Consider the following 265,782-nt stretch of genomic DNA (forward strand, 5'->3'; position numbering starts at 1 on the left):
TTTAGAAGGTAGGTAACTCAGGCCCTCAGAAGGGTCAAATAAGGACATTAAACTGGGTCATGAAAAGGGCAATGGGCTCACCAAGAGGTTCATGCAAAATTCTTCTGGGTTTTCATACAGATCATAAATCACACAGAGATATGACTGGCTCTCAGAATATTTTAAAGCCAACAGCAAACTCAGAGCCAGCACAAGGATCTGGATGAGATCATCAGATAGGGGCTGGAGAAGTCAATGATTTGCAGGTTTGTATAGCACTTAGTTCATTAATTTTGTTTCTTTGTAACAGTTCCTCCCCCCCACCCCCGGTGTCCCCACATAAATACATGTCTAGTTTTTTACTTTTCTGTATCATCTCCCTTCCATCCAGTTTTTGCCACTCTTTGTGTGACTCAAGAATGCAAAGCACAGGATATGGTCATCACCATCATCAAATTTGCCACTAATAGGCAATTATCACATGCTAGAAGCAATCCTGGGTGCTTTATATGATCTCTACAGCAATGCTTTGAGGTAGGTATTAGCATCACCATTTCCCAGCTGAGCAAAGTGCAGCCTAGAGAAGTCACACAGCAGAGCTGGAATTTGTGAATTCAGGCCCTGTTGATGCCCAAGCCATTTCAACCCTAGGCCTCTCCATCCTTCCTATCCATAGGTCTCTGAACTGACCACACAAGTTCTGGGCTCATTGTGTGCACCCTCACACATCAACCACCTGAACTCTTTGGATAGCTGACTCCTTTGTGTCTGGCTGGAATCTAATGGTTCCTAGTGCTGGGTACTGACTTAGTAACATTAATCAATGAGGGAGAAAAGGCTCACCCTGGACCTCCATCTGCCTTCTCTATGCCTGAGATCATGTACTCTCCATCAGAGACTGCAAGTTTAGACAGGCCCTGGCTTTGAGGGGGTATAAAAAACCCCAGCACCTCCTGGCAGCTGAGGGTACCCATTATGCCATTTTCATGTCCAGACTTTGCCTGTGACATGCCTGAGGCCCCAAGGGTCATCTTGCCTCAGCTGTTTCAGTGCCAACCTTACAACCCTTCCCTTCTCACCCACCTAGGCCTGGAAACTCTTGCCTCATTCTGCCCCCTGGAGCTCCAGGGCAGGAACTGGGCCAGCGTTCTGAGGCTGAGCTCAAAGCAGAGTAATCTGCATCAGCCCCTTGGCCAGGTTCCCCAGCAGCCATGGGGTGGTAGGGGAGAGGTGTTGGGGGACACCTGGTGAATGTTCTCAGGAAAAGGGAGGAGGGTTGGATCCCATTCTGGGAGTTGGAGCCAGCGAGACTGAAGGGAGGGTCTCTTTCCCCCCAGTTGCTGGTTCAGACGTTAAAGAATCTGCCTGCAATGCTGGAGGCCAGGGTTCAATCCCTGGTTCTGGAAGATCCCCTGGAGAAAAGAATGGCTACCCACTCCAGTATTCTTGCCTGGAGAATCCCATGGACAGAGGAGTCTGGTGGGCTACAGTCCATGGGGTCGCAAAGAGTTAGACACCACTGAGTGACTAACACACTTCCTCCCAGGAACTGCTCTGGCTCTCTCCAACCTCCACACCAAAATCCATCCATCTCTATCACAGGTCTTCATCCTCTGTCTTCCCTCCTCACCTAGGGGCTAGGCACACACAGTCAAACATGAGTTATTTCTGATTTTATTTATAATATAAAAATGTTCAAGTGTCAACAGTCAGGTGTTTGGACATTTCAAGGGGCAGGGTTCCCCTTTGTTTAGGATTTTTTTTTTTAAACAATTAACTTTTTGACAAATTAGCAGTGGACCCAGTTTTGTGGGGTGGGGAGGTCAGGGCTGGAGAGGAAGTGGAAGTCATAGGTGGGCTGGGGGATGGGAGTCCGGCTGTGAGAAGGAAATGGTGTTACTTTATTGCTAAAAGGGGAACCAAATACACTGTTGAGTGGCTCTTCTCGGTCCCAGTGTGACCATGCATCCAATCTAAAGAATCTGAAATGCAAAGGACATGCAGGCGTAAAATAGAAAAGACGACCTGTAAACGAAGGTGCTGCAGAGGACGGAGGGGCGTCCTGGAGGCCACAGGGGAGGAGGAGCCGCGAACACTGGGGCCCAGGCAGAGCTGCCCCCTCCCCCGCAGAGGCTGTTGGGAAGACCTGTTTCTCAGAGCCCCCCTCCTTAGCAGCTGTGAGGAGCGGGGAGGCCCCCTCCCCATTCTGGTTGCTGTCGCTGGGCCTTAAGTCTCCCCCTGGACTTTACCTGACCCCAACTCTAGTTCCACGCCTAGGATCCCCACCCACAGCTAAGGGGGACCAGAACTCCAGATCTTAACGAGGGAGCAAAAGCTACTCCGGACCTCACTTTCTTCCTTGGGACCCCCCTACCCTCGCCCCCACCCGAACCCAAACACGTGGCCTCTTTTCTCTGCTTCCTCTTCACCGCCCCCCACCTCTGCCCCCCCGCCAGCTTGGGATCCTACATTCCCCCAACCCTGCAACCCACACTTCTCTCCAGGAGCTCCATATTAGCGTACAGCAAAAGGCACCACAATATAGGTTTCTATTAAAGAGTCAAAAAATTGGCCCATCTCTCTTTTTTTTGTTGTTGTTTCTTTTTTTTTTTCCGAAGCTGTAAATCAGGATGTTACATATAAATAGTTTCCCTATAAAAACGTCTTTGCCGTTAGCTAGTATTATAAGACAATTTTTTGCTAAAATGAAAATAAAACATTTTGTTATACCTTTTTCCTTTTATAGAAAATAAAAATATTTTTATTTCTTTTTCCTCCTTTCTCTCTCCAGTCGGCGGTCTCCGTTCTCCTTAAAGACAGTGGGGCGGGCGAGGCGGAGGGGGCGGCGGGGGCCCTAGAGGGGCCCCGAGTCCTGCTTGCCCCGTGGGGGCGGCCCGCGGCTGTGTCTGCTGCTGGCCCGCGTGCTGTGGCTGTCCAGGGAGTAGTAAGTCCTGCTGTCGGCCGCCGGGCACAGTGGCGGCGAGTCCGAGCGCAGCGCGTCCTGCGCCGCGCGCAGGCCGAGGAAAGGCGTGCTCTCGGCAGCCAGCGCCCCGTCCGCGTCGTCGTCCGAGCCCGAGGCCGAGCCGCCTCCGGAGCCGCTGCTCAGCGACAGCGAGTCCCGTGCCGCGCGTGCGCGTTGTGCCGCCAGCCCGTTGAGGCGCGAGCGGCGCCAGCGCCGAGGCCCCGCCGACGTCCTTCGGGACGCGCCGCGGGTGCGCGGCCGCGACGGCGGCGGGGGCGCGCACTCCTGCGTGGTCTCGTACTCGTCGTCCTCCGGGATGCGGAAGGGGCTGGCGGGCAGGCTTCCCAGGCTGCCGCCCAGTGCGCAAGCCCCTCGCCGCGGCCCCGGCCCCGCTGCGGGGTAGTAGTAGCTGTCGTAGCTGCGCTGCATGTCCGCGCTGGGCCCAGGCCCCGGTCCCGGGCCGGGGGGCGCCGGTTGCCGCAGGAGCGGCTGTTGCTCCGCCAGGCGATAATTGATGGGCGCGGCGGGAGGCAGCGACACGGCATGCGCCGAGTTGGGGGACGTGATCTCAAAAGTCGGCACCTGAGTGGCCAGGGAGTAATGGAAGTCCACAGGAGAGAGGCGCGCGGGCGTGGTCAGGGCAGACACGTACCTGTGGGGAGAGGCAGAGAGACATGGGCTGGTGGCCAGGGGATGGGGCAGCCCTGATGCAAAGCATCCCTCCCGCAGGAGCCATGCTGGTATTCCTCAGTGACCCTAAGCAATTTCCTTAGTTTCTCTGATCCTTGGTTTACTTATCTGTGAATCAGGAATAAACACAGTGGTCATTCCGTAGCATTGTTGGGTGATTCCATACACATATGGAACCAGTGGTCCTTGGTTGTGCGGATGTTCACAGACACCAGTGTTCCCGAATGGTTACTTTGGATCAGGCTTAGGCTGGGGCATTTTACGTGTGCCAGGTCATCTAATTCAGTAAATCTGTAAGAGGCTTCTGTTAATGCCATAGTACTCCTTAGGTAACTGAGACTCAAAAACATTTAAGTGACTTACTCAAGGTTCACACAGCCACAGGAAGTGGTCAAGCTGGGATGTGAACCCAGGCCATTCAGGTATGACCTAAATCAAACCCCTTATGATTATACAGTGAAAGTAACAAACAGATTCAAGGGATTAGATCTGATAGAGTGCCAAAGAACTATGGACAGAGGTTCATAACACTGTACAAGAAGTGGTGACTATAACCATCCCCAAGAAAAAGAAATGCAAGAAGGCAAACTGGTTGTCTGAGGAGGGCTTACAAATAGCTGAGAAGAGAAGTGAAAAGGAACCAAGAAAGGGAAAGATACACTAGCTGAAGGCAGAGTTCCAAAGAATAGCAAGGAGATATAAGAAAGGCTCCTTAAGTGAACAATGCAAAGAAACAGGAAAATAACAGAATGGGAAAGACTAGAGATCTCTTCAAGAAAATTACAGGTATCAAGGGAACAATTTCATGCAACGATGGGCACAATGAAGAACAGAAATGGTAAGGACATAACAGAAGTAGAAGAGATTAAGAAGAGGTGGCAAGAATACACAGAAGAACTGTATAAAAAAGGTCTCAGTGACCTGGATAACCATGATGGTGTGATCACTCACCATCACTCAGCCAGACATCCTGGAATGTGAAGTCAAGTGGGCCTCAGGAAGCATTACTATGAACAAAGCTAGCAGAGGTGATGGAATTCCAGCTGAGCTATTTCAAATCCTAAAAGATGATGCTGTTAAAGTGCTGCACTCATTATGCCAGCAAATTTGGAAAACTCAGCAGTGGCCACAGGACTGGAAAAGATCAGTTTTCATTCTAACCTCAAAGAAGGGCAAAAGCCAAAGAATGTTCAAACTACTGCACAGTTGTGCTCATTTCACGTGCTAGCAAGGAAATGCTCAAAATTCTTCAAGCTAGGCTCCAACAGTAGGTGAACCGAGAACTTCCAGATATGCAAGCTAGATTTAGAAAAGGCAGAGGAACCAGAAATCAAATTGCCAACATTTGTTGGATCACAGAAAAAGCAAGAGAATTCCAGAAAAACTCTAGTCCTGTTTTATTGACTCTGATAAAGCCTTTGACTGTGTATGGCAACAAACTGGAAAATTCTTCGAGATGGGAATACCAGACCATCTTACCTGCCTCCTGAGAAACCTGTATACAGGACAAGAAGCAACAGAACCAGACATGGAACAATGGACTGGTTCCAAATTAGGAAAGGAGTACATCACAGCTGTATATTGTCACCCTGTTTATTCAACTTATATGTAGAGTACATCATGCAAAATGCTGGGCTGGATGAATCACAAGCTGGAATCAAGATTTCTGGGAGAAATATCAGTAACTTCAGATATGCAGATGATACCACCCTAATGGCAGAAAGTGAAGAGGAACTAAAGAATCTCTTGATGAAAGTGAAAGAGGAGAGTGAAAAAGCTGGCCTAAAAGTCAACACTTAGAAAACTAAGATCGTGTGATCCGGTCCCATCACTTCATGGCAAATAGATGGGGAAACAATGGAAACAGTGACAGACTTTATTTTCTTAGGTTCCAAAATCACTGCATACGGTGACTGCAGCCATGAAAAATAAAAGATGCTTGCTCATTGGGAGAAAAGCTATGACAAACCTAGACAGAGAATTAAAAAGCAGAGACATCATTTTGCTAACAAAGGTCTGTCTAGTCAAAGCTATGATTTTTCCAGTAGTCATGTATGGATGTGAGAGGTGGACCATAAAGAAGGCTGAGCACCAAAGAACTGATGCTTTCAAACTGTGGTGCTGGAGAAGACTCTTGAGAGTCCCTTGACAGCAAGATCAAACCAGTCAATTGTAAAGGAAATCAATCCTGAATATTCATTGGAAGGACTGATGCTGAAGCTCCAGTTTACTTCAGCCATCTGATTCGAAGAGTAGACTCACTGAAAAAGACCCTGATGCTAGGAAAGATTGAAGGCAGGAAGAGAAGGGGGAGACAGAAGATGAGTTGGTTGGATGGCATCATTGACTCAATAGACATGAGTTTGAGGAAACTTTGGGAGATAGTGAAGGACAGGGAAGCCTGGTGTTCTGAAGTTCACAGGGTTGCAAAGGATTGGACACAATTGAGCGACTGAACAACAACAGGCAGAAAGCAGGACTCATACTGCCCGATTACTCATGCTAGTCCCTGCATTCAGTCACCCCGGTGACTTGGACTCCCCTTCCCTCATGGACAGTTCATCCCTTGGCTGATGGCTACAGTGGGGAAATATTCCTTTTTAAGGTGAAGCTAAAATCTGCCTCAGGGAAGTGACTGTTCCCACCTCAAGTAGGAGCTCAGCCCAGAGCACAGTTACCAAGATCACACTGAAGCATTTCCGCTTGGAGATAAAGAGCACCAGTTCCTTCAAAAGTTTGCCCTTCCAAATATCTCCCAGTCTGAGTCCCAGGCACCAGTCCCTTTTCTTTCTCCACATTTCCCTTTCTGGGTAAACCAGCCTCTTGCCCAGCCATTGTCTACCTCACCTCCTTGCCTCTCTTTCAAACAGTAGAGCTGGGCATCTAACTGCTTCCTCAAGTCCCTATACTGTCTTTCTGAATCATCTGACTCCCCTGTCTTCCCTCTCCCACATTTTCCACATGTACATCCATCAAGTCTTACCCACTCCCTTTCTCCGGGATCAAACCCTCCACCCTGCTCTACTCCATCCTGGGACTGGATGTTCAGTCTTTTCATGCTCCCACCCCAGGATCTTTCCTTCAGCCTATGCACTTCCCAGAACAATCTTTTAAAGTCACATCTCTGCTTTTGGAGGCCCTTCATGCTTACCCACCCAGGGCCACTGGTTGTCTATCTAGCCCCAGCCTGCCTGCTTACGCCCAGCTCCCCTTTCCCCACACCTCGAGGCGCCTCACTCACCAGCTCTGTCCTCAGTGCCTCTACTGGAAGGGCTCATGGTGTTCCCCTCGCCCAGAAGTCCCTCCCCAACTTTCTACCTCCACCCATCAAGGAGTCCTGTTGCTCTTGTTACTGTTGATAACCACAGCTCCACCTAGTGAGCACAAGCTCCATGTCAGGTTTGAGCTTGATCTTAGGTGGCCTTCCTAAGAGCCGCGAGACAGGTTTAATGTTCACTGTTCTACAGCTGAGGAAACCAAAGCACAGAGGTGATCAACCTGCCTCAAGTCACACAGGTGGTGGAACTGGGTTTAGAAAGGTTAGTATTAGAGAAACCTAGTTACTTCCCAGAGCCTGTGGTCAGACACTTTCTCTAACCTAGTGGGGTGTTCTATGTTTAGCTCTTTTCATGGGCAGCTGGGAGTTTCAGTGGTTTGTGCCGTTGGCTGGCATGGAATAGGCTGAGTTGAGCCTTCTCCATCCTAGCCTGGAGTTCCTTGTGAAAATGGAAGTGTTAGTCACTCAGTTGTGTCCGACTCTTTGCGACCCCATGGACTGTAGCCCTCCAGGTTTCTCTGTCCATGGAATTCTCCAGGTAAGAATACTAGAGCAGGTAGCCATTCCCTTCTCCAGGGGATCTCTCCTACTCAGGGATCAAACCCAGGCTATCTGCATTGCAGGAAGATTCTTTACCATCTGAAGAGCTCCTAGTACCATGCCCCTTTTTCTGCTCTCCTCCCAGAGAGCCTACTTGCCAACAGGCCATTTGAGGGCTGAGCAAGATGCAGCCTGGCCCCTGTGACTCCTGCCTGTGAGTCAGGGAAGAAGGGGATTTCCTGGTTCTCACTGCATTCATTGCTTGGGAACCCAATGGCATCTTGATCCATGGGGGCCTAGACGCTGATGCTTCCAGGGCCTCAGGCATTCTTGGCTCATTCCCATCCTGCACTGATCAGTTTCCTCACAGACAACCTCTCCTCCCACTCTCTCATCTGTTTGATCTTGGTGTCTGTTTCTCCTAGGACATGGGGTCTCTAGGTGACACCAGCATAGGGCAACCATATGTTCTGGTTTGTCCAGGACAGCCCCTGTTTGTTCCTGATGTTCCAGTGCGATTATTAGTAACATTCTCTTCCACTCTGAAAAGTGTCCTAGTAGGACAATTAAATTAAATAGTCATAACACACTAGGGTCTACTGGCTGGAGTCCCAGCCTGTCATTAACATGTTAATGACCCTAAGCAGAACATTGAACTTTTCAGGAACCTTGCTTGCCCATCTGAAAAAGGGGGATGAGGCTCTTGGGAATGTTTCTGAGGTGACCACAGGATCGGCCCCAGGTCAGTGGTGCCAGCTCTCTGGTTGAGGTGGGTGCAGGTCACGGGGACTGACCTCTCACTGTGCGGGGAGTCACGCAGGGAGTCTATGGAGTCGTGGTAAGGTGGCACGGCAGCCCTGCGCCGCTCCTCCAGGCTGTAGGCCGCTGCCCGCCGTGCCCGGGCCTCCACACACGCTGGGCTGTTGCACTTGCTGGTGCCCACTGATGACAGCACGATGCCCGACTGGGAGTCAGAGGTCAGGCTCTCAGAACGGTCCAGGCTCCATGTGTGGCTCTCATGCCTGGAGAAGCCAGGTGGGAGTGACATGAGGGGACAGGAAGGGGTAGGGCAGCCCAGCATGTGTGGTCCCAGGCCCACCCCTGCCCTGGTTCTTCACTCCTCTCAGTCTCCCTCAGCTCACTGTCCTCCACTCTGAGCTGATGTGTAGTATCGTAAATGCTAAATCCCAATTTGAGGAGAAGGAGAGCTGAAGGCCTGTGGATGTGGGCTGCAGTGCACACAGCCCTTTTCCTTTCCTCCCTGCAACAACCTCCCCTTGGTCTCCTTGGCTGTGACCCCTTCCACTCCTGTCGTCCCGGGACACCTGCCACAAGCACCCAGCCCCAGTGGCCAATATACAGGGACCCCGCTCCCCAGGGAAGAAAGGGGTCAACCATGTTCTTTTTAGAGCTGTATGACTTTGTGCTTGTGTAGACAGGCCTTCCTACCTCTGGAGAGGACGCTCAGGTGGATTAGGTTCACGTGGAAACCCCAGGAGAGGACACTGAATAGCTGTGGGTACTTGAGGGACCAGACACTTTTTGCCAGATGAAGTGGTGCTGATGACATCCAAACAGAACTAAATGTTAGATGGGAGCACAGTGATGCTGTTGCTCCCCTGGGGCTGGTTTAGACTAGAAAAGGGAATCCTGTTTTTTGACCTGGATGGACATCTGGTGGCGGGTTCTGGCTTGAATCCCCCCACCTCCATCCTCTGGCTCACTAGGACCTTTAATACAGAGCCCAGCCTGGCTGGGGTTTTGTGTGTGTCCCCAGGCAGGTGTATGATGCATGTGTGCACGCCCTGTGGGTGTGCATACAGGAGTCTGCAAGGCTCTGTGGTGGTGCCCACCTGTGGCTGGAGGTGGGCGTGGCTGTGGAGCAGTGGTGAGAAGGAGAACAGGAGTGGCTCCCAGAGAAGGTGGTCTCTGTTTCCCTCCGGATGACATGGTCTGTGGCGGGCACATTCTTGGAGATATACTGCAACAGAGAGTTTGAGGGGGGCAGTTAGTGACAGATGACCAAGTTGACCCTCCTTCCTGGTGGGCTTGGGGAAATGAGACAGTAAGCTTCAGGTGATGGGGGGGGATGGCTCACTGGATATGTGACTCAGTGTTAGGGCAGCAGTGGCTCCTGGAAGTCCAGCCCCTGACCTCCCTTGAGGAAGTGGGCCAAGCAAGGCTAAGTCATCCTGGGGAGGCGAGGCCAGGCTATCAGGCAAGGCTGAGCCCAGGATGGGTTGCTGCCTCCCTGGCCTATTCTTGCAGGGGGCATGAGAAGGCGGGTTCTACTGCGAGGGGTCAGAGTGGGGCCAGGGATCACCACTCACGTCTGCCATCTGGATCTCCTCAGGGTCCAGTCGGGGGTGGCTGGGCCCATTGGCCAAGCTCCGGTTCTGGTGGGCAGGGCACATGTTCTGTCGGAGGTGGTTATGCATCTGCTTCCGCTGTTTCCTGCAGGAGAAGGTGCATTAGCCTGGCACCTCCATACCCCACGACACACACAAAGCAGGAACTCCCCTAGCTGTCACTCCAGGGAACTGGGCTACCTGTGCCCTGGACTGCCATGGCGTCTCCTGCTACTGCTCTTCCTGGGCTCAGGCTGCCCTCAGCCAGGACCCCTTCAATCAACCCCTACATCATCACTACCAGCCTGCATTCAGCAGTACCTGAGTGTAGTGGTAATGAGCTTTGGCTCTGCTGAGATAGCAGAACTCTATTTTCTAGCTGTGTAACTCTGGGCAAGTTACTTAAACTCTCCATGCTCCACTTTCCTCATCTGTAAAATGGACTGATCATCTATCCATTTCAAAGACCACTGAGTATGAAGAGTAGATAAGATATTCAAGCACAGTGCTGACCCACTTGCTCATTCATTCATTTATTTGGTATTGATTGGGTTTTTACTACGTGCAGAACTCGCCTGCCAATGCAGAAGACGCAGGTTTGATCCCTGGGTCGGGAAGATCCCCTGGAGGAGGAAATGGCATTCCACTCCAGTATTCTTGCCTGGGAAATCCCAAGGACAGAGGAGCCTGGCAGGCTGCAGTCCAGGGGTTTGCAAGGAGTCAGAGGTGATTTAGTGACTGAACAAAGCAAAGATGCAGTTTTGGAGCAGAGAAGACATATAGTTTCTGTCCTCAAGAAGCTTGCAGACCAGTAGTAGAGGCAGATGATAAACACATCATCTGTCTCTCCTAATAATAATAAAAATAAATTAAAAATAAAAAATAATAAAAATAAATAAACAAGTACTTTCAGCAAAGTGCTATGAAAAAAATAAAACAGGATGCTGTGGTCAGGGAAACAAGACCTGTGGGGCCTCTTTCCTTGGGCACACGTTAAGAGCTCAGTACATCTGTTTTGTAATAGACAAGACTAATCATGTCACTCTCCTGCTACAAACCCTTCATGGGTCTTCAGCATTCTGTCCCTCTCCCTAGTACTATCTCTCCACACCCCCGCTCATTGCATCCTTGGAGGGCTTGTTACTGATCCGACACTGTGCCTCTCTGGCCTCTGGGCCTTTGCATTTAATTGCAGCACATTCTGTGCCCCTTCACCTGTTAACTTCTGAGTCGAGCTAACTTCAGTTCAGTTCAGTCACTCAGTTGTGTCTGACTCTTTGCAACCCCATGAATCGCAGCATGCCAGGCCTCCCTGTCCATCACCAACTCCCGGAGGCCCAGCTAAAATGCACCTTTTTCAGGGAAATCCTTCCTGCCCTCCAGCTGAGGTTAGGCACCCCTGAAATATATCCCATGATCCCGCACCTCTTGCTTAGAGCTGTGGCTATTTGCCTGGTTGCTGGGCCTAGTGTCTGTTCAGCAGGCATTGAATTAAAGTTTGTTGAAATGAGTAAATGTAGTATAGGTTAGAACATGGTGCTTGCTTCCCACCCCCCCTGCCCAGGTTTGGGCCTCGGTTTTCCTATGTGGGCCCTGAGCCCTAAATCTCAAGGTTGGCAAGGCCTTTGATCTCATATATAGGGGCAGCAGTAACCAAGACCCCAGGGCTCAGCCCTCAAATGGTGGTCATGCCCAGATTCCTGCTTTCTAGATAAGAACAGATGTGACAATCCTCTTTCTATACTACATCACTTTACGACCTGCAATGGCCTCCTGCCATCCGTAGGATAAACCCAGGCTCCCTAGCTTGACATTCAAGGCCCTATGGTGCCATGCAGGCTCCAGCTGTTCTTTTAGACTCATGCACCTTGTTTTCTTGACCCCCGCCCTTTGCTCCCACTAGCCTGGGCTGCTCAAACTCCATGAACACAGTCAATACTCCCTGGCATTTGTCTTTTAGCTTGCTTTGTTCTGCAAAGCAAAAATTGAATTGTCCAGCCCCATTTCTTCCCCTTGCTCCAAGGTTCTGACGTCACCTTTCCTCCACTCAGGGGTGCCCCAACCCCCCTTCTCTGTGTTGGAAGGTGTCTTGCCTGGACTGCTCCTAGGTGGGGCCAGACAACTCTCTTTGAGCTCTTTTCCCTGAGAAGGGGCCTTCCTCTCTGTGCTTCCCCACCCCCACACTGCCCCAGTGTCTGCCTACTTGACAGGGCAGATGCTCCCCGCAGGATGCTCTGAGGTACATACGAGGATCATGCCCATTTTTCAGATGAGGACTCAGAGAGGTTCATCAATTTCCATAGGGTTACAGGAAATGGCAGAGTTGGATTTGAACCCAGGTCTGTCTTCTTCCAATGCCTGTGCTCATGACCACTCTTGTTCAGTCCTCTGGGGTCTGTCTCTCCCACCCTCTGCTCCTGCTTCTTGGCCACACCAGCTGCAGAGCCCCTAAAGGGCAGAGGGGAAGAGCAAGGGGCAGGCCAGGCATGGCGGAGTGGGGAGGAGAGCTCGTCCCCACAGAAGCAGCCCCTTGTTGGCTTGAGTGCCGACAACTCACTTGGTCTTGCAGTAGGCGACCACGCAGACGATGCCCACCACCAGCAGAGCCACGCAAATCCCAGTGATGGTCAGGACCCTCTTCTGGTACAGTTCCTCAGCTTCTGCAGGGGTAGAGGGTGTGAGGGGGCAGGCAGGGGGCAGACCCACAGAGGCAGGGGTGCAGACCCTCCCCTACCCCTCATACCTTGGGCTCCCATCCATCTCTTCCCTCCCCAGCCAGTTCCCTCCCTCCTGCTCTCCCAAGCTCCACCCACCCATGAACCTGGTCACAAGTGACTACCCCTGAGTTCACTTTCCCAAACCCTGTGCTCTACCCGATGAGTGGAAAATGCAGGGGGATGGAGGAGGTGGGATGAAGGTGAAAGTCCCAAGGTCATAGGGGAGGGCAACCCACTATGGCCTGGTGGCTGCCAAGAGCCTTGATAGGCTGGGGAAACTGGTCTTCACAGTGGTGAACATGCAGGCCCTGGGCAGAGACCTGGCCACTTTGGCTTCTTGAGGAAGGTGGAAAGTGGCTTGTTCAGGGCTAGAGAACAAGCTTGTTCTTGGACTTGTTCTTGTTCTAGACATCAGGTCCAGAGCCTAGCTTTAGGAAGGGTGCCAGGATCAGGGACAGAGTGGGTCAGGCCTGCAGAGGCGGGCATGGGGAGAAAGGCTTTGGTTTACCCCTACAGCCTGGTCAGAGTTGTGGCCCTGGCCCACTCTGGCCCCCGTCTCTGCCTGTGGGGAGCCCACAAGTGACAGCACAGCTCCCTGGGACACCCCTGTGCTCAGGAGTGACCTCTGCTCTTCTGAAGGAGCTGAGCTAGGCTGGGCCTCAGAACCTTAAAAAAGACTCGACCATCCCCTCTACCTCCATTTTTTGGTGGGGCAGCCCCTACCCTTCTAGAAAAGAAGAAGCCTGGAGGAAGAGAAGGAAAAAGGGGATAGCACACAACATGGTCACCCTCACTCCCACTTGGACCTGCTGGCTGGCCCTTCCACATTGCTCCCTTTGAGCAGGACTGGGATAAGTGGGGACCAGACCCAACACCTTGGTGGAACCCTGGGCAACGTCCCTAGGCCCCCAGGCTTGCAGAATCTCCTGTGGAAAATGTACACCCAGCAGCACAGACTGGGTACAGACGTCCAGACACACATACCTGGAGGATTATGCCTGGCTGACACACAGACCCTTCACAGGGATACAGGGATACACTCACACACATCCACTGTGCACATGAGCAGGCCCATGGACACACAGTCATGCAAAGTCATAAAACAAACAGCCCTTTACCCAAGATCCCCACCTCTGGGCTCTGTGGTCCTCGTCCTGCCTGTGGTTCTCCTCCCCGGCTACCACTCAGTCCTCCAGTCAGGCCTCTGTCTCCATCACTCTGGTCATGGTCACCAACAACCCCCTGCTGCCAAGCCTCTGGTGCATTCACTTCCCTCTCAGCACTCCCCCAGCTGGGCTCACGACCCCGGCTAGTTCTCCCCTGGATCTCCTCCTCCTGCACTGGCTCCTCTGTCTCAGCTGCTGCTCCCCACTCTTCCATGTGGGCCTCAGGGCAGAAAGACCCGGAGTGCTCAGGCGTCTTCCTCTCCCTACCTGCCCTCTCTCCCTCCAGCATCTCACTCAGACCCAGACTGGAAATACCATCTGTATGCCGCTGAATCTCACATTTCTCTCTCTTGTACCAACTTCTCCCCTAGCTCCGGATTCCTATAGCCAAGGGCCATGGCCAAGCAGATGCACTGACTCCCTCTGTCCACCCCCAACCTGCCCTCTGCCCTTCCCATCTCTACAGTGGCAGCACCACTTTTCCTGCTATACAGGCTCTAAGCCTCAGAATCATTCGTTTCTGATTTTCCCACCCACTCTGGTACCTGATCCATCAGCAGGTCCTCTCAGCTCTGCCTCCCAAGTAGATCCCGGATCTGACCACTTCTTACCTCTTCTGGGGCTTCCAGCTTTGTCCGAGATGATGCCATCTCTCCCTGGACAGCTGTCCACCGTCTGACTGGTTTCTTTGCTTTTATTCCTCCACATCCTGTCCCCTCACCCAGTCTATTCTCTGCCCCAAAGCCACATTGATTTCCAATCATAAAGCAGATCACTTTACTCCTCACAAAGATCATAAAGCAGATCATTTTAAGGATGCTTAAAAACCCACACTGGCATCCCTCTGCAATTCAAATACAACCTAAAGCCTTACCGTGGCCCACAAGACCCAGGGTCACCCGGTCCCTTCCTTTCAATCCCATCTGTGGTCTTCTCCCCAACATCTGCTGTGTTCCAGAGTCACTGGCAGTCCTTCTGCCCACTGAACAGGGCAGGCCCATCCATGTCATCCCTAACTTGCTGTGTTCCCACCATAAACACTCCACCCCCACCTACTGTTTGCAGGGCTGGCTACTTTCTGTCAAGTTTTAGCCCAAACATCACTTCGTTGGACAAACCTCTGATCACTTAGTTAAGAGTCAGTCCCCACCTTGGCTAGGTGCTGTCCCATTTCCTTTTATTAGGCTGGCCAAAAAGTTCATTTGGGTTTTTCTATTACATCTTAAGGAAAAATCCAAACAACCTTTTTGGCTAACCTGATATTTTCTGTATAGTGCTTATCGCCACCTGATATCTTTCTTGTTTGCTTGTTCTGCCAGGAGGGCAGCAACTCTGCATGCTAGATCCCCAGGGTCTGGCCAACTCTGGGGCTCAGGAGATGTTTTTGAGTTGGTGACTGAATGAATATACAGACCACCTTTACAGACAGTCACATTATAGATGCTCACACTTGCCTCCACACCCACTGCTCATGCTCAACTCTTAACAACAAAGATTGCACCCACTGCACCCCTCCGTGTGCTCACACCCTGCACTGAGAGACCCAACGAGGTGTAAACACGTCAGCCCCCCATAACAACACAGACACACACCCCTACAGATTCACCCATGTCCCCTGTCAGGATCACACGGACACCACAGACTTGACCCCTCTCCTCCCCACCCCATCACAGCAGATAGACAGACAGACATACTCTTACACATAGACTTTCAGCTCCATCTTCTGAGAATAGCTGATGGTGGCTAGGTGATGGGGGAACTAGGACCTCCCCAAACCTGCCATAAGAACAGCGTTTTCATAACTGCCAGCTCTGCACACATCTGAGGTCTGACTGCATCGAAGCCTCAACCCCTCTTGAGCTCCTGCTTCTCTTCGGCTATATAATATGTGTGGACTGGGGTGGAGGATCCCAGCACAAAGCCAGAGAGCTGGGAAGATGGACCTCAGAGTTCCTTCCTGCCCAGGGCATCTCCCAGGGGCCAGAGGGCAGTCACGGGAGGGAGGTAAGGTTCTGAGCTGGGAGGCAGGAGGTACCAGCCCACCCTAGACCCTCACTGGTGCTGCCCATAGACAAACACACGTGCCCTCATGGAGACAGATCATGATGGGAGTAACAGCCTCAAGCAGATGGCAAAGCCTGGCAGACAAACACGAGGCAGGGGGCGAAGACAAATAGGTGTTATCAGCTGCCAGCCCGGTGCAGAATGAAAAGCAATGGAAATGGAAATGGGAAAAGGAAGGAGGATTAAAGTTAAATTGAAAGGGCTGCCTCTCTGCACAGTTCTCCGAAGCAAGATTCTGTGGCTTCTGGACACCCACTTTCCGAGGGACCTGGCTTTTTGGCCAACCCACTGGGCCGCATACAGCTCACAGGGCCTGTTCCCCTGAGTACCCTGGTGATCAGCCCCAGGCAAGGGGGCGCTGCTGTAACTGGGCACAGTCTGAACCCCAGGGCACCCTGCCATGCATAAGCTTTTCTTGTCTCCCCATCAGTGTAGTTTATTATAGGATATCCTGGCAGGGACGGGGGGATTTCTGAAATCCTCCCTTTTCCATTTTGGGGGAAAGGAAACTCAACATCCAGCACACATGGTGTCAGAGGCTGAGGAGAGGGGCTGTGTGGTTGGTGCTGACCCATACATAGAGGCTCCGTACCCTTTAGTTCAAATCCAAGGTGCTCTGGCAGTGCGGGAGAGAGGAGGGTCAGAGGGGGAAGGGATGGAGGGAGAGATACAGACAGAGATGGGGGAAGGGTGGGGGAGAGAGAGAGAGAGAAACGTTGGTCAGGACTCTTCAGACACCAGCAGCAGCCTGTGAGGTGAAAGCAGGTTAGTGGGGTTCCCTCCCAGCCTCCTGAGCCCCTTCCCTGGCACCCAGCCCCCAGGAGCCCTTGCTGGGGGGTAGGGAGAAGAAGGGTTAGGCTCAGCAGGCAGGGCGGGTTCTTTAGAGATGAGCTGTGGGGTTAGTACCTGGTGGGCAGGGGCAGAAGTCAGTTGGCAGATGTCCCCGGGGAGGAAAGTGAGTGGGGGGCAGGAGTCTGAGGCATCCCCATACTCCCCCTCCCAGCTCCAGCGTCAGCCCCTCCTGGAGACAGCCTGCTCTGCCTGAGCTCATTCACGGGGTCCTTTTTTCTGTTCAGAATGAGCGCAGAGGGTACTCAGACTGGCTCCTTGTCCCTGTTCTGTCCCCTCGGGCCTCACTGGCCTGCCCATCTACTAGGAGCTTGGCATAGAGGCTCAGAGTCTGTGGGGAGCAGGAGTGGGGAGGGGGGCAGATCACTTCTCCACCTGACACCCCCAACATCCTAGAAACTTGCAGGGGTGAGGCCTTGGGGTGTCAGCCTACTTTCACCACTTAGGAAAGCAAACTTCACTTGGAGAAAGAGACAAGCGTGCCACCTGTAGAACACCTGTGCCCCCTGCATGGCAGTCAGTTGTGCTCCTTGAAGTGGGATCATGTTGTGAATGTGCAATTTCACGGCCCTTCGAGGTAGTCGCCCAGGACATCGAAGGCTCAGGTAAGAGGGCCTGCCCAGGAATCAGCTCTGGCACTGACCTGCTGTGTGACCCCAGAGTTCCCTGCCTGTCTGGCTCTCAGTCTCTCATCTGTTGAATGGGGATCAGGCCTGGCTACGGGATCCCTGGAAGGTCTGCAACCCAGCTGTGCTTCAGAATCATCCAGGACAACGGAACCGGGCTCTGGGGTGGGAGCCTAGAAATCTCCCCAATGTTTTTGGAAAGTGCACCTAGCATTCTACGGTAGCAGCCGGCATCTGAGTGTGGGCTTCGAGTCTCTCTTTTGTCCCCAGTTTGCTGTGTGCGTGTAGGGGGGCAAGTCATAGTTTCTGTTTCCTCATGTGTCAAAGGTGCCTGTAGCCAGGGAGAGGAATATGGGCAAGGTGATGGGCCAGGGCCCTCTCCATGGCCTCCCCACATGCAGAGCAAGCTCCCCCAGAGCCCAGGAGGCGGAATTGTGTTCTGAGGTTCTCATCTCATCTCCTGTGGAGGAGGGGAGCATGGGCATGTGTGTCCAGCCCTGGATTTCTCCTCTGCTTCCTGACAGGGAGTCCAGAGGGCTCTGCCATTGGAAAATGGCAAGAGAGCAGGACGGCTCTGACTGAAAGAGCCTTGAGGAAGATCCTGGGGCTCTGACCCCTCGATTCCAGGCAGCGACCACACCCTTGAAACATGAACCCCAGCTCTTCCAAACATGAACCCTCCTGTTAAATTTGAGGTTGAGGGTGACCTCTTTGTGGTCTTGCATGTGCTTTAGAAGGTAGGAGTTCTTAACACAGCGAGTCCTCTCCTCTCTTGGGGCTCCCTGGGCTGGCCAGCTATGCTAAGCAAGCAGCACAAACTTGACAGACTCAAGGGCTCCTCAGGGGCGGCTCTCACTGAGCGGCTAATCCTGTAGCACTAGGGACCCTCCAGGCAGCTCGACAGAGCTCACAGCATTTGGATATGCACCCAGGCTCTCCAGAGAGAAGAGCCCACTTGGCCACAGCACCCCAGAGGCTGAGAGAACTATGGGTCACATAGCCGGTTTGGGCTGTACTCGTGGTGGTGTTTGTATTAGATGAGGCAGCTGGGGGCCAGTGGTGCTAGGACACTTTCCCAAGGTCACACAGCAAATTTGGAGGCAGAAAGGAGGCTACAGGCCAGGTCTGTGATCTCTTGGGGCTAAGCCATGGCTATTCCTGCCCATTGACTGCCTGGGCAGGCCTGACTGGCTAGTCCTCAGGACAACGACCACCTGGAGAAGTGAGCAGGGCTCCCAAAGTCATTTAAGAGTTTTCCCCTGTATCACTCCTCTGGGAACTGAGCAGTACAGCAGCAGCTTCAGGGGCTCCTGACTGGCCTCCCCTTTGAGTCAAAGGCCAGCACTGTCTGGGATCAACAGCAGCAGCTGGCAGGACTGGTTATGCGACTGAGGGCTTGGCTGGCCACTAGAAGGCAGCCCCGCTTCCCTTGCCCCATGGGTGGATTCTGAGGGGCCTGCAGCTGTGTCAGCCCCAGCAAAACAAAAACCAAACAAAAACCCAAATAGCCTTCTGCTCATCATATTCACTGATTGCCACTCAGCCAGCATAGAGTGACACAAGTCACAGACAGGTCCTACTGGACAGAAATTTGCATACTGACCAGTAACCATGGTCACCTGCTGCTCAACTCCCAGGAGGGCCGGCTGATCAGACAACAGGCAAAGTCTCCGTCCTGGATAGGCCCTGAGACACACGGTCACAGGCTCCTGGATGAGGAGGTCCTGAGGTGGACCCAAGAGCATGTGCTCATGTGCTCGTGTGTGTGTGCCTGTGTAAGCAGGTGTCAGCACACGTGTGTGTTGGCGTGCGATTGTAGGCATGTGCTCGTGTGTTTGTGAGTGTGTGTGCAGATTGGTGCTCTTGTACGTGAGGGGTATCCAAGTGCACAGGTTTTGATTCTTAGGAAGTGGAGGAGCTATCAGGGGAAGAAGGGGAAGTTACTGTGGCCGCAGGTCTAGAGGCTGTCTGGACAGAGGGGGAAGGTCAGACACTTTGCTCAGGATATGCTGAGAGTCAGCCTCTGGGGGGCCCTCACCCCCAGGCTAGCAGTAGCTGGGAGAAGAGCTTGGCTGTGTTCAAGCAACAACTGCAGGCCCTCAACTAAGCCTGTCGTGTGTCTCCTTTTGTTTCATCCTCACAGCGACCCTCAGGGCATAGATGCCATTATCCCCATTTTACAGACAAGAAAATCAGAGAAGCTAAATGAGGCCCCCAGAACAGTAAGCTTAGCTGCTGGCAATATTATTCAGGTCCCTCTGAATTCAAGCCTGAACACTTAAGTTAGCATTTTACACTCCCTTCTCAATAAGCATCTGATAGAGCAGTGCATGAAGTGCTCCGGGCAAAGTGCTTGAAGAGTATAAATCCTTTACCAAAAGGTGCCAGCAAGAATCCCAATAACACCAGGCAGAAAGGCTGCATTTCCAGAGTCTTTCCTGGGCTCCTGGGGCCCGGCTGACCCTCCCAGGAGACCTGAGCTGAAAGCTGAAGACGCCCAGCTGGTAGGGAAGCTTGGACGGCGGCCGAGTTCTGGAGGCTCCACTGCTCTGATTCAGGATGCACTGGGACTCCCTGTCCAGAACAGTCCCATAAGCTAGGGAGGCTCTGGGCCGAAGGGGGAGAAGGAAAAGGCCCTCCACTGTCTCTCTCCTGGTCCTCAGCCCTGCCTGGCTGCTCTACCCTCCTGACTTGCAGTCCTCCAACAGGGCTGATCTGACTCTGCAGTTGGTCCTGGAGCCTGGGCTCAGGAGAATTTTGTTGGGCCACGTGCCCACAGGCTCAGTTCCTATCCCCACGGCCTTCCTCCCTGGCCTCCAATGGGAGGGGCATGGAGCGAGAGCTGCCCCCAACACCCTATTAAGATAGTTGATCATCTGGGCTGACCAGCCCCCACCTCCCTGGCACCTCCACTCTCCTCGTCAAATCTTGGCTTCCAGGTTCTTGTGGAGGGGGATCATCTAGGCTTTTGAGCTATGGTCTGAGAAGGGTGGGGAGGTTCCTTTCTCTACCCTGAGCCCCAAATCCCTTTTCTTAGGGGGCCTGCCCTCGGCCCCTTCATGTCAGGCACCATCAATCCAGTTTGAATTCCTCAGGGGACCCATCTGTCCTCCCTGGAGAGGAGGAGGTGGATGGCAGGTTGATTAGGGGCCTAGTGAACTCTGGAGGATGGGGGCCATGGACCGCTGGGCCCCAGATGGAGTCCACGGCCAGTCTGTGGCTTTCTGCTCTGCTCCACCGCCACCTGACGGCGCTTGAAGGAACTGCTCCCAGCCCCAGATAAAACCCGCCACAGTCATGGCCTCATCCCCCAGCTCCAGGGCTCACACTATTCTCAGCACACTGTGCAAACCAGAAAGTTCCACCTTCAGAAGTGGAAGAGAGGAAGAGAATGAAGTCCTGGATGGGGACTCAGACCAGAGAGGACCTGGAGAGAGTCGCCAGTTACTCCTCCATTCCTTACTCCCTCTAGGTTTTAACAATCTTGGTTGTTTAGTTGCTACGTCATATCCAGCTCTTTGGGACCCCATGGACTGTAGCCTGTCAGGCTCCTCTGTCCTTGAGATTTCCCAGGCAAGAATACTGGAGTGGGTTGCCATTTCCTTCTCCAGGGGATCTTCCCAACCCAGGGATTGAACCCACGTCTCCTGCATTACAGGTGGATTCTTTACTGCTGAGCCACTAGGGAAGCCCAAGTCGAGCAACAAACAATAACCTCCTCCTCCATCAACATTTAGTCGCATTGATGTCTCTAGTCTTCATGGAAACCACTGCCCTGGGGCCTGTATTCCCTCAATCCTCTTCCCCATTCTCCCCATCTCCCTAAATCAAACCGAAACAAACTCTGGCCAGATCCCAGATCCAAAAGCAGGCTTTCTGAAAACTTGTTTCTCTCTCAAACACACAAGCACACACTCACTGCCTAGCCCTGCGCGCCCCGGCCCCCCCCCACCACCCCCGCAACCCCCTCAACAGCCTGACATCCTCAAACAGGCTCTCAAGAGGCAGGCGAGGGCTCTGCAAATGCTTCTTCCCATCCTGGCCAGGCTGCCTGACCCCTGGTGAAGAAGAGACCCGAGTCTGGCTCTGCCCAGCTGCAAAGAGACTCCAGTGTGACTGTGACCAAGCAGAGGAGGCAGGAGCTGTATCAGTCCCCTCTGCATGAAACTGAGCAGGGCCCTGTAGGTCCTTCCCCAGGAATGACCCCCCAGTCATCCCTGCCTCTTGTTTGTAGAAAGGCTTTAGCCTCCCAGGCCTTTCTCATCGAGTTCCAAAGAGCACATTTAATTAGAGAAGTGAGAAAGTGCAGAAACCACGGAAAACAATCAAACAAGACAAAATAATACGAGTTTAGCCATAAAACAAAGTCTGGGACCTCTGGTATACCCTTGAGTTGTTTTTCAGATACTAAAACCCCCAGCAGGTGATGACCACCCCCACGCAGGCCCCAGGCTGAGTGGAGCCAGAAGGTTGATCACTGAGATTCCTGAAGCATCACCCTGTTCCCTCGCCACCAGCCAGTGAGAGCCTGAGCACGAGCTGGACACATACCTCGTGACCCCATCCGCCCACAGTCTTTCCAATCCCTTCCCTGGAGTTGCTCATGTCCTCTGCTTGCCACCCTTGCAATAAGCGCTATTCTTTCTTTCCCCTCAACCTGGTTTGGTAGGTTAGCTTTGCTGCATGTTGGGTGAGCTGACCCAAGTTTGGTTCGGTAAGACGCACAGTTGTCTGATGAGGACTGAGAGGACACCCCCGCGTCCCCCTCCCCCAGTCTCTGAAAGCAAGGCCCCCATCCTTCCCATGGGGTGGGGGGTGGGGTGGGGAAGAACTGTCAGTTAGCAGGGAAGGAAAGAAATAGAAGAAAGAGACATACTGGAGAAGTTGACCATTGCGAACTGCTGACACCTGTCCCCGGTGTATCCCACAGGACACCTACCAAAAGAAAGAAAACCAGAAAGAGAGAGCCAGGATAGCAAGACACAGGCATTGCAACACCCCGGCATGGGCTCCTGCCAATGCCAGTTGGGTTCCTTGCCACTGTTAACCATTTGTACCGGCCTCACCACTCTGCCCCTTACCTGCAGCCCTGAACTTTAAACCCAAGGATCAGGCCAAAAATGAAAAAGCAAAACAAAAGAACTAACAAACCAAAAATACGAAAAGGAAACCAAAAACAGCCAAAGATCAAAACAACCAGCACCCCTGGCCCTATGTCCTACAACGGGGGGGAGTGGGGGGGACTGCACCCAGAAGCTTTCTAAGGAGCAGGGACTTGTGTTTGTATCTTCAAACATACTTTGCTTAGGATCTGGCATGTACAATCGCAAAGGCAGTTTCTCCAAACATCTCTGTCCGAAGAATCCGTTTGGACATCTGGAGAAGGAAAAGGGGAAAAATCACAGAACAAACTGGCATCATCCGCGAGGCTTAGGTTAGAAATCAAAGTGCACAGTGATGAATGAGAAAACCAAGTCGAGCGCTGGGGCACACTCGTTGCTGGAGGGGCTGGAGTCGGGGCTGGGTGGAGGGCTCAGAAGTCTCCTTCAAAATCTCTCTAATAGATGTGGCTTCAGGTGGTGGGGAAGCAGGGGTGGGGGTAGGGAAAAGATGGTTTGGGGAAGCTGGGTGGGGGAAATTGGGAACTTACTGCCTAAAGGTCCTAATGGTCCTTGAGACTTCCCTTCTGACCTGCCTGGGGCCCCATGAAGCCAGACTTGTAGCCCCTTGGTGCCAGGCAGTCAGCAGGTGGGGTGTGGGGTGGGGAGGGTTGGGAGCTTTCTGGAATACCAAGTTCTAGGGAGCCATTCCTTCCAGGCCCCACCAAAGGGTTCTCTCCAGGGCCCTGGGTAGGATTTCTCATCCATGAAGCAGCCTCCAGAAAGCTTAAAGGAGAATGAGAATGCTGTTCCCAGGTTGTGTGCCCACAACAAAAGGGGCCTCGGAGGTGTCTCATCTATTCTTTCAAAAAGGGGTTCTGTGGCCAAACAAGTTGAGGAAATCCATTGCTGGGTTTCCTGGTAGAGTTGCGGTGCACGTTAGCATATGAAAGGCCATGAGGAAATTTTTAGGAGGAAAGAGCTGAACTTTCCAGTTTGTTCCAAATTTATCTGACCTTGGAAGTCATTTTTCTGAGGAATTCTTGTGAACATGCAGTTTGGGGAAGGCTGCTCTGGAGCAGTATATATGGGGAAAGCTTAGTGGGGGACAAGTGAGGGTGGAGAGGAGCCTGAATTACCAGCATCCCAAAGTTGGTGGGCCCAGGGTGGGTGTGGGTGGCAAGAATCATGATGCAGGGGGACTAAAGCAGGCTCCCTGGAGACCCCAAAGCCTCTTCCACATCAGGGGGCCAACTGGTTGCCTGGGATGCCTGCCCTCTCCCCATGACCTGCTCCTCTGTCACTGCGTGGCTCTGGAGGGAGTTCATTCTCCCTCGTTGCCTCCTACAGAGAACCACCCACTCCCATCTCCCTGACCTTGTCCTTATCCCCAAGGTCCACTTCCTTCTGCTCCCTAGCTGCCTCTCTCCCTCCAAGTGATTTCCTGTCTGGCAGATTTCTGGGAGACATGTCCAGCCCTGTACGCTTTTCTGAACCCCAGCAAGGCCAAGTACTTAAGGGAAGCTTACAGACAGGGCCAGAATGACCCCCACCCCCAGCCCCCTACTCAAAGATGGGTCTATGCTCTTCTGCCTCTTTAATTTAGGAAATTAGGTAAGCCCATCACCAGTGACCCCTTAGTAACAGACCAATACGGTTCATCAGTAAACTTCCCCAAGAGGTGAATGTACTATATATCTCTTAGCATTTTAGTATATACCAACCATCAGTAGCCCCTTGAACTTACAGGGGGTGATGGCCATTGGCTGTAAAGATCCTCACAAAAACCCTGTGGCCTCCAATCTAGCCTGGAGGATTGGGAGCGGTTGATGAGCAGACAGCTGGAGTCTCTGTGGGCCTTAGGGTATCTCCCTCAGGTGAGGCAGGAGGCTGGTCCTTATAGTAGGGGCAGTGTGTATGCAGGTATGTCTGGCCAAAGAGCTGTGGTGGAGGAGGGGGTATATGGAGAAGGGAGGAAGGGAGCCTGCCAGGGAAGCTGATGCACCCTCATCCTGTTGAACAGGGTGCTTTGGAAGAGGAAGCTACAACTTTGTCAGTACATTCTTTTCTGACTCCCTTGCCCTCATCCCCAATCATCCCAGCCCAGGAGAATGGAGGCAGTGGCTAAGGCTTTCAATCCAGCTCACGTCGGGCTTAGCTTTCCTTTCTCAGCTCTCACAAACTGATTCCACTTGGGAATGGGAGGAGAGGCATAGAAGTGATTTTTTCCCAAAGTGGAAGCACCTTTGGGGGTGAAAGATATAGACCCAGGAAGTTGCCAAAATGACTCTTGGAATCCTCAAAGGAATAAGAGAGAGGCTTGACTGTATCCAATGTCTGAGATTAGCCCGGCTCTGGAGACAAGGGAAACCTGTGTGTGTGTGTGTGTGTGTGTGTGTGTGTGCGCGCGTGCACACACATGTGTGTAAGAGACAGAATGGGGAGTGCAGGAGCAGGAGGGGACAGAGGGGAATTTATTCCCATTTTGGAGAGCCAGGATGCTTTCCTGTGGCTCTTGGAGATGGAGGATAATTAAGTACATCCCTATGTTCCTGGCCCCATACCCAGCCTGGACTACCCCAACTGTATCCTCCTATTTTTCATGGCCACAGAGTTGCACAACTCCAGGTGGTGCCGTGGACTCTGTCTAACACAGAAAAGCCCTCTGTAGTTGTGCAATATAGTCCTACCCTTCCTCCCTGGGAAAGTGTGTTCCCTGCTGGCTGAACAAAGGAGAAGGCAGTGGGAGGTGGGCACCTCACGGGGCAGTACCCTGGCTCCTTTCATTAGCTTTGCTTGTTGAGGATAAGCCAAAGTCTGGGACGCTGGGGGCAGACCTGGAGAAGGCTCTGGGGGTGGCCAACAGCCTTGCCACCTTGCTCCTAGGACCTGGTAACAGGGAACAGGCTACATTAGCCTGTCAACCAGGAGCAGGGGCTGAACTTGGCATGGCTGGCTGGGAGTGGGTAAGTTCCCACTCAGGGATTGACTCCCTGAATTTCAGGGACATGGGGAACAGGCTTCCTGGCCCTTAGCCCCATGCCATTATCCTTGACTACGAGGAGGTCTGTGCTCAGGGCTGGAGAAGAGCAGGGGTGAGAGAGGGGCAGAGAGGAGAGCCCGCGGGCTGCACCTGGGATGACAGAGGTTGGGACTCTGCCTCCCTGGTTTCCCACCCCACCTCCTGGGCCTCAGTTTCTCCTTTTGGTAGCCTGGGGATAATGCCATGTGTGCTGCCCTCACCCAGGGGAAGGGGAGGATGAGGGGTGAGGGTGTGCCCCGGGCACTGGAGGGAGTGAAAGGTCTCTGGCCTCATGAGCGGGGGGTGGGGGGTGGGGGGGGGTGTGGAGGTGGAGAGGATGAGCAGGCAGATGGGGATGGGATGAGGGATCACCTGGACATGGGAGCGGGGGATGAGGGGATGGGCTGATGGCAAGGAGAGGCATGCCACTGGTATGTGCACAGGGCTGGAAAGAGTCTTGTTCTGTCATCATCCCCTGAACCAGTCCCCAAGAGTCACGCACCAACCGTGCTCTATAAAAACACGGAGAGAAGAGGAGAAAGCAGCAAGAGGAAGTGCAGAGGCCCCTGTCTGGCCCAGACAGGAGGCGGTCACCATGATTTGGACCCCCGTTTTCAAATCCCCCTAAGTTTTCCTTTTTAAAACAAAATTCAGTATCAGTGACACTTTCTTTTGGCTCTGAATTCTAGAAAAACAGGAGGGATGGAGTGTGCCCGCTTTCCAACACTCCCCGCAGGGCTCGGAACCAATACACAACAACAAGTGTCAGAAAACCAGGAAGGAAAACTGATTTTTGTCGAAAACTGGAATGAAACTGACCAGTTTAGTTTCATTATCCAAGCTAAGCGGAAATGCAAAAAAATCAAAATAAAAAAGTAAACAAACAGCACAAATGGTACAACGTGAGTTCCGTTTCCTAAGTTCTCTCCTTTTTATTTCATCCATTCCATTCAGGGTGTCATCAGGAACCCCAAAAGGCCTGCCCCCCTTCCCTCCCAGCTCACCCACCCTCAGAATGGCCTCTGGGTTCTGCCCTGCCCCCCTCCCCCCTGCCCTTCTCCAGCACAGCTCTGAAGACCTGCCCTCCTGATTGCCATCCCCACCAGGGGTTCCCCTCTCCTGGGAGTCCAGGGAGTCAGGGAAGTTGGTTCCAAGAGCCTTGGCTGGGGTTAAGGTGGGGAGGTGGCAGTTCTGGGTACCGAGCTCAGGTTCTAAGCAGTGAAATCCAGCTGTCCTGGTTGGGGTGGGGATAGGACAGCATCTTCACAATGGCTCAGGCTCCTGCACCCTGCTCCTCTCAGATTCAGCTGGGTGGGACCCAGAGGGTCCTAGGCGTACAGCCTTGCTGGCAGGGGTCCCCAGGAACCCTATAGCTTATTGTTCTCTTTTCCACACTAAGCTCTAGAACTAGAGTCCTGGGCTCCGCAGCCCTCCCCAGCCCCAGCACCTGTCCTGGCTGGCTGCAACCTTTCCTGTCTGGAGCCAGGGCTGATCAGTGACAATGCTGGGTCCTTTCAAGGGTCTGGGAGTCCAAGGGGCTAGAGAAGATGAGAAGCTTGGTGTGTGTGTGTTGTAGGAGATAAGAGGAGGGGGTCCAGGGCTGGGCCATCTTTGTAAGGTATTCCAGAACTCTTAACACATTTCTATAGATCTATTCCTAAGTGCTCAGAGCATTTTCAAGGCTAGAATGTTCCCAGGGTCTGTGACACTGTCCTAGAGGAAGAAAGAGAGGATGAGGGACTGAGTCTGGACTGCGAACTTCCCAGGGGACCTGCTGTTTCTTTGGGCACTGTCCCTTGAGATCCAGGATGGGGGAGGCTGGAAGGTAGATGGCAGCAGGTAGAAGGTGGACCAAGACAAATGCTGGCAGAGGAGGCCGGCTGGAGCCCAGGGAGTGCCTGGCTGTTCACTGAGGGGAGAGCATGAAGGAGGCGTGGCCCCCATTATCACGCTGTGAGGTGGGGCTGCCTTTGGCCAAGGTCATAACCAGGAGGGAGCTGGAGGCCAGAGGCAGGAGAGCTGGGAGCACTTACTGGACCTTGTCTGTGGGGCTGGCAAACGCCTCCCCCTGAATTTTCATCAATGCCCTGCTGGCCTGTGCCCAGATGCCATGGGGAACGGGGCAGCTTTGGCACCTCACTAGAGCCCAAGGCTGCTTTGAAACCCGGAGTTGCTAACTAGGCCTCCCTCCCTCTGCTCCTCTGGCTTGGAGGGTAAAGAATCTGCCTGCAATGCAGGTGACCTGGGTTCAGTCCCTGGGTTGGAAAGATCCCCTGGAGGAGGGCATGGCAACCCACTCCAGTATTCTTGTCTGGAGAATCCCCATGGATAGAGGAGCCTGGAGGGCTACAGTCCATGCGGTCGCAAAGAGTCGGACATGACTGAGTATTTAAGCTCCCTCTGCTCCTTAGATCAGGCCAGAACCTGTGCTGCCCTCACCAGCTCCCCTACCTTTCCTGGCTCGCCCACCAGAGGATCTGTCAAGGGCCAGCGGGCGCCAGCTCCCAGAAGACCTGGTTGGGCCCCAATAAGCCCTCCCTGATCACTGTGCTTCCACCAGCCCTATTGGCTAAGGGTGGGAGCAGCGGTCCTCAGCTCCTGGGAGGTCCTAAGAGGCAGCCCTTGGGGAGGCAGAGTCCCAACATGAGCTTTGTCCTCAACCCTGACCTTGCCCACTCGGCCACACCCGAGTGATGTCCTTGCTGGTGGCCCCTCACACCCCAGAGAGGGACTAGAGACTGAAGTGGCATGGGCAGCCAGCGCATATCTGGGCATTGGCTTCCTGCTGGCAGGGAGAACAGAGCAGACCTCAGCTAGCATGGGCTCTGGGACGGTTGTCCCACCTGACGCCTGACCCTGCTGGCTTCTCACTGCTGGGAAGATGCGACCCGGGCAGTGTTCATCAGAATAAAGTTTGGAAAGTTGCTGAGAGATGGGAAGGGCAAGAAAGAGAGAGAGAGAGAGAGAGAGAGAGAATCCAGTGCCCACTGCCCAGGGCAGAGACTGGTCTCGCCATCTCCCTAGAAGGTGTCAGTGAAAGCGGGGACACTGGAAGATTGGGTGGGTAGGGGCCTGGGACACTGGGACTGCAGAAGCCCTGAGCCCTTTGGAGCTTACATCTCCCTGAATTCCAGGAAAGGGCTAGGAAGTGGGGCAAACCTCCCTGACTACACCCCCTGGGAAACCCCTTATCAATGGCTTGAAGTCCATTTTTTCCTAGAGCCCTCCACTTCTGCCCCGGCCTCTCTCCCCCTGCTCCTGCCCCCACGCCCACCACCCCCCAACTGGTCACTTACTTGCAGGAGAGCTGGTTGATGCCCTCAATGTAGTAGCAGACACCTCCATTGACACAGTAGGACTTGGCTGTCTCGTTGCACTTCCGAGCGTGCCCCGACCAGGATGATAGAGTGGTGCTCACTGGAGGTATGAGAGACACGTGCTGGTGACCCACGGAGACCACTGCCGGGCCCCAGGAATCACCTTCTTCATGGTCCTTCATGGCCCATCTCAGAGCTGGATGATTGGAGACTTTAGGAATGGCTGGGAGTCCCTCAAATCACCAAACAAGGCCAAGGGGAGCCCACTGTGAGCTCTGATCATCTATCCAGCACCACAGTGCACTCATGCTCTAGGCAAACCTCCAAAGGCTGGGAAGATTTTCTTTTTTGAAGGGGAGGAGAGGCTGGCTGAAACTGCTCTGTTTTCTGAAATAAGGGCCCACCTCCACTGCTTCCCCGCATGCCTACCTTTCTGGGGGCACCCCTGAAGGTGGGATGAAGCACCATGTCTTATGTGGGGGGCAAGTCACAGGGTGCAGGGATGAGACATGTACATCCATCTGCACCACTGGGGCTCTCATGGACCAGGGTGTGAATGGAGGAAACTGGGCTTTGCAGAGAATGGCACCTTTTTGGACACTAATTTTCTAAGGTCTTGGGAGATGTAGGGAGATCCCTAGATCCCCTCTCTTCTTCCTTTGTCCCAGGGTGGGGACAAGCCTCCCAGAAACGCCACAAAGGCCACTATATCTCCAGAAGCATCCAGGGCCTTCATGTCCGCTCTTGCCAGGCAGCTCCCCCACTTCTGCCCCCAGAGGGTAGGCCTTGGGTAGCCTGGGCTATAAATTAGGGCTTTAGGTCGCTAGGGATAGGGCTAGGGGACAGCTGGGATGTGGAAACTAGGTGAGAACAAGCCTGGGTTCAAGGCTGCTAACCCAGACTACACGTCTCTGATGGATCAGATTCATTTGAAAAATGAAAATCCCCAAAGCAGGGCTCCTCAGTGGGATGGCACCCAGAAGCCTGGTTTCAAGTGGAAATTCTTACCCTCAATTTCAGTCTTTATCTGCTAGCTAACCCCTCAGGCTGTGTATCCATACTGGCCATCAACGGGTTCCTGTTCCCCCCACAGTCTCTGGGGCTGGGAGGGCCTCTCCTGTCCGCCCAACAGCCGCCTCCTGACAGGTGGCCCATCCTACCTTGGCCAGTTCTGTCTCCTCAGGGGTACTGAGTCTCCACCATCCCCCGCAGTAAGTGGGGGGACAAGAGGAGGAGGAGGAGGGCAAGCACTTGGCGCCCTGAGTGTTTAGACGTGTGGAGAGACAGATGGAGCGCGGGAACGGGAGTGTATACACAGCTCTGCCTCTGTATATGTCTGAGGAGCTCGCTGATAAAACCCAGCGGGCAGGGCCAACTCCCACCTTCCCAGCACACCGTGCCTGCTGCTGGTCTGGCATTCCTGAGCCCCACCCCTGCTGACGTCTCCCACCTCTGTGCAACCCCACACTCGTCTGGGACCCACATGCTTCTGGGTCAGTGAGACCCAGGGAATAGAGAAAGGGACAGAGAAGAGAAACAGCTGAGATGACCACGCCTGTGAGCTGTAAAATCTCATTGCTGGGAGGACCCTAAAGGTTGCCCTGCCCTTTGATTGCACTGCCAAGGAAAAGTGAGGAAAGAGCAGAGAAGAGCCTTCCAGAGTCCAGGGTGTGTTGTAACAAGGCCTCAGGGCTCCTGATGTCTGGCTGCATATTCTCACCAGGCACCTGGTCCATCCTGGAAGAATACATCAGCACCAAGGCTTGACAGATGGATGCAAACATGATGTGGACCACAGGCCCGGGTCCTCTCTGGGTCCCTGGCCAAGCCAGGGAAACCTCAGGCCATCTTGATGCCCTCTGTTGTCAGGGGTGGCAGAACCTGCCTGACGCTGGGCAGGAGCACGGATGGTGGTGGGATCACGGCCACACACTTGGGTCTGCCCCCCTGCACGCACCCAGGACTTGGGAGGCGGAGGATGACTCCTGAAGGAAGGAAGACGGGGCCCTGGCTGGGATCTATGGCCTGGGGCTTTCAGAACTGTGCCACAGTAGGGACTAGGCTGGGGCTCTGGAAAGGCAAAAGGGAGGGCAGTGGGGGAACTGGTTACAGAAAGTGTGGGGGAAAGGCCTTTGCACCTCAGAAAGTAGTACCTGGAGGCGACCCCTGTAATGGCAGGGCCCCCCCAAGTCACCAACTGTGCTGGTGGTGGAGGTTCATGCCAGGAAGATTTCCACATGGAAGATGTGCAGTCATGCTCTTCCAGCACACGTGGGCTCCGAGGGCAATGTCTCACACTCCCTTCATCTTTCACTGTGTTCTCCCATGTTTGGGGAGGTGAAGATGACCAATGACCTCCAAGTGAGAGAATCTGGGCGCTCCCTAGCCACCACCCCGGGGACAGTGCTAGGCTACCCCAAACGCAGCTCCCACTCCTGTGCCCTGCCACTTGCTCCTCTACCCTTGCTCACCTCTGTGACTAAACAGCATGAACCAAAGGCTTGGAGCGAGTCTCTGATTGTTGGTCCCCCAGCTGTCTCTTGCTGAGGCTGGCCTCCGTACCTCCTGGGGCTCTACCACATCTTACTACTGCCTCCCTTCCACCCCTCAGGTCGCCGTGGTCTCTTTCTTGGATGGCCACAGTTGCCTCCTTGTAGGTCTTCCTCTCCTCACTCTTGCCTTCATCTCTAATCTTTCTGCTTTGTGGCTGCTGCCAGAGTGGTCTTTAAAATATGTAAATTGATCAGTCGCTTCCAGTATCAAAACCCTCCAGTGGTTTTGTACTCAGCCCTCCCCAAGTCTAATCTGGGCCTCACCATATGTCCTGCTTCTTGTCTTGTCCCTGTCTTGCAGTATATTCAGACTCCACTGGCTTAGTTCAGCTCCTCTAAGAGGCCAAGTGACTCCTTGTCCAGGACTTTCAAAATATCAGTGTCTCAGAGAAGCTGCTCAGGTCTCCTCCCTTACTCTTTCTCTTAGTTTTGTAACTTAAAGTATTTATTCTAACAATTAAAGGACTAGTTGTGCAATTACTAGTTGTCTAAAGCCTGAAAGTGAAAGCTGCTCAGTCGTGTCCAACTCTTTGTAACCCCATGGCCTATATAGTCCATGGAATGCTCCAGGTCAGAATACTGGAGTGGACAGCTTTTCCCTTCTCCAGGGGATCTTCCCAACCCAGGGACCAAACCCAGGTCTTATGCATTGAAGGCAGATTCTTTACCAACTGAGCCACAAGGGAAGCCCAAGAATACTGGAGAGGGTAGCCTATCCCTTTCCCAGCAGATCTTCCTGACCCAGGAATCACCAGGGTCTCTTGCACTGAAGGTGGATTCTTTACCAACTGAGCTACCTCCAATAGAAGGTAAGCTCCATCTGGGCAGAGGCTGTCTGCTTCACTGGTGAATGAACTCCAGTGTCTAGCACAGCACTTGGCATGTAGTAGGTGCTTAACGAATACTGACAAATATCTCTACCAAGCAAATAAAGATATCTGATTCTTTAGAGAAAGGTACATTCTACTACCATTCCAGGGTCTAGTCTGGTCTCCTTGGCTGCTGCTGATATCAGCATTAAAGCATTAATTAAAGCATTGTCTCTTAGAAAATACAAATATTGATGAAAAATCATTAGAGAAATGAAAATAAAAACCACAGAGGTACCACTTTACACCCCCTCAGATGGTTGTATTAAAAAAGGATGGATAATAACAAGTGGTGGTGAAGATGTGGGGAAATGGGAACCCCCCTACTTTGCTGGTGGAAATGCTAAATGGTGCAGCTACTTTGAAACACAGCTGGTGTGTTTCAAAAAATTAAACATAGTTACCATATGACCAAGCAAGTCAACTTCTAGGCATATACCCAAGAGAACTGAAATATATGACCACACAAAAACTTGGACACAAATGTTACAGCAGCATTGTTCATAACAGCCCAAATGTGGAAACGACCAGAATGATGCAATAACCCCAGCTAATGAACATATAAACAAAATGTGGTAGACCCATGCAACGGAATACGATTCAGCCATGAAAATGAAAGTACTGATACATGCTACAACATGGATGAACCTTGAAAACATTATTTTAAGTGGAAAAAGCCAGTCTTGAAAGGCCACATATTCTATGATTGTATTTCTGTGAAATGTCCAGAATAGGTGAATCCACAGAAGCAGAAAGTAGATTCTGGTTGCCAGGGGCTGGGGGGATTTAAAGAAAACACCTGGGGAGGTAAACCCAGGAGATCTCTATTAGGCCTCAGTGTCCTGGGGTGAGTGAGTACACTGGGGTCCTGAGGAGACAAGGGCCAGGAGGAAGCTCATGCTGTGGAGATGTTTTCCCTGCCACCAGCTACTGCAGCTGCTGCCCTCCCACCCCTTGCTCATGGACAGAACTCCTCATCTTTCAAGGCTGTGTCGATGCCCCTTGAGCAGACGCTGCTCCCTGGCGGCCCTCCCATGCCCTCTTCTGGTGACCCCGCCCCTGTAGCACTGGCTTCCCTAGGGCCCAGGCGGGCCCAGCCAACCCACCCTGGAATGAGTCAGAGGGGGGCAGGCACAGTTGCCGCCACCCGCCCTCCACCCCCTCCTCAGGGTGGGGCTGCAGCAAGTCTTCCAGGTTTCACGGGTAAACAGGAGCCTGAGCATCTCTACCTGGTAAACATTCCCCATGGGACCACCTGGCCCCCTCCAGTGGCTCTGTCCACCTCCCCACATCAAGGGTAGGCTCTTGCCTGCCTGGACTGAAGGGCAGCTGGAGAGATGTGGTGTGAGGGTATATATGTGTAGTGGTGGCCGTGGCTAGGTGCACAGGATGTCAGACTCGACACAAAAAACCCTGAGAATCCCAGAATTTTAGGGAGAAGGGGCTTAGAGATCATCTGGCTCAAACTCAGATGGGAAAACTGAAGACTCGGTGGGTGAAGCGACTCACTCAGGGTTGTATGACAGAACTGGAATGAGACCAAAGCTCTGGACTCTGTCCACAGCTTGGCTGCGCCGCCGTCCTGCCTGCTGGAGGGACGAGAGGCACAGAGCCCTGAGCGCCCAGCCCAAAGCTCCACTGTCTGATCCCTGCCTGCCCAGAACCCAGGCTACTCAGGGCTCACAGAAGCCCACAGGAGGGGTGGGGCTGCAGCTTATCTGAAGGATCTCACAATGGAGCCCCACCTGAGGCCCCAAGCCCTGTGCAAGACAGAGGACATTACTGTGGTTTCCTCCATGGCAGGGCAGCCTTTCTTCTTCCTCCACACCCGACCCCCCGCCTCCGAAGTAGTTCTAGCAGGGATGTCACTCATGGTATTCTGCCCCTCAGCACCCCTTTGCATACACACACATGGGCCTGCCAGGATGGCATCCCACTCCCACGGAGTGCATGGCTGGGCCGAGTGGGGCACAGAACAAGAATCCAACCCTGTGACAATGTAAATGGAGACAGACAGACCAAGCTATCTCTTTTCCCTGGGTGGTGCTGGGATGATGTAAACCCGGAGCTGTCTGAGGCCATGGCCTCCTCTTCTCGATCCTTTCCCTAAACGTGGGGGAAGCCCATTTTACAGGAGGAGAAAATGAGGCCAACACATTGTGGGAAGGAGCACCCCGGCCCCTGCTCTGAAGTCCAGGATTCTGTCGGGTCTAAGGTCAGTCCTACCTCTGGACTTCTCAGTTTTAAAAACCAATAAATTCCTCAACATCGTTTTATGTTGGGTTCTTATCAGTTCTAACCAAGAAAGTCTTAAAATGTAAAATAGGAAACCTTAAATCCCCAGTGGGTCTGAGAATGCCTGCCCACTCTGGCTGCAGGGGACGATGCCGGGCCTAGCGTGGTCCCCTTTCCCAGGCTTGAGACAGGCTGGGAGGGGCAGGAGGGTGTGGGTGCCCCTACCACCGCCATGCCCAGGCTGGGCTATGGGGAGTCAGGAGAGGCCCTGAAGTAGGGTCTGTGGTCCTTCTGTGTTTACCAGGCACTGACTTGAGCCTGGTACTGTGGTGGGCCACGGGGCTGGAGAGGTAAACAGGCTAGACATGGCCCCATGGAGCTTAGGGGGCTCTGTGTTTGCCAACATCTTTCACATCCTGTAGGTCTACCTGCTTGACTCTGGGCAGAATATGTAACCTCTCTCAGCTTCAATCTCCTAATCCATGAACTATACCATGGGGTTGAGTCAGGGCTCCAGAGGGAATATGGAGAGATCATTTGGGTCAGATTTGTATAAGCTGGGCTGTGGGGTCAAGTTCTTGTTCTGTGGCTTCAAGGGTGGGGGCATGATGGGGTTAAAGCACCTTCAGAAGCCACTACTCTGGCCCAGGTGAGCAGGGCTGAAACCTGGGCTAGAGGTGCCCTCGAGGTGGGGTTGGAATGAAAAGAAAAGATTTGAGCGAGAGATCCAGAAAAAAGACTGACTGGGACTTGAAGACTCAGACCTATGAAATCCACAGGCAAGTGGAGGAACAGAGAGGCTGGGAAGAGAGGGGTATCCCTCAGAACACAGGGCAGACCGGGTCTGAGCCAGGTTCTCCTCTGAAGGTGCAAGGCCAGGGTTGTTGTTGGACTGCACCGGGTGTGGGGAGTACCAGAAGGCTGTGTGGTGGAGACACAGGCGATGCAGGCAGATGGAGGATTGGATTCTGTGATGGGCAGGACTGGAAGCAAACCCAACAACCAGGTAACAAGTGGTACCTACAGGTCGGGTGTCAGGAGGAGGAACAAGAGCTGTGGGGCTCAGAGGAGGGGGTGCGACCTGAGGACAGATAGGCTTGGTGACTTTCCAGTCAAGGGCAACAACCAGAGGATGGCCCAGCAGGGGGGCTGCCTCTGTGGCGAGAGGCAGCTACGGGTGCCATGGGCTCCTGACCTTGCACATTTCCTAGGGAGGGGATGACCTGTGGGAGAGAGGCCGGCCAACCCTGAACAGAGGCTGCCTCCAGGGATCCAGGGCACCCAGGCCTCCCCATGTGGCCCCACAGAGCGGGCTGCCTGCACTCGGGCGCCCAGCAAAGCCGTGGGCAGGCGGCTCACACACACCCTGGGTCTGCCTCTCTCCGGAGCCCCACTCCTGGCAGCCCAGCCTCCCATAATTGCCTTCTAAAAATATCCTTCTCCCACCCCCTACCTCTTGATTTCAAAATATTTAGTTTTCAGGGTATTTAAAATGAGAGCTGGCGGCTCTTCCAGGTCCAGATAACAAAGCTAAACATTTATGCTTCGACTGCGTTTCCCTGAATCGGCTCAGATCTCGGGCCTTGATATGGCAGCAGCGGGAGGGAGGGGAGTCAAGTGCAAGATGGATCATGTGTGGGCCTCTTCTCCAGGGCTGGGGGCAGGGTGATAGGCTCCCCCCACAGGACCCCTCTAGGACCCTTCCCTTGGTTGGGGGACTACCTACCGCTGTTGACGAAGAGCCGGCCCCTGACGGTGTCCTTCCCGAGGATGTTCTCAGCCTCACAGACGTACTCCCCAGCATCCTCCAACTTCACCTTGTTGAACTGGAGTCGTGAGTTCTTTCTGGTTAGGGAGGGGATAAGATGGGGAGAACGTGAGCTCCCCAGCGGTCACCCAGTGGTCACCTCTCCCAGCATGGCCACAGTGTCTGCGCAGGTGGATGGGAAGTAGGCTCCCGCAGACCAGCCAGCGCTGGGGTCTGGGTGGAATGCACAGTCTCTGGAACGGGAGGGAGACCTGCACGCTCAGGAGAAACACCAATTCTGAGTCTGTGGATCCTCACATCCATCCTTTTTCCAGAACTGGACCTTCTTTGTAACCATTTTTCCAGGGCAGGAAACTGGCATCCTTTGGGAAGTCACAAGGACTTTAGCACCCTTCTCCCCAGCCCGCCGTGTCTCCCCGACCCTCTTCCAGCAGAGCAGCCACTAACTCACAGCCACCTCAGCCTTCCCTTAGAAGTAGCAGCCCCACCACTCTGGATAGATAAGGCCTGTCCCAGGTACCCAGAAAGGCCAATCTCCATCAGGTTTCCAGGGCAACTGCGCCCAGCCTCCCAGTCCTCACCTGTGGCTCTCCCCTGCCTTGATGCTAGCCCTGCCACTAAGGGGCACTCTGCGGCCTCTTCAAAAGGTTTTGCTTCATTTACTCAACATATGTTTACTGAGTGCCCTCTGTGTGCTGGGGGCTTGGATATCTCAGGGAACAAAAAAGTCTTATCTTCAAGGCCTGACTTGCCTCTCATGGCTAATCTGGAGGAGGACCAGGAAGGACTGATGGAAAAACTGAGTCCTTGAGGGGCTTCTGGACTTGTCTAAGAATGCCTGCCAGCAAAGCAAAGGCAGAGGTGAATGAGGAGCTGGAGCTGGTGAGGATGTGCGCCCCAGGCGGCTCATGGACTGTCTCCTGGAGCTTGATGCTCAGGCTAACGCCTCTGCGGAGGGCTTCGCACCCAGCCTTGCATGCCCAGAGCCGTGGGGCCAGGCCTGGGCAGGGATTCCAGTGCTGTGTGTGACTCCAGGGCACCTGGCCTGGCCTGTCCTCTTCTTTCTGAAGACCATGCCAAACCTTTCCTTCCTTCCGTCGGCTTCCCTGCACTTGCCCGCAGGTGCCTGGGCTCTGCAGGATCTGTTCATACCTCTCACCCCTCCCTCTGCCCCAGTGCTCTTTGGGGCCAGTCTGAGCTCCGGATAAAACTCTGGGGACCCCAGGGGGAAACAAGAAGTAGCATGAAAATTTCTTAACATGATGTAACTTCCTCCTCTTAGTCCTGAGTTAAAAAAAAATCAGATTCCCAGAACATGCCTAGTGGGTTGCAGAGTGGTGGAATGGGAGCCAGCCCTGAAACCAGGGCTGGAGAAACAGAGCCATGAAGCTGACGGGGAAGGAGGGCAGTGAGCAGAGAGGCTGCACCAGGGACGGAGGAAGACGGCAAAATGACCCACATCCTTCCCTGCGCTGTGCTTTGGGGACCAGTCTCCTGAGCTCCTCCTCAGCCCCTGATGCTGGACTCTTCCTGGACCTCCTAACTCTGGGATCCCCCAAACCAGCCTCCACAAGCCTATCTAGTCAAAAGGCCTCATTTCTGTGGTGATGTCCACACTGATGATACCGTGCGAGCTGCCCGACTCCTTCCTACCCCTCCTGGCTCATGCTGGTCTCTGTCTCCTTGGCCTGTGTCTGCTTACAACCCTCTTCTGTCAACTTGAGTTTCTTCTCTTCATTAAACAGAGCCCTGGAGGCCCCTCTGGCTACGACAGCATCTCTTCCCTGGCTCCTGCCTAATTAGATGCCATGGAGCCCAGCTGCCCCAGGACCAGGCTTCTCCAGCTTCCTGGCCACCAGCTCTTCCTTAACACTAGATGAGCAGGGCAGGGGCTCACCTGGGGGTCTCAGGGTCAAGAAGGCATAGGGGAGAAGACGTACAGAAATGGCACCTCGCAAAAAGAAAGAAAAGAAGGAAAAGTGGGTCATCAGCCTTGACCCTCAGGTGGCTGAAGGAGAAAACGTGTTTGGTGTGTGCCACATCTTTGCACTCTTCAGTGATACTTCTGTCCACATCACAGATCTTTCTGGCCAGGAAGCTATCTGCTGTGTAACTGGGTGGAGGAAGGTGAAGGCTGACAAAGGTGAGCTCTCTCCATAGGCTGCCATGTTGGATTCCCTAAATGTAGCCCAGAGATGCAAGGAGCTGGGCATCACTGCCCTTCACATCAAACTCCAGGTCACAGGAGGAAACAGGACAAGACTCCTAGACAGGGGCCCAGTCAGCCTTCAGAGCCCTTGCCCCACGGACGAAGATTGGGCGAACTGAGGAAGTCACCCTCACCCCCTCCAACAGCACCCATAGGAGGGGGGGGGGTCCTGTGAACAGGACTCCTCAGATTATTGTGTTAATAAATTGCCTTGATGTTAAAAAAAAAAAAAAAGAAGGTATAGGGGACACAGAGATGGACCCTCCTTGTCATCCACTCACAGTGAATTCAAAGAAGTGTCCCTTACACCACATCAAATGCAGAATAAGATGGAGCCAGGATCATGGTTACCTGGAGGGATGGAAGCTAAAACCAGAAGGAAGGGCTTCCCGCATGGAGGGGTGTGAGGTCTGTGGAAAGGCGGGGGTGTAGGGAGAGCCCCTCCCCTTTGAGGAACCAGAAATAGGCTAGGGAACAGAAACCAGGGCCCCAGGTTTGCTGATTGCAGGCATCTTGGTTTACCAGCTGTGTGATGATTGCCCCAGTTCCAGGAAGGTGGCCTCAGCCTGGCACAAAAGGTTCTGGGGTCAGAGCTGAAGGGCGGGGCTCTGCAGCTAAGGAGTGGGGCCACCACATTCTCGAGTGCTCACTCATAGCTCCATCAGAAGCCCCAAGTACTCAGAACCCCCCTCCCACCTCCCTGGCAGGCCCAGTGTCCTCTTGCTAGGCTGACCCAGGTCTGCCCCTGTGATAGGCGCCCTCCTCGCCTTCCTCAGCCAGTTTTCTGCTGGCAGGGACCAGGGATCTGGGCGGCTGCCTCCTCCACCCGTCCGCACGTTTTCCCCATCGCCTACCTCCTGCTGCCTGCCTGAGGGGCCTGTTCTAGCCTGCCCCTCATAAACAGGGGAACACATGGTTCCGCCGGGTAAGGGCTCCGTGCCCAGGGCTGGGAAAGGGGGCGGTCTTCTCCCGGTACGGGAAGGCTGGGCTGAGACACCTCAGTGGGACTGCCCCAGAGACAGGCGGAGCCCAGTGGGAGGGGTGTCTCCATAGACTCAGAGTGATATTAAGACAGTGTGGGCTGGGCAGAATGGAGCTCTGGGAGGGCTAGAGTGTGCCCTGTGGTGTGGGCAGAGGAAAGATGACTTTGCCAGAAAGGAGACTCCTGTCCCCAGCCCCCAGCCCCCAGCCCCCAAGCCAGCTGAAGTGTACGTGTAGAGTGGCGGTTCTCTGAGTTACTCTGAGGGAATGGGAAATGACAGGGAGTAAGGCACTCTCCATCACGGCCCACTCTTCCAGCCCATCGACTCACTGCAGGGAGCAGCCCGGGGGCAGGATGGGTGAAGCCAGGCAGTTTCTAAAACGTGGCCAAGGGGACAGGGTCCTGACAGGAAGGGGGCAGGGGGCATACTCAGGCTGTCAGGGGGCCTTAGTACCCAGGAAGAGACCCAGAGGATACATCCAGGCCTTGTGTGGGGACTGGGTGCCCTATCTGTCTGCTGACACCAGGGCCTGACCAGGACAGTCACTTGTTCGAAGGCAAGGTCAATGCAACAGGTGTCCTGCCCAATCCTACATCCCCTGCACCCAGGAGAGGTGAGCAAATCCTGCAAGATCCTTGTCAGTTCACACTGGAAAGCAGATGACCTCCGCCAGGCTACACAAGAGACAGGGTGTGTCTGGGGGTGGTCTCAGAGGCTCTCATGCTGGGAGAAACAGTCTCCCACCATGTCACGAAGCTGTGTCTAAGGCACCAGGGGAGGAGATGTGAGAGCTTGCTGGGGGTGCTCAGGAGGGTACCCAGAGGGTGTGACATTTAAGCTGGGCCTTGGAGATTTTTGTGAAGGACAAGGTGAGAGGAGGGGGTGCTGCCAGCACAGGGAATAGTCTGGGCCCAAGTCTAGGAGTCAGAAGCACCAAGCGGAAGAACAGCGAGATGGTGAGTTATAGGCCAGGAAGGGGAGCGTTAGAAGGGCCCCACGGCCTAGGCTGTCCCTGGCATACAGCAGAATCTCAAGGTCTACCAAGTGAACGAATGAATGATCAGATATGTGCCCTGTTAGAAAGACCATCCCCTGTTAGAATCAACGGGGTCAGTGAACCTGTGGACCTCTCGAACTGCAAACAAAACCAGGCACACGTTTTCTGAAGAAAGGGTAGAGGCCTTTACCAGACCCTCCGCTAAAAGCTAGAAGAGAAATGTCGTGAAGGTGGGGAGCATGTCTGCTCCAATCTTTGGTGTATTTCCGGCCTCTGGTAGAGTGCCCGGCACACAACCGCTGCTCAGCACACATACGTGCGAAACAGAAATGAATTCACAAAGGGGCCTGTGGCCTAGAAAAGGTGGGGAATGGCCAAGAGTGAGACAGTGGAGGACAAGAGGCTGGAGGCAGGGAGAGCAGAAGTGGGCAGGGAGAAGGAGGCCTCCTTTCTGAGACGTGGTGTCCACCTGGAGGGGATGGCACGAAGGCAGGCACTGGGCAGCGGGCAGTCTGGTTTTGCCACAGTCGAGAGGGAAGTGCAGTGGGGCAAGGCAGGGCCAGAGAGGACAGGGGGAGAGGCAAGACCAGGGCGTTCTGGATTAGAGATGTCTGGGGCTTTTCCAGTAAGTGGCAGAGGTGACCTCTAAAAAGAGTCTGCAATTCATTTGACTCAGAAATTCCCACAAAATCGTGCAAATCAAGACGTTCCAATGTTTGTGTTCATTTTAAGAACACTCGTGAAGCCACCCAGGCCGTTAAGGGTATGCATATCCGAGAAGCCACCAAGTATCAGAAGGATGTCACGTTAAAGAAGCTCTATGTGCCATTCCATTGTTACAGCAGTGGAGTTGCTAGGTGTGCACAGGCCAAACAGCAGGGCTGGACGCAGGGTCAGTGGCCCAAAAAGACCACTGAATTTTTACTGCATGTGCTCAAAAACGCAGAGAGTAGTGCTGAACTTAAGGGCTTAGATGTAGATTCTCTGCTCATTGAGCACATCCAGGTAAACAAAGCCTCCAGCCTATGGGGCAGGACTTAGAGAGCTCACCGTCAGATCAACCCATACATGAGCTCTCCCGGCCACATGGAGATGGTCCTCACTGGAAAAGAACAGATTGTTCCTAAACCAGAAGAGGAGGTTGCATGGAAGAAAAAGATATCCCAGAAGAAACTGAAGAAACAAAAATGTATGGCCCAGGAATACACACTACTAAAAAAAAGAAAAAGCAAACAAAAGTGAAAAAAAACAAAAACAAAAACAGATAAGCATGGGGAACCTCAGGGGTGGTATCTAGCTGGCAGTATGGATTTGGAACTCAGGAAAGGGAAAAAAAGCCATCAGACTAGAGATGGAGGCTTGGGGTCATCAGATAGGAGAGGGTGAATTCACCCATGGGTGGAGAGCTCTGGGTGAAGAGAGAAGCCCCAGACACAGGAAAGTTCCAGCATTCATGATGCCAGAGAGAAGGGGTTCAGAGGCACAAGAGGATGAGGAGGAGGAGCACAGGGGCAAGGAAGCAGGTGGCAGGGCCAACGGCTGCTGAGGGGCCTGGCAGCCGGGGGGCCCTGGGAGGGCCTGAGGTCACCGGGTCTGTCAAGAGCTGCAGCCGCAGAGAGTGTTGGGGTTGCGTTTACAGGGCAGCTTCCCATAGAGCAGAGGTGTGGAGGACGAGCCAGTGTGGAGTCAGTGGGCTAGAAACTTCCTCTGCATGGTGGTGAAGGGCAGGAGTGAGATGGGCAATAGTCAGGGGAGGAGGAACAGGAGAAGACGACAACGTGGAGAGAGAGCTTTTAGGGGAGAGGCGGTGTTCGTGGTTTGTTGAGAGAGAGAGGGAGAGTTCACCAAAGAGAGGAGTTTGTTGGTGGCCCAAGGGCTCTGAGGGTGCGTGTGCAGGAGGGTGTGGGTGTGGGTGAGTGTGAGGGTCACGTGTGGATCAGGAATGGGGGTGAAGATTGGCCACGTTGTGGACTGTTTGAGCATAATGTGGACAGCAAGGAGCATCCCCTCTCCTGACTTCTGCTGTCTCAGGCAAGTGGGGGGGAGGCCACCTTCCAGAAAAACAGAACAGGAGGGAGACGGGCCCCAACAGTCTGGGAAGCCAGTCCACTCTTCTCTCCAGCTTGCAGCCAGGCATGGCGGGGCAGTGGGAAGGGGTGAGGGGGCCTCAAAAGGTGACTTGATGGGCAACTTGAATTTCTTGCTAACTCCATTGACTGGTGACATCCCAGAAACCCTCCCAATTTCCCTCAGGAAGCAGTATTTTTTTTTTAAGCTGTAAACCTTTGATCTAAACCCAAACCTTCTTAAATCACTTTCTATTTTCTGCCTGGACCACTTTCCAGGGTGACAGGTCCTGTCTTTGCTCCCTGCTCATGGAAAGAGGGTCAGAAAGCTGCAAGCATCGCCCAGACCCCTGACCCCTTCCCTTCACAGGTTCAGACACTTAGGCTGGAGAGTAGGATGTGTACATCCAGGACCTCCCAGCAAACCAGGAGCAGCCTGAGCCCAGACATTTTTTTCCATCGCTTTTGGCTGTGGGACAGGTTGGAGGGTCCTCTAAAACTGCATTTTGGGGGGTGAGGAGGGAATGACAGCCTCTGGGGAGGAGCAGGAAGGGCTGGGGCGCCCCTCAGCCAGAGACGGAAGCCCACTGTGCCCTCAGAATCTGCAGAGTGGAGGTCAAGCTTGTTCTGCCTTCTGACAGCCCCTCAGAGGCTGTGAGAGGCAGGAGAGAGGTGAGGGGCTGCCCTTGGATCCTTGGCTTCTCTGTGCCTGCAGCCCGCTGTCTGACCAAGTTGGGAGACAGACCACCTTCCACAGCCCAGAGACCCTAGACCTTTTGATTCCCTTCCCTGGAGCCTTGACTCAAAGACTCAAGACAATTTCCAAGTCATGGGGGAGCTGTCCCAAGATTCCTCTGACACCAGTCAAAGCCATGGGCCCCTCCCCTCACCCTGCTCCCTGCCCAGTGACAGCTTGCTGAGCTGAGGAACTGGTGTATCATCACCCATGACCTCCTAGACACATTATAGATCAGAGTCCTTCACCAAAGACTGCCCAGTGGTGGGCTTCACTCAAAGGGTGCGAGTCCTTTGTAAAGCTTTATGGACAAGATGGAACTTCACAGTTAAAGCTGACTTTGACAATCAAACGGCCTTCAACCATCCAGGGATGTTAATTAAGTGGCTACCGTCTGCAAGACACTGGGGCAGCATGCCAGAGCTGGAAGGAGAAATAGGGAGCCACAAAAAAGGGGGATGGGAACTGGTTCTGTGCAGGAAGGAGGCAGGGTGGCTGGTGGATGGAGGGAGGGATGTTGCTCACCTGCCATTGCCATACTTGATGCGGATGTCCCGGCTGCGGTTGAGCTCCTTGCCGTCCTTGAACCAGCGGTAGGAGGGCAGAGGGTTACCGGCTGCTGCCTCGCACTTCAGCGATTGCTTCTCACCCACCTGTCCCGTCTGGCTCTTCATCTTCTTCAGCTTGGGCCGAGTGGCTGTGGGGGTACAAGGCAGGAGTGAGTATGGAGGTGGTGAGACAGTGCCAAGCATACACAGTGGGGAAAGGGCCACTGTTCTGGGCGAGGTGGGGTTTGATCCTGGGGAACCACCCTTCCTGGTGCTGTTTCCTAGTTCAAATCAACAACCCTTCACCAAGGGTCTGTGATGCTGTCAGTGTGGTACCACCGATGGAGAGTTTTCCTTCATGCCTGGAATGGTTTTCAGAGTTTTATACACATTAACTGATGAAAATAACCCTGTGAGTTCCCTGCAAGGATGAAATCCACTTACAGATAGGGAAAACTGAGGCTCAGAGTGAAGTCACTTCCCCAAGGGGATGGAGCTGGAATTCAAACCCAGGTCTCCTGGACTTCAGTGCTCATGATCTAATTCTAGTCCCAGACCTGCAGGCCCATTCTGGACCCAGAGACAGGTGGACCACAGTGACAGATACAGCTCCTGCCCTCAGGAAGTCCAGTCTGGCAGAGGAGCTGGAAGCTGGCATCATAGCAATCATCGAGGCTTTGGGGTGCTGAAGCCCAGAGGTGTGGCACCAGTGCTGGTTGGGGAACAGCTAACTCAGCTGAAAGCCAAAGGATGAGGGAGCTGGAAGGGAGGGAGGTGGTCCAGGCTGTGGTTTATCAGAATTGCAGTGGTCGGTGAGGTGAGCTGACCTGCATGTGTGAAGTGGCATGGCTGTGTGTGGGGTGGGGCCGGCTAGACTGGGGGGCATGGGCACAACCAGGGCTGCAGGGCTGCATATGTCAAGCTAAAAGGCTTCTCCTATTTGTCTTGAGCACCATTCTATTTCCACATGCCCCAGTCTCCCATGTTTCATCTCCTTGCTCCCCTCCCTCTTGGAGAAGGAACAACCTATTAAAAAAAGAAAAGAAAAAAGTACTCTGTTCTTAGGAAGGTGATGGCAAGCCCATGTTCCCTGCTGGGGTGTGTAATAATTCCACTGGGACAGCCCTCGGCGGGACACCAGTGCCTTTGTGTGTGCTCTCATTTGGTCACTGAGCTCTGTAAGGCAAGCGTCATGCTGACTCAAAGGGTGATGATGACATTCAGGTTAAGAAACTTGGCCAAGGTCACATAGCCAGGCAGCCCAGAGCTGGGACCAAAGCCCAGGTTGCCTGGATGCGCAACGTGTCAGGGTTGCAGCTGGCTGGTGTCTGATTCCGTAGCCTCAGTATCTCTGTTTGAGGAACCTGGTTGAAGGTAGGGTCTGCTGGGGCCAGAGAGCTGTTTAGTGACAGACAGACCCCATCTAGGCCATTGGTCCGTCCCCTGCCACCTCAGAGCCACAGCTTGAGCTGGCCCTGGATAAAGACAGATGAGAGGGCCTGGCTATAGATGGGGGCCTCTCAGTGAACCTAACCCCGGGCTGCTGCTTTCAGTAGGGAGTAGATGAGACTGGGAGCTTTCCTGGTGGCTCAACAGTGAAGAATCTGCCTGCAGTGCAGGAGACACAGAAGACGTGGTTTCGATCCTTGGGTCGGGAAGATTCCCTGAAGGAGGGCATGGCAACCCACTCCAGTATTTTTGCTTGGAGAATCTCATGGACAGACGAGTCTGCCAGGCTACATTCCCTGGGGTTGCAAAATGTCAGACATGACCGAAGCTACTAAGCATGCACACACAGAGAATGGGGTGCATGGAAAGAAAGGGATCCCAAAGCCTTAAAAATATAGTACATAGACTCAAACAACGGTGCATGCGAAATGATTTTGTTCATTTCTGAAAATGAAAAAACACAAATGGATAAAAGAAGAAACTAAAATCATCCATTATCCCAGAACTCATAAGCAAAACACACACATACCACCCCTACACATCTATTTTTAAACAAAGTGGGACCAGTGCCGGTAACATATTTCTTTGATTTAATGAAACACTGTAAGCCTTTCACCTTGGCATTAAGTATTAATAACAAATAATTCCCAAATAATAACAAATAATTCCCAAGTTACAAGGCACTCATCTCCAGAGAGAGGATAAGAGATATTAATTAAGAAAATGGTTCCATGAGCAACTCAGTTTGGGAAACCTGCAGGTAAACATTAAAGCAGTCTCTTCGTCAGCTTCAGTATGATTCCCCAAGTAAGAGTCCTGGAGCTTTTTGGGGAACCCTTAGTAGCATTTCAAGGAATAAAGTTTTTTGGAATAAGTTCTATAACCTACCTTGTGTGTGGGTGTATTTTATAGGTATATAAATATTTTAATAAATATTACATTCACATGATTTAAAATTCAAGAAGTGAAAAATGGTATATTACTTAAACAAGTCTCCTTCTGATTTCTGACCATGGCCACACAGTTGCCTTTTTAGGAGGCAATCAATTCTATCAGCTCCTTTTATATCCTTTCAGAGATCTTTTAAGCACAAACAAAACCTCCTAGGATTCACATAGTTTTTTTCTGTAGCATCATTTTCAAAGTTACATAATACTCCTATATGGGTACACCATAATGTAACCAGTTCCTATTGTGGGGGAATTTAACATACAGTCTCCCCTGCCTCACCACACCTCATCACAAACAAGCCCAGAGGAATATTCTTGCAGCTCTATCCAGTGTATATATTCAGTGCACATCATCCTTTGTATTGATACATATCCAGTGTATTCTGCTGTATTGGCAGTGAGGCTCCTGACTCAGACTTCCTGAAGTCAAATCCAGGCTTTGCAACTTGTTAGTTCTATGCCTCTGTTGTCGTTGTTTAGTTGTTAAGTCGGGTCTGACTCTTTTGCGACCCCATGGACTATATAGCCTGCCAGGCTCCTCTGTCCATGGGATTTCCCAGGCAAGAATCCTGGAATGGGTGGCCATTTCCTTCTGCAGGGGATCTTCCGGACTGAGGGATGGAACCTGCATCTTTTGCACTAGCAGGTGAGTTCTTTGCCATCTGAGCCTCTTGAAGTCCTTAGGCCATTTTCTTAATCCTTTTGGGCCTCAGTTTCCTCAGAAGTGATAAAAACAGCTCCTACCTCATGGGATGATGACTAGGAGGATTATATGTGATAAGGCATGTAAAGCCTGGCATGCACAGAGCATTTAAGAAAGGTTGGCTATTACTGTTATTATCCACAATTATTTCCTAAGGCAATCTTCCTAAAAGTGGAATTGCTGCGTCAGAAAGGGGTGCGATCTTCCCCAGTTTTACATGTTGCCAAATTGTGTTCTGGAAAGGCTGCACCAGTTTGCTCTCCCACCAGTGAATGACGGTGCCTGTTTTTTCCACACGCTTACCAACACTAGGTATTATCATGTATTTAATCTCTGCCAATTAGCTAGGCAAAAGATGATGCCTCTTTGTTGTTTGATTTGCATTTTCTTGACTCCCCCTGGTGAAGCTGACTGCTTTTGCTAAGTGTATTGGCTCACTGTATTTCTTCTTTTTGAATTGCCTATTCTTGTCTGTACTCTTTTTTTCTATTGGGTGCTCATCTTCTTACTAATCTGTAAGAGTTCTTAATAAATATTAAGGCTGTTCACCTTTTGCTACCATATTTTCCTCTAATTATCTGCTCTTTACATTTTAAAATGCTAGTTTATTGTTTGGGTTTTTTTTTTTTTTTTGAGGTTTTGTGTGTTTTTTTGTGTGTGTGGAGGTTTTATATGTTTCAATCTGTGGGACTTTCTGGAACTTCATTATTCTAATGTGACTGAAGCCCTGCCTCAGCACCCTTCCCCCTTGCCTACACCCCACCATCCTCCTACTGCTTGCTCTGGGGACCCCAGTCACTCCTTATCAATAATTGTCAACCCTAGATGCTAATGAGAACCAGATGGTAGTAGTAGTGGTGCAAGTCACTCAGTTGTGTTTGACTCTTTGTGACCCCATGGACTGTACAGTCCATGGAATTCTCCAGGCCAGAATACTGGAGTGGGTGGCCTTTCTCTTCTCCAGGGGATCTTCCCAACCCAGGGATTGAACCCAGGTCTCCCGAATTGCAGGCAGATTCTTTACCAGCTGAGCTACAAGGGAAGCCCAAGAATACTGATGTGGGTAGCTTATCCCTTCTCCATCTGATCTTCCCAACCCAGGAATCGAATCGGGATTTCCTGCATTGCAGGCAGATTCTTTACTAACTGAGCTATCAAGAACCAAATAGGAAGCTTTAAAAAGTATGTCAGTGCCTGGGATGTTTTCCTGGACATTCTGAAGCAGGACCTATGAGAGGGGGTCCAGGTATGCAGGTTTTAAAAGTACATGATAAATATGTAACATACTCTAAGCAAAAGCACATAAATGTGGAGCTCAGTGTCTGGCTGCAAGATGAACACATCTTTACAGTTGGCTTGACTCCAAGGTTGGGTTGGCACCTAGTGATCTAACCTCTTGGTCACCTGGTGACCTGGTCACCCACAACTAGGCTCCACCCCCTCCTCATGAACAGAGGACACAGAGAGCTCTTCTCAGGTTCTGAGGTGCCTGCTTTCCTTGCTTGGAGAGTGTTGATATTCCCTGCAGTCCTGAGGTGAGGGAACCCCCTGACCCTCCCCTCCCGACCCAGGCCCCCTTCCTCTGAGTGACCCAGGGTGGGGATGGGGGGGGTTATCTGGTGGGAAATGGCGGTGCTTCCTAACAGGAGTCCTGGTGCAGTACTGTGCCCTGAGCCCATGCCTACTGCTTGACAGTGGCAGTGATGGTGGCACAGAGACTGATCCAGAGACAGCAGGCATGACCGCAATTCAGAGGACCCAGGAACAGGGGGCTTCAAGGTTGTTCCCTGCCACCATGGGAAACCCAGGACAGCATTTCAGATCGTAAGGAGCCACCCACCCCATCTAGTGAGACCCTTCTGTAATTCAGTTACTTCTTGACAGTCTTCTTACTTCAGAACAACCCCATCTGGTTTGCTTGTTCTCCATTCATTCATTCATTCATTCATTTACCCTATTACATGCCAGGCACTGTCCTGGGTCCTTGAGTGTACAGTAGTGAACAAGGCAGATAAACTTCCTGCTCTTATGGAGCCTGCATTAGAGTGAGGAAAATATATAATAGCAAACAATCTCAGGAAACATGAGGCCAGAAGGAGCTCCCAGATAACGGCTTTGAGGGGGGAATGAGCTTAGTGAATTTAAGGGATAATAAAGGCCTAGGTGGCTAAAAGATTCTGGAAGACAGGGGAGCCTTGAGAGTAGGCCTGGTGACTGACATGAAGCTGTGTGAGCGAGGATGAGAAGTCTGAGTTTGTTTTGCCTCCCCACCCCCGACTTCCTATGTGCCTACTAGAAAATTTTAAATTACCTAATGTAGATCATATTATATTCCTATTAGCACTGTTCTAAAGGATGACAAAATAAAAACAACCACACATTTGAATTATGCTGTGTTCTTTATGAAGAATCTTCTTTTCTGTCTCTTAACGATTCCCCACAAGCATCCTCTGAAATACTGAGAACTGTCTCCTGCTCTAGCAGAGTCCAATCCTGGTCCCTGTTCTCAGACATCTTAGTTCACGGCTCTTTGAAAGTCAAGGATGGGTGTTTTGAAAGGAAAAGGACCGTAAGAACAGGCTGCACTTTTTTGCTTCAGGCAAGTCCCTTGGAGAGCCGGGTGGCAGCTCAGGAAGCACACCCTGCAGGTGGCACTGGGAACAATGCCCAGGGGACCCCTGCACCCTCACTCCTGGGCCTGGAGCCCTGTCAGGCTTTCTGCCACGAGGAGTGTGGACAACCTGGCCAATATGGCCCTGGAGCTTTGTAGATGTGATGGAAGGTATCAGAACTTACAGGCTGGGGAATGACATCGTCTTACTTTCCTTTGTGCATTTTAAGCTTGTTCTAATCCTGAGCTGCCATTGCTTCTCCCACTGCATCCCATGGATTCAGTACCAGATGCTGGGGACACCTGGGACAAGGTTAAGAGGCTGTAGATACAGCAGATTGTTGAAGGGCTGAAGATGGAGCTCATGGGACATCAGACATGAGGGAGCCAGCTCCAGCCTTGGCCTGGGCACCCTCTCTGAGTGGGGTCTGGTATTGTTTGGATGTCTTTTATGGCCCAGGGCCCAGAGGGCAATGCTAGTTTGTGGTATGGGGACCACTGTACTGTGTCTCTAGAGTGTCGGGATCAGAGCAGAACCAAGCAAAGACTTCGTGGGGTGGATTGGATCTGTCAGGAAAAAAGCTGAGGCAACCCAACTGCATTCATGGAGTGAATGCAGAAATGACCTAGTCTCTTGTGGAGTAATCGCTCCCACCCACCAAGGAGCTTAGCTTGTCCCTCTCTGGTACTGTTTTGTTACATAAGAAATACATTTTTGTTGTAGAAAAATTACACAATACAAGGGAAAAGAAAAGCACATTTTGATCCATTCAGTTACCATCAGAAAGAAAACCACTGACATTTTCAAATACCTCCTGCAAGATTTTTCTTTTGAAAACATTTTATATCCCAGTTTTCTTGGTTAGCATATTATAAAAGCATATCCCCAAATCTAGAAATACAGATCTAAATTATTTTTAAGGCTGCATAATATTTAATTGTTCAGATGAATCTGTTTGTCTCCAACATTCTGCTGATATTAATGATACTGCCATAAACTTCTCTATAAATTCAGCTTTGCGGCTAAAGGGAGGGGGTGTCACAGTCCTGAGAGTCTGTGAATATTTCCCCACAAAGAGAGGAGATCCTCAAAGGCCTAGCACTCAGGAAAGTGGACAGATGAGAGGCATTAGGTAGAACAAGAGGGAAATCTGTGCTCAAAAGAAGGGAGTGGAGATTCCCAACACCCTGCTTCCCGGGGGCTGTGCCTTCCCCACAGGGGACGGGCGGGCAGCATGCTGATGGCCTAGGTGGTCCTTGGGTGGTAGTCAGCCTGCCTTCATGCCCCTAATGTATCCTTCGCAGACCAAGCCCTGAGCTCCCATCCTCCTTGAGGGGTCACGTTGTTCACTTCCTAGTCCTGCCACTTACGAACCACCTAAACAGCGGGACTTGGGCTTCCCAGGTGGCTCAGTGGTAAAGAACCTGCCTATCAATACAGGAGACATTGATTCCATCCCTGAGTTAGGAAGACCCCCAGCAGAAGGGCATGGCAACCCACTCCAGTATTTTTGCCTGGAGAATCCCATGGACAGAGGACCCTGGCAGGCTACAGTCAGTGGGATGGAAAGAGACACAATTTAGCTGCTGAACAACAACAAAACAGCAGGACTGGGGCTCTCAGGGTGTGGGGGTATGGAGAGGGCTCCTCTGGCAGTTTTCTAACAAGAGGAAAGTCTCTCAAGAATGACCCATGGGTGCATGATAAGTCTCTTCAGTTGTGTCCGACTCTTTGCGACCCTATGAACTGTAGCCTGCCAGTCCTCTGTCCATGGGATTCTCCAGGCAAGAATTTTGGAGTGGGTTGCCACTCCTTCCTCCAGGGGCTCTTCCTGACCCAGGGATCTAACTCATGTCTCCTGCATTGGCAGGCTGGTTTTTTTTTTTAACCACGAGTGCCACCTGGAAAGCCCCAAGGATGACCCAGGTCTCCACAAAAAGACCTCCCTTGAGGAGGGGTCCTGTAAAACATGCAGGCACAGCTCAGTTGCCACAGTTGGGCCATGGTTATGTGGGGGCTTCTGCTTTCTCATCACCTGATGCCAAGCCAGGGTGTCTGGCCCACATCTGTGTGACAGGGAGTCCCCAGAAAGAACCTCACTGAGGTTCTGAAGATAACACCAGTATGGACTACCAGGGGTGCTCCTTTCCCACATCCCAGCCCCGAGGGCAGGCGGTACCGCTGCTGCCAGCAGCTTGACCTCATTCCTCTTGGCAGTGGGCGGTGGGTGCGGAGCCTGCAGAGATCTGAGAGCAAGACAGACGCCCGGGACAGGGCCAGGCAGCCCAGCCAGGAGGACCTGGCCCGGCCTTCCTCCCAACAACCAGGGGGCAGGGGCAGCGGGCTCTTGAAAAGGTTAATGATCCTCACCTCATGACTAAGGCTGAGCAGTCCCCTTTGTGGGGCAACACCTAGAGACAATGCGGCCAGCCTGCCTGGCATCAAAGTCTCCCACTGGCCTGCTGCTGGCGGACTGTGGGCCAGCCCCCTCCCCACCCCTCTCCTACCCAAAGAGTGACTGCGACCTACGGGAGGTTAATTACAGACTCCAAGTTCAAATGAGGAAGAAAGAAGAAACAACAACAACTGAAAACACAGCTGGTTTAAGGGAGCACAGAGCACCTGCACTGAAACAGGCCGTCAGGTATCTCTCCCCGGGGCCGACGGCAGAGCCATTTGGTATCCACAGGCCAGGCTTCACAAGGGGAACGTGACTCACTGGGCCTTTTGGCTTTCCCTGAGCCATCTTTCCTCAGCCAACCATGCCCAGCCTGGTGCCTGGGCTTGGCTTGCCCTCTTCTCACATCATTCAACAAATGTCTACCTCAGTCCCTGTGATGTACCAGGCACCTACCAGCCATCAGGGACATAGTGCTGAGCAAGGGAATGTGGTCGCTGCTGTCGGGCACCACTGAACTGGAAGCGGGCAGAGCCTCCCTGGGTGCGCCTGTGAAAGCCAGACCAGACCCAACGGGCTGTTAGCTCGGCAGGCCAGGGGCCTGGCACCTCAACTACAAGGCAAAGAAGAGGGGCCAGGGCTGGCTGGGGATGGAGCTAGAGCGGGGAGGCAGATGCTGGTCCATGAGTGAGGGTAAGAAGGGGAGGACATGAGGCTTGGCAGTTCTAAGACCAACAGGACGGTTCCTGATTTAAAGCCTCATCTGCCCATCCAGAAGCACCCACCCACTGATACCCAACCTGACAGTGTGATGTCAGGGTGAGAACAGGCCCAGCCTGACCACCAGGGCTGACACTGTGTCCATCCCGGCCCCCAGCCCCCTCCCCCAGAAGCCCGGCAGTCTCACAGGGACGCCACCTCCTGGGGACCCTCCCAAGACAGGGATGCTCAGCCCTGGGAGTCAGGCTGGTATACCCTGCAGTTCCTCACCTAGGCCCAGGGCTGAGACGTGGGGACATGAGCCGCAGAGATGGGGGGCTGTGGGGGACGTCACCTATGTCTGGGGAGACAGCACATGTTCACAGAGCAGAGCCACCACTTGCTGGGGTTGTACACAGCTACCCAGAATGGATGTACAGAGTCCCTGGTTCTTACCAGTACTTAGGGCACAGGCCAGACACCTAGAGTTGGCACAGAGGAGGCCATGCTATCAGAGGAGACACCACACATCTCCCAATGCTCCAGCTGTCTGCCTGTGAGTAAGGAGTTTAGCCTTTCTGGGTCTCAGTTAACTCATCTATAAACCACACTCTGCCTGTTTTAGAGGCTGGGGTAATAGAACGCTCTCTATGGAGGGATGTAAGAGACTACCATCTTTCTGGCTTACGGAGGCAGAGGGAGGGACAAAGCAGAGAGGACAGTCTGGGGAGGCCTTTACCTATTGCCCAACTCTGCTTAATCTTCTCACTGGAAAAGGATGGGCCCTGGCGTCGGAGAACCCTCTGGAGAAGGCCTAAGGGATGAGGCCATCCCTTGCTTGAGGAAGGCAGAGAGAGAGAGCTGAGGAAGGGATCCCAGAGCCCTGTTCCCCTCTGGGACAGGTCTGCACTTCCCACCTCATCAGCCTGGCTGGAGAAAGCTGTTCCCGAGGCTCCAAGTCAGGGGAAAATGAAGTGGGGGTCGAGAAAGGGGAGTTACTTTATACACCAGACAAGACTGGCTTCTCAAATTGGGTTGCAATGCAAAGCCGCACGATGACCTCAGGGCCTCTTTCTGAAGGGTTTGTCAAGCTCATTAGTAAGGAAAAGCAGCATCTTTGTATTAAAACAAACAGACCTATGATGGAGTACAATGTCAAGTTCATGTGGATTCTTAAGATAAAACAAAAATACAGGAAATCAGAGAAATGTTGGGTTTTGGGGGAAAGGTCTTAGTTCGCCTCATACATGTGCACCAAGTGTAGATGCCTCAGTGGGTGCAGGGGGCCCACGTTGCCAAAGGCCTGGCCACCCTCCCTGCAAGTTATCCTTGGAGAGTCTTTGCCTCTGGAGTCTGGGAGAGCTGAGATGCAGCCCTTGTGGTCCAGATTAGTAAGACAGAGCGGGGCTGGAAAGAACTTACCCTAAAACAAATGCTGCCTGGATCTTCAGTCACTAGCTCATGCACAGCATGTGGAAAACCAGTTTCTCCATTTTTTTTCTCCAGAGACTGTTCTTTATCCCGGATTCCCTCTTTCAGTCACCTTGTCATCTGTGACAACTCTGTGTTTCTCTTGACCTTCCCCAATGGTGGAGACCAATCACCTTCCACCAAGCCTCACACTCATAACCCTCCATTATCTGGGGTTCTGGTGACACTGCTCCTCAGCCCCCAGCACCACTCCACTAGCAGTGGACATGGGAAAGATTCACCTCTGCGTGCCTCTCCAGCACTCAGAAACCTTCTTTGGCTCCTTGATGTCTGTAGAGGGAGGCTGCTGGTCTGCCTTGGCTGGAAGCCAGAGCCAGAGGGAGCTTGCTCGGTCAGTGAATGGACCCCTTCCCATATACCTCTGTGCTTCCCCCAACCCATCCCTGTAGGAATTGTATATTCCAGGCTGATCCCCAAAAGAACTTGCTCTGTATTCTGTCTGCCCTCATGCCCTCTGTGCATGCCCCCCACCCCCACCACGTCCTTCCCCACAGAAGCACCGCTGAGAGTGTCAGAGGCTGGGGGTCAGGCTGCTCTCGGCTTACATTCTCGTCTGCCCAGTGTCCTGTATAACTAGACAAGTTACTTAACATCTCTGAGACTTTAGTTCCTTGTCTGTAAAACAGAGATAATCTCACCCACCTCTTAAGATTGTGGTGTGAATTGAATGGGGATAATGAATGTCAAGAACTTAGCACAGTGCCTGGAAAAGAGAGACAGCTCAACAACTGGCAGTTCTTCTTAATCTAAATCCCTTGAGATCACCTCAGATGCCACCGCCTTCTCTGATCCACCCAGCCTCCACCTCTGCACAGACTCTCTGCCCTACAGGGTGGCTTTCTACCTTGGAGGAACCTGGGTTCTTATCTTTCTAGACTATGGGGCCCTTGGGGAGGGGACATGTGGGAACTTAGCTAGATTCCTGGTGTCTGGCACCAAGCAGGCGTAGTCGGGGCCTCGCTGAAAGACTACGCATTCAGCCCACCAGGCTGCTTGAGTGCTGAGGGGCCCACGGCCATGGGCAGGAGGCTCAGTCAGGGCAGCCTCTTGCCATGAGACTGCTCCTCCTCAAATCGGAGAAGGTGCCAGAGCTGTGCATGTATGGGGTGAAAGAGCTTGTTAACAGCCTCCTTCACGGGTTCACTCAACCATGTGCCAGGTCCTCACTTCGGGAGCTGAGGGTCATGTAACACAGTCTCCCTGGTGGGGATTCTTGCTGAGTGGGGGCACTGTGATGGGGGGGCCACTGGGGGCTGTGGGGACACAGACATATACTTCCCTCTTCAGCCTGAGGGCCAGGAAGGGCTCTGCAGAGGAAACAAAGCCTGTGCTGGGCCTGAAGGGCGACCAAGAGGAGGGAGACTGTATTCCAGGCAAACAGTTCAAAGGCTAGCTGGGGCAGGAGACCACGTGGCCCTCGGGGAACTGAGACACGAGGCAAGGTAGGCAGGGCAAGGGGCCGAGCCTCAGGAGCTGTTGTTTTCTCTCTGGCCTGTCTGTGTCTGTGCTCAGTTGCTCAGTCATGTCCAGCTTGTTGTGATCCCCCGGACTGTAGCCTGCCAGGATCCTCTGTCCATGGAATTCTCCAGGCAAGAATACTGGAGTGGATTGCCATGTTCTCCTCCAGGAGACCTTCCCATCCCAGAGATCGAACCCAGGTCTACTGAATTGCAGGTAGATTCTTTACTGTCTGAGCCAACAAAGAACTTCTGTGGCCTGGTAGTTGCCAAGCTCTTTACCTCATTAGTTTGTGAACTTCTCTGGGCCTCAGTTTCCCCATTTGCACAGGGAAGGGACTAGCCCACGAGCTCAGATCCAGCCTTGCCCAGCTGTGCCAGAAGTCACAGACCTCTGGCAAGGCCCAAACTCCAGCCAGAATCTCAGAGAAGTCTGAACTCACCAGCCTGACACTCAGAAAACCTGTCTGACTCTGCGGGTCTCTCTCTCTCTCTTACACACCATGTTTAGCAGTGTATCTTTGGGATTGCACTTTACTTCCCAAATACTCTCTGTTGTGCCCTTCTTTAAAATTATTTATTGCTTTGGCTACTCCAGGTCTTAGTTATGGCATGTGGACTCTAGTTCCCCAACCAGGGATCGAACCCCAGACCCTCTGCCTTGGGAGTGCAGAGTCTTAACCACTGGACCACCAGGGAAGTCCTTGTTGCTCCCTTCTCAGCCCACAAGGTGGCGACCCCATTCCCCATTCCCCTCACAGCCCCCAAGCATGGTGCCTGGCACAGGCGCTATGGGGCTGGCTCTGGTCTGGGAAGCTGGGCCACAGCTTAACCAGCAGTTCTCATGCTTCAGCATGCATCATAGCCAACCAGAGGGCTTGCTGAAACATACATGCTGGCCCCCATCCCCACAGTTTTTTTTTTTTTTCCCCCCAGTTTTTGATTTAGGTCAGGGGGTAGGGTCCAAGAATTTGCATTATTAGCAAGTTCTAAGTTTATGCTTTCCACCAGGTCCCCATGGACTGAGACATTCACCTTTTGCACAAGGGGTGCAAAAAAAAAGGACCTGAAAACTGCCCAGACTGATGCTAGATCCCACTGGGCTCTCTGGACCCTGAGCTTGGCTTCTGGCTGGACTACTCAACATTAATACCCTCAGGCTTCCCAGGAGCTCCCGACTGTCGGTGCCACCTCAGGGCCCTGGGTTGCCCCTTGGGTCAGTGCGCCCCTGTTCCTGCTCATGCCTTGCTGCCACAGTCACACTGCAAGCTCCCTGTGAAGGCAGGGACTCAACCTGCTCATCTTTGCACCCTTCAAGCCTGCCCCAGAACCCAGGAAGTAAATATTTGACCAGCTGTTTGATAGGAAGGACCTGCTCCAACAAGTGGACCAACAAACAGAGCCACCTATGCCCCTCACTGGTTTTTCTTGGGGGCCCAGACTGTGGAAGAGCCCGGAATCAGGTGGACTGTGCATCGCAAGGCAGGGCAGGGGGCAGACCTAAGCCTACAACTCCATGCTGCCACTAAGTCATGCTGGATCACAGGCAAGTCATGGACTCTCTCTCTGCCTCAGTTTTCTCATCTGTAAAGGGGATGATAAAATAGTACCTAAACTTCATAGAATCAGGACTGACACGTAGTAAGTGCTCAGTAAATGACAGCTGCCTCCTTTCTCCCTGCTCCTCTCCCACCACCCAGCTGTAAGCAAGTTGGGCATGAAATGTTCCTACCTCTTGGAAGGTCCTTTCTCACCCTGGTGAATTCCAGCTCACCATCCAGGCTCAGCTCAAATGTCACTTTCTCTGTGAAGCCCTCCCTACACCCTCCCTCCCTTTCCTTATCATACACTGCATGTATTTCTGGCTTTACACTTGGTTCCAATCACAGGCATTTGTGTAAAGCTCTGTCTGAGCTTCCTGAGGGCAGGGGTTCTGGTTTACTCACATAGGAGGAGCTCCATGAATGTTTGCAGAACTGAACACACTACAGGAATGAAAGCACATGCCATCTGTATAGTTCCCATGTGGCCAGGACCTGGAGGTATTGGTGAATGGATGGGTGGCAGGCCAGGCCTAGGCTGGAGGAAGATGGAGAGCATATGCTTCACTCACCTCTGCAAAGTTATAAATGCTGTGCTGCAGGCTCAAACACGGTGGGAAAACATAATGACCATGGTTCTGATGGGCCCCAGGTCTCAAGTTTTGGCAGTGCTCTGCCAGCACTAAAAAAACACAAGAGCAAAACATATCTCTTCCCTATACCAACTGTCCATCAGGCCAGCCTTGTGGGTCTGAATGCAGCGCAGACTCGGAAGGCTGAGTGGGGCTAGGACCAGGCCTGGTAGCCCCACTGGAGACCCCACCCCCAAGGCCAGGGCGAGGGCCTGCCCATGCTGGACCAGCACTTTTTCCTCCATATATCCTCACTTTGACACCACCCTAAGGTCAGCCAGCCCTGGAGCATCCAGCACCAAGGGCAGAAGTGGGGATCACTTAGGGATCCTCATCAATATCTGAGTCCAAGGCCTTCTATTCCCAAGAAGCTGCTGCTTCTTCTCCAGCAGCTCACAGAGCACACAGACCAGAGGGCCTGAGAGAAAGAAGGGCCCAGCTCATAGTCTCTTAAGGGAGACTCTCCCTTTTGTTTGCAGCCTGAAGCCCTCAGTCCAGTTTTACTTCTATCACAGACCTACTGGCCACCTGATTTCCCACCATAGATGACTCCCTGTTTGCTCCCAGCCCCACTGCTGCCCTATCTGGAAAAGATAGGGCTCTCCATCCCATCATCCCCATCACTGGGTACCTGGGACCTCGGCTGAGGACTGATGAGTCTTGGTGTGTGAAGTGCTTTGAGCTCTCAGGATGAAAGCCTGTTGGGCAGTACAAAGTCACTCTCTGCTTGTTGTTCTTGTTCCTAATGAACCCCAAGGTGCCAGGGAGCCGGAGCGGAGCGTGAGGCACAAGGCTGAGCCCCAGAGGGCCGGGAGGACCTCTCCAGGTGTCCGGCACAGTGGGGTCAGCCAGGGGCCAAGGCCAGAGGCGGCAGCTGCCAGAAACAACTGCCAGATGTGGCTTAGCCATGTGCACACAGGCAGGCACATGACCACCTCTGACCTGACCCTGGACAGTCTAAAGACAAGAGTTTATCCTAGGAGTCTGGGCGCTATCTTCACCAAAGGCAGGAGATGGAAAAGATGAAAGAGAATGACCTTGCAAGGATTTCTTTGCGCCCACTCAAATGATCCGTGTCCAGAGTGCTCAGTTAGTGATGCTAATCCACCTTTATACTCCTCTGAAGACCAAAGCCTGCCCCCTGCCCTCCTGTGGGCAGACACAGAGTCCAGTTCACATGGGAGCTCCAACAGAGGGACGCTTTCCATCAAACCCTGACTGGCCTTCCAGGGGGCACATGAAAAAGGCCAGTGACTTAGAATCAAATTCCAAAGTCACTCTTTAAAACAACACAGCACTTTCAGGGGTTATCAGTTTCTTTGGGGCCAGCTTTCCCCCTCCTCCCATCCTAATCCACAGCTCTCCCACTCACGGGATTCTCAGGGACACGGCCTGAGGGCTGAGGCTCTGTCCTGGAGAACTTGAGAGGTGAGAGCACAATACATCTCCTGAGGCCCAGAGAGAGCAGCACCTGGGACACACAGAGGCTGGGCCCCAGGGACCGGAGTGAATTTATTATCCACCCCTCCCCACAAACACTGCTGCCATGGCTGGCAAGGCTAACCAGCCACCCCTAGCCCAGTCTCTGGGAATCAGGGAAGATGTGAGGTGAGGGGAACCCAGTCCCAGGTGGGGATACCAGGTGTCAGACCCACCATCTCTCAATGAGTCATGGAGCAGAGCTTATACCTGCAGTTCAGCCCTGCCCATGCTCCTGAGCTGAGACAGAGGAAAAGTCCATTTCCCCACCCTAACCTGGGTCTGTTGAGTACAGGGGAACCCCTTCTGCTATTTGCCAAGGAGCAGATGGGGGCTGCTGGACGTGTAGTCAGGGACAGGGGAGCCAATTAATTAACATTCCCTCCTTTTCCCCTCCCACTCTCCAGATATCCTCCCCTGTCTAAGCTGAAGATTTTAATGGATAACTTGCTTACACTCTCCATATCTTTACCTCCCAATCTTTCAACCAAATGTGGCTCTGCCCTGGCTAAGACCCCTCTCCAGCCGCCCAGTGTCTGTTCTCCCTGGCGGGGGAGCTCTAAACATGAAAGAGGAGGACCCTGCAGCCTCAGATGAGCCTGGAGGGCAGTTGTGAGGGAGGCCGCCAGCTCTGAACACCACTGTTGACTTAAGTACGCATCCTCCAGGGTTGGAAATCAGACCCCTGCCCTCCCCAGTGACATAGCAAGGATTTAAGACTGTTGCTTCTTGCCAACATGGTTTCTTCTGCTATCTTGTTTCAGAGCATGACCCTCCCCCAAGATCTCCCTGTTCCAGAGTGTCCCAGGTCTCCAAAATTCCTCTAGTTCAGGCCTTGGGTCTGCTTGGTATCTGCTGACCAGCCGATTTCTTGAAAGAAGCCTTCTGAAGAACTACCCACCAGGAAGCAGGAAACAAGAGAAGAAAAGACAGCAGGAGAGATTACAGTTAGACATCAAGAAAGACTTTCTCATGGGAGTACAGGATGCTGGAAGAGATCATTGAGAGGCTTGTGACATCTCCTGTTGATGGCCCTCTGTCCCCTCTGCCCCAATACTTGGTCCACGCTTGCATGCTCCACGCTCTGCAGCTGCTTGGTTTCTGGCACTACTGATTCCCACCTGCTGAAGCCCATGTGGCTTGCTACCAGCTCAGCTCCTGCAACCCTGATCTTGCCCTTATGTAGCCAGCCTTCCAAGATGCCCACACTAGGATGTGCACAGTAGGGTGGGGAGAAGCAGGGTGGCTCAGTGAGTCAAATCCATGAATTCTAATCCTGAAAACAGGCACCCTGAATTCCTTTAGATCTCAGATGGTAGCTCATCCCACACGACATGAACCTAGCTTAAGCTGCTTCACATTAGTACCATCAGGGCAGACCCACAATGTCCATTACCTTACGGAGGACTCCCAGACACAGCTGTCCAGCAGAAATGGGCCAAGAGGATTTGCTCAAGAAGAGAACACAGACTGGGCTTTAACTTCCCTTAGTTTTTTCTCTCTACTGGGCTAAAGGCAGTATTTAACTCCTAGACTCTTCCCAATAAAAAGACCTCATAAGCTACCTTGCTACCCCTTCTCCCTCAATACACAGAAATTCAGAAAAGGAAAGTAATTTGGCCAAATTCTCAACCACATTTGAAGCTTCCCATCTCCCAATCCAGTGTTCTTTTGATGACATTTTTATGTTGCAGCTCTGGCAGGAACCCCAGTGAGGGACAGAGATCCAGTAAAATGGGCATCATTGCTCAGGAATGCTGATTTGAAGCCCAAGACCTTTCTCTGGAACTTACTTTGTGACTCCAACCTCAGTAAGCCTCAGTTGCTCCCTCTGTAAAATGGGGCTAGGGTCGCCCACCCCCAGGCTCATTATGAGCAGTCAATGGAGATGAACCATTTGAATATGCCTGGCCTGCTGACTAGAACAAAATAGGCATTAACAAAATGCTGGCCTGAAGAACCAAAAAAAAAAAAAAGAAGCGAGAATCCGAGGTTTCCCAACACCGCCCCGATAATGCAAGCCTAGTCCTGGAGGGGAGGACGTGCACACCTTAAGCCCAGCCCCGAGAAGCCCAAGACCAGTCACTGAATGGGGACCCCTCCTTCACCCTGCAGCTGCCCAGGGAGGCCACCAACGTGGGTCTCAGCACAGGCTCTGCTGAGAGCACCTTCTCACCTCCCAGAAACCAAGGGAGTCACTCTCCTGAAGGCCAAAGGGGGACAACTACCCGATGCCTGGTCCAAATCTAAAGGAAATATCTGTCACAGAAGCAGTGGCTCTCTATTCCCTGGGGCTCTGCAGGACAGGGTATCCCTTCTCAAGAGCTGGCAGGCGCAGCTGCCCCTGCTCCAATGGCTGAGCAGAACTCCTGGAGGTGTGGCACATGGGTGGGAGCTAGCCCTGAGCACACTTTGAGGACGGGAAGGCAGTGACAGCTCCCTGAGCGCTGCAGCCGGGCCAGCCCCCTCAGTGTCTGCCTGTCCGCGGTCTTTCGGCCATCGCTCCCAGTCCCACTTTGCTAGCTGCGGTCTTCTCTCCTGCAGGCCGGTCCGTGCGAGTCGCACCTCTTTCCCGCCCCCTCCATCAAGACGCGGCGGCCGGCGGACAGGCGCTCCCAGGCACCGACCGGTTCCGTTGCGCGGTCCCTTGCCTGCCCAGCGGCAGAGACCCGCTTGCACGCGGGCAGGGTGCCTGTCACCTCAGCGGCCGCTCGTCCAGTCCCGGACTCACCCGCGCGGCGCTGGGGGCGGGTGAGCCGGCGGCAGGTTTCTCCCAGGGAAACTGGGTGTCTGGGCGCGCCGAGGTAGTGCCCTACCTTCCTCCCCGGGTAGGAGTTCCTGCTTGCGCTCCCGCTTCCTCCCCTCTCGGTGCTTAGGGTCTCGGCCTCGGCCCCTCCTCTTGGACTCCGACATTCTGCCCCGGGGTCCCGGGCGGTGGGACCGATGCGAGGCGTGAGAGGCGCGGGAGGCAGGGACTGCCTGAGCTCTCCGCAGCCGCGCTGCGCCCCCGCCGCCTGCAGCCCCAGTGCCGAGCGCGGCGCCTTTCTTATAGGCGGTCACACCCTCCGGGGGAGGGGAGCGGCGAGCCTTAACTCTTCCCCTCCCGCGCCCAACGCCCTCATCCTCCCCCTCCCCACTCGCCCCGGCTGCGGGGGGCTGTGGGTCTGGCCCTGGACCCCTCCCGGGGCCCACCGGGGGAGGCAGGACCCGCGCCCAAACGAAGCACCACGACCTCCTCGCCAGGAGAGAGGGCTGGAGCAGGGCTGGGGGCCTGAGCCAGGATTGAGGAGGGGGAGTAGAGATCCCCCAGCGAGGGCCAGGCTGAGGACAGCATGGGGGTGGGGAAGACAGCAAGAGCAGGGCCCAGGAAGGGACCGAAATGAAGCCCGCTGGCCAGCCCAGTGGAGTCGGAAGAGCTCCTGCTTTCTGCAGTCTGTCTCCACTGCTTCAGTGCCCCCCACCGGCCCGCTCGCCCACCCTACGACGGGCAGTTTGCCTGTGCCTCCCCATCCCTGAAAGTCTGGTTGTAACCCCCCAGGACACCACCAACGTGGGGGAAGACCTTTTATGGAGCTACCATTTGTGCCTGGCTGCAGGGGTCTGTGGCCCAGGAGCCTCCCAGCCAGGGCAGGCTGCAGTCAGAGAAACCTGGGTGTCCCAGGTGGCTGGTAGTGTCCCCTCCCACACACACTGACAGCCCAGGCTGCTGGCACCAGCTGGCTCTTTTTTTTCAAGGCCAGAGACACTGAATTCAAACACTGGAATCCCCCCTCCCTGGCAGCACACCTCTCCCAAGCCAAAGGACGAGCGGTGTCAGGAAGGACAGCGTCCTGCCTCCTGCCTGGGCGTGGTGCTGAAAGGGTTACACAGCAGAGGCTCTCCCGCTTCTGGCTCCCAGAAAGCCTGAGCCTGCGGTTTGCCTCGCTGCCTGAGGTGTCCCCTTACAGCCATCCCAACTGGAATCCGAGTCAAAGATCATCCCAGCCAGTCCTCTGCCTCTTCAGGAGAGGGTCCCAAGGCTTCCCTGGACAGTGTCCTCCTTAGGAGAGCCTGGAGTAGGCTAGGACTCTGGGTCAAGGCCAGAGACTCTGAGGCTCCAGGGCTGCCTGGGGGCCTGACCAGACCTTGAGGCCAAATGGGGGGGGGGGGGGGCGGTGTTGGGGGAGTGGGAGGGGGTGGACATAGAAAGAGAGAAGATGCAGGCGGTGCCCACGCAGACGGCTGATGTCCTAGGGCTCTTGGGACCTCAAGCCTGTCCCATGGGGGCCATCTCTGGGAAGACCAAGTGTATGAGATCTCCTTCCTTCCACATCCCAGCTGAGGTGCAGGAAACACTCACTCCAATTCAGGGAGCACTGCTCTCTGACAGGTGGGCAGCCAGGGGTCTGGGGCAGAGCCAGAGTCCACTCACTCCTGCTCTAAACCCCGACCCATTCATTCAGCTTCCAAGGTGGCATTCACACCCATCCCTCCCCAGCCACCTGGTCACTGACTCAGTTTACTCTCTCCTTCTGTCCCACAGACTCTGGTCTCTTTTCTCAAAGTCTTGCCCTTTCAGTTCTGACCTCCTCAAGGCCATCAGAGTGAGCCTGCTAAAACACAAACCAGATCACTTCGCTCTCTATTGCCTCTGGGTTAAACCTAAGCTCATGATTGATATCCAAAGCCCAATTCCATTGGGCCACAGCTCAAAGCCTTCTAGCCTCTAATCCTGCACCCCAGCCACATTTACTTACAAATCAAACACACCATATTGTCTCCTCTCCATATCTTTGCACGGACTAATCTCTCTTCCAGGAATGACCTTCCCCCCTTCCTCCCTGCCTGCCCTGGCCTGGCCAACCTCTCTGTTCAATCATTTAGCAAATATGTAGTAAGGCTTATTGTGTTTCAGGCCCAGGGTGATGTGCTGGAGATTGGCTGTGAGCAAACCAAACATGGGCCTACCTACATGAAGACTACAGTCTTGGTGAGGATGGACAAACAACTAATTACACAAATAATGAATTAATTAAAATTTGTGTTAAATACTGAGGAGACACCGGGTCAACAAATATTTCTACATGTTGACCTACTGGTAGATAGAGGAAACAGATTGTAGTGAGGGAAGTCTTTCCCTAGGAAATATTTAAACTGGGATTCAAGGAATGAGTGGAGTTGGCTGGACTAAAGGGAGATGGGAAAGAGCATTCCTGGCAGAAGCAGCAGTACATCCACTGGTTATGGGGCAGGAAGGAGCTTTTGTGCCTTTGCGAAACCAAGAGACAGTCAGTGTGCTAAGGAGTGTGTATGAGTGTGTATATGGGTGTATGCATTGGAGTGTGTGCATAGGGTGTGTGTATCTGCATGTAAGGCAAGTGTGTGTGTACATGGGGAGTGTGGGGGTGACATACATGTAGAAGGAACCTGGGGAGGAGGCAAGCAGGAATCAGATCAAACAGGGTACTGCAGACCCAGTAATGGCACTGGGGTTTATCTTAAGAGCAATGGTCCGTTTCCAAACGTTTTTAAGTGCAGTTTGTGAGGGGTGGCAGAGGGCAATCGTTCAATTCTCTGCTTCCTAGTGCTTTCTATGTATCTCTGGAAGAACACATCACTTTGTATTGTTTTCAGTTTCTACCTGTCTCCCCAGCTAGAGTCGGGCTCCTGTAGGGCTGGGAGCTGAGCACCTAGTACATGGGAAGAGGTGGGTACCTTCCTGGGGTCAGATGAGTGACCCCTTCCCATTAGTGAACAAAGGCCAAAGGCAGCAGCAAGACAATGTGGCTCCAAGTGGGAGCCTGCAGCCAGAGCTCTCATGGCTCAGTATGGATGCATGATACAGAGTCAGCAATGCCACGGCAACTGCAAGAGGCATGAGCACTCTTCACAGGCTGGGGTATCTTTGTGTGCTGCTGAGGGAAGTGGGGTTTGAAGAAGGTCTTCCAAGGTGGGGAGATTTCAATGGGGTGCAGGTGAGGGGTTCCAATGGGTGAGATACAGCAAAGACCTAAGGGAAGCAGTCTCTAGGTACCGTGAGCAGACTAGGTTGATGTGAGAAAATTATGGGAGTGACGAGTCATGAGCACAGCAAACTACTGGACACCTAGTGTACGCCAGAGCTCACAGCACTCAGTACGTTATGCACGTTATTCCTTGTAATCTCCACAACGCTCCCATGAGGTAGGTTCAGTCATTATCCCTGCTTTACAGTAGAGGGAACAAAGACCAGGAATGATGAGATTACTCATTCAAAGTCATGTGACTGGGACGCTGCAAAGCAAGGACTCAGCCCCTTTCATAGGGGCCTGTGCTCCTCCCCATTCTCTGCTTGTGCTCGGGCCAGAGATGCGCCCTGACTGCCAGGCTGAAGTTTTTGTAAATAAGAGGAATTCACTGATAATTTTTTGAGAAAGAGATTTTTTTGAGATAATGTGAATGAGAGAAATTAATCTGAATGGAGTGTGCAGGATGGATGGACAGGGGAAGGGAATGGAGACAAGGGAACCTGTTAAGCAGGTCAACCATTAACTACCTTTATTGTATACAGCCAGCTAGACTAGGTGTCAGGCTCTAAATATTGTGAGGGTTAGGTAAGAGGCGGGGGGCTTGACCCAGGGGGAAAAGGCAGTGAAAGGAGTAGTAGTAAGAATAGCTAAATTTATAGTACCAACTCACTCAATCCCTCACAACACTATGAAGTAAGTCTATCATTATCTCCATTTTGCAGAGGAACACCACTCCCCGCCACCTTCTGTCTGGACCAGGGCTCCTGCCAGGAGCCTGAACATGACCCTGGGAGCCAGACCTGTTGCCATGGGAACTCCTTCCTCTTACCACAGGTTGTGCAATGCCCAGCACAACCTCATGCGGGAGCGAGCCGAACCTGGGGATGGGCCGAGAGACCAATCACCCAGAGAAGAAGCCTTTCCCTCACCCTGGTTTCACAATGGGACACTAATAGTAACATAACAAGTTAATTCAATTCCTTTAAGGAGCAACAACACAATGTTTAACTGGCTTACAAACTTTTTTTTCTTTTTAACATTTTCCCCTCCACTTTGAGGCTGTGCCATGGGCAAACTTTGAAGTTCAGCAAAGTTTAGACTTGTTTGAGTCATGTGCAAAAATGCCTTTGAGTGAAAAGGGGGGAAAAAACACTACCCCTTCCTCCACCTGAGACTTTGGGGCTCCAAAAGGATTACCGGTAGCATTCTCTTGAAGCGGGGTCTCAGTGGGGACTGAGACCCCTCCCCTTGGACTCACTGCTTGGCAGGTTGTCCAGTGATCTCAGGCCAGAGAGAGCCTGCTGCATTTCCTAAGGGCCACCTCCAGCCCTAGAAAGGGCACCCCTGAGCCAGCCCTGAGCCAGCCTTGCATGGGAGTTAAAAGTCCTTGGAGAAGATGAAGCTACCCTTACTCTCAGCCACCCCCATGTTAGTGCCTCAAAGTCACGAGGCTCCTCTTGCTCACTCCCCACCCAGTGAGGCTGCCAGAGGAGGAAACAGATCAATATGCCACTCCCTGCAGGACCGGAGAGTTTCCCAGTCACCCTGGAGGTGAGCCCATTACCCCATGACTCTGGGAGACAGTGGGATCCTGGCTGGAGCCAGGCGTGCCCTGAGGAACGCCGGGGGCCCAGTCCCAGCCCACCAAGCCCAGCGAGTGCCTTTCTCAGAAGCTGCACTGGGCCTGCAGCTTCAGCATCTCTCTAAACCACAACCGATTTCTTCTCTCACACACAAGCTCACTCATGCCTCCAACTCTCTCACAGCCTGCAGAGAACTAGGCAGCCAAAGAGAAGGGAGCTGCATGGTCTAGACAAAAGGGCCTGGGTTAGAGGTTAGGACACCTGGACTTGGGCTCAGTTTGCCCCTGGGATTAGGTTCCTCTGAGCAGGTCAGTTTCCATATCACCAGGGACTCAGGCTACAAAATGGGGATAAGTGTCCCCAGATCTCACCACCATACCCCTACTGCCAGTCTGGGAAAACCACTAGAACCTAGGAGAAGGAGGGATTAAGAGACTCAAGTGCAGAAAAGCACTCCATTGGCAGGTGAGAATGCCTCTGGAGCCACACTCAGCCCTGTAAACCCTGGCTATTCCCCTCCGAATTGTGCCTGTGTGTTCAGCACACTGGGGCTTCCCTGGTGGCTCAGTGGTAAAGAATCTGCCTGCCAATGCAAGAGATGTGAGTTTGACCCCTGGGTTGGGAAGATCCCCTGGAGTAGGAAATGGTAACCCACTCAAGTATTCTTGTCTGGGAAAGCCTGTGGACAGAGAAGCCAGGCAGGCCAGAGTCCATGGGGTCTCAAAGAGTTGGACACGACTTAGTGACTAAACCACAGCTCAGCACATACACTCACATCTACACCGAAGTACATGAGCTCCCCTGAGCCCTGGTACTGCAGAGAGATTGAAATCAGTCATCCATCCCACCCAGGCTCCAAACCAGTCCTCTCACACTGTGATGTTCTGAACAAGAGCTGGTTTCTGCTCAGAAAAAAAAAAAAAGGCTCACAGGCCTTTCTCATAGAGATTCCACTAAGTGGATGAGGAAGTTCATTTCTGACCTAGAAATGAGGACATTTCTAAGGGCCCAGCCTTTCCACAGCTCCCTAGGCTCAAAGGACGGCGCCAATGGTGCCAAGGTACAATGCCACGCCTCCCACCATGCCCTTGTGACCCGCCTCCGTGCCCTCAGCCCCTGGGGGGACCACAGGTCAGCTGGTCCAGAGCCTGAGCTGGGCCTGGCTGCAGGGGCTTCTGGGTGGGCACCTCTGCTTCCACGCCCATCATTTAGAAGCCGCTTCCTGCCCACCCAGTCCCAAAGCCTGAGAGAGTTCATGCTCCCTGCCCAGGAGTTCATCCTTCCTTTCAACCCCCCTTGAGAGAGAGGCGGAAGGAAAGGGGCAAGCCCAACCCAGGAGCAGCCCCAGGACAAGCTGAGAGGGCCCAGGAGAGGGAAGAAAGCACTGGCCAAAGAGAGGGTGGGGAGACTCCCCTGGCTCCAGGGGCCGGGAGAAGAAAGACGAGGCAGCAATGGGAGAGTAAACCAGGGGAGAGGTGAGGCAACAGGCAGGCCTGGGCAGGGCTCCGAGCAGGATGGAGAGAGGAAGTAAGAAACTGGAGCAGCACCCCAGGGGTGGTGGGGGGAGGTGATCAAGATGATGAAGGATGGGGCTGCAGGGAGGCCAGTCAGCTGCCACTTCCAGTGTCCCCTGGGGACCTGCTGGGGTGCCCCTGGGCAGGTCTTTTTCCCTCTCTGGCCTGTCTTCCCATCTGGAAAGCAGGAGATTGGACTAGATCTTGAGAGGCCCCCCATGTGAGGAACCTAAGGGTTCCATGCTTGCCAGCAAGAGGGGAGCGGCTGGGAGCAGACAGGTGAGTGGCACCAGTCTGATGATGGGGAAGGGAGGTAACTGGTCCACAGGCCCTTCTCCCAACCGCACGCTGTCCCTCAGCTCTTTCCTTCTGTGTCCTCTTGGCCTTGCAGAAGCCTGAGTTGTTGCCTATAGCCCCTCTGTTCTGCTGCAGGGAGGGAGTCGGGGGCGGGCACAAAGCCTTGGGTATGGGTATCAGGCCCCATGGCGGAAGGTCAGGAGGTCCTGGATTCCTACTGTCAGCCTCTTCCAGGGCACAGCCTGGGGGCAAATTGCCTGTTTGCCTGGAAACACCTGGGAGACTGGTGCTTCATCTCGTGTGACCCAGAGCCACACTTCTCCCCGGGGTGAGATGGGGGAGCTTGTCTACCTTTCCCAGGGTGTGTGTGTGGAGGAGTGATTCAGTCCTTCCGCTTGCCTCCTTCTTCAAGCTAACTGTGTAATTACACAGCAATAATAATAACTGGCACTTACACACCGAGGCCTGTGAATGTACATAGTTTATTTATATAACGACATAATGGTTCACTTGCCGGCCAGGGGACTGTGGAGACCACGCACAAGGGCTTAGCTGCTGTCTACACCATCTGGGGGACACGATGACTGCATGGATCAGCAACCTATGAAAGTAAGTGTTCCCAGAAGTAATTGTCCTGACCCTGCAGATCCTGTTCTGGTGCAGCATGGATAATGAACGAGGAGCCAGCCTTCTTAGATAGAGTAGGCTCACATGTCTCTATCCCCTCTGGGAGGTCAGGCTGGAGGAGCCAGAGTCTATTTCCAGTCCCTTGAGGACTGAAGGGGCTCATCTAGAAAGTTGCAGTCCCTTTCTAGGTTGAGGGAGACAATTTGAGCCAGGCTGGCAAATTTGGAGAGGCTCCTCGTCACCACCCAAGGAAACAAGGGGCCTTGCCCAATATAGGCATTTATGAGCCTGGAGGCAAAAAATTCTCTTCTCTCTCTCTTAGCCTTGCCTAGCCTAGCCCTGCCCAGCCCAGCCCTGCCACCCCAAACCTAGCTGCTGTTGGGACCACAGCCCAGCCTCCCTGCTCTGGTCTGGGTGCTGGTTTGCATGTCAGACTCAGCCCTCTTGGGGATTCCCAAAGGACAGCTTCACAGACACTAATTTCACAGTGGCCGTGGTGGGTCTCAAGGATCCTGAAGACCCAACACTGGCCCTGTCCTCTTTCTTCTTCCTATCCCAAATCACCCCTTTCCTTCTCTTCTCCTGTTCACAGCTTATGGAAGTCCTCACACTAACCATAAAAACCATGAAAACTTCTAGGCTCTTCTTGACTCTTGGAGCACCCTGGGACTGTGAATACCACAATTCACTCAGAAGCAAGGTCTACAAATTCCAAGTAGATGCCATATCAAGAGAAGGCCAGGAAACCTGAGTTCTCCTTTCAGTCTGACCAGTTTTCTTCCTGGTGGCTCCTGGGAAAGCCATATTTTCCTTTTGGGCCTCAATGTCTGCTTGTCTGTGGAAGGGAAGCTGAAATGCTCTCCAAGGGCCATTCTAGCAATAAACATTCAGAGAAGAGCTGTCTCCAGATATGTTCCCATCTCTGGGAACTTCATTCCGTGCCCCTACAGCAGCCTCCCTCCTATCTTCAGAAGGTCAACCATTGGCTGCTGGAAAATTCTACTCTTGTAAGCCCAGCCCATGGGTGTGTATAGGGATCCCCATGGGAACCAGTGCGCACCTGCATGGCCTCAGGAGCTCTGAGCACCTGCCCTGGCCATTGGATGCCACAGAATTCTGTGCCATCTTCCTAAGACTGCAGACCACAGCACTGACTCACCCTCATCCTCCCACCACCATGACAATGACAACCGTGAGGAGGGAGATGTCAATGATGACTTCAGTAGCCCTCTTGCACCCATCCTCACCCCCGAATCTGTTTCTGACACCCTGTCCCAGTCACACCCAGGCTTCTGGTGAATCTCACTCCCTCTCCCACCGTCTCTGAGGCGGTGGCTTCTGAAAACTGTGGTCAGTGAAGTGCCTACCACAAGCCTTTGTCTAATTACCTACATTGTTCTGGGTTCTGAATGATGTCCAGCCAAGAGCTTCCTTTATGTAATTTTATAAACAGTCTGCCCCCCAAATCAGTCCAACACCACCCACTCAGCCTCTAGTCTCTGGGGTTCACCTTGTGGCCAGTGGCTTCAAAAGCTCGGCCGCCTAAGCGGGTCTCCACCAGAGCCTCTGTGTCTCCGCTGCTTTGCGTCTGTCTGCTCCCTGGAGTCAGACATTGCTTTCTCAGCACCTGCTCTGTGATGGGCATGGTGCTGGGCACCACAGAACACAAAGGGACCACACAGAACCCCTGGCCTTAGGGGTTCGCAGTCTAGAGGGAAGATAATACTTTCACCGACAGACAAAAATCACAGCATAGGACAGCAGCATGGATAGTCTCCTATGAGAGGATCAGACAAATTCCTGGAATTTCCTTGGGGACAGTCAGTGTGACCTGGGGTGGTCAGTCAAAGGGGCACTTCTGATAAAGGAAGGGGAAGATTCCAATTAGCAGAAAGGATTGGAAGTGGGATGTGAGCAGGGGATAGGAGGATAGATGCTGATGTATAAGGGAAGCCAGGATACTTCACACTCTCCACCCCTACCTGGGCCCTCTGGCCATTTTCCTGTCCCTACCACTTCAGAATCAGGGACCCCACACATGTGGAGTGGCCTTGAGGCCACTGTGGGCCTGGAACTCCACCCCACTTAGAGCTGCCTTCTTCTAGCTACCTTCCAGGGATCCACAGAGAATGATGCTCCCTCCCCAAAACGCACATGTCTATATGTGCACACCCACCCTAAAGACAACAGCTTCATGAGCTTTTCTGTCAAATCCCCCAGGATCCTCCCATGGATTCATCCTCCGTCTCTCTCCCTCATTCACTCCAATCCATGTATATTACACCTTGCAGCCTCACCCCTCCTCACACAGTCCTCCCATCATTACATAACTCTGTTTGGGATTATTTTTGCCCAGAGGTATGAGTTGCATTTCTGCATATTTAAGCTGTCCTTGATTCATTCCTGCCCGTTTCTTAGTTCTGTTTGCCCAGGTGCCCGCCCCACCCACAGGCTCTGAGGCCCCTGGGAACATGCCCACGTCGGGCTCAGCTTGCTGCTCAGAGGCTGCTCCACTCCGGCCCACGACAGCAGACCCCATGACTGAGCCATCCGGGGCAGCACTCAGGTGGGCACTAGGCCAGGGTAGGTCCTGGAGCTGTTATACCAGTCAAAAAGACGCTGATGCCTATCATCACTCTCCCTGCCTCCCTCCCAGCGAGTGTTGGTCCTTGTATCTCCTAATGTTTTCCACCCCCATGGGTAGCACTCCCACTCTCTGGCCCCAGGGCGAGGCCCCAATAACTCTAGGGGAAAGGGACAGTGGGAGGAAAGGCAAAATGCTAATTAATGGTTTGTTTCCTATTAGCTTCTCACAAATAGAATGGCTTAATGTAATTACTGAAATGGTTACAAGGGGGCTCTTGTTGCACTGTAAAATAATTATCTGACAATCATTTTATTTTTAAGAGCTCATTACCAAATAGACTGGAACTTGCTCTCCAGCCTTCTCTCTCCTGCTTCGGGATGAGGTGATTGGGTGGACAATAAGGTGGGGGGACTTTTTGCTCAAGGTCACCACTTGAGATAAGGATTCAACCCAGCAGTTTCCAGCTATTGGGAGCAGCCGATGCCAGCTGAGCTGCCAAGGCTTGTTGGGCTTGGTGGTGGCCAGGACCCCCCAGGTCCTATCCATATGACAGTGACTCCTGCATGCCCCTGATGGCTGGGTCACCAGGGAGGACACTGAACTCCTCAGGAGAGTCTGCCACCCGAAGTTTGCTCTCACAGGCAAACTTGCCTCCAGACCTGTATCCTATGCTTGGGGGCTCTGCTCCAACGCTCCCGGCATGGTGGCTTTGCTCCTCCCACATTCCAGGCCATGCCGTGGATCTGCACATGTCCCTCATAGCACTTTGAGTATCGTTATCTGATTGACAGGCAGCAGAATGACATAGCCTAAAAGTTTATGAAAGGTTATGTGGTGAATTTCAGATGATTGGCCAATTAAAATGAAAGACTCATGGTAATGTTTGTATTGCAAACATGTGATGGAAGTATAGGAAAGACTTTTCTGGAACATGGGACAGCCTGGACAGAGGCACCTAGCAGGAACTGGCAGAGTGGGATCAGAGAATGACGACCATTCCAATGTGGCTGACATCAAAGACACAGATGGGGAGTCAGGAGAGAGAAGGCTGGGAAAAGTGGGTGGGGACCAGGCAGCCCAGAGCCATTGGAGCGCATGCCAAGGGAATGGGAGAACATAGAGGGTTTCTGAGCAAGGAGGTGACCCAACCTCAGTGCTCCTTTTAGAGGCTCATCTGGCAGCAATGTGTGGGGCAGAATGGAGCAGGAGGAGTCTGGAGGCCGCAGGATGGGTCACAGCAACACTTTTCCACAATGGGCTGTGGCCACCTGCTACAGCCTCCCTGGGGTGCTTCCTACAAACTGGAGTACTGATCCCATCCAATACATTCTGAATTACAGTCTCGGGGGTGGAGCCAGGCTTGGTATTTGTAGCTATTCTGATGCAGATGGCATATGAAACACACTTTGAGAAAATTGGCCCTAGAGAATCCAGTCACCACTCCTCAGCTTGGCATTTAGAATTTTCTGCAACCTGTCCGCACCATTGATTTCTTTTCCCTTACAACTATATTTTTAAAAGTTAATTGAGGGCTTTCCCCATTGGCTCATTGGTAAAGAATTCGCTTGCTAAAGCAGGAGACATCAGTTCAAAAAGATTCTACACTCTGAGGAGCAGCTAAGCCCACATGCCACAAGTACTGAGCCTGTGCTCCAGAGCCTGTGAACTGAGGCCCGCGTGTGCTCCAGAGCCTGTGAACTGAGGCCCGCGTGGTGCTCCAGAGCCTGTGAACTGAGGCCCGCGTGGTGCTCCAGAGCCTGTGAACTGAGGCCCGCGTGTGCTCCAGAGCCTGTGAACTGAGGCCCGCGTGGTGCTCCAGAGCCTGTGAACTGCAACCGCTGAGGCCCACATGCTCTGGAGCCCAGGCACTGCAACTGGATAGGGGCCTGTGCAGCAATGAAGATACAGCACAGCCAAAAATAAGTAAATAAACAAATTTTAAAAAAAAAAAGTTAATTGAGACAATTCACATACCATACAAACGACCCATTTAAAGTACAGATTTCCCTGTTTGTGGTGGTGGAGGTGTATATTCATAGAATTGTGTAACCATCACTACAATTAGTATCAGAGCACTTTCATTACCCCCAAAAGAAACCCTGTACTCTTTAGCACCCCTCTCCCCCATCCTCTGAAAGCCTCTGAAGCCCAGGCAATCACTGATCAACTTTCTATTCTAGAAATTTCATATAAATGGAATTATGCAACATGTGGTCTTTTGTACCTGGCTTCTTTCACCTAATATATTGTTTTTCAAGGCTCATACATGTTGTAGCATGTATTCATACTCCATTCTTTTTTATGACTGAATAATATTCCAATGTATAAATATACTACACTTTTTAATGTATTCATCGATGAAGGAAAGATGGTCATTTGGGGGTGTTTCTACTTTCTGGCTATTGTGAATAGTATTTCTATGAACATTTGTGTATATGCTTTTGTGTGAATGTATATTTTAATTTCTCTTGGGTATACAAGTATCTGGGAGTGGGACTGCTGGGACATACGGTAGCTCTTTCTAACCTTTTGAGGAAATACCAGACTGTTTTCTAAAGCATCTTTACCACTGTACATGCTCACCAGCATTTATGAAATTTCCAATTTCTTTTTGTCAACACTTGCTATTATCTGACTTTTTGATGTTAGCTATCCTAGTAGGTGTGAAGCTGTATCTCACTATGTATTTTTTAAAGTAGTTTCATTGAGATATAATTCATATATCTTACAACTCACCTACTTATACATTTCATTGGGAACATTACATTATTTCCTTGCGGTTTTGATTTGCATTTCCCTGTTGCATAATGACATTGAGCATCTTTTCTGGTGCTTATTGGCCATTTGTTTAACTTCTTTGGAGAAATGTCTATTCAGATTCTGTGCTTATTTTTAATTGGGTCATTTATATTTTTATAATTGAGTTGTAAGAGTTCTTTATATATTACAGATTTGCGTCCCTTATCAGATACATGACTTGCAAAAATTTTCTCCTAACAGTGGGTTGTCTTTCACTTTCTTGATGGTGTCTTTGAAGTACAAAGTTGTAATTTTGATGAATTCCAATGTATCATTTTTTCTTTGGTTGCTTGTGCTTTGGGTACCCCCCCCTTTTTTTTAAATAAAGAAACCATTACTTAATTCAAGGTTACAAAGATTTATGCCTATTTTTTCTTATAAGAGTTTTGTATTTTTAGGTCTTACATTTTTATCTTTGATTCATGCTAATTTTTATGTATGGTATAAGGTATTCTTTCCAATTGGAGAAGAAAATGGCAACCCACTCCAGTATTCTTGCCTAGCAAATCCCATGGAGGGAGGAGTTTGGTGGGTTATGGTCCATGGGGTCGCCAAGAGTTGGACATGACTGAGCGACTAAGCACACACATTCTTCCCTATGTGGATAGCCAGTTGTCCCAGTCCCCTTGTTAGAGAGACTATAATTGCATTTTTCATCATTTCCTCTCAGTGATTGTTATGTGGGCTGCATGCAGTCTGAGAACCACTGAATTAAATGATAGAGAACTAGGCTAGGCAATGGGTGACAGGGTTTAAACTTTGGTGGTCATATTAAGAACTGAGATAAAAGGATGGGTGAGAGATACAGAGGTGAAGGAAATGGTAATACAAGGTGACAGAGTGATTGTAGTGACCCATAAAAAGCTGAAGATGACAATACTATGATTACACCTTTTCTCTGTACTCTTTTACAGCTTGAAATATGTTCCCACAAACCTTGTTTTAGTCTGTCCTCTAAGTGAGGTAGAGAGGGCATTACCACCTCCAGAAAACAGGTGAGGAAACTGAGGGTCCAAGATGGGGTTAGTGAGCAGCCAAGACAAACCCCGAGATTATGAACATCAGTGACTATCATGCTGATGGGAGTGGGGAAACAGGGCAAAAGCTGCTTGATCTGCTTAGACAGGTTGGATTTAGTCTGCCAGCAGGACACGCCTAGCAGACATCCAAAAATGCAGCGCCAGAGTGGGCTCAAGAGGTCAGCGTTGAAGATGAGTTTGAGGAGTCACGGTCGAAAAGTATCGTTAAAGCAGGCAAGCCTTCTAGGGAGAAAGTGTAGACAGAAAAGAGGAAGCCTGAAGCAGGCACTTGTGAGAAGAGACCTATATTTAGAGGCTAGAGGCCATGAAGGATCAAAACAGTGGATGGGAAAAGAGCGAGGAGAAAGAATTCCTGAGAATAAGAGGATAGGAGGGTGGGTCAACCAGTAGCAAACACTGAATAAATAGCTAGAAGGGAAAAAAGAAAACTTACAAAAGGCAAGTTGGGGGAGGGACGGAGGGGACTGGAGGAAGTGTCACAGATCTCTGTTTTGAAGAGTTGGCCAATGAATCACATACTTCAGTGCTTGATGGGACTGTGTTACTGGAAGGAAATGCTTTGTGAATCATTTTGTAAAGCAAATAATCAGTCTAACCAACCAGTGTCTGTCTGTCAGCTTATCTATCTCAGAGAATTTTTCACATAAAAGTTTGCTTAAAGTTAGCTATTTCTGCCTGTGGAAGGGATCACAATGTGTTTCTGAAATGATGACCTTTCAGGGGCAGCGGAGCCAGGCCAGGTTTCTACAGGATGAGTACAGATTAAGCAAGCAGTTCTGTGTTTCGAGCTTGTATTTAAAGTCATGTACAGGGGAGAGAAACGGCAGGCATGGGGCCACTAACCCTCCCTTCCCCAAACTTCCCTGATCAACCACATGGCCCTGTGTTACTAAGAGCAAGAAGCACTTGCCAGGACCTGGTCCTTATGTTTAGCTTCTATGCATTAGCTAGCTGCCTGAGAAAATGATCTTCAAGGTTCCCTGAATCTCTGTAACTAAATGATACTCTGGAGAGAGGAGGGACCACGGGAGGTGACAAGATGAGAGATGCAATGTTAACAGAATCAAGCATCTGGAGAAGGGTACTGGATCCTCTCTTGTTCCATGTCTTAGCCCTTATGGGTTTAGTTTGCATCAGGGTAGAGGTGGGGGGTGAGTTACATGGCTAAATGCCTGGCTTCGTGACGGTTGGATTCAACTGAGCAGGGCATCTAGTATAAGCAAGCTAAGCACAGTGGGGAAGACAGTGATACTGAAGACAAGCTAGTCTCAGGAGTTCACAATTACCACAACAACAGACAAGAGATGTGGTCTCCTGCACATACTTGACATGCAAATATCTGTGAAAACAAAATTGAATTAAAGTATACAATGAGAGTGAAAATGAAGTTGCTCAGTTGTGTCTGACTTTTTGCGACCTCATGGACTGTAGCCCACCAGGCTCCTCCATCCATGGGATTCTCCAGGCAAGAGTACTGGAGTGGGTTGCCATTTCCTTCTCCAGGGAATCTTCCCAAACCAGGGATTGAACCCGGGTCTCCCACATTGTAGGCAGACGCTTTACAGTCTGAGCCACCAGGGAAGTCCCAAAATATACAATACAGGGCTCTAAAAGAGAAGCAATGAATGTATACCATAGAATACTTGGTAACCACTTCAATGACAAATATGTTGGCTATGTCAATGTACGAGGGTTGTAAATAAAATATAGCAATTGAACAGGGCAGAGACCACATCAGAAACACCTATGCAAGGCTCTCAACCAAAATCAGAGAGACTACAGAGGGCAGTAAGGATTTACCTGTCTAGTGTTCCATAAGTTTTCTTCCTATAAACTGTCTTCGGTTCATTATAAAAACGAGTGACCTGGAAAACAAGTGCTATAGAACCGTGGAGGATGGAGTGGTCATGGAAGAATGAGACTACAGCTGGGTTTGATGGATGGGCAAAGTTCTCCCAAGTCAAAGAGGGTAGGGAACGTTCTGAATGAGAAGAACAACATTCACAAGGGTTCAGAGGCAGGACCACATGCAGACTGTAGCAAAGCATAGTGATCAAACCAGCTTAGCTTGGAAAAGCAGATGTAGACCCCAGTGTTGAAAGCTTACATGCCAACCTAAGGTATCTGGATTCTATTTTATAGGCTGAGGAGAGTTCCTGAGGATATTGGGCACTAATTCTCAGTCTTCACATTTGTGAGGATTAAACGAGTTAATCTAGGTAAACTCCTTATATCAGAGCTAAATGCTTGCTTTTTATTATTATCATTTTTGTGGTTTGTCTTCCAAGCAAACTGTAAGTCTCTCGAGGGCAGGGATTCTATCTTTCACCAAAGGAGAGAGGTGGGGGGAAGGGTGATGAGCTAACCCAGGCACATAAGGTCACAGAAGGCTTCCCAGCATAAAACATGGCTTCTCCGGGACCTTGAAGACATTAATCAGGTATGAAGGAAGGTATACCTGGAGTGGAGATTGAAGGGAAAGAAAGGAGATTGTTTTGGATGAGGAAATAGCATATAGGAAACTCCAAAGGAGAGAAAGTACATGAAACTAAAAAAAGTTTAGCTACCATCCTCTGAGAAGGTTTCTGCTTTAAAAGAAAATGACAAAGAAGTTATAGCATAGTTGTAGGATTCAAGGTTAATATACAAAAGTCAGTCTCTTTCTTATGTACCAGCAATGAACAAGTGGAATTTGGAATTAAAAATGCTTTACCATTTACATAAGCATCCCCCTTAAATGAAATACATAGCTATAAATCTAACAAAATGTGTACAAAATGTATAAAACTCTGATGAAAGGTATCAAAGAAGAACTAAGTAAATGGAGAGAGACTCCATGTTCATGGTTAGGAAGCGCTCAATGTTGTCAGGATGTCAGTTCTTCCCAACTTGATCTACATGTTTAACACAATCCAATCAGAATCCTAGCAACTTATTTTGCGGATACTGACAGACTGATTCTAAAGTTTATATGGAGAGGCAAAAGACCCAGAATAGCCAATTCAACATTGAAAGAAAAGAACAAAGTTAGAGGATCAAGATTACTCAACTTCAAGATTTATTGTAAAGCTACAGTAATCAAGACAGTGTGGTATTGCAAAAGAATAGACAAATAGATCAATGAAAGAGAGCCCACATAAACATTGTTAATTGATCTGAAAAAAAGAATAAAGACAATGCAATTGAGCAGAGATGGTTTTCTCAATAAACAGTGCTGGAAAAACTGAACATCCACATGCAAAAAAATCAATTACATCCTTCATAACAATTAACTCAAAATAAATTAGAGATCTAAATGTAAAATGCAAAACTATAGAATTCCTAGAAGCTAATGTAGGAGAAAATCCAGACAACCTTGGGTTTGGCAGTGACTTTCAAGATACATACCAAAGGCACAAGCCTTGAAATAAATAACTGATAAACCAGACTTCCATTAAAATTGAAAATCTCTGAATGTTCCCACCACAAAAAAGAAATGATAATTATGTGATGTGATAGAGGTGTGAACTAGAACAACGGTGGTAATTATACCATAAATGTGTCAAAGCAACACTGCTGAAATTCTTAAACTTACACAGTCTTGTATGTCAATTATACCTTAATTTAAAAAACAACAACTAAAAACTTTTGCTCTGTGAAAGACAATGTCAAGAGAATGAGAAGACAAGCCACAGACTGGGAGAAAATATTTGCGAAAGACACATCTGGTAAAGTACTATCATCCAAAAAAACCACAGAACTATTAAAACTCAACAATTTGAAAACAATCACCTTGATTTAAAAATAGGCAAAAGACATGAACAGATACTTTACCCAAGAAGTTATACAGATGGCAAGCAAGTATGTGAAAAGATATTCAATATCATATATCATTGAGGAACTGCAAATTAAAACAATGAGGTACCACTCCACACCTATGGCCAAAATGGCCAGAATCTATAACCTGACAACACCAAATGCTAGTAAGGATATGGAGCAACACGAACTCTTTTATTCATTGCCGATGGAAATGTAAAGTAGTACAGCCACTTTGGAAGAGAGTTCGGCAGTTTCTTATAAAACGAAGCTTACTCTTACCATATGACCCAGAAATTATGTTTCTTAGCCAAGTAAACTGAATACCTGTGTCCACAAAAAAGTCTGCACAAGGATATTTATAGCAGCTTTATTCATAATAGCCAAAACTTGGAAGCAACCAAGAAGTCCTTCAGTAGATGAATGGATTAATAAACCGTGTTACATCCAGATAATGGAATATTATCCAGTGTTAAATAGAAATGACCTACCAAACCATGAAAAACCATTGAGGAACCTTAAATTCATTATTACTAAGTGAAAGAAGTCAATCTGAAAAGGCTACTAAGTGTATTATTCCAACTATATGACATTCTGAAAAGGCAAAACTACAGAGACAGTTAAAAAGATCAGGGACCGTCAGGGGATACGGGGAAGGAAGGGATGAATAGGCAGACTACATAGGATTTGGGGGGCAGAGAAACTACTCTTTATGATGCCACAATGAGGGATACATGTCATTACACACTTATCAAAACCCGCAAAATGAACAACAATAATGAAACCTTATGTAAACTATGGACTTTGGGTGACAGTAGTGTATCGGTGTAGTTTCACTGGTTGCAACAAGTAGACCATTGTGGTGGGACATGTCTGTTGATAGTAAGGGAGGCTGTGGATGTGTGGATGAAGGTATAAGGGAACTCTATACTTCCTGCTTAATTTTGCTGTGTACCTAAAACTGCTTTAAAAAAATAAAATTTATTAACAACAACAAAGCAAAAGACAATTATGAAACAATTTGTGCCACATGATCTCCCAGTAAAATGAATCTTGTGTTCTTCAGAGGTCTCGGTGTGTCTGTGGTAGACAGCCATGAAATAGAAAGAGCACAGGGAATATAGTGTGGAAGTGAGCTCCCAGGACTTGCTAAGAAACCTTGGTCTCTGTCCTGCTCAGCGACTAGTTAGCTTTGTGGCCTCAGATGGGCCTCAGGCTCTCCCTCTCTCTGGGGCCCACTCTCCTCTTCAACAAAGAGTTTAGGTGGACTACCCCCTTGGCGAGGTCTCTTCCAGCTCTAGTGTCCTGTGTCTATGCCAAAGAACTTGGGAGCTCTGGTTCTCTGGTTCTTAACTAAAGAAAAAGCCCTTAGGAATCAACCTCCAAGGGCTCAGCCAAACCCAGAGCCCCAGTTGTAATTCATAAACTCTGAGGGTTGATGGGATCCATTTGGCCTCCCTGGGATAGCCACACATGGGACCTCTAAGCTCCCTGAAAGGGGACAGTGGCTCAGATATGTGAGCTCCACACAAACTAGTGGTTCCCAGGCCTCTATGACCAGGTCCCTGTGCTCCAGCGGCAGTCCTGTTGATCATTTCCCTCTCATGCAGGCTGCCCACAGGGCTTGCCAAAAAGATGGGCACCGAGAGGTCCAGGGAGCATGTCTTGGGTCCAGTACTCCCAACTTCAGGATGGCCAGGGGAAGCAGAGAAGAGAAAGATGAACACCCCGGGTCTGGTCCAGCCCTGCCCAGGAGCACTGGGATGGATGGGTGAGCCTTGTCCCATCTCTGCTGCCGCCTCCCAAAGCTCTGCAGGTTAGGCACTGAAAGCATCTTTGAGGGGCCTCACATCTTGGATGGGGGAATGGCCCTGGATGCCTGGGCTGCAGCATCCCCATCTCTGGGGATCTCCATGTCTCCTGATTGCCCTAGTGCTAAATCAATTAGGTTTTGACAAGAATACATCTTTTTGGTTTGCAAGACAATATCAAAAGTGCAGAATTTCTGGTAAACGAAAAAAAGAAAAAAACCCTGAATATTTTTTCTTGAGGGCGATGAATTATGCCTTCCTTGTTGTGTCCTACAGAAGGAATTACTCAACCATCTTGTTCTGTTTTAATTAACCCAGCTAATAACTTCCCTGCTGGATTCCCTTGTTCATAACTTCTTGGTTTCACATAATAACGTGTTTGTTTCTTCCTTTGTGTTCTAATGAAATGATAATAACCTTCCCTGGCATTCATTTCATCCTTAATATCCGGAGATTTCATTAATATAAACCCTCTTTCCATCTGCTCCTGCTCCCTTTTAAAGGAAATATTTCTGTGTTCTCTTTACTTGTCTTCTTTGGGGAGGCTCAGCTAATCTCCTCTTTCCTCCAGAAAGAATCTTTCCGTAAGGCTTCCCTGGGCCGATGGGGCTTGGCACAGACTCCATCGGCCACCTCCCTTTCCAGGGCCTCACTGATGTCTCTTCACTGCTGCTTCTGGGACAGAGACAGTGGCTCACTTGGAGTCAGGGCTTGGAGGAAGGCAACGGCACTGAGTTGCTAACACCTTTGGGGGCCGGGTGGAGGTAAAAGAGTAAAAATGACCTGAGAAGAGGCGGTGACCACTGCCCCAGGGCTTGCCTGATTCTTGGGTCCCTGGACAGTAGGAGATGTCAGGACTAGGAGCAGCCCAGAGGGAGGACACAGAGAGGCAAGAAACAAGAGGAGAGCCTGAGTTCAAGGAAGGTGTGAGGTTAACCAAGGTATTGGGATAAGGTAGGGATGGCATAATCTGTTGGTTCATCATCAATGACTTCCACTGTCTGCCTGCCCATCTCCTTTCTTGTTTTCTTGCTCAGGAGCTAAATCCTGACTACAAACTAGTGTCAAGGTAGGAAAATCCCTACAGAGTAGAAGTTCTGCACGTGTGATGCCACAGTGAAGAACCTATTGGGTGACCACCTGCACTGCACCGACTCGGCTCTTCTTTGTATGAGGGCTTCTCCTGCTGTTGCCACTGTGCTGGGCTGGGGGAACCACCTCTGTCCTCAAGAGTTTCTATGCTGGTGGGAAACTGAGTTGAAGCTCTAGGTCCCAGGGGCTGGGTGTGGGATCTGTACCCACCCTGAAGGTTACTGGAAGGGAAACCTGCAGCCAAGCAGCCAGGCAAGGCCTCCTCTCGTTCTTGGTGACTTTCTTGATTGCTGCTCCAATGCAGACTAGCCGCCTCTCCAGAGGTCCTCCTACTGTGTAGGTCGTTTGGACCCCTGGAGTGGGGGGTGCCACTGGGAGTTGAGGCCTGTGAGCCAATCCATGAGGGGAAAGGTCCAAGGTCCCGCAGCTAATCCAAGCTGTGGAGACGGCGCGCTGGCAGAGACTGCAGGCAGACGTCTTCGGTAAAGCTCCTGAGGCCTGGAGAGCGCTCTGCGGTGGCCGAGAGCTTGAGGGATGAGGAAGGGCATGGTTCTGGTACCATGTTTCCCCAGCTGTCTGGCCTCCACAGTCCAGCAGGCCCCACCACTGCATCCACTCCACAGGGTCCTCTAAGCAGCCACCCATGGGTACAGGAGGCTGCACTCGCCTGCTGGCAGGGCCCATCCTTGCTGCCCCAGGTGCCTTTACCTTGCTTCCTTTCACCTCAGCCCCTGTCACATACACCCGGCAGGCGCAGCAAATGTGGCATTGTGGCCCCTGAGTCATCCCATCACCCCTAACATGGCAGCAGGGGGTGGGGACAGTCAGAGTTTTCTTCTGATTGAAGAGTTTAGAGAAGAACCTACACCATCCACAACAGGGTGACTTCTCCGGGTCCCAGGTGACAATGTACCATGTCACACATGCTCTGGCTGCCCTGCTGGGATCAGTATGCACTGGTGTGGGCATGTTGGCTTTCTGCATTTAACAGTTGCCTCTGCTCAGATGGTAAAGAATCTGCCTGCAGCACAGGAGGCCCAGGGTCAGGGTCTGGGTCAGGAAGATTCCCTGGAGAAGGGAATGGCTACCCACTCCAGAATTCTTGCCTGGGAAATCCCATGGACAGAAGAGCCTGGCGGGCTACAGAGTCACAAAAGAGTCGGGCACAACTGCACTTTCTGAGCTGGGCATAGGTGCCCACCAGGGATGACACTACAGAGGCAGCACTAGGGCATGAGTCCTCTGCAGGGAGCAGTGCACACAGGACAGGTGTGGTCATGTTGAGTCACATATGATTGTACAAGCCTGGCTCTCAGTTAGCTTCCGAAGTAGCTTCCCCTGTCTGATTTCCTCCTGCTTCCCAGACCCCAGGTTGGCTGTGACAAGTGATGGGGCTGGGCTTTCAGCCTTAGCAGACTGCCCCCAACCTGTGCAGTCTGTCTAGAGGACAGGGCCATGGCTTCTATCAAGTGTACCACTGAGCAGGAATGAGCATGGCTCCTGTGCAGAGGTATGTCTAGGGAAGAAAACCATCTAACCGTGCTTTCTTCTTTACTGCATTAGCCTAGAAGTGGTCAGCCTCCAGGTTCTGGGCTCAGGCAAGGCTGCCTCCAGCCCAAAGGTGATAAGTGAATGCTCAGTAAGTTGCTCCAGGGATAGAACTCCCTCTCCATCTTCCTTGGGAGGTCTGATCAAAGTGGAAACAGTGGGCCCCATCCATGACATCACTTGAGCTCACCTGCCAAGCACGTTCCATCCAGAACTTTCTCCAGGCAGTTGGACACAGCATCCTCTGTGACCATGGAAGGAAGAAAAGCTTCCTGGCTCCTGAGAGGATGGAGCTCAAGGTCTGGGCTGGCCCCCTCTACCACAACTCCATGTTAGGATGTCCCCAACCTTTGTGTCTTGCACAGAGTCAAGATTCTCATACAGCCTTGTTCTAAGAAGCCAAGGAGAGCCTAATAAAAAGAAGTGGTACCTGGTAAGAGTCACAGCTGCCTATCCAGGAGACCATACTGGGAGAGTTTGCAAGTGAGGGTAGTGGCCTCTCTTCCTGTTCCCTCCCCGCCCTGGTTATTCTTGGTTCACTCTGGGCCCAGGCGCTTCACCCTGCCCTATTGTCCCATTCTATTTGGAGCCTTCACTGCAGGGAGTTCCACGTAGCTACACTCTCCCTCCTTCCCCTCATCCCACTTTTACTCTCCCTTCTGTATCTGAAGCCCTCAAGATTCCTGCTTAGAGGCTGTAGGTTTGTTCCTTAAAGAAAACAGCAGACAGGAAAATAAAAGTTATAGAAAAGAAATCTGGCAAAACCTACAGGACAAGTTTTGAATATTCTCTGACCTCACTCTCCCCTTATCTCACATTCAAAGAAAACCATCCCTAGAATTACTCCACCGACCTTTGAAGGGATGGACACCAGCTCACAGCTTTGTCTATCCTCTCTCTGGGAGGTCAAGAAGTGGTCTTCACAAAGATGGGTTGCTATGTCCCTATTCTGCCCCTTGCCTTAGGAAAAGCCATCTCAACTCTCATATTGTCACCCCACTGCATGCTCTGTAGTCTCCACCACTGGCCAAACGCAAGAGACAAAGAGGAACTCCCTCGCCATCACTCACCCCCCAACATTCCTGTGACTGGAGCAGGCATCATGACAAAACAGGGAAGATAACAAGATGGGCATGAATGTCTGGACCCTGAGTTCCATCACTGGTATGAGCTATGGGATTTGCCCAGTTCATACCAATGTAGCCAGCTGTCTTGACAGCTTCCTGGGATCTCCACTTTTAGCAACAATGAACACTGTGGGTCATCTCCTTCCTGAAAGTCTCCGCTTCTTCCTTTCCCAGGGCTCCTCTCTCTCCTGGTTCTCCCAGGTCTCTGAAGGCTGTTTCTCCCTCTCCTTCAATGATAAGCCATTCTTTTTTCTCTCACTCAGTACATGTGAGTACTTCTCAGGGTTCTGTCCTTGACTCATTCATCTATTCATTTATTTCTCTCTTCCACAAAGATATGAGAGCTGCTCTGAGCCAGGTATCAGGCTGGGCATTGGCCATTTACTTCTCACTCACCTCTCAAGGACTTTCACAACCCTCGCAGCAATAACCATGGCTTCTCAGAGGACAATCCAAGTGTGTTTTTGATGCTGGCTCTTCTGGTGGTCAACCCTGTGTTCTTAACTTCAGCGGCATATTGGAAGATGAAGTCCAGACACTGCAAATGGGACTTAATATCTCCTCCCTCAGCCTGCTCCTCCTTCCTCTGACTCTGACTTCTATTACCTAACTCCAAATTTTCTTGGCTACTGGCGCTCACCTCTGGGAGTTGTCTCTAACTCGCATTCAGTCACTGGCTGTATCTGGCTAATTCTGCCAGCACAATGTTTGACTAACCCCTCTGCCCCTTCCTCTCTACCCTTTCTCATCACTACCACCACAGTCAAGCCTTTCACAGTCCCCCAGCCTCTCTTCATCATCCTGACTCTTCAGTCCACTCCCTCCCTCCAAAAAAGTCCCACATAAAGTTTCTGGATGAATCCTTCCAAATAGCTTTTATCTTGTCACCCCTCTGTTCAAAGGCCTTTGAGTTCTCCATCAACTCTTAGTAGTGTCCAAATCCTCCATCCATATTGTGTCTTTTCTCATTGCTCTGGTCACCTGGTTCTCAAACACACCCTGCTCCTTCCCAAGAATGCTTACTCTGGCTCCTAGACTCTTTATGTCAACTCTTATTTCTAAATCCACCCATCCCTAAAGAACTGGATCAGATATTGCTTCTCTCCAATGAAACATGCCATGCCTTCTACCACAGTGATTCCTGTAGCCTCACTGGCCTCACTTGACCATCATCTTCAGCTCACAGGGAACTTTTTTACTTTTTCACTGCCATCCCAGGCCCTAACACAGTGTGTGTTCCTAGTGCTTGTCAGATGAATAAAAATTTAAGTTCTTGCTTCCTGGGGAAGGCAGGAGAATGAATGGAGATCAGGTTGGGCTAGGAGTTACTCAGAAGGAAGGTGTGAATTATGGTCACATCTTCCAGTAGGTCTGCCAAGCAGAGAAGCCACACTTCCATCTGAGTTCCAAGGAAACAGCACCCTTGGGAGGCTACTTGTCGATTTTTCTTGAAATACTTTTAACTGCAGGATTGCTTCTCCTCTTTACCAAAACATTAGATACTATAACTTCTTAAGGGCCCCTCCAGCTCTCAGACTCTTTCCTCTGATAGGGCTTGGCATCTCATAAGTCCCTCATACAACAACCCTCCCTCCCATTAGCTGCTGGGTAATTCTGTTAGTGAAAGAATCGCCTCCATATTCCAGTCAATTATGATTCTACCTTGAGGACAAAGGCAAAAAACCACCAACAGGGACATACTCATTTGTTTGAATATACGATGGCACTCAGTATGAGCCATTTCAACATAGTTCTTAGCCCAAGACACCCCCTTCAGCTTCAGAGAGGGTTTGTGTACCAACACGTTAACATGGTTATTTGTGGGACAAACCAGGATTAGAGTATTTTCCCATAGCATCTTCCCCCTCTTTCCAAAAATTTTCCCCCTCCGAGTCAGAACTGAATTTATTCCCTCTCAGACCTAATCAAAGAACCAGCTTAAAGCAAAATTGGATTCTTTCTATAAATCCACTGTTTCATGCCTTCCCTGGGGAAAGGGAAGTAAATGAATCTTAAAAAAAAGTTTTCACTTCCAGTTTGTGGATCCTGGGGTAAACCAAAGGACTTGACTTGGCAGTGCAGAGGTGACCATGTCTATAAGGCACTGAAAGCAAGATGTTTCGTAAAGAATCCCTGCAAAGAGATGGCTTGTGTTTGATCTGTTTTTGCCATGTGTAGGGTATGTTTGAAAAAGGTTTCAACAAAGAGAACCAAACCCCTCCAGGTCTCAGAGACAGAAAAGGAGCAAGAGTTAAGTTCAAACTTTTGCACAGGTTCCCTTTGGTTTGTGTTTCTTCTCTTGGCAGGAGGTCTGCTTTCCATCTCTACAGAACACACTCCTGCTTCTGATGATGAAGTGCATGCCTCACTGGCTTCCATATACTCATTGTCTGCTGCTGGCCTTGTTCAGGGCCCCACCTGGCAAAGATGGTTAGAGTAAACCCATTAGGGACAACAAAGGCCATGTGGGCTACCAAGTAGAGATTCCTGGGAGTGGCAGCCCATGGGTGGATCCTGATAAAAAGGGTAGCCTATGCTGCAGCAGACAAGCAGGCCATGGGCTTCTATCTATAGGGACAAGAGGTTTACAGAGAATGGTGAGCCACCAGATACCATCCAAAGAACAAACAGATTTATCTGACTCTGTTTCATATGGTGACAGTTGGACTAGTGGCCAGCAAAAAGCAAGAGATTACAAGTTCAACTAGAATACAAAAGCTGAGGGTACATGGGCTTTGAGTCAGATGGATTTAAGTTTGAATGCCAGCCTAGTGATTCAGTCTCATTAGCTGAGACCTTTGGATTCACCATATAACCTTGCTGAGCCTTGTTTCCTCATAGGTAAAATGAGGAAAATAATACCTACCCTTATAAGGCTGTTGAAAAGATGAGATGAAATGATAATATAAAATGCCCAAGATAAGACTTGACATGCAGAAGGAACTCAATTTGCTGATATTATAGAGGAGGGAAAGAAATCCTAAACCTGAAGGAGTTTTTAATCTAGTTAGTAATATAAATTATATGAACATTAGCAAACAAACCAAGCATTAGATTGTGGGGTATAACTATGTAATGTTATATATGTTAATGTAGCTATTCAGAGATTAATAAGATCTCTGAGGGTCACAGTCAACAGGGAAGTCAATCTGGAGAAGGAGGGATGAGAGTAGGTCCTAGAGAACAGGGTATTAAAGAAAGAAGTAGAGAAGTGGCCTTCCTCTACTCCCACGCCATAGGGGAAGTATGGAGCCAAGTTTAAACAGTGAAGTCCAAAGGGCCAAGTGTGAGTAAGTCATTGTGAAGGTTGACAAGGTAGGGGAAGACAATGTCTGTGGCCTTGTGTCAGGTGCTGGGAGTACAGTTATGAATGATGATTCTTGTGCATGAAGCAAGCCATGTCATAGGTGCAATGATAACTTTCATAAATTGCTGGTGGAATGTAAATTGTTGTTGTTGCTTGATTGCTAAGCCATGTCTGACTCTTGTGACCCCATGGATTCTAGCCCACCAGGCTCCTCTGTCCCTGGGATTTTCCAGGCAAGAATACTGGAGTAGGTTGCCATTCTCTTTTCCAGGGTATCTTCCTGACCCAGGGATCAAACCCAGGCCTCCTGTATTGCAGGCATTGGCAAAGCAGATTCTTTACTGCTGAGCCACCAGGGAAGCAACCTATATAGAGGGACATTTGGTTCAACCAAAAATTTAAATACACATAACCTTTGATGAGGGCTTCCCACATGGTGCTAGTGGTAAAGAACCTTCTTGCCAATGCAGGAGACACAGGAGACATGGGTTCAATCCCTGGGTCAGGAAGATACCCTGGAAGAGGGCATGGCAACTCACTCCAGTATTCTTGCCTGGAGAATCCCATGGACAAAGCAGCTTGGTGGGCTACAGTCCATAGGATCACAAAGAGTTGGACGCGACTGAAGCAACTTAGCACACACACTCAAACTTTGATGAAGCAATTTTCATGTATAGGAATTAATAATATTTTAACAGCAAAACACTGGAAATAACTATCCACTAGAACAAAACCAAAATAATCCTAATTAACATTCATGGAACACTCCAGTGAACAACAACAGATGACATGCTAGGCCACAAAACAAGTCTAAATAAATTTAAGAAGATTGAAATTATATCAAGCATCTTTTCTGACCATAACAGTATGAGACTAGAAATCAATTATAAGAAAAAAATCCCTGAAGTAAAAGAAAGCAAATCAGTGATTACCAGGGGCATGAGAAAACTTTTTGAGGTAATGGAAATATTCTGAGTGTGTCAGTGTTTTACATGGCTATATACATTTGTCAAAACTCATAGGCTTGTACCTTTAAAGTTAGGAATTTTATTAGTATGTAAATTCTGTAGTTTATTAGTATATAAATTCTATCCGAAGTTTTAAAAAAGTATGAGGCAACTCTACCTTATACACATGGAATAAATTCTAAAGTTTCTACTTCAATGAAGGTGGGGAAAAAAAACAAAACAAAACTAGGTGAAGGAATACATATATAGTATGCTATCATTTGTGGGAGGGAGGAACATATATGTATATCTCATATAGGCAGAAAATATCTCTAGAAGATACACGAGAAAATGTAATAGCAATAACCTCTAGAAAGAAGAATTGACAGATGTCATTATCTATCATGCATTCCTGGACTTTCTGCCATGTACATTTTTAAAAAGATTACTGATATAGGAGAGGTATAGGAGGATGTTGTGGAATTTCACAGAGGGATAGCTAACTTACATTGGTGAGGGGTGTTGGAAAATACTTTCTTTAAAAAGTTATACCTAAAAAAAAAAAAGTTATACCTAAGCTAAGACTGAAGTACAATGAGGAGTCAGTCAATGGAAGTGGGGAAGAAGAGGAAAAGCATTCCATGCAGAAGGAATAGCATGCGTAAAGTTCCCAAGAAAAGAAAGAATGTGAATTAGGTAAACAGATAGCAGTCAGGTTTTTATCATATAACCTAGAGGTCAAGAAACTTTTTCCATAGAGAGCCAGATAGTAAATATTTTAGACTTTGTGAACCAAGAGGCAAAATCCAGGATATATGGTAGGTACTTATATGAGAAGGGAAAAAAATAATATCCACAATTCTATTTATAAAATTCAAAATATAATAATTGAGGACAACATTTTGTAAAACAGGTCTACTAATGAAAGTAATGGAAATTTTTCAGCGGGGGGAGGAATAACATTTCGCTTAATTGGGATGCAAAGTTAGTGTTCCCTATCATGGAAATTGAATGCAAATATTCACCTATTAATACTGATTTGTAATGAGATTATATGTATTTCATCTTTGAAAATGTCTTTTCACAAGCATTTGTAAATAAGTCAAATACTCCAGCAGTTCATGAGCACGTGATTTTAATTGAGTATATTCATCACTTGGAAGGTATTTATAGAATTCTATCAGATTCTTCTCTTGATATTTGCCTTTTAGACTGTCATTACATTGCAGATTAATCACTTCCAACTGAAAGTTAGGTGGAAGCTCCTCAACTGCACATTTAAATTAATTTTGAAATATGGAAATTTCCTTTGCACTTGCATCAGTGTTGGAAAAAACATGATGGAACTATAGTTTGAGCTCAGAAAATACTTCACTGCAAATGTCTGTGGGAATGGAGATCCTGCTTCTTGTTTCAACTTCTGACAGCGTGGGAAGTATATAAAGCAGCTTGACATTACTTGTGATTCAAACAACATAAGTTGTAGTTGAGATTATTTTACCACAATGTAAATTTCAAAAATAGGCATTATTTTTGCCTTATAATCTTAGGTTTAATTCGTTAATAAAAATCAAGTCTGCAGCAAAAGTTAAATTCTAAAGCTATCCAGGGTTTGAGTAGTAGAGAACAATTTTTCTTATTCAGAAAAATTTGTCTCAGCTCTGAGCTCAAAAAATCACAATAAAACTTTACTACAGTTAAGCCATCAAAGTGCTATATAGTAGAAGTTAATATATTCAGCTCTTATATCTGACAAAAAGTTACAGAAATATCAATAGTTAAGTTTCCAAGAATGTATGTATCATATCTAGATCTATAGCTACATAAATAGAACTATAAAGTTTATTGTTGTTCAACTACTGGTTGAACAACACATGATAGATTAAAATATTTTTCTCAAAGTATCTGCCAACAAATAATGCAAAGAAAAATGATATGCTTTAAACACTTACACATTTTTAAAAATTTCGTAAGTTTGTTCAAGTAAGGTTATTTCTGTTTTACATGTATTTTTGCCATCATTAGTTATATTCATAACACATCTTAGCAGATTCCACTTTAGGTTATACTAAATTAGTGTTTTCTCAACTATTCTCACCTATAGTTGCTCTATGCAGACTATACTTAGAGGCTAATTTTCAGTCACTTCAAACTTGGCATCCATTCCTTGAATAAACAATAACTGGCCAGTATCATTAACATCTGTCAACTCATCCAGAGCCAAGGAAAACCACTTGAAATCATTTGCCTTGTCTTTTAGTTTACGATTTACATTGCTCCTAATGTCCTCAGCTCTCTGAATGACTGTTTTTGCCAAAAGGCTAATAGTCTTTGAGTGAGTTTATTTTCTATGGACACATTCTTCAGTTGCTACAATCAAATCCAATTTAATTAACTCACCATGTGTAAACAGCTTTCCTTGCTTTGCTAACAAATGAACCACTTGGAAACTTACTTTGGTTGATTTTCATTTCTTATTTTTGTGAAGAATTCTGTAATGAGATACTCCATTTTAAATTTTCTAAATTTTCTAACCATTGCTCTCCTGTGAATTGAAAACACTGCGATGAAAAGTTGTTTGGTAATGTTGATGTATAGTGTATACTTTTTAGCCTGGCTATAATATTGCACAATAAGTAATTATTTAATCTGATAACAAAATAATCCACAGTATACTGTGGCCTCAGAAGTATGACACTCAAAGTTCATTTTTCTGTTCTTTTCTCTTTTTGACCTGAATGTGCACTGGTAATAAAAAGTAACATGTCATGGGACAGTGATACACATGTCACTTGAAACACTGACAAGTTAAAAGTGAATTATGATTTATAATGGAGCAAAGTGATGGCAGCATCATATATGGACTTTACTGCAGTTACTCAACTCTGCCATTGAAGTGTAATAACAGCTATATGTAACAAGCGGGCATGGCCATATATTCTAAAGAAACTTTATGGGTATTAAAATTTGAATTTCATAAAATTTTCACATGTCACAAATACTGTTCTTTTATTTTTTTCAGCAAATATGTAGATAAGAAAATTAAATAAAAGCCATCCAGATTGGAAAGGAAGTAGTAAACTATATTTATAGATGACATTATCCTACATGTAGAAAATCCTAAGGAATCCACTAAAAAAATCCAAAACTATTAGAATAAACAAGTTTAGCAAAGTTAAATTATACAAGAAATATACACCTTATATTTGCAAGAATAATGAAATATATATCATATTGTAATCAACATTCTATGTTATATATTATAAGATATATAGTATTTCTAGACATTTGAATGAATGATCAAAAAATGAAATTAAGAAAACAATTTCATTAACATCAAAAAATATGTAAGGAAAATTTAATAAATGAAGTGTAAAACAAACTCTCAAAATTACAAAATACTTTGTTGAAATAAAGGAAGATCTAAATAAAACAAAATACATCTTATGCTCATAAATCAGAAGGCTTAATATTGTCAAGATGACAATACTCCCCAAATACATAAAGAATGCTTAAAATTCAATAATAAAAAAAAAACTATTTTAAAATGGGCAAAAGGACAACTCAACAACAACAAAAAACAACCTAATTAAAAAATAGGCAAAACCAATTAGAATTTTTTTAAATGGGCAAAAGATTTGAATAGCTATTTTGCCAAAGAAGATATACAAATTGCCAGTAAGCAAGTGAAGGGACGGTCAACATCATTAGCCATTGTTAATTGCTCAGTTGTGTCCGACTCTTTGCAACCCAATGTAGTATATGTAGCCTGTCAGGTTGCTCTGTCAAGGGATTATTCCGGCAAGAATACTGGAGTGGGTTGCCATTTCCTCCTCCAGGAGATCTTCCCAACCCAGGGATCAAACCTGGGTTTCCTGCATTGCAGGCGGATTCTTTACTATCTGAGCCACCAGGGAAGCCCTTGCTAAGTCACTTCAGTCATGTCCAACTCTGTGTGACCCCATAGATGGCAGCCAACCAGGCTCCGCCATCTCTGGGATTCTCATGGCAAGAACACTGGAGTGGGTTGCCATTTCCTTCTCCAGTGCATGAAAGTGAAAAGTGAAAGTGAAGTCACTCAGTCGTGTCTGACTCTTCGTGACCTCATGGACTGCAGCCTACCAGGCTCTTCCATCCATGGGATTTTCCAGGCAAGAGTACTGGAGTGGGGTGCCATTGCCTTCTCCAGGGAAGCCCTTAAGGAAATGCAAATCCTTAGCCATTAAGGCAATGCAAATCAGAATCATGAGATGCCTGGTATGACACAGGCAACAAAAGCAAAAAGAGACAAACAGGACTACACCAAACTTTAAAACTTCTGAGCATCTAAGGACATAGTTAATAAAATAAAAAGGCAAGCTATGGAATGGGAGAAAATACTTGCAAATCATATACTGTAAAGAATTAATACCCAGAATATTCAGAGCGCTCTTACAACCCAACAGCAAAAAAAAAAAAAAAAAAAAATCAAATAACCTGATTAAAAAATGGACAAAGAAATTGAATGAGCACTTCTCCAAAGATGATATACATGTTGGCCAACAAGCATATGAAAAGATGCCCAGCATCACTAATAATCAGAGAAAGGCAAATCAAAATCACAATGACATGTCACCTCACACCATTACAATGACTACGATTCAAGAAAACAACACAGAAGATAACAAGTGTTGGTAAAATGGTGCAACCACATGGAAAACAGTATGATGGTTCCTCAAAAAATTGAAACTAAAACTACCATTTGATCCAACAATCTTACTTCTGGTGGTATTTGCATACCCGTGTTCAGAGCAGCACTTTTCACAATAATCAAGAGGTGGAAGCAGCCCAAATATCCATCAATGGGTTAATGGATAAATAAAAATGTGGTATATACATACAATGGAATATTATTCAGCCTTAAAAAGGAAGAAAATTCTGATACATGCTATAACATAGATACCTTGAGGACATTCTGCTAAGCAAAATGAGCCAGTCACAACAAAACCAATACCGTATGATTCTACTTATTGGGTTCCTAGAGTAGTCGAATTCATAGAAATAAAGTGGAACAGTGGTTACCAGGGGCTGGGGGGAGGTGGGGAATGAAACTTGTTTAATGTGTATAGAGTTTCAGATCTGCAAGATGAAAATGTTCTGTTTCACAACAGACCTGTGTAAATCTATTTATAGTTGAACCATACACTTAAAAACGGTTAAGATGGTAAGTTTTGTTGTATGTTTTTAGTCACAATTTTTCAGAAAAAGTCATCACTGACAAGTGACAAGACAGCTTAAAATGGGGAAGGATGAATGTGAACTTGAGTTTCAAAGAAGCAGAATCCAACTACAGGTACATCAGGGAAAGTTAAGGAGACTTTTGGAATATCAATACCAATCCTTTATTTACATGTGACAGCCTCTGCTGTCCTTGTGGACTTCTGAGGCCTAACACTAAAGTCCTGAAGTAACAAAGTCCATATGTATGTTCTAGGGAGCAGCTTTGATGCTAAGAGGCTCAATGTTAAAGTTTAAATTTAGCAGCGATTGATACCAGTCAAGAATTAATGCCATTATCCAAGTGTTTATTTCTTGAAATCCTGCATTATTACAGATCACAAATTTAAATGTAATGAGTTATAATTTATGTTAATACTTGTGTCAAGTTAATCTAATAAAGAGCTCTACATTAAAAAGCAAACAAACATAAGACACTACTTCACATCCATTAGGATGGTTAGAATAGAAGACAGGTAATAACGAATACTGGTGAAGATATAGAGAAACTGGAATTCTCATACCGCTGCTGGGAAAGTAAAATGGTACAACTGCTTTAGAAAACAGTACGGCAGTTCCTCAAAAGGTTAAACTGAGAGTTAGCATATGGCCCAGCAATGCCTCTCCCAGGTGTATAAATATACACTCAAGAGAAATAAAAACATCTGTCCATACAAAACTTATACACGAATGTTCACTGAAGTATTGTTCATAACAACCAAAAGTAGAAATAACCCAAATATCCTTCAACTGATTAATGGATAAATAAAATGTGGTATATATATACATATGGGCTTCCTTGGTGGCTCAGATGGTAAAGAATCTGCCTGCAATGCAGGAGACCCGAGTTCGATCCCTGGGTTGGGAAGATCCCCTGGAGAAGGGAATGGCTGCCCACTCCAGTATTCTTGCCTGGATAATTCCATGGACAGAGGAGCCTGGCAAGATACTACAGTCCATGGGGTCGCAAAGAATTTACACACAATGGAATACTATTAAGTAATAAAATGTAATGAACTATTGATATAGTTACAACATGGATAAACTTTGAGATCATTAAGCTAAGTGAGAAAAAGTTCATAAAAGACCACATAATGTGTACTTCCATATATACCATGTGTATGAAATGTCCAGAGAAGGCAAATCTATAGTGACAGAAGTCTGATTTGTAATTGACTATGGCTAGGGGGTCGGAGAAGGCAATGGCACCCCACTCCAGTACTCTTGCCTGGAAAATCCCATGGACGGAGGAGCCTGGTAGGCTGTAGTTCATAGGGTCACTAAGAGTAGGACATGACTGAGCGACTTCACTTTCATTTTTCACTTTCATGCATTGGAGAAGGAAATGGCAACCCACTCCAGTGTTCTTGCCTGGAGAACCCCAGGGACGGGGGAGCCTGGTGGGCTGCCGTCTATGGGGTCACACAGAGTCGGATACGACTGAAGTGACTTAGCAGCAGCAGGGGGTGGTAAGTGGCTAAAGAGTATGGGGACTTTTTTTCAGAGTGATAAAAATGCTCTAAAATTGACAGCAGTAATGGTTGTACAACTCCATGAATATATTAAAAACCATTGAGGGACTTCCTTGATGGTCTAGTGGTTAAGAATCTTGCAATGCAGGGTCACAGGTTTGATCCCTGATCAGGGAACTAAGATCCCACATGCTGTGGAGCAACTAAGCCCGCGCCACGCCTAGAGTCTGTGTACCATGATAGAAGGTCCTGTGTGCTGCACCTAAGACTCGACACAGCCAAATGCATTTTTTTTACTTAAAAAAAAATTTGAACTGTATACTTTACATGAGTGAATTGTGTGGTATGTAAATTACATCTCAATAAAACTGTTACCTACCCTCTCACTCCACCCAATGTACAAAATCTAGCTTACTGGACTATACAAAAAGAGGCAGCAGGCTCCTTTCCTGGGGGAATTGAACAACCTGAATTGAACCAGGGCCCACACAATCTCATTTCACCTGACAGCTGCTCACACCCAACCGCAGGGCTCCCACCTACAGAGCCCTTTCATTCCAGTGGTGGGAGAGAGGTTCAGCTGTGGACTTCCTAAGAGAACTAACCTAAATGTACCATACTTGTCTCCAAAACAGGTCCACTTCACAAACCATTGTTACCATCACTTTGATTTTCACTGCCACCACTATGGTCCATCATCTCAGCCCCTATGCAGCCAGCATCATAGTTGCATTCTAGCTATTAGCGTAGCCAGTATCCTGGCCATTGCTGCCAGTAGGAGCTCCCATTTATTGGGTACCTCGTATGTTGTCCCTAATCCTCATTGCAAACCTGCATACCAAGAAGATTCTGGACTTTATCCTGAGTGCTGTGGGAAGCTACTGGATGGTTTTCAACAGTATAATAATAAGGTGATATTTGCATGTTAAATGGCCATTTACTCTGGCCAAAGCCTGAAGAATAGATGAAAGACTGGATGTTAGACCAGGTAGCAGGCTGTTGTAGTAATTCCAGGTGAGAAAGGATAGTGACTGTGAGGATGAAGAGAACTGGTAGGATTGAGAGATTCTTAGGAGAGAGAATTTCTAGAATGTAATTGCAGGTTAGATAAGAGGGATAAGACAGAGGCTAGAGTCAAGATTCCCTGAGCACAGGTAAGCTCAGCAATCAAGGGTAGGCATTTCCCATTAACTGTCAAAGTCTTTGAGTCTCAACGACCCTGAGGCTCCCAAGACCAGTTAAGTCTCTACCAACAGGGTTCCCAAAGAGCTGGACATGACTTAGCAACTGAACAACACAACAACAAAGATATTACAAACATGTTAGCCTATGTCTTACTAGGCTCTTAAGGTATGTCTTTTTTCTGTTTTATCTTTAACTAGGGAATTGACATTTTACATAAGAAGGATGTCTTAGGCTAAGGATTGACCCCAATATAGCTGCTATATGGGGCAAAGAACTTTCCTCAAGGCCTCAAAGGTCACATCTCTCAGGTTTTAACATAGGTGGTTGCTCCCGTGTGAGACCCTGCTGGGTATCTTGCCAGGGGTCAGTTCAGTTCAGTTGCTCAGTCATGTCTGACTCTTTGCGACCCCATGGACTGCAGCATGCCAGGTTTCCCCATCCATCACCAACTCCCAGAGCTTGCTCAAACTCATGTCCATTGAGTTGGTGATGCCATCCAGCTATCTCATCCTCTGTTGTTCCCTTCTCCTCTGGCCTTCAATCTTTCCCAGCATCAGGGGCTTTTCAAATGAGTCAGTTTTTCACATCAGGTGGCCAAAGTATAGGAGCTTCAGCTTTAGCATCAGTCCTTCCAATGAATATTCAGGACTGATTTCTTTTAGGATTGACTGGTTCGATCTCCTTTCAGTCCAAGGGACTCTCAAGAGTCTTCTCCAACTTCACAGTTCAAAATCAATTCCTTGGTGCTCAGCTTTCTTTATGGTCCAACTCTCACATCCATACATGAATACTGGAAAAACCATAACTGACTATACAGACCTCTGTCAGTAATGTCTCTGCTTTTTAATATGCTGTCTCGGTTTGTCACACCTTTTCTCCCAAGGAGCAAGCATCTTTTAATTTCATGGTTGCAGTCACCATCTGCAGTGATTTTGGAGCCCAAGAAAATAAAGTATGTCACTGTTTCCATTGTTTCCCCATCTATTTGCCATGAAGTGATCGGACCAGATGCCATGATTTTAGTTTTTTGAATGTTGAGTTTTAAGCCAGCTTTTTCATTCTCCTCTTTCATCAAGAAGCTCTTTAGTTCCTCTTCACTTTCTGCCATAAAGGTGGTGTCATCTGTATATTTGAGTTTATAGATATTTTTCCTTGCAAACTTTATTCCAGCTTGTGCTTCACCTAGTCTGGCATTTTGCATGGTGCACTCTGCATATAAGTTAAATAAGCAAGTTGACAATATAACAGCCTTGATATACTCCTTTCTCAATTTAGAACCAGTCCATTGTTCCATGTCTGGTTTTAACTGCTGCTTCTTGACCTGCATACAGATTTCTCAGGAGGCAAGTAAGGTGGTCTTGTATTTCCATCTCTTGAAGAATTTTTCACAGTTTGTTGTGATCCACACAGTCAAAGGCTTTAGCCAAGTCAATGAAACAGAAGTAGATGTTTTTCTAAAGTCTTTATTTTTTCTATGATCCAGTGAATGTTGACAATTTGATCTCTGGTCCCTCTGCCTTTTCTAAATCTAGCTTGAACATCTGAAGTGCTCAGTTCATGTACTGTTGAAGCCTAGCTTAGAGAATTTTGAGCACTACTTTGCTAGCGTGTGAGATGAGTGCAATTGTGTGGTAGTCTGAACATTCTTTGGCATTGCCTTTCTTTGGGATTGGAATGAAAACTACCTTTTCCAATCCTGTGGTCACTGGTGAGTTTTCCAAATTTGCTGGCATAGTGAGTGCAACCCTTTAACAGCACCATTTTTTAGGATTTGAAATAGCTCAATGGGAATTCCATCAACTCCACTAGCTTTGTTTGTACTGATGCTTCCTAAGGCCCACTTGACTTTGCACTCCAGGATGTCTGGCTCTAGGTGAGTGATCACACCATCATGGTTATCTGGATCATTAAGATGTTTTTTGTACAGTTCTTCTGTTTATTCTTGCCAGGGTAGGTGTTCATATTCACCAGCTTCCTCTATATAAGCCCTGTCCACCTTGATTTTGGAGATTCAGGAAAGGGAAGTAAGAGATACCTTCAAAGGCAGGTTAGGGGGTGAGGTCTCCCAGAGGGCAGCTAGAATTGCTACATTCTCTGCATGGCTCCTGTCCCTGTCTAAATGGCAAATTGCTACTAGAACAGCCCTGTCTATAACAAAGAGACCAGTGAAAATGTGTTAAGAGAGTGGTGTCACAGAGAAAACCTGATTAAAAGGACTATTTCAAAGGATTATTAGTAGAAAAAGAATTTCTGGCTCCCCAGGGTAAAGCTGCTTTGAGTCAAGCTGTTTCAACACTTCTAACTTGCCCCTCCAAAGGTCAGCTGGAGTGAGCCACACAGCAGAGAAAAGACTCCCAATGCCAGGGACACAGATGGTCCACACCAGCTCATCCCCAACTGGTTGGACCTTCCTGACCCACCCCAGGGGAGAGCTGAAGGGTCTGCCCATCCCCGGGGACCTGCAATGCAGCACTAGAAGTTCTAAGACTTGCCCCACACTCTGGGGTATAATGTGCCATCTGGAGAACATTTAGCTTCTTCCAAAGTAGACCTCTCCTGATGCTGAGAGAGCTGAAGTCTGTCCTTGCACTGAAACCTAAGAGCACCTTCCCAGTCCCACCTCTTTTAAAAGGTGCTAGTCCTAAGGCTGTGTGGTGACCTGCTCTTTCCCAGGGATCCAGGGAAGAGGTGGTTTAGGTCATCCCCAGTCTGACCATTCTTTCTGCAGAGGCCTAGACTCACGCTGACTCCTTCCCTGGGGAGAAGCTCTCCACAGCCAGAACTGAACCAGGGTCTATACAGTCTCACTGCACCTCACATCTTATCATATCACATCCAACCCCAGGGCTCTCACATATAGAGTCCTTTTTTCCAACGCAGGTAAAGAAGCTCCTCTCTGGACTTCCTAAGAGACTTAACCTGAATGGACCACTTTTGTCCCCCAAACAGAGGTTCCCTTCTCAAATCATTGTTACCATTGCTTTGATGATCATTGCCACCATTCCAGCCCAGCATTTCAGCCCCTATGCCAGCCAGCATCCTAGCTGCATTCTACCTACTAGCATAGACAGTATCCTAGCCACGGATGCCAGTTGTTTTTGTTGTTTAGTTACTCAGTTGTGTCTGACTCTTTTGTGATGTCATGGATTGTAGCCTGCCAGTCTCTTCTGTCCATGGGATTGCCAAGGCAAGAATACTGGAGTGCGTTGCCATTTCTTATCCCAGGGGATCTTCCTGACCCAAGGATCAAACCCATGTCTCCTGCATTGGCAAGTGGATTCTTTACCACTGAGCCATGAAGGAAGCCCTTTGCTGCCAGTAGCAGCTCCCATTTGTTGAACACCTGCTACACTGTCTTTAATACTCACTTTAATACTTAGAAGTTCACTGAAGAGGAAACTGTGGCTTCAAGAGGTTGAGTCACAGCACAGAGAAGAAGCACTGCTGGACTTTCAATCTAGTCTGGATGATTCCCCCAACAGGTACTGTTCCCACTGCCCCATGCTGCCTCACTATGGTGGGCCAAGCTCTGGATGCACAGTGAGAAGGAAAACACACACATGTGCCAGCTATGTGATTTTGGACTGGTCACTTACCCTCTTGGTGCTTTAGTTTCATCTCCGCAGTGACAGTTTTGTATGGGGGCATAGATACGAACAGTGTTTGTGAGTGTCTGTGGGTAGAAAAGGAGCTGGTTGTGTGTGTCTATGGCTATGTACTGGGATCAGGTGAGGTGAGGTTGAGGTCATTGTTTCTGCTCTTTAAGCCCAGGGAGGCCAAGTAAGTACTAGAACTGCCATGGGGACCTAGTCGGTCATGACCAGGCTGGAGGGTGCCTGTTCACCCCCCTGCTGCTTCTCAAGGATGCTACACCCTGTGGTCAGGAAGAGGGGTTCCAGGAGTGCCACTGGAATGTGCCATCTGCTGGGAGTCCTTGGAGAGTTGATGGATGATAAGGTGACAATAGCAGCCTGGGCTCCACGGCTCCCTTCTCTCCCTCTGATGAGGTTCCTTCTTCCCTGTAGCCATGGAAAGCTCCCAAGTTCCCCCCGGATGCCTCCTTGGCCCATCTGCCTGCCTTTCATCCTATGCCACCCAGTTTTCCCAACTTCTAATTCTGTTTCTGAGGCCTTGGTGGCTGTGCCCTTGACCAACCATGCAGAAAAGCCACTGGTTACAACACTGCAACTTCAACCCAGCACTCCCCTCTCTGTGCCCCCTACCCCTCCCTGGCTTACCCCAGCAGTCCTGTCTGGCCTGGCAGGGAGGCCAAAGCTCACAGCCTCCGGGTCTCAGCTCTGGAAGATCCAGAGAATACAGTGGCCAGAAAGGAGGACCTGCGGATGCGTACAGGCACTCACCAGCTAAGTTGCCAGGGAAACAGCACGGCATAAGGGCATACAATTTGTAGTCAAACAGACAAGGTTTAGAATTCTGGCTCTGCCTCTTCCAGGCCATGTGACCTTGGGCAAGAGATTTAACCTTTCTGAGCCATGCTTTCCTCATGTGTAAAACAAAGATAATAATAGCTACCTTGCAGGGTGGTTGCAAGGATTAACCAAGATAATATATTAAAAGCACCTAGCTCAGTGCCTGACACATACTTGGCACCCAATAAATGCCAGTTTCTTTTCCCTCCCCAATCCCCCTGCTTGGTCTCTGCCAATACCAATGGGCAAACAAAGTTAGCAGGTCACCTCTCAATTATTTGAGGGTCTGGAGCTCAGCCTCTGCACCTTTCACACTCCACAAGCTGTGGATTACCAAAGGCAGGAAAGAGGAAGACGAGACAAGGTGGGAAGGAGATGGGTGGGTGTGTGGGTGGCCGAAGAGTGGGTGCAGGGGGAAGTCTCTGCATGAGATGGGAGAGTTTAAGACCTGGAGCATCTCAAAGTAAGTGCACAAGAAACTCATTAAGAGCAGCTGGCCCCTGGGGAGGGTGGGGGTCGGCTCCAAACTCAGAGCCTGGTTTCTAGTGGGTCCTTCCCACCAGCCTGTCTGGGCTGGAAGCGGGGAACCTGATATTTACATACCTCTGCAGATGTGTCCCAACAGCCTGCCTGCCCTACCACGGAGCAGCAGAAATGATCCACCAAGGCCGAGAGCTCTAAGCTCCCCGCAGAGAGCCTGGATGACCTCAGTGTTTCAGGGCTCCGAACAGAGGGGGTGGGCTGGGGTGTGCATGCGTGTGTCTCTGTGTGTGTGCGCGGCTCCAGCCCCTAGCAGACGAGACTGCAGGCCGGGGTTCACAGGGATGCAACATCTGGCCAGCTGTGAGCCTGAGCCAGATGCACGCCGGCCAGATGTAGGGCAAGCTCCCCTGGGTGGGGGCTGCACAGGAGGGAGTCATAACCTCATTGTGCAGCCTAATCCTGAACATATTACTCTGGAATATGTGCACCATCAACAGTATCGCCATAAAAAAAAAAAAAAGGCCTCAATAAAGAGAGAAGAAGAAAGAACAAGTCCTCAAGAGTCCCAGCGGCCTCTGACACACTTTCTGGGGGAGGGGACAAGTGCAGAAAGAGTCTGGACCGCACTTACTCCTGGGCCCCAGCAATGCGGGAGCTGGGGAGGAGTGGAGGGTTGAGCCAGGAGGTGTATCTCCCACCCTGCGGTGAGAGCTACTGAAAGTTCAAGGCCACAAAGAGCCTTTGCAACTGAGGTTTAAGGGTTAATGGATCTGGGGGAAGGGGGCGCCTGAGTCTGGGAAGTGCTGGAAGAAGCGAGCCAGAGAACAGCTCTGGGCCTCTTTCCCTGGCCTTCCTGAAACTAGGTATTCTGGATGCTTCCAGCAGGGAAAGCACTAGAATGAATGTCTACTCCTCCCCTCTCCATGGTCCCCACTCCCATCTGCACTCCACTCCCTCACCCCCAACCCCCCACCCTGAGTGAACCACCCAGACAAGCCACAAAAGACATAAGCCAGGATATCAGGCCGGGCTGCCTGGCCACCTGGGGGCATTGGGCCTGGGCCCAGCCAGCTTGTTCTGGAACAATGACAAGGTGGGGTGGTCACAGCAGGCTTCCTGGAGGATGCAGTGTCTCAAAAGATAAGAGGGATTTGGCTAGATGATGAGATGAGGACAGAACCTGTCCTGTGCAGCTAAGGAGCGCCTCAGGGCCCTGAAAAGCCGAGGTGGAGACGGAAACACGGAGAAAAGAAGAGTGCGAGAGAAAAATCATGTGAGAACCAGGAGGAACTCAGTGCTCCTGTGGCTCTAGCCCTTTACCTGACAACATCGAGAAAAAGAAGGAAAAGGCATAGAGAGTAGGAGTAGGCTGTGAGAGGGGTCTTTAGCCATGGGCTTGCAGGCACTTGGGGAACTTTCACCCTAGGCAATTTTCCTGGCCTGGAAACCCCAAGAGAGACAGAAACATTGGGCAGAGTTGAGGGCAGGTAAGTCTACCTGGACAGTGGTCCAATAGGCTGTTAGGGGAGGTGGTAGCTGGAAGCTGATGAGGAAGAAGACCCAGGGAGGGTGGGAGTCACTCAAGAGCTAGTGAGGGGCCGTCCCGGGTTCTCTCTCTCTACCTCCTACGTCTTTGAGGCAAGCACAACTGCTTCTCATTAGCAAAAGTGACTGTGGAGAAGTCCAGCCCATCCCAGGTCACGGTCACAGCCCTGAGCAGCCAGCTTCAGTCAAGCCAGAGTGGAACAGGCAGGGGCCCAGGGGACCTGCAGCTGCTGTCCAGCCCTGGGGTCCCCAGGCCACCATGTCAGTGCTGTTGTGGGCAGTGATGAGAGGGAAGAATGAAAACAGCTGGAGGAGCAGGGAGAGAGGGGAGTTATGCCAACACCCTCCTTTTGGCCGTCTTGCATGTTTTCTTCCTTCTAATTCATTCATCAACATCATGGCCAAATCTGACCCCACCAATCTCCCACTGAGAAAGTGGCAATGGCTTCCCAATGCCTAAATCAAGACAAACTTCTGAGCCCAGATATTAAAATTCTCAGATTTGGCTCCCCTGGACCCCATCAATCCTCACCCCCATGCTCCTGAACCAAGCTCTCCATGCCGGCTACTCTTCGAAAAGGTCCCCTTGTTGTCTCCTGCCAAGTCCTCTGTATCTTTACTCTCGCAGTTTTCTTAGCAGCAAATGCCTTTTTGTTTGTACCAACTCATTATTATTCTCCTTTTACATTCCACTCATCTGTAAAATTGGGAGAGTAATAATGCCCACCTCACAGGGTTTTTGTAAGGATAAAATTAGAAAGTGCTTGGAACAGAGCCTGGCGCAAAGTAAACGTTTGCTACTTATATTGTTCTATTCGTTCCCCTTCCAGTCCAGACTCCAAGATCAATCTTCTCTACTGAGCACCATCTCCCTGACCTGCCCACCTGTGACTGTTATCGCCCTCCTTGCATTTACCAGCTCAACTCACTTCTGTTCAAAGAATGTGTTGGGCATCCTACCCCATGGTAGGCAGCAGGGAAGAAATGGGGACAAAGATAGTTATTGTCCTCCCCTCAAAGAGTTTTCAGTCTGGAGGGAACCAAATAAGCAAAAGGCTGTTAAAAGAGGCATATATTTGCAAGTGGTGGACTAACTACTCACACAGCACTATGGGAGGCCAGAGGCAAGACCAGCACTGAAGACCAGGGAAGGCTTCTCAGAGGAGGTGACAAATAAATGGGCATCTGTAAGCCGAATAGGAGTTAGCAGGGGAGAGGGAGGAAGAGGTGAGAGGAGGAAGAGGGTGATGAGTTTGGAAAGTGCAGTGAGCTCAGTAGGGTTAAGCATGGACCGTGAGGAGGAACGGTGAAAGCTGAGGCTAGAGAAGTTTGGCAGGAGTGAGATCTGGAAAGGCTGTGTAAGCTGAACTAGGACGCTGGGGCCGAGGCCTGTGGGCAACGGGGAATCATGGGAGGGGCTGTGCTGCTCACTTTGGCCCTTACCATATGTGCCTGCAACTATTTTAACTGTTTCATGTCTGTCAGAATTGTCTCCCAGGAGGTTACAACCTGGCACCTTTGCACACACCTTTTTTGGAATTCTCCAGGCAAGAATACTGGAGTGAGTAGCCATTCCCTTCTCCAGGGGATCTTCCCAACCCAGGGATCGAACCCAGGTCTCCTGCATTGCAGGCAGATTCTTTACCAACTTAGCCACCAAGGAAGAATCAAGAACAAGAAACAAATGTGTGCCTCTCAGCAACTTTCCCGCTCCATTCATGGTGCTCTCCCTGTCCACTTCTCTCCCTCTCTCCAGCTTGTGGGAATCACTGTTGACCTGGAAGCTGCCTAGCTGCCCTTCCCCCAATACATCGTGCAGTACCTGGGGACCTGAAGCAGGTTAGCCAGTTCTGGGCTGTCCCTGTCCTGACCACTTAGTACCACCTCCAGGAAGCCTTCCCTGACTCCCAACTCAAAGTACTCTCTCCCTTCTCTGACTTTTTTTTTTCCCCAATTATTTTTATTAGTTGGAGGCTAATTACTTTACAATATTGTAGTGGTTTTTGCTATACACTGACATGAATCAGCCATGGGTTTACTTCCAGGCAGCACTATTCATGAAGTTCATGACTGAGAATTCCTTCTAAGCGTTATCAGACCTCACCGGCTCCTCCCACCCTCAAGATTCTAAGCTCCTTGAGGGCAGGATCCGGCTGCTGCCTCTCCAGCATCTCCATGGTCCTCAGCATGGGCTTCCCAAAGACGTCAGGTTGCTGGTTCCTGCTCCTTCCTCTCTGAAGCAGAGGAAAAGGATCTGAGGGTCCGGATGGTCCAGAGCTGGGTCCCAGGGATGGAGAAGGGGAGAAAAGTGGCCTCTCCTGATGTACATCCCCTCTGCTTTCACCAGGCGAGGGCCATCAGCAGGGAGCAACAGTCATGTAACTGTCAGATGGAAAAGCTCAAGCAGCTGGGCAGTAAGTGTTGAAATCCCAATCAGCAGGATGTGAAAGTTCCAGAAGACATGGTGATGGGGCAAGGCGTGGGGGGGGGGGGGTTGGAGGGGTTGGGAAAAGCTGCCCAGCAAGAAATTTAAATGCACTGTGAGCTCAGTGGGGGACCATGGGTCTAAGGCAAGGCCCTCCAGGCAGCTGCCCCCAACCCCTCCCCAGCTTCACAGTCCAGTGGGTATGTCCAGGGAAGCACAGCTGAAAAGTGGGCTGCCATCTGGAGAAGATGACAGGGTCTGGAAGACAGTGTCACCAAAAGGCCTTCTCCCTGAGGCAATCGGGGGCAGGCCTCATCAGCTCTTTGCAATGAGCATCTGGCTGGTTCCAGATGTGGAACCAGATGGAGAAAACGATACCCTGGCACTGCCTGGTAGGGAAGCTCAGGGTCTGTCCTCCACGCTCTGCTGGCAGGGCCTTCTCCAGGTCTTTCCGTCCATGCCCCTGCCTGCACACCTCCTTTGGTCTCATATCGCCCAGGCTGCAAGAGTCTCATGGTTGTCCGAGTGGCTCCTCATGTCTGGCTTTGGTCTGCCCATAATCAGTTTATTCTCTTGTTCTGTGGAGATGAGAACTAGTTGGTCACCGTCCCCCAGTCAAAAACATGGTGTGTGTGTGTGTGTGTGCACATGTGTGTGCATGTAAATACATATGTGTGTGCATATTCACATAAAGAATCCTGAGAACACAAGGTCAAGTCAGATCCCTGGCTGTGAAAGGGGCATGGGAGAAGATGTAGCCCATGCCCTTGTTATTCAGGTAAGGAAGCCAAAAAGAAGGGAGGTCTGCCACGTAGGAAGAGGGAGTGGATCTAGTAGATTTAGAGCTCAGGCATCAGCTTCCTAAAGTCTCTCCGCACTGGCACCTCCCCCACCCCACCCGCAATCCACCCCCTAAACAGGTTCAGCTCCAATCGCTGTCTTGATCTGCAGAGTGAAGAGGGCCTGTTTCCTGGAGTTGAGGCTCTCACTGCCAACAGCTGCCAGTGTTGATGTGCAAATGTCAGAGGGAGAAGGAGCAATGGAAGGATGAAATGTCCTCTGCCAGGTTGAAACAAGTGGGATTAAAAAGAGCTTGAAAGAAGCCAAGATGGATTTGGGAGAGGGGGCAGATGACAGAAAAGAGCCCTTGGATGAAGCTCAGGGAGTGCAGCCTGAGAGGGGAGGGTTCCCTTGTTCAGCCAAGGGAGAGACCCTCATCTCTTCTGGATGCTTCCCCACTTCTATGCAGACCCCTGGTGGGTCCTGGGACTCCAGAGACAGTGATTGCTATAGACCAGAAAGTGTCTCCTGGAAGTTTCCTGGGACAAGGACCTCAAACATAAGCTTTCCAAAGATGGGGTCATTTTACCTTACAAAGCAGTCTAAGGCCTGACTCCAACTTTGCTCAGGCTCAGCCTCTCAGGCTGCGAACTAGGCAAAGACCACCCAGGATGGGAAAGGAAACTGCATCTTTAGGTAGGAGGCATGGCCACCTCACTCCTGAATCACCCAACGTGAGCTACAGTTTGAGACTAGGGGTCTACCCTGGCTTTCTTGGGAGGGGGCTGCTGTGGAGAGGTAAGGGGCCAGCAAGCAGGAAAAGAATGCAGAGTTTTTCCAAGCATCAATGACTTTCTGAATTTGAAACTTTTTTCCAAAGTTTGCAGAGCACATACTGTACAGTCCCTTCATTAAGGATTAATTACTAGCCAAGTTTGAAGTCTTTGGAGTTGTTTGGGAGTTATTTGAGCTGAAAAAGAAAACATAACTATGTTGTTGTTTCTTCTAAATGGAAAAAGAATTTTTTTTTTGTGGGTGTTTGCAATGCTTACAAACAGCTGAAGGGGTTTTTACTCTATCTTTCCAAAAATCCTTGCTCCAGGCCATGACCAAATATGGAAAAATGACCCAAAAAAAAAAAAAAAAAAATCCCCAAACCATGAACTTTTCAGAAAGTTACAAATAGCTGAAGAGATGCATGTAATAGAAAAGGCCAATGGCTTTGCCTAGCACAATTTCCCAGTTTTTCCTGGCCACCCTCTTATCCTCACCCACTCACCCGCCTCTCAAGTCTGAGAAGTACCCAGGCAGCTCTCAAGAGACTTTCCCTTCTAGGCATTCAAGAACCAAGAAGACAGGCGCACAACTAAGAGCTGGGGAAGATCTCAGCACAGGGTTAACATTCCCATTTCACAGGTGAGGAAACTGAAGCCCATCAAAGGACAGAAGTGACTTGATTTAGGCCCCACAGCAAGCTACAGCAGAACCAGATTGCCAGGGTAACTTTTCCCTAGCTGTCACCCCAGCCATGTTGTAGGGCAGACCAGGGCAGGGTCTCCGGTCCTTGGGAAAACCAGGACAAGGAGACATCTGTGGTTCTGCTTGGGCCCCGCATGTCACTGAGAGTAAGGTGGGCACTGTAGAGGAGAGAGCGTGGGGACAGAGACTTCTTTCCTGTCTTAGAAATGGGGATGGTAGGCTCTCATGAAGAATACACTGATTGTGCTAGCCACTGTCCCAGGTAGCTCCAGATCCCCGACCCCACTCCCTCCCAAGCTCCTGGGGACAATTGGCATAGAGGAAACAGTGAGGAGGGGTTGGTGATGCGGCACCCCTTTCCCTGGATCCCAGGCTCTGATTCACTAGAAATTATTCCAAATCAGAAATCTTTCCACAGCCCCCCTCTCACCAAGGTCCAGGCCAAAGCTCTGTCATTCCCCAGACCTATTTCCTCCTCTTTGCCTTCTCCTCTCCTCAGGGCTGAGTCTGGAGTTCTGACTTGGCACGAAGGGTCTGCCCTTGGTAGGATCCAAAATGGTAATCAGATTTTGAGGTTGAAACTCTGGCACCAGACTACTGGGGTTTAAATCCTGACACTGTCACTTTCCCACTGCTTGAACCTGAAAGCTGCCCAACTTCTCCATGATTCAGTTTCCTCATCTGTAAAGGAAAATAATTCTAGCTCTTCCATCCTCTGGTTCCCAGTACAGGGTAGGTAAGGTGTAGCTAGTATCATTGTTGTCCTCTGCTCAGTACTGGCCACATATGGGAGACAGAATAAACAAGTGGATCCTTAAGAACCCAGAGCCCACTTCCTAGAGGGATAGAACCTGCCCCTTCCCAGCTCCTCCACAAACCTGGAAAAAGCTGCTAAGCTCGTCTGGGCCTTGGTTTCTCCATTAGTAATTTGGGGATAATAGAGCCCTTTGCTGTTCTCTCAAGTTCTTTGAGAGGCTTGGATAAAAGGCATCTGCATCGGGGTGAGATGCTGCTATTACAGCTAATGACAGAACCAACACGCTCATAAGCTGCTGCCCAGCTCTGACTCAGGCTGTTTACGGTTCTGGGTCTTGCCTATGGGGGAGCCAAGTGGGTCTGTGGTTGGGGTGATAGGGTGGGGGGGCCCTGGCTGGTGCCCTCACCGGCCCTACTGTATTAGAGCATCTGCTGTGATCTAGCTTCCTGCAGGCTTCCTCTCCCTGGGTTGAACCCCTCCTGTCTGGTCTCCCTGAGAATCCCAGCAGTCCTCACCCCATCGCCCGTCCCCTCCCCTCCTGCCAGGACTCAGGCTCCTGCCCTGCTTGTGACACATCTCTCCAAAGGACAATCAAGCCTGTTTAGAAACATGTGGAAGCCGTGGTCTTAGGCTGTTGGAGCCAGAAGAATAAGACATTCCCCAAGGCCAGGTCCTCCCTCTCCCACCAGCCCAGGGACAGTGAGTGACCCAGAAGGGGATGCTCAGCATAGAGCTGGACTCCCTCTGTGACCTCCACATCTGGTCAGATTTTGCAGGTCCCTCCCTCCCCTGGGAAGCTTCTAATGGGAGGCTGACCAGGGAAGGGAGGTTTTTGTAAATAAGACCCCCTCCAGAAGGCCCTGCCAAGCACTCCTGTTACACATCACCAGTTCAGTTTCTAGAATGGCAGATGCCCCTTGGTACCTTCTGAGAACTGGAACTGAAAGGGGGGCTTGGGAAAGCCATAGAGAGCAGATACCAGGCCATCTCCAGCCCCCTTAAAGAAGAGCAGCAGCCCAGCACAGTCCAGGGAGCCTGTACAATAGCCTCTGTCCTAAAATGAGCACTGCTCTGAGGACATGAAAACTGAGCCCACAGGGACCCCAGGGTAACGGGGGGTCAAGGCAGCCCTGAACAAACGTCCCTTGGCTGCCCAAAGTGTGTGCTCCTCATCAAAACTCTTGCTTTCCTGACGAATCCAAAAAAGCAACATGTCACTGGACAGACGGATGGCCAAATGGCAGGAGGCACAGGCGGCAAGGGCCACCAGCATGCCTCTTCCAATTGAGCTATCTCTCTGGCCCCAAGAACTAGTCCTTGAACCCCCAGCATCCTTTCCCCTTCACCACGCTCCCTCAGGCTCCTGTTATTCCCAAGACTAGCCCCTGATAGTCCTCCCTTCCACTGCTAAGTCCCAGTGGCAGACCATGTGCGGCAGACACGGAGTTGGGGCTATGCCAAAGCCAGCATCGAAAGAGGAACATCATGCTGGAGGCAAGTTCTGGAGGATGGAGAAGGGAGGAAACTGAACTTCCAACGGGAGAAGGGCAGATTAGAAACCAGCAGGCTTGAAACAGTCAGGACAGAATGGGATCCACTGGGAGAAAACTAGAGAGAGGATTCTAGGCAGGGGTAATGGCACCAGCAAGAAATTGGGTGGGTGGGGGGGGAATCACTTGGGATCTCCAGGAGAATCAGCTCCTAGAAGGCACACAGTTTGGGGGGGGAATGGAGAGGGACCCTCGGATTATGCTTTGGGGATCCTGGGCAGTGAAGGCAGTGCATGGACTGGGGGGTAGGGTGGGGCTGTAGCCAGGGAAGTCAGCTCAGACTATCTCCACAGGAACTCCCTGGAATTAAAAGATAGGGATCTCTTCTTCGGAAATCAAAGCAGTGTTAAGGAAGTGGGCTCCTCTCCCTGCCCAAGCCTTGGAAGGCAGGGAGGAGCCATAAAGAAACACTCCTGTCACAGTTTAACAGAGAGGGAAACTGAGGTTCATTAGTGCTGAGTCATCTGCCCAAGGTCTTAGAGTAAGTCAGCATCCAAGCCAGTGGAATATTCTAGACGCCTGGGCGTGGATGGGTCCTCAAGAGGTCACCTACTCCACCACTCGCCCCGGCAGGCCGGATCCCAACAAATGGGGCTTCTGACCATGCTTAACCATGTCAGGAAGCCTTTTTAATTTTTTTTTTTAAGATTAGTGCCAAGTATTTGTTGAATTCAAATCTAGCCTGAATCCTTCCTGCTGAGGCTTTCAATGTACACCTTCTCTGGTTCAGGCAAGATGGAGCTCTCTCTGGACTTGAAGGTTATATTTGGGCTTCACCTCAGTTTCTCTTGTTCAGAGTCAATCTCAATGTTTTTTTCTCTCTACGCCCAAGCCTCCCATAAGTGATGTGACATACACGCTACATGCTCAGTAACTATCAAATAATTGGATGGTGAGTAAATGAACAAATGAACCAATAATTTCCAGACAAGCACAAGGACCTCCATGAAATAGATCTCCTAACACCCCTAAATTCGCTTAACAACCTGACAATGTACATGTACAGCCACTCCCAGGGTAGTCTGGAGATATTCTTAGGGCATATTCTTACCTTAAAAACATAGCAGGGGGGATAAATTAGGAATGTGGGATTAACAGATACACACTACTATATATAACATAGGCAAACAACAAGACCCTACTCCTTAGCACAGGGAATTCTACCCAATATCTTGTATAACCTGTAAAACTTGTATAACTGTATATATATATATATATATGCATATATGTGTGTAAATATATAACTGAATCACTTTGCTCTACACCAGGAACTAACACAACATTGTAAATTAATTATACTTTGATTAAAAAATTTTTTAAAGTAAGTTAAATAAAAACATGGGTCCCTTCTCTCCTTATCTACCATAGTGCTTTTTCCGCCTTCAGAGCCTTTGCTGGGCTGGGACAACACATATTCTCATTGCCTTCTAAGCCACACAACACATGTGCACATACATACACAAGTGCTTGTGTGTATGAATAAAGCATAGACATCGCCCCTGTGGGCAAATCCATCCCCATTTTAACTAGGTTGGCATCTCTGCTGGGGGTCTTTTGATACAGAGGGTTACCTCTGCTGACAGCTAAGACCTATTCGGGCTTCCAAGGTGGTTCAGTGGTAAAGAACCCACCTGCCAATGCAAGAGATGTGGGTTCGATCCCTAGGCTGGGAAGATCCTCTGGAGGAGGAAATGACAGTCCAGTGCTCTTGCCTAGAAAACTCCACAGACAGAAGAGCCTGGCAGACTGTAGTCCACGGGGTCAACAAAGAGTTGGACACGACTGAGCACAGATGCTAGACCTGTATCCCTTATCTTCACCCTCAGGATGCTGATACATGGGAAAAACCAAGTCCTATGCCTACAAGTGCCATTTATGCTCATCATTGCCAGGCATTGTGCCCAGCACTGTGTATATATTTTCTCACTTGGTATCCAAACCACCATATAGATTACGGAAGAGGAAATGGAGACCCAGAGAGGTGAAGTTTGAATAGTAAATAACAGAGGCAGGCTTGGACTCTGGTCTGCCTGATGCCAGAGCCCTCTCATACCTCATTTGCTGTCCTGCCCCCACCCAGGCCTGGTGGTGAAGGGGCACTTGGATGTCCCCCGTTGCGCCCTGCCCTATCCCCACCCCGGCACACAGAACCACATCTAGGTAAGAACACTGCATCGCAGCAGGGGCGGGGGGAGGTGGGGGGAGTTGTTCACGTCCAGTCATTTGTCTTTGTTCAAACTGGTTCCTTTTCTGGTTGTTTCCTTTTCTAATCTCAGATTGAAGACCTATTATTTCCAAGCCAGGAAAAAAGAACAAGGGGAAAAAAAGGGACCTCTGTTCCAGGAACTGTAACATCTCTGTCTGTGCTCTGCCCAGTTTCTCACTTCTCTGACTCTTGGACAAGCCCAGCCATGCCTGGCCCCCAAGTCTGGCAGGACCATTGGTCAAAAAGCCTTTTTAGGGTCTTCTCTTCCTCAGGAAACCTCCAGGACAGGACTAGGGTGAGAGAACAGGAAGGAGACCAAGGAAAGGGACTGGAAAGTAAGACGTTCTAGCTCCCAGCTGGGCCTTTTGACGTGTATCCTACTCTTGGAGCTCTACTCTATACCCCCTTTCTGGCCTAGAGAAGTAGCTCTGGAGAGAATGTGTGGTTAGTCACACACACACATGCACGCACGCACATGGATGCCCACACCAGAATGGCAGACTATTATAAACACGCATCCCAGCCTGGTCTTATTCACAGAGGCACTCAGAGCCTCAAGAGACCCAAGTCCCCCTGAGGCTAAGACACATAATCGTGAGCACATGCACTCCCAGTCACATGTTTCCAGCACTGCCATAAACATGGCCTTTCTCTTAAGTACAAACATTGTCACATGCACGCTCAGGGAGTGCGGACCAGATCTCTCGGCACAGGCCTTTGTGGACGGGCCCAAAGAACACAGGAGGCTGGAGCTAGACCCTTGAATCAGAGGGTTTCCCAAAGTTCACGGGCCTCTCTTTCTCAGTCCACCCCCCCAACTCCGTTCATCTCTGAAGTTCATGGATTGGCTGGGTCTCATCCAACCCAGGGAGGGAGGAGGGTCTTTTCCAACTCTCCCCGTGGCCTCCACCGCAAAGCATGGCCCGTCTACCCTGAGCTAATAGAGGCCAGGCTTCTACTAGGAGGGATTGCTTGTGGCTGAATGTCAAGAGACGCCTCTGTGTCTCCCTGGGAGAGCAGAGCTTCTGGCCTCCGGCCACCAGGAGCCTCTAACCTGCAGCTGGAATCCACACTCCCAGCTGAAGGAGAAACAAAGGTGCCTTGAGCAAGGGTGATATGACACTAGACACCACAAATCAGCACCACCTGGGGCAGGAAGCTGCCAGCACCCTGTTAACCCCGCAGAGTCAGGTGGGCCCTCCAGCCTCCCCACCCAGCTCCCCAAAGCCATCCCCTCTTGCTTAGGATACCAGTTGCCAACATTTCCCTCTAGGACCTCCAGGAGCCAATATGAGTGACCCAGAGGGGAGCTGGGTGGGGGAGACGGGAACATCTAGACAGCTTCCTGTGTTCCAGGTTGGGTCAGGGGAGGGTACCCCAGAGGGACACCCCAACTCTTTCAACACGAGGTCACCCAGAACATAGCCTTCCAAGATGGCAAACAGTTATTCAGAGGAGAAAGCAGCCCAGGCCAGCACAGCTCCCAAGAGAGCTGGAGGCGCTGCACTGTCCAGACCAGGTCAAGGAGCAGAGTGATACAGTCTTCATGGGCAGCACGGGCGCCTGCCACGGGAGGAGATAGCTTCCATGCCACCCACACGAGTCCCACTGATGTGCCAGTGCATCACCAGGAAGTAAACATTTCCTGCCACCAGACCTCAGATAGAAGGAGCCTGCCACTCCTGTTGAGGAATCTGGGTCCTCCTGAAGGCCTCCCCAGCTGCAGAAAGCCAGAGGCTGCCCTTTCTGCCCAGACACCTCTCTTTCCCACCCTGGAGATCCCTCCATTCCAGATGTAGTCAGCACTAGAACGGAAAGCTCCCAGCGGCGCTTATCAGGACGACTTTTACTGAGAATTTGACTCTGAGGTAAATCCAGCAGAGGTGGGAATGTGGGGCTTAAGGTCTCTGCAGAGAAAGCACGTGCTACCCCAGCGGGAGAGAGGATGGTGTGGGCACAGCCACTCCTTTCACTCTGTCATAGTACCAACATCAACCCATTTGCCTCCTTTCTAGGACAGATCACACTATGTAATGGTGTTATTTTCATATTTGCTTCCTTACTGTTGGTTTCTTCCACTGGGATATAAGCTCCATGAGGTTAGGGACCATGTTGTCTGCCTTATTCACTGTTGCATTCCAGTGTTGGCCCAGTGCTGGGCACACAGGAGGGATTCAGGAATATTTATTGAATGAGTAAGTGGTCTCTGCCCACAGAATCTCTGCCCATTGAGCTCCATCACCCAGAAACACAGGAGTGAAACATATAAAAACTCAGAGAATCCAGATCAGAAATGGCAGGAAGTGCTTCAAGGAAGGCCCTCCTGCTCCCTCCATCCACCCCATCAGCTTAGCCTCCAAATCTGGCAGGACCTGATCTATCTCAAGCACCTCAGTGGGAGCTGACGATACTTGATGGAATTAAAAAATAGAAACAACACCTCAAGAAGCCTGGCCCCTCCCCTTAAGGAGACAATGTCACCTTGGTAAGGAAGGCCGATCAGGAAGAAACAACTCAGTCTGACAGGGGCCATCAGAAAGGTAAGAACAGAGACCCTAGCCCCGTCTTTGGGAGCTGGAAGGTTTCCTGGAGGAGAGACATCTCAGATGAGCTCTAAGGAGTGGTATGAATTAGCCAGCAACACTTGGGGTTGGCGAGGAAGAGGAATTCATAAAAAGTGATTAGTATGTGCGAGAGTCCAGAAGGGACAGAGAGTGTGGTTTAAACAGAGAGAGAAGGGAGTTCCATGTGGCTAGTGATGGTGAGGAGATGCCAAAAGAGCAGGCTGACAAGATCCTGGAGGGTCTGGAAAATGATGGGGAAGCTGCTGAAGGACTGTAAGCAGGAAAGGAAAAGAGTCTAAGCTTGCAATGTAGATAATTCCCCAAGTCCTCAGAAAGGGAAGCCCAGAGCATGTTGGCCAGGCAGATAGGGAGTGGTCCTCTCTCCAACCCTAATGGAAGGGCAGGAAGTATGAGAGCTGCTCAAAAAGAGGCCTTGGAGGAGGCAAGGTCGTGCAGGGTGCCCAGCCTCCCCCAGCAGCTCAGTCACTAGATCCTCCCTTGCACCTTGCTTTGAGAGGTAACCCCTGGGGGACAGCAGGAGACCTGAAATGCCAGGCACATGGGAACCATGTGTGAGGGGTTGTATGGCCTGCTGTATGGCCCAGGGGAGCAGGGTGAAAGGAAGAGCCTGGAGAGGAAGAAGGGTCACGGAGTGATGCTGGGGCCATGGACCATGGCAGCCACATGAGCTATTGAGAATCACACTCCTCCCTAGAGCCCATGTACCTTCAGGGACCAGTGCCACCAATCTCACAATCTGCTCAGCCCCAGGCTTGAAGCAGAGGCCCGCAAAGTGTTTCTTGTGGGCAGAGGAAGAGAAAAGCCACTCAGGCATTCTCAGAATGCATCACTCCCCTCCCCTGAGAGTCCCCTCCTAAAGAACCAGCCCTTGCCCTTCCTTCCACCTCCCACAGCCCACAAAGGCCACAGGTGGCCAAATGTGCCCTCCCACAGGTCAGAGCAAAAGCTGATAAAGATGTCGCTGCCATGTATGAGGTGGGCCTGGAAGAAGACAGTTGGTTACCCAGTGTGGAGAGAAGCCTCAAGGCCTCATCAGAGATGTAGAAGGCCTGATTCTAGTCAGAGACCAGACACCAACCTGTCATCTAACTCTGGAAATTTTTTCAACCTTGAGCCTCAATTTTCTTATCAATAAAAGGACAACTGGATCACATAATCCCTGAAGTCCTTCCAGTACCATGATTGAGGAGAGAAGAGGCCGTGTGGATCCCCAAGGCTGAGGGAAATGCCTTGTGGTTTCCTAGTGGGTAGGGGCAGCCTCCTGTCAGGTCTTTCCACCTCCATAAAACATCAAGGTGGGGCCCCCAATGATCATGTCTATTACACTGTGTGAGAAGGGGTTAGAATGAAGCAGCTGTTGACAGAACACAAAAAGAAAGGGACTCTATTGGCCTGGGCTCAGCTGAGAGGGGCTGGGTGAGTGGGAGTTGGGGTCTGGAGCCTCAATAGTAGAGGAGCAGGCCCAGGATTTGAACAGGGTTTTCCAAGTGGTTCAGTGGTAAAAGAATCTGCCTGGCAATGCAGGAGACACAGAAGACGCATATTCCATTCCTGGGTGGGGAAGATCTCTTGGAGGAGGAAATGGTAACCCACTCCAGTATTCTTGCCTGGAAAACCCCATGGACAGAGAAGCCTGGCAGGCTACAGTCCATGGGGTCACAAAGAGTTGGACACGACTGAGCACGCAGGCATCAAGATTTGAACAACTTACCCACAGAGAAGAGGTCATAGAACACATACCTTAGCCAGTTCTTCAAGCCATCCCCAGGCCTGGCTGTTCTCCTAGTTGTGTGAAAGGAGGAATATGGTAGATCAGCAGAGAAGGCGGAGGAGGGGCAGCGAGACAACAGCAGCTTCATCCCAAGACCTGCAGGGACTTGGAAGGGAGGAAGGAAGGCTGCAAAGGGCAGGAGAGGGGCTCTTGAGCTGGAGCGTCCATCAACCATCTACCTGGGACTCTCCATCCCACTAAGTGCACCGAGGGCCTGACCCTGGCAGGCCGCATCCTAGACACCACTCCGGTGAGCCACAAGGTAACTTCCCTGCTGGGCAAGTCCCTGCAGGACTCAGACAGCAGGGCCACCAAGGGCTGGGTTCCACCACCCCAACGTGGCAGCAGAGACATCGCCAGCCCTAGACCGGGAGGGAAGCCGGAGACCTCCAGGAGCACCGACAGCCAGGTTAGGCTCTCCAGGTAGCCTTGGCCCAGGAGGAGGGGCCCCCTCCAGAGGGCAGTGCGGCACCTGAGACACAGCCTGCCCCGCCACCTGGTGGAGAGAAGAGGAAGGTGCTGGAGACGGTGCTCAGACAGGTAGTGCCCTGCCACCTGGTGGAAAGCTGGGAGGGTTCTGGGGCTCCCGAAATGGGCCAGCGGCTGACCGCCTCGAATCACTTAGCCCTGTAGAAACCTGCGGTGCCAGGCTAGAGGAGGAAGGACGCAGCCTTCTGGGGCGTGACCCTGGCCCTTACGTCATTTGAGAAGAGGCAGAGCTCATTTACGTGAAAGATTAGACAGTACAATTATATACGCTCAATCATTCAGTTTAGCTCATTCGCCCAAATTCATCTATCTAGTCCGTCAAAAACTTTAGAATCTCCTACCAGATGTAAGGTACTGTAGCGATTATGCAGGGAAATAAATTACCAGACTTGATTCCGGCCCTCAGGGAGCTTAAGCTCTATTATCCTTATCCAAACAAGGCATTTTTATTTTTTCTCTCTCTAGGACTTTTTACCCAAAGACTTTCACATATATCATCTCCCTTAATCTTTGCAAAACCCAGAGAGATATATATTTTTATTCCCATCTTACACATGAAAACACTCAAGTTCCAAGGAATTAAATGATTTGTTCAAAGTTTCACAACTGTTAGGTGGCAGAGCCTAAATAGAAACTCAGGGTTTTTCATTTTTTAAACAAACATTCCTCCAGTGGCTGATATATGGCAGGAACTGCGACAACAAAAATGATTGAGGAATGACCCTTCCTCAAGTGGTACTCACAGTCTGGTGAATGACAACAAAAGACACTAAGAAATACACACAGGGTTTGGACAGGGCTAAAACAGAATTTAATACAGAATTCTCTCCACAGCATGAGCAACAAAAGTTAACAGTTTTAATAAGGATAATAACAGCTAACATTTATTTAGTGGTCAGTATATGTGAGGCACTGTGGTCACTGCTTTATATGAAGTAACTCATTTAAGCCCCTGTGAGTTGGGGCAGGGGGTATTAATCCTACTTTGCAAGTGAGGAAGCTGACAGAGAGAAAGGTTAAATAACTAACTGAGGCCAAGAGGCAAACCCAGGCATTCTGGCTGCAGAGCCTGCACCCTGACCATTGTGCTATGCAGCCCCACGGTGACGGGTGCAAATGATCAGCACATGCTGCTGGACTGACCGGGGGAGGAGGAGGGGAACTCGCCAGAGCTCAGAGGCTGTGTCACAGGCCTCTGACGCCAGCAGACTCTGGCTCTGAGGCCGTGCTGGGAAAGGATCATTCTGATTTAACCCTCCAAGATCAGGACTAACATGCTTGACTTTTAATGACCTGTGAAGACTCTGACACAGCCTCCTACAGCTGTTCTGAAGTGAGTTCTGGATCTGGCAGAGGAAGTAAGGAATAAGAGCTATCTTCAAAGGGACAGACATAAGACTAGAGGGTGGAGGTTAAGGGGAACAGGCATGGCAGGATCACTAGATGGTGGAGATGCTAGAAGGGGATGTTAGTGTCGCTTCCAATGCTGAGATGTGACGCTGGCTTCTCCCTCTCTCTCTCTCTCTCTTTCTTTATAAACATGCATTGATTCAACCCTATGCTAGACAATGGAGATTTCAGAGGTGACACACACTTGCCTTCAAAAATTTTAGAGTTTAGTCTAATGAGCCTCTAGACCCATCCCAAATGACATATGAGGACCTTCAGCTTCCCACATTTACCTCTCTAACAGGAAGGGAGAGGGACATATGTGTCCTTTCTATCCTTCTTGGGAAAACTGACTGTATACCTTCAGTTAACACGTGGAATTGAATAATACTGAAAATCAGGTATGCTATCATGATCTAAAAATAGTGATATAAATAATAATATTAAAAACAACTGACATCATTTTACTGTGTACAAGGCAGTGCACACCTCCCTTAAGAAGTATCCTTTTTACTTAGTTGTGCTGGCTAAAGTTCAAAGGAAAACTTAATAATCCTTCAATATCCTAAAGGGCTCTACCAAAAAAGTGTCTGCCTGTTTCCCACATTCTTTAAGTTATTTGACGGGATAATGGTTTTATATTGCAAGGCTGGTCTAGCGGTAAAATAGAACATTCTGGGAACAAGATAGCCCAAAACACTGGAATAAAATACCAACCAAGGCAGTGGTGTTTCCTTCTTTGGGAGACTTGTAAAAGTACATGGATTTCCATCTAGTTCTAGTGGTAACAGGATAGCAATAGAGGGAATGACCTGGTTTGGATAACGTCTGAGCACATGGCCAAACCTTTAAGACCTGGTTGATAAAATTCTATATAATAGGGAGGTGGCCTTCATAGGACCACCAAGTCTAGAGCAATGTCCCCACGTTGACTGGAAGGACACTCAGAGTGAGGCACCAGACAACGCAGGCAAGGCTTATTTGGGTCCAGCCCTGAATAAGACCAACCACCAAGTCCTAAGTTCCACATCCCATTCCAGCCTGCCATGTTCATATCCATGTCCATGGGCCCCCTGCTCCCCCTCCATCCGTGTCTCTCCCTGACTCTTCCAGTCCTGTTACCCTCTGCTAGGCTAATCTTTTCTGGCATACTTCCAGGGCCATCTTCTTCTCCAGCTTTCAACCCCAGCAGGAGCAAGGAAAAGTGGGGACGGGATGGCAGGGATTGGTGGAAAGGTGGAAAGGTTGGGAGGTTGTGCATCACTGGGAAGCAACCCTAAGTGCTAAAATGCAAAGAGAAACTGCAGAGTGAATCTGTTCATTCAACCAAAGTAGACTGAACAAAACCTGATTTGACTCCTTCGTCTCCATGGGACTCCTACTCTCCTGACATCTTTCCAAATGTGTTTGCTTCAGACTTAAACAGTGAGCCATAAACAGTGAGTCTCCATAACCAGTTTTTATTTTTTGGCCCCGGAGTTTTGAAGGTTAATGTATCTCTGTCCTCCTTAGAAGGAGCACACAGCCACAACACCACCATCCTGAGATTTGCCTGACCCCAGTTTCTCTAACATGGGGAGAAAAGAAGTTGATCCAGCCCTGTCTTGGGGCCACAGTAAGGACATCCCCAGATGTCTCAGCCACCCCAGACACCAAGCGTATGGCACGTATACAGCTTCCTGAGAGCTCCCAGGGGTGGCACCAAATTTAATCTAAACACGCTACATCCCCCGTGATCTCTCCGCCTGCCTCCCTGGATGGTAAGTTTCCCAGCATCCAAATCGCTGGGTCTGGAGTAGGAAAAGAGCTAGGCAGGCATCTGTTCCACAACACGTCCATCCTTAGGAGGCAGCTGACAGGGAGCAGACTGTGCCTGCCATTCTTTCCCCAAGCCCCATGCTACCGCCACCGGGGATGGCAGGGAGGAGCTATGGCCCCAATCCAGAAGGAAATTAAATAGCCTCAAATTAGGTCAAACATGCTTTTGGCACCAAAGGAAAAACTGGAAGATAGCGTGTTTCCCTTCTAGTTATAAAACCAAAGTATAAAAATCAAGTGCTTTCCTGTATATGAACAAAACATGACTAGAAAATATAGCAACAAAAAATCCCATTAATAATGTCCATGAAAACATAAAATGATAGGAATAAAGTCAGTAAAAACATACAAGATCTACCAATAGAAAGCTATACTCTAATTATACTAAAAGAAAGATACAAACCAAAAGATACAAATTTATAGAAAAGTGCAGTACTTTACTATATAAATCTTCCCAAGTTAATCTCTAAATTTAATACCATTCCAATCAAAATCCCAAGAGCATAGCTGATTCTTAAATTCATCTGAAAGAATAAACATACAAGTATAGACAAGAAAAATGTCAATACAGAAAAAAGAACAAAAAAGGAAATTGCATTGTTAGATATTAAAATGTACTATAAAGCTACAATAATTTAAAAGCTGTGGATCAGGCATCAAAATAGATTGATCCATAGAACATATTATAAAGGTGAGAAACAATTGCAATGTCTAACAAAAGCTTCATGAAGGGTGCCAGTGCTTATATAAAAAGTAATATTATAAATACATGAAGGATGAAAGTGACATTTCATATTGTCTAGTAACTCTGCTGGGATAGCAAGTTAACTAAATTTTTAAAATACCATGCTTATAATACATAAAAATAAGTTGTGGATGGTTAAAAGATTTAAATGTTAAATAAAACACTAAACATTTACGTGGATGTTTATGTAACATAGGAGTAGAAAAGTCTTTCTAAACTTCATCAAAAGGAAGTCCAAAAATAAATACTGATATGCTTACTATATTTAAAAAGTGTAAATCTTCTGTATCAAAGATGTCACAAAACTAAAGGCAAATAAAGTGGAAAACTATATGCAATGTTTATCAAATAAAATAAAAGTAATATTCCTGATATAAAAAGAATTTTGTAAAAAGATAAATACCTCAACAGAAGACTGGGCAAAGACATAAATGAAACACAAAATGCTAATAAACATATTAAAGTGTTCAGCCTTTAGGAAGCAAAGTAAAATAACATTCTTCCATTGTATGACATCCCTTATATGTGGAGTTTAAAAAGAAATGATACAAAAGAACTTATTTACAAAACAGAAGCAGACTCACTGACTTAGAGGAAGAGTTTGTGTTTACCAGGGGAAAGGAATAGTCAGGGACTTTGGATCAACGTGTGCACACTGCTATTTATTTAAAGTGGATAGCCAACAGGGAACTCTGCATATGTGGCAACCCTGATGGGAGGTGAGTTTGGAGGAGAATGGATACGTGTACACGTATGGCTGAGTCACCTGGCTGTGCACCTGAAACCATCACAACATTGTTAATTGGCTGTACTCCAATATAAAATAAAAAGTTAAAACAAAACACAAATTCTAAGTATCAATATGGAAAAAGTACATTGGTGAGGGCATGCAGAAATGGGTACTCAAATACTGGTGGTAAAGGTAAACTGGTATCATCTTTTTGAATTATAATTTAGTAAGAGGTATCAAAAGCCTTAAAATGTACATAACTACAGTTTCATCCTAAAACTTTAAAGTTCAAACTTTATCAAGAAGCACAAATGTAAATTTAAAAACTGAAAGTGAAGTTAATTTCTAATTATAAATAACTAATAAAATAAATTACAGTTGTATTTATTAAAATGAAACATGATATGACCTTTTAAAATGGCACAAAAATACAACTATTGCCATGGAAAGATGTGTCTAATATACTTTTAAATTAAAAAAACAGGAAAATTATGAAACAACAGGTAGAATATGATCCCATTTTTAGAACAATTTTTTACACATGGCATAAGGTCTGGAGAAATTGACTCCAAAATGTTTCGTTTTGTTGATACTGGTGAGATTTTGAGTGTTTGTTTTTATTTTCTTCTTTTTGTCACTTTCTGTGTAATTTTTAATTTAAAAAAAAGAGAAAAATCAGGAGCCCCTGGCAATTCCTAGATATTCAGCACTCTGGGAGATAAAAAGGCTTCATTAAGGAGAAAGATACCATGGCTCAGAAATATATATCTCCCATCCCGAATTGTTTCATACCAATTCCTCACTTGGGTTCCTTCACATCAAAAGAACTGCTGCAAAGGTTATAACACAAGGACTCAGCCTTTCCCCTTTACCTCTGCCCCTCCCCCGAATTCCCAAAGTAAGGACATGCTCATCTTTGGGTCCTTTGGTTGAGGCATGAACCACATGGGTCATTCCACACCAGAGGAAGGGGAGCAGACCCTGGGCCAGCAAAGAAGGGCTCTGGGTTCGGTTGGCAGCACACAAATCTGAGGGTCATGAGCAGCCACCTTAACCATAAAACAGCAGGTGGGGAGGGAGCAGAGATCAGGGCTCCCTAAGGGCTGGGGACAGAAGCAAGGCAACCCCACACTCATCTGGGTCATAATTATACATTTTTCATAGAGTAATTTACCAATAACTTTTTGCTGTCAGTAAGAGCCTAAATTAAACATTTCACAATCCAGCCTCCTCCTCTTCCCCAGCTGTCACCACCCCCGACTTCTCTTCTCCACACCAATCTCAGAAATGGCCTAATCCTTGGTCCTGACCTCAAGACCATCCATTCTCAGCACCACTGGCTGGGGACAGCGGCTCTCTGAATGAGCCCTTGCTGAGGGCTCCTCCCCTTAGAGGGCCTGGGCTGCCAGGCCACAAGTCCAGGCCTCTTCCTGCCTAAAGCCAGAGGGGGCAGGCCCACGGAAGACTCCTCAGATGTGGTTAGTGTTCCCTGGATGTGGAAAACCCATTTCCTGGTCTATATGTGGGCTAAGGGCCTCCTAAGTGGGCTGGCAGACAACTCACCTCTGGAAAAGAGGTTTTTTGATCGCAGATACACCAGCACCTCACACGTGTGTTACACATGTCTATTTATCATGTGCACCATCTAGGTATGGACGTCCCGGCCACCGTGTATGTCAGTAATGTCCCTGAACTTCCCCATTCTTAAATCTCGTGGCATCACTCAGCCAATAACCCCAGGCAACAGGGGACTTGGAATCCGAATCAAGTCCAGCTTCTCTGATGCTATGCCTTCCAGTAAGGGGGGAATAAAGTAAGGGGGAAAAAAAACACAAAGAACCTGGTCTAAACACCTTCCCTAGCACTGCAAGAACTCACACTGAGCCCCCTCTGTCTCTATTCTGCTAGGGAGAGGCCCAGATAGGAGCCTCCTGCCAGAGGAGTTGACCCATCTGTGTGGCACAGCTAGGCCTCTCCTTCCGCCCTGCTCCTACTCTCATGGAGGGCCTGCTCTCAATCACCCTGGTAAGCCTGGTATCCAGGACCCCAAGCTGGTACACAGCACTCAAGTCTGTCTGTGGAGAGCCAAAGAGGCCCACAGAGAGCCAGGTGCCAGGTCTAGGAGATGCCCTGCAGGGGAGCCCTGTAGGTGGTCCTCCTTATCTCACTACACAGGGGAGGGGCCCCTCCAAAGCCCAAGGGCCATCTGGGGCTCGAGTAGTCAGGACTGGGCTAGGTTTGTCCTGCCAAAGCTACAGGATTCCTTCGCAGCTGGTGGAGAAGGAACTAGATGGAGAAGCTCAACACACTCCCACCTCAACCTCAACATGTTAGAGCAAAGTCCTCCATCTTCTAGGGCTGCCCTGCTTCTCAGTAATGGGTACCTTCAGGCTACTTGGAACTCCAATAGGGCAACATACCTGAGTCAAAGAATCATTTTTAGAGCTGGAATTAAAGTTCGTCTACTATTCAAACAAATCCTAAAAACAACTACCATTTGCTAAGTATTTATTTTGGGTTTAATGTTTACATAAATTATTACATTTCATCCTCAGAACAACCATGAGGTAGCTATCCTTCTATTTTCCCCATGTTACAAACGTGGAAATGGAGACACAGAGAGATTGAGAGACCTATCCAAGGTCACCAGCTCATAAGAGGCAGGTCAGGTCTATGTGACAGTCAAGCCCATGTTCTTCCCCACTTGGAGACACTGCCTCTGGGGTCCTGACAAGCCACCATGTCTATGAACAAATTCTTGGTGCAGTGCTTGTCCTCCTCAAAGAGTAGGTGACTTTTATGTTTCAGAAAAAAATGTTACTCAGAGTGACTTCCCTAGAGGTCTTATTCCTGAAGGTCCTGGACCATTTAAGGGCAACGACCTCAAACACAGAGCCTTGGGCTCTTCACTTCATGGATAGCCAGGTGGCTGGTTCTTATACAGTGATGGATCTATCACACCCACTGATGTCAGTGGCACTCCATGCTTGGGAAGTAGAACCCATCTCCTTTCCAACTTTCCCACCAGCAGCCCTCAGATCCTCTGGACAAGAGCTCTTGGATAGATTCACAGGGTTACTAAAAGTCAAAGACACAGGGTCATTAATCTAACCCCTATCAGCCCACAGATGAGAAAGCTGAGACTAAAGGAAGAGTTACTGAAACACAGTCTCCTGGTATCCTCTTATCTTCCCCATAAACTTAAGCCCTACAAACAAGGCCAGATGTTCATGCTTATGTGTATAATTCCCTTCCTAGAAGCAGGAGTCGGAGGATGAGAGAGAGGAAGAGATACATAAATAGTTGAGGGCATGACATAGGGGTGAGGGAGACCACAGTTCAAACGTTTACTTGGCTTCTGTACAGCTCTGTGATCTTGTCAAGTTACTTAATCTCTGTGACTCACTTTCCTCTTCTGTTCACCCCCCTCAAAAAAAAAGAGAGAGAGAGAGAATAATAGTGCCAACCTCATAGCATTGGTCTGAGAATTAATTAAAATAATGCATAGTCCAGTGCCTGACTCAATTAAACAGGAGTATTAAGGAATTCTGAAAAGATAGACTTCAGTTAATGATAATGTGTCAATATTGGTTCATTAATTCTAACGAATGTATCATACTAAAATAAGAACTTAATAATAGGAAAAACTGGGTTAGGATATATGGAAACTCTCTGGCCTATCTTAGGGCTTCCCTCCTAGCTAAGTTGGTAAAGAATTTGCCTGAAATGCAGGAGACCTGGGTTTGATCCCTGAGTCGGGAAGATCCCCTGGAGAAGGAAATGGCAACCCACTCCAGTATTCTGGCCTGGAGAATCCCCATGGACAGAGATGCCTCGTGGTCTCCAGTTCATGGGGTCACAAAGAGTCGGACATGACTGAGCAACTAAGTACACTGGCATATCTTCACAACTTTTCTATAAACCTAAAACTTCTAAAGATTTACTTAAAAAAATAAAAAGGAGTACAGTAGAAGTTGTGCTTGTTATAGAAGAGAATGATGGTGAGCTATGTCCCTAAGAATCTGCAAATGCTCAGAAAGAATCAAACAGGAAATCTACCAGCACCAAAGCCCCTAATACCCAGTCAACTCAAGTCTGCTCCAGCTCGTAACTGTGGGCAGTGGGTTTGACAGGCATCTAGGCAACAGAGAAACACACTAGATCCAAAGTCAGACAAACACCGAGATTCAAATTCTAATCTACCACTCGGTACCTCTGTGATCCTGGGCAGATGCCCTCCTTCTCTAGAGCTCCTTTTCCTGCTTACTTGGGGGCTATTTCTCCTTGTTGAGAGCATGGAGTGGTTGTAAGGCTGAAATGAGAGATGAGGCAGCCAGTTTCTACTAATCCCCACCTCCTGGTATTCATGCCCTTGTGTGATATTCTCTCCTTGGGTGGGGGCTAGATTTACTGACCCACCTCTAACAAACAGGCATTGGTAAATGACAGGATGTTGTATCTGAGATGAGGGTATGAAAACACTGTGGCTTCCCTCTTGGATCGTGTGTCCTGGGGAAAGCGGGCTGCCATGCTGTAAGGGAGCCCCGAGAAGAGGCTCCTATGAGGGAGCTAGGAAGCAGGTCTTCTGAAACCTGCCAGTAACACGTGAATGAGCTGAGAAGAAGATCCTTTGGTCCCAGTTGGACCTCAAAATGAAAGCAGTACTGGATGACAGCTGCGCTGCAATCTCAGGAGATGCCTTGAGCCAGAAGCACGCAGCTAAGTCACACCTGGATTCTCAAAACACAGAAACTGAGAGATAACAAATGTTTGTTGTTTTAAACCACTGAATTTTAAGGCCATTTTTTAAAAAATGGAGATATAGATAACTAACAGAGGGACTATCTGAAAATTTTGGTGGAAACTAAGAAATTTGGTAAAGCCAGAAACAAAACAAAACACTAAGGCCCATCAGATTCTGAGGACATTCCCTCCATATGGTCACATTCATGGCATTTCTGAGGATCACTGCCTCTTTGTTCCCCTCCCTCCCCGAACATCTGGATGCAGATGAATTTGGTGATGACAGCCCATGAGATTCTCTCAGCCATTCTGCAGGCCAGGAACCTCAGGTGAGGCAGCCCAGCTTTCCCCTGACTCCAGGCAGGTGCTCCACCTCAGATCAAGACAAACGATTGTCCCAAAGTTTTTCAGCCCCACTCTTCCGGGGGATTCCTCTTATTAATTCACAGGATATTCAGTGCATCACCAAAATACCCAAATTCTCCCTTCCTTCTACCTCTTTTTTGCACCCTTTGATGCTGTCCTTAGGATAAAGAGCCCAACCCTTAGACGCGCAAGAATGTCTAGGTGAAGGAGCTCAAATCCGCTCCCAGTACACATCTGTTTCAGGGTGTCTTCTCTGGGACAGACACCCTACTCCTATGCCCACGCCTCCTAGGCAGACGTCCTTAAAAGATGAGGAACGGGCAGATCATCTGCCTTCCAAGGAGAGCCCAAGCCCTCCAGAGGCTCTTTAGTGCCCCAACTCCACTGAGCTCAGGGGAAGAATAGCCTGGAAAGGATGGGAAGCTCTCTGGAGAGACCCACCTGTTCAGATGTGATGGACTCCACCTGACACCAACGCCACTCTCCATAATCCTTTGGCTCCAGTACAGAATCCACCCCCAGTCTCTTTCTCTGCCCCTTCCCTCTACCACTCCAAATCCAGCCTCAATCCCAAACCAGGCATCTCTTTTTCCCTAGGGAATCTCCCTCCTATTTTTCTTTCCCAAGTGGCTGAAATCTATGCGTCTCTTACTTGATTACCCACTATGAGGAGCCTGGTTGTGCAGAGAGACTTCTGCAGAGGCTTCTCCGTGGGCGCAGGAGTGGCACAGAGACTAAGTCGCAGCTCCCCGGGTGCAGCTGTGGCTGCAAAGAGCTGGCAAGAGCATCAACAGTGGCAGCAGCTTCCCACTGTGGGGCACAGAAGGGCTTCCTGTGGTGTGACTGATCTAGAAATGAGAGCCCGGAATAGAGGCAGCAGGATTCAGGCGGGGCTCCCCGCCGGCGCTGTGGCCTGAGACAGCGTGCTACCCATGGGGCCAGTCCGAACTTGGCCCCCGCCTGAACGGGGCCTGGGCCCCACCCCCAACTGTCCTGTTCCTTCAACAACCCCCTTTCCCAGAAGGGGGCCTGAGTCATTTTTCCCACATCAAGAGCTAGAGTTCAAGGCAGGTAACTGTAGCCGACCCACCTAGAGAGCCACGGGGGAGGGGGCCAGCATTTCCAGCAGCCGCTTCCCTCCCTGCTCAGCATCTCCCTTGTGTGAGCCATAGCACACACCACGCCGGCCAGGGTCAGCATGCCTGTGGCCGTGCCTCTGAGACCTTCCCCTTCCCTGAACACAGGGGGACCAATCCAGAGAGTCCAGGAGCTGACAGAGCCTGACTGAAGTTCTGCTTCTAAACCATGTCCCTCAAGAATAAGGAGGTTAAGAATTGAAAAAGACACGTGTGCCCCAATGTTCATCGCAGCACTGTTTATAATAGTCAGGACATGGAAGCAACCTAGATGTCCATCAGCAGACGAATGGATAAGAAAGCTGTGGTACATATACACAATGGAATATTACTCAGCCATTAAAAAGAATGCATTTGAATCAATTCTAATGAGGTGGATGAAACTCAAGCCTAGTATACAGAGTGAAGTAAGTCAGAAAAATACCAATACAGTATACTAACGCATATATATGGAATTTAGAAAGATGGTAACGATGACCCTATATGTGAGACAGCAAAAGAGACACAGATATATAGAACAGTCTCTTGGACTCTGGGAGAAGGTGAGGGTGGGATGATTTGCGAGAATAGCATTGAAACATGTATGTTATCATATATGAAACTGATCACCAGTCCAGGTTCGATGCATGAGACAGGGTGCTCAGGGCTGGTGCACTGGGATGACCCTGAGGGATGGGATGGGGAGGGAGGTGGGAGGGGGGTTCAGGATGGGGAACACATATACACCCATGGCTGATTCATGTTAATGTATGGCAAAAACCACTACAATATTGTAAAGTAATTAGCCTCCAATTAAAATAAATTAATTAATTTTAAAAAAGAATAAGGTGGTTAAAAAATATAAAAAAGAATAAGAAAGTAGTGGAACATCCCTAATTGTCCACTACTTCTCTGTTTCCATTGCAGGGGGCACAGGTTCGATCCCTGGTCAGGGCACTAAGATCTCACATTTGGCGCGGTGGGGCCAAAAAGTTTAAAAACAAAAGAATAAGGAAGTAGTAAAGGGGCAGGTCCCAGAACTTCCAGAACTTCACCTAGGATGTCCTGGGTCCAGGACATCCTACAGCTCCAAAGGCTTCAGGAAGCCCAAAGGGAACCACTCGTCAAGCTCTGCATGAGGATGGGTCCTGTTCACGTCTGCTCAGCATAGAGTTGAGCTCCAAGCAAGCACCCAATACGTCTGCTCTCCCTTCTGCCCCCCATGCTGACAAACCTTAGCCTGCCAACCTTGAGCCAGGAGTTCAGGAGAGAGTTTAGGGAGCCATCTGTAGAGGTGCTGCTAGAGAAGGAGGGGCTTGGGGCCACCCCCAAGGCCATGCAGGCCCAGTACAGCTCGGCTCTCAGAAGATGCTTCCATGGCTTGGGGGAGCTGGGAAGCCTTGATGAGGGCAAAACGAATTACTTCTGTGGGAGTAATCAGCAAGGCATGGCTTTTTACACTTCCTCACAACTGGGGTACTTCCTACTCTCTATTTGCTATAAAGCTAAGACTAAACTCCTCTGCCTAGAATTCCAAGCAATCTACAATCTGGCTGCCTCCCCCGCCCTCCCACTGCTCCCCAACCCCAAGCGTCCCCACACAAGCCTGGGTACCAGGCAGACCGGCCTCATCAGCTTCATCGCTATCCGGGTACGCTCCCATCTCCACTAACACTGCTCCCTTCTTCCTCCCTCCCTCCCTTTTTACAACAGATCTGAACTTTCAAGCACTGGGCCCTGGCCCTGCTCTCTCTGAAGCCTGTTCTGATCCCTTCAGCCCACGCAGGTCTTTGCCTTTTCTGAACTCCTACAGCACTCCTAGCCTACACCACATGACCTTTCCAGAAATTGTCGTCAGCCAGCACAGAGGAGTGGCACCACGACCAGCAAATGACCGCCAAGACTGGAGAGCCGGGTCAAAGTGCTTTGAGGGCTGGGATCATGTGCTTCTGTGTCTCTCCCAGCTCAGGATGGGCTCAGTGAATGCTGGTAATTCTTTCCAGTTCATAGGTTCTACCTTCCTCCCACCTCCCTACAAGGTGCCTGCTTTCCCCCAGGACAGAGAGCTAGGAGGACAGACTTTGAAGATCAGTCCTTCTGTCTACAGATTCTCAGCTGGCTAAGAAGCAGCCACACCCAGGGGTGACTTTTATGAGCTGCCTTAACAGGGATGTATACCATCCACTCTGCATCCATGTCCTCCCATGGCTCCCCTTCATCAGGCTTTATCAGCCCCATTCCCATCTCTGCCAGGCCAGGCCCTGACGTCTGGGGGATTAACTGGCCCAACTGCTCAGGACCACCGCCTCTGTTTATGACACTTGGTATCTGGCTGATGAGGGTGGGGAGTGTTGCACATTCCTGTGGACAGGGAGGAACCATCTCACCCAAGATATTCTGGGATGATTCTCCCAGATTCTGTGCTTGAGGTAAGCAGATAGATCAGAGTGGCCTCCCTGCCCCATTCCCAGAGCCCAGGACCCAGCCTATCTTAAGATTTGAAAGAGAAGGTGGCTGTGAGTTTGACCAGACAAGCCACTAAAACTGCCTTCCAGAGGGTGGAACCCCAAGGCACCGAGGGACAAATGAGGAGGGTCCGGGTTTCTTGCGATGCATCAGTGCTTTCAGCTGGGAGTGGTTCCCCAGGGCAGAGCTGACCCAGGGCAAGGCCCAGCCTAAAGGGGGTCCTGGCCCATCCTAGTGCTGCTCCTTCTCAGGGCAATCCTATGCCGGGCCTCGAACACACTCCCTGTGAGCTTTCCAGCCTCACTTTTCCCTCAGGAACTGGCCTTCTTTGTCTCTGTTTCTCTGTTGTTTTTCCTCCTCCCACCAGCCCGTCATCTCACTATAAAAGACAGTAAAATAACCTTTCCTACACTGTTACACCTTCAGTGAGTTCACACAATTTCATGACATCTTCACAACATTCCTTCATATCAGATAGGTTTTGTCTCCCCAAGCCCCAGAAATAATGTGACCTGCTCGTGTTATTAACAATTTATGTAGGGCATGGACTGGAACCCATAGTTTTAAACACTTAGGCGAGAGCTTGTTTGTTCCTTTTTAGATGATGCTTTGCCTAAACTCCCTGCCCTCTCATACTGAAAAGTTTCTTACCGTAAATGATTTGTTTTTCTGGCATAAGACAATTCTAAAAGACAGAGAGAAATAGGCACTAGTTCTGTTGCAAAATTCTACCCCTATCCCTATCTCCCCACCAGGATCATGGAAATATTCACCTCATATATACAGAAATGCCTAATGCAATGGGTGTACAAGGATATACATTCATGATGAATGTATTCATCCATTCTCATCAATGACTTGCAGTTGTATCATTATATATATAAATATATACATATAATATCTAAGAATTTAATCAATGATTTAACTATAAGATTGTTCAACACAGCATTTTGTTGTTGTTTGTTCATTTTCATTTTTTTGGCTACACCATGCATCTTGTAGGGTCTCAGTTCCCTGACCAGGAATTGAACCCAAACCACAGCAGCAAAAGCCCAGAATCATAACCACTAGGCCACCAGGGAACTCCCAACATGGTATCCTTTATAATAATGAAATATTTAGAAGCAGTTTATAAGTGGCCTATACTTGGGGATTTGTTAAATAAAGTTTGGCTCTTTCAGATGATGAAACATCAGCCTTTAAAAAATCAGGTTTCTGAAGAATAATTAATGACTTGGGTAAATAAGCACATTGTGATAATGGGGGAGAAAAGCAGTATATAAAAGTATATGAACATTAAGATCTAACAAGGAAAAAAAAATACATACATGGAAAAATGACTTGGAAGGAAAATTACTAAGACTTCATAAGAGGATGTATTTCAGCATAGTGAAATTGTGAATGATTTTTCTTTTTTTCATGACATGTTTTTGAGTTTTCCATATTTCCTACCATGAGCATATATTAGTTTTAAAATGAGAAAACATAACAAATGCTAATTTATATTAAATCCCTTTTCATTTTTCAAAACAGCCACCGTCAGTATCAGGGCAGAGGAAATTAGCCTTTCTTTTTGTTGGCTATGTGGCATGTGGGATCTAAATTCCCTGACCAGGGATGGAACCCGTGCCCCATTGGAGGTACAGCATCTTAACTGCTGAACTGCCAGGGAAGTCCCCAGGTTAGCCCATTTTATAGACGGCATAATAAGCACAGAGAAGCCAAGTGACAACCAATGTCACAAAGTGACTGATTTAAGGTCAGTATCAGAATTAGGACCCAGGTGCCCTCAGACAGCCTAACAGCCTTTCTGCTTCCCCAGATGGCTTCCTCGGATGACTGTTTTCATGGGCGAATGCACTCCTGCCTTGTCTTCTGGGGTGTGCACACATAGACAAAATCCTCATAGGGGGACAAACATCTGGGAGGATCAGACCTTAGGGGTAGGAGATGAGAGATGAAAATAAGCCAGAAAGCATTTCAATTCCATCCCAGGGGCCTGACAGTGCTGGGTCATTGGTACAGGCTCATTAATTACTTGTTGGCCAGGCCCTTCTGCACGGGTTGTTCTAAGAGCTTCACTCAGCAGAGCTGCCCCCTGAGCTCTGGGGAAGCCTGGTCCTCACTGTTGCTCCCCACGCAGGAAGGCAGCTCCTCCCCTCAGCACGCAATAAGGCCAAGCAGTCAGACCTCCGAAGGCTGTGATTTAGAACCTCTTGATGATTAACTTAACTCTGAGAATATGATGAAAATACGGACCCTCACAGAAAAATGCATGCAGGCTTGTACCCACATACTCTCGTTCATAATTCAAGGAAGTGTACAGACCTTCTGAAGCTAACAGATCCCAGGCTTCCGGATCTCAGCAGAGAGCTCTCCTGGGCAATGTGAACCCTGGGCCCCTCCTCTGAGCTCTTGCTAGATTCGCTCCTTCTGTATTCCTTTCTGCCTCAATAAGCCCTAATTATCTCCTCTCCGGGAGGTGACTCAGGGCCATGATCCTCCCCCAATTCCTGATGACCCATTAGGAGGAGAGGGGAAGTGACTTACATGGAGTCACATCATGAGTCAGTGCATAAGCCAAGACTCGAATGTGGCACTCGGGGCTCCCAGGCCTATGTTTAGGCCATCAGGAAGGGCTGCTTCTTATAGCGGAGTTTGGACATATGCAGGGTATGGACATGGGCAGAGGTTGTGCATAGCTCTAGGGCAGTAAAAAGATAGAACCTGGAGCTTCATCACCTCTATACACTCTTTTCTTGCATCTTAGGGTGCAGCTTCATCCCCATCCTGCACAGGAAGAAACTGAGGTAACAGAAAGGAAGGAATTTCTGGCTCCAGTCCAACATTCTTCCTTAGGACCACTGCAAACCTTGGAGAAACCTCAGGCTGTTTGCACATCAGGCACAGCCCTCATGGGATTTCCCTTCTAGGACTTTGCACTGGAGGAAAAGGGCTTTGGCTTGGTTTGGTCAATGTCATGAACTGGTCATCAAGGTTTTTCTTATAAAATACACATAACCACAGGTCTTAAGGCATAACGGTAGTAGAACTGGAGTCCCTTGTTCAGGGCCAGTGAGGAAAAGGTAAAAAGAACCTAGATGTGATAAGAACCTATTTCTGGATCAGCAAAGAGAAACCTAGCAAGTCATGTTGGTTGATACCAATAACTTTCACCCACTCTCACTGACCATCCCAACCCTGCACCTAAAAGGGCCGCTGGGAACATTTCCTATGTAACCCAACTTTAGCAGTGCCAGCCAATAGAACTTACTGTGGCTACGGAAATGTTCCATGTTTGTGTTGTCCAGTATGGTGGTCATAGCCACATGCGGCTACTGAGCACCTGAAATGTGGTTAGTGTAACTGAGACTCTGAATGGTAAAGTTTTATTTATTTTTAAGTATTTAAAATTCCAATTTAAATCGCACCCAATGGCTACTGCATTGGATAGCACAGCTCCAGAGGCTCTGGGGGGACATGAATTTTAGTCTTTAATTGATTACTTATTTTACATGCCTGCTTAAGCTTTACCTGAGTGAGTCAGAAAAACTCCCAGATTTGTTAGAAATCCTCAAGCGTCTTGAAGGGTTGGGGATATCCCGGGCAGAGTCTGAGTGGAAGACTCTTGCAGAAAAGAAGGGAAGGGATCTCTCTGAGCCACATGTTATGAGCCTTTCCCAAGGACAGGGAGATGAAGTCATCTCACGTCCTGGACTGCATACTCCAGAGAAGGACCCCTTGCAGGAGTCCAAAGCTCTAAGGATGTCCACTGCAGGAAGCAGGGAATGCTCTCTGAATGATAAGGATCCTGGCCAAAGGGAGACCAAACAAACACACAAAAATTATCCCTGGGGAAATTACTAGGAAGATACACATGCCTTTAGCTGCAGTGAGACCATTCTGAACACAGAGCTCTTGAAGGAGAAAAGGATGGAACAACCCTCCCTGGTGGGTAGCGCTTCATACTGCTAGCAGGAGCTACAACAGCACAACCTTTCAGGAAGGTAATTGGGCAACAGGTATCAAAAGCCTTATTAAATGCACATATCCTTTGGTATAACAATTTCACTTCTGGAAGTTGAATTTAAGAAATTAATTCAATATGTATGAAGATTAAGTTACAAGGATGTTCATTTTAGACATGTTTGGGGGCAAAAAAAAATTGTAAACAATCTAGACTGCATAAGCAGATTGTTAAATAAATGATGGAGCTTCATGGAATAGATTAAGCCTTACTTCCCACATCTCAGCCAGTAGAGCAAGTCCTCCCTTACCTCCCAAATGTGTTCTGATTCTGTCCATTATTTTCAAACACACCTGCCACTATCTGAGTTCAAAGCACCCCCTTCCCCCAGACTACTCTGTAGCCTCCTAACTGATCACCTTGCTTCTACTTTTACCCCCTTCAACCACACAGCAGCCAGGGCTGGCTAGCTTGATGATTGGCTACCTAGGTAACTGTTTTTGTTTTAATATAATAAGCAATCATAAACCCACCACCTAATGTAAAAGCTAGGATCTTGACAACCACCTGCATCTAACCATTTGGCTCCCACCCATCCTATCTCCTTCTCCCATACCAGACAACTGTCATCCTGAATCCTCATTCCCTTTTAAAATTTTGTATATATTATTATTGCATCTATAAAATTCCTAAATATGTATATTTTATTAGTTATTTTTTAACGAAAAAACATGTGACATGCATTATCTTTTGAATGTCACTATGGGTGTTCATTGGAAAGACTGATGCTGAAGCTGAAACTCCAGTACTTTGGCCACCTCATGCAGTGTTGACTCATTGGAAAAGACCCTGATGCTGGGAGGGATTGGGGGCAGGAGAAGAAGGGGATGACAGAGGATGAGATGGTTGGATGGCATCACCGACTTGATGGACATGGGTTTGAGTAGACTCCGGGAGTTGGTGATGGACAGGGAGGCCTGGCGTGCTGCGATTCACCGGGTTGCAGAGTCGGACCCGACTGAGCGACTGAACCGAACTGAACTGATAATTCATTAATTTAAACTGCTGCCTAATATTCCATTGTATTTACAGACCTAGTCTCTCATTAATGGGCATTTAGGGGTTTTTCCTAAATTATTTTTATTGTAAATAATGCTGCCATGAACATTCTGGTCCACTTATTGTATACATGCAAGAGTTTCTCTTAGATATGTATCTAGGAGCAGAATGTTGGCATTTTAGAGTATGTGAATGTTAAACTTTCATTGTTTTCCAAATTGTTCACTAGTTTACACTCCCATCAGCAGTTTTGAAGAGACTGTGGATCTGCCTCCTTTCTGACACTTAATATCACAAAACTTAAAAAATTTTACCGATCAAATGGGTGCTAAAAATGATCTAACTGCAGTCTTAAATTTGCACTTCTCTGATGACCGATGACGTCGAACATCTCTTCATATTTTTATGGATCTTAAGTGTTTCCTGTTCTGTGAAATGCTTTATATCATTCATCCATTTTTTTCTCTTTTTTTCATTTTGGTTGTTAGTGCTTTTCATACTTTCTAGGAGTTGTTTTTATGTATTTCTTATTCATTAGTTGGCTGTGCCGGGTCTTAGTTGCAGCATGTGGGATATAGTTCCCTGATCAGAGATCAAACCCAGACCCCCTGCATTGGGAGTATGGCGTCTTAGCCACTGGACCATCATGGAAGTCTCTGTTTTTATGTATTTCTAACACTAACCCTTTTCTGACTGTGTGTGTTGCAAAAATCTATTCCCAAATTATCTTTTCATGTTCTTTAAAATATTTATTGATATATAAAAATTCTTAATAGTAATATGGTCACATGTATCTATTTTTCTTTTGTAGTTGACATTTTTGTGTTTTATTTAAAAATCTTTCTCTTCTCAAATTCTAAAAGACAATCACCTATATTTTCTACTAATAGTTTTAAAGTTGGAGGTTGTTTTTTTTGTTTTGTTTTTTTACATTTCAATCCTTAAACCATCTGGAGTTAACAGTTTTTATATGGTGTGAGGAAAGGATCCAATTTTACCTTTTAGCATATGATTATTTTCAACCTCCTTTTATTATATATTTCTTTATTTCCCTGCTGATTTGGCACTCTACTTCTATCATCTACCAAAGTTCCATATCTATTTTAGCCTGCTTCTGAACTCTGTTGTTTTGGTCAATTTGTGTACCCTTGTGCCAATACCACACACTCTCTTAGTTATCTTAGTTTCATAATAAGCCCTGATATCTGGCAGGGCAAGTCTTCCCTCCCACTTTTCTTTTTTGGGGATTTCAGAAACCCTATCAAGTAACATGAAAAAACCCTGTTGGGGTTTTAATTTGAATCTGCAGATCAAATAGGGAAGAACTGGAAGATTGACATTTTTATGATATTAAAATTTCCTATCTATAAGTATGATATCTCCCTCTATTTATTTAGTTCTCCTTTTAATCCCTCTTAATGAAACTGCAACTTTTTTTTTCCTGTAGAAGACTTGTATACCTTTTGTTAGATTAATTATTATGTATTTCATTTTGTCTAATCACATTTTTAATTCTTTCTTTTGTAGCTTTGTTGTTAGTGTATGAAACAAATTAGTTTTCCATATCAATCTTATATAAAACTGGCTAAATTCTATTATTTCTAGTAATTTGTATACTGTTTGGGATTTTCTGTACAAATGACACATAATGCACATAATGACTATTTCATTTCTCCCTTTCTAATTTGTATGCTTCTCACTTCTTTTTCCTATATTTGTGCACTACTGATAAAGGGAACCTTTGTTTCTTTCCTGATTTTAAAGTGAATACTTCTAACACTTCCCCACTTAAATTGTTAAGGCTTTCCTGGTGGCTCAGTGGTAAAAAATCTGCCTGCCAATGCAGAAGACATAGGTTCAATCCCTGATCCAGGAAGATCCCACATGCCTTGGGACAACTAAGCCTGTGTGTCACAACTACTGAGCCTGTGCTCTAGAGCCCATGTGCTACAACTACTGAAGCTCTTGAGCCCTAGAGTTCATGTTCCACAGCAAGAGAAGCCACCACAGTGAGAAACCTGCTCACATAACTAAAGAGCAGCCCCTGCTCATCACATCTAGAGAAAAGCCCATGCAGCAATGAAGACCCAGCACAGCCACAAATAACTAACTAAGTAAATAAATAAAACTGCAAACCCCTACCATTAAAAGAAAAACGAAACTGTTTGCTCTAGTATTTTTATAGTCACTCTGATCTGCTGAGGAAATTCCCTTTCATTCTATTTTATCAAGAATGGTTATTGTATGACAAAACCCACTTCAATATTGTAAAGTAATTAGCCTCCAACTAATAAAAATAAATGGAAAAAAATAAAATTAAACTTTATTATTATATCCTTTGACTTTTCTTCCCCCAATTGTGCTGCTTTTATGTAAATGTGATTTCATTTGAGGCTTTGGGTTGGCATATCCAGTACAAGGAATAAATAAAAGCAGAAACTTTTTTTTTAAACTTCAAAAAAAAAAAGAATGGTTATTGTATTTTTAGAACTTTTTTTAACAGATAAAATAACACAAATGTAGAAAACAGTACAAAACAAATATACAGTTTAATTATTATAAGACTAGCACTTCAGCAAAGTCTTTCCTTGGTTCTGAAACAGAGCGAGTGAGCAAGACACTAACAGCTCTGTAAACAACATCCATGAAAGAAGACAAAGCCGGCCACCCCAGAAGCCTCACTTGGGTCCATTCTCTTATAAGCCCCTTCCTCATCCTACCTAAGAGTAACTGTTCTGTTGACTTTTTGGTAATCACCTCCTTATTTTGGGAGGTAGTTTTATCACCCAAAAATGAATCTCTAAACACTATGGTTTAGTATTGCCTAATTTGTCTTTTATATATATATAATTAAGACTCCTTTTAAAAAATTATACAAATGAACTTATTTACAGAATAGACTCAGAGACTTAGAAAACAAACTTGTGGTTGCCAGTGGGGAAGAGTGGGGAGGAGGGATAGTTTGGGAGTTTGGGATTGACACGTACACACTGCTGTATTTAAAATAGATAACTAGCAGAGACCTACTATACAGCACAGGAAGCTCTGCTCAATATTTTTATAACAACCTAAATGGGAAGAGAATAGATACATATATATGTATAACTGAATCACTTTGCTGTATATCTGAAACTAACACAACATTGTTCATCAACTATACTCCAATAAATAACTTTTTTCAGTTTAAAGTAATAGAAGTATTTTTTTAAAAACCTGTTTGTTTGTTTGTTTTTTTAGAGCTTTTTAGGTTCACAGCAAAATTGAGGGGAAAGTACAGAGATTTCCCACATACCCCGCCCCCATACATGTATGACATCCCCCAATATTATCAACCCCAATAAGAGTGGTACGTTTGTTACAACTGATGGATATGTTGCCACATCATAATATTTCGACACATCATAGTCACCCAAAGTCCACAGTTTACATTATAGCTGACTCTTGGTGTTGTACATTCTATGGATTTGAACAAATATACCAAAATAATGATAGTATCCATTGTTGTGGTGTCATACAGAGAACTTTAATTGCCCTAGAAATTCTCCACGCTCTCCCTATTCATTCTTTTCTCTGCTCCAACTCCTAGCAAACAATGATCTTTCTACTGTTTCCATTGTTTTGCCTTTTCCAGAATGTCATATAGTTGGATTTGTGCAAGATGGAGGCTTTTCAGATTTACTTCTTTCACTTAGTGATAAGCATTTACCTAATTCTTAAATATGCCTTTTTAGTCTCCTTATTCCCCCTCTTGTAATCTACTTGGTGAAGACACTAGATTGTTGTATAATGTTTTCCTCTTTTGGGTGTTGATTTTTATCAAAGTTTTCTCTGAATCTAATGAGATAATGAGGTGGGGATTTCATCTCTCTTCAATCTGTTAATGAGGTGAATTGCATTTATGGAGCACAATCTTCCTGAAACAAATCTAATCATCCCAGTTTCCTCCAACAGCTTCTCACTGACCTTAGAATAAAATCCAAAGTCTTGACCAGGTCTTGACCTCATGCAAAGAGTTGACTCATTGGAAAAGACCCTGATGCTTGGAGGGATTGGGGGCAGGAGGAGAAGGGGACGACAGAGGATGAGATGGCTGGATGGCATCACCGACTCGATGGGCATGAGTTTGAGTAAACTCCAGGAGTTTGTGATGGACAGGGAGGCCTGGCGTGCTGCGATTCATGGGGTCGCAAAGAGTCAGACACGACTGAGTGACTGAACTGAACTAACTGATACCCACCTCTGACTTAATACACAATTTTGCCCTCTTCTTCCCTCTCTTGTACCCACAATAACCTTCTCATAGTTCCTCAAACATGCCATTCCCAAGCTTTGGTCATTTATTAGCTGCTCTCTTTTTCTGAAATGTTCTTCCTCATGGTCTCTACATGGTAGCTTCTCAGCATCATTAAGATCTCAGTCCAACATTTCCTTCTTCAAAGAGACTTTCCTGGATCATCTGATCTAAAGTAGTGCCCAAGACAGCCTCACATCAGTTGTTTTTAATAACCCTTGTCAGCATCTGGAATTATTCTGTTCATTCATTCATTTTATTAGCATCTCCTCTAATACCAACCCATAATGTAAACTTCAAGAAAGCTTTCTTCATTGTTTTATTCCTAACATCTAAATTGGTGCCTGCCACAGTGTTGTTATTGTTTAGTTGCTATGTCGTGTTCAACTCTTTTATGATTCCATGGACTGTAACCCACCAGGCTGCTCTGTCCATGGGATTTCCCAGGCAAGAATACTGGAGCAGGATGCACTTCCTTCTCTAGGGAACCTTCCTGACCCAGGGACTGAATCCACATCTCCTGCATTGGAAGGCAGATTCTTTACCACTGAGCCACCAGGGAAGCCCTTGCCACAGTGCAGGTCTTTAATAAACATTTGCTGGATCAAAATTATATTATAGAAATTTGTCTGTTGACAGGTAAAGATATTTAAACCATATTACACTAATCCTATCCACGATAGGATTTTACTTTTGTTTAAAAATGCATCTGTATATGTGTCCGAGTCTGAAGAGTCAAATATCTGGAAGGACAGAGCACAGAGTGAACAGCAGTTACCTCTGGGTGAGTGAGACTACATCAGTTACTGGTATTCATGTTCCTTTGCTTGTCTGTATTTTCTGCTCTGCTTTCTTATTTCTTTGATGAGCACACACTGTGTTTATTATAAAACAAAATAATAAGAGTAACCTTGTTATGAAGAAAGAACAGACAAGGTTCTTTCTTTTAAAAAATTCACAGTTTAGTTATGAGCACATAAAGGCCCCTCAAATAGCTCAAGAACACATTTACATCAGCACATGCAATTACCAAATAACACATGGCAAATGGATGCCTAGCTTTATCCTGAGTGTCATAGGGAGGCCAGGGACTAAATTTATGTAGAATTTATTTAGTATTCCGCCTTGCTCCAAACAGAAATTGTTGTGGTTCATAGGAAGAGGCCTCCCAGATCATCTATTTAAGGAGATGAGATATACAAAAATGACACAGCAAACTCTTCTTCCACAATAGTGAACACTTCGTGTTTGATAGCTGTGTCTCTTCTAGCTTTGGATTCCCCTAGAACCTACTGAGGACTTACCCGGAACACCGGAGATCACTGAATGTTACTTGAAACAAATGGTTCAGCATTTATGATATCACAACAGGATCCTTGATAAAATGCCAAATAAAGCAAAATGGTGTATAGAGTTTCAGTTTTGCAAGATGAAAAACGCTAGAGATCTGTGACATAACAATGTGAGTGGACTTAACACTCCTGAACTGCACACTTAAAAATGGTTAAGATGGTGGAACTTCCCTGGTGGTCCAGTGATTAAGACTTCACCTTCTAACACAGGAGGTGCAGGTTCTATCCCTGGTTGGGGAGCTAAGATCCCACATGTCTCGTGGCCAAAAAAACAAAACATAAGATAGAAGCAACACTGTACCAAGTTCAATACATACTTTAAAAATGGGCCACACCAAAAAAAAAAAAAACCAAAAAAAAAAAAAACCTTTTAAAAAATGGTCAAGGTGGTAATTTTTCTATTATATGGTTTTTATCCCAGTTTTTAAAAATGCCAAATACAGTGGTACAGATAGTAAAGAATTTAGCCCAGGAGGGATCACTGTAGGAAAGAGCGGAGCTGGCCTGGGAAAGAAGAGTAAAAGTGACAAGAAGAGGGCAATTCAGAGAAGGGGGACACACAGGAGTCTGCATGCAAAGGTACTGGGGGCCAGAAAATAAACGAAAGGGCTCTGATGAACTGCAAAGGGTTACAGGAGGCCAGTAGTGAGAATAAGGGTGTGGAGCAAGGGCAGGTTAGAATGTGGAAGCCTTAGATGCCAGGCTGAGGAGTCTGGACTCGAGCCTAGAGGCAATGAGGAGAGGCGGAAGGTTTTAGATTTGGGAAATGATGTGATAAAAAGGGTATTTTAAAAATACTAATTAGCATTCAAATTAGAATACTGTACACATTAATCTCGAGCCTGTTGGAAGGGAAGAAAATGCAAGCACCCAAATCTCTGAATGTGACATTCATATGACAGCCACTGCAGACACAGCATCCAGACCAAACAGGTTATCAGAATGAGCTTTTCAGGGAACAGAGATGCTATCTCCCACCGCTACTGCCAAAAGATGGATTCTATCCCCCCTAGTCTTGTAAGCTCAGAGGTTTGGAATCTCAAAAACACCTTTTTCTTCCCAGCTCTGTAATTAGCTAGACAGTGGGCAGCACTGATGCCCTGACTGGAATACAAAGTATGAAGAAGACTGGGTTGAAAACACAGGGCTCCCACATATGCCAACAGGAGCCGTTCAGCTCTAGCTGCCGCACGCCGAGGGAATATGCAAGTTCCCACAACTAGAAGGAGCACTTGGAGGCTTTCTCTCAGGCACTGCTGTCTGGTCCAGAAATGAGCAGGCTACCCAGTACCTCCCATCTCTGCCAGATAACTTACCTTTTCAGGAACCAAAGACCAGAGTGAACTAAGGGCAATCATCCCCACAGAATAAAGGATAGGTGACTCCACTGGACCAGTCCACCCAAAATTGTTACAGAATTTTCCAATTCTTTTATTGAAACAAGAGGGAAAACATCAGGAATTATTTTACTGAATAGTCAATGGATATGCAGCAAAAATCAGAAAATGGATAAGCCAAAATATTAACAAAACCATCATGTTCTAACATGTTACTATGTTAACAAATACAAATTTGTATTTGTCCTACTGGACATACTATTTTGAAACCTAATATATTTTTTGTCACTGACCAATCTATTGTGAATATTTTTTAATGTCAATTAGTGAATTTCTGCAAAAATGATGTGTGATGGTTGCATGGTTGTTCCACAATATGGTGACTATGGGAGGCCATAGGCTAGTGAACTCATGTCCCATTGATGGATATTTAGGTTGTCTCCAATCTTTGGCATCATAAACAATGCTCTGATGAACATCTAAGAACTAAACAACCTCATCCCTAGGATTCTGACATTGGTGATGAGGAACGTGTTAAAAAATGTGCAGTAAAGACCTATTCTGAAGGGAGACTGCTATAACACCTACTGTAAGAAAATCTCATGCCCTTCAGGGACCTGACTCAAATCTAATTTCTTCCATGAAGGCTGCTCTTGACTAGATCTATCCATAGTGATTTCTCTCCCTCCTGAGAACTCTGATCTGCTTAGCAGGCATGCCCTTCCTTTAGAACTAAAAACCTGCCTGGCCTGGCCTCTACCATGTGTCCCCTGTCTCTCCAATTATACCAGAAGCTGCCTGAAGACAGAGATCACTCTGAGACTGCTTTGAAGTCCCAAAATAATGTTACATGTGATTAGCACCCAATAAATATTTGCTAAATTTTCTCATTTAAAAGCCCAAGGGGAAACTGTAGGAAAACCCTCAAATTTTAATTTGAGGAATGAAGAACTAAAACATAAAAGCGACCCCCCCTCCCCCGCATTCCTTTGCCCCTCCAAAGGCACTGCTAGAGCTCAGTCCCTGCCTTTGACTTGTTTCAACTCCCTATCCCTAAACAGTCAAATTTCTGACAACTCAAAGAACAGAGGGAATAAATGGAATGATCTTCTAAAGACCATCAGACACATGGTCTAGCAACACTGCTCTGAGGGGTTGTGCAGTGAGCTGACTCAGTCTCCAAACAGCACTTCCCAGGCTCTTTGGTAAAGGAGATGGGAGAGCAAAGGTCAACAAAACAGACCCACTGCAGAAGTTAAGGGAAGGTACCACTCACTCCCTAATCCCTGGTGAAGCACAGACAAAGCAGAGCTACTCGGCCATACGGGGTGGTATCTGCCACAGAGCAGAAACAGATGAAGGCAGCCCCCAGAGCACAGGCTTAGTGGTCCTAAAGAAGATGCCCTCCCTCAGCCAGAAACCAGCCCTAGGATGGAGCAAATTTCCAGGAAAAGTAAGCAGATAAACTTTGCTTATGAAGAACTGCCAAGCTTGCTGCCTGCAGGTCAAGGTCTGCCTCACAGAAATACAGGTCTGCTCTGAAGGGGCCAGGGTCCCAGCTGAGGAGGGGCTGAAGTTAATCCTTCCTGGCGCTGAGCTACTCTGAGCATTGTCCCTCCAGGGAAACCAGGACACTTTCGCTGAACATCTTCTCTGCCTAGACCTGAGCTAAGAGTGGTGAGGGAAGTGGTTGGGAAGAAAGCCTGGGCCCTCTCTGTATGGTGCTACAACCTGGCCAGAGGACTGAAGTTAGAGATAGAACGAAACAGGTGAGGGGGCAGGGTGGGAGGCGGATATTGTTTCTGCGTCCTTGGCTGATGGGTGGGGATGGGAGGTGGAAAGTCAGGAACTGGAAGTCAGGAGTCAGGAGGCCTGGCTTTAGCACCCTCTGCCACCAGTGACAAGTGACACAGCTTTGAGTGAGTCATTTAACCTCTCTAGGCCTCCAATTTCTACACTAGAAAAATGAGAGACCAATCCTAATGCAGCCCCCCAAAACTTACAGATCAGAATACTGTTCTGAAAAAAACCACAGAGGTCACAGAAAGGCCTTTAGTGTGGTCAATACTTACATATTTAGACCAAGCCAGAAGCCCAGAAACCCCTGGCGGACCACCTATGACTCCATCTCAGGCACACACAGATAAGCCTGTGCTGGGGTCTCCTGGCAGACCAAGCCCAGGCCAGTGCCACACCAGATCACCTCTACATCCGAGTTAGAACCCTACCCAGTCAGGGGGCTGCAGCTCAAGAGAACCTGCCTCTCCTCTTCTCAACCCTGTCATCTTTGAGTCTATCTCGACCAGTGGTGTGGCAAGAAGTGCAGAACTCAAAATCACATGAGGTAGACAATCTTGCTTCTCAAGAGGTCCGATGCTTGCTCCTGAGCAGGCTGAAATCACAATTTTGAACTAAAGATTTCAGAACTGGGGAGTTGGCTGAAAACAAACACCTACCATCCAGAGTCAAAGAAACATACTTCCACTCGAAATATGGGAAAAGAGCAGAGAATTGTAGGAATAGAGGAAGAGAGGAGGAGGAGTTAAGACAGGGGAATGATCTTGCTCAAATCAGCAATACCAAGAAGGGTTCTAAAATGTGCAGGTCCTAGCATAACCTCTATCTGATGCCCCATATCACTTTCCCTGGCCCACCTGATATTATTGGACAGCTGTTCTGTATGAGTTCAGGCCCATCCCTGCAGACAGGATCACACCTCAAGCATAAAGCCCCATGGGGCCATTTCTGACACATGAGGATGCTGCTTAGTCAATGGGGAGTGGGAGCAAGTGGATAAAAGCTCCAGGCTCGCATCTTTCCAGCAGACAATTCCACAGGGTACTCTGTGCAATTCTCAGGAAGTCCTGGTAGAAATGAGTCCCCACTGTCCACAATAGGCACCTTAATGCTACCCCCTTGTATTAGCTCCCCCTCGTCCCCTGCCTCACTCCCAAGCACGCTGTCTCTTCATTCCTGTCTCCTGGGATTTCTTCTCGAATAAACTGTACTCACGTCCTCATATCAGATTCTGCTTTCAGGTGAACCCAAACCAAAAACATCAGCAGAGAATCTGCAGCTTACAAGCTGGTTAGAGAGGCCTATGGTGACTTGGTATCTTTCTTCAAGAGATGCCCATTACTCTGAAAAGCTCTCTCGGTAATGCCCATGGCTCTCTGCTCATCCACCACGGCCAGGTACTCAGCTCGAGGGCAAGTCTAGCTTGTCATTGCCTCATCCAGCAAGGCTCACGGAAAAAGGAAAGGGACTGAAAGTTCTCTCCTGGTACCCTGTGGCTCTCTGGAATTGAATTGTTCAGGGGGCAAGATTACTATAGCACTGCAATTTCTCCTTCCCCACTGCACACTATCCCATGCTGAGCTTCTCCGAACATCACCCTGTCCTAAAAAAAAAAAAAAACATTAGCAGTCTTTTACAAGCAGTATGATTTCATTTTTGAAATAGGAGGAGAGTCGTAGGAGGGAAACCACCCAGAGTACATGGGAAATACACTCTGAGTGAGAACACTTTGAAGTAGAGGGAGTATGCAGCACTGTTCTAAACCCACCCAGAGGGAGGGAGCCTGGGCAAAGATGACACGCATGCACACACACACAAGCCTATGCACACCCTGAAAAATACACACATACATGAGCAGAAAAAAAAAAAACCCAATATCAATGTATTGGCCAGAGTTCCCTTTGAATAATGGGATTATTTTATTCTTTTCATTATACTCTTGTGTATGTTCTACAATGAATGAATAATACTAAGGTCTTTCATTTTAAAAGAATGACACTTGTCCCTTCCACATGATATCTGCAGGGCCTTAAACATGACCTATAAATGCCCATAGATTTAGCTAGGACAACAGCAGAACTTGTGTCTGGAGGTTCTTAGATGGGATGTGGAAACACAAAATATTATCATTAGCAGGCATTTTCTCCCTCAGTAATTTGGTCTTTCAGAGGAAGTGAAGCACAGAAACAAGTCAATTGCCTACACACCTCTGTGCCCGAACTCTGACACTTCCCATCACCACCTCTCTTTGCTTCCAGGTTCTGCACCACCCTTTCAGCTTCCCCTGTTGAAGAGCCATGCAAGGAGCCAGCCTAGCAACCTGGCCACTCTGCTGAACAGTGAGGGGACCGAAAGGCAGCACTCAGTGAGCTTGCGAGCCCCTGAACCTAGCCAGTTGTTAAGTAGGCGTGAGAATCCATCAGCTGGAAACACTGAAGGCGGGCAGGCAGGCGGAATGATTCTGGGTGAAGGAACATTGTAAATGTTGTCACCCAAAATAGAGCTGAGCTGAACTTGGCTCCCAGGCACTGCAAGCCTCCTTTCTGCTTCCTGTTGGCTCCCCTCTGGGCCCTTGGAGATGCTCCTCAGCCACCACACCTCCTTCTCCCTACTGTCGGGATTGGCCTGGTCTGCACTGCTCCTCAATGCTGCAGGTAGTGGGCAGAGGAGTAGCTGTGACTCAAAGCTCCAGGAGTCAGCCCTGGGGACAGGCTCAACCCCTCCTGGCCCTGCCACTATTCATATTCTATAGGTGGAAATCAGGGAACTCAATGAGGTCAAAGGCAGACCTACCAGGGTAATAATAGGGACCACCTATCTCTGCCATCACCTCTACCCTCCCTACTCCTGCCACTCAACTCAGGCCACATTCTCCTTTCTTTGTTCTATGAACCATCCAGTCATCCAAGTTGGAAACCACAGCACTATCTTCACCAAACCCCCCTCTCCTACTCTCAGAGTAATTACTCACCTTGAAGGACTGACTCTCCCTTCACACTCTCTCCAGTCCATCACCTTCTTTCCCTTTTCATAGCTCCTGTTGTACTTCAGGCCTCTGTCATCTTTTACCTGAATTAGTATAGGAACTTCCTAACCACTCTATGATTTCAGTCCTTCCTGATCTATCATCAAGTCTGAGCTAACATCACACATGATCACTTCAATCCACTCTTCAGAAGCTTTTCAGGGGGTTCCTCCCCACCTACAGAATGCAGTTCAAACTCTTCAATAGGATTGAAGGTCCTTCACCAGCTCTCTGTGATCCACTTTGCCAGCCTCATCTTCCCTCTTCCCTACCCTCACACCCCATGTTCTAGCCACACCAGACCTCTCAGAGTTGCCTGGGTTTCCTGGACCTCAGGTGTTAAGGTGAACCCTGCCGCCTCTGGCCCCTCTGATGAACCCCTCCCACCTGATCTCCCATCAGCATCTGTACCAATTGTTGGGCACTTGCTCATCCAGTTGGGTATAGCTTGTTTTCCTTTGTGTCATCACAATTAGCCTAGAAGAGCTTGAAAGAAGGAACTGTACTTTCATATTCATTTGTCCCTAGTACCTGCCACTGTGCCCTCTATGTGACAAATTTTAATATACCTTGCAGTGTATAGTGATGAAACAATTAGTTATCTTCTCACATGGGTGTCTTATACCAACCAAATTATAAGCAACTTAAAAATATAGGCCACATCTTAAATTTCTTTTTATCTGCCTAAACATAGTACCTTGTATACCTCATCAAGCAATTGATAAATACACAGCTCAATGATAAAAGCACATATTCATTCATTTCACGAATATTTCTTGAGCATCTGCTACTTCCAGGCACTATTTTAAGTACAAGATGTGTGACAGAACAAAAAAAGACAAAAATCCTTGTCTTCTTGGAATCCATAATTCTAGTGGAAGAAGACAGACAACATTTATAAGTCAGTCAAATATATTGTTAGGTAATAATAAGCAGTGAGGTGAAAAATAAAATGGCAAGAGGAATAAGAAGTAATGAGAGTTGCAATTTTACATAGGATGGCCGAAGAAGTCCTCCCTGAGGTCACACCGAGGAGGGAACATTGATGACATGAAGGCAGTGAGGGAACGAGCTGTGCACAGTTACAGATGAAGCATATTCCAAATATTAAACAGAACAAACAATACCTACAAAGGTCCAAAGACAGGAACACAGCTGGCAGTTTCAGAAGATGGCAAGGACCAGGAAGGATCCTTGGTAGGAGATGGTAGGAGCTGGGGTCAGAGAGGTAACAGAAGAGAATGTACACAGAGGACTTCAGTCATCTCACACTGGGTGAGGAAGAAAGCCAGATGAGGCTTTGTGCAGAAGAACCACATGGGCTAACTTAGTTTTTACTTGGGGTTAATCTGGCTGCTGTGTTCACAATAGACTGAAGAGGGGTGAGTGTGGGAGCAGAGAGACCAATCTGAAGGCTATTAAAACAAGAGATAATGGTGGCTTGGATCAAGTGGATAATTGTGAAGGTGATGAGAAAAGAGGAGTTTCTTAGTTAATGGATAAAACTGCCTGGCTATCTCTGGTAATCATTCCCAACCTCCACAATGGCAAGGCCAGTTGTTCAGGTCAAAAATCGTGGAGCCATCCTGCACTCCCCCTCTCCTCTCTCAATCTACATCCAATCCTTTTACAAATTCAGTACATGCTACTTCCAAAATATATCCAAAACCCAACCACTTCTCATCACCTCCCCAATTATCCACTTGACCCAAGCTACCATTATCTCTTGCCTAGTTATTTTTATAGCCTTCATATAAACTAGGTAATTTCCTACTTTTGATAATAATACCATGGTTATGTAACATGTTACTATTAGGGGAGGCTGGGTAAAGGGTGTATGGAAACCTTTTGTACTATTTTTGCAAGTTTTCTGTGAGCACAAATAGGACTAATAGAGGCCTAAGAAGATAAATATATCATATTTTGGAAAGAGTTACTGCTCTCAAATAAAAAGAGAATAATAGAAAATAAGCAATAATATATTTCATCAAGATTATGTCTCTACATAGATGAAGAGAACAAACATATGGACACTAAGGGGATGGGAAAATTGGGAGATTGGGATTGACATATATACACTACTTTGTGGAAAACAGATAACTAATGAGAACCTACTGTATAGCACAGAGGGGAAAGATGGTACAATCTGTTTGTAGGACATACATTAAGTTAACATTAAAAATGCATCCAATATATAGTTGTTGTTAACCACTAAGTTGTGTCCTATCTTTGTGACTCCATGGACTATAGACCACCAGGCTCCTCTGTCCATGGGATTTCCCCAGCAAGAATACTGGATTGGGTTGCCATTTCCTCCTCCAGAGGATCTTTCCAACCAAGGGTTAAAACCTGTGTCTCCTGCTTGGCAGGCAGATTTTTCACCACTGAGCCACCTGGAAAGCCCCCCAATATATACAGTAGGTGCAGTCAGATACTGTTTGACTCTACTTACTCCAGGTACATAGAATAGTCAAATTCATAGAGTCAGAAAGTACATTGGTATTAATAGATGCCAGGGGATGGGGAAGGGGAATAGAGACATAGTCTTTAATGGGGACAGAGTTTCAGTTTAGGAAAGTGAAAAACTTGAGAAATGGGTTATGGTGAGAGTTTCACAACAAGTGAATATACTTAGCACCACTGAACTGTACAGTTAAATATTGTTAAAATAGCATGCTTTATATTATGTGACTTTTAAACAATAAAAAAGCACATTAAAAAAAGATTATGTCTGTAACTCTACCCTACATTAGATACAAAATAATATTCTACAATTAGTAAATGCAGAAAGAACAGAGGAAATAGAAACCATCAGGTATACATGGCAAACAACTGTTGCAAACAGAATCCACCAATGGATGCTAGGACTAGTGGTCAAAAGTCAGAAGAGGAAAAGTTTACATAGTTTCAAAGTATATATTCCAAGATATTTGTTAATTACAAAGAGAGAGAGAGAGTAACTTGACAATGGAGCAGTTGGGCAGACACCCAGGGGATCAAGGTTATCACCAGGAAGATGTAGTAGGAAGGAGACAACCTCACTTCTGTGGAAATTTTGTCAAAAAGGCATAATTGCATTTCAGTAATGAGAAAACATTAGACAAATCCAAACTGTGGTTCATTCTTCAAAACAACTGATCAACACTCTTCAAAAGTGTCAAGATCATGAAAGACAAGGGAAGACTGAAAAGCTGTTACAGATTATAGAGGGAATGGAAGAGCAATAACAACAAAATACAATGTGGGATCCTAGGAAAGTTGGTAGGACATGAGTAGGAAACTGCTGAAATTCAAATAAGGTCTATAGTTTAGTTAACAGTACTGCGCCGGTGTTAATTTCCTAGTCTTGATGATTTTACTATGGTTATGCAAGATGTTAATATTAGAGGAAGTTGGGTGAGGGGGATGCAGGAACTCTGTCCTATTTTTGTAGATTTTCTGAGTCTAAAATTACTTCAAAATTAAAAATTGAAAAAGAAAGATTATGTCTCTAGATTAAATATCACCCCACAATTCCAGTCACCTTTTCCTCAATTCTACCTGTAAAATAAGATGAACTTGCTATCCTCTAGGAAATGGATCATTGAGTGGGTCTCTCCGAAAAAGTATCTATCAGGCCTTGTGCTCTCTAGGGTCAAAATCAAGGATTTGAAAGGAAAGATCCCCAAAGCTTTAAATACCTCTCTTTGATGTATAAGAACTCCTGTGAACATCAAAGGACCTGACGACATATCTGAAATTGCCATTAATGAGCACCAGTTAGCAGTTCACCAGAGATCTCTACCCTCAATTCCACTGGCCAGAGAAAGGTGGTCAGGGACTAGAAGCTGGTGCTCCCCTAGACAGTAACACAACAGGGCCAACACTGCCCCCATTTGGTTGTCTCATACACTGCTGACATGAAATGGCACAACCATTCTGAAAGATAACTAAATAACATGTATCCAAAGTCTTAAAAATGTTCCCACCCTTTGACCCAGCAATTCCACTTCTAGAAATTACCTCAAAGAAATTAAAGTTGCACACAAACGTTGCCATCCCAGTATAAACTCCAGCAGTAAGAAACTGGCTACAGTAAACATTGCACAAAGTGGATTAAATAAAATATAGGACATCCATAAGATGGTCTCTGTCCATTTTTTAAAAATCATATTTTTCAAGAACAATTTGCTGTATATGGGCTTCCCTGGTGGCTCAGATGGTAAAGATTCTGCCTGCAATGTGGGAGACCCAGGTTTGATCCCTGGGTCGGGAAGATCCCCTGGAGAAGGAAATGGCAACCCACTCCAGTATTCTTGCCTGGAAAATCCCCATGGACAGAGGAGCCTGGTGGGCTACAGTACATAGGGTTGCAAAGAGTTGAACATGACTGAGCAACTTCACTTTTTCAAGAACAGTTTGCTGTATATTAGGACATGATCCTGACTTGGTGTGTATGTGGTATGGGAGAGGACAGGTATACAAATTTAAAATGCAAGGGGGAATATATGCCTTTATTAATAGCAGTTATCTCTAGGTGGTGCGGGATGCTGACAAACCTTTAAATTTTCTTATTTATACTTTTTTTTTTGCTTCTAAATTTTATCCAACAAACATATATTACTATTCTAATAAGGAAAACAGCCCCTCCCTATCTTGCAGGTGAATAAACAGAGTTACAGAGAACCTCATTAACTTGCCCTGGGTTCTTCAGTGAGTCAGAAGTGAAACCAAAAATAAAGACTCTGGTTCTCAAAAGCCTTGCTCATCTCACAAGCTGTCAGCATGTGTGCAGCGGTAGTTCGGGGACAGTGGTTCTTAACTGGGACGACTTTGCCCCCTAGGGGACAGTTGGCATGTCTAGAGACATTTTTGTTTGTTTTAACTCAGGGAGGGGGCACTACCACTGCTAAGCATCTTCTATCACACAAGGATATCAGGGTAACATTTGGCTCAAAATGCCAGGAGGGCTACTGGTAGAAACCCTGCTGTATGAGAAGGCAGCCACAAATGTATACCCGCCGCCCCCCTCCTTCCCACATTGGACTTTGGAAGAGCTCAGGTGGCTCAAAAGTACATCAGGAACCTCCACCTGCTTCACATCCTGTGCGAGCTGTGGTACCTTCTGTTTCCAAGAGGATCTGACTTGGCAGTTAACAGGCCCCAGGGTGTAAGCACCAAGGACTTTATTACTCACATTAAGCAACCTTCTTCTTCCAACTGGAGAAAAATAAATTGTTCATTTCACACAAGAGCCATAACAGACACAAAGAGAACACCATTTCAGACGGAGTTCAACTACCAGAGTCGGGCCAATGCGGGGAGGAGGAGAGGCGTCCTGATGTCATGACGCCAGTCAGACTGAGGGGCAGGAGGCCTGTCTGCATGTGTTTCCGCTGCATTTTCACTTCTGAGACCTCAGGAGTCCTGGGTGACCATGCCAGGCTTACCTTCCTTCCAACTATCTTTAGAGAAGGAGAAATGGAAAGAGCCCCAACCAAACCCTGAGAGAGGTTCTTTCTGCTCTCAGGAAACTCTCCTCTATCAAAGGGGCCGCCCACTTGGACTTCTCCACGGGTTTCAAGGGGACAGGGACATCATGCCAGCGTTTCCTGTGCCCTTTGGTCCAACTTACAATTCCCATATTCAGGAGCTGGCGAGACTGCAGATAAAAAAATAAACTTATGGTTGTTAGGGGTGTCAAGGAGTGGAGGGATAAATTGGGAGACTAGGGTTTACATATACACACTGCTATATATAAAACAGACAACTAATGAGCACAGGGCACTCTACTTATACTCTGTAAGTACTCTTGCCATACGGGAAAAGAATTTTTAAAAAGAGTGGATATATGTATTTGTATAATTGATTCACTTTGCTGTACACCTGAAACTGATACAACTTTGTAAATCTACTCTAATAAAAAATTTTTTAAAAAAAGAGCTGGAAAAACTGTTGGCCAATGCACCCCATCCCTTTACAGATCAGGCAACAAGCCCCAGAGGATCTAAGGATCAAGCCCAAGTCACACAGCTATGACACAGTCAACTCCTGATCCCAGACCTCCCATTCTCTCTTCTTTAATAGCATCTCAGCCACCAAGAAGTCCAGTGCTGTAGGACCACAGTCACCAGCCCTGTCAGAGGAAGCATCACTCACTACTGGCATTTCACATGAGAGCTCCCATAACAGGTGTGAATCTCTAGTGTTGCTACTGCCATATCCTTGAAATATCCTGATTTTAGCCAAAACAAAAGGGTTCTGTTCCCACTGGGGTTGTCACTGGCTGCTTTCACTTGATAGCTGACTACACAACTGTTGGCTTTGTCTATTCAACAAATATTTATTTAGCACCTATTTTATGCTGGAAACCAAGCTATTTGGGTCTGATCTAGTCTAAGGTCCAGCCCAGGTCAGGCCCTGGATTCATGGATTGCTTCGCAATCCCAAACGTCTTCTAGGGTAAGCTCATCTTTACCTGAACTGTTCGCTTCGGGGAATCTAACTCTGGCTTATGAGCAAGGAGCACAACTAAAACCAAATGAAATGTATATATACTGCAGTGAATCCCATATGGGTCAGCACTTAAATGCCAACTTAAAACCTAGAAGGAGAAAGAAAAGCCTGTTTACCCTGGCAGTGGAGGGGAAACAATCTTCTGACAAATGAATATGTTCAGAGACAAGAGTAATGGGCTCAAAAAATAAATAAAGCATGAAAACAGGGGAGGGGGGACAATATGGTTAGAATACAGGCTCTGAAGTCAGACAGGTCTGCCTCTACTTCTAACTAACAGTGTGTGTGTGTGTGTGTGTGTGTGTGTGTGTGTGTGAGTGTGTGTGTTAGTCACTCATTCATGTCTGACTCTTTGTGATCCTATGGACTGCAGCCCACCAGGCTCCTCTGTCCATGGAATTCTCCAGGCAAGAATACTGGAGTGGGTTGCCATTTCCTTCTCCTTCAGCATGTTACTTAACCTCTCTGAGTATCACTTTCCCATGTGAAAATGGGATAATATGGCAATAGTACCACCTTCCTAGGGTTACTGTGAGGACTAAGTGAGATAACAATGTGCGAAACTATAACACGACACTGGTACCTATTCAGTAGCCATTATTTCTGTTCTTAGGAGCAACTAGCTCTCACATCCAGAAGCAACTTAGATGGCACCACAAACCTCCCTGGGCCATGTGGTTCACTGCCCTGTGGATTAGTGCCACCGTGTCTCTCCACCCTTTCAGGAGCTAAATGTCACCTTGGAGCCCAGAACCTTCTTGGGGTAAACTGGACTGACCCACAAGTCCTGGGAGGCTGTCTGGAAAGAGAAAAACGTTTGCCTCACCAACACGAGTGGAAGCTCAGCAGCCTGGCTACACTGTGAGGATTCACCACTCGTCAAAGACCTGTGGAGAAATCAATATCTCAGAGTGCTGCTGCTGCGGCAGGATGGGGGCACATGAAGCACCTCACCTGCCCTGCCTCACAATGCCAGTGTCCTCAGAGTGCCAGTGGCCTAAATCTAGACCAGGTTTCTTTCCCAGAACTAGGCTGAAGGTTCTTCAAGAGTAGAGTCCTGTACTCTGAATTTCCCATAACACTCTAAATAGGATTCTATGCACAGGAGGCACTTTTAAAAATGCTCTGAACTAAAAACTCCTTTACTGTTATCAAACAGAACCAGGAATGTGTTTCTAAGTTCACAGGTGAAGGCCAAGTATGCCAGGGCTGTTTCCCTCTCCCATTCTCAAAGGGCAGTGTCTTAGTTGCAGCCAGAACCCTCAGTGTTCTAGGTGGAGAACTCCTAAAGCACCGGATAGATGGGTGCTCTCCCAGGAGGTTCTCCAAGACTTGTTAATTATTGTCTCAATATCCTTGGAATCTGGCCCCACTTCACAAGGCCCACTGCCACTGCCTTGGTTCAGGCCCTTCTATCCACTGGAGGGTGCTCTCTGTCACCAACTGCCCCCTCCATTCCCATTTGTCCCACACATAGCCATCAGAGACCAAAAACTAATCAGGTCACTTTCCTATATATACAAAAGCCTTCAAGGGACTTTTTTCTTGGGACAAAGAGCAAAGACCAAACTTCTCAGAGTAGCACCTAAGACCCTTTCTGGTGGGCCACTGTCTATATCTTAGCAGCAGTATCTTCCACCACTCTGGACATAGTGCATTGCAGACCTTCACATCATTGCCCATGTTACTTCCTTGCCGTTAAAGTTCTTCTGTACCATCTTCTCCTAGTCAGTCATTCTTCATTTCTTCTGGCAAACTCCTTAGTCTCCTTCAGGACTGTGGGAAGCAAGCAGCATCTGAGTTGGTTCCTAAAGATCTTGCCTCCTAATTTCCCTGCTCCTAAGCAATATCTTCCCTTTGAGTGTGGACTGGGCCTAAAGACTCACTTCTGATAAATATAATCCAACAAAAGAGATGAGATGTCACTTCTGTGGCTGAGTTATAGAAAGGTTGTGTCTTCAGTCTTGTTTGCTCCCTCTTACTCTCTTCCTTGCTTGCTTGAGGATAAGTCAGCTACCATGTCACGAACCACCCTATGGTGAGATCCATGTGGTCAGGAATGGATGTCTCTGGCCAATAGCCAGTGAGTACCTGAAGCCTGTCAGTGACCATGTGAGTGAGCCTGAAAGTCCCTTGTTGAGTCTTGAGAGGACTGCAGCCCTGGCTGACTCTTAGTCGTAACCTGATGAAAGTCTGTAGGCCTGAGGACTCCATCAAGTCCCATCTGGATTCCTGACCCACAAAAACAGAAAGCTTGTTGTGAGGAAATAGAAGGCTTGTTTTAAGCCTAAATTTTGGAGTAATTTGTTACATAGTCATAGACAGCTGATATAGGGCCAACTCAAATGTTACTCCTTTATTAAGCATTCCTAACACTCTCTTCTATCCACCTCTCCCATTGCTCATGGGATTGATTCAAACTTCTTAATATAGCCCTCAAGGCCCTACATAATGATTGAATTCAACCCACCTTGCCAAACATATCTGTCATCACTACACATGGCACCTGGGGTAACTGATCTTCTTTAAGCTGCTCCAACATACCCCAGTCTCACCTTTATCGCTTTGCACATACTATTCCTACTTTCTGGAATACTTCTTCCCTCTCTCTTTACCTAGTTCATTTGCATTTGTTCTTTGAAGTCCCAGCTCATACCTTTTTCCTCCAGGAAGAAACAACTTTCCAGGCTGGGTTTAGGTATCTTCCATTTGTGCCAATGCCTTTCCCTCTACTTTGCTACTTAGAGCACTTATCACTTTGTGCTGTCAGGGCCTTTGCCTCGATCTCCTGGCCTGGACTGCAAGCTCTTTGAGGGCAAGACACCTTTCTGTCATTCATTCATGCGTGTATGCTAGTCCTGTCTTAACTTGTAGTTAAATACACTTGCACCCATGCAACTGAATGCAGCTGAAGAAAAGCACACAGCCACCTACTCTGGTCTCACTTTAATTCATGGCCATGAACCAGAGATAGGCCCTTGAAGATCCCTGACAATACTGTCCCTCCCTAGTTTATTCTATTCGCTCACCTACTCTCCTTGATGACTGCTTCACACCTTTCTTCTTAAACCTCTCACACTCCACCCCCACACTCTCGGCTGATGACTTTGTTTTCTATTTCACTGAGAAAACTAAAATCAGAAGAGGATTTCCAGACTCCCACCACATTTATGTACCTATCATCATCCATCCACACTAACTTTGCCTTTCCTGCTGTTACTAAAGATGAACTATCCATGGTCCCAGAGCCAAACCTTCTATTTGTGAACCAGACCTTACCCCTCCCCTATCCAGAAAATCATTCCAACAATCTCACCTCACACTCCAACAGCATTCCTTTCCCTCTCTCACCCAGATTGTTCCCACAAGCATGTAAACATACTGTTACTTCTCTCATATTAAAGAACAACAATAAAGAAAAACAATAAAGTTTTGAGAAGGTGAAGAAGTCCTGGAGATGGATGGTGGTGATGGTTACATGTGAATATAATTTACGCCACTAAGTGTACTCTGAAAAATGGTTAAAATGATCATTTTTATGTGGGTTTTAGCACAATAAAATAAGAAAATAAAAACCCTCCTGATTCCACTCCCCCTACCAGCTACCTCCCTGTTATAGTTTCCCCCTGCACTGAATTTGCAATAAATTCCTTCTCTTTCATTTTCTGTTAAAGCCAATCAAATAAAGCTCTAACCTCCATTACTACACTGAAACTGCTAGTCAAGATCCTCGTTGACATGCACATTGCCAAACCCCATGGTGAATTCTCACTCCTCATCTTCATTGACTGATCAGTAGCATTGGAAGCAATACATCTCTCCCCACCAACAGGGTGCATTTTCCTCTCTAGGCTTCAAGATCACCACACTCACTTAACTTTCTTCCTGTCTCACTGGTCACTTCTTCTCAGTCTTCTTTGCTGACTCCTTCCTTCCCCATCACTTCTTTTTTTTTTTTTTTTGCCACACCACATGGTATGTGGGATCTTAGTTCCCAGCCAGGGATCAAATCCACATCCTCTGCAGTGGAAGCACAGAGTCTTAACCACTGGACTGCCACGGAAGCCCCTCCTCCTAACGTCTTACCAGTGTAGTGTTCAGGACTCGCTTTGGTCCTTGCTCATCCTTTCTGCTCTACCCACATTCACTCCTCTGTGATCTCATTGGGAAAGACTAGAGATCTCTTCAAGAAAATTAGAGATACTAAGGGAACATCTCACGTGAAGATGGGCACAATAAAGGACAGAAGTGGTAAAACAGAAGCAGAAGATAATAAGAAGAGGTGGCAAGAATACACAGAATAACTGTACAAAAAAGATCTTAATGACCCAGATAACCACGATGGTGTGATCACTCACCTAGAGCCAGACATCCTGGAATGCGAAGTCAAGTGGGCCTTAGGAAGCATCACCATGAACAAAGCTAGTGGAGGTGATGGAATTCCAGCTGAGCTGTTTCAAAGCCTAAAAGATGATGCTATGAAAGTGCTGCACTCAATATGTCAGCAAATTTGGAAAACTCAACAGTGGCCACAAGACTGGAAAAGGTCAATTTTCATTCCAATCCCAAAGAAAGACAATGCACAATTGCACTCATTTCACACACTAGCAAAGTAATGCTCCAAATTAGGCTTCAACAGTACGTGAACTGAGAACTTCCAGATGTTCAAGCTGGATTTAGAAAAGGCAGAGGAAGCAGAGATCAAATTGCCAACATCCGTTGGATCACAGAAAAAGCAAGAGAATTCCAGAAAAACATTTACTTCTGCTTTATTGACTCTGCTAAAGCCTTTGACTGTGTGGATTACAACAAACTTCGGAAAATTCTTAAAGTGATGGAAATATCAAACCACTTTACCTGCCTCTTGAGAAATCTGTATGCAGGACAAGAAGCAACAGTTAGAACTGGACATGGAACAGTGGACTGGTTCTAAATTAGGAAAGAAGTATGTCAAGTCTACAAATTTTCACCTTGCTTATTTAACTTATATGCAGAATACATTATGCAAAATGCTGGACTGGATGAAGCACAAGCTGGAACCAAGATTTCTGGGAGAAATAACAGTAACCTCAGATATACAGATGACACCATCTTTATAGCAGAAAGTGAACAGGAATTAAAGAGCCTCTTGATGAAAATGAAAGAGGACAGTGAAAAAGCTGGCTTAAAACTCAACATTCAAAAAACTAAGATCATGGCATCCTGTCCCATCACTTTGTGGCAAATAGATGGGGAAACAATGGAAACAGTGACAAACTATCTTTTCTTGGGCTCCAAAATCACTACAGATGGTGACTGCAGCCATGAAATTCAAAGATGCTTGCTCCTTGGAAGAAAAGCTATGACCAAACTAGACAACATATTAAAAAACAGAGACATTACTTTGCCAACAAAGGTCTGTCTAGTCAAAACTATGGTTTTTCCAGTAGTCATGTATGGATATCAGAGTTGGACCATAAATAAAACTGAGTGCTGAAGAATTGATGCTTTTGAACTGTGGTGTTGGAGAAGACCCTTGAGAGTCCCTTGGACTGCAAGGAGATCAAACCAGTCAATTCTAAAGGAAATCAATCCTGAATATTCTTTGGAAGGACTGATGCGGAAGCTGAAGCTCCAATACTTTGGCCACCTGATGTGAAGAACTGCCTCATTGGGAAGATCCTAATGCTGGGAAAGATTGAAGGCAGGAGAAGAACGGGACAACAGAGGATGAGATGGTTGGATGGCATCACCGACTCGATGGACATGAGTTTGAGTAAGCTCTGGGAGTTGGTGATGGACAGGGGAGCCTGGGGTGCTGCAGTCCATGGGGTTGCAAAGAGTCTGACATGACTGAGAAACTAATCTGAACTGAAGTAATACTACCTGTATAATTAGATGATTCCCATAGTTATACCTCCTGCCCAAATCTGACTCTCCAGAAGAAGATCTAAAACCTTATCTCCTCCTAAAGGTTGATCCACCCACAGTCTTCTCCAACTCAATGGCAATTATCACATTTCCAATTGCTCAGGTTAAAAGCTTAGAATCATTTTTTATTCCTCTTTTTTCTCTCCCACCCTATATGCTATCCATCAGGAAATCCTTTGGGCTCTATCTTTTTAAAATATCCAGAATCCAGCCTTTTCTCACCTCCCCCTTTACCTCTGCAATACTTAAGCCACCACCATCTCTTACCTAGTCTGTAACGGCCTCTTTGTTCATTTCTCTCATCACCCTTGCTCCTGCAAGTCTATTCTCAACACAACAGAATTTGTGATCCCTTTCAAATATAAGTCAGATATTCCTCTACTCAAAACACTTCAGTAGATCCTTTTTTTCACAGAAAGAAAAAGCCAAATCTTCACAATGGCCTACGAGGCCCTACATGATCTGACGCCCATTGCTTCTCTAACCTCAGTTCATTCCATTTCAGACATATGGGCCTTTTTGCTGTTCCCCAAACACACCAGGCATGCATCCACCTGAGGTGGAATTCCGTCTGTGTGAAATTCCTCTCCCCAGGCTATCCATATGTTTAACTTCCTCACCTCCTTCAAGTCTCTGCTCTTACATCACTTTGTAAATTAGGTCTGTCAAAACCACCCTGTATAAATTGTAAACCACATCCCCCTGTACCCCTTTCACCCCTTTCCATCCTTTTTTCCTTTTCATAGTATTTACCACTTCTAAACACTACTTAATTTACTTATTTTTTATGTACATTCCACATTATTAATTTCAACCAATAGAAAACTAATTCCACAAGGGCAGAGACTTTTGTTTGTTCAATATGCCAAGCACCTGGAAGAAGTCTTGATATACAGGGGGAATTCTGATATTGTTGAAGGAATAAATGAATAAGCCCACACAACATCTAGAGCATAATAGATGACTACCAAATATTCAATAAATGAGTGAATGAATAAATGAATGGTCCATCTATCACTAAGCTGTGAGCTTTTCATGGGCAGAGAAATGACTTATTCATCTTTGTTTCCTCATTACCCAGGACAGTAATGGAGATTCAATAAATGGTGGTTAAAAAAAAAAAACCTGAACATGAGTGACGTGAGACTGGAAATGTGAGGTGCCAGCATGCTGAGGTTCATATGCTAAGTATCCTATTTCTTCCATGGCCACTCCCAGGTTGGCGTGTTCCACTTCTGCATCTTTCAGGACATAATTCTCAATGATTAGGATGAAGAGATCAAGTAAATGTGATAGAGGAAGGGCCACCTTACTGAAGAAGGGCTTCCCTGTAGGTCCTAACTAAGGCATCACCATTGGACCACTCACGCAGGTTGGGCTCACTGAGTCCATAAGTAATGGATGCAAACCAGGCTCCTTCGATGTCAGGCTTCCAGGTCCCAAATTCTGATAATCTAGAAACTGGAAAATCAAGTTACTTCAACAAACACATGCCTTGTATTCCTCCTTTCAGGGCTCACATCTCAATGGAGAAGGCTGGCATCGGCTCAGATACCTTTGCAACCCATCATTCATTTCTAACACAGGGAGGAGGGGGGTGAAATGACTCCTTATATACTATCGTAGGGTCGGCTGCTCCTACCTGCATGCCCTCCAGTCAAGAAGGAAGCAATCGACCTTCCAGAGCCCTGCTTGCTCTGGAGAACACAGAGGCAGAGGAGGCAGGAAGGGGGTGGTGCTGAGGGAGAGCTGGTGCCAACCTGGAAGTCAGGCTGGAGGAGTGAGGATTCTGCTCCTGCCTCATTCTATGACCTTGGGTGAGTGAGTTCACTCTCTGGGCCTTAGTTTCCTCATATTTAAAACTAAAATTTTGAGCCAGATAATCTATTTGCTTGTTATAAAAGTTTAAACTATTAATAAACCACTCTAATTTGACCATTTGACAGGACGACATTATCTGCATATACCTCCCAGCAAATTCATCTTACTCTCCTCATCCTCAGCTCACCTGCCATTTACTCATAAAACTAAACAATCCTGCTGCCAACTATGTGCCAGGCATTGTGCTTAGGCCTGGGTGTACAGCCGTGAATGTGACAGACACAGTCTCTGCCCTTAAGAGTCTATGGTCCAGCAGGGAGTAGATATTTGACCTCCAATGATGTTTCAGTCACTGCCATGAATAAATTTGAGAGAGAGTGGAAGTGACTGTGGTGCTAGAGCTGGCAGATGGAGCAGAGTTATGTCTAGTCTGGGGTTTCAGAAAATCTTCCTGAAGGAAGTAACTTCTCAGCTGAGCTCAAGACAGACAGGAATGAACTAGAGGAAAAGAAAGGGCATTTGAGAGACAGAAAAGAGCACATACAGGTGCCCTGAGGAAGGAGTCGTATCTTGTCAAGGCCAGTGTGGCCCAAGTGCAGAATGAGGACCAGATGGGCAGAGAAATGGACTAGAAGAAGTCTTGATATACAGGAGGAGCTTCAATATTGTTGAAGGAATGAATAAGCCCAGCACAATGGGCCATTCAAGTGAGCAAAAGTGAGCCTACATAAGGCCTTACAAGAGAAATATGGTTTTTAATGACTTTTTAAAAAACTCATTATTATCATTGTTTTTTTGCCATATGGTACAGCATGCAGGATCTTAGTTCCCTGACCAGGGATCAAATCCACATCCCTTGCATTGAAAGTGTGGAGTCTTAACCACTAGATCACCAGGGAAGTCCTAGATGTTGTCTTAAAATATGTTAAAGTTAGTGAAAGAGGCTGGAAGCAGAGTAGGGACTGTGGAGTGAAATGTGATCAGACAAATGGAGAGAGCAGAATGGAAGCATACACCACCATATATGAAACAGATAGCCAGTGGGAATTTGCTCATGACTTAGGGAGCTCTGTGATAACCTAGAGAGGTGGGATAGGGTGGAAGGTGGGAGGGAGGGCCACAAGGGAGGGGATATATGTACACCTATGGCTGATTCATGTGGATGTATAGCAGAAACCAACACACTATTATAAAGCAATTATCCTTCAATTAAAAATAAAGAATTCTTTTTTTAAAAAAGCTCGCTATGTGGAGAATGAATTCTAAGGGGCACAAGTTAACACAAAAAAGCCAGTAATGAAGCAACTGCAGTGAAACAGGTGAAAAACGATCAGTATTTGATATGGGGGATATCAGCGGAAAAAACAGATAAATTCAGGAGAGATTTAGGAGGAAAAAGTGATAAGATGAGAGGAGCTGTGAAGGGCAGGTCATAAAGAAGAAAGTACCAAAATGCAACCTAAGTGGTTAAGTTAGGAAACACTATCAGAGGACGAAGTTTGGAAAGGGGGTGATACTATTAGTTCAATTTGGGACATGCTTAGTTTAAGACTGCTGTGAGGTACCAAGTAGAGAGGATGAGTAAGAAGGTAAATATATAAATCTAGAGTTCAAAGGTCTCCAACTACAAAATTGAAGGTGTGAATTTGAAAGTCCTCATAGACACAATAAGTGAAGCCATAAAAACAGCATATGGAGCCAGTGTAAGAGACATAAAGAAATAAGGGCTTCCCTGGTGGTCCAGTGGTTAAGAATCTGCCTTGCAACGAGAGGACAGTGGTTCAATCCCTGGTCCAGGAGGATCTCACATGCTGCAATGCAACTAAGCCTGTGTGCCACAACTATTGAGCCCATGCGCTAAAGCCTGTGAGCTGCAGCTACTGGTACACAGCAAGAGAAGCCTGTGTACCACAACTAGAGAATAGCTCCTGTTCATCCCAGTTAGAGAAAGCCAGCACACAGCAACAAAGACCAGCACAGCACCCCACCCCAAAAAAAGGAAAGAAAGAGAACCAAGAATGGAGACTTGAGAAAACCTCACATTTAAAAACCGAATAGAGAAGAAAGAGCTAAAACATAAAAAATAAAAATAAAAAAAGAGAGAGAATACAAAGGAATGGCCAGAGACAGGAGGAAAATTAAGATTTTGACATCACGGTAGCCAAGGGAACAACATATTTCAAGAGGCCAGGATTAGTTAATCCTATTAAAGTGCTAAGAGATGAACTTGGAACATTTTTGATGGAGGGGGAATTGGGGAAGAAGCCAAAGGGGTGTGAGAGGAGAGGTCATGAAATAGAGACAAGATATTAATATATAGACTATTCTTGCCTCTGTGAAAGAGGAGATAATGACAGGCTGTAGTTGAAGAGGGGAGGTACTTGAATATGTTGAGAAACGGATAGAAAAGAAGACAGCAAAGTCAGCAAAGAAGACAGAGGAGTGACAGAGAAGAGAAAGAAAAGTCAACAGTATCAAGAGCCTGAGGAGGTGACAAGGGCTGGACTATAGGGCAGAGCTGGAGGACTGGCCTCAGATAATAAGACAGCTCCTCTGTGCATCAGAAGGAAGGGGGACAATGTTCACAGCTGCATTACTTACAACTGGCAAGGTATGAAGCAACATAAGTGTCCATCAGCAGATAAATGGATAAAGATGTGGGGGGTGCGTGTGTGTGTGTGTGTGTGTGTGTGTGTGTGTGTGTGTATAAAATGGAATACTAGATATATAGACATATATATATATAATGGACTAGTACTCGAGCATTAAAAAAAGAATAAAATTTTGCCATTTGTAGCAACATGGATGGACCTGAAGGGCATTATGCTAAGTGAAATAAGTCAGACAAAGAAAGATAAATACTCTGTTATATCACTTATATGTGGAATCTAAAAAATAAAACAAAAAAGAATCAGACTCACAGATACAGAGAACAAAATATTGGTTACCAGTGGGGAGAGGGAAGGGAAGAGGGGCAATACAAGGATAGGGAGGAAAGAATTATTATAGGATTATATGAAATCATGTGTGTGAAACTTCTGAAAAGTGTAAAGCACTATAGAATTCAAAGAATCATTCAATTAATAAAAGAAGAAGAAGGGAGGGGGAGAGGAAAAGAGAGTATGAAGATCAGTGTATACTAATCCCTCCAAACACACAGTCATAAAGTCAGCTCTGCTAATGTTTTCCAGAGAAAACCTCAAAGTCTATAGGCCCTCATACTCTCAGTGAGCAGTGTAGATCACAGGAAGCAAACAACCCCTGTGGGCCCCGTCTTGATACCTTATACAAATCACACTGCCTCCTTTGCCCTGCTCACGAGTCAGAACAAGGCCAAATGGGAGCTGCTTCCAGCCCTGAGGTCCACGGGTGATGTGATAGGATCTCTGCAAGAAGGCCCAGGTGTAACCACATCAAACCTGGGGACATGACTGAAAACAGCAGTGAAGGAGAAGAGACGTCACAAAGTGCCAGTCATGTCGACAAGGAATCAGATGGGTGTGTTAAGAGGGAAAAACAGCCCCATTCTTTCATGCAGTGACTTTGGAAGGGGCAGAGGCTACCCAGCTGCCTAGCAGACTAAGCTCTTATTTTGCACCCTGTGGTCCTTAGGGAGCTGCCTCCCATGTTACTGCCCAGGCACCTAACCTACCACTCCCCCACGCCTTGAATCTAGAGGAGTTTCTCCAGCTCACTGTCCCATAACCATAATGGTGACTCTAGGACAAGAATTCAATCAGCATCTTTTAGCCCAAAGTGCAGAAACAGCACTAGGACACAAAGATTTAAGAGGACCAGTGCTTACCAAGGTCACGGGAAGGAGAAATCCAACACACAGAGGCTGCCAAATCCCTGGTTAGCACTTGACCCCTACAGATCAAAACCAACACTCCCCACCCTCTGCCATCCAGGCCCTGCTCCCCCAATCTGCTGTCTTTCCAACCCTTTGGATACTCCTTCCATGAACCGTAGAGAGAATACTTGTTTACGGTGCCAGTGCTTCTAACAAAAACTCTTTCCTCAGGGAAAATCAACACAAAAGCTTAATTCCACACGAAGAACTGTAGCAGGAACCTATTTAAGAATGCTGCCTCTTAAGTCCCTGTCACCAAGAGTCTCCAAAGCACTGAGAAAAAGACAGAAGGAGAAGAAAAGGCAGGGAATCACGGGAGGTGATAACTGACACTTAGCCGACTGTCTATAATAAGCAAATGACATAATAGAAATAAACACAGCTTTGGGGAGAGATGCTGCAAACATGCCCTAGCAGGTCCAGGGGCTCCGGGGAGTCACGCTGGGCTAGAAACCCGGTTATTTCTAGGGCACCAAGCAGCATCTGACCTGAATCAGGAGCCTCTGGAAGCAGGGGCCAGAGGGCCAATCAGAGGCTGAGAAATACAGCACAGCTCCAGCCAGGGGCCTTGGTCACCAGCCTACATCCAAGGTTGTGCATGCGTGCTCAGTTGTGTCTGAATCTTTGTGACCCCATGGACTGTAGCCCACTAGGCTCTTCTGTCCGTGGAATTTTTCAGGCAAGAATACTGGAGTGGGTTACCATTTCCTTCTTCAGGGGATCTTCCCAACCCAAGGAACAAATCTGAGTTTCCTGCATTGGCAGGTGGATTTTTTACCACTGTGCCACCTGCGAAGCCCTTTTCCCAACCCAGGGATCAAACCCAGGTCTCCCGCATTGCAGGTGGATTCTTCACCAGCTGAGCCACAAGTGAAGCCCAGGAATACTGGGTTGGGTAGCCTATCCCTTCTCCAGTGGATCTTCCTAACCCAGGAATCGAACTGGGGTCTCCTGCACTGCGGGCAGATTCTTTACCAACTGAACTATCAGGGAAGCTCCCAAGTTTGGGCAGGGGAAAAAAAAAAAAAACTGAAAAACAGAATTCTTCAAAGAACTCCATCCAGTGAGGTCTTGAGTCTCCTCATCAGTCAGGAAGAAATGCCCAGCTAATCAGTAAGAGCAAGTAATCCCCTTATCGTTCCTCTTTGTTTCCAGACTGGCTCTGCCTGGAAGGCATGGTTCAGATGAGCATCATCACTTAGAACCAGTGTGGCCAGCTTGGGACACACCTCAGTGTTTCATTCCTAGATGTAGCATAGGGAAGGGAAAGTCCACTTTTGTAGGTTGTTGTGAGAGTCAGATGAAGTCATGTCTGCTTGGAAAATGTTAATGCCTCTTCCTTACCCCTCTTTACCTGAGGATTTACATTCATAACCACACATTCTCAGTCTACATTCCCTGAATCTATAGCGGAGGACAAGGCTGAGGTGTGGGGGGAGAGGGGGGAAGTAGATCAGAAGGCTCTTTGCCATTCAACTTAAAAGATGGAAAGCCCAGGAACTTCCCTGGTGGTCCAGTGGTTAAGACTCAAGCTTCCACTGCAGCGGGTGCAGTTTCGATCCCTGGTTGGGGAACTAAGATCCTACATGCTGCACCACGTAGCCAAGAAAAAAAAAAGGTGGAAATTCCACACTCAGATGCTCGAGAAGATATTGAAGTAAGAACTGGTATTAATAAAGAAGCTTAGAATTTGCAATTGAGTCCAAAGAACTTTCAAAAGGTAAAAGAAAACAAGAATAGAATTTATTCTAAAGAGAAGCTTCACAGACAGTGTACTGGTCATCCTGTCACTTAAAGGGTTTATGTTAGACATTTACAAGACAGGGATAGGAGATCCAGCTCCCCACCTTCTAACACCCCAGGGTCCAACACAGTCAAATCCAGGGTAACATAAAGTATCCACGAACCAAAATGAATCTCACCTGCCACTTCTAGGTAGAAGCAGAAAATGACAACAAAATTGTCACTAGAGATTTTTTCTTTAATCAACAGGCAGGATAGGTCCTAAGATCAGGACATATATATTCAAACCAAACTTTTGCTTGCAGAGATCTGTGCATTGAGAAAAGATGATGACACATGACAAGATATTCAAGGACAGACAGCATTCTATAATTACTGAGACAGCAAAATGTCCCAATGTATTTTAGCAAGATCTTCTCTAGTAAAGGTTGAGAGAAAATAGTTTTTTATGTAGAAAAAAATTTGTATAAGTGGTCCACATAGTTCCCAGAAAAGAATTCGCTGGTTTCATCACATCTACTATGTCATCAGTTGTAAGGCATTGCCAAATTTCAGAGATGTTAATGTATGGAGTGGGGAGAAGTGCATCAGAAAGCCAATGAAACAGAATATACCTGCCGGAGGAAATAGTCTATGTTGCAAATCATAGTCCCACTTTGTGGTCTTGCCCTGTAAGTCCTTGGCAGAGGGACCATGAAGAGATTATGCAAAAGGCACTCTCAGAGCATAAATCTTTAAGAGTTAGCAAACTGGTTAGTCATTGTAATAATAACAGCACACTCTGATATAGCACCTTGCAACCTCAAAGAACTTTCACAGACATTATTTCCTCTAAGCCTCACAATATCCCTGCTAGGAAAGAAAAGCAAATATCACTAACCTTTTTCAGTTAAAAATAAAACAGATGCCCAAAGTTCAGTTGTCCTAAGGTCACAGATCTAGTAAGTGGCAAACTGAAGTTTAAAGCGACATCTCCTTCCTAGGACTGCGCTGTGTTATGAGATGAAGTCTGAGGTTAGGACCATTCCTGCATGTCCACTGAAAAAGTCAAAGAGTAGTATCTGACTTCTGTATTTTTAAGCTCCATCTCTACTCAACACTTGCCTTAAGAAAGATGCTTAAAGGTCTAAGGGGGGCCTTCCCTAGTGGTCCAGTGGGTAAGAATCCACCTTGCAGTGCAGGGGACACCAGTTCAATTCCTGCTCCAGGAAGATCCCATATGCTGCAGAGCAACTAAGGCCATGTGCCAAAACTACCAGGCTCCAGAGCCTGTGAGCTGCAACTACTAGGCCCACATGCCTAGAACCCACGCTTTGCAATGAAAAGTCACCTCAATGAGAAGCCTGAGCACCACAACAAAGAGTAGTCCCTGTTTACCTCAACTAGAGAAAGCCTGCACAAAGCAATGAAGACCCAGTGCAGTCAAAAATACATTAAAAAAAATTTTTTAAAGGTCTAAGGGGTATGGAATACTATAATGGACCATGCTTTGACTCTCCACTGGGGGTCACCATCCATGATGTCTTGATCTAAGACAGCAATCTCCACCACTCAGGTATCTCATCACAAGGGATTCCCTGAGATAATCGTCTCTGCACCCATAACATGAGTGTGGTCTCATGTCTTGTCAATTTCTCCTTTAGTCCAGGCAGAAGGGTCCCAGGACTCCTGTCTTTATCTACTTAGAGAACAAAGACCATAAGAACTTTTTTTACCCCTGCCCAGGGTATGGTAGCAGGGGGACGTGGGGCTGGGAGACCCTTGAGCAAAGTCAGAATGGTCTACCCATCTAGGAGAACAACCACAGCCCACAAGCCAACAGGCCTTATTTTAGGAAATATTTAGGTTCATCCCCAAGTAAGAATAGCCTAGATGTATGTACACATAAAACAAATGGGCTCTCTCCTCAGCCCTCCACCCCTCCCTTCCTACAGTTTTCCATCCAAGAGTCCTCTACTTTTCCAGCATCAGCTATGCACCCCTCAGCTGTGGACCTGGGATTCAACCTCTCCAGTCCCATCCTCTCACTTGGGCTCCAGACCTCCACCAAGGAAATGTCAGCATTCTCTGCTACTGTTTCTCCAACTCATGCTTTATGTTGCAACCTAACGAACCACTTCCCATCCTAGTTCAGGTCAAACAATTACTGAGCTACATCCTATGCCATGTGTTGATCCCAAAAGATGTTTTGAATTTTCTTTTTCCATGACTTTATCCAAGTTTTTGTCTCTACCAGGAAAGACCTTCCTTCCCCTACCACCAACAACCAAAGTCCAACCCATCTCCCAAGCTCCTTCTCCTTTGAGTCTTTTCTCATGTCTCTAACCAGATATGTCTCTAAAAATATGGATTTATGATACATGTATTTATCCTCCCTATTATTTATGTGCTGCTCTCTCCTGAAGCACAGAATCTAGTATCCTTAACAACGATTTGACCATCTGCCATTCCCTCACTAGAACTTTACAAGCCCTTTGATGGTATATTCATGTCACACTCATTTTTACATTTCCTGCAAAGACTTCTGCACTAAGAAAGCACCCAATAAATGTTTGGCTTTCTATTGTCTATTGTATTTTCTAGTTGGGTCTCCCATAAACTGGAGGAAGCCTAGAATAATGGTCTGGATTCAAAATCCTGGCTCTGCCATTTATTTATAGCTTCATGACCTTGGGCAAGTTAGTTCAGCTCTCTTTATGCTTGCGTTTTCCCTTTTGTAATAAAGAGGATAATAACAGTATTTATTTCATACGGTTATTATGAGAACTAAATGAGTTAACATTTATAAAATGGTTAGCACAGTGCCAAGTACATCATAAGTGTCAAATAAGTGTTCATTAAGTAAATAAAATCACTACCAGACTCATCATTTTCCTCCATAAAATTACTTTTCCTCACAAGTTCTCTATTTTTGCTAATGGCACTATGATTTTCCCCAGCTTTCCAAGATTAAACTTTGACCCCTTTTATGCTGCTACCCAGTCCCTCACCACATCTCACAGAGTCTGGGAGGAAACAAGATAATTTACCTGCCTCTTCTCCCAGGTTCCATGCTTCAAAGACTCTAATTCTCTCCTTGATCTCTCAAGCATGTGTCTCTCCCCAGGTCCAGTTCACTCTGAATTGTGTAGACAAAGTATTTGCAAACATTCCTCTCTTCATATCATATCTCTGCACCAGTACCTACAACGGCGCCATATCACCTCCAGACCCAAGTCCAAACTCCTCAGCCAGTCTCTGGAGACCCTCCTTAATCCAGTCCTGCCCTCCTGTACTAATCTTATCTCTCCCATGTCTCTATCACATTAATCTCCTCGTGGTTCTGGAAAGACTTCTTGCTTGTCTCTGCTTCTGCTCGCATTGTTCTTTTGGCCTAGAAACCTTTCCCTTGGCCTCTTAAATCCCCCAAACCTATTCATTCTTCAAAACTAACCTTTAACCCCGGACTTCCCCGGTGGCAGAGTGGATAAGAGTCTGCTTGCCAATGCAGGGGACACGGGTTTGGCTCCTGGCCTGGGCAGATCCCACATGCCATGGAACAACCAAGCTTGTGCACCACAAACACTCGCCTCACGGGCAGCAACTACTGAAGCCTGCGCCGAGAGCCTGTGCCCTGCAACGAGAAGTCACTGCAACGAGAAACCTGGCTACCACAACAAGGCGTAGCCCCACTCACTACAACTAAAGAAAGCCTGCACAAAGCAAGGAAGACCTAGTGGCCAAAAATAAATAAAATAAAATAAAATGCTGATTTAAAAAAATTAACCTTTAGATCCAACACTATCCTAGAAAATTTCAGCCCTCATTGATCTGATTGAATCATCTTTGAATTCTATGATCTATTTCCCCTTTTGTAATTATTATATACCTTTTGCTTTACATCACTTGTTATTGATTCATGTAAATCTGATATTCCCAACTAGACTGTAAACCTCTCCAGAACAAGATACATAACTACTAGACGTCCCCAGCATCCTTCAAAGAAAAGAACAATGGAGGAGCTAAAAATACAGATCTATTAGCCAACATTTGATGGTGAACTTGCCTCTCCCTTTCTTTGGGAGGCAGGGGGAGGAAAAGAGTGGGACCATTTACCCATCCAGCTGATCCTATGTGCTGGGTTCATAGATGGTGTGGGCAACCCGACCTGGGGAATTTGCTATAGCCAAAAAGCCTGCTCTCTCTGTTGACAAACGCCAACAATCACTGTAATCTAGGCTGCCATATGTTTCACCCAGCCCTGTAGCAAAATCGGTTTCTTAGGGATATGAAGAGACCAAGCAGGCTAGCTCTCTGATCTATGGCATGGAGGGAGGTCACCTTGAGCCAGCCCCACTACAAACGGGAAGGCACAGAGTGTCCAGGGCAAGTCCAAGCTCAAGAAGATGCAAAACCCGCATTCCTAAGACCCCTGTCAACTGCATCTATTCCTGGCCTGGAATCCTGCCACCTGAGCCCAACACCACCCCCTCCCTCAAGACTCTTGAGACTCTCCAAGAGAAATCCACAAGTGGGCAAGAGCAGACAGAAGATGTGGCCCTGCTCCCACTGTTTAGAGACAGTGGCCCAAAGTTGTAGTTTAATTTCTGTTTTCCTAGCATCTGGCCCTGAGGGCCATTAACAGAGTAAGACAATTTCATCCCTGAGCCAGCTGTCTTAATTTAGGAGGGATACTCCCCATTTTTTGATCAATTATTCATCATTTTTCCCATTCTCCCTCCTTTGTGGATTTCAAAGGCAGGAAGAGGTCAGGCTTCATCATCTTCCTAAATTGCCCTAACCCTTCCCATCTAATTATCACAATCATAGACTTGGGGAGGCTGTTTGCATTTGATACTCAGAATGGAATATAGGGCAAGTCCAGCTTTAAGAAAGCAATTTCACACTCCAGGCATCCATACGGTCCTGCAGCCCAGGATTTGCTAAAATTTTCAAAGTAAAACTGTAAACCCAGACAGGCTCTATTTTGAGGGCATGACTTACCCAGTTGGCTTGAAACACTCCACCCCACTTCTCACAGCTGAAGAAGAAAGCCCCATTTGTCAGCTCAAAACAAAGCCCAGGGTATAAGAACAGCCTGCACAAGGTCATACAGAAAGCTGTGGGCTGAGACTGAACCGGGGAGGCTAATTTCCAGGAAGGGCGCTCATCATTTGAAAACAAAACAACAAAAACACCTGACAAAGCCTGAAAAGTCTCCTCTACCTTAACTAGGGACACCGCCCAGATTCTCCTCCTGACCACCTAAAAGAAGCTCCTATCACTTTTGACTGCTTGATTCAGATTGAAATTCTGCCACCTACTTGTCCCTAGTCACCCTGTCTACATCCTAAAGTCCTAATAGCTCCTACTCTTCTGTGGCAGAGCAGCAAGTTCTGGGTACAAAGAGGACCCTGGATAAATGACTTGCTTTCTCTTAACTTGAGCTAATTTTGAACCAGCTCTCCTGGCCATGCTCCTTGGGTATAGCACATGTAGGTACTTAGAATCACATAGGAGTAGAAATCATTTCTTCACTCATTTCCCCCTCAATTAATATTTATTGAACTTCTATAGCATGCCAAGAACCATGAAGGCAATAAGGATACAGTGATACACAAAACAGTCAAATTCTTCTATCCATGGATAATCTTCCTAAGATACTTCCCATAGAGATTAATAAAACCCAGACTCCAATCAATTCATCAGAAATTTGGTATTTTTTGTTATAAACAGCAGCAACAATGATGGTGTATGAATCCAATGTAGCACTTTGTAACTAAACCAGCCCTCCCATTATCATTTGAAGTGGCTGCCTCAGTTTACCATGTTCATACCTCTACCAACATATTACATACCTAGACCAATCTCCTTCCATGCACCAGATGTTTATTCCTAATTGCCAGTTCTAATCCCAAGGTAAGATCCATTCTCAAGTCACCAAGCAGTTATTAGTCAGTAACTTATATAAGTCACCAAAAAATAAGTGAGATAAAGCCTTTGCTACAGTTCCATATTGTACTCAAGAAGCTCACTGTCTAGAGGCCCTTATACACATACCCTTTCCCCAACCAATTACGCTAAGCAGTAGGATAGACCATTATGATCACAGAAAGAGTATGAACTGCTGCAGAAACATGCCACGGTCCATTTGGACTGAGGGGATCAGAAATGAGACCTGAGCTCAACCTTGAAGAAGCAGGAGGTTAGCAACTGACAGAGAAGGAAAGGAAGAGCATACCACACCAGAAAACAAAATGTGCAAAAGCACCAAGGAAGAAATGTAAGAAGTGTTCAAAAATTTCAAAATAATACATTCTGTCTATAGCAAAGAGTAAGTGTGGAAAAGTGGGCTAAAGGCTTAATGGCAGGTAGAGGTTAATTGTGGAAGGAGTTTTCTCCTTATTCTATAGATAATAGAAAGCTATTGAAGATTTCTGGGTTGGACAGTGAGAATTACTTTGTTTTAGAAAGCAAATGCCATCAATAGATGGAAGAGAGCAGAGATTCTAAAAATTGGAAATTCCATTTAGCAGCCACTGTGGCAGCCTAAGTGAGATTTAAGTACCCAACTAGAGCCTCCTGAATGAAAAGAATTAGATTGAAGATACCTGCAATAGTAAAAATTGTCACCACTTGACAGTGTGTTATATACAGAGGATGGAAAGGAACCAAAGATGATTTTGCGGATTCATTTTTTTTTTAAGATTTTTTTTTTATGAGGACAATTTTTAAAGTCCTTATTGAATTTGTTATAATATTGCTTCTGTTTTATATTTTGGTTTTTTGGCCATGAGGCATATGGGATGTTAGCTTCCCGACCAGGGACCAAACCCACACCCTCTGCATTGAAAGGTGAACTATTAACCACTGGACTGCCAGGGAAGTCCCAAGTTTGCAGTTTCTAATGACTTGGAAGAGTAGACGGATTGTTGTTATCTAAGACAGGAGTGTTCTAGACAGAACAGGATATTGTAAGGAGACTATAATGAGCTTAATTTGAGATGTGAATTGTATCCTTTGTTAAGACCTCAGAAAGGTCAAAGGCAATGCCTCAAAGAATCTCTGGGACTTGTTTCTGAGACCAGTCCCTTTCCATTAAAGAACAGTGACTCCTTTAGCCTGAAGAAGAGTGTCCTGCAGCAGCCTACAGGAAGCTCACAGTAGAGAAGAGCTTCTCTTGATGAGATTTGTAGGTATGGCTTTTGTCTAATGTAAGGAACCTTGATAAGATTCATAAGCAAACCACAGATTTTTAAAAAGAAGTATACTATAGGAATGCCACAAGCTTGGACTAAAGGGACCAAACAGAGCAAAATGAAAAGCTTTTGGGCCCCAAAACATCTACAAGTAGGGTTCAAATTTTTATTTTCTATGTATTATGATGTTTCGACATCTTAAAAAACCATTTCCGGCTGGAGAGGGATTGCCCCTTCTAGGGCTACCCAATTCTTAGAAACAGCAAAGGACTCAGCCAGGAGCATGCCTTTGATATGTAAACTAACCAGCCCAGAGCCATGCCTCCTCCATCTGCCCTTTAATCATCCCAGGGCCAGGTACCAGGAAACCAAGGACCACCCCTATAACTTAGAGCCCAACAAAATCATTCAAACTAGCCAGTGCTAATCTGTTCACCCTGCCCTGACTTCTACTCTCCAAGGAAACTCCCAATAAATTTCAACCTAATGTTTTGCTCTCTTTCCAGTCTTCTGCCACCTGACCAAAACTTGGTACTTCCCCTGTGACCCTGTGTGGCATGCAGTGACCCCCATCTCTAGGAGCAATGAGTACCGTAAACTTGGTTTTTTGTGTGCCTCTCCTAAGTCTCTTCCTCTTGTGGACACATTTGACTAGATACCACCTAAAAGAATATGGAACTGAGAAAACTGCTTAGCTGCAAACACAGACCACATTTTATGGAAAAGGAAGGATAATTAGAGGGCAACACCATGAGCCCATTGGGTAAATCCAAGAGCAGTGGACACTCATCCCCAGGCAACAGGACTGAGCCCTACTTGTGTGCCAGGCTGAATTTCAGGACCACGACTCTGGTTCTTCTCTTTCTAAATGAGAATATCTACCTAGATAGAAGACTAAGGAGACATAACAACTAAATGTGATGTGGGATCCTAGACTGGGTCCTGTATCAAGTAAAGACCATTAATAAGACAACTGGCAAATTTTCAACAAGATCTAGAGATGAGTTAATAATATTACATCAATAGTATTAATTTTCTGGTTTTGATCATTTTATAGTAGTCTAATTTGGGGAAGTTGAGGAAAGAGGATCCTTTATATTTTTGTAACTTTCTTATAGATTAATTTACTTTCAATTTCAAAACTTTAAGTAAAAAATAAAGTCAATTAAAAACATTCAAGTATTACTAGTTTTTAAAAGGAGGCATCTGTAGCAGTTATCCTGTGTCTATACCAGCATCGTATTAGAGGGCAGATGATTTATCTCTTTAGTTGACAGTCTTCAGGTCAAGAGGAATAGCATTTGAATTGCTGTCCCCAAAGAACCTCATGAAAGGAGTCTCATCTGCACCCAGATCTAATTTGGTTGATGAGACCCTGGCTCTTGAGCCTGAACTTGATGCCATATAGATGAGACTGTTTGAGGGAGGAGGGTCTCAATGAGGATGAGTTTTGTTTTGTTTTAATAAATAAGTATACTACGACAATGGACTGTGAATGCAATGGCCAGGATGAGCATATTTTTTATGTGCAAGGAATATAAATAATTTGTGACCAGAGAGCAGACTGTAATGGTTTCAAAACATGTCCACAAATTCTTTGACAATCCTTCCATCAAGAGGTAAAGTCTAATTCTCCTCCTTTTGTATCTGGTCAAGCCTTGGTAAAGTCTCTTCCAAGAAACAGAATGTGGTAGAAGTGATACTAGTCACTTCTGAGGCTAGATCATAAACAACAATACAGCTTTTGCTTGGCAGTCTCTTGGGATGCTCACTTACGGACCTTGCCACTGTGTTGTGAGGAAACCCAGGCAAGGTGGGTCCCTAGCCTCCATTCCTAGCTAAGCTCCCAGATAAGAACCAGCCAGCATCAGTTGCTAGACACGTCAGAGTGGAAAATGGGAAATGACCCAGTCTCACCTACTGTTTGACTGCTCAGCTACCATCTGACCAAAAACTACATGAAAGACACTAAACCTCCTAGTTGAGCCCAGTCAATTCCCAGAACTATGAGTAACAATAACAAATAAAGATTGCTATTTTAGGTTGGCTTGTTACACTGCAATGGATAACTGAAACAACGTGCCATAGGCAGTTGGAAACTGGAAGTCGGACAAATTAAGGGACTTTTCCCAAGTTCACATTGCTGGGAAGGAAATATCAGTCTGAATCCAAAGCCATTCTCTCTCAACTAACAATAAACATGACAATAACAGTAATTGCAGCTTGTCTGCATTGAATGTTTTCAATCTAAGCAGCCACCAAACTAAGTACTTTACATAAAGTAAACTTTAAAGTAAAAGTAACTCACTGAATCCTTATCACAATACTATGAGATAGGTGTTAAAACTAGCCCCACTTTACAGTTGAGGAACCTGAGACACAACATGGTCAATCAATCTGCCTAAGGTTATAAAGGGCTTCACTTCCGGGTCAGATGGTAAAGAATCCACCTGCAATGTGGGAGACCTAGGTTCAATTCCCTGGGTTGGGAAGATCCCCTGGAGGAGGGCATGGCAACCCACTGCAATATTTTTGCCTGGAGAATCCTCATGAACAGAGAAGCCTGGCAGGGTTCCATGGGCGATAGTCTATGGGGTCACAAAGAGTAGGACACGATTAAGCGAATAAGCACACACATATATATATAGAGAGATAATAAGTCATAGAGACAAGATTCACTCTTCACAGTTGGCTCCAGAACATGCAGCCTTAACCACTACACTATATGGAGCTGAAACTTCAAAATGGATTATGTAAATTGAGAAGAGAACCAAGGACAATCTGTTAGGAAATGTAACCTTTACAAAATGCTGAAAAGAAAGAGAGTCAGTGATGGAAGGATCTGAGAAGGAAGTGGGAGAGGAAAGAACCAAACATTATATCTCCAAAATACTGGAGGAACCACAGCAGGATACACAGACCAGCTTCAGTCCTTCCGGTTGAATAGTCAGACACAAATGAGCACACACGCATGTAGACAGAGCAGCACTACTAGCCCTTTCTACTCTTCCCCTTTCAGTGGCAATGCTCACCCCTACTTTGGAATTATGAGGCTGTTATTTAACTTCAGAGATGAGAAAAGTAAACTCTTGTACTTTCTTTAAAAAATATGGTTCATGACCTTGGCCCAGTGAGGTCCATCAAACCCACTGGACATGTGTGCATGTGTGCTAAGTCACTAAGTTGTGTCTGACTCTTTGTGACCCCATGGACTGTACCCTGCCAGGCTCCTCTATCCATGGAATTTTCCAGGGAAGAAACTTGAGTGGGTTGCCATTTCCTACTCCAGGGGATCTTCCCAACCTGGGTATTTTACCCCATCCCCTACATTGGCAGGTGGATCCATCACCAGGGAAGTCCAAACCCACTGGGACCCTTTATCAGCTTGATGTTTTCTTCCAGATACAGCACAAAGTTTCAAGTGATCCCTTCACACAACGAATATAAAACCAAATGCTTTAATTCTTACTTCTGTACAACAAGCTCTGGTCCTGGTGCAGACCCTTCACCAGAGGCCCTGAGGCTGTGACATCACAAATGAAGCACCAAGTCCGTCTTCCGTGTGGGCAAAGGTAGAAGCTGGGGTGAAACTGGCCAAGGGGAAAACAGTGCTCCCAAGGGAAACAGACTCGGCTCCAGTTCCCATATGCCCTCTTAGTTAGCTGAATTCAAACCACAAACAGTGGAAACCTACTAAGAAACAAAGACAGCAGACTCCCAATCTGAGGGCCACCCCTGTGCCTCCCTTCATCCTACAAATTACATTCTTTCCCAGCAGCAAGGAGTGTCTCTCAGAGGTGGTTAAATCTTGCTCTGTCCAAAGCATTTTACGAGGCTCCACATCCTAGGATTTTCCCAGTATTGACCAGAATCACTTGGGCCGAGCCCCAGAGGTGCCATCTGAAAGGGTTTATTGTCAGTACTTGGCCAAGACAATTTAATCTAAATGTTACTAAGAGGCCAGTGAACACTACTAGCCTTTTTGGAGACAGCATTTTCTTTTGAAAATGAGACCTAAAAATATGGGAGAAGTTTTTCTTGGAAAAGCCCCATATTTTGTCTAAAACAACTGAACCTAAGAGAAATTTAGCCCAAGTTGTTAGGTATAGTTCCACCTGCACAGGTTCCTATCTCTTGCCTTGTTCCTATTTTCCCACTAGGTCCGTCAGACATAAAGTCCAAGGAAAAACTGGGAACTTTGTACTAGAAATTTCTGGAAACTTCTCTGCTTCTTGGCTGAGGGAAGGCTGCTTCATTTATGACATAGCAAATATGACAACAGGCCTAAGTAGAAAGGCTGCAGCAGGATGGGATATGGTGGGAGGGGTAGAGCACCAGGTAAGAGGGTCTCAGAAGTGAAACCCATCGAACAGACTGAAAAGGAAACCCTTCATGAGTGAGCAGACAGGCTCCTTTGGAAGCCCCAGTGTCCTCTGAAGGAAACTCTTCATTTGTGGTCCTTGGTTTCACTCTGTAATAAATGAGTCATGTCATGGTGTGAGACTCCATTCTTCCTTTTAAAAACATTCTTCTCTTTCAAATTATCATGATTTTTCTCTGAAATACAATCAACCAATGACAATGTCGGGAAAGGTGCGCTGGATGTGGCCCTGCTGTTACTTTATTTCTCACTCAGAAACAGGAATTCAGACACAGCAGATCATCGGCTTAACCCACCTGTTCTCTCCTGACTGCTAAATAAACTCTCTTCTCTAAAGCCATATAAAGTTACTCCAGAGAAGAGCCATCAACTGGGTAGTGCTTGTGAAATTCATTAGTGGCTTAAGCAATATGGTGAGGAGCTATACTGAGATTATGTGTATGACCACAGGCACTAGTGAAAAGGACTCTGACTTGAGGAAGCTGAGGGCCACAGCCTTCGACAAAGTGATGACTGAGAACCCTTAGGAGCCCTGAGCTGGAAAAGAACTTGCTCTAGAGAGGACCCTCCCACCCCCACCCAGTAATTTAGCCAAGCAGATGTGGCAGAAAATGCCTCATTTTAAGAAAATGGCAAAAGAATGAACATACTAAAAGAGAGATGTGAAGAAACACTGACTGGGCTTCTACTCCATACACTTTCAGAAAAAAAAAAAAAAAGAAAATGATCCAAGAACTTGTACTGGCTTCTGAAAGCTCCCAAGCTGCCTAAAGGCAAAGAGGTACAACCACTCCCAATTTGCAATCTCAGTTTACTACAGTAAGATGCCTCTTACTTCTTTAAGGTGTTCAGCCTGAAGCATGAACCAGCCAGAGTAACAGAATCCAATTGGCCATTCCAGTGAGAGACCAGGAGAGGGAATATCCAAAAAGCTCACATGGCAAGTAAAACTGAAGAATTTTGCAGAATGCAAACTAACTAAAAGACAGGAAGGAAACACAAGCAAAAATACTGACATGTATGAGGAAAACCATCTAGAGATAATTCTAAAACTCACAAACAGAGAATTACTCACAAGAAAATGAAGAAACTATGGACTATCAAGGGAAAAACAAAACAAAACCCTGAAACATAATAGAGCAGCAAAATTCTGCCTTTGATCCAAACGCCTGAAGACGTTTTCTATAGTTAGTCTAGTCCCTGAGCCTGAGCTGACATTTGAGGAATCTCAAAATCTGTCTAGGACAAAGTGATTTGTGATCTAAAGCAAAGGTCTAACTGCTCCCTTACTTAGCAATAGCCAGTAATCAAATATTTACAAAACCATATCTTAAGTTTCAGGCCCCAAAGATCTTATTATCAGGAGAAGGAGCTAAGACACTGACCCATAGCAAGATAATTAGCAGTCCATGGCATTAAATGATGTGTCATATAAGTGATACAGGCCATAAATACTAAAAGTTCAAGAATAAGAAAAAACAATACTTCTTGAGGTCAAGAACGTATGGCCAGTCTAGGATCTGAGGAGTAATAATATCCAACAGATATTTAGAGGAAGAACCCAAAGCAGAGTCTTTGTTCTAAAACATTTAAGGAGCAAAGCTTCATACTTCCAATGGGTTCCAATGGGTGCCATACATCAATTAATTAATTAAAATTAAACCCCACAAGCTCCCCAAATGCCACCCGTTACATGCCCACACCTGTATCCTTCTGACCCAAGAGAGCCACCAGACCCAGCCCAGCCCAGTGTAGAAACAAGGAAAGAAAGAGCATGAATGATTCAGTGTGAACCCATCCCCAACTCTGGAAACCCCCAAATCAAAGCAGGATGAATCAGAGACCTGCTTTCTTTGAAAGAAAAAAAGGATGCTTTCAGCCATTTTCCAGGGACTCGGCAACTCCTCCTAACAACAATACAATGTAAGATATGACCTGCTGAAGTAAAAGAGCAGCCTGGCAGGACTCCTGAATGTGAACCTTTGGTTGACCCCACAAGCATGATGAAGTTTTGAAAGGGTCATTTTGGAGTTTGAGTCTTAGTCCTCCCATTGGTGAAACAGAGAAAAGCAGTTTCTATACACAGGTTTCTCAAAAAATTGACTACATAGACCCGTGGACACATTAAAATTTGTAGCCTACTTGGGACCTCCATAGGACCAGCATTTATATCCTGGACTCTCATGGGCCTCCCTACAATGAGACCACAGACATAATACAGTTGTCACTAAAAATTTCTCCCCTTGTCTGCCTCCAGTCCTCCAGAACTTAGTATTTTCACTTACTAGTTGCTCACATTGGTCTAAGTTAAGAAGATTTTGTTAATAACACTTATTGAGCAAGTGCTGTATTAATTATTTTACATGCATTATCTCATTTAATACTCATAGCAGTCCTATTATGAGCAATCACTATCACCATTTATAGAAAACTAAGATACATAATGTAATATGCCCAACATCACCCAGTCACAAAATGTAGAAGACGGTTTCTGAACTCAGGTTCCCTTGGCTATAGAGCACAAACTCTTAGTCAGTACACTGTATTTAGCAGACTTTTTTTTTTTAAAAGAAGAGCATCTATGAAAAACCTTCAGCTAACATCATACTTAATAGTGAAAGTCTATAAATGTTTTCCCCCCAAAGAATAGGACAAGGATCTTCATTTTCATTACACTTATTCAACATTATACTCGGCAGTTCTAGCCAGTGGAATAAGGCAAGAAAAAGAAATAAAGGCAAACAGATTAGAAAGGAAAAAGCAAAACTGTCTATTTTTTTCACTGACAATATAGTCACGTACATAGAAAAAAATCCTTAGTAAATCTACCCCCCCTTAAAAAAAAAGGGTTATTCAAATGAATAAGTGAATTTATTAAGGTCACAGGATACAAAGTCAATATTTTTAAAATTGTTTTTCTATATGCTAGCAATGAATAAGTGGAAAACAAAATCAAACAAAAATGCTATTTACAAAAGCATCCAGAAAACATGAAGCACTAAGGAATAAATTTAACAAAATATGTAAAAGACTCATTATCTGAAAACTACAACATATTACTGAGCTTTTAACCTAAGCCTTCAAGTACTACTTTCATAATTATAAATAAACTCATCAGTCTAGCACTCAAGGTGGGTGGAAATATCATCCTAATTTACCTCTCTAGATCCTTTGCCCATTTGTCCCTTTCTTCCTGGTTATTTTGTATACTACAAACATGCCCCTCTGCTACTGAGAATGCTATTCTGTTTATAGGAATTGATGTAATCAATCAGTTCATATCCATCCATAAACCACCTCCACCTCATCTGTTTGACTCTTAAAATCCCATCTTAAACTACTTTTCAAAGAAACTTTAATCCTCTAATCAGATCTTTCTTTTATGACTCTTGCCCTCCTTCCAAAAGCACTACATTGGTATATCTTATGGCATTTATCATATGCTAGATTGAATTACTGCTACATCTTTGTACTTTTAGATTATAAGCTCCTTGGTGACAGGGACTGTGTCTGATGCAGCTCCCCTAAAGTACCTAGTTCTTTACACAGAGCACACATTCCAATACTTGTTGAAGCAAACACTTGAGAGATAGAAAGGAAAGGAAGCTCTTTTAGTAATAATATAACCTCTAGGATACCAAATTACATCACTGTCACAAATTAATGATGTCCTGACTTTCCCATGGGCTGGACCAGGTATTTAGCCATGTGGTAACCTTACTCTCATTCGATCCTAAATAATGTTAGTTCAGCTTGGCTTCTGTTAGTTGGACCAACATCAAGATCAAGACCAAGTAAAACATACTAGCCTAAAGGACAAAGACAGATCCTCAGTCTATACAAACACACGAGGGAGGATAGGAGGTGGGGAAGCCAAAGTCCTAAGTACAAGGCAGGAAACAAAGGAAAAAGAGAACCATTAAAGATTCTGTTTCAGAAGAGAGAATAAAAAGAAACCTGAACGTCACATCTTGGCGGTCTGTGTTGCTAGTGGAATAAGGAAACTCTAGGATACCTGTGCCTCTGCTACTTTGGAAACATCTGCAAGGGCAAATGGAATGTTAACCACCTCCAGCCCCACCCCAGGAGGCAAGCAGCACAATCAGGTTCTGAGCTGAGGCACAGGGAACAGCTACAGGCTCTGTCCCAGAGAAGGTCCCTGGAGAGGCTGTTTGGATCTCACTGCATGTACAAAGCAGGAAGGGAATGTTACTGTAGAATGGAGCTTGCATGCCACATTCTGCCAGCAGCAACTAGCCAGAGCAAGAAGGCTCCTTATAACTCAACCCCATTTCATAATCACCAAGAACATCACAGCTGATTAGCAGCAAAAGCTCTCAGTCGGTGTGACTCTCTTGTCTTTTGATCCCAGGTTGGCAAAAGCTTCCCAGCTTATTGGTCTGGTACCCAGCTCTTGGTCTGGGTACAGCACATCCTCTTTCATGTCATACTAAAGCCTTTTAATCATCCTCTAGGTTTGCTTCAGTTCCTACAGGCTTGCTTGAAACGCTGCTCGCCAAGATCATCCGTGTGTACTGTTGTTTTTAAAGGAGTCTACTTGAATTTCACATGACAGTCATTTTTTCAAACTTGTCAATGTTCAATTCATCTACTGTCCCAATTTTCTAAAGAGTTCCCTATGTCATCTCTTGAAATTCAATGTACATATTCCAATAAGTAAGTGAGAAGGGTTAATTCACAGGAAACAAGACAAAAATCCCCATTTCACACACATCCATCTGAACTCAAAATTTGAAGGGAAATTCCTTTTACTTTTGGTGTAAATTATACTAACAGCACCTCAGATCCTGAAAAGAAAGTCCCAAGAACAAGTGTCAAAGACTACACAGGGGAAAATTCACTGATACTGAGATCATCATTCCTTTTCCAAGTGAATGTTCAAAACTGCCATTTGCTACTAAGCCAATAGGCTTTAGAGGGTTAAGAATGCCCACTGTTTAGGTTTGCATATTTGCTTTAACCCTACTTATCCAAATGGGAATTCTTTGATCCTCTGAAAATTTAACATTACATTCAAGTCAGTTACCTTAAACATACTTCAAAATTGTATTCAAGTGGCCAACTCCCTGTGGATTCCTACCAGCTGTACACAAATATGATCAAAATCAAGTTCTTTGTCAGCAACTGAGGTCTTTGGCTTCTAAATGAGAATTAAAGCAATCAGGCACTGTGGCGTTTTCTCTTCCCATATATGGGATCATGTGATTTCCCACATGGATGCTATTGTGAGATGACCTACCAAGAGTGTAAACAGCAGCAACTGCTGTGTGAGTAAGGCTGCTGCCCTAAAGCTCAGTGACAAACATTTGCATCTTCCTTTGAGCATCTCCATTAAGACTCACTCCAAAATGCACTGTCATGGAAAACTTCTTAATGGCAAAGTATCTGAAAAATAAGTTGGTATTTTTATTCCTTACCCTAGGGTTATATTTGTAAGGCAGGATACTGGTTGAGATCTTAGATTAGGTTTAAAAAAAAAGTTATATATATACTACTGGGGAAGAATTTACCATAATATTGACTTAATGGAAAAATTAACATTCTCCATCTGTTAAGAAAAAATATGAGATTACTTTGAAAAATATTTTGCTTTTAGGGAAATACACTTTTAAAGAATATGTAATAATTGCCTAAGATCTGGTTAGCTGAGGACAGGGGTAAGAAGGAAACTGTTCACTGTATATTCTTGTGTGCTTTTTAAATTTTGAGCCATATGAAGGTTTTACATATTCAAAATATATATACAATCTTATAAGGGAAAAGTTAATGACATGTTTGCTATTAGAAAATGAAATTAAAATATCCCAGATAATAAAAGATAGTTAAGAGCACTGGGACCAATAAGAAGTTAGTCACCTACTTAGTTAATATACCACCCCCTCTAGCTCCCAGATCTTTTGTTAATTCAAGCTGATAGTTATTTTTGTTCAGACATGGGAGTTTCGGGAGGTGATAAACTGCCCTCTAAAAAAAGGGGGGGGGGTCTTCTCCAACAAGGTGTAGATTCTCCACAAATCCCATTAACACTAATCAGCATAATGATTAAGCACATTGTGGTTAAGTACTCTAGTTGATAACAACTTCAGAAAAAAAAGGTTCCCATAGCGACAGGTAAGGGCTTATCATCAAACTCAGCTTTCCAGCACCAGACTTGGTGTCACAGATAGGAGAAATAAGACTGGTTTAAAAGTATTAATCTGGAGGACTACTTTTTGAACTTCACTTGACTTCATCCATTCAAAAGACACTTATGAGAATCCCTCTGTAAACCAGGGGCAGTATCAAACATTGAAGGGAAGGAAAGCTAGGAGAAAGACCTCAAAGATAAGATAAGGTTCCTGCCCCAAGAATCCCGATCGGCTAAGAAACTGAAAGAAATAATGACATTATAATGATAATTCTACCCTTAAATCTATAACCAAGCCTTTCCTCACTACTAGGACTGGTCAGTTTCTAATCTACTTTCACTTTCCCATCTTCTAGCTGCAGCACAGCTGGGTTTCCTGCTGGCTGGGGAAGAAAAGATTCTTTAAATAAACAGCATTTTAAAAATATGCACTTGCTTTTGCTATACTGAATTTTGTGGACCACCTTGCTCTAACATGTGAATCTGAGTACCACATTAATTTAAAGTATTCTAAAGAACATAAAGATACCCAGGAATACACCTTTTCTATCTTTAACAACAAAGTACACTATACATTGCAAGAAAAAGCCAAATCAGAAAGTCCCAAAGGAAGAATGATCTTTCTTTAAATATATATACATATATTTATTGCATCTATTCAATAATGAAACAATTTAAAAGCCATATACATACAGGAGAGCAACAAGAAAGGGTGTGATTAAGCCAAGATACATGCAACCATCATTAAAAATGCAGGACTATTTGCAGAACAGGACGCTTGTATAGCATAGTACAGAATTTCTAATCCATGAGAGTCCTTTTCAAATCTTTTTCCTGTCCTTCTCTCAGAAGGCACAGAAAACACATCCATGTATATAGTCTTCTGAGAAATGCAAAGATTTTACTCCACTCTTTACCACCAGAGGTAGTAATTTGAGATGAATGATACACATTAGATCTATAAAAAAGGCCTCTAGCAAATACTGCTATTCCAGGAGGACTTCACAGGCTTCAAGTCAACATTCATAGTTGTGGTAAAATTACCCACTTATTAAGACCTTCATCTCTCCATAGGGCATCTTGTCCCCAAGTCCTGGCCCACCAAAATACAGCTTTCTGAAAGATCTCCCTAGGGACCATACCTCCCAGAACCCAGACAGTTCAGAGCTGAAACTGGCTAAACAAAGTAACAATGCAACCACAGTTGCTCAATATAACGGCCATCATGACAGTTTCCAGGTGCCAGTTTCCCTATTTTGCAATGGGCAGATCTGCTCCAAGGAGAAAATGTTCCCAATGACCCTTTGGCCCAGAGGGCTTTCTTTAGACATAGAAAACAGAAAATGAATTTGTTAGTTATTTCCTGCTGAACACAAGGAAGGTGTTGTGGTTAGTTAAAAAGATTTGCTTCCTTATTTAATATACCATTACTAGTGCATGTTTTCTTTAAAAACATTGTAGAAAGTAAGAAAATGCAGTTTATGCTCTTCTGTCATATTATCACCAGTTCCAAAAGTTTTTTCGAGGAAATGTCCTTTAATTCCTAATCCCCTTAGATAAAGCCCCCCCAAACTGATGTGTATCTATTTACCATCAATTCATAGCAAAAATTTTTGTATTCTAATATGTTTACTCCCATACATGTTCCTGCCCCTTGATAATCTGTGATGTGAGGGCATTCTCATTAGCAGTGCTTGCAGCCCTAAATTTATCTTCCTGAGAACTACATTACACATGCTATGTTTACGAGATGATCACAATAAAAGTGGACTATATTTCTGACCCCTAGGTCTTTCATGATCTCCACATTCAACTATTAAGCTATTAAATACTCACTAAAACAAACAAGGTAAAACTGAAAGAAGAAGGGGGAACAGAGGAGCATGACAGGGGGTGATGACCGCTGGGGCTTTGTGCACCAGACTGGGGATTAGGTGGTGATGCACACACTGCACACTCAGGAGCAACTCACTGGAAACCAAAACAGAAGCTGTCCTTGGACAAGGTTCAATAAATGTTTTTACTATCTATTTCTCGCTGCATAATACAGTTCCACAGCTCCCCCAAGGAATCTCAGAAAAAAATAATCACTTAACAGAATAAAAAATTAGAAATTCTTAACTGGTCTCAACTTATCATAAAATGTCTCAGAGCATAAAACCAACATTAAAGAGTGGTCAACAATATTCCTTAGAACAATGTCAGAGAGATAAACTGCTGTTATCACCAAAAGTTTCTTTCTTCCTTATTAAGACACTGCAAGATTCTTCTGATTAAAGTGATCACAGTTTAACATAATACCTAGATATATTCCCACCACAAACTAAAATTTGTGTCCTGAGGGACAGGGGCAGGGAGGGGGTGGGGGATATGCGGTAGAAAGGAAGCTTCCAAAAGTCAAAGGCATTGATCTAGAAAGATGAGGGCAGCAAAACTTCCTCCGAGCTGTTACACATTCTTTGCTACTCAGAGTATTATTTACACTATTCAGAAGCAGTTGGCAGACTAGTAAATATACCAGCTTCTATGACAGACCAGGGTATCTATCACAGTTCAGTGACTGCACAGCTCAGACGCACACTGCAAACATCAAATTCAGCCTTAGTTGGGACAAAATGAAATCCCAATATGAATAAGCACAAGACAGGCTAACACCAAACACTCCACTCCAGCGACAATTTGGTTTGAAATAGCTTCCTGAGAAGTAATTACTGGATTCAGGGACAAGGAGGAAAAGATCTTAAACTGACATTTCTTTGACTTTTGACATGGGAGACTCCATTCCCAGCTGCACAGATTGACAGACTTCACTGTTGTGTTTCTCATCACCTGCATTCCTGTGCAGCACCCAACATCAGGAAGATGAGATAGGCAGTCAACACAGCCTGCGTGGTAAGATGTCAGAGCTGAACTTCACAGCATTCAGAAGTTACTCCATTTCACCCGTCAGACCTAGGAAGATCTCCCAGAAACGGCCAAAAGAGCTGTCTGCTCACTAGTACTGGAGGTTAAGAGAGGGCTGTGCAACCAGCTCGGCAAAGACAAGCAATCACGATGGAGGAAAAAACAAAACAAAACAAAACCCTGAACCACATGGGGGACAGAAAACAGCAGAAAAAGTCCAACTCTGCCTGCGCCAGCGGTGTGGATGAGCTGAGCCGAAGCCCCTGAGAGGAAGGAGGGGGCGGGGGCCATCATTCCCTAGGAGAACTTGTAAGCGGAGGCCTTCACAGCCTGGGAGTCTGCTCAGCTGCTCCTGCAGACCCTGCCAGCCTGGGCAAGGCAGGCCCTTGGGAGCAGAGCGGGCAAGGCCTCCGAGGGTCACTCCTGACTCACTGAGCTTCGGGCCAGCAACACGAGGACCTCTCCGTTTTTCCTGCCGCTACTGGGCTATGATGGCAGCTTTCCAGCCCCACATGCCATACATCAGCCGCAGATCCCTGCTGGCACAGGCCAGCGCGTCCCCCCGCCCCCCAGCCCTGGCACACTTCGAGCCTAATCTTCCTTCTCCCCAACACCAACCCCCTCACCCACCATGCCAAGCGCCCTGCCCAGCGGCGGCCCCACCACCCGTTCTCCCGCCACCCCCCTCCCTCTCACCAGCGGCCCGGGGCGCTGCCAGGCCCGGGCACCTGCAGATACCTCCCGCCCCACCCCCATCTTCCACCACCTCGCCCCTCCCCCCTTTCTCCAGCAGAGAGAGGGGGCAACTCACCGCAGTCAGTGCACAGGATCTTGCCCACCTCTTTCTTGAGGTTTTTGCCGTTGGTGTTGAGAGGGGCAAAGGCTGTCTTAAAGACCAAGGGCTGCTCCGTGGGCTCCAGGAAAAAGATGTAGCGCTGGTTCCTTTCGAGCGGCGCGCAGGAGCCCACGCTGATCACCTGCTCGCGCTGCAGTCCCCCGCTCCGGAGCGGCCACTTGTCCAGCACCTTCACCAGCGCCACCCGACCCGAGGCGGGCGGCTCGCGGGTGCTGTTGGAGCTGGAGCCGCCGCCGGCCGGGGCCAGCCCCTGTACCTTGCCCTCCACCACCACGGGCGCCTTGTACGCCTGGTCCTGCACCGACTTGAGGCTAGGCGAGTAGCAGGCAAGCGACACACCGAAGAGCAGCATAGAGAAGCCGGGGGCCGGGTCGCGCCTCATGCCTCCGGCGGCTGCGGCTCGCGAGCGGGCGGCGGCTCTCGGGGCTGCGGGGCTGCGGGGCTGCGGCTGTTGCGGCGGCCGCGGCTTTGGGGGCGCAGCGGGACGAGAGATGCTGCTGCTGTTGATGTGGCTGCTGCTGCTCTTGCCGCTCTCGCCGCTGCTGCCGCTGCCGCTGCCGCTGCTGCTGCTCCTCTCGCTGCTGCTGCTGTCGCTGTAGCTGCTGCACCGAGCCTTCTCCACTGGCGGCGGCGGCGGCGGCAGCGCTAAGCAGCAAACCTGCCGCATCTGGCCAGGCCATTTGGGGGGCTCCGCCGCTCCGCCGCCGCCGCCGCCGCCTTGGGAGGGGAAAGCGGAGCCCGCTGGAAAACCGGAAACAGCGTAACGTTAGCGCCCAGTAGCCCTCCACCGGCGGCCCGGGGAGGTGGCCCAGCTAGGGCAGGGGGGCAGGCGGCGAGCGGGCCGAGATGCGCAGCGCGGAGCGGCGCAGCGCTCCCACCCTGCGCGCCGGGACCGGGAGGAGGATGCGGAGGATGGGACGTCCTCCCACTTGCTCTCTCGCGCCCCCTCTACCCCCGAACCGAGTGGGGAGCGCGGCTTCTGCAGGGGAAGCTTGGGACTGCACTGCTTTTAGTGCCCAGCTTCAGGCCCCGCAGGGAAGCGGGAGGAATCGTGCTACCCTGTGCTTTGGGGATTTATGGGCACGACAGTGGGGGCAGTGCGTGAGCAGAGGGCGGAGTAGAGGTAGCGGATTTTGGTACCGTCCTATGAAGGTGGGTGTGGGACACAGGGTGTGCACTGCCTTTAGACTTCGGCTGTGGGAGCCAGGGAGAAGCCACGGCCGGGGTGACTGACCTGCCTCCTGGGTTGTGTATTCCCTGCCCCGGCAGGACCCTAGGGGCCAGTCCCGAATTGAGCCCACGGGCTTGGTCCTCCACCGCCTGGTGAGTGGCTGGAGATTCGAGTCAGCTGGGGAGGATCCCAGCCCCGTCATTTGGGGGAAGAGTTGAGGCTACATGGAGTCTTGGCTAGGCGTTGGGGCCACCCAGCCAGGGGTGGTGGTTAAGAGAGGGTCTAGCCCCTAAGTCTCTGGGCTTTCTCCAGCAGTCAGGCAGAACCAGGCTGCATGCTACACAAGCTCATCACCTTCTTCTTCTTCTTCTTTTTTCCTTAAAGCTGCTCCCTAAGGAGGTGGGGGCTTCTTGGGAGCCAACGTGAGAGCCAGAGATGGTCAGGGCCAGAGCTACCCCACAGGAAATGGTTTCTTTCTCAAAGATCGATGCTTACAAGAGGCAGGAGAGTTTGCTCCACTGAAGCCAGCATCTGATTTTAAAAAGCAAGTTAAGGATCCTTTCTCACTCTATCATTAAGGATCCGGAGAGTTTTTAATACCCAGCTTATGTCCTTGAAGGATACAGAGCTCAGGAATTCCAGTAAGGTCTTGGAGAATCTCATCCTCGACTGAGGACTGCAGGAAACTAGCTGAAGGATGGAGGACGTCTGACTTGAGCTGGGAATGCTATTCTGGAAAGGGAGGAGGGAGCTAGAGCTTTTCCTCCTGGCTAAGAGACATTCCAAACTTAACATACTCAAAGCCAACATCATTATTTCTCCCACTCAGCTCCAAATTCCAAGTAATTATTAAGGGAACCATTTTATACTTGGCCAGCCAACCTGGCGCAATAAGACCCTCAGTCTCATTTTATTATCCCTCATCCAATCAACCTTCAAATCCTTTGCCTCTACCTTTTTAAAAATCCCTACCTTTTAAAAAGCCCCTACGTTTAAAAAAAAAAAAAACCCAATTTATCTAGTTCTTTGCAACTGTATGAATACATGAGGTGCATGTGTTCCTCATCTCTTACCTGACCACCCCACAGCCTTCTAACTGCTTTCCACACCTTTCACCTCATCACCCTCCTCCAGTCCTACCACTGCCAGAGTGATCTTCTAAAAATAAAATATAAATATGATTTGGTCATGCCACTGCCCTCAGGAGTAAAGTCCAAACTCTCCAGCATGGCTCTTCATGGGTTCACAGTCAGCTCAATCCTCTGGGAGCCAAGCCTCTACCCTAGTGATCCTCGGCACATTGTGCTGGTTCTGGGTGTGCTTCTGGACATGATGTCTCTTGTATCCAAGAAGTCACACCTCTGCCTTGTCCACCTGGAAAACTATTCTAGCTCCACGGCCCAGCTCATCAGTATGCCTCATCCCTCCCTCCCTGTGTGTGTACCACCATCCCCACCACCATACACACACAAAGAGGAAGTTAATCCCTTCCTCTTCTGCGTTACCAAGTGCCATGTACATATTACTGTTATGACAAAGACCTGTACTGTACTTCAAGCAGCTATTAATAGATCTGCTTTAGACCCATCAGGCTGAGCACCTTAATGGCAGGGACTATATCCTATTAGTCTTTGGATGCCAAAGGGGCCCCCAACACAGTGCCTGGCATAGAATAAAGATCAGCAAATCCTCAGAAGAAAGGAAGGTAGGAATTATTGAATGGAAACTCAGCTCTCTTAAAGGCATCAAGCCCATCTTGTTGGCCCCTTCAGTGTCTCCTTTTCTGTTTTCATCCATCACAGCTATAAGGAAGATTAGTAACTCCACCCTTTCATTTTTTTCAATGGAAGAGAATCCCAGGGAGGAAAAGGGGATTACTCAAGATCACACACAGCCAAGATTGTACTCATTCTTCTGTTTCTGAGACCAGAGTAGTCAGAGTAGACCAGCGAAGAGCTTGCATTCTAGGGTCAAGCAGTGCTGGGTTTCATACCAATTTTGTACATTACTAATTTGGGCTTGACTCTATTTCCCTCTCTAGGGCTTAGCTTCTTTATTCATATCATAGGGATCATACTGAGGTCTGCCTCACAAATTGTTTTTTGCTCATTATGTACTTAATTCAATAAATATCTGGCGGAATGTCTCTTCTGTGCCAGGCACCAAAGCCTAGGACTGGTTAGTGGAAATACTGCAGTGAACAGAACTGACACTGTCCCCACTCCCAAAGCTCTTACTCCATCTGGGGAGACAACACTAAACAAGCAGGTGAATAGGTAACTGTCCTGATTGAGAAAAAAAAATAGGATGAGATGATAGGAAATGATGGATAGGGGGAGAGGATAGGTCTACTTGGATAAGGGAAGGTTTCTCTGAGGAGATAACATTTAAACTGGGATTAGAAGGATTTGAAGGATGTGGATTATGTGAGATAATAAGTGTAAAGTGCTTAGAACAATGTCTGGTGTAGAGTAAGGGCCAAAATTAATGCTGAATGTTATTGATATTTTACTTATACCAGTGTATAAGTAATCTCAGAGCTGAGACTCTCTATGTGGTATTTAGTTATTGCTCACTAGGACTTTCTGTATATTAAAAATGCAATGAAATTTTGCAATACTAGATGCCAGTGTGATGAATAAAAATACATATTCTCTTTTTCTTCTCACATATCCATTTTCAAGTATAACATGACATGGTTAAGTATGCAGAAAAGTGAAACAGGTGAAGAAAAGTAGCAAGATATACTATCATTTGGTCTTAAAGGACAAATAATTGAAAAAACATTAATAAAAGATAAATACATAAATATTTGTAGATTCTAGATTACCTTTGAGTGGACACAGCAGAAATGGAAACAGTAGTATTTTTCTGGAGAAGGGCAATGGAGGAATGGTGTGCAAGAAGAATACTTTTCATGATATTCCCTTTTGTACCTTGTGAATTTTTTATCACATTCATATAACACCTATTTCAAAAAAATGTTAGAGAGAGGATCTTCTAATCTTTTTTAGTTGTGCTGATTTTTTTGTCATGTATTTTCTCAATCAAAAGCTACTGAAAGTAGAACTATTATTGTATGGAATTTCTTGAAAATTTTTTTAACTTTAAAATAAGATTCTGGTGCTTTAAAAAGGGGATTGGGAATTATTGCACTATAATCTTATCTTCTTTAGAATACAAAAATGTTTTGAGATCCCAACAGTCCACTAGAATTCCTGCGGCCACAGAGGGTGGAGACTTAGGCAGAGATTTCTAAAAGGAAGAGATGTCCTTGTCCAGATTTCCCCAAAGTGTGGTGTGTGTGAGCTTTCAGAGTTAACATCAGCCATCTAGTAAAGAAGATCAGGGTGTCTGGTTTGCTAGGACAGCTCGATTCTCTTCTAGCTTTTCCTTAGGGATCAAAGTGAATTGGTACACAATCTTCAAAAGTAAAGCTTGATAATCTGAACATGCTAGCTCTTCAGTGTAATTCAATAATTGCTTGTCAAAATAATAATAGCTACCATATTTAAATGCCCCCTGTGGGACTTCCCTGGTGGTCCGGTGGCTAAGACCCTGAGCTCCCAATGCAGGGGCTCCAGGTTCCATCCATGCTCAGGGAACTAGATTCCATTTGCCACAACTAAGAAATGGTGCAGCCAAATAAATGATCTTTTAATAATTTTTTTGAATTTAAATGGCCCCCTGTATGTTAGGAACTTCATGTTTCCTAAAGCCATGCCCAACGACTTTATATTTCAGAAACTGGAGAGATTTACAGAGGTTTCATAACTTGCCAAGTGGTAAGCAGTGTTGGGATGCCCATTCAGGCTTTTTTTGTGTTCAACACCACCATGTCTCTCTGAGGAAAGGAGTCTTACAGCCTCCCTTTCACTGTCTTCTGAAAGGTTGCCAGTCTCTCTAAAATACTTCCACCAATGTCAGACTATCTGAAATGTATGACACTGGAGAGCAGATGGTTTAAGCATCATTTAAAAAAAAAAATGAGAAAAACTGAGACTCTGAGAGAACCTGTGACTGTCCCAGGATCACAAGCTACCAGTAGGGCCAAGGTTTCTCACAAATGCAAGCTCACATTTTGAGGCTTTTGGGGGGGGGGAAGTTTTCTTGTTTTTTCTTCTGTACCTATTTTTTCTTTATTGATATAATCGACAAAATTGTCATATATTTAAAGTGTACAATATGATACTATGATACATGTATACATTGTGAAAGGATTCCTACAATCTAGTTAATTAGCATTTCCATCACCTTTTATATCCCCCCCTTTCTTATGAGAACATTAAGTTCTACTGTCTTAGCAAATTTCAACTATAGAATAATTATTAACTATAGTCACCATGGTATACATTATATCCTAAGAGCACATTCATTTTATAACTGAAAGTTTATACTCTTTCCTACCAACCTCTCCCCATCTTCCCTCACTCCTCAGCCCCTGGCAGCCACCATTTTATTCTCTGTTTCTATGTTTTTTTGTTTGTTTGTTCGTTTTAGATTTCACACATAAATGATACCATGCCGTATTTGTCTTTCTCTGCCTGGTTTATTTTACTTAGCATAGTACCCTCCATGTTCATCCATGTTGTCACAAATGGCAGGATTTCTTTCTTTTTTCAGGCTGAATAATATTCCATTGTATATATATTCCATTATATATATATTCCATTATATATATATATATATTCCCATTATATATATGTGTGATATATATTTATCACATTTATCCATTCACCCATTGATGGACACTTCAGTTGTTTCTGTACCTTGGTACTGTGAATAATGCTGCAATGAACATGGGAGTTCAGGTATCTTTTGGAGAGAATGATTTTGTTTCCTATGGATCAAATTAATACTTTTGAATAGAACCAGACAGAGAAATGGAAGGCAGACCTGTTCACTATACAGGCTCCCCACAGACTTGTGAAAAAACTGGTTCATGGTAGCAGTGGGCTGTGTCACTACATAATAATCACTGAGAACAAAAACAGAAGTAGACAGAATGGTATAGACATACTGAATCCAAGATAGAACACCCACATGAAAAATTTGGCTTCTTCTCCCAGATCCCTCCCACACGAGATGGATTTCTTCCAGTTTTAGCCAATTCAGTGGCCAGAAAGGGCCACTGAACCAGTTTACATGACTTAGTACATCCAGGAGAACTGGGCCGTCAAGGTGATGAGTATGGCCTTTCTGGGGTCACTGGGGCTCACAAATCAAGCCAAATAATTTGCAGGACAGTCTCATTTTCTAAATAAAGATATTTTGTAAACTTTTTTTCTCCTTTTGAGATCTGTTTTCTAAATTTGGCTTCCAGAGTCACTTTCAGGTTCTGTGTGGTTCATTTCTTTTCCTCCAAGGATTTTCTAAACAAGGGACTAAATAGAAAACAGATATTGAAAATCTGAGGATATTAGCATTGAGAAGGAATCAATGTCATTGTAGCCCAATGGCCCCCTTTCACAGAGGAAGACATAGAGACCATGGGGACTCTTTGATTTGCTTGAGGTCACACAGCCCAGTTAGTGGCAGAAACAGCCCTAAAACCCTATTGCAAAATCCTGGCTCCACCCGTACTTGGGAGTTTGGGAAAGTCACTTCACCTTTCTATTCCTTACTGTCCGCCCCAAATAAAACCAGGATAATAATACCTCTAGGGGCTTTGTGAGGATTCAGTGACATGGTGCATGCAAAATGCTTCAAGTATCTGGCACAGTACCTGAAGCTCCAATACTTTGGCCACCTGATGTGAAGAGCCGACACATTGGAAAAGACGGTGATGCTGGGAAAGATTTAAGGCGAAAGGAGAAGAGGGCAACAGAGGATGAGATGGATAGATAGCATCATTGACTCGATGGATATGAGTTTGAGCAAACTGTGGGAAACAGTGAAGGACAGGGAAGCCTGGTATGGTGCAGTCTGTGGGTCGCAGAGTCAGATACGACTTGGCGACTGAACAACAACCTGGCACAGAGTAACTGGCTAACTGCATGGGCAGTGGACTCAGGCTGCCTACATTCGAGTCCCAGCCCTGCCACTTACTTTTCTTTCTTTTTAAATTAATTCTTGCCTGTGCTGGGTCTTCTCTGCTGCACACTCAAGCTTTCTCTAGTTACGGCTCAGTAGTTGTGGTTCACAGGCTTAGTTGTTCCACAGTATCTGGGATCTTAGCTCCCAGACCAGGGATTGAACCCATGTCCCCTACATTGGCAGGGGGATTTTTAACCACTGGACTACCAGGGAAATCTCATGCCACTTACTTAACTGACATGTTGATCTAGTTACTTAACTTCTCTGGGTCTCAATGGTAAATGCCTAAAGTGATAATAGTTCCTACTTCATTAAAATTGCTGTGAGTCTTATAGTCAGAAAAATCATATAGCAAATTTAAACATTGCTAAGTAAGTAAATCTGAACAGTTCTCATCATAAGAAAAAATGTTTTGTAACTTTGTGTGGTGACAGATGGTAACGAGACATTGTGGTGATCATTTCTCAATGTATACAAATGTCAAATTACAGTGTACACCTGAAGCTAATATAATGTCACATGTCAATTATACTTCAATTAAGAAATTGTTGCAAGTATTAAATAAAAGACTATATGTAGCACACTTAGAATAATGCTTGCATGCTAAGTTGCTTCAGTTGAGTCCAACTCTTTGTGACTCTGTGGGGTGTAGCCCGCCAGGCTCCTCCATCCACGGCTTCTCCAGGGAAGAATATTGGAGGGGGTTGCCATGACTTCCTCCAGAGGATCTGCCCAAACCAGGGATCGAACCCACATTCTCCTGCATTAGCCAGGTAGGTTCTTTACCACTTGTGCTCCCTGGGAAGCCCCAGAATAATGCTTAGCACACATTAACTAGTATTAGTCAGACTAGAATAACCATTTTCTTACTTTCAGTAGCTATGCTTTACCCCAAATTCAAAAGTTTTAAAACCACTCATTTTCATATTTTTGAACACATGCTAAAATTCTTAAACATAGAGCCTGATGTTCTACCACATTTATTTATTTATTTAAAAGTCACATCATTGGTAGTCCCAGCTCCCAATCAAGAGAGGACATGATTCAATAATTTATAGCCTAGGGCTTCATCAAGAGTCCAAGGGTTTACACTCTCCAGTTTGCTGAAGAGGTCAGCAGCCCCTCTGTCTGCATTGTTCCATCTGGGATAATAATACTTATTTCTTTGCAAAGTGCTTTGAGACCTTTGAATGAAAAGTGCTATGTGAGCATAAGTTATTATCTCTTTTCCAGATATCAATTTTAGATTCAAATCCAGAAGCTCCCTAAAATAGACCACAGCATAAGCACAATCTGGACACAGATATATCTATCCTGTATCTTTGCGATCAGATAATACGCTCGTGATTCACACCAGCATTTGTTTTCTTTTCTGCATCATAGCCTTTCTAATTTTGATTGAGAAAAAGTAAGATGTCTTTCAAACTGAATGTTTTTGCTGTTTAACAATCAAGGATTTCCTCTCTGTTTTCCTGATTTGTGTATTTGGAGCTCTCTCCTGAGGTCAACAGGAACTCAGGTTGATTCAACTCTGGGGGCGTGAAGCAGGATGAGAAGAAATTAGCCTCTTACTCCCAAATCCTCAGGCTAGCGTACCTTTGAGTGTTCAGTTCAACCTTGTTTCTACCTCATAATTTCTAGTTCATGTGCATTCTTCATTTGCTTCCCAGACCCTTCCAATATCATCCAAGGTCAGAAATTTTAAGACTTCACTTTTCCTGAGTTTTCTTTAAAATTCACAAATTTATTTATTCTACCAAAAAGTATTTCTGGAAAACTGACTAGGCATACTGACCTAGATGCAAAGAAATAATACCCATTGTTGCTGCTAGAGTTAAAATCTAGGCAGTATTAGAATCAGGATCTATTATCTGTTGAGCTAGCACCTACCTAGGCCTTCCCTAGACCCCTGTACTTCTCTTCTCTAATGTCATCCCTTTGCCTGGGCTCAGTGTCCCACTGTTCACTCAGCTCTGCAAGTTCTGAGTAGAGAGTAGGCTTTGCAAATGCTAGGTCTTCGATATATTCTGAACATGAAAAACTCAATCACACTAATGGATTAATACCTACTAAGACCCAAGGCATAGCTCCTTAAGTTATGCCTTAGTTTCTAAATCATTCTATATTTTTCACCCCAAAATGAATCTTTTTATTTCCCCAAATAGTTTTGTTAACTGGTTCTTTTCAAAAATCTATTTGATTAAATATTAATTTTGCAATATATCACTCAAAACTATTTTTCATGTCTACTCTGGACCAAGCTTCATACCAGATGCTGAGAATGCAGATACAAGTAAGACCCAAGAAGTTCCTGCTCTTAAAGAGCTTATACTCTTCAAGGGAGAGAGACACTAGAAAGGAAACAAATACAGAAAATATTTCTGTAAGAGAAAAAAAAAGAGGAAGGAAGAAAGAGAGTTGTGGTATGCTTAGATTGAAAGTGACTAGGACAGAATACACTTGCAAGGATGGTCTCTCTAAGCAGGCAATATTTGAGAGATTTAGGATGGAGAGAAGTCAGCCACACAAAATTCTGGGAGCAGAGCATTTGAGGAAGGGCCTGAGGCAATAGCCAACTTGACATGATCAAAGTCTGGAAGGAAGGCCAATGAGGTTGGAGATTGCTATAAGAAGGGGAAAGAGTAGCATGGAATGAGGTTAGAGAGATAAGTAAGGATCAGACTTATACTGAGCTGTGCCAGCTATGGTAGGTTGGATTTTATTCTAAGTACAATAAGAAGTCATGAAGAACTTAAGTAGAGGTATTTCATGATCTGATTTACATTTAAAAGAGATCATTCTGAGATATGAAACAGAGACTGTATTGAGGAAAGAGTGGAACAAATTAGAGCAGTTATGAAGCTGTTACAGTGGTCTGGGTGGGAGATGACAGTGGTTTACACTGGGGTAGCGGCAGTAAAGATGAAGAAAAATGGATGGAATTCAAAATTTATTTGAAGGTGGAACCAGAAAGACTTGTTGGAAGATTAGATGAAGTGGGTACACAAAATAGAGTGATCAAAGATGACTCAATTTTTAGTTTGAACAACTGGACAGATGGTGGCACCATTGATCGAGATACAAAACAGCAGGGAATATAATAGGGCTGGAGAAAAGAGAAAATTTCATTTTTGACATATTAATATTGAGATCCCTTTAGACAGTCAAATGGAAATTCAATTATCAGCTGATATGTAAGTCTGGACTTTGAATGAGGGTCAGAGTTAGAAGTCTAAATTTGGGAGTCAACATACAGATATAATTTAAAGCTATGGCACTAGATAAGGTGATGAAAAGAGGAAGTTGATAGGGGAAGAGGATCTAGAAGAGCATGGCCCAATAAAATATATGTGATCCACATATGTAATTTTTGAGTTTTCTGGTAGCCACATTAAAAAAGTAAAAAGAAACAGATAAAATTAATTTTAATAGTCCAGTATATCTAAAATATTATTTCAACATGCGTTCATTTAAAAATTATTAGATATTTTACATATATTTTCATGCCAAATCTTTGAAACTTAGGGGATATTTTGTGCTTATAGCATGTCTCATTTCACACTAGTCACATTTCAGGTACTCAACAGCCACATGTGCATAGTGCAAGTTTAGAACTTAGCCCTGGGGCAACTCAACATTTAGAGGTTGAACAGAGAAGGAGACAGGAAAGAAGACTGAGATAATGGTGCCGGGGAAGTCAAGAGAAGAAAGTTGTTTTTTTCTTTTTTAAGAGACTGGTTAACTGTGTCCAATGTTTATAGGAGTCTGAGTAAGATGAGAAAGAGCCAAAGAATTCAACAGCATGGAGGTCACTGATGACCTTGACTAAAGCTGTTTCAGTGGAGTGATGGCTTCCTGGAAGGAAGCCAGAATGGAGTCAGTGAAAGGTAAGGAAGTGGTGACAGCCAGTATAAACAACTTTTTCAAAAAGTTCTGCTGTGCAGACAAGCAGAAAAAATGGAGCACTAGTTGGAGGAGGATGTAGAGTCGAGGGAGGGTTTTTCTAAACCAGGAGATGCTAGAGCATACTTGTAAGCTAACAGGAATGTTCCAGTAAGAAGGAGGAAATTGTTGTGGGGGAAAAGGGGGTAACTGAAGAGGGAAGCCCTTCATAAGACAAAAGAGGATGAACATAACAGCATAAAAAGAGGGGCTGCTCTTGGACAGAAAAGGTAATTGTTCAATTATAACGGACATGAGTTAGAGCAAACTCCAGGAGATAATGAACGACAGGCAAGCCTGGCATGCTGCAGTCCATGGGGCTGCAAAGAGTCAGACACAACTAAGCAACTAAACAGCAACAACAAGAAAAGCTATTACAATAGGAAGGAAGTTAGATTATGGATAACATATCAGAGTAGAGAGATAGATTTTTTTAAATAGATCTGGGTAATAGGCAACTTCATTTTAATACTGAGCTGAAGCCATAAGCAAAAAAAAAGATACATATATGCAAAATGCTAGCCAGTAAGAAAAAAGATAGTGTGTTGTAGAAGTGGAAAGGTGGGTAACTATATTCTTTTTCTTTTCATGATTAATATAAGCGAAGGCTCTACTTTTTTCAGGGTCTGGATTATTGGTTGTCCACCCTCCAGGGTATCCTTCTCCCTGGATCAAGTTATCTGGGAAACCAGTTTAGTAATCACTAGGTCTCTTGATGATCAGAGTCACAGGGCAAAGGTAATGGATAATCCTAAGTCATTTCATTAAAACTGTAAAAAGAGTTTGAGGAACCATCTCTGAAACAGGTAACAAGCTACATACATTTGTCACATTCAGAGTCTCTCTATCCAGAATAATCTTGGAAACAAAGGGTAAAATCTCCTGATCCAATTTACAGGACAGTCTGCCTGAGGCCTATTTAATCTTATCCCTATTTGAAAGTCCAGGCCTCTTCCATGCCTTTAAGAGTTCTGAAAGACTTTTAAAGGTGAAATGTATCAGGCAGGGTCCCAAGCAAGAAATAACATTCTACTCAAAAGAGTCCATTGAAAATAATTTTTTAAAAGGCCTATTTACAAAGATGTGGGCAGTTCAGGACATAACAAGTATGTAGAGGCAACCAGGGACGAGCAAGAATTTGCTAAAACTTCCCCTGCCTAGACATGCAGGGGCAAGGTAGAGAAAGTGTTTTGGGAGCCCAGTGAATGCTGGAGCCATGTAGAAGAGGCTGTCAGGCAGCTACTGCAGGAGCATAGCACCAAAGGAGGGAGAAAGAAGGGAGGAGAAACATCCTGACCTCTCTCTCTTCCTCTCTTCTTCCCACTCCTGTGCCAAGCTTCTGCTCAACCCATTTGAAGCCAGAGGGCAGGGGAACCCAGGTGATGTAACCCATAGAGGTCAGTGCTACATCATTCAAGCCAGGATAGGGAAGGATGGAGAATGAATGGGAAGGAATGGGCATGGGTCTGGGGCAAGCAGAATGCAACTAGCACAGGAACATAAGATACCCTTACCTGAAACAATTAAAGAAACAACTGTTAGAAAAACATATCAACATTAGGAATATCAACTAAATAGGACTACCTGGAGATGGTGGTTTAGTCACTAAGACTCTTGAGACCACATGGAGCCTGGAGGGCTCCTCTGTCCATGAAATTCCCTGGCAAGAATACCAGAGGGGGTTGCCATTCCCTTCTCCAGGGATCTTCCCAACCCAGAGATCAAACACACATCTCCTGCACTGCAGGCACATTTTTACCACTGAGCCATCAGGGAGGCCCAAAGAGGACCATGTATTGAGCACTAAGATGGGGAAATAGATGGGGAAACAATGGAAACAGTGACAGACTTTATTTTGGGTGGCTTCAAAATCACTGCAGATGATGACTGCAGCCATGAAATTAAAAGACAGTTGCTCCTTGGAAGAAAAGTTATGACCAACCTAGGCAGCATATTAAAAAACAGAGACATTACTTTGCTAACAAAGGTCCATCTAGTCAAAGCTATGGCTTTTCCAGTAGTCATGTATGGATGTGAGAGTTGGATTATAAAGAAAGCTGAACGCCAAAGAATTAATGCTTCTGAACTGTGGTGTTGGAGAAACTCTTGAGAGTCCCTTGGACTGCAAGGAGATCCAACCAGTCCATCCTAAAGGAAATCAGTCCTGAATATTCCTTGGAGGACTGATGCTGAAACTCCAATAATTTGGCCACCTGATGTGGAGAACTGATTCATTTAAAAAGACCCTGATGTTGGGAAAGATTGAAGGTGGGAGGAGAAGGGGATGACAGAGGATGAGATGGTTGGATGGCATCACCGACTCATTGGACATGACTTTGAGTAAGCTCCAGGAGTTGGTGATGGACAGGGAAGCCTGGCATGCTGTGGTTCATGGGGTCACAAAGAGTCAGACGCCACTGAGCAACTGAACTGAACTGAACTAATAGAGCACTAAATATGTGATAGAGATGAAGGGAGGGGAGAGGGAAAGCTGAATAAAACTAGTTAATTCACAAAAAGACAATAGTAACTTTTTGCTTTCATTAATCTTTCTTACCAGAGCAGAGGTTTGGAGAAGAAGGGGGGAGGATTGATTATTTTGTATTTTATTTTATCAAAGAAAAGACTTTATTTTCCCTTTATTATGTACAAGGCAGAAAATCCTAGAGACAGAAATATTTGGCTTTTGGACAAAAGGGATCCTGTGTAGATTTTCATATCCTCTTATCCCAGACTCTCTCCACCTGCACCACTGGAAAGAGACCTAAACCTCCAGGAGACAGTGGCTTACTGAGGCTTAAATGTAGACAAGAGCCTGATGCAGACATCTGAGGTCATTAAGCTTCTGTCACCAGATGGACACAATCAAACAAAAAGCAATATAGCATTGTGGTTAAGAAGGTAAGCTCTGAAGTCAGATTGCTTAGATTTAATGCTTGCTCTACTACTTACTAGCTGTATGGCCTTGAGCAAGGTACTCCTCTTTTCCTCCATGCCATCTGTAAAATGGGAATAATAATAGTATTTATTCCACAGAGTCATTTTATGAGAATAATATAAAACACTTCACAAAAGCGCTTAGAATACTGTCTGGCATTGAGTGAGTATTTTAGGTTGGTGCAAACGTAATTGTGGCTCCTGACTGAATTTTAAATCATTATAACTAGGCTCAAACACATCCTATTAATCAAAATAGGAACCATTAAAATCACCATATTATTGCCAATGAGAAATGTTTGTTTATTCTTATAGCATAAAAATTTGTGCTTTAGGATTTGACAGTCTTGAAAAGCATTTTCTGCCTTCTGCTGGTTGTGGAAGTGTTTTCCCTGCAAAAAGTTGTCAAGATGCTTGAAGAAGTAGTAGTAGGTTGGCGAGAGGTCAGGTGAATTGTCAAGATGCTTGAAGAAGCAGTAGTAGGTTGGTGAGAGGTCAGGTGAATATGGCAGATGAGCCAAAACTGTGTAGCCCAATTTGTTCAACTTTTGAAGCATTGGTTGTGTGATATGCAGTTGAGTGTTGTCATGGAGAGGAATTGGACCCTTTCTGTTGATCAATGCCAGCTGCAGGCATTGCAGTTTTCCGGTGTATCTCATCCATTTACTGAGTGTACTTCTCACATGTGATGGTCTTGCCGGGATTCAGAAAACTATAGTGGATCAGATGGGCAGCAGACCACCGAACAGTAACCTTGATCATTTTTTTGGTGCTTTCTTTTGGAACTTCTTCTCAGGCCAACCACTGAGCTGATCATTGCCAGTTGTCAGTATAAAATCCACTTTTCATTACACATCACAATTCTATGGAGAAATGGTTTGTTGTTGTTGTATAGAATAAGAGAAGATTACACTTCAAGACGATGATCTTTTTGATTTTTGGTCAGCTCATGAGGCACCCATTTACTGAGCTTTTTCACCTTTCCAATTTACTTCAAATGCTGAATGACCAGAGAATGGTCAATGTTGAGATATTCAGCAACTTCTCATGTAGTTGTAAGAGGATTAGCTTCAATGATTCTCTTGGTTAGTCATTGTCAACTTCCAAAAGCCAGCCACTAGGCTCCTCATCTTCAAGGCTCTCGTCTCCTTTGCAAAACTTCTTGAACCACCACTGAACTGTATGATTATTAGCCGTTCCTGGGCCAAATGCGTTGTTGATGTTGTGAGTTGTCTCCCCTGCTTTACAACCCATTTTAAACTCAAGTAAGAAAATCTCTTGAGTTTGCTTTTTGTCTAACATCATTTCCATGGTCTCAAATAACTATAAAATAAGCAGCAAGGAATGTCATTAGCAAGAAACCATAAAGCAAGAAATGTACATTAAAATGATGTATAACATAGCCACATTATTTAAGAATGTATTCCCATATCAAACAGCAAACCTTAACAATGCAAAATTGCAGTTACATTTGCACCAACCTAATACTGAAGAATATTATTATTAATAAAGTCAATTTTCTGATTACAGAGTATTTTGCAATTTCATTTCTCTTGAATAACCTGGTCTTGGTATCCTCTCCATATCTTTAGATTTGTCTCTGGAAACCTCTCTGTCTCTCTCTCTGTCTCACTCTTTTAAGCACACACATGCACACACACACACAGTAAGTAGACAGTGGAGTCCTCATTTATACAAAAGGTTAGTATACTTTTTAATTCATTCATGTGCTCATACAGTTAACTGAGCACTTATTATGTTCTAGGTACTGGACTAGCAAGGAGATCAAACCAGTCCATCCTAAAGGAGATCAGTCCTGGGTGTTCATTGAAAGGACTGATGCTGAAGCTGAAGCTGCAATACTTTGGCCACTTGATGAGAAGAACTGACTCATTAGAAAAGACCCTGATGCTGGGAAAGATTGAAGGCAGATGGAGAAGGGAACGACGGAATATGAGATGGTTGGATGGCATCTCCAACTCGATGAACATGAGTTTGATCTACCTCTGGGAATTGGTGGTGGACAGGGAAGCCTGGCATGCTGCAGTCCACAGGGTCGCAACAGTCAGACACAACTAAGCAACTGAACAACAACAACTGGACTATGTGCTGAGCACAACATAAAAGTGAGAAAAAACACAGGCCCTTGCCCTGAGGAGCTTGTGATCTGATGAAGGATACAGACACTAATCAAATTACTACAAGTAAACACTGAAAGATAGGTCAATGATAGGATCATTAGCAAATCATGATATTACAGCTTCATTTTTTCAGTTTCTAGAGAAAAGAAAGTGAGCTTCTGTGCTGTGCTATCCAGCAGGGGAGCCACTACCCACATGTGGCGGTTTACATTTTCATTGTAAGCAATGAAAATTAATAAATAAATTTAAAAATCTGTCCATCATTTGTCCTTGCCACATTTCAAGTGCTCAAGTACCATACATGACTAGAGGCTACTGTATTAAACAATGAAAATACAGAAGATTTCCTGTAGAAAAAATGTGCAAAATGCATGAATAGGCAATTCACAAAGAGATATATAGTTTTTAAACATATAAAAACCTATCCAATTTCATTCATAATAAGAGCAAAGTCAATTATTAAAGCATATTGAGATATCATTTTTCATTCGAGTCACAAAACAACCAAAAGCTTGACAGTGCACTCTGTTGGCTGCGATAAAACAGATCCTCTTATATATTGCTGGAGGGAATATGGCAAAACTACATGCAAATTAACCCTTTAACATAGCAATCCCATTTGCAGAAATTTATCCTGAAGTCACACCTCTGATAAAAACACACATGAACAGGATTATACATTATACAATTATTTGTAATTTTAAGATAATGGAAACTCCTTAAATATCTAAGTGAAGGAACTTGTTTGAATAAATGATAGTGTACCCATACAATGCAGCTGTAAAGAATGAGCAAGATCTCCAGAAGAACTGGCATGGAATGATTTCCAGGAGATATTAAATGAAAAAAAGCAAACTGCAAAAGAGCACATATAATATGCTATGTTTTGTGTGAGAAAAAAGGGAAAAACAAGAAAATATGTATTACCATCACAAAAAGAAACATACGAAAGATAAGCCAAAAAACAACAAAGTGTGTTTCCTATAAGTAATAACGGTGAGGGAAATAAATAGAAAGGAGTAACCCTTCTCTGAGAGTAAATTTTTATATAGTTTTGACTTTTGAAAGCATGTTAATATCTTACATACTCAAAAATAAATCAATGAGAAGGGAGGAAAAACTAAAACCAAAAGCCAGTCAAACAAATGAACACAATTTATTTCAAATGAATACCTCAATCACACTAAATGGGAATAAAATTTAAAAAATAACTAATGCAAGGAACTTATGGACACGGTATATCCTAAGTTTTAAAGAAGGGAAGAGAGAGAAAAGTGCAAACAAATCTTGAATTCTTTTTAGTAGGATTGTTAATTATAGTGGTATAGGCAAAGCAATTCTGAAATGATTTTAGACATAACTTAAGATTGAACAAATTGTTGGGAACCAAGTTTCTCACTGTGGAAGAAGGGATATGTAGGTATAGAATAGGGAAGACAATAATCCTGTAGATATAGGTTAGAATTAGAGAAACTGGTGTGAACTCATTATTACAAACATGAATATGTGTGTATACATGTTTATGTCTGTTCCCTGGATACACACACACACACACACACACACACACACACACAGAGGTGTGTATATGTGCATGTGTACATGCTCAGTTGTGTCCGATTCTTTGCAACGTTATGGACTGTAGCCTGCCAGGCTTTTCTGGAGGGAATTCTCAGGATTTCTCAGGAAGTTCACAGGATTTCCCAGGAAGAATACTTGAGTGGGTTGCCATGGCTTTCTCCATGGAATCTTCCTGACCCAGGGATCCAACCCACTGACTGGATAGAACCCACTCAGCACCAAACTAAGTAAACACAATAATGCAAGATCAAGCCCTGCATTAGGAGGTGGATTCTTTACCACTGAGCCACTCGGGAAGCCCTATACATATATATACATGCCTATATTTCCTAGCTCTGGCTGTTCAAAGGAAAAAATAGCCAAAGAAACAAATACAACCAAATAGAAATGAGCATGTCTGGTTCCCAGATTTTAGTTTCTAATACCATTCCCCACTGAAAGGAACCTGAACTCCTTTGAGAAACGACTGATTCCAGGGCTGGGGGAATGTAGGTATTAATACAATTGGAGCATCTTGTTATGCCAGATAGTAAGTGCTAGAAGGTTATGGGAACACTTTGCAAGGACATGGTGGCCAAATTGAAGAGGTTCCCGTGGACCAAATTTGGGACAATTCGAGCACCAAATTAAGAAAAACAATAATGAACTACAGACCACTGAAAAAAATAGCAATCCATGAGTCCACAATCATGGACAGATGATAGATATCAACAGACAGATAGATTGGAGAGTGTGCTAAGTCACTTCAGTCATGTCCAACTCTTTGCAAGCCCAAGGACTGAAGCCCTCCAGGCTCCTCTATTCATGGGATCTTCCCGGCAAAAATACTGGAGTGAGATGCCATTTCTTACTCTAGGGTATCTTCCTGATCCAGGGATTGAACTCGGAGATAGATAGATAAATAAATGGGGGAGGAGGGAAATCTCTTGATTAGAGCAAACTACTGAGGGCCCAAAGTCAACTCGTCCACTAGACAAAGTGTCTAAATCCCATGATACTTTTAAAGGCCATTTTTTTTTTTTGTTTCTTTTAAAAGAAACAAAAGAAAAATAAATGTAATAACAACAAATCCAGCTTGGATCATATTTTTATACCAACGCAGTAGTAAAATATATTAAATTAAATTTTTAAAAAAACAAAAAACAAAACAACAACAAAAAATAAATAAATTTTTATGGAGTGAGGGACCCATGAAAGCAAAAGAGCATAGGGCTCATGAAAGTCATAATGCAGCCCTGTGGGGGACAAGTGGTAAATGTGGACAGGGTGCTAGATGGAAAATCATCATTTGGCAACATTCATGGTAGATTCAAGCATGATTCATCAATAGATGCTAAATCCAAGAGAAATTTTTGGTGAAGAATAGGATATTTGCATGGTCTTAAATTATCTCTACCCTCTACTTTTTATTAGTTGCAAGGCAAAAAAAATTAAAAGATAATTACACAGTGGAGAAAGTGGGTGCCACCTTGACTTCTTGGTCAAAATTAACGGAGTATTACCTGTGAGGGACAGACGGACATCATGTGCCTCCAGCTGTAGTATCCCGAGAAGGTTACAACATCATCTATGCAGGATCCCTACTCCAAGTGTATAATAATGAGGAAACATCAGACAAACAGAAAACAAAAGGCGTTCTAGTTTTTTTTAATGGCGCCATGGAGGAGTTATATTCTTGAAAAATGTCAATGTCAAAAAAGACAAAGAAAAGCTGGGAAATGGTCTAGATTTAAGGCAGCTGAAGAGACATGGCAGCTAAATACTGTTGCATAAAAACTGACCCTAAAATTGAACCTGTCCTAGGAGGAGAAAAACCTATAAAGAACAGTATTAGATTAATTTTAAAATGTGAAACATAGACCATAAATTAGATAAATGTATTCCATCAGTGTAAATTTATGAAGTTATTATCTATAGAGCAAAGCCCTATTTTACAGAAATATATGCTGAAGTATTTAAGGGCAAAAACTATGATGTGTATAACTTACCTCAAATGGCTCAGGAAAAAAAATGCCTCCTTAGACAGCAAGGAGATCAAACTCGTCAATCCTACAGGAAATAAACCTTGAATATTCATTGGAAGGACTGATGCTGAAGCTGAAGCTTCAGTACTTTGGCCACCTGATGTGAAGAGCCGACTCACTAGAAAAGACTCTGATGCTGGGAAAGGTTGAAGGCAAAAGGAAAAGAGGGTGGCAGAGGATGAGATGATTGGATAGCATCACTGACTCAATAGAAATGAACTTGGACAAATTCTCGGAGATGGTGAGGGACAGGGAGGCCTGGCATGCTGCAATTCATAGGACTGCAAAGAGTCAGACACAACTTAGCAAGTGAAAAACAACGTGTGCGTTGTGTGTGTGTGTGTGTGTGTGTGTGTGTGTGTGTGTGTAGAGAGAGAATAAATGACAAAGCAAAGGAGATAAAATTACAATAGGTGACTCTCTGTAAAGAGTATATGAATGTTCCTTGTACTACTTTAATTTTTGCAACTTCTTATAAGTTTGAAATTATTTCCAAATAAGTTTTTTAAAACTTATAAAATAAAAAACATATTAGAGTGTCACATATAGATGTATAATTCATACTGTATGCATAACATTGGCTGGACTTTTCACATTATAGTTTCCCATGTTATTATATAACCTTTTAATCTATCATTTTAAATGTCTGCGTAACATTCTATCAAACTGACACTCTACAGTATACTGGGCCATTTCCTTATTGCTAAGCATTTAGACTATATTCAATTTTTCCTGGTTTAAACCATGTTTATAATGGTTAAGCTGAAGAGCTGTAGAACCATATTACCTATATCCAAGTCTCAGCTCTGTGCTTTACTAGCCATGTAGCTTTGACTAAATTACTTATCCTTCTATCCCTCAATTCTCTCCAGTCAGACATAACAGTATTTACAGAGGCTGTGAATATTAGATGATATGCTCATGTAAAGAACTTACAGTTGTGCCTAACACATAGTAAGCACTCAATAGATACTAGCTTTTGTGTAATTTTTTGTGTATTCAGCTTTTTTGGTTTGAGGAGAAATCTTTTGCAATATTAATAGTTTAATATAAAGGCAATACTGATATTTTGGGGTATGGAAAAAGATGCATAATATAGACACGATAATGGCAATATTGTGAACAACGAAACCAATCCTTGCTTTAACTTTTTTTTAAAGTGTAAGGGGGTTCATCTAATAAACAAAATCACATCTGCTAATCCTAAAGTATACCACTAGATGGCAGTATAACCAATTAATTGACAAGATTAATTTAGGTAAATTTCAAACTTAAATTTATGAATTCCCAAAATAGAAACAGGTTCTTTGAAAAGAAGTGTGGTCACAGCAAACACATTAAGTCTACGGCTGGTGAATCAGTTGAGGTACATCTGTCCCAATACCTCACTAGGTGTTAGGTTGGCCAGACATCTCTGAACTGATTTCATCTTTCCTCTGACCCATTTCCACTCAGCTTAAAAACATTTTCCTCTTTCAGGCTTTCCCATCTCAGTAACGGCACTATTGCCATCTATCTATGTGCTTAAGGCAGAAACTAAAAGTCACTCTACTGCGGGCTGTGGGACTTTTTGTTATTGATTTTCTAGTTTTGTTATAGTAAAAAAAGAATGTAGTCCATATGATGTCAGTTATTTTGCTATTTCTCTGCAGAAATAGCAGAGACTGGCTTTGCAGTTAAATGTTGTAAGTTTTCCATGTGTACTTAAAAAGAACATATAATATCTGTTAGGTAAAGGATTCTGGCTACATCCATGAACTCAATCTTGCTAGGTGCTGTTCATATCCTCTATATCCTTGTTAACATTTTGTCTGCTACTTCTGTTCTGTAGGAAATGTAGTTTAAAAAAACAACTCTCCCACTGAAATTTAAAATTTATTTCTTAAAATTTTGTCAGTGATATTTTTGCTTTATATCTGTTGAAGATAAATTGTAAGTTCACATATAGATTCAGAATTGCTATATCTCCTTGGAAGGCTATTTTTTATTACTTTTTAAATCAGTTTATTCTTAACAATACTTTCTACGTTAAAGTCTGTTTTGTCTGGCATTAATATAACTGCACTAGCAGCAGCAGCAGCATTCTTTTGGGAAATATCTGCCCATCATGTATTTTTTCCAATCATTGGCTTTCAACATTTCTATGCCTTTATGTTTTAGCTATGTCTATGGCAAATACATACAGCTAGATTTTTTCGCTTCTTATCTAATATAAGTACTGATTTTAACTGACAAGATTAATGTATATATGAACTGAACTTAAATTATTGACATATTTGGACTTATTTCTATAATTCTGTGGTGTGTTTTTATTTATAACGGATTTTAACTTTTTTTTCCTCCTTGCATGCCTTTTATTGGATAGTTCCAGTTTTATTTATTTCTCTTTATTTACCTTTATTGATTTAGAGCCTTTATATTTCTATCCTTATGTAATTATTCTTCTGTTTTTAACAGGAACATTAGAAAGTCTAAAGTTAATTTATTAAAACTTTATCTCCAATGACTTTTCCTCCTATTCTGCTCACTGTTGCTATCTAGTATTTTAGTTTTAACATCCTCTCAATCTAGACTTTAGTATCATTGTTAATGTCATTTACAATAAGTGCTTATATAGATATGCTCACATGTTTAACAATTTTCTTGCTTACCATTACTTCTCGATAAAAACTCTTCAGTAGCTTCACATTAGAAGGAATAATATCCAAATCCTGTGCCAACACTTCACACGATCTGGTCCCTGCCTGCTTCCCTAACCTCCCATCCGTCACTCTTCCCCCTCGCTCACTGCCCTCCAGCTATAATCTTCTTTTCTCAGTTTCTGGAACATGCTATCATTGAACTCCAATTTTTTCCCGTACCTCAAATCCTATCTATGTTCTTTTCCTTCAGTTCAGTATGGTCTCCTTTCTATTCTCCCTATTGCTGGCTCTCTCTCTCTCATTCTTCTTGGCTTAAATGTTATCTTCTCAAAGAAGTGCTCTTTTGCCACTCTACATGGATTAGGCCCTCCCCACCCCATAATTCTCTGTAACATCCCTGTTTATATTTCCCTTACGTACTTATCTCACGTCATAATTACATATTTGAATATGTGTTTTCTTGCTTGGTATCTACCTCTCTGATTATATTTGACTGTATAAGAACAGCAGCGGGAGTAAAAAAAAATGTAAATGTGAATGAGAATTATTTCAAAAGAAGGACTGAACATTTTTTAGATCAAATTAGATGAGAGGGCAAATAGAAGGAGATGTTAAATGTAATTAGGTTTCCCTTTTGGAAGACTGTAAGATAGAGATACCACTTGACAGAAATAGAATAATTGGGAGAATAACTTAATTTGAATGAAATTGAGGAGGGAGAAAATCACTTCTGCTTAGAAATATATATGAAGGCTAAAATAACAGTGGGTCATCTCTGTGAAGCTATCACATAGACAATCTGAATTATGGTAGTAGAACATAGGTATGAGGTCAGAAATGGAGACATAATTTTGGGAGTAACTTACGTATTTTTCATCACTTATCAATTTCGTGTTCAATTTCTCCTTGAGCCATTCCAAACCTTCTGCTTTATATTATTCAATAAAAATTTTTCCTGGCTCTGTGCTAAATATAAGGACACAATAATTAACTAAGATGGATGCTTCACAAAGGGGGAGAAATGATTAAATAAGCAATTGTAATAGAGTATGATATACTACTCACCACAGGGATTAGATAAGCTTGTTATTAGGAACTCACAACAGGAAAAGTTAACCTAGTCTTGGGGTCAGGGAAGGTTTTCTGGGGGTGGGGAAGTGATGCTTTACTGAAACGCAAAGGAGAATAAGGAGATACTCAGGAAAAAAAGGAAAGAGGGAGGCTCCTTATGTGAAGGAAACATGTATGCAAATCCTGAAAGCAAGAAAAACCGTGCAGCTCAACTATTGCTACTTTCGCCCAGAAACTATTCTCTACCCAGCCATCTAAATTTGTTTTTCAAGTTGATTGAGATATAATTTATATATAGTAAAATTCATCCTTTTGTGATGTAAGGTTCTACAAATTTTGGCAAATTTGTGCTGTCATGTAACAATTATGACAATCAAGATATGTCATATTTCTGTCACCCTAAATAGTTCTGTCACACTGCTTTTTACCTCCCCTACCTCAGCCCCCTTGCCACTGCTGATTACATTTCCATCCCTATAGTTTCCCTTTTTCCAAATGTTGTATAAATGGAATCATACAATATGTAGTCTTTCGAATCTGGCTTCTTTCACTGAGTATAATAATGGTGCTGCATGTATCAGTAGTTTGTTCCTTTATATTGCTGAACAGAACCCATTGTACAGGTGTACCACAATCTGTTTCATGTTAATGGACATTTGGCATGTTTCCAGCTTTTGCAAAATATGGACAAAACTGCTATAAATATCTCCTTAGAGGTTTTTTTTACAGAAGTATAATTGGTTTACAATACTATGTTAGTTTCAGGTATAAAGAAAAGTGATTCAGTTATATATATATATATATATTTTAAAATAGTTATATATTTCATATTCCCATAGAGTTTTTTCTGTGGATGTAAGTCTTCATTTCTTTTGAATAAATACCTCAGAATGGGACTGTTATGTCACAGAATAAATGCATGTTTATCTTTATAGGAAATTACCAGAGTGGCTGTACCATTTTACATTCCCAAAACCAGTGTATGAGAGTTCCAGTTATTTTGAATCCCTACCAGCATTTGACATCAGTTGTTTGTTTCATTTTATTTATTTTTTAAGCCATTCTACTAGGATTTGTAGTGATGTCTCATTGACACTTTAGTTTGCATTTTCCTTATGACTAACTGTCTCGAGCATCTTTTCATGTACTTGTTTGCCATCTGTATACCTTCTCCTGTGAAGTGTCTGTTTAAATCTTTTACCCATTTTTTTTCTTTTTTGGATTATTTTCTTGTTATTGAGTTTAGTGAATCTTTTACTAAAAGACTTCAGTTTACCAGTACTTTATCAGATCTGCAATTTGCAAATGTTTCTTCCTCCTGTGTGCCTTGTCTTCTCATTTTCTTAGACTGTCTTTTAAAGAGCAGAATTTTCTCTCTTATAAAGTCTAATTTATTAATTTCCTCATTTTTACCCAGTATTTTAATCCCATTCCTTTCTAGAACAATCTTTTTCTGCCTACCATCATGCAGAAGTTTCCCACTTTTTGCAAAAATCTCCATTTACTTCCCTGGTGGCTCAGACAGTAAAGCGTCTGCCTACAATGCGGGAGACCTGGGTTCAATCCCTGGGCTGGGAAGATCCCCTGGAGAAGGAAAGGGCAAACCACGCCAGTATTCTTACCTGGAAAATCCCATGGACAGAGGAGCCTGGGAAGCTACAGTACATGGGGTCGCGAAGAGTCGGACACGACTGAGTGACTTCACTTCACTTCACTTGCCATTATTGTCCATCCCCCATCATCACTATCCTTTTTCTCCTTCATTCCCCTGCCAAATATTTGGAATGTATGTTCTCTAGAATGCTCCATTTACTTACTACTTAGTCATTCCTGAAAATCCCTGAACATTTGCTTCCATCCACACCACACTACCATAGCTAACCTCTGGATGTCACCAAAAAAACCTCTTACATGTCTATTCCAATTTCTAGACTCTAATCTTTTAGCTTAACCCTTCCTTCCAAAAATTATTTTTTAACCTCTTACTTTCAACATTCCCAAAAAGTCAATCTAAGTTTGTGTAGTAGAGGGCTTCCCATGTGGTGAAGAATCTTCCTGCAATACGGGAGACCTGAGTTCAATCCCTGGCTTGGGAAGATCCCCTGGAGAAGGGAAAGGTTACCCACTCCAGTATTCTGGCCTGGAGAATTCCATGGACTGTATAGTCCATGGGGTCACAAAGAGTCAGACACGACTGAGCGACTTTCACAATCACTTTTCATAGTATCCCCTTAGGGGTTAATCCAGTTATGGAATGCCATATAAACAAGGGTTTCTTTACTGAATAAATTCAACTTTTTTTGGCCTGAATTCAGACAGAAGCAGTAAATATGCAATAGGTGTTACATTATTTACAGGTAATTAATTCTCTTAAATGAGTTGACTATCACCACTTGTGTTTTTCAATGACTTCACTCTTTTTAAAAATCTATACTCCTATTAACATAAATTTCAATGCAACCCATGACTGATTTTTTTAAAATAAATTCTGAATTTAGAGTCCACATGAGTGAAATTTGACTCTAGCTATTTTATTGTATTATGATATATATGTTCATTTATAGTCTGTATTTGGAAGAAATACAATCCAGGAACAATCTCCAAGCACAGGGAGAGAAGTAGTTATAAAATTGCAAAGTTTGTTTCTAATATTTATTAAGTAGAGAAGCTGAAATACAGTAAAATAATTTTCCCCCTAAAGTCAAGTCATAAAGAGGCAGTGCAAAGAAATTTCAGTTTTGGTTTTACCTCATTGGAATCATAAATTGCAAATAGTTTGTTTCTCTCAGGTATTCCCCTAACCACCACTCTTTTCCTTTCCATTTGCCTTCTCTTTCTTTTTTATTTCCTCTAATTAGCATAATGACCAGACAATATGACTAAATTAAGTCATTCATTTCTCTCCACTCTATGTCAAGGTAATTACTTCTGGTTACCCTATTTTCTGCTGGCTTCCCTTTACCTGCTGAACAGTCTGCTTTCAGATGGACAGCTCCTGCTTTATTCTTGGACAGAGCAAAGGCTGAAATTTTCCTGAAGCTGATTCGTGCCATGAGGCCAGGCTCAGGAAATCAGTGGTCTGAGGTCTTGTATGTTTGTAGCATGAGAATATCAATACACTCTGAGCATAGTGGGAGGCAGTATCATATAGTGGACACAACTTTGGTGTTAGAAAGATCTCAATTCAAATTAATCTTGACTGGAAAATAAAGTCAATAGATCCTCTGGAACATATTTCTTCATCTCTGAAAGAGAGATTAATAATATCCACTTTAACAGGAAACAGGAGTAAATAATCTGATACTTAATAAGCACTCAACACAATCTGGTCCCTTCCTTTCCTCTTCAACAAGTTCTTTTAATTGAAAATGACTTTTTAAAATGTCATCCTTTCATGGTCCACTGATGCAAGGCCAATCCTTTGGCCCTTTCCATAGGATACACTGACGTGATAGGGAGATGAGGGGATATACTGTCTCCTGAATAGATTTGTGTTTTAAGAACGACTTTCAGGAAAGGAATTTTGATGTAGCAAGGGCAGTGCTAGCGGCAATTTCAGTATTATGTTCTGGGAAATCTAAAAGTTCTATGAGGCTTCTCTGAAGACATGAAAATAGGAAACATTTCATTTCTGCCTGCTCTATGATCTATAAACACCACCTAACAATAGAGTCCTTGGTCATCAGCATTCAATTGCACTATTTGGCATAGAAAGAGCTTAACTGGTTTCTGTGAAGATCGCACAGGAAATACAAGTCTATGAAGTTCAAAGCACCTTATAGATCTTTATTTTGTTCTGAAATATTGTGCATTTGTTATATGAAATAAATTACACACTAACATTAATTTGAAATTCTTTTTGTCAGATTAAGAGTACACATGATCTTTGACTTAATTATACTTCTAGGAATCTCTCCTAGAATATACTCATATGTGTGTACAAACATGCATGCAGAACCATATGTACTGCAGCGTATTTGTACCAACAAAGAGCAGTAAGAATTGCTTCAGTATTACAGAATAGTCATATAATAGAATACTATAAATCCATTAAATGATAAACAATCATTAATCAGATAGCAACTACATGCTCAGAACCTTATTGAATGCTGAAGGAGAATGAAAAGAACTATATGTCATGATTCTTATCCTGGAGGAGTTTATCACTTGGTTGAGAAGGGTCCAAGATGCACAGATCCCCGGCTTAAAATTGTATGTCTTCATGCTCGCTTCAGCAGCATATATACTAAAATTGAAATGACACAGAGATTAGCATGGCCCCCTGAGCAAGGATGACATGCAAATTCATGAAGTGTTCCATATTTTTTTAAAAATAAAAGAATAAACTAAAAAAAAAAAAGTCTGCTACGTGAGTCAACATTTTGGTTTGTGTTCTTGAAGAAGAATCTTCTGGACCAGAGCATGGCAAACTACAGCCCATCAGCCAAATCCAACTCCTTGCCTATTTTTGTAAATAAAATATAATTAGAACACAGACATGACCATTCATTTATCTATTGTCTAGTTTACTTTCCTTTTTAAAAAAATGTTTATTTATTTACCTGGGTGCAGCGAAGTGCCAGGTCTTAGTTGCAGCACTGGGGATCTTGAATCTTTGTTGCAGCATGCAGGATTTTGAGTGGTGGAGTGCCAACTGTTAGTTGTGGCATGTGGGATCTAATTCTCTGACAAGAGATGGAACCCAGGCCCCCTGCATTGGGAACGTGGATTCTTAGCCACTGAACCACCAGGAAAAGTCCCTAGGCTACTTTCCTTATACAGAGTTGAATAGTTGCAACAAAGATCTTATAGCCCACAAAGCCAAAACTATTTACTAACTGGTCCTTTACAGGAAAAGTTTAATCCTCTTGTAGGCCTTAAAAAAAACCTCCTTAAAAAAGGTGTTGGTGGTGCTCTGTGACTACCCAGAGGGATGGGGGGTAGTGGGAGATAGGTTCAAGAGGGAGGGCACATATGTGTACTTAATGGTTGATTCACGTTATTGTACGGCAGAAACCAACACAACACTGTAAAGCAATTATCCTCCAATTAAAAATAAATTTTTTAAAAAGTCCAAGATTCACAGGGAAAAAAATGGGTTGGAATTAAGGATTGTGGTTTTAAAATATGGCCATAAATTCTTCGATACGTTTTCCTTTACTAGGTGAAGCTGAATCCCTGGGACACCCATGTGTGGGCAATTTGTGCTTGCTGGTGGTGGCCGCATTTCTTTCTGAAAGAGGTGTGGAATTGGTGGCTGTGGCCTCTGGCTTAAATGAACCACAGTCTCCAAGGAGGCAGGGGAGCTGAGCTGGAACTATGGCCAATATAGTGGTAGCAGTTAGACTGACCATTGTGCAGGTCGTTATGCTTTGCAAGCCATGAGGCATATGGACTCTCAAGTAAAACAGACTTTTCACAGTCTATCCAAGTCTGCCTTCACCAGTGACCATTACAGAGATGGGTTTGAATGCAAAGTGACAAAATGAGAAGCAGCATTAATATTAGGTTTAAGTCCTACTGCCAAAGAAAAAAAATAAGAGATGCTCATCGATGAATTGTGCATTTAAATCACCCAGACAAGACAGGATCTCCTTAGATAGCAGTCAAAATCAATGAAGCTAAAGATTTACTAGAAGCTCAAGCTAGAAAATGAAGTAAATGTATGATGAATTTTAAGTCCTTATTCATTTGTGTACGTGAGTACCAGTTTTTTATCATAAAATACCTCAAAGCTCCAAAAATAAATAACTAAAAATAAAAGATGAAGCTTAATTATCTTCTGAGTATGGACTGAACCTAGTAACTTCCTTCTAATAAATAGAATGATGTGCAAATAAGGGTATGTGAATCCTGACACTAAAAGATGTCCTGATCTAATCCTGATCATAAAAGATGTTACAGTCTTCTCCTTGCCCTCAGATCACTTGCTGGAAGAAAGTAGATTGCTGGAAGAAAGTCGATTGCTATGTTGTGAGGACACTCAAGTAACCCTGTGCAGAGGTCCACATGGCAAGGAACTGATACCTCCTGCCAGAGACTAGCAAGGAACTGGGCCTTCTACTAATGGCCACGTGAGGAAACCCTCTTGGAAGTGGAGCCTTCAGCTCCAGTCAAGCCTTCAGGTCGCTGGAGTCTTGGCTGATGTCTTCACTGAAACTTCATGAGAAACCCTGACTCAGAACCACCCCTGTTAAAACCACTCCTGAATTCTTGACCCACAGATACTGGGAAATAATATCTCTTGCCTTAACCTGCTGAATTTGGGGGTAATTTGTTATTTGACAATAAATAGCTAATACAGACTTAAAGCTATAGATGCTCTAGAGCAGCAGGTCTGCAAACTTTCTCTGGAAAGGCCAGATAATCAATATTTTAGGCTTTTGAGCCATCTGGTCTCCATGGCAACTACCCCACTCTGCTGTCATAGCAGGAGGGCAGCCACACACAATAGGTAAACAAATGTGCATGGTTGTGTTCCAATAAAACTTTATTTACAAACACAGGCATCAGGGTTGTGGACCATAGTTTGCCAGCCTCTACTCTAGAGAATCAAATTTTAATGATATTAAGCAATGATTAGAAAGGAGTTGTAGAAGCTGGGGAATTTCTCAGCTGAAGGCTGCAAAACCAACCACCAAGGAAAACCCTGATTAGAAAAGGGTATGGGCACAATATGGTCACAATTCTTTTTTTATCTTTCCCTGTAAGTTTTTGCCAAGAGAAGAGAAATAAAATAATCAGAAGGGTGATGAGGTTTTTTTTTTTCCTTTAAGAAATTCTAGAATGAGGACTGAGCACCCACCAGGGAAGAGAATGAGAAAACTGAAAATAGGAGGAAACTGCTCTTATGGTCTTTTTGCCAAGCAGCTAAGACCTATAAGCACCAGTGCCAAGGCTAGTGTTTTAAACATGCAAAGCAAGTTTGTTAATGATGGAAGATTATCTTTCATTAACACCTGGAAATAGGACAAGGAACTAAATAAAATGTAGTTACTGTTAGTGGAAATTAAAAAGGGACCCAGACTTTACTTAAGTTTATTTTATACCATTTTGCTCCAAGTGCATTTTCTTCATGGTCCTTAGGACTTAGACATTGTTCAGGTCTGTAAACTTAGTAAACATAATATTATGGGGAAAAAAAACTCAATAACTTACTGGATAACTTACTGGAATGACATGCTACCACATGCCTGACTGGGTCTTACCACCATAGTCAGAAGTCACTGTTTTTAGTGGCAACTCGTCAAACTGCAGGGTCACCATGCAGTCATGCAATCCCAGCCTATTATCATCACAGCTAAGATTTACTGAATTCCTACTAAAAACCAGGTTCTGGGCAAAGCACATTATGTGCATTATTTCATTTAATCCTTCCAATAACCCTAAGGGGTTAGGTTTAGCATTATACTCACCTTACAGATGAGAAAAAAAAAAAAAAAACTGAGTGCAGTAACTTACACAAAGTCACACAGTAACAAGTGGCAGAGTTAGAGTTTGAACCTGGGAAGTCAATCTATGGAGCCCACAGCCTTGACCTACTCCTGCTGCAAACCCCGAGGAGAAAAGTTTAAGTGCAATAAATATTGTGTGATAACTATGACCTCACATTTTCTTTCAAAGACAGTCAGTTTGGTCGGGTAAAGAGAATGCAAATACGTTAAACAATTGAAAAACACTCTGATAAAACACAATAGTAACAATCATTCATTGCTTTTGGTAGAATAGTCTCTGATGGGGGGTTAGTTCCTAAATCAACAATAAGGAAAAAACTAAACACAGACAAATTACTCCAAAATGCCTTAAAATTGCTCATGAAGTACATTTTGATAGACACAGCTTTGTAAGGAAACAATAGATTCACCTCTCCCTTCTCACGCTCCCTCTGGGATGTATCCACATTTAGGAGAATGGCTGAGCCTTACCTTCAAAATGTAAATTCTCTCTTCTCTCTCTCTCTACTTTCCTCCTCTCTTTCATTGTGTGTATTTTAACGTACATAATTTAAAAATATGTATGATGCTACTCAGGGCTTCCCAGATGGCGCTAGTAGTAAAGAACTCATTTGTCAATGCAGGAGACATAAGAGATGTGAGTTCAATCCCTGTGTCAGGAAGATCCCCTGGAGGAGGGCATTGCAACCCTCTCCAGTATTCTTTCCTGGAGAATCCCATGGACAGAGGAGCCCGGCAGGCTACATAGGGTCCACAGGATTGTAAAGATTCGGACACAAATGAAGCGACTTAGCTTCAGTTACGCTATTGTAATTAAGTATGATGTCAGTCTATTGTACAAACCTAGAATGGAATATAAATGTGAAGGCCACCCAAAGTAAAGAAAAGTAATAACTTTTCTTTTATAAACACAGTATCTCAAGGATAGTCTGACATGCCGGTGTCATGGCATATACACACTGTCCATTCGTCTAAGAAAATCATCGTAGTCTACCCTGGGCATGGACATGATTCAAGCACAAGCAAATTTCTCACAAGAAGAGCAAATTTCTCTTTCATCCTAGTTGTCTAAAATTAGTACAAGAATTGAGGTGCTTGGAACTTGCACAGAACTTGGAAAGCTGAGATCAAGAAATTTAGGAGATGGTGCTGAGAAAAAGAAACATGAAGCAAACAAGAGGAAAGGGAAGGACAATCAAGAATGCTCTGCCAGGACACTGATTTCAGAGAAAGAAGGTAAGGAAGGCAGGTGGAGTGAGAAAAAGCTCTCTGCAAAATCCAGTATATCCTGCATGTTCCCAGGTCTCATTATATTGAGCCAGGTCCAGAAAAGAGCTTATTCGCAAAAAATTGTCATAAAGTTTAAAAAGAAGAGGAGGGATTGAAACAAGGCTAGAACTAGAGCAGGGTGAGTGACACTAAAAGATGATGCTGTGAAAGTGCTGCACTCAATATGCCAGCAAATTTGGAAAACTCAGCAGTGGCCACAGGACTGGAAAAGGTCAGTTTTCATTCCAATCCCAAGGAAAGGCAATGCCAAAGAATGCTCCAACTACCGCACAATTGCACTCATCTCACACACTAGTAAAGTAATTCTCAAAATTCTCCAAGTCAGGCTTCAACAGTATGTGAACTGTGAACTTCCAGATGTTCAAGCTGGATTTAGAAAAGGCAGAAGAACCAGAGATCAAATTGCCAACATCCACTGGATCATTGAAAAAGCAAGGGAGTTCCAGAAAAATATCTACTTCTGCTTTATTGACTGTGCCAAAGCCTTTGATTGTGTGGATCACAATAAACAGTGGAAAATTTTTAAAGAGATGGGAATACCAGACCACCTGACCTGCCTCTTGAGAAATCTGTATGCAGGTCAGGAAGCAACAGTCAGAACTGGACATGGAACAATAGACTGTTTCCAAATAGGGAAAGGAGTACCTCAAGGCTGTATATTGTCAGCCTGTTTATTTAACTTATATGCAGAATACATCATGAGAAACTCTGGGCTGGATGTCACAAGCTGGAATCAAGATTGCCGGGAGAAATATCAATAACCTCAGATATGCAGATGACAGCACCCTTATGGCAGAAAGTGAAGAAGAACTAAAGAGCCTCTTGATGAAAGTGAAAGAGGAGAGTGAAAAAGTTGGCTTAAAACTTAACATTCAGAAAACTAAGATCAAAGGGCATCTGGTCCCATCACTTTGTGGCAAATAGATGGGGAAACAGTGGAAACAGTAACAGACTTTATTTTCTTGGGCTCCAAAATCACTGCAGATGGTGGCTGCAGCCATGAAATTAAAAGACGCTTGCTTCTTCTTTTTTTTTTTTTTTAGATGCTTGCTTCTTGGAAGGAAAGTTATGACCAAGCTAGACAGCATATTAAAAAGCAGAGACATTACTTTGCCAACAAAGGTCCATCTAGTCAAGGCTATGGTTTTTCCAGTAGTCATGTATGGATGTGAGAGTTGGGCCATAAAGAAAGCTGAGTGCTGAAGAATTGATGCCTTTGAACTGTGGTGTTGGAGAAGACTCTTGAGAGTCCCTTGGACTGAAAGGAGTCCACCCTAAAGGATATCAGTCCTTAATATTCATTCATGCTAAAGCTGAAACTCCAATACTTTGGCCACTTGATGTGAAGAACTGACTCATTTGAAAAAACCCTGTTACTGGGAAAGATTGAAGGCAGGAGGATAAGGGGACAACAGAGGATGAGATGGTTGGATGACATCACATCACTGACTCAGTGGACATGAGTTTGAGTAAATTCCGGGAGTTGGTGATGGACAGGGAGGCCTGGCGTCCTGCAGTCCATGGGGTTGCAAAGAGTCAGACACGACTAAACAACTGAACTGACTGACTGAGTGACACTTGCCTTGAGCACCAGATTTAAGAGGTGCCAGTAAATTCTATCATGGAGATAAACAATACTTTAATGCAATAATCCAAAAAAATCAAATTGGCAAACTACAACTAGACACCTGATTTGCCAATAAAGTTTTATTGGAACCAAGGTCAGTTTCAGGGTGATGTTATTCAGTTACTCAGCCATGTCTGATTCTTTGCGACCCCATGGACTACATCACACCAGACTTCCTTGTCCTTCACTATCTTCTGGAGTTTCCTCAGATTCATGTCCACTGAGTCAGTGATGCTATCTAACCATCTCATCCTCTTCTCCTTTTGCCTTCAATCTTTCCCAGAATCAGGGTCTTTTCCATTGAGTCAGTTCTTCACATCAGGTGGCCAAAGTATTGGAGTTTTCAGCTTCAGCATCAGTCCTTCCTATTCAGGGTTGATTTCCTTTAGGATTGACTGGTTTGACCTCCTTTCCATCCAAGGGACTCTCAAGGGTCTTCTCTACCACCACAATTCAAAAGCATCAGTTCTTTGGTGCTCAGCCTTCTTTATGATCCAACTCTCACACACACACGACTACTGGAAAAACCATAGTGTTGACTATACGGACCTTTGTCAGCAAAGTAATGTCTCTGCTTTTTCATACACTGTCTAGGTTTTTCATAGCTTTCCTTCTGAACAGCAAGAGTCTTAATTTCATGACTGCAGTCACAGTTCACAGTGATTTTGGAGCTTTTTTCCCCTTCTACTTGCCATGAAGTGATGGGACCAGATGCCATGATCTTAGTTTCAAATGTTGAGCTTTAAGCCAGCTTTTTTACTCCCCTTTTTCACCCTCATGAGGAGCTCTTTAGTTCCTATTAACTTTCTGCCATTAAAGTGGTATCATCTTCATATCTGAGGTTGTTGGTATTTCTCCTGGCAGTCCTGATTCCAGCTTGTGATTCATCCAGCCTGGCATTTTGCATGATGTACTCTTAACTCAGTTGGTAAAGAATCCACCTGCAATGCAGGAGACCCTGGTTTGTTTCTTGGGTCGGGAAGATCTGCTGGAGAAGTGATAGGCTACCCACTCCAGTATTCTTGGGCTTCCCTTGTGGCTCAGCTGGTAAAGAATCTGCCTGCAGTGCGGGAGACCTGGGTTCATTCCCTGGGTTGGGAAGATCCCCTGGAGAAGGGAAAGGCTACCCACTCCAGTATTCTGGCCTAGAGAATTCCATGGACCAGAGAGTCAGACATGACCAAGCAACTTCCACTTTCACTTTCACTCTGTATATAAGTTAAATAAACAGGGTAACAGCCTTGACATACTCCTTTCCCAATTTTGAACCAGTCTGTTGTTTCATGTCCAGTTCTAACTGTTATTTCTTGACCTGCATACACGTTTCTCAGGAGACCTGTAAGGTGGTCTGGTGTTCCCATCTCTTGAAAAATTTTCTAGTTTGTTGTGATCCATAGTCAAAGGCTTTAGCATAGTCGATGAAGCAGAAGTAGATGTTTTTCTGGAAATCCCTTGCTTTCTCTATGATTCAACAAATGTTGACAACTTGACCTCTGATTTCTCTGCCTTTTCTAAATCCAGCTTGAACATCTGGAAGTTCATGTACTGCTGAAACTTAGCTTAAATGATTTTGAACATTACGTTCAGTTCAGTTCAGTTCAGTCGCTCAGTCGTGTCCGACTCTTTGTGACCCCATGAATCGGAGCACGCCAGGTCTCCCTGTCCATCACCAACTCCCGGGGTTTATTCAAACCCATGTCCACTGAGTCAGTGATACCACACAGCCATCTCATCCTCTGTTGTCCCCTTCTCCTCATGCCCCCAATCCCTCCCAGCATCAGAGTCTTTTCCAGTGAGTTAACTCTTCACATCAGGTAGCCAAAGTATTGGAGATTCAGCTTCAGCATCAGTCCTTCCAATGAACACCCAGGACTGATCTCCTTTAGGATGGACTGGTTGAATCTCCATGCAGTCCAAGGGACTCTCAAGAGTCTTCTCCAACACCACAGTTCAAAAGCATCAATTTTTCGGCGCTCAGCTTTCTTCACAGTCCAACTCTCACATCCATACGTGACCACTGGAAAAACCATAGCCTTGAGTAGATGGACCTTTGTTGGCAAAGTAATGTCTCTGCTTTTTAATATGCTATCTAGGTTGGTCATAACTTTCCTTCCAAGGAGCAAATGTCTTTTAATTTCATGGCTGCAATCACCATCTGCAGTGCTTTTGGAGCCCAAGAAAATAAAGTCTGACACTGTTTCCACTGTCTCCCCATCTATTTCCCATGAAGTGATGGGACCAGATGCCATGATCTTAGTTTTCTGAATGTTGAGCTTTAAGCCAACTTTTTCACTCTCCTCTTTCACTTTCACCAAGAGGCTCTTCAGTTCTTCTTCACTTTCTGCCATAAGGGTGCTGTCATCTGCATATCTGAGGTTATTGATATTTCTCCCAGCAATCTTGATTCTAGCTTGTGCTTCCTCCAGCCCAGCGTTTCTCATGATGTACTCCATTACTAGCATGCAAAATGAGCACATTTGTCCGGTAGTTTGAGGATTCTTTGGCATTGCCCTTCCTTGGAATTGGAATGAAAACCGATCTTTTCCAGTCCTGTGGCCACTGCTGAGTTTCCCAAATTTGCTGACATATTGAGTGCAGCGCTTTCAAAGCATCATCTTTTAGGATTTGAAGTAACTCAGCTGGAATCCCATTACCTCTGCTAGCTTTATTAGTAGGTAGTAAAGCTTCCTAAGGTCCACTTGACTTCACACTCCAGGATATCTGGCTCTGTGTAAGTGATTACACATCATGGTTTTCCCAGTCATTGAGACCTTTTTTGTATAGTTCTTCTGTGTATTCTTGCCACTTCTTAATCTCTTCTGCCTCTGTTCAGTTCAGTTCAGTCACTCAGTCGTGTCCAACTCCTTGAGACCCCATGGACTGCAGCACACCAGGCTTCCCTGTCCATCACCAACCCCCAGAGCTTGCTCAAACTCATGTCCACTGAGTCGGTGAAGCCATCCAACCATCTCATCCTCTGTTATCTCCTTCTCCTCCCGCCTTCAATCTTTCCCAGCATCAGGGTTTTTTCCAATGAGTCGGCTTTTTGCACCTGATGTGAAGAGCAGATGGCCAAAGGATTGGAGTGTCAGCTTTAGCATCAGTCCTTGCAATGCATATTCAGGACTGATTTCCTTTAGGATTGACTGGTTGGATCTCCTTGCAGTCCAAGGGACTCTCAAGAGTCTTCTCCAACACCACAGTTCAAAAGCATCAATTCTGTGCTCAGCTTTCTTTTACGGTCCAACTCTCACATCCATACATGACTACTGGAGAAACCATAGCCTTGACTAGACAGACCTTTGTCGGCAAAGTAATAACTCTGCTTTTTAATATGCTGTCTAGGTTTGTCATAGTTTTTCTTCCAAGGAGCAATTGCCTTTTAATTTCATGGCTGCAGTCACCATCTGCAGTGCTTTTGGAGCCCAAGAAAAGAAAGTCTGTCACTGTTTCCATTGTTTCCCCACCTATTTGCCATGAAGAGATGGGACCGGATGTTAAGTCTGCCTCTGTTAGGTCTTACTGTTTCTGTCCTTTATCATGCCCATCAGGGTGATTAAGGTAGGGTCACAAAAGTGGTCAATAGCATTCTGTCTTCATTTAAAAACTGGAATTTTGTTCAACACAGATAGTTTGCATTAATTTTGAATTTTAAAAAATACTACACTAAAACATTTTTTATTTTGATTACTGATTCTGGGGACTCCTCTTATATGTTTTGCCTTACTCACTGCACCCTAGTCTTGGCTTTGGTTTTAAAAGAGAAAGGGAGGAGGCATTAAGAGATAGTCAGTGGTTTAAAGACATATGCAGGGATTTGGGGTCAAGACTTAAAGCAGAAAAGTTGGAGACTACATTTTATCCTGCTGTGTGCATTCTGTGCCCTGGGCGCCCTCACGCCAGTGAAGGCCGTTCTTTCATTGAGCTCCTTCTCTTGCCTTGGCAGCTGCACTCACTTTTATATGCAGGTTCTGGAATGCTGGGAGCTGTATGGCAGCCAACATCTCTCCTCTCCCTTCTCAAACATGACGTTCTCTGTAATTCACTTACAGACACCTCTTTCCTTAGCCCTTCTCACCCAGGGAGCTTGATCAAGGAATCTAAGAACTAAGCCTCATTTGCCTTCTCTGGGTATGCAAGTGAATTTGCATATATCTTGTGTCCATTTGCATTCCCCTCACATGGGGCATTTAGAATAAAAACAACATTCATGAATCAAAATGAAGCTTGTTCCATTCTTTCTCTGTCAAAGTATGGCGTAAGTAAAAGGATACCGCAGTGTGAGAAAAGGGCTGAAATTATATTTGCCAGGGTTATGTGTAGTTTTAAAAGCAATTCAATTTGGTGGCATTTACCACCACAAAATTGGGGTTTAATATTTATAGGCTTAGCCCAGGAGAATACAATCATTCATGACCGAAATGGCCACCCTCTTCCTCTACCATTCTTGTAGAAATTTGAGCTAAAGGCCCCTAAAAGCTGAGACTGCTCTCTTTTCCTCCCCCTGGTCACTGCTTAACGGGTGGGAAGCCTGATGGTTCCAGTCAGTTGACTTCCCCATTTGAGATGAAATGCATAAAGACCAACTGAAAAGGAGAAAAGGAAGGAGGAGTGATGCTCCTCATCTTGCCTCAGCCTCTTTGGGAACTTAAGAACTAGGGAAAAGAAAAAAGTCACCTAATATGAACACTGCACAGAATTTCATCTAAAGAAACAAACCAGTGAACAGAGGGCTACTGGTCTCAAAATGAGAGGGAATCCCAAATAATGAAAACTGACGTGATAAACAAGGATAAATTCATTACAGAGTTGTTGTTAGAACTGTTAAGTAAGACTATGTCAATGAGCTTTCAGCACTATGAGTAAAAGTACCTAGCTAAAGGGCGGAGTTTTGCAATCAGCGTGACAGGTAGATAGTTCAGTGAAGAAGGATGACTCAAACCTTCACAGCTCAAGAAAAATCCACTTACTGCATTTCACCTCCTTATCGTATAATACTCAGTTCTTGGAGCAACTTTCTGGTCACTGGATGATTCATAACCAAGAGAAGGGGTGTTTTGGAGAATGGATTTCTAGTTTCAAACAGATATACCTCTTACTATAACTTTCCAAATTGGCATCCTAGTTTGTAATTCAGAGTTTTATAAATTTTGTTGTGTATGAATCAATGCATAATTCAACTCTTGATTGAACTGAAAAAAAATCAGGCTTCTTAACAAACCTGTCAACAAGTCTTATCATTTCTGCCTTTAAAATGTCATATGCATCTGGAGAAATACTATGAGAAGCATGCAGATATATATGAACAGAGCAGCTCTATTACCATTGTTCTAATAGCCATTTAAAAAAGTATTGGAAGTAACCAAATGTCCATCATTAGGAGACTGGTTAAATATAGTATGGTAAATTCATACAATGTGGAACACTACCATATATAAAAATAGACAGCCGACGGGAATTTGCTGTATGACTCAGGGAATTCATACTGGGACTCGATAAGAACTTAGACGGGTGGGAAGGGGTGGGAGGTGGGAGGGAGGTTCAAGATGGAGGGTACATATGAATACCTATGGCCAATCCATGCTGATGTATGACAGAAACCAATATAATATTGTAAAGCAATTATCCTTCAATTAAAAATAAATTTTTTAAAATTCACAGTGTAGAACTCAGACAGCTATTAAAAAGAATAAGATAGATTTATATATAATGTATATATAATATTTATGATCAAAATTTTATGGAATGATATCAATATTGGTAGTTGTTTAGAGTAGGATTGGAGAAAGACTAGGGGAACAGTAGACTTTTATAAAGTATTTCAATCACCATTTAAATTTTTACAATGGTTATATAGTTCTTTTCACAATAAACTGTGGAAGATTCTGAAAGAGATGGGCATATCAGACCACCTGACCTGCCTCTTGAGAAACCTGTATGTAGGTCAGGAAGCAATAGTTAGAACTGGACATGGAACAACAGACTGGTTCCAAATAGGAAAAGGAGTACATCAAGGCTGTATATTGTCACCCTGCTTATTTAACTTATATGCAGAGTACATCATGAGAAACGCTAGGCTGGAGGAAGCACAAGCTGGAATCAAGATTGCTGGGAGAAATATCAATAACCTCAGATATGCAGATGACAGCACCCTTATGGCAGAAAGTGAAGAAGAACTAAAGAGCCTCTTGATGAAAGTGAAAGAGGAGAGTGAAAAAGTTGGCTTAAAGCTCAACATTCAGAAAACTAAGATCAAAGGGCATCTGGTCCCATCACTTCATGGCAAATAGATGGGGAAACAGTGTCAGATTTTATCTTTTGGGGCTCCAAAATCACTGCAGATGGTGATTGCAGCCATGAAATTAAAAAGATGCTTACTCCTTGGAAGGAAAGTTATGACCAACCTAGACAGCATATTAAAAAGCAGAGACATTACTTTGTCAACAGAGGTCCATCTAGTCAAGGCTATGGTTTTTCCAGTAGTCATGTATGGATGTGAGAGTTGGATTATAAAGAAAGCTGAGTGCCAAAAAATTGATGCCTTTGAACTGTGGTGTTGGAGAAGACTCTTGAAAGTCCCATGGACCACAAGGAGATCCAACCAGTCCATCCTAAAGGAAATCAGTCCTGGGTGTTCATTGGAAGGACTGATGCTGAAGCTGAAACTCCAATACTTTGGCTACCTGATGCGAAGAGCTGACTCATTTGAAAACACCCTGATGCTGGGAAAGATTAAGGTCAGGAGGAGAAGGAGACAACAGAGGATGAGATAGCTGGATGGCATCACCAACTCGATGGACATGGGGTTGGGTGGACTCCGGGAGTTGGTGATGGACAGGGAGGCCTGGCGTGCTGCGGTTCATGGGGTCACAAAGAGTCGGACCTGAGTGAGTGACTGAACTGAACTGAACTGAATAGTTCTTTTATATAAAATATTAATTTATAGTTATTGATATGTAGTAACTGAAGTAAATAATATACTCCCTACTTATGTGGATTTACTAATTCATATATATCACATACACACAAAGTGAGTGTGAAAGTAAGCACTAGCACATGCAAAAGAAAACATGCTAAATATAAAATTTCTCATTAAGTAATGGGATTCTAGATGATTTTTATTTTCTTCTTTAAAAAGTTTTTTAAGATTTTTTTAAGGATATTGGTATAGTTTTCTTGCTATAAATAGCATTTGTTGTTTATTCTTTCAAGTTACAAAAATTATCCATTTTCAGAGTAGAAAACTTAGAAAATACACACAAAAAATAAAAGAACACTATCAAAATTTACCTGTAACTTCAATATCCAAAGTAACTATTGTTAACCTTTTGGTTTATAACTTTCTGGTCCTTTTGCAGTGTTTTTCTTACAAAAAAGATGATCCTTGTATTTGCTCTGTGATCTATGTTTTTGTTTGTTTGACACATTATCCAGAATATTTCTCCATGCCCATAAAGTATTCTCCTATATGATTTTTATAACTGCATAATATTCCATAATAAGATATGTTATAATTTACCAAGCCAACACTCTACTTCTGGACTGTCCCACTTTTTAATAACATTCTAAATAACTCACCAATGAGCATTCTTTTGACTGTATCTTCACATCCATCCCATTATTTCTTCTGGGTAGATTCCTAAAATTGAAATTTCTGGACCAAAGAGTAAGGCATTACATTTTTATTGTGGTAAAATACATACAACATTCAATTTACAATTTTAATCTTTTAAAGTTTACAATTTATTGCCACCAATTACATTTATAATGTGCAAACATCGTGACCATCTAGTTTTTCATCACCCCAAACAAAAATCTCATCCCCTTTAAGCAGTAATTTCCTGGTCCCTTCTTCCCTCAGTTCCTGGCAACCACTAAGCTGCTTTCTAACTCTATTGGGCCATACAGACTGATATAGCTCAGTATTCAGATTTGCCTGTTCTAGATATTTCATATAAATAGAAATATTTGGGCCTTTGTGCTTAGCTTCCTTCATTTAGCATAACATTCTTAAGTTTCATCTATTTGTAGTATATATTATTACTTAATCCTTTTATATGACTGAATATTATTCCTTTCTATGGCTAATGCTAAGTCACTTCAGTCCTGTCTAACTCTTTGCAACCTATGAACTGTAGCCCTCCAGGCTCCTCTGTCCATAGGATTTTCCAGGCAAGAATACTGGAGTGGGTTGCCATTTCCTTCTCCAGGGGACCTTCCCAACCCAGGGATTGAACCCATGTCTCTTCTATCTCCTGCATTGGCAAGAGGGTTCTTTATCATTAGCGCCACCTGGGAGGCCCCAATACATTTAGTTAATTAAGTCATTCGTTGGTGCACATTTGGGTTGTTTCTACTTTTAGGCTGCTATGGACATTTCTGTACAGGTTTTTGCTGGAACATCTGTTTTCAATTCTTTTGGACATACAATTGACCCTTGAATAACACAGGCAGGTGAAGATTCACATATATCTTTACAGTCCCTCCATATCCATGGTTGCACACCCAATTCAACCAATCTTGGTTCCTGTTGTGTTGTAATACATATTTATTGGGGAAAAAATCCATGTATAAGTGGACCATGGCAGCTTAAACCTGTGTTATTCAAAGGTCCACTGTATATTCAGGAGTGGAATTATCAGATCATGTGGCAATTCTGTATTTAACTTTTTGAGGAAATGCCAAACTGTTTTCTACAGTGAGCTATACCATTTTGCATTCCCATCAGCAATGTATAGAGTTCAAATTTCTCCCCATCCTTATCAACACTTGTTATTTTCTATTGTTCTTATTGTTGTTAAAATGACCATTCTAGTACGTATGAAGTGGTATCTCATTTTGGTTTTGACTTTCATTTCCCTAATGACTAATGCCAAATGATTCCTTTTTGCCAAATTCAGACTGAAATTGAAGAAAGTAGGGAAAACCACTTGACCATTCAAGTATGACATAAATCACATCCCTTATAATTGAAAGTGACAAATGGATGCAAGGGATTAGATTTGATAGACAGAGTGCCTGAAGAACTATGGATGGAGGTTTGGGACATTGTACAGGAGTTGGTGATCAAGACCACCCATAAGAAAAAGAAATGCAAAAAGGCAAAATGGTTGCCTGAGGAGGCCTTACAAATACCTGAGAAAAGAAGAGAAGCAAAAGGCAAAGGAGAAAAGGAAAGATATATTCATTTGAATTCAGAGTTCCAAAGAATAGCAAGGAGAGATAAGAAAGCCTTCCTCAAGCTGTGGTACATATACACCATGGAATATTACTCAGCCATTAAAAAGAATTCATTTGAATCAGTTCTAATGAGATGGATGAAACTGGAGCCCATTATACAGAGTGGAGTAAACCAGAAAGATAAAGACCATTACAGTATACTAACACATATATATGGAATTTAGAAAGATGGTAATGATAACCCTATATGCAAAACAGAAAAAGAGACACAGATGTATAGAACAGACTTTTGGACTTTGGGAGGTGAGGGTGGGATGTTTTAAGAGAACAGCATTGAAACATGTATATTATCTAGGGTGAAATAGATCACCAGCCCAGGTTGGATGCATGAGACAAGTGCTCGGACCTGGTACACTGGGAAGACCCAGAGGGATCGGGTAGAGAGGGAGGTGGGAGGGGGGATCGGGATGGGCAATACATGTAAAACCATGGCTGATTCTTGTCAATGTATGACAAAAACCACTACAATATTGTAAAGTAATTAGCCTCCAACTAATTAAAAAAAAAAAAAAAAGAAAGCCTTCCTTAGTGATCAGTGCAAAGAAATTGAGGAAAACAATAGAATGGGAAAGATTAGAGATCTCTTCAAGAAAATTAGAGATACCAATGGAACATTTCATACAAAGATGGCCACAATAAAGGACAGAAATGGTATGGACCTAAGAGAAGCAGAAGATATTAAGAAGAGGTGGCAAGAATACACAGAATTGCTATACAAAAAAGATTGTAATGACCCAGATAACCACGATGGTGTGACCACTCACTTAGAGCCAGACATCCTGGAATGAGAAGTCAAATGGGCCTTAGGAAGCTTCACTGTGAACAAAGCTAGTGGAGGTGATGGAATTCCAGTTGAGCTATTTCAAATCCTAAAAGATGATGCTGTGAAAGTGCTACACTCAATATGCCAGCAAATTTGGAAAAGTGGCCACAGAACTGGAAAAGGTCAGTTTTCATTCCAATCCCAAAGGAAAGCAATGCCAAAGAACATTCAGACTACTGCACAATTTCAATCATCTCACATGCTAACAATGTAATGCTCAAAATTTTCCAAGCTAGGCTTCAACAGTACATGAACGAGAACTTCAGATGTTCAAGTTGTATTTATAAAAGGCAGAGGAACCAAAGATCAAACTGCGAACATTCACTGGATCATAGAAAAAGCAAGAGAGCTCCAGAAAGACATCTACTTCTGCTTTATTGACAACGCCAAAGCCACTGACTGTGTGGATCACAACATACTGTGGAAAATTCTTCAAGAAATGGGAATACTAGATCACCTTACCTGCCTCCTGAGAAATCTGTATGCAGGTTAAGAAGCAACAGTTAGAACTGGACGTGGAACAATGGACTGGTTCAAAATTGGGAAAGGAGTATGTCAAGGCTCCCCACGTGGCACTAGTGGTAAAAAACCTGCCTGCCAGTGTAGAAGATGTAAGAGACGCAGGTTTGATCCCTGGGTTGGGAAGACCCCTTGGAAAATGAAATGGCTACCCACTCCAGTATTCTTGTCTAGAGAATTCCATGGACAGAGGAGCCTGGGAGGCTACAGCCCATGGGGTCGCAAAGAGTCAGACATGACTGAAGCGACTTAGCACAGCACAGCGCATGTCAAGGCTGTATATTGTCACTCTGCTTATTTAACTTATATGCAGAGTACATCATGCAAAATGCTGGGCTGGATGAATCACAAGCTGGAATCAAGATTTCCAGGAGAAATATCAGTAACCTCAGATACGCAGATGACAACACCCTTATGGCAGAAAGTGAACATGAATTAAAAAGCCTCTTGATGAAAGTGAAAGAGGAAAGTGAAAACCTGAATTGAAACTCAACATTCAAAAAACTAAGATCATGACATCCAGTCCCATCACTTCATGGCAAATAGATGGGGAAACAATGGAAACAGTGACAGACTTTCTTTTCTTGAGCTCCAAAATCACTGCAGATGGTGGCTGCAGCCATGAAATTAAAAGATGCTTGCTCTTTAGAAAAAAAGTAATGACCAACCTAGACAGCATATTAAAAAGCAGAGACATTACTTCGATGACAAAGGTCTGTCTAGTCAAAGCTTTGGTTTTTCCAGTAGTCATGTAGGGATGTAAGAGTTTGGCCATAAAGAAAGCTGAGCAACAAAAATTGATGCTTCTGAACTGTGGTTTGGAGAAGACTCTTGAGAGTCCCTTGGACTGCAAGATCAAACCAGTCAACCCTAAAGGAAATCAATCCTGAATATTCATTGGAAGGACTGACGCTGAAGCTGACGCTCCAATCCTTTGGCCACCTGATTTGAAGAGCCGACTCATTGGAAAAGACCCAGATGCTGGGAAAGATTGAAGGCAGGAGGAGAAAGGGACAATAGAGGATGAGGTTGTTAATATGGCTTCACTGACTCGATGGACATGAGTTTGAACAAGCTCTGGGAGTTGGTGATGGACAGGGGAGCCTGGCATGCTGCAGTCCACGGGGTTTCAAAGAGTCAGACATGACTGAGTGACTAAACAGAACTGAATGACTAATGATGCTGAGCATCTTGTTGTGTTCATGTTGATCATTTGAATATATTTTTTGGAGAAATGTCTATTCAAATTCTTGGTCCATTTTTAAATTGAGTTGTCTTTTTATTGTTGATTTGTAAGAGTTGTTTATATATTCTGGATACTAATCCTTATCAGATATATGATTTACAAATATTTTTCCATTCTGTGGGTTGTCTTTTTACTCTTTCGATAATATCCTTTGATGCACAAAAGATTTTCATTTTTATGAAGCCTAATTGTCTATTTTTTCTTATACTGCTTGTGCTTTTGATATCATAATTAAGAAACAACTGTCACATCCAAAGTCATGAAGGTTTGACATTTTTTCCTCAAGAAGTTTTATAGTTTTAGCTCTTATTAAATATAATGATCCCTATATTTGATTCATTTTGAATTAATTTTTGTATATGCTGTGAGGTAGGGGGTCTAACTTTATTCCTTTGCATGTGGATATCCAGTTGCTCCATTACAATTTACCAAAAAGATTATTTTTTCCCCATTGAATAGTCTTGGAACTCTTGTTTAAAATCAAAGTATTGCTTTGAGATCAGAAAACAAAATCAAAGTAATACAAATGTATATATGGAATGTGTTTCCTCTTTTCTTCTCTATCACTTCTATTACCTTTCATCAGGTCTTATGCCCTCATACTCAGATTAATGTAAGAGTCTTCTAATTATACAACCTCAGTGACAGAGCAATCTCTCTTTACTACTACCATGTTATTTCATTGCTCAAGAACGGGTCAGGTTGCTACTGTTTAAATATCAACTGGTGACTAGACCTCAGAGTATAGTTACCTCATCAAAGTATAGTCAACTGTGTCTCTTAGCCTAAAATAACCAGCCAGACTTACCCATTGCTTCTACTATAAATGGATTTTAAGGAAAATCAAGTTAAAATATATTCAAAGACTGAAGGAGTAAGGAGATATATTCTTTTTAGCAGGTTGTAAAAACAGTATTTTGATCTCAAATTTTGTCATTTATTCTTTCCATAAGCATTAACTGGACAGCTACTACATCTCAAGATTACAAAAAGGAAGACAATTCAGATGTTGTGCTCTGACTACAATTCAGATGTTGTGCTCTGACTACTCAGAGTTTAGGAGACAGTTATTTAAAAAGATAAATTATAATCTAACATTGTAAGTACAATAATGAAAGTGTGAATAAAACATTATGGGAACACCAAAGTGCAGCAAGTTTAATAATAGGAAGATTTTTTTTCCTTAATAGATCTGTTAAATTGCCACTATAATTATCTAGAACTATTTTTTGTAGCATTCCCCATCATGAATTTGTCTTTTAATTCATTCATTTACAAATATTTATTAACTGCCTATTCAATGCAGACAAAAGCACAAAGAAATTTCTAATCTGGTTGGGACTGAGATATGACATGTGAAAAGCTAAAAAGCAATATAGGTGTGAAGTTTTCAGTAATATTTTCCAATTTGTGATATGTTTTAAAATCATATAAAATGAATACATTAGAAAAATAATACAGTATGAATCAAAGCTCTGACTTAGGAAAAACCAGGTGAGTAGTAGAAATTAGCAGTTCTTAACTATGATGCCTCAGAACAGTGATGTGTTACTATACCTTGTGTAGCATGTCAGACTAATGTGTATACATAATCGAGTTCCATAACTTAACCATTATCAGAGTTTGCACCTTATTTCACACACACACAGAACTGAAGATTATTCTTATGACAACATCATTCTGATTTATTTGCATCCTGATATACTTACTCGGGTTTCACAGGTAGCACTAGTGGTAAAGAACCCACCTGTCAATGCAGGAGACATAAGAGATGCAGGTTTGATCCTTGGGACAGGAATATCTCCTGGAGAAGGAAATGGCAACCCACTCCAGTATTCTCGCCTGGAGAATCCCATGGACAGAGGAGCCTGGAAGGCTATGGTCCATAGGGTCACAAGAGTCAGATGCAACTGAAGTCATTTAGCACGCACACATGCATACTTACTTGAGTGGTCTAGCTATGAATTCTCAAGAGGGAAAGATCAACAGATCCACGAGAAACTTCATGAGAAATTTAAAAAATGAGTAGTATTTAGAGATTAATTGGAGCAGATCACAACCCTCTGTGTGGAAAAGATGAGAATGTGCATGATGTATCAGGAGAAATAAATAGACTGAACTAGACGAGCAGAGATTTATAGAGGGAAGTACAGCAACAAATAAGTTAGGAAGTCTTAGAGAAGACAACTGTTTTTGCTGCTCTGCATCCCTTTAAACTTCTTCTGGTATTATGACCCTAATTTCCTCTTGCAAATCACTCTCTCCCTCTTTTCCGTCTAGATGAGTTTTGGGTAGCAACCCACTCCAGTATTCTTGCCTGGAAAATTCCATGAACAGAGGAACCTGGAGGGCTACAGTCCATGGAGTCGCAAAGAGTCAGCCACAACTGAGCGCATCAGCACAGCACAGTTCAGGAGTGAATATGTGACTTAGAACTGGTCACGTGTTAAGTGAATGTCATAGTTCTCAAATGGCAGAGATGACTAAGGAATAGGAAATAAGACGAAATAAACTTTTACTAAGAGAGCCACATGGTCTGGTCTTTTCTTCTGAAATTGCTAATAGTAACAATGCTATGAACTTGGAACTGCTGAAAGGTGAGCACTTTGTGCCAGGAAATGATTCAGTATAGCAGAAGAAAGAACAGAGAGATGAAGAGAAGGAATAAGTCCCATTGATACTACCCAGTCCCTGGATCAAAGCATGACTGAAACCAATGGACCCATAGTCTTTGCAGTTATGTTAACCAATAGGTTTCCATAACATGAGCCATTTTAAATTAGGTTTTCTGTCATATGCAACAAAAGAATCCTATATTATTTAGGTCTGTTGGGGCCAGTTACTAATGATCCTATGTGGCAAGGTTAGAAATTAAGATTTTCCCTATGATGGGCCACTGGGGAAAAGTAGTTTTTAAAGCAGATGTGGGACAGGATGAAAGTAATTTAGTGAATGTCATTTTTTTCATATCAATGGAGCAAATTACCAATAAGAATAATTTGTTTGAGCATATGGGAGTAGAAATGAGATCACAGTCAGACTTCTTAGACTATGGACCCAAACTGCTTGCCCTCTAAGTATTTCTGTTGTAGCTGGAACTTAGTACTTCTCAAATGTGTAATCCTATCTTTTACTTAGTTCAAGTTAGACATAGAAATCAATTAGGCTTCGATCAAGTGAATTTCTCAGAGTATGGTCCATCTTCATAATATGTTCAAAATAATCTGGGCTTTCAATGAATATAGTAGTGATAAAGTTGTCTACCTTAACAGCCAATGAAATGTAGCAGAAATATAGAGTCACATGTATGATGCATCTAAAACCGCTCCCCTGATTATGCAATCCATGCTTCCGATGTATATCAATAGTAATATAATACCAATAATCTATCTGTAAAAAAGAAGGGGGTGAGGGGAAACTAAGAGATTTGAGCCTTACTTGAGGTTCCTTGACAATTTTGTAGGGGCTTCCTATGTGGCTCAGCAGTAAAGAATCCCCATGTCAACACAAGAGACACAGGAGACTCAGGATCGATCCCTGGGTTGGGAGATCCCCTGGAGGAGGAAATGGCAGCCCACTCCAGAATTCTTGCCTGGAAAATTCCATGAGCAGAGGAACCTGGCATACTACAGTCCATGGGGTTGTAAAGAGTCAGACACGACTGACCAACTGAGCACACATGGTTCCTTGACAGTTCTATATGGCTGAGTAAATCACATTTCCTTCTCTATGACTCAATTACCCTACTTAAAAGATAGGAAAATAATAATATTGAACTTAAAACACAAGAAGATTTAAATATGGCCTTGACTATCTTCATCTATGTTCATTGGATACTTGAAGATACATAGTAATAATAATAAAAGTTAAAATTGAGTACTTACTATGTTCTGGGCACAATTCTAAATGTTTTGCATGTATTAAACAATTTATGCCTTACCTCTTAGAGTCCTATGAGGCAAATATTATTATTATCCCCATTTTGTTGAGGCTTACAAAAGTTATGATTCTTGTCCAAAGCCCAAATCTAGCCATGATTTGAACCCAGGCAATTCTATACTATCTTTCTACTTATCTCATAGTGTGGCAGATAATATAGAAACAAAAATGCTGAATATCACTCATGATAGAAAACTGCAAATTAAAACTTCAACAAAATGCCACTTTCCATCGATAGGATTAGCAAAGATTATTCACAAAGTTATTGGCAGGTCTCAGTTTCTCACTGGCTGTTGGTTGGAAACCAACCTCATAAGCCTTTCCACAGGTAGGGCATCGGAGTGTCTTCAAGACTTAGCTACTGGCTTCCTCCAGAACAAGTGACAGAAGAGAGAGAAAGTCCATGAGAGAAGGTGCAGGTTTTTTTAAAAACAACTTTTTGTTGTTGTTCAGTTGCTCAGTCGTGTCTGACTCTTTGTGATCCCATAGACTGCAGCAGGTCAGGCTTCCCTGTCTTTCACCATCTCCTGAAGTTTGTTAAAATTCATGTCCATTGAGTCGGTAATGCCTTCCAACCATCTCATCCTCTGTCACCCCCTTCTTCTCCCGCCTTCAATCTTTCCCAGCATCAGGGTCTTTTCAAATGAGTCGGCTCTTCGAATCAGGTGACCAGTCAAAGTACTGGAGTTTCAGCTTAAGCATCAGTCCTTCCAACGAATATTCAGGACTGATTTCCTTTGGGATTGACTGTTTCAATTTCCTTGCAGTCCAAGGGACTCTCAAGCATCTTCTCTAGCACCACAGTTCAAAAGCATCAATTCTTCAACACTCAGCCTTTTTTATTGTCCAACTCTCACAACCGTACATGACTACTGGAAAAATCATAGCTTTGACTAGACAGACATTTGTCGGCAAAGTAGTATCTGTGCTTTTTAATACTCTATCCAGGTTTGTCATTGCTTTTCTTCCAAGGAGTAAGCATCTTTTAATTTCATGGCTGCAGTCACCATCTGTAGTGATTTTGGAGCTCAAGAAAAGAAAGTCTGTCACTGTTTCCATTGTTTCCCCATCTATTTGCCATGAAGTGATGGGACTGGATGTCATGATCTTAGTTTTTTGAATGTTGAGTTTCAATTCAGGTTTTCACTTTCCTCTTTCACTTTCATGAAGAGGCTTTTTAGTTCCTCTTCACTTTCTGCCATAAGGGTGGTGTCATCTGCATATCTGAGGTTATTGATATTTCTCCCAGCAATCTTGATTCCAGCTTGTGATTCATCCAGCCCAGCATTTTGCATGATGTACTCTGCATATAAGTTAAATAAGCAGAGTAACAATATACAGCCTTGACACACTCCTTTCCCAATTTGAACCAGTCCATTGTTCCATGTCCAGTTCTAACTGTTGTTTATTAACCTGCATACAGGTTTCTCGGGAGGCAGGTGAGGTAGTCTGGTACTCCCATCACTTTAAGAATTCCACAGTTTCTTGTGATGTACACAGTCAAAGTCTTTAGCATAGTCAATGAAGCAAAAATAGATATTTTTATGGAATTCTCTTGCTTTTTCTATGATCCAACGGACGTTGGCAATTTGATCTCTGATTCCTCTGCCTTTTCTAAATCCAGCTTGCACATCTAGAAATTCACAGTTCACATACTGCAGAAGCCTTGCTTGAAGGATTTTGTGCATTTCTTTGCTAGCATGTGAAATGAGTGCAATTGTGTGAGAGTTTGAACATTTTTTGGCATCACCCTTCTTTGGGATTGGAACGAAAACTGACCTTTTCCAGTCCTGTGGCCACTGCTAAGTTTTCCAAATTTGCTGGTATACTGAGTGCACTTTCACAGCATCATCTTTTAGGATTTGAAATGGCTCAACTGGAATTCCATCACCTCCACTAGCTTTGTTCAGAGTGATGCTTCCTAAGGCCCACTTGACTTCACATTCCAGAATGTCTGGCTTTAGGCAAGTGATCACACCATTATGGTTATCCAGGTCATCAAGATCTTTTTGTATAATTCTTCTGTACAAAAACAACTTTATTGAGATACATGTGAAGTTACACAGAAGTTTCTGACTGTGTGGGTGGGGCCAGTGTGGGGAAGGAGCAGAGGTCAGCACCACAACTCGCTGTGTTGTTCAAGGGTCAACTGTAATTCCCATGCCATACAATTCACACATTCAAAGTGTACAATCCAATGGCTTCTATGTTTACAGAGATTTGCAACAATCATTACAATAAATGTTAGAACATTTTCAGCACTTCTAAAAGAAATCCTGACGGACACCTTATCTTCGACAAAGGAGGCAAGGATATACAATGGAAAAAAGACAACCTCTTTAACAAGTGGTGCTGGGAAAACTGGTCAACCACTTGTAAAAGAATGAAATTAGAACACTTTCCAACACCATACACAAAAATAAACTCAAAATGAATTGAAGATCTAAATGTAAGACCAGGAACTATAAAACTCCTAGAGGAGAACATAGGCAAAACACTCTCCGACATAAATCACAGCAGGATCCTCTATGACCCACCTCCCAGAATATTGGAAATAAAAGCAAAAATAAACAAATGGGACCTAATGAAACTTAAAAGCTTTTGTGCAACAAAGGAAACTATAAGCAAGGTGAAAAGACAGCCCTCAGATTGGGAGAAAATAATAGCAAACGAAGCAACAGACAAAGGATTAATCTCAAAAATATACAAGCAACTCCTGCAGCTCAATTCCAGAAAAATAAATGACCCAATCAAAAAATGGGCCAAAGAACTAAACAGACATTTCTCCAAAGAAGACACACAGATGGCTAACAAACACATGAAAAGATGCTCAACGTCACTCATTATCAGAGAAATGCAAATCAAAACCACAATGAGGTACCATTACACGCCAATCAGGATGGCTGCTATCCAAAAGTCTACAAGCAATAAATGCTGGAGAGGGTGTGGAGAAAAGGGAACCCTCTTACACTGTTGGTGGGAATGCAAATTAGTACAGCCACTATGGAGAACAGTGTGGAGATTTCTTAAAAAATGAAATAGAACTGCCATATGACCCAGCAATCCCACTTCTGGGCATACACACTGAGGAAACCAGATCTGAAAGAGACACGTGCACCCCAATGTTCATCACAGCACTATTTATAATAGCCAGGACATGGAAGCAACCTAGATGCCCATCAGCAGAAGAATGGATAAGGAAGCTGTGGTACATATACACCATGGAATATTACTCAGGCATTAAAAAGAATTTATTTGAACCAGTTCTAATGAGATGGATGAAACTGGAGCCCATTATACAGAGTGAAGTAAGCCAGAAAGATAAAGACCATTACAGTATACTAACACATATATATGGAATTTAGAAAGATGGTAACGATAACCCTATATGTAAAACAGAAAAAGAGACACAGATGTATAGAACAGACTTTTGGACTCTGTGGGAGAAGGTGAGGGTGGGATGTTTTGAGAGAACAGCATCGAAACATGTATATTATCTAGGGTGAAACAGATCACCAGCCCAGGTTGGATGCATGAGACAAGTGCTCGGGCCTGGTGCACTGGAAAGACCCAGAGAGATCTGGTAGAGAGGGAGGTGGGAGGGGGGATCGGGATGGGGAATACATGTAAATCCATGGCTGATTCATGTCAATATATGACAAAAACCACTACAATATTGTAAAGTAATTAGCCTCCAAATAATAAAAATAAATGAAATAAATAAATAAATATATACCACTGTGAAAATAAAATAAAATAAAATAAACCTGCTTCAATTTGCCATCCCTTGCCCATCAGCAGACGAATGGATGAGGAAACTGTGGTACATATACACCATGGAATATTACTCAGCCATTAAAAAGAATTCATTTGAATCAGTTCTAATGAGATGGATGAAACTGGAGCCCATTATACAGAGTGGAGTAAACCAGAAAGATAAAGACCATTACAGTATACTAACACATATATATGGAATTTAGAAAGATGGTAATGATAACCCTATATGCAAAACAGAAAAAGAGACTCAGATGTATAGAACAGACTTGTGGACTCTGGGAGAAGGCGAGGGTGGGATGTTTCGGGAGAACAGCATCGAAACATGTATATTATCTAGGGTGAAACAGATCACCAGCCCAGGTTGGATGCATGAGACAAGTGCTCGGGCCTGGTGCACTGGGAAGACCCAGAGGGATCTGGTGGAGAGGGAGGTGGGAGGGGGGATCGGGATGGGGAATACATGTAAATCCATGGCTGATTCATGTCAATATATGACAAAAACCACTACAATATTGTAAAGTAATTAGCCTCCAAATAATAAAAATAAATGAAATAAATAAATAAATATATACCACTGTGAAAATAAAATAAAATAAAATAAACCTGCTTCAATTTGCCATCCCTTGCCCATCAGCAGACGAATGGATGAGGAAACTGTGGTACATATACACCATGGAATATTACTCAGCCATTAAAAAGAATTCATTTGAATCAGTTCTAATGAGATGGATGAAACTGGAGCCCATTATACAGAGTGGAGTAAACCAGAAAGATAAAGACCATTACAGTATACTAACACATATATATGGAATTTAGAAAGATGGTAATGATAACCCTATATGCAAAACAGAAAAAGAGACTCAGATGTATAGAACAGACTTGTGGACTCTGGGAGAAGGCGAGGGTGGGATGTTTCGGGAGAACAGCATCGAAACATGTATATTATCTAGGGTGAAACAGATCACCAGCCCAGGTTGGGTGCATGAGACAAATGCTCGGGCCTGGTGCACTGGGAAGACCCAGAGGGATCAGGTGGAGAGGGAGGTGGAAGGGGGGACCGGGATGGGGAATACATGTAAATCCATGGCTAATTCATTTCAATGTATGACAAAAACTACTGCAATGATGTAAAGTAATTAGCCTCCAACTAATAAAAATAAATGGAAAAAAAAAATTTCCAACAAAGCAGTCTTAAAAAGAGCTTGTTAATATATGGTCATTCACTGCTCTTGCTATATTTATGTCAACAATTGGGCAACATTTCATAAAAATAGATTTATTTAAAAAAAAATTTGCCATCCCTAAAAAAGTAAAAAATAAAAAAATAAAAGAAACCCCAAATGAAGCCATCACACCCTAAACTTCCCCACTCCCAAACTTTTCAGTCTAGGCAACTATCATAATACTTTTTTCTCGATAGATTTGCCAATTCTGGACATCACATATAAATGGAATCATACAATATGTGGTCTTTTGAGACTGGCTTCTTTCACTTAGCTTGTCTTTAGGGTTCAACAATGTTGTAGCGTGGATCAGTACTTCATTTCTTTTTTATTATGTGCTCTCTTTGTTTCACTATCTTTAAGTGAAATTCCTACTTATTTCTAATTATGTTAAGTCCAGGTTTTTCTCTCTCTCACTTTTTTAGGTCCAAGAAAGAAAGACCCGGGCCTTCTTGGCTCAGGGTCTAAGTCCCAACCTCAGTTCCTTCTTGAACTAGCTGAGACTCTAACTTGGCCTGTGTTCCCTGGGTCCTTGAAGTCTTTTATAAGCTAATCTTGCAAGTGACATGCCACTATTTCTGCCATATTCTGTTTACAGACAGAACAATCCTCATACAATGAGAAAAGTGTTAGTCACCCAGTTGTATCTGACTATTTGTGACCCCATCGATTGTAGCCTGCTAGGTTCCTCTGTCTATGGAATTCTCCAAGCAGAATACTAGAGTGGGTAGCCTTTCCCTTTTCCAGGGGATCTTCTCAACCCAGGGATTGAACCCAGGTCTCCCGCATTGCTGCCAGATTCTTTACCATCTGAGCCACTAGGGAAGCTCCCATACAACAGGGAAGAGGGTATAAATACCAGAAGGCAGGAATCAGGGTCTTCTTAAAGGCTGCCTATGGCAGTGAGGATGTTGTCATGTTGCAATCCATGTTAGAAGTAAAAGCTTAAACCTCTAGCCTTGCCTTGTATAGCACCACTTATAAGGTAACAAAAACAAACATAAGGCTCACTTACGTGGTTTGGTATAAAGGACCCCCTCTCCCCCACTCAGAGGGAACTTTGGCAGGAGTCATTCTTACTTCAGCAGCACCTGATGTCCCTTGATCAGTATGGAAGTGAATATCTGGCCTTATGGGAATAAGGAAAAGAGGTTTAACACTTGGTTTTAAAAGAGAACATTGAAATAAACAAATGACTGACAGCAACTTGACTAAACAAAATATTAGCTATAAAGTTGAAAAACACTCACCTGACATAAATGCAATCACTCAGATGAATGATTATTTCCAAAAATATGGAAGCAACCCAGATGCCCTATGGAAGCAACCCAGATGCCCATCAGCAGACGAATGGATGAGGAAGCTGTGGTACCTATACACCATGGAATATTACTCAGCCATTAAAAAGAATTCATTTGAATCAGTTCTAATGAGATGGATGAAACTGGAGCCCATTATACAGAGCGAAGTAAGCCAGAAAGATAAAGACCATTACAGTATACTAACACATATATATGGACTTTAGAAAGATGGTAACGATAACCCTATATGCAAAACAGAAAAAGAGACTCAGATGTATAGAACAGACTTGTGGACTCTGGGAGAAGGCGAGGGTAGGATGTTTCAAGAGAACAGCATTGAAACATGTATATTATCTAGGGTGAAACAGATCACCAGCCCAGCCCAGGTTGGGTGCATGAGACAAGTGCTCGGGCCTGGTGCACTGGGAAGACCCAGAGGGATCGGGTGGAGAGGGAGGTGGGAGGGGGGACCGGGATGGGGAATACATGTAAATCCATGGCTAATTCATTTCAATGTATGACAAAAACTACTGTAATGATGTAAAGTAATTAGCCTCCAACTAATAAAAATAAATGGAAAAAAAAAAGAAAAAAAAAACAAAAAAAACAAAAATAGTTATAGTACAATAAAGAAGAAAGTAACTGCAGCTTTCTCATGGTTTCGTCATGAATACTCAAATATTCACTCAGTTCTTTTGTCAGTAAACAAATATTAAAGCTAGAGATGGGACTTTTGCATTCAATTAATGCAAAAGTTTTCTAAGTTTCCCTTTGAGATATGACACTATATTTAATGATATAATAAAGAAACATAAAACAAATACACAGTCCCTACCTTCAAAAACCTTTCATTCAAAGGCAAAAAAAAGACAAATGACAAACTGACATTTTTGTTTCATATTTGTTTTTAAAGGTAATAAACATGAGGAGCTATAAAAGTTATTCTTTATATATATATTATTATATATGATATATAATTATATATATATATATATATATATGCCATTTGTTTTGAATTCTTTTTCCATCTCCATGTGTTTTTAGTTACTGATGAAAACCATTTATATACAAGATGACTTTTTCAATTAAAAAACACAAACACATTTTAGGGTACCATCTGTTTGGACTTATTTTCCTGGTTATTGTGTGTGGGTCAATTCAGTGGATAACAGTAGTAAGATGAACATTTGGATTTTTTAAATTTCTTTGAGAGATTAATTTGCATTGCATCATGTAACCGTGTCAAAAGAGGGCAAATTGAATCTCTGGTAAATTGAGAATACAAGAAAACATACAAAGATATCTTTACTAAACTTCATTCAGTGAAAATATTTCAGATCAACACATTGCAGAGCTTTTTACTTAAAATAGTTTTATAGAAGGTATAAATCCAAGACTAGATTAATTTATGATGAGTCAATAGTAAAGAATACAATTTCGTATATTTCCATTTCTGCAGATTATTAACAAGAAATATTAGTTTGTATATAATTTGCTATCTACACTAGATCAACTGAAAAGCAATAGTTAAATTATCCAGTTAGCAGTTTTTATACCCTTGAAAACTATCACACAAATAAATGACTTTCTCTCAAAGGAACTCCCAGGCACAGTAATGTCAAATGAGGCTGTAAGCTCTTAATATAAAAAGGAAGAAGAAGTTTAAAAAGTTTTAGGTAAAGATGACTTTCCTCCATCCTATAAAAAGTAGATATATACCATTTTACCTCCACTAAACCTGCAAAATATTAAGGGTAATAATACCAGATATTAAACAGTAAGTAGAGCCTCATGATGAAAGTGAAAGAAGAGAGTGAAAAAGTTGGCTTAAAGCTCAACATTCAGAAAACTAAGATCATGGCACCCCTTCATTTCATGCAAATAGATGGGGAAACAGTGGAATCAGTGAGGAATTTTATTTTGGGGGGGCTCCAAAATCACTGCAGATGGTGACTGCAGCCATGAAATTAAAAGACGCTTTCTCCTTGGAAGAAAAGTCATGACCAACCTAAACAGCATATTAAAAAGCAGAGATATTACTTCGCCAACAAAGGTCTGTCTAGTCAAGGCTATGGTTTTCCCAGTAGTCATGTATGGATGTGAGAGTTGGACTGTAAAGAAGGCTGAGCACCGAAGAATTGATGCTTTTGAACTGTGGTGTTGGAGGAGACTCTTGGGAGTCCCTTGGACTGGAAGGAGATCCAACCAGTCCATCCTAAAGGAGATCAGTCCTGGGTGTTCATTGGAAGGACTGATGTTGAAGCTGAAACTCCAATACTTTGGCCACCTGATGCGAAGAGCTGACTCATTTGAAAAGACCCTGATGCTGGGAAAGATTGAGGGCAGGAGGAGAAGGGGACAACAGAGGATGAGATGGTTGGATGGCATCACCAACTCAGTGGACATGAGTTTGGGTAAACTCCAGGAGTTGGTGATGGACAAGGAGGTCTGGTGTGCTGCAGTCCATTGGGTCGCAAAGAGTCGGACACAATTGAGCAACTAAACTGAACTGAACTGAAGAATTCTTATAAAAGTTGGGAAAAGTAGAAAACTGTTTGACAGTAATTATCTCACAACAGTAAATATTTGCATACTCTATAGCCCAACAACCCTACTTCTAGATATATGACCAAGAAAAATACTTGTATGTGTGACCATGAGGTGTACTTAAAAATTTTTATAGCAACAATGTTTATAATTATTTAAAAGTCTAGAAACAAGCCAACTATGTATCAACACAAAAATAAATTGTGATATATTCACACAATAGAATGCTACATGGTACTGAAAATCAACATTCATTATACACAACAACATGAATGAACCTTGGAAACAAAATGTTAAGTTAAAAGGGCAAATCCCAGAAAACTATATATTGAATGAGTGCACTTTCATAAAGCTCAAAAAATACAAATCAATGTATTGTTTCAGCACATATACATTTGTGATAAAACTAAAAAAAAAAAAGCAATGGAATGATCAGCACTAAGTTTAGGATACTGGTTACCTCTGAGTGCAAGGGGAAGAGATAGAGGAGAAACACAATTGTAGATACAATTTATGGGGAGATATTCTAGTTCTTGGGCTTCCCTGGTGGCTCAGAGGTTAAAGCGTCTGCCTGCAATGTGGGAGACCTGGGTTCGATCCCTGGGTTGGGAAGATTCCCTGGAGAAGGAAATGGCAACCCACTCCAGTATTCTTGCCTAGAAAATTCCATGGACGGAGGAGCCTGGTGGGCTACAGTCCATGGGCTCGCAAAGCGTCGGACACGACTGAGCGACTTCACTTCACTTCATTGTAGTTCTTGGATTGAGTAGTTCATTATATGATTAAGCTTCATACCTAAAATATGTTACATATATTATTATACATTATTATATATACTATATACATGTACCTATATTGGCATGCGAATATATGGTCGTGGCTTGTGGGATCTTAGTTCCCCAACCAGGGATTGAACACAAGCCCTCCACAATGAAATCACCTAGTCCTAACCACTGGAGGGCCAGGGAATTCCCACTGTTACATATATCTTTGGCATGTATTTAAAAGAAAAAAAATTATGAGCATGATATAATTTATACTCATCTCTTCCAAGTAAGAGCTGAATCATATTCTGCATGTAAAGAAACTGAGAGTAATGATATCACTTACACATAGAATCTAAAAAAGTTAAACCTGTAAAAAAAAAAGAGAGAGTTAAAATGGTGGTTACCAGGGTTGGCGTTGGGATAGGGGATAAGAGTGATGGTGTTTAAGGGTACAAGCTTGAATGAGTAGTAAATAAACCATAGAGTCTAAGGCACAGTAGAGTCTAATGAATATAGACAGTACTATTGTACTATATGAACTTCCTTGGTGGCTCAGTGATAGAATCTGCCTGCAATGTAGGAGCCACAGGTTCAATCCCTGGGTCAGGAAGTTCCGCTGGAGGAGGAAATGGCAACCCACTCCAGTATTCTTGCCTGGAAAATCCCATGGACAGAGGAGCCTGGTGGGTCACAGTGCATAGGGTCAGAAAGAGTCAGACATGACTGAAGCGATTTAGCGCCCACACAGGCACTATATGATATAATGTTATAACTACTGCTACCTTAGCAATCATTATTACAATATATAAATGTATCAAAGTAACACATTGCACACCTTAAACTTATACAATGTAACATGTCAAGTTCATTCAAAAAAAGAAAAAGAAAGAAATTTAGGGTGATATGGCCCTATCTTCAAATAAGGAATGAGACAGAGTTCTGCAAAACAGTACCCCCTCACAAATACTGATAGATTTTTAAAGACAGTAATCAGTCTAGGGCTTCCCTGGTGACTTGGTGGTGAAGAATCTGCCTGCTAACGCAGGAGACACAAGTTCCATCCCTGGTGAGATGGCCATGAACCCAAGGAGGATCCACAAGCCGCATGGGAAGTAAGCCCATGCGCCACATCTACTGAAGCCCAATGCCCCAGAGCCTGTGCTCTGCAACAGAAGTCACTACAGTGAGAATCCCACATACCACAACAAAGAGTGGTAGCCCTGGCTCACCACAGTTAGAGAAAATCCATGAGCAACAACAAAGACCTAGCACAGCCAAAAATAAATAAATTAATTAAATTTTAAAAAATCAATCTAATTGGAGCCAAAAGAATTTTAAGAGAAATTAAATTCTAAGTGAATTAAATGGGAATTTTTTTAATGCATGAATGGATTGTGTGATAAACTGAATCTCTTACCTGCCAGGAAATGATGATCCAAGATGGGAATCTACCACCACTAGGTGAAATTAAAACTTCCAGAGATAAAAGGAGCAAGCCATTTTGCAGGAAAACTGGAGGTTCAGAATACAATTCTCGGGATAAAATGAACAAAAAAATACAAAGGCTAAATGGGTTAATTCTTTTTTTTTCTTTTTACACTTTTCTTTAACTTAGACTGTGCAGCAGGGAGGGGGAAGGGACGGAAATAATAGAGATAATTAAGACACAGTCCGAACTCTCAAGGAATTCATATTCGAGTAATCAGAGAAAAACTTTACAATGTGTAAATGGAAGAGATACTTCTCTACAGAACCTGTAAAGAGTTGTTTCAATAGAGTAAATGGCCCAAAACCTAGAAAAGGAAAGAATACTTGGAGGTTTTCAAGAAGAATGTAGTTGGCTAATGTAGCAGTGAGAAAGAGGACAGCCTTAATCTCAGGCCAACACCCATGAGCCTGAAATCAGAAGGGGAAAAAAAAAATAATGGAGAACTTGGCTTGGACCTTGAGAGAAGGGCAAGAAGAGTTGGTGCTACAGTGGGTGGGAGTTCACATTTGTGGAATACTTACTGTACACCAGGTCCTCTTCCAAATGCTTTTTATGAATTAATTAATTTAACCCATACCAATATAGCTATGAGGCAGTTGGTATTATTACCCTCATTTGATAAATGAGGAAACTGGGACCTATAGAGGTTAAGTAATTGGCCAGTCACAAAGTTAGGAATTTGAAAGCAGAGTTTTGAATCTAGGAGATATGATTACTCAGCCCACATTCTTGACCACTACACTGATAAGAGGAGGTTTTACCTAACTAAAAATTACAGGAAATAGAAGAGCTAAAAAAGTAGTTCATCACATGAATTCATTAAAGTTTGTTTACATACAGTTGAGATAAATTGTAAATATTAAGATCTTTACCCCAAAACATTGTTACATCTTGGTAAATATTAGTGGTATGCCTCAAATTTTTGTACTGGGCACTAGGAATATGGAATATTGCAGAACTAGTGGAGAAACTTATTCAGTTGTGTCCAACTCTTTGGGACCTATGGACTGTAGCCTACCAGGCTCCTCTGTCCATGGGGATTCTCCAGGCAAGAATACTGGAGTGGGCTGCCATTTCCTTCTACAGGGGATCTTCCCAACCCCGGGATCAAACCCCTGTCTCCCACATTGCAGGCAGACTCTTTACCCTCTGAACCACCAGGAAGCCCAAAAAATATCTTCATGATCCAGATAATCATGATGGTGTGATCACTCACCTAGAGCCAGACATCCTGGAATGTGAAGTCAAGTGTGCCTTAGGAAGCATCACTATGAACAAAGCTAGTGGAGGTGATGGAATTCCAGTTGAGCTATTTCAAATCCTGGAAGATGATGCTGTGAAAGTGCTGCACTCAATATGCCAGCAAATTTGGAAAACTCAGCAGTGGCCACAGGACTGGAAAAGGTCAGTTTTCATTCCAATCCCAAAGAAAGGCAATGCCAAAGAATACTCAAACTACCGCACAATTGCACTCATCTCACATGTTAGTAAAGTAATGTTCAAAATTCTCCAAGCCAGGCTTCAGCAATACATGAACCATGAACTTCTAGATGTTCAAGCCGGATTTAGAAAAGGCAGAGGAACCAGAGATCAAATTGCCAACATCTGCTGGATCATAGACCCACTCCAGTACTCTTGCCTGGAAAAACCCATGGACGGAGGAGCCTGGTAGGCTGCAGTCCATGGGGTCGCTAAGAGTCGGACAAGATTGAGCAACTTCACTTTCACTTTTCACTTTCATGCATTGGAGAAGGAAATGGCAACCCACTCCAGTGTTCTTGCCTGGAGAATCCCAGGGACGGGGGAGCCTGGTGGGCTGCCGTCTATGGGGTCGCACAGAGTCGGACATGACTGAAGCAACTTAGCAGCAGCAGCAGTAGAAGCTGGATCATAGAAAAAGCAAGAGAGTTCCAGAAAAACATCTATTCCTGCTTTACTGACTATGCCAAAGCATTTGACTGTGTGGATCACAAAAAACTGTGGAAAATTCTGAAAGAGATGGGAATACCAGACCACCTGACCTGCCTCTTGAGAAACCTGTATGTAGGTCAGGAAGCAACAGTTAGAACTGGACATGGAACAACAGATTGGTTCCAAATAGGAAAAGGAGTACCTCAAGGCTGTATATTGTCACCCCACTTATTTAACTTATATGCAGAGTACATCATGAGAAATGCTGGGCTAGATGAAGCACAAGCTGGAATCAAGATTGCCAGGAGAAATATCAATAACCTCAGATATGCAGATGACCCTTATGGCAGAAAGTGAAGAAGAACTAAAGAGCCTCTTGATGAAAGTGAAAGACGAGAGTGAAAAAGTTGGCTTAAAGCTTAACATTCAGAAAACTAAGATCATGGCATCTGGTCCCATCACTTCATGGCAAATAGATGGGGAGACAGTGGAAACAGTGTCAGACTTTATTTTCTTGGGCTCCAAAAGTACTGCAGATGGTGACTACAGCCATGAAATTAAAAGACATTTGCTCCTTGGAAGAAAAGTTATGACCAACCTAGACAGCATATTAAAAAGCAGACATTACTTTGCCAACAAAGCTATGGTTTTTCCTGTGGTCATGTATGAGAGTTGGACTGTAAAGAAGGCTGAGCACTGAAGAATTGATGCTTTTGAACTGTGGTGTTGGAGAAGACTCTTGAGAGTCCCTTGGACTGCAAGGAGATCCAAGCAGTCTACCCTAAAGGAGCTCAGTCCTGGGTGTTCATTGGAAGGACTGATGTTGAAGCTGAAACTCCAATACTTTGGCCACCTGATGCGAAGAGCTGACTCATTTGAAAAGACCCTGATGCTGAGAAAGATTGAGGGCAGGAGGAGAATGGGATGACAGAGGATGAGATGGTTGGATGGCCTCACTGACTCAGTGGACATGAGTTTGGGTAAACTCTGGGAGTTGGTGATGGACAGGGGGGCCTGGTGTGCTACAGTCCATGGGGGAGCAAAGAGTTGGACACAACTAAGCGACTGAACTGAACTGAAGTAGAGAAAAGCTGTGTCTCCAGGGCATGGTCTTAAAAAAAAATCTCATCTTTTGGATCCCTCAGCAGACAGAAAATTACACAAGGTAAGCCTTGGTAAAGCCCTCAGTTTCTCAAATAATAAACTGATGTACTTTACAGTTAGTCTCAACAACACACACATATTTATTCAGTCTCTCTACCTTCTCAGCAATTTAATAACTGACTTGTTGGCTCATTTGCTTTAGCAATATGCTAATGAGGTAAAATTGATGGGTTTAATTCCTTTTTAGATCTAGTGGCCAGGAACTGCACCCCTAAACTTAGCATACAATGAGTTGTTGAGTGACCCCAGAGAAATTGTGTTTGACTCAGAATGTCTATCAGCATTACACAGAAGATAATGCTTTACTTAGTGTGTGTCAGAACCTTCATCTTTGTATTTAAGGACAACACATTAATTTTCACATAGAACAACTAAAGTGATTTATTTAATGTTTTACAATGGTTCTCTGGAACAATCAAGAATAGATTCTTGGAAAGTTCAATGTAATATCTTACTCAAATTGACCCTACCTATAATAGAGTCTTTGCCCAACTTCATGATATATACTCAATCAATCTTGTGACTTTAGGTACTCAACAAATAATAAGTAAACAAATAATAGCAGAAACTATTGTAGTTTGTAATTACTTATGGAGGAACACTTATCTGGAGACAAACTGATGAAAACATAATTCCAACCCCAAAGCATAAACTTGGAATGCAAACTAGTACAGCCGTTATGAAGAACAGTGTGGAGATTTCTTAAAAAACTGGAATTAGAACTGCCATATGACCCAGCAATCCCACTTCTGGGCATACACACTGAGGAAATCAGATCTGAAAGAGACATGTGCGCCCCAATGTTCATCACAGCACTATTTATAATAGCCAGGACATGGAAGCAACCTAGATGCCCATCAGCAGACGAATGGATAAGGAAGCTGTGGTACATAAATACCATGGAATATTATTCAGCCATTAAAAAGAATTTATTTGAACCAGTTCTAATGAGATGGATGAAACTGGAGCCCATTATACAGAGTGAAGTAAGCCAGAAAGATAAAGACCAATATAGTATACTAACATATATATATATGGAATTTAGAAAGATGGTAATGATAACCCTATATGTAAAACAGAAAAAGAGACACAGATGTATAGAACAGACTTTTGGACTCTGTGGGAGAAGGTGAGGGTGGGATGTTTTGAGAGAACAGCATCGAAACATGTATATTATCTAGGGTGAAACAGATCACCAGCCCAGGTTGGATGCATGAGACAAGTGCTTGGGACTGGTGCACTGGGAAGACCCAGAGGAATCGGGTGGAAAGGGAGGTGGGAGGGGGGATCGGGATGGGGAATACATGTAAATCCATGGCTGATTCATGTCAATGTATGACAAAACCCACTACAATATTGTAAAGTAATTAGCCTCCAACTAATAAAAATAAATGAAAAAAATGCCTAGAATAAAATTATCTGAAGTAAGCAATGTAATTCATTGAGAGAAACTTAACAATGCAGTAACAGAGGTTTATTTGGCACATGCTACTGCTCAATAAACTAGATCCAAACTTTTTATGTGATCTGACATCTGACAAGACCACAATAATAAGGGAGGTGTCTCATAATTGTCCAAATATATTCAAGTGAAAAGGATGGTGAAAGATAATGCTAATCTGGAAACTTATCAGAATGAGAATGAGAATAAGTAAATTTCCAATGTCAACTTGAAATAGAAATGGCTGAAATTATAGCAGGAGCAAATAAAATGAAAAAAGTTATTGATAGATATTAGCTTATAAATAAAATGCAAAGTTGTGACATCTGATACTTTAGAGCAGAAGGGAGAAACCACACTCTTAGAAAGGGCTTACAGTCAAAACTTCTCCAAGGAAGAAGGGAGGGTGAAAAGGATAGAAAGAGGGAGAGTTAGTTTAGTGGCAAAGGTTGCAAACTATGAAGGAAAATTGTCTATGTTCAGTTCTTAGCTTTGTCACTTAGTGCTGTGCTTAGGTGCTCAGTTGTGTCCGACTCTTTGTGACCCTGTGGACTGCACCCCTAGGCTTCTCTGTCCATAGGGATTCTCCAGGCTAGAAAACTGGAGTGGGTTGCCATATCCTCCTCCAGGGGATCTTCCCAACTCAGGGATTGAATCCAGGTTTCCTGCATTGCAGGCAGATTCTGTACCATCTGAGCTACCAGGGAAGTGTCACTTAGTAGCTGTGTGATTTTTAGCAGGTTTCTTAATCTCTGTGTAGCTCAATTTTCTCATCTATAAAACGAGAATAACAGAACTTACTCAACAACTCCTCATAACAACTTAAGGTTGTTGTGAGGATTTTATGAGATAATAGAGAGTATTTACACAGTGCTAGGGATATAATAAGAGCATTAATAAACACTGTACTTTTGAATGAAAATATGTAAAGACTAACATCAATTTGATATTTAATCAGAGAACCAAGAAGAAATGTGATACAGGTCTACAATCTTTTATCCCAAATCCTTGGGGCCAGATGTGTTTCTGAATTTAAATTCCTTTCATATTTTAGGAATGTAAGGTATTATGCTACCTATGTTTTACTTAACTTAGATTGTCCTGGGCAGCATACCTTAATCAAACACATATTTCCATAATGAAATGTACCAGTAGGCACACCAAGTGGAATTAATGAAGACTTTAAACAGTCATGTCAATTCAGATCCATTTTTGCCACAAAATGAATTAAGAAAAAAGTTTTTTGATTTTGGAACTGAAGATAACGAGGGACTATGAAGCTTTGTCTGAAGAGCCATAAGCCTTTATTGTATTAAATAATGGAATAATAATCATGGGAAATCTAGAGCAATGCCGGGATTAAATGAAAAACTTTTCTGAAAACCTAATGAGTTTCTTTTTTCTCTTTAGAAAAAAAATGTATACCTAATATGAAGTATACCTGGATTATACACATTACCTGAATTATACTTGAGTGACTGACTTTGTGGCATAAATAAACACCTAGAACATAACACCTGGAACATCTCCCCAGATCTTCCCATGACTACTTCAGATCTCTGATCATATGTTACGTTTTCAGAGAGATTTCTTTGATCACTCTATTTAAAATGTCAAGTGGAAGACATGCACATACACATTCATACACAATCACACAGAAAACTCTTTCCTCTTACCTGTATTTTTTTTCTTTTTAACACTTATTATTTAGCACCATATTATATATGAGTTTATTACATTATTTGTCTTGCTAGACTGGAAACTCCAAGAGAGCAAGGATTTTGTTTTGTTCAAGCACCTAAAACAATGTCTGGCAAATAGGCATTGATACTGTTCAATAAATGACTCAAGAAAATAAGGCTGATTGATAAATAGCGGTGGGTTCCAAGAACAAGTTCTGAAGTAGCAGCTAATATTTATTTTCCAAAAGGAAGTTCAAAGGAAAAAAAAAGCCATCTAAACTAAGCATTAGCTGTAATACGCTTATGTAATATGTATATTAATGAGATTCTAAAACAGTAATTAAAAACATTTCTTTATTCACATACTTATCAAGTAAAATTGATTTATCAATAATATCTAGAAAGTAAAAACTAATCATTCAACTATATTTACAGTTAGCAATTAATTTTGAGTAAGCAGACAACAAAGAGGACAGTGAAAAAGTTGGCTTAAAGCTCAACATTCAGAAAACTAAGATCATGGCATCTGGTCCCATCGCTTCATGGCAAATAGATGGGGAAACAGTGGAAACAGTTGTTGACTTTATTTTTCTGGGCTCCAAAACCACTGCAGATGGTGATTGCAGCCATGAAATTAAAAGATCTTACTCCTTGGAAGGAAAGTTATGACCTAGACAGCATACTAAAAAGCAGAGACATTACTTTGCCAACAAAGGTCCATCTACTCAAGGGTATGGTTTTTCCAGTGGTCATATGTGGGTGTGAGAGCTGGACTGTAAAGAAAGCTGAGCACCGAAAAATTGATGCTTTTGAACTGTGGTGTTTGAGAAGACTCCCTTGGATTGCAAGGAGATCCAAGCAGTCCACCCTAAAAGAGCTCAGTCCTGGGTGTTCACTGGAAGGACTGATGTTGAAGCTGAAACTCCAATACTTTGGCCATCTGATGTAAAGAGCTGATTCATTGGAAAAGACCCTGATGCTGGGAAAGATTGAGGGCAGGAGAATGGGACGACAGAGGATGAGATGGTTGGATGGCATCACTGACTCAATAGACATGGGTTTGGGCGGACTCCGGGAGTTGGTGATGGACAGGAAGGCCTGGCGTGCTGCAGTTCATGGGGTCACAAAGAGTCGGACATGACTGAGTGAACTGAACTGAACTGAACTGAAAGCAGACACGAAGAAAAGTTCTACTTGAAAGACAAAAACTCTACATAACACACAGTATTAAAAGAACTCCCTCTGTATTTTTCCCATGATGTATTTAGATTTTCCCCTTGACATATTTTATTCACCACAGAAATAAACACAACTGATTTTCATCAAACTGCCAAGTGCTACTGGACTGGGTTGTAAAAATGGCCTAAATTGGCCTCAGACGTATGTACATACCTACTCATGAATATATGTATTCAGCCTTGCTCCATGTAATAAAATGGCAACATGTTGATAACCTAAAGTAAGCAAGCAAAGGAGTTTTGGGGTCACCATAAAATGTGCAACAAAGTTCAGTGGTACATTCTAGTAGAGTAGATCCACTCTTTAGAAAGGCCCAGCTTTCTTCTCCAACTCCAACTTCATTCATATATTAGAGTTGGGAATTACTTTTTAAAAAATTATTATTTTATTATTTCTGTTTTATTTGTAGCTGCACTGTTTCTTCATTGCATCACACAGGCTTCTCTTCTAGCTGTGGTATACAGGCTTAGTTGCCCTGTGCTACGTGGGATCATAGTTCCCCAACCAGGAATTCAACCCAGGTCTCCTGCATTGAAGCCATATTCTTTTATCATCTGAGCCACCAGGGAAGCCCTAACAGTATTCTTAATGGCTTTCAAATTCTGTTACCTCAGATTACACAAGGATTTTTCTATTAGAATTACTTGAAAAAAAAAAAAAAGAAACTGAGATTGTTTATATACTTCCAACAGGACAAGGGACCTCTGAAATAAGATTAATTAGCACACATATCTGGACCAGGTGTTGTTAACCAATGACTCTATGATGGAAGGAGGTAGGTAAAAAAGTTGAAGTCAGACAATTGATACAAAAAAAGATTAGAGACTCACAGTTACATATAATTTGACAAAGAGGTCAAGCTTAAATAGTTACTGGCCCTTTTGCTCTCAAGTTGCATATTATTATTTAGTGGGCTACATTTTAGTGATATTGTGGGTAAGAGGATGAGGAGTAATTTTTCCACAGTTCTATACCCTCAACAGAGAGAATCCTGAGAACTGCTTCTGAGAACTGGTTGAATATCATGTGAGCACTTAAGGCATAAAGGGTCCATTTCAATAACTCAGGCACCAACAAAGAAAGCTACTCTTGTTTACATGAAAATTCAAGATCACTAGCATAGTCTGTTTCAGGGCACATATGAACTATACAAGCCTCATGCTCCTGACCCTTGTCTTCAAGCCCCTAAACTGGAATAAAACCAATAAATGCCTGAGGAACCACTTCACACCCCAAACACGTGCAAACTTTGTTCCACACAACACTTCACTGCCAAAATGGAGTTGGCAGAAGTTTGGAGCTAAGGCCCCCAGGCTGCATGATTTGCTGGCGCAAGAGAGCTTAAAAATCTTAACATAATACTGCTGAGTTTGAGTTCTACCAATTTGCTTGAGACTCCTTCTCCAAGTTTGATTTGAGAAAAATGGAAGCTGCCATCAAGAAAGACTTTATTAACACTTCAACACCTACTCAGAAATGATTTGATTTCCCACCCCTGATGGTCATACCTCTATTTTTTGGTGATTGTATTTATAATTGTAAATCTAATGCAGTCAATTTTGAAATGCATGTAAAGTCAATTTTGCTTTGTTGCTTGGATATAGGGGTACAGGAAGAACTATTGTAAATATGCAAGATTAATTACAACAAAGTTCTACTTAGGAAACACTTCATCCAAATAACCCCCATAGAGCCCAATTCATTACCCTCAAAAAAATATGGGAGAAATTAAAATACAGAATATTTGTAAATTACTATTATTTTACACTTGTTTTAGTTTGTCTTTTCACTTGAGTTTGAGCAATGATTTTTTTTTTTTTACATAAAAAATATAGGAAGCAAGAAAAGAGGCCAAGATGAGTTATTCTTTTCCACAAGGGTCAACAAAAAGGTCCCATTCAGGACCTTCGTAAGTTTGATGCAATGCAATTAGTGAGGATAATTGCAACTGAATTTAATAATTATAGTGACTACTGGCAACTATACCAGTCACAACTATAAACTTCTAAATACTTGAAAAATATGTAGTATTAAGAAACTATGGTTTGCTTTGGAAGGTTATCTTGTGCTGTTTCAATATGAGATCTTTAAAGATGCTACTTTCTCCTCATATAGCTAAAAACTAAAAATAAATTTATAAGAAACCCCCACACACCTTTATAATCTTTTCCCTTAGTAACTCCATATATTTTATTCATTTCTCTGGAAACCTGTTTTTCCTCCTCTGGAGCCTCCTAAGTATTCTAATTCTCAGCTATGATTTCATATTTTCACCAGCTTCTAATCTTCACAATATAGTTGGAAGCACTTACGACAAAACACTCTAGGATATCAAGTTGCAGAAGACTGTAGTTTTGAACATATTTATATAGTAGTGCTGCCACCTAAAGATGAGGTGAATAAAGAAGCAATTCAAAGGAAATGACCCACCATTCTGAAGCCTGTCACAGAAATTTTCTCATTTCTAACTAGGAATTAATAAACATTTTGCTATTTTGTTAATATGGAAGTTTGTTCCACAATAAATTATTGCTGAATTGTAATTTTCTATGGGAGAAGTTTTCAAACTTTTTAGTGATAAGTAATTTGGGGTCTCCAGGAATATGTCTCCAAACTTGTTTCTCTCAGACATTAGGTACTGCCTACAATACATAAGTGGAGGGGGGTGCGCGGCGGGAACCACAAGATACCCAAAAGTAAACTACTGAGAAATCTCTGGTTTAGTGGATAAAGCAGGTATTAATGGGCCTATGGTGCTTCCTTTCCTACATCTGTGACAGACTGCTTGCAGCTCTCAGCAACTGACATATTTCTGCAGCTCCATTTTCTCATCAATAAAATGGGGTTAATTTCACCTCTCTCCTACTTGTCTCCAAGACTGAGCTAGATAAGCTTCTTGCAAAAGTCCTAAGTGAGTTTATAAGCCTACTCTCAAAAACAAAACATAAAAAATCTATTGCCTAATAAAAAGAGTATCTCAGTGTATTGCAAAGTTACCTCAAAATAAAATATACTCAAATAAGCTAAAACATTGACTAAGTTTCCTTAAATCACAGATTGACTTTTCAGAGAGCTATTTAAATAATAAAAACGTAAGTAAGGCTGTTTTCTGCTTCTTTTGCAGCCAATCATTTTCAACTGATCCGTCTTCTATGTACGCAGTGTTGCAAGAATGAGATGTAACAGCATACAAAGTGAAGGAAAAAGTTAACTTGTACCAAAAGTCTGTCAAAGCTGGTAAGATTTCAAGAAAACTTTTAGAAGGACATTTTGTAGTTTTGCATTTAACCCTAGCATAGCAATTTATGAAAATTAACTCATCCGTTTTACTCTCTCCCTCTCGGCCGAAGGACGCATAAATATTATTTATCAGGGTTTTGTCCTTAGTCACAGTCCCTCAAAGGGGCCCAGTTTCACCTACACTGCGTGGGAGGCTGGGCAGCAACCCCACGCTTCCTGTCAAAGATTCCTGGGGCTAGAGCCTGAACCTGGTCTAGCCCCTTTCTTCTCTCTGCTAATCCTGCCCTTCCAGCCCCTCTCGGCTGGCGTCTGAAGGCCAAGGTGAGACCCTCCCGGGAGATGAAAGGCCTGTCGCCTCCTAAGAGATGCAAGCGGAACGGTGGAGAGTTGGGGGGGGGGGGGGGGCGCGGGTGACAGGGTGGTAGCGACACTGACTACGACGCTAAGGGCCCTAAGTTGGGAGCTGACGCAGGCCCTACAGGGTTCTGTCCCCGCCTGAGCCTGGCTTCCGCCCTCAGAGCCCAACAACCGAGAAGTCCTCCCGGGGGCGCTACAGACGGTGGCTAGAGGAAGGGCGGGCAAAAAGGCCGCAGGGAGCCCCCTCCTCAGACGCGCCTTAAGGCCTGGGCCGTGGGCTGTTGACGCGCCAACGGCTGGGAGGGCGCGCGCACGCGCGAGAGGGAGGGCGGAGGGAACGCGCTCGGCGGCCGCCGCCGCGGCAACTGAAACGGAGGGACGCGAGGGCGGAGGGCGCGAGCCACGGGAGGAGGGTGGGGGGGGAGATGGTGGGTAGCGGGGAGCGCGCGCTGACGTCGCCCGGAGTCACGCACAGAGCGCCGGGTTACGCGCCGACGTCTGGCTGCCACGACTTGCCGTCTGCGGCGGCGGCGGCGGCGGCAGCGAGCGGATCCCGCAGGGGAAGGAGGAGGAGGAGGGAGAGTCAAGGGGGCTGTGAGTGAGCGGGAGAGGCAGGGTGTGAGCCGGACTTGCCAGCGGGAGGGAGAACGAGCGAGAGCCGAGCCAGCCATCCGAGCCGCCTCCTCCTCCTCCCCTCGGCGTCCCGCCCCCGCCTGCCAGCCCGCCCTTCTCCCTCCTCAGCCGGCAGAGCCCGAGTGAGGCGCAGCTCGGCTCGCGCCGCTGTCCAGGACAGGTGTGCGCGCGCGCGCCCTGCTCCCCTCCCCCTTTCCTCGCGCCTGCCTAGCGCCTGCCTCGCGCGCGCCCTCCCTCCCTCCAGCCCGCGCCCTCCCTCACCTGCGGCAGGACAGCGCCCGCCCGCCCGGGTAAGCCCCTCGCGACCTTCTCTGCTGCCACTGCCACAGTTTGAGGTGCCGCCCACCTTGTTCCTTCTGATTGCCCTCTTATACCCCAGGAATAATTACTGTACCGTTGTAGACATCCCCTCACCCTCCCTCCGGGGACCCTGGCAGTGCAGCAAAGCGGCCCCCCTCCCTCCGAAGCGCACGAACGAACGAACTCCCTCCCACCTCCAAAAAAAGAAAATCACACGCCCCTTTAAAAAAAAGAAAACAATCCTACCTCCGCAGGCGCTGGAGACCACCAGTGGTACCGTTTGCTTAGAAATCCCTAAGCCTCGTTTCCCCTGGCCACCTTAGCCTGGGGCCTGGGACAGTGCGCCAAACCTGGCCGACACTCCCTGCACAGCACCCCTGGCTGGAGGGGAGAGGAAGGAGGGTTCAAGGCTCCACTACCAACCCCTCCTTTCTCTGTTCAATCCCCACCCCACCCCCGCAATGCATACACCCGCCCAGTATGCGTTGCAAAAATAAAGAAGAATACATTGGTGCTGACAGCGCAAATGAAGCCAGGCCCAGGGATGGGTGGCCCGGACAAGGCATTTTTGCTGCCCCACAGAGCTAGGTCAGCTGCATAGTCTCCTCTGCTTTTGTCCGAGGGCAAAATGGACGGATGTGAAGTTGGAGGGTCTTCCCTTTGAGCGACGGTAGGCCCCGGCAGCGGCTGAGATGTCAATGGGGAAAGGGACCCCCACAAATCTATCTGCCTTGAGCCTGAATTCGGATAGAGAAAGGCTAAGAGTCCGGCTGGGAGAACGTTGGTTCGTTGCTGTCTACCCCTGAATAAATGCTACTTTAATTTCCGTTGTCTCTGCGGGACCCTCTTGAGGCTTCTAATTTCGTTCTTGTTTGGGCCCCTTACGTTTCGGTCGGACCAGGCGTTTGGGGACAGCTTTTTGCAGCGGTGTCTGCGCTTGAGTCCCGTGTCCTTGGAAGGGAAGCCCCAGTGCTTTATAATAGGCTGAATTTGGTTTGACATCTTTTGGTTGACTGTCAGAGGAGGAAAAGGAATTTTTTGATTACTTCAAGACCCTCACTGCTCCCCGCCCAAACTGACGTTTTCGAATTGCGGCTTTGAAAATTGGAGTGTTGACTAGAGTGTGGAAAGAGTTGCTGATTTCATTCCTTTGGGTACTAGTAAAATCATTTAAGAATTAGACGAAAGAGAGTTATTGACATTTGCATCGGTTCTATTTGGATCTTTTGGGTATATAAAATGTCGGGTTCTCTGAATCTTTTATCGAATTTAGAGTGTGTGCTACATTTATTTAATTCTTCTGCAAATGCTTAAAATAGCATTTTGTGAAACGTGAGGATTCTATCACATGGATTGTTCTCTTCAGATTTTAAATGTTTAGTTCATATATTTAACCCTAAACATTGAAATAGCATTGGAGAGGCATAGTTTTAAAGATTAAGTAAGCTGTAGAAAGGGGATAGACTTTTAAAAAATGATCGTTGAAATACTATTAGTCGTTGTTGTTAAAATGTTAAGATTTATTTGAGAGTTTCCCTTAATTTTCCCGATAGCTAGCCATGAGAAGAAATGGGTAATTCCTCCAGTTTTGAACAGTTGCAGTACAACATTCCAGTTAGTTTTAATGATTTGAGTATTGAAGATAATTGTTGTCTGGTTTAAAACAGGCATTTAACCTAAGTAGCACTTGAAAACACAAGTACTAATGGTTTTGCTGCTTTTTTATTTGGGAAATATGTGATTCTGTGAAATATTAATGAGTATATTGTTTCTGTTGGAAACTCCATAATCAAGAGTTTATTACCCAGAGGTAGATTCCCTCTCTCCAAGTTTATTTTGTAAATGTGTGTTAACTTTTACTTTTAGAATTAGATTATTTCAGACTCATCCCTAGTTCAGGCTGAGGAAAATGAGGGGTTTTTTTTTTTCCTTCTTGTTCAGCCTAGTATCTATTTCTCTAGCAAACAATTTTTTGTTGTTAAGAGTTTGTTAAAGATGTAGAAATAGAGGAATTAAAGATAAAGCAATCTCAATTCTCTTCAAAATGTGTATTGTTAATAAGAGAGCACACTAAATCTAGAGATGTTTATCAGGTTTTAAAAATGCAAGCAAACTTTGAGGAGAAAGGGAATTTTTTTATGTTTTTTTCATTAACACATATTTTGTGCATATTAATGTATTTCGTTTTCCCTGTGTCTTTCTTACATTGTGTTGAAACTATAATTTTAATTCTGCAACTATTTGTTTTAAAATAACAATGCAAACATCTAGACACTAGAATTGGCTTTTCATTTACCAAGTTAGCATGTTGTCTTGGTAATTAACAAATGGCTAGATGTGTTTTTAAATCCACAAGTTTGCTCATGGATTTTCTGTGTTAGTATGCAAATCTAACTTTGAAATTCTGTTTAAGGTTCTAACCTCTTTGTTTTAAGACTTTTCTCTCAGACACCCTTTTAAGGGTACTAAGGAAAGCCGCCTTTCCCCACCTCTCCCATTCTGACCAAAAGTCCACACTCACAGGCTTATCCTGAAATAAACTCTCTTGTTTGAGTAGTGAAAATGTGTTAAATATCCTATTTATCATTGTATTATTTTGGGAAAGGCACTATTAACCTTGGTTGCTTTTAGATACATTTACAAACTAGGCAAGAAGCTAGTATATAATGGCAAAATTTTATACATATGTAATAAAAAGCATGAAATAAATACATATTTATGTGGAGAGTTCCAGGTCTCAGTTGTTAGCTGATTTGAGCTTAAAATTCCCAGTTTATGCGTGCAAATGATATTTAACTTGTGTTTTGTCTAAAAACTTTTATCAGTTGCCTCTGTGCTAGGAAACTAAGACATCAGTACCTGGTGACCATCATTTTTTTCAGAAAATAAGGGCATTCCCAAATTCAAACCACTTCAGAACCCTGGACGTAAACATTTGGGACAGGGAAAGAAATTTAGACCCCAGAATTGGTTCAGGAAGGCAGGCAGTTTCAAGCTCTACTTTTTGGTTCTGGGGGAAGCGATTTTTTAGTATGGAAGAGTGACAAGGACTGGCAGCCGCGTGCTCTCTCCTCGCAGCCCCACTGGCCTTTGCTGCTTTGAGCTCTCCGGAGGGGACAAGCGCTTGGTTCAGTGCGAGGTAAAATCACGAGAAAGAACAGCGGCTCTTCTAGATCGGGTCTTAACCAGGTCGTAGTAGTCTCAACTTACAGGTGGGAGCGTAATGCCCCGCCCAGCTCTGTGCGGAGACCATGCCACGCTGCCTTTGCGACCCTGTTTGGGACGGGGTCTATCCAGGGTCCTGATCGCTACCATGCAAACCTAGAGGAGCCGCCGCTTCTTCACACTTGTATTTTTGTGTGGTGGGCAGTGCACCAGTTGTTCCTATATCTCCTCCCGACAGACGGGGACAGGGGCGGGAGCGCAGAAAAATCAGCAATGAAAGGGGACTACTCAGTGCTACAGGATGCCCCTAAACTAGGGGGAAGTTCTTTATGGGGCCCAAAACCTGTGATTTCCGTCTCTCACAGTGGGCCTCCTATTCAGAGAGCCATTTCAGGGACAAATGGACAGGTGGGTAGTTCTGAGACTGGTTCAGAGGACTATCCCAGTTTTCTTTTCCGAAGTCAGAGTGCTCTGCCCTATTTCTTCCTCTTTAGCGGGAAGTAGTGAACGTCAGCCCAGAGCTGAAGTAGCTACTGCTGGGTTGAATGGGGCCCTTGGAAGAGAAAAAGGAAGCTGTGAATACTTAGCAGGCAGGTTTGCCCAGGAGATGAAGGGATGTATCAGGGACCTTTAAAGTCTCAGGCGTTGACAAGACTTATACCCTGGGCTGGTCTGGGTTTCTTTTCATTAGTCCCCTCTTTACCCCTTTCTTTTCCAGGAAGCTTGGGCAGCCAGGTACTCAGATGTCTTGGGGGTTAAGAGTGAGGGAGGCAAGTCTCCTTACTTTTGGGGGCAGGGGATGGGCGATGTTCATTGGGAATGGAGCCTACAGATGAGATGGTTGTACTCTTCTCAGGATGGAGGCAGCAATCC

General features: G+C 45.2%; 2 protein-coding genes, 2 long non-coding RNA genes, 1 other non-coding gene and 2 pseudogenes across 12 annotated transcripts in view; 4 read left to right on the forward strand and 3 right to left on the reverse strand.

Moving 5' to 3' along the window:
- Positions 1-1,637: 1,637 nt before the first annotated feature.
- Positions 1,638-190,045, reverse strand: NRG2 (neuregulin 2). 3 transcript variants are annotated; one of them, XM_070465467.1, is made up of 11 exons: positions 188,949-190,045; positions 43,597-43,768; positions 36,039-36,157; positions 28,636-28,756; positions 22,095-22,153; positions 16,336-16,359; positions 12,354-12,456; positions 9,779-9,902; positions 9,302-9,429; positions 8,243-8,470; positions 1,638-3,593 (listed from the first exon to the last, which is right to left on the reverse strand). In XM_070465467.1, the coding sequence occupies exons 1-11, from the start codon at positions 189,658-189,660 to the stop codon at positions 2,834-2,836; spliced, it is 2,550 nt and encodes an 849-aa protein (XP_070321568.1). In that variant the 5' UTR covers positions 189,661-190,045; the 3' UTR covers positions 1,638-2,833. The 3 variants fall into 3 exon arrangements, with proteins under 3 accessions (XP_070321568.1, XP_070321570.1, XP_070321569.1); XM_070465469.1 differs by lacking the exon at positions 16,336-16,359; XM_070465468.1 differs by lacking the exons at positions 16,336-16,359; positions 22,095-22,153 and adding an exon at positions 22,518-22,594.
- LOC110147138 (small ribosomal subunit protein uS11-like) lies at positions 38,016-39,161 on the forward strand (annotated as a pseudogene).
- Positions 190,046-215,022: 24,977 nt separating the features above from the next.
- LOC110129350 (uncharacterized) overlaps positions 215,023-265,782 on the reverse strand; it is a 51,601-nt gene continuing 841 nt past the window's right edge. The window contains exons 1-6 of one of the 3 annotated variants that reach the window (XR_011486868.1): positions 261,991-265,782; positions 257,368-257,429; positions 244,689-244,802; positions 230,485-230,560; positions 216,634-216,781; positions 215,023-215,780 (exon numbers count right to left, since the gene is read on the reverse strand). The exon at positions 261,991-265,782 is cut by the window's right edge and continues 841 nt beyond it. This is a non-coding gene — a long non-coding RNA (uncharacterized lncRNA). Of the gene's footprint in view, positions 215,781-216,295; positions 216,782-230,484; positions 230,561-244,688; positions 244,803-257,367; positions 257,430-261,990 lie in introns of those variants that run through there. The other 2 variants (XR_011486867.1, XR_011486869.1) reach the window with 2 other exon arrangements.
- Positions 216,758-216,862, forward strand: LOC139034521 (U6 spliceosomal RNA). The gene has a single exon (XR_011487067.1). It is a non-coding gene; the product is annotated as a U6 spliceosomal RNA (small nuclear RNA).
- Positions 217,855-218,191, forward strand: LOC110129339 (mitochondrial import inner membrane translocase subunit TIM14 pseudogene; annotated as a pseudogene).
- Positions 245,991-253,976, reverse strand: LOC110129349 (uncharacterized). Its single transcript, XR_002311457.2, has 3 exons — positions 249,706-253,976; positions 248,632-248,655; positions 245,991-248,316 (listed from the first exon to the last, which is right to left on the reverse strand). It is a non-coding gene; the product is annotated as an uncharacterized lncRNA (long non-coding RNA).
- The window catches only part of PURA (purine rich element binding protein A), a 70,558-nt gene continuing 65,468 nt past the window's right edge, over positions 260,693-265,782 (forward strand). The window contains exon 1 of one of the 4 annotated variants that reach the window (XM_070465477.1): positions 260,693-260,775. The gene's annotated coding sequence lies outside the window, so the exon portion shown is untranslated. Of the gene's footprint in view, positions 260,776-261,272; positions 261,735-265,782 lie in introns of those variants that run through there. The other 3 variants (XR_011486866.1, XM_070465474.1, XM_070465476.1) reach the window with 3 other exon arrangements.

Source organism: Odocoileus virginianus, chromosome 3 (genome assembly GCF_023699985.2).
Source record: "Odocoileus virginianus isolate 20LAN1187 ecotype Illinois chromosome 3, Ovbor_1.2, whole genome shotgun sequence".
NCBI lineage: Eukaryota > Metazoa > Chordata > Mammalia > Artiodactyla > Cervidae > Odocoileus > Odocoileus virginianus.

Coding starts and splice junctions, on each gene's coding strand:
- NRG2 (XM_070465467.1), bottom strand. CDS start 189,660: ATGCGGCAGGTTTGCTGCTTAGCGCTGCCGCCGCCGCCGCCGCCAGTG. Junction 12,457..16,335: donor CCTTGGATTTGAACTAAAGG/GTACGGAGCCTC, acceptor CTACCCCTGCAG/AAGCTGAGGAACTGTACCAG. Junction 9,430..9,778: donor AGGAGATCCAGATGGCAGAC/GTGAGTGGTGAT, acceptor TCTCTGTTGCAG/TATATCTCCAAGAATGTGCC.